Genomic DNA, 233,704 nt, shown 5'->3' on the forward strand with positions numbered 1-233,704 from the left:
CTAATTAACGAATGCTTAAACATAGCACGCCTTTTTCATGATAGTTACACAAAAACGAAGACCTTAAAAATGGTACATTGCCTGAACATATTTCCATTATTTGAAATCATGCAAGCAGTTTCATTAATTACAAACAGGAAATATGAAAGAGTTTCCATTAATTTGACAATCACGCAAGCACTTTCATTGATTACAGACTACAAATAGTAACGTGTTTCCATTATTTCAAATCGTGCAAGCAGTTTCATTTATTACAATTTACACGAATCCAAGAGGCCAGTAATTCAAAGGACCTAGGTGCAGGCAAAAATGCACTTATGTAGTGCCCACGAATCAAGAATGCACGTTGAGTGAGCGAGAGAATAAAGAGCGGTGCCTTCCAGATTTCCACAGTAAAAGTAGGTAATCCTTATTCTTGCCTGTACCACCACCATTATGATGTGATCTGTCTCATTCACATTGCTTATTTGCGCGATAACTAAGGCTTTCTACCGTTTCCTTCCTTCATAGCAAGCAGGCAGTAATATACGTTTATCTAGAACTTATACTTTTACGAGTTCCACGGTCTCTTTCACATACAGTGTTATGTTACTGAACAAGGGATCACAGTATCCGATCCCAGCCACGACGGCCGCGCTCTTTTTGATGTGTAATGCAATAAACACTAGTCTTGTGGCCTTAGATTTAGATTCACGTTAAACAAGTTCGGGTAGCCAATATTAACACACCAGACCAGCGCACTACAGTGTGCCTCGATTCACCTACCTGCACTAGTTCACTTGGATCTCAGCTTCTAGACAATATTCGATGCCTTAAAGTGAAACTTACGCATAGTGGAAATCATGCATGTCATGAAGAAACCAAGTGCGACATTATTTGCCATAGTAGTACTTTTTGTCGCCTTTTCGAGGCCTCACTAACGTACTAAAGATCGACGAACTGATTCTCGCGCAACTAGGACGATGTGAGCATGCGACGTGTCCCAGAAAACTGCCATAGGTCCTAAAATATGGATCATTATTGTTCTAACAGGACGCCTGTAACGTCTGCCGTGTCGAGCTTGCCATACGGCAGAAAATAAAAGGCGGCGCTGTTTCGCCGCTCGGCAATCCGTCAGGTGTCTGGACAAACAACGCGAGCTTTCGTCCCCGAGCAATCCTGCGAGAAAGTAGGGTGAATCAACAGGGAACCAGCCCCAGCACCCTCGTGATGTTGGCTCAGCCGCTTCCAAGATGAGGCGGAAAGAGCTGTCGAGGAGGCGGAACACAAGCTGACGGGGCAGGCAAAAAAAGAAGCATGGAAGGCCGTGTGGCCTTCCCCAGAAAAATATACTCATCAGGTGTAAAAAGTCTTTTTGCTTTTCAAGTTTGCATTCCGTCCTGCTAAACTCATGTGAAGGGCTGAAATGTGAGCCTCATGCAAGCGTTACCTTTACTTAGTCGATGAAGGTGTTCGAACTAACAAAAAACTCGAACGCGTTCACACCATGGGATTGCAAATATATGTCTGTTCAAACCGCATACGCACTATCTTACTGCCAAAAGAAGACTAATTAGTGACGCTAAGGCTTGCTGTATTCATATAGATTAGCGCATTCAAAACTACTGATGTCAGATAAACACAAGGTATTGAATGTAGCTTTTAGGTAGTACCTTGGACATCTCACATGTTATATCACGTGTTTGTACTGCGTTCTAGGCCACAACCTAGCGCGAATACGTGATTAAGGTGACCGCTCACGTGCTTTCCGCAGTTTAATATTAAATGGCTTTGTAGTTCAAGTCATAAATTTGAAGTATCCTGAAGGCATAAATTGTAATGTCATTCGTTTAAAGCTTAATACAAGTACATATATTGCACCTCTGCCTTCATGACCACTTGTCGATTGTCCTTGCATGCGGCGCAGCCAGAAATTTCTTTCAGGGGTGCTCCGTCGATCACTACCCTTTCTCTCCCTCCTTCACCACATATCTATCTATCTATCTATCTATCTATCTATCTATCTATCTATCTATCTATCTATCTATCTATCTATCTATCTATCTATCTATCTATCTATCTATCTATCTATCTATCTATCTATCTATCTATCTATCTATATTGAAAAGTTGATGTACTTGTTGAAAAGCAACTGCTTATTGTCGACGTTTGGCTCGACAAGCAGAACAATGTATTCTTACCATCATTGAACTGACCCGCCGTGGTTGCTTAGTGGCTATGGTGTTGGGCTGCTAAGCACGAGGTCGCGGGATAGAATCCCGGCCACGGCGGCCGCATTTCCATGGGGGCGAAATGCAAAAACACCCGTGGTACTTATATTCAGGTGCACGTTAAAGAACCCCAGGTGGTCCAAATTTCCCGAGTCTCCCACTACGGGGTGCCTCATAATCAGATCCTGGTTTTGGCACGTAAAACCCCACAATTCTTCTTACCACTGAATAGTTTCTCCTGACTTGAAAAAATCGGTCTCCGGCCGTAACGTCAACAATAAATAGTTATTTGTCAAGAAGTGCATCAACTTTTCAATTATAACCTTGCGGATACCATAGATGTATACCTCTACCTGGAATTTATATAGTATATACGAGGTGTTTCAGCGAACAACTTTCAAAATTTTTTGAAAGGTTGCCTGTGGCAGATAGCTCAACTCTAGTTTATGAGCGGGTCTACTTGAAGCGGCGGACACTACTTGCAGAATGTATTGAAATGCAAAATTACTAATTAACAAGAATTCGCTAATTAACGTTTAGCTAATTATCTTATGACCCATATTGCAATTTACACATTCTAGCAGTGGACTTCGCAAGGCGGATCCCCTTGGAACGAATTCTCAGGATGACACAAGTTTCGAGATATAAATTACCGAACTTTGCGGAGAAATGCGTTGTCGTTCCACTTACTTGTGTGCTTCAGTGCACGAAACAACGTTTTGTTAACAAATTAACTGGAGCGCCAATACATTTCGCCGCAAAGTTCGGAAATGAATATCTCGAAACTGGTAAATTCGTTCCAAGTGGATGTGCCTTGCTAACTACACGGCTATAATTTGTAAATTGCAATATGGGCCATAATGTAATTAGTTAAAATTTAATTACTGAATGTTTATTAATTAGTCGATTTTGCACCCGCCGTGGTTGCTCAGTGGCTATGATGTTAGGCTGCTGAGCACGAGGTCGCGGGATCGAATCCCGGCCACGGCGGCCGCATTTCGATGGGGGCGAAATGCGAAAACACCCGTGTACTTAGATTTAGGTGCACGTTAAAGAACCCCAGGTGGTCGAAATTTCCGAAGTCCTCCACTATGGCGTGCCTCATGATCAGAAAGTGGTTTTGGCACGTAAAACCCCATAATTCAATTTTTTTTGTCGATTTTGCATCTCAATTTTTTTGTGCAAGTACTGTCCGCCGCTTCGAGTAGACCCGCTCATAAACTAGAATTGTGATATCTGCCAGGGAACCTTTAAAGATTTTTGAAAGTGTTCGCTAGAACACCCTGTATATTGGCACACACTAGTTACGCTAGAAGTCGAGGAAGAAGAAGTGTGCGTGGTAGCTGCTGCAAAAACGAACTGCAAACGGCCGTTCGCTTAGAACTGACTGACTGGCTTTTCCTCTCGTGACAAACTGGTGGAGGTGCTGGGTACGCATCCATCGTATGCCTACGGGTCCTTAACCAGAAGCTACCGACGCCAGTACCTCGGGGACGGCAGAAATCTATCGAAGCAGCCGTCGCCTCCAAGGTCTTCCACCGCAATACAGTCCCCTGGCAAGCTCCGTGAGGAAGATGTCAACAACTACCGCAAGCCAAACCGAGGGGATCCGAAATGCTGCCGTACCATGCATTCTCAACGCGCCTCGCACGCCTAACCCGTTCCATGGCGACGCCTTTGAGGACGTTGAAGACTGGTTGGACCATTTCGACCGGGTCGCCGCCTTTACCGACTGGGACGATCGCCGTAAGTTGAAGAACGTCTACTTTTCCCTTTTAGACGCCGCGAGAGTATGGTACGAGAACCACGAAGCCTCATTTATCAGCTGGCAGGAGTTTTACCGACTGCTTTGCGAAGCCTTCTGCACTCCCGAAAGGAAAGAAAGAGCCGAACAGGCACTGTCTTCGAGGTTCCAAATGCCAAAGGAAACTGTCGCCATCGTCGAAGACACGACGCGATTGTTCCGTCGGGCCGATCCACTAATGCCAGAAGACAAGAAGGTGCGTCTGTTAATGCGAGGCGTAAAGGAACAGCTTTTCGCGGGCCTCGTGCGCAATCCTCCTACAACAGTCTCTCAGTTCGTTCGTGAGGCAACAGTCATGGAACATATGCTTCGGCAGCGGCTCTCGCAGTACGAACGCCAGACCACCATGACTGCTGCATGCTCTCTCGTACCTGCAAATGATGACAGGGAGTCCCTTACCGAGCTAATACGACAAATTGTTCGAGAAGAACTGCAGAAGTCCTATGCATCGGCTCCGGCACCTCCCAGTGCCGCGGTTCTTACGGATGTCATTCGGGAAGAAATCGGCAAAGTGGTTCATCCCTCGCCACCAACACGACCCGAATCTCCCACGTTCTCGTACGCGGATGCTCTTCGGGCTTGCGCGCCGTCGACGGGCCGTTTTTTGCAGCCGCCTGCTGGGATTTCTCGACGCTCCCCAAGTCCGATCCACCGCACGAATCCGCAAGCACCCTTTCATCCTGGTCCGCGCAAATCTACAGTATGGCGCGCCCCCGACAACAGTCCGTTGTGCTATCACTGCGGGGAGGCTGGTCACATGTATCGCGACTGCCAGTACCGACGGATTGGTCTGCGGAGATACTATCCGGACGCCCGTTGCCCGCGCTATGGCGAACGCCCGCACGAAATCGAGCAATACTTAGAAAGTAACCGGCTTCCTCCTGCCCAACAACGAAGACAGTCACGGTCGCCTTCACCTCGTCGGTACGCGTCACCAAACCGTGCTCGACCCGCCTTTGATTCCGCTGGAGTCAACGGTGGAAGCCCGCGCCGGGGAAACTGAAAACGGCGACCTCCGGGGGTGAGGCCGCTGTCATGCGAACCGTCAAATATCCTCCGCCGACGCCATCCCCTCGCGAAGTACCGCTGACGCCTTCATTCGAAACTGCAAAAAGAACTTCTGCTGCTATTACTGCTTCAATCGACGGTTATCCGGTAACTGCACTTGCAGATACGGGAGCTGACTACTCGGTTATGAGTGCCTCACTGGCCACTCGGCTACGCAAGGTGCTGACAGCGTGGGACGGCCCCCATCTGATTACGGCCGGAGGACACCTCGTGTCACCCATTGGACGATGCACCGCCAGACTTGCAATTTCTACTTCGACTTTCGTAGCGTCTTTCCTTGTGCTGCCCAAGTGTTCTCGGCTAGTTATACTGGGCATGGATTTTCTCCAGGAATGTGGGGCGATCATTAACCTTCGTGACTTGTTCGTGACTTTTTCTAACTATGTTTCTTCGGATTTGAGTGTGAAGGATGAACATCACCGCGCGGCTTTACGCGTGGTCGATGACTGCGTGACGTTACCGCCTCGAAGTAGCATCTTCGTCCTCGTTGAATGCCCCCAAGACCAACTAGGAATAGGCATCGCCGAAGGTAACCTCACCATATTGCTGGATCGCGAAGTCGGCGTCGCACGAGGTCTCGTAGAGCTCCAACATAGGCAAACCACGATTCTAGTTACCAACTTCAGTGGCAAATACAAGAACTTTGCGAGGCATACCACCATGGCCTACTTTGAAACGGTGGCCGAGTCCAACGCCTGTGCTTCGGTAACGACAATCTCGATTCCGGAACCCAGCTTTGTGGACTTGACCAGTCACATCAACGTCAACCCACAGCTAGACCAAAACGAGAAGGAGAGGCTCCTCACTCTGCTATCGTCATTTAGCGACTGTTTCGCCACCTCGTCGAAGGTCAAACAGACTCCTTTAATCAAACACAGAATCATCACTGAACCGACCGCCCAACCTGTTCGCCAACACGCTTATCGCGTGTCGCAGAAAGAACAGGATGCTATTCGTCATCAAGTAAAACAAATGCTTGACGATGATGTCATTCAACCATCGACAAGTCCTCGGGCTTCACCTGTTGTATTGGTTAAAAAGAAAGACGGTTCACTACGATTCAGTGTCGATTATCGCAAACTGAACAAGGTCACGAAAAAAGACGTTTACCCACTCCTCGAATAGACGACTCCTTGGATCGCCTGCGACATGCCCGTTACTTTTCTTCAATGGATCTGCGTAGTGGGTACTGGCAAATTGAAGTTGACGAACGGGACCGGGAAAAAACGGCGTTTATAACATCCGACGGTCTCTATCAATTTAAGGTCCTCCCTTTTGGATTGTGTTCCGCTCCGGCCACATTTCAACGCATGATGGACACAGTTTTATCTGACCTCAAGTGGAACTCGTGTTTAGTCTACTTAGACGACGCAGTTGTTTTTTCCACCACGTTTGAACAACACATCCAGCGGCTTGAGGCGGTTCTTCAAGCTATCCGCACCGCCGGCCTCTCCCTGAAGCCCGAAAAATGTCACTTTGACTACGAGGAGCTCAAATTTCTAGGTCATATTGTCAGCAGCACCGGTGTGCGCCCTGACCCTGACAAAGCCATGGCAGTTGCTCTGTTTCTGATACCGAAGACAAAACACGATGTCCGCCGATTTTTAGGGCTTTGCGCCTGTTACCGCCGTTTTGTACCCAATTTTTGTGAAATTGCCGAACCATTGCAACGACTCATCAAGAACGACGTCACATTTGTTTGGGGCCCGGCACAATCCGACGCCTTCCACGACCTTCAGCGACGTCTACAGACACCACCGATCCTTGGTCACTTTGACACCGAGGCTGACACAGAAGTGCATACTGATGCTAGTAACGTTGGTCTCGGAGCGACACTCGTACAGTTTCAAGCTGGTGTTGAGCGCGTTATTGCGTATGCCAGCCGAACCTTGTCTGCTGCTGAAAAAAACTACTCAGCAACTGAAAAAGAATGTCTGGCAGTCATATGGTCTATCCAGAAGTTCCGCCCATACCTGTACGGACGCCCCTTCCGTGTCGTCAGCGACCACCACTCTCTCTGCTGGCTGGCGAATCTCAAAGATCCTTCAAGCCGTCTCGCAAGATGGAGCCTTCGGTTGCAGGAATTTGATGTGACCATCGTCTATAAGTCTGGCCAGAAACACACTGACGCCGACTGTCTCTCCCGCGCCCCCGTCGAACTCGCACCACTAGATACTGACGACGATTCTGGTTTTCTTTGTACTCTTCCGTCTTTAAACCTTGCTCAACAGCAACGCCAAGATTCCGAGCTCCAGCCCTTGATTGAATACCTTGAAGGAAGCCGCCCACAACCACCACAGCAGTTCGCACGTCACTTGTCCTCTTTCTGCCTACGTGGCAACGTCCTATACAAGCGGAACTTTCACCCTACGGCAACCGTTTTCCTGCTCGTTGTTCCCGCTGCTCTCCGCCACGACGTTCTACGTGCATGCCACGACGAACGAACGTCCGGGCATCTTGGTTTCACGCGTACTCTCGCGAGGATCAAGCAGAAGTACCATTGGCGAAAACTCACAAAAACCGTGAAGCAGTACGTCAGAAGATGTGAACGAGAAGAAAGGAAACCGAGGGGCCCGATTTTTATTAGTCATACCAAAGAAGAAAACAAGCAAAAACACAAAGGACAGCATTGGGGAAATTACCTGTACTAATTGAATTAAAGAAACGACGAAAGTCAGTGAAGAAACAACTGGCCGGCGGTGGGATATGAACCTACGTCTTCACATTACGCGTGCGATGGTTCTACCAATTGAGCTACGGCGGCGACGTTTTCCAATCCATTTTCTGGGGTATTTATGTTTATCTACTAGAACTAACCCTGGGAGTGATAGCCTGCGCCGCCACTCACGGCCTTGGCGGCGGTTGTGGAACATCCTTTCTGCCGCAGGTGTCACGTGTACGTGAACTTTTTGCGTAAAGACAACTGGTCAATAATACTGCCATGGTTAAGTTCTAGTAGATAAACATAAATACCCCAGACAGTGGATGGTACAACGACACCGCGGTAGCTCAATCGGGAAGAGCATACCACGCGTAGTGCGAAGACTGGGGTTCGTATCCCACCTTCGGCCAGTTGTTTTTTTCATCAACTTTCATTTCAAATAATTTATTATTTCTTTAATTCATTTAGTAAGTCCAAGTAGTTTGCCCTATGCTGTCCTTGGTGTCTCTTGTTTGTTGGCTTCCTTGGTATGACTACACACACACACACACACACACACACACACACACACACACACACATATATATATATATATATATATATATATATATATATATATATATATATATATATATATATATATAAGCAAGAACACACGTTGCCCCGCAACAACACTTTGCTTAACTTCTTACAAAAGTTTTTCATTGCTAAGGCGTGCATACACTTCGCATCACATTATGCTATCATCCTTATGCTATTTAAACAGAATCGTGATATATAAAAACGACTAAACCATTTATTTTACGAATTGATGCACTTATATAACGTATATTGATGACCTAGTTGGTACATGAGTTGGAAAAACGAACAGTGCTAACAACGGGACCAAACAAAAAGAAGACAGCGCCCGGTCTTGTGTTTTCTTGCTTAGCCCCGCTTATAGCGCTGTTTTGTCAAGTATTCATATAAGCAGCCGCGTCTACAAACTCATCTTGAACAACGTAACCCATTTGAAGATATAGTCTACGCATGCGCGAGAGATGTATTTCTCATGCACAATATCCTCGTCCACAGACTAGCAGGAAAATGTATTCTTACCACTTAAAAGCTTCGCCTTTACCACCCCATAACACACTACTCGATCTTGTAGGTTTCGGTGATGGCACACTGAAACCACAACAATACATTTGAGCCACAACAATACATTTCCTCTCGGTGGCTAGGTGTGGGGTCGGTAACCATCAGGGCAACAATGTTTCCCAGAAATTTTTAAGCCTTCGAGCTCGCGCTCCTCCCCTTGAGAGAATGCAGTTAGAGCGAGGAACAGAGCCTCTGGAGAAGAGCTAAAATCCGCGTTAGAATTGATAGATTGCACGAAATAAATAAAATATATAGAACTTCAAACAGTCGAGAAAGACAACAAGCTTGGATTTTTGTAAACAGTTCATAAAATTCCGCCGGCTATCCGTTTCAAATGAACGGAAAAAGGACTGACGTTTCCTTTAATTATTTACTTGACGCAGAAGTAAGGGTGAATAAAGGCACTAGCAAGAAAGGCAAGGAGCAAAAAGAAAATTGTTGCAGCGCTGGTAACGGCGGAGCTAAGCGCTGCTTTTTTTTTTTTAATTAAATGTATGCAAGGAGAAGTTGGTGCCTGTATGTGCGCCGCTACTCCTCTTCTCTTACGTGATTGTTATCGTCGGAATGTTGTCAACAATCACCAAACTGAACAAATAAACATATGAACGAACATTCACGTACAGAGTCTCAGTACTGCAATATATATAAATGTTCGCGCAACGGAACAGTTCACACAGCATAAATACTCACAAAACCGAAATGTTCACACGCAACACATGAGTTCACACAGCATAAATGTTCACAAAACCAAGATTCTCACACTGAAGATGTTGGGCGCTTGAATGCCGCACTCTAAGTGCAACATATATAAATGCTGCATGAATACGAAGACACAATGAACATTTGTATGACTTAGTATTTTTGTGATATTTTTTATTCCTCCAAAAACTGTACCAAGGCACGCGCAGCGATGGTTTGAAGTTTTTTTGTTGACCATGGACCCTAAAATTTTTCCTAAGAATAGTGGCCGTATATCCAAGCCCTGTAGTTTTTTGGAAAGGTTCTTGCAGGGAGCGTCATGAATTTTACAGTGTAGAAGAAGGTGTTCTATGTCTTCTTCAACCTCTTCACATTTAGTTAGTTGTTAGTTAGCACTGTTAGTTTTTCTTATCCTATACAGGAAGCTTTTAGTATATGTAGTGCCTAGTCGAAGCCTATGAACTGTTGTTTCAACAGAGCGACCAACTTTAAGCGGAATATCGAATTCTATTCCAGGATCTATATTGTATAATTGAGAGTTCTACGCATCATTAATGAACTAAGTTTCCTTGGACAATCTACCACATAGTTTGTTCAATAGACATTGCGCGTCACTCGCCACTGGAGGAAGTAGTGATCATAATTCATTCTCTTGATGCGCTGCACGTGTCATGTGACCAGCTGTTACATTTCGTATGATTTCACAGTGACTTGGAATCCACTGGAAAGTTATGTCATGTTGTAGATCTTTCGCTATGGCGTATGTCTTCTGTATTTCGTATGTCAATGTGCTGTTTTCTTTTCTTAAGTTGATTTCATTTAAGCACAGCAATGAGGCTTGTGAGTCACTCAGAATTACCCAGCGAAGTGGTTCTGACTGCTGACATATGTAACGTAAAACAGAAAGTATTACGCAAAGTTCTGCCGTTGTGGACGTTGCAAATTGGCAAAGCTTATAAGCTCTTTTCTGTGGGTATGCAGGTATATAAAACGCAGAAGCACAGCTTTGTTTCCAGCATTATGCATTGATATACACGTGAATGCGATCTACGTACTCAGTGTAAAATATGATAAATTGCTTTATCGTAACTACGGGAATATCACATTTGCGACCTACTCCAGGAATTGAAGTGACTATTTCTGGAATTGCTAGTTCCTATGGCGAATGAGTTGCGCAAGTAATCCAGTATTCGTAAGCAGGCAGCAAGTTCTTGCACCGCTATATTTCTTCATGTATGCGTAAAGCGGTTCTATCCTGAAGTTCTTGGCATAGTGGATGATTAGCGTGTTGTGTAGCCAAACGAAAAAAGTGGCAAGTTTCGGTAAATAGTAGTGCATGAAAAGTTGGTTGGCGGGACTCAGCAATTACCAAAGCACTGGCAGATGTACGCTGAACACCAAGACATATGCTTCTGGCTAGCAATCTTTGCAATAAAACACGTTGTGGGGCTAGTTGGTGCATAGCTTTCAATGGATGAAACGCCAATAGTGACGGCACACTAGGAAGGAACAGAGACAGGCCAAGGCGCTACTTGCAACTGTTTATTGAAATCAAAGGTGGCTGATTATATAGCCATGGGGAGAGGGGGACGAAAAAAGAGGAACGCTGATTATGTGAAAGCACACGCGCGAGAATACTGAAGATATATATAAAGGGAATCGCGATTAATAAAAATCTAAAGCTTATCTAAAACATGCTTTCATTTGTGTAAATATTCAGAGACGGGGTGCTGACAAAGGTGTCCCCTCTTTTCTTAATCTGGTTGGCCTCCAACAATTCAAGCGCCACAGAATCTTTACTTTTAAACATGATTGTTGTATCATGAAGCCTTGCTTCACATACTTGTTTATTTTCGTTCCCGCAGGCCTTGCAATGAAGCAGCAAGTTTAAATATATCCATTTTTCAAAGAAAGCTTATGTTCGCGCAGGCGTTCATTATTACATCGTCCAGTTTGACCGATATCTCTTACCCACACTTCAGCGGTATGCGGTATGCGACCCCTTCTTCACACTTAACAAAATGGTTTATGTGTTTAATAGAACACCCTACTTTCTTAGAGTCATCAAAAGCAATCAGGCGGCACAAAGCAGCAAGTTTGCGGGGCGCGGAAAAAACCACAGGAATTCTGTATTTCCCGGCGACGTGTTTAAGATTATGCGCCACTTTATGAGAATACAGTATCACCACTGGTTTAACTTTCTTTTCGAGTGTTTGACCTTCACTTCTTTTTCTTTCTTATTTCAACTTTTTCAATAAGGACTCCGAAACTGTGTTTAAAACCAAACAAGGAAAGCCAGCCTTGCTCAACTTCAAAATCTGTTCGTCAAAGTTGCTTGTGCCTTATGACAGCACGATTTTTTCAAGAGGATTCGAGGCACATAGTGACAATCGCACATTTAACAGCCTTGGAGTGTGTAGACTCATACGGCAACAATTCCTTGCGGGCACGGGGTCGGTACATCCAGCAGGAACCTTTATCAGTAAGGGTTATGTCAAGATCTAAAACTGCAAGCTGTTATCCTTGGCTAGTTCAAAAGTAACACCTAAGCCTTTGTCTTGCTGTTTAAAATCAGATACTATTAATTCCCTGCACAGTATGCGAGTAAGTCATGGGAGATCGTTCCTTTGACTTTAGTAAAGAGTTGCAAGTAGCGCCTTGTCCTGTTTTTGTTCCTTCCTAGTGTGCCGTCACTATTGGCACTTCATCTATTGAAAGCTAGGAATCTTTGAATTGTTTCCTCTAGATTACAGGATATTCGATGTAGCACAGGAGCAGAGTATTATTCTTTGTCTAATGATTGCCGAGTGAATGCGTAATAAGGAAGAGGTTGAACTAGCACATGTCACTCCAGCAAATCGACGAAGAATATTAATTAGGGAGCTGACTTTCTCATCTAACGCTTTTATTTGGGGAGCCCATGATAGCCGTCTGTCTATGATAATACCAGATCTTCTAGCGAGTGGTTCGGCCACGACTGCGCACGTAAGAGGACGGGCACTATTTTGCAAGTCGCCTATTACTCAATCGCGCTCGGCGTCTACATTCAAAATACAGGAACGAACGTTGGCACTAGAATTTCGACAGTATCATATGATACAAGTTTCACTCACTTTCGGTTACTTGCTGTCCGACTTGAAGAGATGGTTGGAGAGAACTTGCCAACATGGTATTATATAGTCGTCGTCACGCGACGCATATCATTATTTGATCACACTCGGACATCGTTCAGGCAAACAGCGCCAAGCAGGGCTGCTTTCTATGCTAGAAGCATTTGTAAAATTGCGGCATCCTTGGTTCGCAGTGAAATAAGGGCTAGCAGCTCCGAGAGATTTGAAAGTGTTATGTCTCCTCAGATCTGGCTGTTCTGAATACTGCAGAGACGTTTTGTTAGGATGTGCTCTCAGCAGCAAGCAGCACGTGTTACGACGGGGTAGGTGAACATCAGCTAGGTGACTGGCCATGGCTGTGTGGTGTCGAGGGACCGGGTAGTGACGAGACGCTCTCCCTATGTCCATATTTTTTCGCCATCTTCGTTCTTGACGCCTTTGATGCTTGTCGAGTCAAGCTTCCCTCAAGTTTATTTACATAATGAAAAAAGTCAGAGACAAGGGAAAGAAAAAAAGGAGTGGGGGGTGGCTTACTATGCGTTTTCTAGACAACCAAGTCGCAATATTTCGTCGCAATATACAAGCAAATCGAATGCCTTTTTTCCGCGCAGCGGGCCGATGATTCGCTCAAGTGCCAGAAATGAGAAGCTCTTCGACGACACGAAGGCCTGGTGGGGAGCTACAATGCCCAAGAAGTTCTATGCGCGCGCTTGTGCCATATTTATTTGTGTGTGTAATTTTTATTCTCGTTAAAACAATCCGGAATGAGGTTGAGGTGTGCCTTGAGCGGAGTAGTCGCAATTTTGTGCCTGCCACAGGCGCCGGGCAACACCTTTCTCCTACTTTTCTCTGCGAAAGCACCGCATTGCTTGACCAATTTGCGCAAGGAATGTGCTCCTAAGAAACATTGCGGCCCTGAACATTGAATTCAAGGGAGGAGAAGTCCTACAAGTGAAAACGTCTTTTTTTTTCGTCGCCTCTATGTCTACACCTCAATTGTGCTTGCAAGTAGCACATATTTCTGCAAGCATCGAGGTCAGGCTGAGCAATTCCTATCGACGGAGGGCCACATTAGTGTAACACTTTCGTGCGCAACCGGTGACAAGAACTAAGCAAAGGCTGGTCTTTCTCCAGAAAACGACAAAGTCATCATCCTTTCAAAAAAAAAAAAAAAAAATGTGCGGTTGCTTCAACAACTTTTTGCTTGCTTGTCAATTTCCCTGGAATAAAGTTTTTATTTTTCTTCCCTTCTGTAATCGCTATGTGCCTGTCATGTAGGCATACGTGCCTGGGGGCAGCAGCGACGCGCATTAACTTGTGTGATCACTTCGAAAACGCATCGACAACGGTCGTGAACGAAGCTAGGGCCCCGAAAATTTCTGGAATCTTACGAGATACAATTTCGCCTCCCGTGTCCTCTGCACGGGAGGCGAAATGTCTGAGTAAATTGCACTAATATTCATTCTTCTAAATACTGTAATTATTGTAAATAGACCCTCTGTACTTTTTTGCTCTCCCCTCCATGCTTATTGCAATTCTGTCTCCTTTTCTTTGCACCATTCCCCTTTATAGCCTGTGTGTGTCAGCCATTGCCAGTATGGCCAGCAAGATTCTCTTTGTTTCTTCCACAAAATGTAATCGTTTTTCGACAATCGGACGCAAGCTGACGCAGACGCATAGAAAGCCGCAGTTTTCGCCTATTTGTTCTGTGCGTACAGCGAAGACATTTTAACGCGACAGCGTTAAGGAGCCATTGTCACAGATAATATAGCGTCCGGCGTAAGACGTCGCATCGACAAAAAGGTTTTCGGACCACATATACCCAGGCCTTCAATATCATGCAAGAAATTGAGTGAACTAATTGAATTTCTCAAGCTAAAATACGCAGAAAAATCGTAAACTACGACTTGCACACAACCTACCGATATGATAACTCTTGGATTATCATTTGACTATACGAGAAAACAGACTTTTGATACGCGAAAACTCAAAGAAACCCCTTCACACACACACAAACCGGCCGCGGCGTTCATAGTCCGGCCGTGCCGTCAGCCATATTGCGCGCGCCCGCGCGGCGGATGCCTTGGGGGCCACGGAGCGGCGCGCCCGGTTCCTTGTCTTAAATCCAGCTGGCGCTCGCCTCCGCCGCATCGCGGCCCACGAAAGAGGCTGCGGTTCCACTCCACAGCTCACCTTCGTGCATAGCGTTCGCGGCAAGCGTTTGCAAGTAAACATTACAGTTAAAAACGGTGCAGTTGCCGGGAAGCGTGAGAAGCAGTCAGGGATCTTTGAATGCTATCGCGTTCCATTCTTAAAAGCGAAGCTTAAGCGTCCTCCAAATTTTTGTGCGTGTGCACGGGAGAGCGAACAGACCCCGTGACCCCCCGTCCCACTCCCTTCGAACCACCGCTAGCCCTCGACTAGCTTTGATATTCAGCATTTGCCTATCGTCCATGTCGCTCTTTCGGAGTCCTCCATCTGAAAATTTCTGTTCCGTGGGAAAGGGGGGAAGGCGGTAGGATTCATCAGAAAATTTCGAGAGAGTCCCCCCACCCTGGCTACGCCAATGGTCGGACGTCAGGTCAGCACTCCATGTGCTCGAAACCAGTTCCGCAGAGAAGGCGCAAAGCAGGTTTGGTACACATCTTTTATTCAGTTATGTATGCTAAATCTGTGCTCAACACAAACGCGGCGTTAGCACACGCACCGCGAGTTTGGAGTACCGTCTCAGATACTTCTAGCTTTTTCCAACTTGCATACGCTTCCCTCAGTATCCATTCATGACTGCCACTGAAGTGTCATAGTAAGCTTAACAAAGTGATAAGCGCTGGTGCGAACAGCCAGATGTATACCATATTTCCAAATATATGATACTCTCATAAGCGACGTTGACATTCCCCGAAGTAGTGCTGATTTTATGTATAACAGCAGTCAGGCGCAGATGTGATGGCCACACACCTCGCTCGCCATAGCAGCGCGCAGCTGCGTCGATCTCGTGTAACTTCGCCCCGAATGACATAGCCAGTGACGCTGTCATTATGCGTTCTCGTGGACAGCACGATAACCTCGATAGTGTGGCTCGTTTTGGCACCGGTTTTCGCATCACTGTTTCCGACCATTATCTAGTGCAACGAATCAATGGCGAATCAATTTTTTTTTGTAGGAGTTAACTGGATTGCTCACTAATGGAGCAGTTGCCGCCGTGAATTAAACTATTGTTTTCAATGATTTTAGCATTGTGACATTGCTAACATAGACAGGTCCGTTAAATACACACCTAGCAACAATGTCGGTCCACTGCGGCAGTGTCACGAGCTCGTTTACGCGTATGCACCGGACATGGTTACGCAGGTGACTACTCTGTGCACCGTAGTGTAACGGGGCCATGCACGCACAGTCATTGCGTCAAGGTTGCTGGAATAACGCACACGTTATTCGAGCAATATTGAGCCATTCGTAAGATCCAACGGCGACGAAGTTATTGTGCTCGGTTGCTGGTTTTCTTCTGGTGCTGCAGTTTTTCTCTGTTTACATTATTTTCGTGCATCAGTAACAGGCGACGACGCTTGTGCTGAACCCTGAAGTCTTCTACTCTGCTGGGAGATCCTCCCCGCGGAGCCTACCATGGAAGATATGGTCTTGGACGCGTCTGGCGGTCAGCATAGACCGCCCGCGGCTCGGAAGCGGCTCAGTTCGGCAGTAGGATCCGACGCTACTGATTCCGAGCTTTCTGACTCAAGATCGGAAGATTCGGATGCTTTCATACCTGTCAAGCACCGCCGCCCACGACGGACGTCTCCGGCGTCGTCCTCAAGTGAAGGGACTATCATATACAGCACCATCAAGACTACGACAGTAGCTTTCATTCCCATCGACGCGATGGTAAGCCTGAATGCTATCTCTTGACAGAAACTTAATGATTTCTTCTTCAAACTTGCCCCTCGACTAATCCAAGAGGTTCGCGTGAACCCCTGGAAAAATGTCATTGCCGTTGACACGACTGATGATAAGATGGTGCAAACTCTACTTGGTTTGTCTGAAATCTGTGGGGTTCGCACACGTCCCTACATACCACAGGGTACAAATATAGTGGCTGGTGTCGTATCTGATGTGGACTTGGATCTCAAAGACGACGTTTTTAAGAACATGATCGTTTGCACGCCACCATGCAAAATAATTAGCGTTCGAAGGCTGGGCACGTCAAAGTGCATGAAGATACTTTTCGCCTCTGGAAAGCTGCCTAGTCATATAAAGGCTGGACTTGTGCGCTATCCTGTTCGACCTTTCGTACCACGGCCTTTGCAACGCCATAAATGTTTCAAGATTGGTCATGTTCAGGGCTTTTGCACCAGAGATCTAGTCTGTGCCAAATGCGGGGGCAATCACCATGTAGATTCCTGTGAAAGTCAGGCATATCGGTGCCCTAACTGTAATGGTGAACATTTGGCAACGGATAAAGCATGTCCCTCATTGAAGAATGAACTAAAGGCACTAAAAGAAAAAGCCATAAAGAAAGCAGCAGGAGATGAGAGCTCCCGTCGCCGTAGTGCTGCCCCAGCGACTGGAAAAGTAGCGCGTTCAAAGAGTGACAAAGAAACAACACATCAGAAAGTAGGGGGGCGGACCTTCTGCCTCTCAGACACATCGTGGCCAGCGCTTCCATCGAAACCGCCGGAACAAGTATCTACAAAGACTTCGACCACAGTGGAAAACACTGCAAACACAGTACCTAAACCGGTATCAGCCAACGACGATGTGCAACTTGTCAATATTCTAAAGATGCTTGTCAACGTCATCAGATCTCTAATCGCCGGTCGCCAGACACCAGCAGCGTCAGCAGCAGAGCAACTTTTGGAGGCACTCGTTCCTGTCCTCGACGGCCTTCGCTAGACATTTTACCGGAAACAATTCTGACAGTTGTCAGCAGCCTCGCCCCTTTGTGCTGCTATGGAATGTCAGGTCGATGCGACCGCGGCACGCTGATTTAGCCCTTCGACTAGTCGCTATGAAGACTCCACCAGATGTTATAGCGCTTCAGGAAACCAACGTAAGGAAAGACGAATATCGATTGCCAGGCTTCGTGGGTGTCCACAGTAACACTCGATGCGCGGAACCAGCTTGTGGCTCTTTCCAGTGTGTGGAGGCGGCGCATACGCGCAATGCTTCAAAAGCATCAGTGTACGTTCGTGCTGACTTGGACTTCGCGGTTATTGACACAGACGGCATCTGTGACGATGAGTTTGAGTGTGTAGCTGTTACTGTGAGCCTCAGAGATGTGTATACGACGGTGGCAAGCATATACAACAGGCCTGCACGTTCTTCCGATACCTCGCTACTTGAGTGCTTAGCGTCTCGGTGTGGTGCATCGTTTGTGTTATGAGGAGTTTTTAATGCCCACCATCCACGATGGTGTAGCCGTCCCCAAGACAATCGTGGGGCAGAGATTAACGAGTTCATTATCAAGAACGATCTCCAAATACTGAATGACGGTTCACCTACATTTATTGGTAGAGGAAAGGAGCATTCCACTATACACCTTGCGATAACAACGAGAGGTGTGTGCTTAGCCTGGTCATGTGAACCCGACCCGTGGGGCTCAGATCACCTACCCAGTTGGTTAACACCAACACATACTGCGGGTCGCCAGGATGTCGTTTATACAGTTACTAACTGGGACAAGTTCCGACAGCTGATCTCAGAGGCACCATCTCAAGACAGCCTACTTAAACTTATGAGTGAGTGCTTACAGAAAGCTACAGTGCAACGAAGACGGAATATCGCAAACCAAATCCCGATCTAAAGCTTTTGCGGCTCCGCGCATGTCGATGGCGCGCTTATAGACGGGCACAGCGCTCTAAACGACGCACCCACTGGACTATATACAATCGCCTTGATGCAGCCATACGGCGGCATACAAAACAGCTTCGTCGCAAGAGCTGGGAAGCTTTGTGTAGTTCGTTGCATACTGGAAGTGGTTTTGGAAATGTATGGCGCATACTGAAGGCTCTCCGCACTCCTGAAATCTGCAACAATCCTACGGCTACATTGAGCATAGCGACTGGCCAGTCATCAAAAGTAATAGCAGAGGCATTTGCAGATATTTTCGTCTCTTCTGCATCCAGTGACACCACAATTAGCGAGCTTCCTTCTTTGACAAGTCACAGAACCGTAACCACTTCCTACGGTCCAGCTTGCCAGATGGACGAGGCAGATTTCACTCTTGAGGAGCTGCGACACGCGCTGAGCCTCTCCAAACGCCGCACTGCTCCAGGCGCAGATGGTGTGATGTACCAAGCATTGCGGAACGTTGATAAGAGATTCCATGACCGTATGTTGGACGAGTATAATGAAGTATGGAGAACCGGTGTAATCCCTGCTGAGTGGAAATCGTCCGTGGTAATACCAATTTTAAAGCCCGGGCGTCCGGCAAGGTACCTCAAATCCTACCGACCAATATCCCTAACTTCAAACATCATCAAGCTAATGGAGCGAATGGTCTTGTTTCGCTTAGATGTCAGGCTAGAGGAGCTGAATTTTTTCCCTGATGTCATGAGTGGCTTTCGTCGCCGCCGTTCGGCTCTGGACAGCATCTGAGACCTTGTCTCAGCGCTCGAATTTGCTAAATAAAACAAGCATTCCGCCTACATGCTCTTCCTAGACATACAACAAGCTTTCGATTCAGTTCCGCATAAGGCGATTATTTTCGCTCTTGCAACCGCGGGAATTTCGGGTCGTCTGCTCCAGTTCGTGCATAATTTTCTATCGGAGCACCGGATGAAAGTGCGTGTCGGAGGAGTAACTAGTGAATACCGAAATGTGAAGTGCGGTGTTCCACAGGGCAGGGTATTATCGCCGCTTTTGTTTAATGCGGTACTCGCCGCGCTTCCAAGTCGTTTGCCTCGAGACACTGACTTCCCTGTGAGCATAGCTGTCTACGCAGATGACATTGCTCTGTGGATAAGCGGCCCTTCGCACCTTGGTCCGCGGCTTCGTGCAAGCTTGCAAAGAGCTCTCAACGCTACTTCGGAGTACTTGGGTGAAGTTGGCCTGCTCGTATCACCTGCTAAGTCGGCTGCGATAGCATATCACCCTAAACAACGCGCTCGTCGAACAATGAGCGGACTGTATCTTGACGAAACGCCTATAAACTGGGTGCGTCAACACCGTTATTTGGGGTTAATTGTGGATGATCGCATCTCTTGGCGTCCTGCCGTTAAATCTGTACGACGCAAATCACACTCCCTTCTTAAGTATGTGGCCGCCTTGACTGCTCGAGGTGCTGGTTGCGACCAAACAACGGCTCTTCAGGTGTACCAGTCATCTGTACTCTCAGGCATGCTGTACGCATTACCAATTTTGAACATACCACCTAGTTTGATGGCCCAACTGGAGCGAGATCATCGCATTGCCCTTCGACTAATGCTTGGATTACCTCGTGAGGCGCAATCTATTGCATTACTTACTGAAGCGCATCAGTTACCCCTGAGGCTGCAAGCAGATCAGAGAGCTCTATATCATATTGAGCGTCTGCACCGCACATCGAATGGTCAATCGCTCCTTGATCGTCTGATGCACCGCCCATTATCTCGCATGGGAAAAATGGCGGCATTAGTTATGGATATCACTACCATTTACGAACATGCTGCTTCAGATACGTCTCCGCCTCCAAAAGGTATCACGAAACACGTATTCCCCATTTTCCTCACAATCCCTGACATGCACAAAAAGTCTGATATGGCTGTTTCGGCAATATTCCAATTGGCTCAGTCTCACTTGTTCGAAAAGTTTCCAGATTATCTTCAAGTTTTCACAGATGCATCTGTACACAACGACGGTCAAGGCGCCTCTGCAGCTTTTTACTGCCCTTCAACTCAACTACGACGTATCTTTCAAATACCTCATCCAACTTCGTCAACAACTGCGGAACTAGCAGCGATTAATGTTGCACTGAAATACGTGCAAGAGGAGTTAATTACATCGAAGGTTGTCATCTTTACGGACTCCCGTGCTGCCCTTAGCAGGTTACAACGCAGTGAGCTTGATTGTCCACTTGTGCGCAGCATTAATGACTCTGCGAGCAAAATTACATCACGTGGGGTATCTCCCGTTGCTCAATGGATACCTTCACACGTAGGAATCACCGGAAATGAAGAGGCTGATCGGCTCGCTTCAAGTTGCGTTCATAACAACTGTGACTGCCCAGAAATTTTGTGCAAGCTTGATGAAGCTCGTCTGCTGATTCGTCGCCACCTACTCAAGCAGCATCCAGATCAGCGCGTCGCAAATGGAACGTTCCCGCCCCGTGTTCGTGGTCGAGGCTTGCCTCGTCGCGCTAGAGCACAACTGCTCAAGCTGAGGGTTGGTTGCGTGAACGTACAGGAACGTTTATACAGACAAGGGCGTGCGGAAAGTCCATTGTGTACGTCTTGTGGCTGCTACGAGACACTTCAGCACCTTATATTTGAGTGTCCCGCTTTCAGTGCGCAGCGCATGTCGCTAGTGAGAAACTATCATCTCCTTGGCCTGCGGTGTGCGACACTCGAGGAATGTTTATACCCCAGTGGCTGTGCATCTAAACGTGATCAGGCCCATCGCGCCCTACTAACCTTTATAGAACTAACTAACTTAGGTTCACGTTTGTAGCATGAACATTCAACATTCTGTAGTAGCGTGACCTTCAGTGACCGACTCTACTGTGTTCGTTTCACGTTTGTTTCACGTTGTTCACGTTTGTAGCATGAACATTCAACATTCTGTAGTATCGTGACCTTCAGTGACCGACTCTACTGTGTATGATCAGTACTGTACCCTAACGCTTCTTCCTTCGAAGATGGGAGGTGGCGAGTTCAAACACCTTATAGTGTACATTGTGAACCGACTACCGGTGAAACGGTGATTACGTGCAGCTTTACTTGGCGTCTCATCGTGGAGAACACAATTAGCCGCATAACGAACTAGCCATGGATGTGGTTGATAATTGTGGAGGCTGTTCGACGCGGCGTCACTTTAACTCCGGCTGCAGAGTTCTACTTTAGTCTTTGGATTTGACCTGTTGCAGTGTTCTACTTTGGTCTTTAGATTTGTCCTGTTGCTCTCCTTTCCTCTTTCCTTTTTGCTCCCCTCCTTCCTATCTTCCATTTCTGTGTTGCTGTCACCTCCCTTCAGAGGAGTAGGCAGGCGTTGTGCCCCTTCCGGTGGCAGTTGCCAGCCTGCTCCTCGCTTTCCCTTTCCTAATACCTGTGTATATGTGTTCAAAACAAATAATAATAATAATAATTCGTAAGGCTGCATACTGCTTCAAATCGCAATACACTGAAACGGTCGGCCTGATTTTTTTTCTTGTCCTTTTTGTATCATGGCCACGTTATATGGAACATTTCCGTCTGTAGCGCAAACACAGCCATCCGCTTGCACTTGCATGTCCGTGACTCCTTATGGCGTAATTTTCCGGCCTTCAAGTTTTTAAAGCATGTTTGACCAACAAGGCCAACCCTGCACCCTTCTTAAAGCATCCTGTGATCATATACTGACCATCCCTAAGGCATCAATTTAATCAGGCGAACTCTCAATAATATGATATAAGCATAAACGCACTTGTGTACTTAGATTTAGGTGCGCCTTAGAGAAACACAGGAGGCCAAAATTAAGGTGTTGCGGCTAGTCTTAAACATTTTCAACTCACTAACACCCCCCCCCCCCCCCTCGATCATATGCGCTGTTTACGCTTGGTCTTCTTGCGCAGAAAAATGTTTATTTTTAATGAAATTACTCATTCCTCGGGTCAGTCTTCCCTAGCCCGCCCCGTGTTCCCTCTCCTACCAACTACGGATTTGTCACTTCAGTCAGGTTTCGTAAATACAAATTTATTCGACGGTGACATCCGGTCAGCCATCCTCTAATGATGATCAACTCTTGTTATTTCTTGGGGGCAGGAATTTTCGCAAAGCACGTCAGATTGAACTGACGTTCATGGGACTGGGCTTTTGTTTGTCCAATCTCTAAACGTTCATCTAGAGATGTCCGGTCTGGCAACCTTTCCACATTATATTTATTACGCAACAAACAGAATAAATTGATCATTTCATACTGGATTGTCGTCATTTCTCTTTTCTTAGGAATGCGGCTTCATAATTTCCGCTGCGACAGCGTGGCCTGCCCGTGAATGCCGCAGACTTGAACACTGGAAAGAAAAAAGAAAAGGGAAAACTATTATTTTATTTTTCTTTCTACTCGTTTCTATCTATTTGATAATCTTTTGCAAGTTCAACCTAATAATAAATGTTAATATACCTCTCGAGTTGTGGCCAGTTCCCTTTAATAAAGCATGCGCCATATAGTGGGTTTGCCATCATCATCAACAGCATCACAAAAAATATGTTAAGGATTAAGACTGCGCGGTGTAAACAGATGATGCCTGCCCAACTTGTTGCTGCATGGTTTGAGGCAAACGATCTCGCCGCCACGCGTCCAGTGGTTTCGCCGTCCAGAACACTTAGTCATTCGTCGCTCTCCACGACGGTAGGAGACAGGACTTGTTGTGGACTGTTATTTACGGTGCCCCCATACAGAAGCCGGGGCATTGAGAGTAAATTCTAAAGTGTACCTGTAGTGAAAAGCAGAGTGGTTGGTTTGCTACATTGAACCAGTGTGCGAGTCAGTGTGTTTCCGCATACTCTATAGCCTGTCTGGCTGCTCAGTCATATACGTTGTTTTCCATTTCTTGTTTTTCCATTCATTTAGTTGTTTTTCTTTTATTTCGCTCCAATTATGTCATTTTATTTACGGTGCGCGATTCTTAACCAGTCGCCCTTGATAGGCATGCGCCACTGCCTTTCAAGTGATTGTCATCATTCTCGCTAGGGATCCATGAAGTATTATGATAGTGTGGTGTGTTGAGCAAGCAGAGGACTTATGGCATAATACACACGCATTCTTAGAAGAGAAACTACATTTATTATTGTTATAAATTAATACACTCATACATAAAATTCACGAAACTATAGCATGCTTCAATGGAATGTACTATCATCAAGACACTGTACATTTCAAAAATGAATATTAATGGTTCCCTGGAGAGCGAACAACTGAACAAAAAATAGAGATCTGAGGGACGCTTGTCCGAGCTGTTCGGTTTGCTAGAATGCTCTTTTTCTTTTTTTAATACATTCACGAGTACGCCGAGGCGTTTCCTTGGGCTGCGGCCTGCGGAAAGGTCCCTTTCGGTGGCGGCGCTCCGACGGCGGGCAGGAAGCCCGTCGCCGCGTCTCCGTCCTGCTGGTACTCGGCGGGAAAGCCGCCCGCGCCCACGTTGATGTACACCGGCACAGTCACTTGTGCGGGTGGCTGCAGTCCCGCCTGAGAAGGAGCCGGATACGGCATCACGAACCCGCCGCCAGGAATGGGCGCCAGCGCGGCGCCCCTGTAGACGTGGTGGTAGTACGGCCTGTAGTACGGTGGACCATATCTTACGCGAGAGTAAATGGGCAAGGTGACTTGTGCCCCACCAGCTCTCACGGGAGTAGCCGGCAGACTTCCGTTTCTGTCGGCAGAACTTCTTGGCGGATCGAGCGGGAATGCCAGTGGTCTCTGGGGTCTCACAGCAGGCCTCCTGATGACGACGGCGTACGGTGTCTGATAGGGGCGCAGCAGATAGTTCAGGCTCGACTGGCGCATGGTGAGCACATGCGCTGGGCGAATAGCGTAATGTGGTGTCCTCTGCTGCACTGCCGGCTTCGGAACTTCGTCGTGGTCTTCCTCATCCCAGTCCGGAAGTGTAAAATTAAAATCGGAGCAGCACTGCCGCGCACGGTCGCCCACGTTTAGTTTGAGTGGGGCGTTATCTGAAGAAAAAGAAGAAAACAATATTCTGCATGGTGGCCAGTACTGGAGAGCAGCCACAAGGAGTGAGCCATGATTTTAGGCAACAACAGCGACGAACGGTTGCTTGTGCTAACCGTTTGAAATACACGCGATTAGTCGCGGGAATATTTAGCTCACTCACTCAACTTGATTCAGCACTTCACCGATATTCCACCGAAGTACAGCATTCGAAGTACATGCATAATCCATATCAAATCAATATCACGACTGCCCCACTTGGAGGTCATTGGGATCAGGTGCCGCACTTATCAATGCGCATATTAGCTAGACAACGTTTATTGTGCGTAATATATCTCGGCATTATTCTCTTTGCGTTCTTAGTGCCTTTCGGAACGTGCGGATTTTTCTGGCGCCATATAATAGAAGGATTATTTTAGACCGACTCATTTCTTTTCTTGTCACCTATCGCAGCGAGTGTCTGTCTACAGCAATAACGCAGGCGTGGCGCCCTGCCAGCCAATGACAAAGGGTAAAAAGAATCGAAAGGGAAAACAATTGTTACATAATACGGCCACTGAACACAATATCGTGCAGTCCCTACAAAGCACCACGCCACCATTAATAAAAGATAACCTGTAAAAAAATAAACAAGGGTAGGTCACCAAACCAAGCGTGCGCGATGTATTTGGTGAAAGACATCGCTCCCATATATTTTGATGAGTCTAACAATCGTTCTCGTTTACCTCAACCAAAATAAAAACACTTAATAGGAGCGCACAAGCTAGATTTATAGTCAAATAAATCTAGCTATTGATAAGCACCTTCCTGGAAGAGTTATATTTGTTTGTGAACAACGGTACATTCCAACGCTTTTTTTTTTCTACATTGTGCCAAAAGAAAAAAATTCCGTCCCACCAACTCCGTGCAAACCGGAGGCTAGAGCTTGTGTGATCCAGCCAGTAACAAGAGCGGGCTGCGTGTTCCAGGGAAGGGAAGGAAGACTGGACCTACGTGCGCTACTAATTCTACTGTGACGCTTCGATCCAGTCGGCATCGCGCAGAGGGAAATCTGTGGGGGAACAGTGCAGAAACCTTTCTTCCGGTTCTCTTTTCTGATTGGCTGACGCGACGCATAGCTTTCGCTTGATTGAACGGTGTTGGTCACGTGGTGCATAAAAGGGCTACATTTACTATTTGCCACTTTCACTAAAGCAAAGGCAGTTGCATGAATCCGACCACCTATCGTCATCTGGACTCAATTGAAATAGCAGCGATCGATCTTTAAAAGCTTTCAGTTCGTAACAACTATTTGGAAAAGGCATGGCACTCTCGCTATAAATATCTCCAACATCATGATTGGCCTGCCCCTGCTCTTACGAACAGTTATGGCCTAACAACTCTTTTATTTTGTGAATGCGGGCCCATTTCTTCCGCTACGGTTGTTGGTAAAAACAAGTAGAGGTCAGTCGTCAGACTGAACGCAGTATGAACGACAAACCGTTTCTATAGGATCGAAAAACTTTATAACCTCCTCAACTAGGTCCTAATTTATATCAAGACAACCCTATGAAAAAGGCGTTCGTGAGAGCTCGTGTGGGACAATCGTTACAAACAAAAAAGGGTAACTGCAAAGGTGCAGACCGTTGATCGAGAGACCCCACGGGTGAAAACCTTTGCAAGTCCATATCATGAAACAAGGAGGAAATCCTCAGGATCCGTATTCACAAAGCAATTTGCACGCTTGCGCACAGATGTGTCAGTCATTAATGTTAGAGACATGATATTAGCGAAGGCAATTGGATAGCGACAATCAGGGAGCTTTGTGCATTAGGCCTCAGGTTTACAAATCTTTTTTACGCAACAGGGGTTCTGTTGCGTACACTGTTGCGTACAAACACTGAGGCCGACCTCTATAAAAACCGCCTCAGACGAAATAAAGAAAATAGCTAAGCTGCTGCTTTATTACAAGCCACACACACGCCTCGTGACGAGGAGGCCGGGTTGGTAAGCTTTTTCTATTTCATTCGATGCGCTTGTTAACGGTCGGGTATCTTTAGCGGGCTCCTCAGTCGATCTCACAATGTCTCGGCGTGCGTTTTCACGCATCATTCGTGAGTACCATGGGCTTCGTGAATCCGACTGTTGAGCTTGGTCCCTCTCTCCATGTTAAAACCAAATGCTCATGCATCTTAAAAAAGAAAGTTGAGCGGCGTATTTTCATACACGCTATGTTAATCGTATACTCAGTATTCAGGCACATAAACGAAATGTGACTTACCGGCCATTATTACGATGGCGGCCGAGGTGAGTAAAAGGCAGTAAGACGATGACAGAAGCATGCTTTCACTAGGGTGCGAGCTCTTGCAGCGTCAAAAGCCGGGACCGAAATGGTCCGTGTGAGCCATACACAGGGTGTTCAGGATGCGCGCTTTTAGACGGATCGCACTGAAGCCAAACGGGGTCAGCCCAACCGGAGCTACGGGATTGTTTGTGGACCTGCCGTCACAGCCGGGCCAATAACCCCGAACGGGCGTCAAATGTGCAGTCATGTAAAAAGGACCGCGAACCCGCTATGATCCTGTGCCGCTCTTTTTCGGCAACTCGACAACTTTACTTTACTTTACTTTATTTCTATTTTTACCATTCTCCCGTTAGGAGGCACCTGACCAAAAACCGTGCTGGTGCTTTCAGGACATTGCAAAAAATAATATACGGGTATATCAGCCTTCATGTCGTGCTTTCAGCGTTCTTAGAAACGTTACCGATGCTCAAAATGAATTTTATTTCTCCAAAAATGCGACTATTTTCAAAGAACACAGTATTATGACCAGGACGTATCCTCGCGACCACAATAATGACCAATATAATATCTCTGGGTTAAGCGTACGTGACAACCCATATATTGAAAGGCAGAAAATGGACACTATTCAAATTTTGTCTAATATTAGACACAAGAGCAGCTATGGACTATTCTGACAAGAACAAAAAGAGTGATGCTTAGGTGCACTAAAGAATTTCACGCAGAAATCACATGCAGCAACAGGCAGATATAAACGGACGTTCAAATCTTAAGCGTTCTTCCGAAACACTATTTGCATAGCCTTGGCGAGAAAATGTCAATTAGTAGAGAAAATTAAGCCCTTATTTCCCTTTAATTTTAACATTCGAGCCACAGCGTCGCCTTGATGCCATCAATTTTGATCGAGTTTTACGTATGCCGGCAGTTTATCTATGCAGCGAAGTTAACGGAGTTGTAAGTTTCAAACTTCGCTTGCACTTGAACGCAGAAAGCCCAATCTTTCTTTATCGATAAACAATTATCCAGTCCGGAACTCGAAATACGGTCTTCCACTTTTACATTATTTTTGGCTTACCGTGTTTCAGAACACAGTGGATGTGATAAATTGGATATTCCACAAGTGAATCTTACCGGCGTAATTGAACGTTATTATTTAGCGTCCCTTTAAGCCGATCAAGCTTTGAAACCCTTTTAATTTTTCCCGCGCGCCAAAAAAAAAACTATTCTAGTATTAAGTCCTCGAGCGTGGTTGTCACCCTTGTCAACAAGACTAACGTGTACTTTTTACAGCGAATATCTCTTCATATAGCGTCTATGAACACGTCTTACGTGTTTGTGTTAGGTCCGACGGCCACTATATATACATGGGAAATAAATCCGGCTTTCTGGTATCAAGCAAATCTCTGAAGGGACGTGCTTGGCCAACGATGGCCATAATAAGTTCTCTGAAGATACATAGCGAATAAGAGGATATTCTACACACTGCCAACTACCACACATACAATCTGAAAAACAAATAGCTCGTGAGGAACGTGTGAATTATATAGTGGGACGAGCTATGGAAACAGGCTGCAGGGCTTATGAAGCAACCCGATGTTCGTATACTAATTGTAAGACTTGTCTTAAAACAGGATACGTGCAGCAAAAAGAGATTGAAATAGACAGGAAAGGCCTGGAGGTGAGAGTGCAGCAAAAGGCTTCAGTTACCTAGGCGTGCAGCTTAGAGTAGTGACCACATGCCGTATTTTAGACATCGCCATAAACGCACCTAAATTTGCACAAAATGTAACCCATTGACTTCTCCAGAGCTTCTTGGGTGTCGACTGTTAATCGTCAGCCTTCACTGCTTCACTGCTTCACCGACACCTACAAGCTTGCGAAATCCCCAACGACGCCTTCATTCCTACCACCTGCTGTGTAATCTATCTGAAAGTTCTCTTGATACTTACGGAACGTCACACAGACACAGACTCCTGGCGTCGCCATTGCGCTTAGAGACCCTGATGGCCATCACCAATCAGATAATTTCTAACCTGCCCGAGGAGTGAGCGAGAAAACTTTATCTCGAATCAGAACGTGTCCGGCGAGTTTGTGGGCGGGGGCACCCGCCGAGGTTACGGCCAAGAGTTCTTGTCTTCCGGCGGCTTCCTTGGCCCACTGGACAGCCCAGACTTGGTCTTCTAGGTTCGAGCTGAGCAGTGCGGCTCTTCTGGTGCCACACACTTTGCATCTATCTAGGAGGTCAGAAAAGAAATATTATGCCTGTATTGACTTCACAAATATACCATCAGGCGATATAGTGGGAGCTCAGAAAGTAGGCAATCCACTTTTATGTGAAGTGTTTAAATGGTATATATATATATATATATATATATATATGAATGAATTTATGAGTGTTGGTATTCATGTAGCCATACGTTTTCTTTTTTCTTCATTCTTACATAGAAAAGACCTCAGCTCTGGGTGCTTGCATTCGCACTCTTGATGAAGGTTGGACCCCGGCCGAAACATAGAAATTAAATATATTTTTTTCTTTTTGCATTTCTACGTCCGCAGGCATGCACTTCTTTGAATTTGCGCACTTCAACCAGAGTAGTACAAACTCTCAATCACGGAACTAACTCTTTATTGGGCGAACCTTTGCCCAGAAAAAAAGTTACAGTCAAAGCACAACGATGTCGGCGAGCACAAAAGTATGACCCGTGAGCCAAGCGCGTCGGCTTTTATACAGGACGACTCAGAAAGTCGTTTCCCCTATTTTTTTAGCCAAATTATGTTAAGAGCATCGCACACGCAATGCGAAGACGTGGGTTTGTATCCCACCTGCTCCCAATTCTTTTTTCATGCACTTTCATTTCCATTTATTTATAATTGCTTTAATTCACTGAAGGACTACAAGTATTTTCCCCTAAGCTGTCCTCGGTGTCATTGTCAGATGGCTTTTTATGATATGACTATGTATATACCACATAACCCGTACGAAATATACGCGAATTCGTGGCATGAGTCGAGAACTTCGGAAAGAAGGGCAACTTCAGGGCCCGACTGCCACTTAGGGCAGACTCCATTTCTTCTTGAAACACGTGTCTTGCGGGCGTAATGACAGAGAAACTTTTCAAGAGCTTGCACCACTTAAACAGGGTGTTGCGCATCAGGGTAAAATTTATCAAGTAGAACCAAAATAAATTTGCTAGGCATCAGCTGTTACAAAAAAGATGAAAGTGTGTATCTCGTCCAGTCCAAAATGTTGGAATGCATCCGTTGTCCTTAAGGTGTCGTGTTGTCCTCGTGCTGTTTCTTCGCCATGATAATTCGCCAAATAACTCCCATGCGCACATTGCTCTAAAATTTCGTGCACTCAGAGGGTTGTGAAAGAAAAAGAGGTGAGGTCTAAAGGCGACGCCAGTGCCTCCGTGAGCATTGTGCACCAAGGTTATGCCGACGCGAGTGACGTTTAGGAAGAAAGCATTTTACTGCTCACAGCTAGGATAAAGAAACCTGCATTGTGCAAAAGCAGACGCTACTGAAAGTCTCGTTTGACGAACACTGTATTGAAGTGGAAGCTGCTGTCATGAACGATGTATGTTTTTATCTTACTCTGATGTCCGGACATGAAACATATTAAAAAGAACATCTCCTGGCAGAACGAAGGGACCACAGACTCGAGATTTTCGTGCACCCCTGGTATTAAACCTTTTCAGAATGCAGCTGACGTAAGACTTCGAGGGTGGAAGATGTAAGAGTGAAGTTCCCAGAACTAACTTGTAGAAAATGTAACCTTAGCTGAGGCTGTTTTCGAAGCGTCTTTCGAGCTTCCTGATATAGGAGTTCTCCAAGAAAGCCGTGCAACATTTCGCCGAGAGAAATCTTTCGTTGAAACTACAGAAAAATACAATTAAAAATAAGAACAGCATACAAATTTAGTTTTTCTGAGATTGGGTTGATTTCTTGTGAGACAGTATTCGAAAGTGAAACAAAAACTGCTAAAGAAAAGCTGCTACGGGCAACAGGAAGCTCTTGACACCTTACAATCCTCATATGACCACACTATTCCTCGGGATCGCTCATAAGTTTCCTTATTTTTCGAAGACTATGTTGCGAACACCCAGTCTCTCACCATGCTCACTTTGAAGGACGTACCTTTCGACAGAAACAATGGATGTGAAAAAGCCTACCAGCACCCATTCCAGGCAATGTCGTCGGACTCAGTTGTCGTTCTGTCCGATTTTACCAAACCATTTGGATCTCATACAAACGCTTTGCCTAACGTCACCGGCCATGGTAGCTTAGCGGCTATACTGTTGCGCTTCTGAGCACGAAGTAGCGGTATAACATCTCGGGCGCAGCGGCCGCATTGCTATGGGGGCGAAGTGCAAAAACGCCCGCGTGCCGTGCATTGAAGGCACGTTAAAGATCCCCAGGTGGTCAAAATTAATCGGCAGTCTCCCACTATTGCGTGCGTCATAATCAAATCGTGGTTTTGGCGCCTAAAACCCCATAATTCAATTCAATTCGACTAACGTCAGAGGGACCAACGGTACTTTTTTGAGCAGCAAGAGCAGCACAAACAGTGATTAGTTAATACCCGCACTTTTTCTCGTAGGCGCATATACAACACTGCAGGACGATCGGGAAGGATGCACTGGCACTGGTTATGGGGCTGCAATATTTTAGAAGCGCAAGATCGCCACTTCGGGTTGTGGCGATCTTGAGGGGAAACAAAATGTTCAATTTATGGTCGGCATGACTCACAGACATGACGGCAGACCTAGGGTCAAATACGCAAAACTTTTCATTCGTAAGATCTATTTCGCATAATGCGGGCCCAGGAAACAAACTTTCAATGCGATCGCACTCTCAAGGCTCGAATTCAGCGAAACCAATCAATCGGACCATGACCAGATGAAGAGCCTTTAGGAAAGTACTGGAGGTATAAAATTTAAGACCGAGAAGCTTTCCGTTCTTGGAAGCAAAAAGCGCTGAAATTGTGCCGCGACAGTCCTGGCTCGGGAAATCATGAGGACTTCTCGAAGACTTGCTGGAAGATAGAGAACTGTCTTCATTAAAAACCCTGCTATAGGAAACCATGTTCGAAACCGTCATCAGTGTCAAATCACCAAGACTAAGTATCATCCAAGAGGATACTGACTGGTTATTTCTACTTAGTTCAAAGTATCTTTGGGAATTATCCACATTCTGTTTGCGGAGCATTAAAAGTAGAAATGGGAGTCCATACTTAGTGACTATAGACGAGTGTAGAGACACAGCATCAGCAAAAGCAGGAAGAGATGGAAACGTTTATCGTAATTTAGAGCGCACTATTGACCCTTTTCTCGGCGATCCCGTAGGCGCTGCAATGTTTGATCACGTGGGGATGCGTCCATTGCTTGCCTCAACTGCCTCCGTTGCATCCGTGTTTATAATGGTTGTGCATGACACCGGAGCGGCTTAACAAACGACTGTTTCGGGAGATATCGTAGATGGTGACTGGGTGGACGAAACGAAGCACAGCTTCAGAGAGCATGAAAAAGCGCTTTCGGAGCTGCTTAAGCTATGTCCGAATGGCGCGAGCAGCGTGTATGGTGCTTGTTCCGAAAGTGGGGCTAAATATGTATTCCAAGCTATCCAAACTTTCCGCTCCAGAATTGAATCAGGATTAGTTTGTTTTGCTCTTCGTTCTTTATCTGGCAAATATTTCGAAGCAGCGGCTTTTCACATTTCTGACACAGTAAATTTCCTCGGTGCGGCCACTATCTGATTATTTCTGGCTAATTATTCGGGAGTGGGCTTAGTTCCGATAGATCCGTTCTTGCTGCGCGCAAGACATGACACATTGCTGTTTTGTAAGTTGTAATACCTTGTAGCAAGGATGTATTATCGCTAGTAACTCGCTTACTCTTGTGGAGCGTCATGAAACATACATTCAGCTTCGAGCATTCGTGCGCTATTGGTGTAGTCCGTCATTTATTGTGCGTATATGGTGCGCATATATTCAAGTGTGCACCAATTCACTTATTGACACATCGGCGATAGAGTGGGCGGAAGTTTCCGTGCCAGTTTGAGTTGATGTGAGTAGATACTGTGCGTGAAACTTACTGTGACAGGAAGCGGCGCTACTCGCTTTGTCATTGTTTAACGAGCGGTACTCGCTCTTGCCGACGTTCCGGGGCTGAATCACTTATTCTTTGAAGGTTAGTGATGCAGCGTTGGCGGATGAGCAAATTTCTTCATCCTCGAAGAAAGCCGTACATCTCGAGTGGCCGGTAACACGTACGGAGAGTTATACCCCTGTCAAGCGGGCAAGTTAAGTGCACTTACGGGGAGTGCACTTCGGTACCTTGAGTCACACTTTAGGCAACGCGCTTCTTAACGGGAAAACAGAGTGCACTCGCAGTAAAAACAAAATGGTGACAGACTAAGAGCGCGTTTTTAAAGTTGTAAATTAATAAGAGAAAGCTGCTAAAAAGCGATTGTTTTAAGAAGAATTATATATAAAAACAAACTTCATCTATTTGTCTCAACAAAAAACGAAGAAGTTTTTATTATAAGTGTGTTGCAAGTCAATGCTGGCCAAGACGAATGCCTAGCCAATCCAAAACAATAAGGCGGTGTGCGGCAGTTGATCCTGCTCATAATCCTGCTAGAACAGAATATGAGCGAGTATATATGAGCAAAGACGGCAAGTTCGATATTTAGCTACACTGCAAAATGCCACGCACACGGTTCAAAGCACGACCGGCGTGGTCAGCACGCTTTCGCACCAAAATAAACACGAACTGAATGAGCATGGCGGCACCGCAATGCCGCATCATTCTGGCGCCGTTAGTTGCGTACATGATAAATTCGTTTCTTTATTGTGCTGTTTCGCTTCTCGCTAAACACAAATTATATTGTTAAAAGCTGCTCAATAACTGATATGAACATTTGTGTCCTTTTTCTATGCATTATATTTTGCGTCGTTGAAAGCGTTGGTGGCGAGGCTAGGCACTCCTTCAAACCGTTGGCGGCGAGGCTACGCACTCGGCCAGCAAAGTGCGTTCCGTGAACGTACTCCGACTTGAGTGCACTCATATGAGAGTACACTCCGCTGCGACGTTAAGATTTGGGAAAGTGCACTTAAAAACCGAGTGCACTCGCCGTAAGTGCACTTAACTTGCCCGCTTGACAGGGGTATTACAGCAGCAGTACGCGAACTTGGCCACACAGATTCATTCCATTCTTTAATATGCCAATTAATATTTTTTGCAGCCAACTACTGCACACGTGTTCAATCTACATGATTCAATCCAGCGTGATTGGAGCACAGTGCGTTATAGCGAAAACTCGGGCGGATTTACTACAGCTGATCACACAGAAGCAAGGTGGTAGCGGTAGTTGTTTCGTATTCGTGCGCTGTCGCTGAGGCTACGTGCGGCACGCCGCCGAAAACGCCATCTCGTTTCTCTAGAATAAGCTGCTCCACGAAAAGGGTCAATATTAAAGCTAGGAAACTAAAGCAATCGTGTGTGACAACAATCACTGTTTTGCAGCAAGAAACTCGAGTGATGGGCCCGTGAGGAATAAATCTCAAATTCTCTGCTCTTTCATCCCTGATTGGATGAAATTATTAGTTATGTATTACCTGCGGAAGGTGATAGGGCCACTGATAAAACCGGCTATAACAAAATTTTAGTGAAGAAATCGCTACAACATCGCGACCCTTGTTTGTGTCGTAACAGGGGCGCTATAACGTAAAACTATTCCAAACTTTTCTATTCCAATCTGCAATCAGCCCACCGCGATTGGTCAAAAACTTTTTTGGACCACCCCCACTTCACCTGTCTGTCACGCGACGTCACGAAAACCGCGATAGCTCCCCATCTGATATGACGTGTACACACTGATTATGCATAATTGAACTGAACAAAATAAAAATAGTTATTTCTGATTCGACACCTTTTTGCCATTAGCTCTCGGCTATTGGTCAAACGTTTTTGGGCTGCACCCACTTCACCTGCCTGTCACGCGACGTCACAAAACCGCGAAAACTCACTGCGTCAAAGTGACGTGTACGCGTTAACGATGCATTAATATGCCGAAGAAAACTGAATTTTTTTCTGAATAGCCGCAGGGTGCCCCGTTCGGAAAGGAATAAAAGATGGCTGCCGCCGATCGCTCCGGTACTGGCTACTCGGCCCTGCTGGAGAGCATGGGTTTATTTGCGTGTAATAAAACTTATTGCGTGGTCGTGTAACGTTTTCGAGAACTTTCGGCACGTTTACGACCTCGTTCTGCCAACTCTGCTTTGCTGAGGATCCATTTTAGCGGCATTCTTAAGCTTCGTTGCATGCCGCCGCGATTGTCCACGGGCCACAGCAAACTAAGTAAGAGAAAGCGGACCAATCGCAGACGCCGGCACCACCCTCTTCATCCGGTTATCGATATTCAGTGCAGTGGCTCGGCCCCATCGAATCCCTCTCCACTTGAGCATGCTCCTCCCCTCTTGTGAGCCAATTAGATAAGACAAGCCGCTCAGTGCAGGCAAGGTTATTCGTTTTTCAAGCAAACAAAAGTGACCTCCTATGAACGAGGGGAGCATATGATTGGTTTGTTCAGACAACCCTGCGGGTGACCGCCCCATGCTTGCGTCGGCGGTTACGCAAATTTGACGTCAGGAGATTGCAATAAAAACATATTGGAATAGTTTTACGTTATACGGCTCCTGGCTCCGCTTCTGCACTGCGATGTTGTGACGGCAGAGAAGGTGGGGCTAAAATTTTATAGCGATGCCTTCTCCTCAATTTTATAATTCCCCTCTTATCACCCACCATTCACGGCCGGCTGATCACGTTGGTAACGCGGGCGGAGCATCGCTCTGACCACTGACAACGTGGGAAAAGCCTGAAAGGAAAATATCGGAAAAAGGCATCTTTAAAAAATTGCAGCCCCACACAGCAGAATTCTTGTACGCCAAGGCCTCAGAATAGCATTATCGTTGCTTTCCAGATATGACATACCTGGAAGTGGAGCGCAAGGTTGTAGAGAAGTTTGTACTGGCTCTTCGGACAGCACCGGTCACCTTTTCATTAATTCTGCTCTTTGATTGTGCTTTTGTGCGCGCTTTCTGTGATGATGTGCTTCGGTTACTGTCTCCCTTCCAACAAAGCAATTTTCAATTTCGGAGGGTCCTTCGACGCTGCCTGGTGGGTTTCGCCGTAGTTAGTGAATACCAAAAATGCTTGTAGAACCTTCATCTTCGTGGTCACCACCACAGCAAACTCGTGCTGTCTTAGAGCAATGCACGGGTCCGGGAAGCCCGGGCCGGACTCGGGCCCTCTCATTAAAGGGCCTAAGGCGTACCTCCGAACGCACATGAACATTATGCATTTCATGGTCCAAGCCATTCTGTGGCAAGCTGAAGTGACACGTGATACCTTAGGAAAGAAAATAGAAAAATGAAATTCAAATTTTTATTTTTTTTCCACAAAAGGAAGATTGTTTTCGTCTAAGGAAAAATAAAATATACAAGAAAACCGCTCCCCAAATCATTTCCGCGTTACCGCTTTTGCGATTGCACTGCTACAACGCTCGATACTATTATATTATTTAAGCGCTAACGCAAGGGTCGTCTTTTTATACTTGTGCGTTTATATTATGCTTTATGCTCGTGCATTCGCCTGTTTCTCTATATCTACATATATATTTACATGCTAAATGACCTCGTAGGACCAAACCGTAGGACCAAATCAAGATAAATTCGTGCGCACTAGCGGAAAAATACTAGCACAGGCAATGGGCCAGATCACTGATGTTCCCATGGGAAAAACAAAGATTGCAGTCTTTTATTGTTTACACACTGCAGCTGATTAGACCCCAAGAAGGTGACGCTGACACATACATTATGATCTGTAAGTAAAATAAGATATTTTTTTTACCAACAGGCCGGACCTCATCATGCACACACGGGCCCTGGCTAAGCTTAGTGATGAACACCCGGGCCCGGCCCGCGCCCTGGCTTAGCAACACGGGCCTGGAGCGGGCCCGGGCTTAGTATCACGGGACCGATCTGGGCTCGGGCTTTATAAAGCGGACCCGGGTCATGCCCGTGCAGTGCTCTAAGCTGCCTTGCTTGTACAAGTGCCGTTCACATGTCCTATAACTTCGGACATTTGCGAGATTGCAAGGGCCTAGGAATGTACGCAGGAACAAGGCGTCTTATGTCTGTCCCAATTTAAACATAAGCTTTATGCGGTTGGACCGACTGAATCGATGAATATCCGCAGTGGGCAAAGGTGATGACAGTAGCGTTGGCAGCTTGTTGTCATTTATACTTGCGTCCACATGAGGCGTAACATCAGCGATTCTGCTGCTGCCATGCGGGATAAATGAGCGCCCTGGTGTTCACGTATTTCCTAGTGGTGACGTACTCTTTAGAGTATCTGGCACGTTTCGAGCGACACATTACCGGTTAGTATGTGCCTTCTGTGGTTCAGTCGGGTCTCTCTGAGTAATGCGGACTTATTCTGTGAAGAGAGACATTTAGGGTTAGCCTGCTGATAGGATTAAATACATCCGTAGCCATAACGCGTAAGCAGGCTGTGGTATACGTACCGTTCCGTACGTTTTCTTATAGAAGTCGGGCACACCGGTACATGAAGTATTGCGGTACTTCCTCTTCAACCTGCGATTAGTAGCTGCAGCATATTGGTCCTCAGATTCCACGTCGTCTGCTTCAGAAGCCCTTCATGGGGCCGGCAGCTCCATGTCTATATACTCAGATGCAGCTGAAGACCTGGAGCTTGATAACTATAATAAATGCTGGATAGCTGACGTGCACTATCTTCCATCATTGTTTCTAAAATATGTCATGGTACATGAGGATGAGTAGACGTAAAACCTTCGAAGCCAGAGGTTAGCAGTTGCTCCGACTAACTGAAATTGCCGCCTTCTGGCGAGAAAAGCAGTGAGGTAACCAGGGTGTGAGATGTTTCCGTATCTGAGATTACCTTATGAGGTTTATAGCATGCCCTATGTTAGACACAAACTAACGTGTACTCTCATAACAAGGCATACTAAATAGTGCGCAATGCACTGTGTCTGTTGTAAAAAAAAATGAACAGCGCTTGCTTTCTTTCTGCACCACACAGCACTGGCGGACATGCCAGCGAAGAGAGCACACTCTACATGTGCGCCTTGCTTTTTTTTTTTTAAAGTTAGTTCCGATTTGTCCATTCAGATGAGCAAGAATATAGCGAGCTACTATGCCTAGTAAAATATTGTTTATCACAATCAGGTACAAATTCTCGGCACAATTCTTAGGACCTATAATTGGCCAACGGAGCAACACATCTCAACACTTCCGTTGAACATGGTTTCTTCGTTGAAAGGTCACTTGCTTCCCTCGCTTCATAAATCAACATTGAAAATATGCCTAAGAAAATTGAGTTCATAGTCGTCTTTCTAGATCGTTGTCAAGAACTAATATGAGCCGACTTAAACAGTTGCGTGAGCCGTAAATCCCTAACCACGCTGAATCTTTGCTGTCGGAAGGTAACAACAGTGACTGTTAGCTGCCGGCAGCAAAGTTCGAATGTTCTAAGACAGCCTCATAATATTGCAGCGAATAATCTCCGGCGCCGAGCTCCAACATATATGAACAGCAAATGTTAGTCTTAACGCGCTATACTCAGTCATCCATAATAGTTCAGTAAGCTCTTTTGCACAGGCTGTATTTGTTACAATTTCCCCGGCCATGCATGTATGTTCCTATGTTTCGAAGCTTGCACAAAAGACGTCCGGTGCTGAAGTCTTTACTTCCATGCTTCGATTAAGTGCGAATGTAGCGACAACGAGATAGTGTTTTCCAACCTGTATTTAAGGCGATTCTTCCAGTTCTCTCGACTATACATGTACGATATCGATAGAGCCGAATTTCTAGAGACAATTGAACAATGTCTTGGCATTTCCTAGCTGCAGCCCTCTCCCAAGAACTGTGGCAGCAGGGCCCCGCCGCTACGATCCGCAAGAGAACAGCATGATGCTTAGGTGTAACTCTAAGAACAAGGGATTATTTCTTTATTCTTGTGGTGATTAATGAAAAAGAGGAGGCGTGGGTAAATGCTTTGGGCGGTAAGTAAATTTCTGACTATTCAGTCTCCTTCTGAGCGGGCGCCCGTCCCTCAGATAAGAGCACCTTTACGAAAAACGCTTTAAAATATCAATGGAATATCTGGCGCAGATCTCTCGAAGCTACGACGTGCGCGCACGTCATGGAACCCTTGTCTATTTGGCGGGGACCACGGCAAGTCCTCGCAACACGAGAATTATTATCGGTGGAGTCGGAGGGGGAGGTGGTGGCCTTGTCGGAGGAGGCGGTGGCGGAGGTGGAGGAGGTGGAGGCGATGGAGGTGGTGGTGGTGGAGGAGGTCGAGTAGGCACACACAAATACCTCACTAAAACGGGTCTCAGCGTGCCGAACACGCTTAGCTGGTAGGCGACGCTCGTTCCACACGTGACCAACCCAGGAGCCACCGCCACTGCCGGCGTCAGGTACGGGAAGAGGAGACGCGCCGTAGAGTCGGCAGGACTGCGCGCCAGACGCGCGCTCTTGTGTGCGGCGTTGTTTTCATACCAGGGATCAGGCGGTGACAGGGCGGGCAGGCCACTATGCGGCTGCCTGGAGCGCAGCGTCCGGCTATGCTCACTGTTCTGGCTTGGGTAGCTTTGCAAGCCCGGCGCCTCGGCCACTCCAGAGAAGTCACTGCGGGAGGCGAACTGCATATCTGTGCCGTTCAGTGATAGAGCTCGTATCAATGGCAGTTGAACGCTACAACAGGTGTCAGCCTGATCAAAGGGCTGGGCAGTGTCGTTTAATGGCAAGGAAACGGCGAATTTTTCCGAATTTCTGCATGTGAACCGTAGCTATATCTAAATATTTCATGTTGCATACACAGGGTGTCCCACCTAACCTGAGCCAAACATTAAATATATGCAAATGCCACGTAGCTGGATAGAACCAAAGTAATGTTGTTTTCCATCGCTTGGAGATACCTAAATATTTTTCTAATTCTGCCTAATTAGATAATTAGTATTAATTATTAACCAACTTCTCAAATATTATAATTACATGAGAAATGTCAACGAGGAAAATGTAGAGCAATGGGAAAAACTCCCGATACAGCTTTCTGTTGCTCGATACGCGCTACATAAATGTGTTTTTCCGAGCGCAAAGAAAGCCCGCGAATACACGCAAAGTGCCTCGAGCGGCCAGTCACGCGGCAATTTTGCGTGTATCTGCGAGTGTTCTACGCTCGGAAAAAAAACCTTTATGTAGCACGTATTGAGCAACAGAAAGCTGTATCGGGAGTATTTCCCATTGCTCTACATTTTCCTCGTTGACACGTTTCATGTAATTATAATATTTGAGAAGTTGATTAATTAATTAAGAATAATTATATTTTTTATTATATGATATTTAGGAGATGTTGTCGCTTTTAATTGGCGACGGCTACTCCTTTTCACATAAGGATATAAAAAAACGAATAAATCGTAACAAATATAGTGAAATATAACAACACTAATTCCGGTAACATAAGCACACTAATGTCGCACTATAACTGATTAATTACATAATTACAATGAGTTAGAATTAGAGAAAGTACAATGAATATCTCTAAGCGACAGTGGCAAACAACATTACCTTGGTACTGTCCAGCTACATGTCATTTGGATATTTTTCATGTTTTGCTCAAGTTACGTGGGACATTCTGTAGAAGAGAACGTCTGGTTGCGGTAGCTGGATTTCGTTCGTGATCAGCATAAAGTGCTCGGAGAAAGACGGCGATACGATAGAATCAGACACGCTCATCCAGTCGTCAATGTGGCTTCCATCTTTCCTGCCGTGTTTAAGCGAAGCTTTCCTTGCGAGCCCACCCGTACTTGCATGACCGTGGCTGCTGACTGGGTGTTGTTGCTGTCCTGCCAAGCCGCTCGCACACAGGACAGCACTGTCATCTTTACTACCCTCATACGCGTCCAGGCTGCTCAGCTTCTTCTCCACAAAATTGCTCAGTAATAAAACCGATAATACCTAAATATCCTAATTGCAACGAATATACGTCATCAAGGGCACGATTCTTTGAACAAAGGAAACCTTTCTACCCTTTCTGTGCATACTTTTCTAACCATTAGACCCCAATGAGCACGCGTACTTCCATCATGCCAATTCAGACTACATATTTGAGTTGATCACCGCTTGTTGCTGATGATGATGAGTTCCATACTGTGACACACATCCACAGCGGGAGATTGACCAGCAAGCGGACGGTACATTTAAAATTAATAAGAAGAAATTGAGAAATACGGGGCAGTATAAGAGTTGTCACATTGAGTAGCACGGCTGCGCTAGACCACATGCGCCCGCATATTTGCTTTACGCCAAAGACGCAGAAATGAGATGGGCAAATTTATAGCGTTTTATTACCCGCTTCACGAAAGCTTCGCTTCACGAAAGCTTCGCTTCACGAAAGCTTCGCTTCACGAAAGCTTCGCTTCAATTTCAAAATGTGAGTTGTATCTGCACATTTGTTTTTATCCATCATGATATAGCACAAAAATACGCGAGTCATAAATTTATACAAGTTTCTTTGTTAGAACCCCTCTTCCCTTTCCCACAGTAAGCATACTGAGAGTTTAACCACAGTTGTACATGTGTCATAGTCACTATTTCTGAGCTAACAAAACAGCAAAATAGGGATTCCTATTCCCTTACATTTGCGTCTCTTATATTTCACCGTTACTGTTGAAGATAAACGATTTACCATATTTGTGAGGATTAAAGCGGGAGGCGATATCACCCAGGTGAGACTTTGGGGACATTTAAGATACTAGGTAAAATTTTGAGATGCACGAAAATGATAAGAATATTTGTACAAATACAGTAAACATAGATGTAGGGCTTCGCGCTTGGCTCCTACTGTGCAACTCACCAATACAGAAAAGCATGTATCGGCGTTTGATTATACATTATATATATATACTATATACACAGTATATGGTATATATATACAGTGTATATATATATGTACACAGTACAGCCCTGTGTGAAGCCCTAATTGAAAACATAGCAGCGATAGATTGTTATAGCCTTGTTTATATAATATAGACGCGATAATGGGCTAATAAGTTTAAGTCATGGACAGCAGAAGTGGGTATGGTGCACTTACCCGTAGAAAAACATGGAGAGTGAATGAGTGCTAGAAGCCATAGTGTCCACAGTGCTGTCATTTCGCACCAAAATGGAATTTTTGTGCATTCAAAATTGCAGGTGTGTCAGGAGCATCTTCGAAAGATGACTGTGGTCGAAGCAAGCCGTTTTCAAGATCAAGGCCCGTCTGAGAAGCATTTGCATGAACTGAGCTATACGTTCCTTCCTAAACCTAGAGGGACGAAACGTGTGACATTGAAAACGCCTACACACTTTCTAGGCACACATGCAAGGAATAAATAAAAGAAAATGAAACACAGGAAGACAAAATAAAAACTTGCGTTGTTCAGTGAACGCGCAAGAATGCAGCAGCTTCTTTTCATGTCATGCTACAGAAGCAGTCTTAGTTGGCGTTCCGGCAGGTGCAGTGTGAGCTAGAACCGCATTTACTTGACTGCGAACAAAGCACCACCGGACACTGAAGAACGCTAAACAATTCTGTGTTTGAAAGCGTCAGTGCACGTGAAAGAGCGGCTTTTGAAGTCACGTACGTGCCATTGCGACGCGATGAAAGCTGAACAAATCTGAAACAAAGCAATGATGGTACAACTGCTGCTAACATGCGTGAAAAAAAGAAAGAAAACGAATGCGTGGGGTCAGGGGGAGTTCTGACAAAAAAAAAAGGACTACGACACAAGAGTTGGACGAATGACAGCAAAAAGAACTTTCTCTCACTGCTAAGATACGGCTGCAGCCTCGAATAAATGCATTCAGGTGAAACTGTCCCCTGGCAAAATCCCTTTCGTGGGACACTTCACGGTAAGTTGGCGATAAATAAAATAAGGCATGTTGAGCAGAACGGAACCAAGAATTTCGAAAAAAGAATTGCTTGTAACACCTGAGACAATATATCATTATATGCAAAAAACATTATGCGCGCATATATCTAATACGATAAGCATGAAAGAGAGACAGAAAAATATGTAAGGGCAGGGTGGTTAACTAGACGGGGAAGACCGGTTTGCTACCGTACACTGGGGAACAAGGGCGGCGCAGGTGGAAAGATAAGAACAAAGTAGAGAAAGAGAGAAACAGGGAGCAGAGGCACACAATCACAGACAGTCACCATCACCGCAGACTATCACATGCGGCTGTAGTCTACATTTTTGTTAGTAGTACTGACTATGAATGATATTGGAACAACATGAGGGTAGTGGGATCGTCACAGCTAAGTGTTTCGAATTAATACAAAGTGTTACGGAAAAACTGTTATTTATTTATGAGCTCTAAAGTCCTAAAGCTGAATTGGGGCCCTCACAGAAATATTGTCAAGGGCTCAAGATAAAACGCGATAACAGGTTACCTTAACCTGCACGAGAATATTAGCACACAAGCATTTATCCACGGTACCCTATCGGAGCGTGGCTTTGGCGGGCAGGAATCGAGCCCGCGACACCGTGCATTCATATTAGAAGAAAAAAATCGCAGGTGTACTCACCTTCGCAGCGACTGTAACATGCTGGGCCGATGTGTAATAGGAAGCCGCACCAAAGAAATTAACTTAGAATGGTTGTCAAAAACTAACATGCAACAAAACGCAACAACTAATGTCAAAGAATGAGTTGCTTGATATTGTACTTTGTGCACTAACATTCTACGTCATGTAGATAATCTATCAAAGTTCCCCACGGCGGCTAGTTTTTACAACACTTGTAGATTTAGTATAGTTAATGTTATGGCTTCGAAATGTTGGTAACAAATACAGTGTGTCGCCTGCTTTCACCACGTTAAATTTCTTATTGAATCATTATGACAGATGAAGTGAAACAGTTCAAATATTTAGAAGTTCGACACCCATCGCGGGGCACTTACTTACCATTAGGAAAAGGCACGACAAAAATAAAATAAATCACATTTCTCATACCCTGACGCAATGCTGTTGTGTTCACAAGCATTTAACAAACTGGAACCCAACGAATGTCGTCAAGTGCTTGCGGTGGCAGGAAGTTACGAGTGGAAGAAAGAAGAGAAGTATGCGAACAAACTATTTATTGTGAAACTTGTAAGTATAGTGGCCCGATGGTAGCGGAACGGGACAGACCACACAAGGATGATACATCAGTATATTGCTTAGCAGTATTTTTGCTACAGCTGTGGGCGTGTTCAGTCGCTAGTACATGTCACAAACCCTCAGGATTATTGCGGCTACGATGCGACGAGGGGTGAGTAGAGATTGGTGACTTAGATAAACAATCCTGCTAAAGGAAAGAGAGATAACATCAAATCATCTAGCGTAGTTATGCCCACTCTCATTCATTAAACGAATCACAATCGTATTGCACGGAAAAAATTGCTGTAACAGCTGTATGTGTCACAGCGAAGTTGCTTCCGTGTCCAGCGCAACACCTCTATCTTCATCAACCTCCGTATGCTTAATTAAGTGTCTAGTTGAATGCTGATTGGTTTCATGAAAAAGGCATATATTAACTTTTAAATAAAATGTTCTGCCAGAAAACGCACATGCGATCACAGCTTTTAGTTATTTCTCAGCTTCGGCAGTTAGCAGCCTTGGCTGTGCCACAGCCGTAGGTAGGCACAAAGCCAGCGTCAATGCCATCGTCATTGGTCGGATTGTTTGAACCTGCTACTCCTGAGCCGTCACCAAGTGCAAAGCCCACGCCACCACCCGTGTTCGAGATAAATGTAGTCACTTGAACTGGTACAACGTGGGGGTGAACGTGCACAACGACAGGTACATTGACCACAGGGGTCGCCGGGGTCGCCGGAGGTCTCCATGAGGGATAGACAGCGTAATATGCCCACGGGTACGGGATCGTATAAACCCTGTGAAAGCCCACGGCTAGAGGGTAGTAGGGCACTCCAGCAACTGCGACAAGACTCTGGGATTTTTGCGAGTGGCGATTTGCTCCTCTTAAGCCGTCCTGTGCGCGACGTGCCCCCGATAAATTCAAATTAGGCGATGATAACGGTGTCTGCACAATTGTTTCCAGTTTCGTCTGCTCGGAGGCCGCAACATGCGGGTTGCTTGAGAACTTGGGGACCATTTTCTGGCTCTTCCAGGTTGTTCCTCTACTTGACCCTGAACTACGGTCGTAAAAAACTCCATTGCCGTTACCAGTAGCACGGCCACCTGAGCCTTGGCGGGCCGGAAGATACACCGTACTGGTATCTGAAAAAAGAAAATAGAGGATATATAAATGTGCGAACGGAAAAAGCCGGCCACTACGTTTGTTTGCTCTTTCAATAGCCAGTGGTGAAACACTGAAATTTATGTTACTTGAGCGTTCTGGGAAAATAACAAAGTGGAGAACATGCGACAACTTAACATAGTAATCCGTCTAACTGCATGTTAATTTTGCGTTCCGCTTGTGGTATGTACGATCGACACTGCAACAAAAGCTATTTAAAGACCATCGTTGTCATCACGAGCAGCAGCAGCAGCCTATACGTAAGTCCACGGCAGGGCGAAGCCTTTCTAATATACCTGGAAGTTCCTCTGTCCGGGCTTAAGCGAAATCCCTACCGCACTCACCCTTATGAGAACTTATGACGAAAGTTTGGTTGCCGAAGACTTATCTGCGTTTTCCCTCCAGATCAACAAATGTAGTGGTCCGTGCTTCACATTGCTTCTATTGAACATGGTCATTTACCCGCAGAAAGCGTCAGGGAATTCACGAAGACAACGACGAGATGGTTGATGATCAGCGCCAGATATATGCGACTGTGTGCATGACTCATGGTGCCAATTTACCATAAAAATATCAGAAAGAAAGCGAAATAAGAAAGTTCAGCGCAGTGAGCAACGCAAGACACCATGGAGAAATGAAACGTAGGGTCGCAAGGAAGGAAAATAATCGAGTGGCAACTGTAGTAGCACGTGATCAGGAAGAATGATTTGGATGAATCAGGCTTCAAACACTCTGAACAAACACTACGGATGACTGATGCGCCCTCCGAAGCGCGCAGAGTAAGACCGGAAAATGGGGCACAACTGAGCATAGACAGAGTTTCGTGTCAAAAAAATAAAAAAAAAACCCCTTCTGACCGATTGTGCCGAAATCGTCCTGGAAAGTTTCTGAGCATCTAGATCCTCGTGTTTCTGAGTTCCGGTATTCACTGTATGCAAGTAAGCCTGTGTCTGATGGCCAACGTGATTGTTTCCCAGGGGGAAAATAAATTAGCCAATAAAATGCACAAAAATGATACAGCTGCCTGGAATAGTTTTATCAGCCCATTTACACAGACCTGTGTTACAGTTAAAGAGAAAGTTAGCATTCACTAGCAAGTAGCACGAAGTTACAAAATAGTACCGTACGGCTTCCTCAGACAGAAAGCCTCGCAGCTGGAAAATAAAAAAGCCAGCATATGCATTATGGGAATCGATGTTATGCGAAACGGTGTGCGGGGCACCTACCAATTTAACGAAACGACCATTAGAGCACCAAGACGTAGGCGGCTGTTTCATGACCTACATGACACGCATGTCATGACATTCATGTCATGACCTGTCGTTTATGTTCTTCATACATTATTGTCATACTATGCCAATTTTTGTACACACCAAGTTAACCAAACGATAATAAGAGCACCAATAAGTAGGCGGCTGTTTCATGACCTACATAATACGCATGTCATGACATTCATGTCATGACCTCTCATTTATGTTCTTCATACACTCTTGTCATACTATGCCAATTTTGGTTCATACCAATTTAACGAAGCGACCATGAGAGCACCCAGACGTAACCGGCTAGATACTGTCAAAGGGGCAAATGTTCGCCAAGAAATGCTTCGCATTTCAAAAAGAATAATTTCTGCTCGAGGTATTGCCTCTGTCACCACCGCAAAAGCATTAGCATTCAAAGGCCACCCGAATGGGTTGCCTATGGAAGTTTGTGCTACTTTCAGACAAACACCAACGTTCCTTTCCTAAACACTTAATTCATACACTTTGCGAATTTCCGCTGAACTGATTTATCTATCTGAGCACGAGGTCGCGGGATCGAATCCCGGCCACGGCGGCCGCATTTCGATGGGGGCGAAATGTGAAAACACCCGTGTGCTTAGATTTAGACGCACGTTAAAGAACCCCAGGTGGTCAAAATTTCCGGAGTCCTCCACTACGGCATGCCTCATAATCAGAAAGTGGTTTTGGCACGTAAAACCACATAATTTTTTTATTTATCTATAATAATAACAATTATCTTATTTTCCATCAGCATATATTGGAGGAGTCGAGAACAAAAACGGTCCATTCGTTTGAGTAGGTTCGTGCCACCTATACAAAAAGCAGTGGCAACAGAGGCCAGACAAGCAACAGTAATAAGTGTGCTGTTTTAATGAGGCCACATCTCTCACAAGGCATCAAGAACACAAATGCAGCATAAGTGTAAAAAAAACGCATCGACAGGGGACCCTGTAAAGTTAGATCACGTGGTGTTATCCACAATTATTAAATGAACTCTTGGCGACTAGGTTGAGGTACCAACGTTGGGAGGGCAAAGCGTCAATCAATATTCTGTAAAGTTATGGAATTTTCAGAGGTCTGACAAAGTAATCTGAAGAAAGTGCAAGTCGCAAGCGATTCTTTGTTTTTATTATAGATGGTAATAGATTACCAACAATTTAAGGGCCATAAGTAGTCCTCGTAAATTATAGTAGCCAGTGTGGTTTATGGTGATGAGACAGGGTGATTCATGCAGACCAATAGAGGCTAATACGTATAATGTCTGCAAATGTCGATTTTGCTCCCGTTTGGCACACTTAAATAACCTGTAAGTACTAACTAAAGACATTTATGCTTGCAAAGTTAGTACATAGGTGGTGAGTCGTGTTTCTGTTCGGCAGATCGAGCACTGGGCGCGGAGCCTTTCCCTCTACAGAACTGACAGAATTGAAATTAAACAACCATCGGTATAAACTTCTACACAAAAGGGCACGAAATATTACTCATTGTGCTGTATCCTGCCTTTCTTTTGGTATTAAATCGTTAGTACGCGTTAACACTACTTGCAAGACCAATATTGTCATCTTAGGATAGGTTCATTGCATGCACGTTTGGATGGTTGCCTAGTATACAGTGGATATTTTTTACATCCCCGTCATACCAGAAACACTCAATTTTTGCACATCGCGGAGAAACTCCAATGCTTTGGGAACTCGTGTTTCATAAGCTCGCATTAAAAAAATTTATATCCAGTATTTTGTGAATATTTCTTCCCGAACAAGAAGCACACCACGCGTTGCATTCCAACCTGGACTTGTCGGTAGTTTAGACAATTAGGTAACGAGTGACTTAATTTTCTAATAATTGCATAGCAGGACATTGATGTCAATCACGTTAAGTGCTTGCCATATTTTGCCCTCTATTCTATTGCGCTGCTTATATAACACTTGCGGGACAATTCTCTTTTTTTTTTCTTTTTATTAATAACTTTCACGTGCTTGCCTTTGACCTTTTCATGGAATATTTTTTTACTTATTGTTATTGTATTTTTTTACATAAGTGTACCTATGGGAGGGGGGGGGGCAGATGGGGCACTTGCCCCCCCTCTCGGAACTGGGGGTGAAGTAAGTCATTTGCCCGCCCACACACACTTTTGGAACCCGGGTATACGGCACCTGGAGTCCCAACGAAGATCACTCGAGTAGGTCACTCGAAGGCCTGATAATGGGGGTCTGGTATCTCCACCAGCTGCACGCGGAGTCTCGGCCACATTGGTTCTGCAGGGCACTCATCAATGGTATTTATATAGCACACAGGGTCTACTCTTAACAGCTGTTAAATTTCCCCACATGTGCAAGTCTGCAGCAGCCTTTCTATTATTGATCTAGGCATTGATTCGGGCTACTTGGTCTGTCAATAGTGCAATTGAGCCTCAATAGGGCACGTGAGGTTCCCAACACTTTTAAGACTGATTTCATTTATTTGGTCGTGAAAGGTGTTTTCGCGGTGAAACTGAGGCAGCACGAAGCGTCCGCTTCTCGCTGCCGGCACTCTTCATCACGCCAGCGTTGTGACAGCGAGTGCTCGTGGTCATCGAGTGAGATGTATTTATATTTACCTGTACGTGCGTTACAACATGCTTGTCATAGCTTTATCTACCAGTTCAGGTGGAGGCATGTCCCTCCCGCCCAGTCAGAAGTGAAAGGGAAAAGCGGTAAAATTAGGCCATTGCCGCCCCCCTCCCTACACACACACACACACAGTTCGGAAAGCAGGTACTGCCAGCTTCACACTGACGAATCCCACAAAACAACAGCTGATGCCAAGTTTTCACACAGAATTGCGCCCACATAGGTACGATTTCTTCATTGCATATCCCCTGCTTGGGCATCTAGAATTGTCTTTCAGGCGTCGCCGCCACGTGTTGTAGCAGATGACGTTCGGCCGGCCACGCTAAGCAGTGAAGGGTTGCCGTACTTTGCGAAGCGAGGCGCCTGCGGGACGTGCCTTGCAAGCCTGCTAAGAAAGCTGTCGCTGGGCAGTACAAAAGAAGTTCAATCTACCATCCCTTTCATCATCCCGTATGTGTTGGGGCCATATAATCTAACCATCTTTGAAAACACAACATCAGATTTGCTTTTTATAATTTACCGGTAATTAATCAGTGTTGCAATTTGAGTGCTTTTCTCGCTAGCTTCAGTGAAATTTTTGTCTGTTTACTGTAAAGCTTTCTATTTCGGAATCAGTGACTTTTTAGTGACTTGAACGAGCATTTAGGATAACTACGAGTCGGCCTAGTTGGAACAGATTCATTTTTGAGAAAACTTTTTCTGCCCAAACAAACAGGGACAAAGAAGAGGAGCAACACAAGGACGAGCGCTTTTAGCATTTAGCGATGTTTTACCCACTTATAAGTTAGAAACGTTGCTTGAAAAATAGCATTCTAGAACACAGTTTAATATTGAAAAGGTACATCTAAGCCACCGAACCTCGCTGTACGACGCATAGACGCCGTGAGCATGACGAACCAACGGTTGCCTTCACATTGATAGCCATCCACATTGTGATTGTGCTTCAAAATACAGTGGTCATCATAGCCATCATAGTGCTCACAAAACTGAATTTTTTTTACTATCTGCAAAACCTACTTGAATGTCTTTAAACGCTGCAGCTTCAGTGATGACACCAAATCTATTCGAATGGTAGACGTGCGCTAGCATGTCAGAGAGCTAATTTACCAAAACCAAATGGAATAAATTTTGTGTTCATATTTAGAACACAGCAGGTGAATAAGACATATCGACACTGGAAAAAAGGCGTAAATATCGGAACGGCTGAGCTCGTTCAAGCGTGTCTGAACAAATTGCTTCCGTACTGTCACGTATTTCGGACGAATCAGTATACGTTCACGGTGGCTTTGAAGTAGATGAAGGGCGAAAATGGGGTATTTAACCTGTACAAAGCTCGGGTAGTTGTCATCGCCATGTTAACAGCACGCGCTCAAGCGCGTTCCTCAGAACCTAGTTCTGCTAACATGAACGTCGAGAAGCACAATATATTTAGGGATAATGTGCAAACTAAGCGTATTTTCATGCTAGGAAAGCAACGTTGTTTGTATTAATGCAGTAGCGTTAAGGGCCCCATGTCGCAGAGAATCCATTGTCGGCGTCGTAGCCAGCGTTCGCGTCCCGTAGGCGAAAATTGCCGTATATATTATATACGGCACTAAAGTTCTTCTATCTCTGAAGTTGCTCATACCCTGTCTTGCATCCTTTACAAAGTCACTCCTCGGAATTTTGAGATTGACAGCCCACAAGCAAATGTCATGAAAGAAAACCCTGACAGCGCATGTCTTCTAGTGTTAAATCTTCTGTGACTCAAATATTAAAAGTCCCAAACAATAGCAGAAGATCGGCCCAGGCAAAGGGCCTCGTTTGTATTACCTCTCCACGAAAGGCGCCGTTGCGCCACCTTCCAAGTTGAGACGCATCTGAATCCCTTAATTCCTTTTTCCAAGAAAAAAAGCTTGTGATGCCAGTATAATTAGGTCATGAAGGCTTTCTTAAAGCCCAGCAACCATCAGACGACACGTGAGTAAGGCGCAGAAGCGCCCATTCTTTATTTATCTACTTCCGGCCCTCTTCAAGATCGGCCAGCCGTCCTCATAACGTGCGTACAAACGCACTAGTCCGTACAACAAAGGCTTTTTCGCCCTCAGTTTCTGGTATGCGCGATAGGTGGCGGGACAGGCTCCAGCTGACTAGACCTCCCCATCGACTTGCGCGCGAATTTCGAGACTACGACGCAACGCATTCTGTTCTAAGTTCACACTTCGAATTGTTTCTTAATATTCTAGGCGCTTGCAAATATCAAAAATTTTCGAATTTAGAAAGAAGTATCGGTGACCCGCTGCGCTGGCTCAGCGGTTTTGGTGTTGCGCTGCTAAGCACAAAGTCGCGGGGTCAAATTACGGCCACGGTCGCGGCATTTCGATGGGGGCAGAATGCAAGAGCACCCATGTCCCGCGCATTGGGGGCACGTTAAAGATCCCCTGGTGGTAAAAATTGATCCAGAGTCCCCCACTAGCACGTGGCTCATAATCAAATCGTGCTTTTGGCACGTAGCCCCAGAATTCATTCAGAAGTATCAATCCATCCCATTCGAGAATTTCATATTTGAAATTTTCGCATATTCTGTACCAAATTTAAGGTGCATACAAATATACTGCAACTATTGTGGAGCAGAGACTCATGCAAAGGTGAGCATTTAACCCCTTACTGCCCGGTGTCACGAGTTCGCGACATTGCAAAATATCGTCGACTCCACGTTAACGCACAGAAATTACGAGCTGGTTTTCGTCTTTGTGTTTTCTCCATAGAAAATTATTCAGTAAAACTTTTCGATCGTCACTTCTGGGAAATAACCTGAATGAGAAGCTAGCGCATAGAGACAACTATGCTGTATTCGAGCACATTCAATTTCACGTTTTTCTCGTTGTTCTCTGCTGATATAGGAAATGAGATTGGTTGCAAAATAAAGCGGATTGTTGTTCTCGTGCGGGTGAACATTCATTCTCACCACTATAAACTCTCCAGAATGTAGCTTTAGCCATGGAATGCGCGGATTTCCTCTAAGTCGCGAATTCGCGACATTCGCCATTCGCGCCTTCGATTATACTCGCATGGCTAGGTGACAATGGACCGCCTTATAAACGGACGAATACAATAAAAACTCCACAGTGCAACGCTGGTGAAAGCAGGTGAGCAAGTGCACCATATACACCTGTTCTTGTGACGGCGGCGTTGCTTTGAATCTTAAATTTCATGTATTCCTCAACATCGAAGCACTCAGTGTGGCTGTGGGTCCCGCTCCCATCCTCCGTTTGTTTTTGAGCGTGGATGCATGGCTTGGAGAAAGACTTGAAGGTGACGTGATCATTTCATAAAATGGATGCACATAATTACACATTTTTTAATAGATCTAGCCTGCCGAAGACACGTCTTCCACCGGAATGTGACAGTGATGACAGGCATCTCAGCAATGGCGATGACGAGAACTGTGCGTACAGACTTCAAAACACGAGGTTTCCAATAATCCACGCCAGCCGTGAGGATGAGGAAGGCAACAAGTGTGGTGGCTCCGAACGCGTGCCTCTTGGCGCTAGAAAAGGTAAAGTTGATGCAGACATTCTGCATTGAGAAATTTGAGGTTCTGCAGTGCCAAGCGTATGCCTGAGAGTGAGTGGGTGAATACTCCGATTGAGGAATTGCAGAATTATTTTATGAAATAGCATGCTGAATGAGAGGAAAAAGACACTGCTGCTGCTCCAAAGCAGAGCGGCAGGCTGTCATCGTTCATGAAAACATTCCTGGCGGTGAAGAGGAGGGGCCTCGTGAAACCAGTTCCGATAGCGGGCGTCAGGATGGCAGTGAGGGCGCACTGGCCACTGGCAAAAGACATGCGGCAGAGATGCAAACAACCTAACTTAAAAGAACAGACTGTTCATGTGTACCAAGGAAAAAAAAACAACACAAGAAGCCCTTCCTCCATTTCCATCAGCACTTGAACTAGGAAGACCGAAATTCGAAGTTTTCTCAAGATAAAAAGCGTTTCAGAAGACAAAAACTAGACAGTCTTTATGCACATGCACGTGCCCGCATTTATAAATTCTCAGCATTCACCAAAGATGGACGAATTTTAAATTATAGGGCTTTACGTGCCAAAACCACTTTCTAATTATGAGGCACGCCGTAGTGGGGGACTCCGGAAATTGAGACCACCTGGGGTTCTTTAACGTGCACCTAAATCTAAGTACACGGGTGTTTATGGACGAAATGCCCACTGCCGTGAATCAGCGGCATATAAACCAAGTAAACCACAAAGATTAAAACTTTTTGTTCGCGTTTACATAAATCGGGCATCAAGGGGGATAACCACTTCTAGCAGGTCATTGATGGAAACTCAAGCCAGAAATACTTGAATTAGTGTGTACTAGAAAGTATTATCTAGTACACTCCACGTAAGTATTCATGAAGCCTGAGCTCTGAGTGAAAGAGTATTTTCTGTTCCGAGGAGGGTGAGGGCGTCGTTAGAGCGCAAAGGAGGCACATTCATTTATTATTATTGTTATGTGTGCGGTGTTGCAGTAAATGACGTCTTTGTTTTCGGCTGTCTACTGGTGTATCGCACCCCGACCAGTCGAGGCCAGCTTAATTCTTTTGTTATTATCACTGTCATATGATCACACAGAATGGAACGCCTTTAATTTGTTTCTCCTTTAAATGCTGTCTACACACTTCCATTTCCCTCCTCTTGTTAACGGTATTATGTATAAACAAAATCTTACGCCACAAACATCTTCTCTCTCTCTCTTTCACTCTCTCTGTCTTTTCATTTTAGAATTTGATCAATATATATATATATATATATATATATATATATATATATATATATATATATATATATATATACATCAGGTGCGTGTTTTTCCACAAACCAGCATTGTACAGACAAATACAGCAGATCACTACCTTGTCACATCTCTTTGTCGCTGTTCGACACTTTGGACAACAGCCTAACCTTAGTAATCTTGGACACCCGATTGCAAGCTCCGAAGATTCACAGTTCTATCGCCGGCACCTCAAAAGACTACAAGCAACAACAAAAAAAGCCATTATTTTAAAACCGAATTAGAGCACCACCGTTTGGACGCAGCACACCCTATGAATTGAAACAGGGCGTGCCGGAAGAAAGTATTCTAAATTCGATACTTTTGACGTCATTCTGCACGAACTACGCAATCTGTTGCCATTTTTCAAAAGCTGATACTTCTGCAAGCGGCAACAGAGAAAATGAGCGACATGCAACAAGACCGAGAGGATCACAAGGCGCATTGCCATCCTCTCGGTTTCCTTGCTTGTACATCGTGTTCTCTGATGCCGTTTGCTGCCATAATGAAGCGACTATCCGAACAACACGTTATTATTTCTATTTATGCGGATGACATTTCTCTGGGGGTTTCGGGCATGAACTGTACTGAAGTATAAGGAATGGCTCAGGAAGATATTGATGGTATGGTATGGTACGATTAATGTCCTGAAGATCAACCCTTAGGTTGAAGCAGGCGGATATGATATTATGACACGTTTATTAATGGAGAGTGGCGTTGATATTTCGGCTAAGTCCGCTGTTTTGCCCTTCTGCAGAAGTCGTATTAACGATGTTCAACTCACTAATGACCAGATTACTGTTCCTGTTATCAAGAGCCGTCGTTTTCTATAAATAATAATTTGCAGACCATTTTCATGGAATGTTCACATATGGTCAGTTGAGGAACGTATTAATCGCACCTTGCATGTGTTCAGATGCGCAACAGGCATGAAATGGGGATGCATGACTCCTCTGATGAGAGTAAACATGGCTTATTTCATCAAGCTATTACCTACTCCTTGCCTGTTATGCCTATCCTATCTGAGACGTAACTGAGACGTGTCCATCCACTCGTTCAATGTCTATAGAGCCGTCACGCTCACGACATCCTCGTACTGTCGGCGGCGTAGAGCGCGGATCCACGGCCGATTGCTGTCTTCCAGCGAATGTGTCAAGAGAAATGTGAGTTCGTAGAACTGTGCCTGCGTAGTAATTTACGAAAAAAAAAGAAAGCCTGCTACAGCAGCTCGCTGTGGGCCCCGTGAAGTTACCGCTACCACCCGAAATTGAGGCCGACCTTACCTGCGGTGCGGGCGACGCGTGCGTTGTTCGAGTGAAGTGTGGGGTGGTGGACGCCGCGCATCCTCGCCCTTTAATTCAGTCTGTGGCAAAGGAAAAAGGTCACCAAAGACTTCCTCGCTGTGCGCTTCGTTCAGTATGCACCCGGGGCACGACAAAAGCCACAAGATGACGCCATTAGTATCCACAGGGGACCAAGCAAAGCCGCAGAACCGGTGGTCACCGATATTCGTAATAGGCATCTTCAATGTGCATCTTGTCAGATGTCGTGCTAGTGAGTCAACACTGCCCACGCCGAGAACCGGCGAAGCGATTCACCATGGGTTCGCCAGACGGATCGAGACGTTGAACACTTCTCGTCACGCCTCGTATTTCTTGAAGCACGCACCGCTTATCCCTATTGTGCCAAGTAAATCACAACAAGGCCAATAACAAGGAGAGCAGAGTCGAAAAAATGCGAGGCACGACTTCGTTCGGTGCGTCACCTGCACTCTTGACGTGACGCTTGTGCCACCGCATGAAATGGTGCTTTAGTTTCAAGCTGACATTTTTGACGATGCGTAACGTAAAGAAACTTATCTTGTGAGTGCTAGATATGTACAGCACAAAAGTGTAACAGACACGTGTGTTGTAACTCCTCTTAAACCATTTAATCTGCATTTGTGCCGCATCGTAATGAGCGACATTCTAATGGACATTAAGAGAAAAAATGGCGCTGGGCAGGTCATGTAATGCGTAGATTAGATAACCGTTGGACCGTTAGGGTGACATAATGGGTATGAAGAGAAGGAAAGCGCAGTCGAGGAAGGCAGAAGACTAGGTGGTGCGACGAAATTAGGAAATTTGCGGGTGCTAGTTGGAATCGGTTGGCGCAGGACAGCGGTAATTGAAGATCGCAGGGAGAGGCCTTCGTCCTGCAGTGGACGAAGGATGATGATGATGATGATGATGATGATGATGATGATGATGATGATGATGATGATGTAATGAGCGCTGCCCCTACAGTAAAACATTTGCGTCGTTGCATTACCTTTGCATAAACATTGCACTGTATTTGCCTGATTAACCTTCGATTTGAATAGCATTTCCTTTAATATTGGCGCAAACATAAAAGAAAGCTTCGCTTAACACCAGTAGTAGTAGTAGTAGATATTAATGAAGAGAAAGGAGGGGAGGTTAGCCTGGAGAGCGTGTCTCTAGGCTGCTACTCCTCACTGGGGAAAGGGGAAGTGGGAAATACAGTGAAAGGTAGGTGGCGGGTGATTATGTTATGGTACAATGAGATACTATATACACGTTGTCCAATATGCGGATGCGCATTGTAGACGCAATACACGTAAGAGTAATCTTGTCCATACAAAAAGTAATCTTGTCACAAAAAGTTATTGCGCAAACACATTTCGCACTGACTGCACGTCTCACAGCTTCTAGAGGCGATCGTCTAAACCAGTCTCATTAAAAAAGTTCAAAAGTGATTTTATGGCACGTTGGGCACAGTCAACACTCCTCCATGCGCCCAAAAGCTTTCCTTCTGAAAAGGAGCGGGAGTCCAAGCTGTCAACAGTAGATTTGAGTGTTCTTCGTTCGGCCGCATATTGAGGGCACACGCAAAGTACGTGAACCATTGTCTCGAGAGTGTGACAGACACTACATTCAGGGTCCCGTGCTTGTCCAATGTTGTGAAGGTATCGGTGTGTGTATGCCACACCCAGCCGGCTTAACACCAATTACCGCATACACGTGGGATCCGCATAGTCCGTTTTTTTAAGTAGGCTTCGCGAACTGAGGAGTATATTTATGCCATCTTTTCGATGTCCTCAAGTGAAAAGGACCAGTTTTGACCACTCTAAGATGACAATTCTTGATATTTTCTTTCGCTTCAATAAACACTAAGGCCTAGAGCAATTTGTTTCCAATGAACACAAAGCTGGTTTCCCGTTGTTTGTAACGAGCCAGGGTCTGTATTCACAAAAAACTCTTACGCTAGAATTGATCGTAGGAACAAGTTTGAGCCAATTCTGATGCTTAGCATATTGTTAGGGAATGGATTGGAATGGAAAACTTTATTGGTTCTTTAAGATATTAGCGAGTTGAGGACGAAGTCTTCATTCTTGAAAACTTTGGGTCCTCTTCAGCCTTGGGTGGGCCCCTAGTCCAGGGCACCACTGAGTCGGGCCACCTCGCTTGCGTGTGCTATGAGGGCCCTTTGGACCCCTAGCTCGCAGCTGGTGAGCCGGCTCTCCCATTGCTCCGCGCTTGGTGTTGTATGTTTGTGGAATGTCTTGTTTCTCTCGCATTCCCATGTGATGTGATATAGTGTTGGCCTTGCTCCGCACCACGGGCATACGCCGCAATATTGTGTGGGGAACATCCTGCTTAGTACGTAAAGATTTGGAAAGGAACCCGTCTGCAGTCTACGCCATCCTGCGGCTTCCTCCTTCGTCAACGCTTTGTGTGGTGGGGGGTATTGGAATCTTCGCCCCCTATATAGGTTTAGCAGCTCTGAATAACTGTCCCCGCAAGTAATCTGAGGCTCTCCCGGGGGGACTGAGGTGCCCGCTCGGATGGTGAAGCCTCGAGCTAAGCTGTCCGCCCCTTCATTGCCCTGAATCCCTGCGTGGCTTGGTATCCAGATTATGTTGTGTGTAGGTTGTCCTTCATAGAGCGGTGCTCTACTAAGGATCTTGAGTGCCGTGCTGCTTATTCTACCCCTGATATAGTTTCGGCACGCCTCTTGTGAGTCTGTTAGGATGTTGAGGGATTTTCCTATCCTGTATCCTTCCTCTGCTGCCAGTGCAACAGCTATTTCCTCTGCTTCGGTTATGTCTGATACCGCTGCCGTGAGACTCGTGATTAGTTTGCTTTTATTATTAGCTACTACCGCTACTGCGTGTTTCCTGTGTTCTTTTGGATAGAGGGAAGCATCTGTGTAGAATGTGTTGTCTCTCTGCCCCATCGTTCTTTCGTAGAATTCTGCCCTAGCCTGTCGCCTGCTGGTATGGAGATTGGGGTCCATATTGCGGGGGACAGGTTGTTGACAGGTTGCGGTTTCTCTATTTCCCAACCCAACTTTGTCAGGAGCGCCCTTCCTGTTGTTGTGTTATTGAGCCTTCGCGCTTGTGCCTTGAGCTGGCATTCTTTTAGTTCTTCAAACGTATTGCTGATTCCCAGTTGCATCAGCTTGTCATTGGATGTGTTTCTTGGGAGATGAAGGGCTGTTTTGTATGCCTTCCAAAGGATTGCTTCGGCTTGTTCTCTTTCGGCTTTGATGGTTACATGGTACGGCAGGGAGTATGTGACCCGGCTGACCACCAGGCTGTTGACCAGCCTGAGGGTATCTTCCTCTCTCATGCCGTATCTCTTGTGCGCAACTCTGCTGATCATGCGGCCCACTTGTCCAGCTGCTCTACTCAGCAAGCAGAGGGCGTGGCTGCACCTCCGGCTGCCCTGCAGCCACATGCCGAGGATCCTGATCATTTTCTGTTCCGGAATGTTCTGGCCTTCGATTTTTACTTCGAGTGCGGCATCTGTTGGGTGCCTTCCCACTCTGAGGAGCTCAGACTTCTCCGTGGAGCATCTGAGGCCTCTTTGCTGCGTATATTCCTCGATGCAAGCGGCGGCTTTCTGCAGCGCTTCTTGCTTGTTCCCTAGTGATCCTTCGGTGGTCCAGATGGTTATGTCGTCTGCATATATGGCATGACTGATGCCCTGGACTTCGTTGAGCTTCTTCGCAAGGTTGACCATGGCGATGTTAAAAAGTATCGGCGAAATTACCGAGCCCTGCGGAGTGCCCTTGCATGGCGTTTGAAAGGTGCCGCTCCGCAGGTCTCCGAGGCCTACAGTCGCTGTTCTATCTGTGAGGAAGCTTCTGACTTAGGCGTGTACTTTCTTCCCGCAGTTGGTAGTGCTGAGTCCTTCCATAATGGCGGCGTGGGATACGTTATCAAAGGCCCCTTTGATATCAATGGCCATGACGACGTTCTCCCCGTTTTTCGGCATTGGTTCGAGTACCTCTTCTTTTAGTTGTAGCAGGATGTCTTGGGTGGATAGGTTTGCCCGGAAGCCGAACATGGTGTTGGGGTACCACCCTCCGTCTTCTAGGTGCGTTTGGATTCGTCGGGTCACAATTTTCTCAAACAGCTTGCCGAGGCACGATGTGAGCGAGATTGGTCTGAGGTTTTCAATTTGTAGTTTCTTGCCGGGCTTGGGAATCATGACCACCACGGCGTGTTTCCACTCCGCTGGGACTGTTCCGTCTTCCCATAATTTGTTGAGGTAGATGGTGAGTTGGTCTACCGCTTCTTCACTTAGGTTTCGTATTAGCGAGTTGCGAATCTTGTCCGCCCCTGCCGCCGTGTTCTTCGTGGTTGCTCGTATGGCTTCGACAACTTCTTCCCTTGTGATGGGCCGGTCTGTTGTGGGGTTCTTCTCTCCTTGGTAGTCGCCTTGATAGCATTCCACCGAGTCTTTCCCATAGCATTTTTCTCGTACTGCTTGGAGTAGCTGGTCTTCGGTCCCTTCATATTGGTGAATTAGTCTCTGAATAGATTTGTTAGGGAAAGATGCTGGATAATGGCCAAGAGCACTTACGAACGAACAGCTTTCTCATTCGGTCCATCGGAGCCCTGATTAATAAAAGCGAGGCAAAATCCCGGATTCTAGGGACCGACCACTTCACGCCGTCGCGCCGTGAAAAAAGTGGATTGGCGCAACGGCGCATGCGCCCTGCCCTAGCGGATTAGTCGTGAAACGTTTTGGAAGGGACGCGCGCGCGGCCGTGCGGCCAGATACCGAAGGAAAGTACCCCGAAAAAAAAAAGCGCGCACGCACGCTCACTGCAGCGAACACTTGTGCTGTGTACCGCGTTGAAACTCTACTGGTAGCTCGACGTCGGTGCGGTGCCGAAAACTTGCGTAGCGTAAGACTGCAACTCCACTTTAAAACAGAAAAGGGTCAGGGCTTCGTCCGGACTGCACCGTGAACCACGTAGTTGCCGACCTGCATTGACGGCTGTCAAATTGATCGATAAATCCCTGCGTTACACTTGGGCGACACTTCAAAAACATGTTGCTGGCGCACCCGCCGCGGTTGCTCAGTGGCTATGGTGTTAGGCTGCTGAGCACGAGGTCGCGGGGTCGAATCCCGGCCACGGCGGCCGCATTTCGATGGGGGCTAAATGCGAAAACACCCGTGTACTTAGATTTAGACGCACTGCGTTGTGAGTTGTCGCCGCGGCAAGCGGCGACAACGCACAACCGACGTACACTCGACATGGGCGCAGGTACACAAATCAACCGGCGAAATCCCCGGCACCCTTCCAAAACGTTTCCAGCGGCGTGCGTCGGAGGCCAGAGCAGGAACATGAAAGAGGCGGATTCGAAGATCAAAATCACTGATGGTTAGTCAGGTGTCACTTCACCTTCTTGTGGTCTATCAGCGACTTTCGCAATATATATCCACTTCGACGCTCATAGTAAGACCTCTAGAACCTTCGATCTCGCTAACGATGGCGACGAGACAACCATTACAGTGTTCGATCGGAAGCCGCGCCGCCCTAGCAGATAAAACACACAGATTGGTCAATGGTACAAAGGACGATGCTCGACGGCTCCAAAACTCGGCAACAACTTAGTGAATGGTTTCAAATTTCTTCATGCGACAGTGCTGATTGAAAAAGTAGGTGAAGTTTCGTGGTGCTGGATGCGAAAACAAATCGCGGCAAACTACTAAAATTCTTCATGTGTTTAGTTTTCATGTACCGCAGACAAAAGAGCATTTCGTCATTGGCCCGCTTCCTTTGCTAATAATATGTTAGTGATCGCGCGATTGACCGGCGTCTGTTCTCGCGAACCATTCTAGCGTACACACATGGGCCCAGAATTTATTTGTCTGTTTGTTTTGCCATAGCGGGAGTGGCGATGCTGTGAGGACGCAAACCCTTTCATCATCTGATCGAAGCGCTAGAAACGCTCCTCCCATTGCAAACAAAAACTATGTCATGAATAAGTAATAATTCAATGTTGTTCCTGCCAAAAAAGTGCAGCAGTGATTGTAACAAGCTTTTGACCCTCAGATAAATTGGTTCGAGCTGAAGTAGTTGTGTAAAAGTTAACTACCATGCATTCTGTAAATTATGACTAGTAAAAGAGTGATGCTCGAAAACTTTTACCCTTGTAAGCTGTCAGCCACATCGGCGCGGCACTTCATTGGTTCTTGAGTGAAACTTCTAAATTGTGGATAAAGTTTGACCTCATTGTTCTCACTTCTGGGTTGTTGTTCTTTTTTCTGTCTCCAGTGTCGCCCTTTCCCTCAGCTACAGCTCACTAAATGCAAAGGTATCAAACTGTTCATATAATACAAATAAAATTGCAGCTTCTGCATAGGCAGCTACAAGCGCTCAGAATTCACCGCGAACTATCTGAGAGAGTCACCATGAAGAGAAAAGAAGAAAGGTAAACTGAGCAAGCTGAGCAGCTGGATAATTACAGAGATGGAAGGGTTGTTTTACAAAACATTCAAAATATTTGGAAGATCTGCAACTCAGCCATTCAGTGGCGGCGGTGCTTCCGTAGCGCAACATTGTTAAAACTGGTTATAGCAACGCAGGCGACTGGAAAACCTTGCGGTGCAGCAGCCGGCGTCGTGAAGAAAGTATGCTTAAGCGGTAAGACCTTCCGGGAGCCTCAAGAAGCGAGAATATTGCGAACGGCGCGCTCCTCGCTCCCTAAGAGTCGCCTATTGCAGCACGGCCCTTTCTACGTGAATTACGGCCGATGCGGAAAGAGCACCGGCAGTTTGCTAGCCTCCTTTCACGATTTTCTTTGTTTATTTTTTTTATATTAACATGTAGCTCCGACGCGGAGGGCTGTCTGGATCCTCTCCCCTGTGTTCATTTTTCTTCGTGTAAGACGAGAAAGCAGAGGGTTTCTGGAAACACTGCAACTTGTATGTTTCTTCTCCTATATATGCGTTTTTTTTTACCTTCGCGCTCTCGAACAAGCAAGTCTGAGGACAAAGAGAAACATACAACAGCAAGAGAAATATAGAAAAAAAATGCGAGGGACAAAAAATTGCGGCGGAAAGCGGCTCTGTCCAGAATGGAAGGAGCAATCAGCAGGTAAGTTGGTTCTCTTACTCTTTTCGTTTCCCCCCTTAAGCGGGTAGGTCCATGCGCAGTGCTTGATTTCGAGCGCTCGTGTTTTAGAGCTCGGGCAAAGAAGAAAAAAAAAAAGAGCGAGTACGAGAGAGACAGCTCGAAGTGACCCGCCCGAGAAGCAGCGAAGCGGAGCGCGTGCTGGTAATTGTGTTTCCTGGGACAATCGCCCATTTCCGTGTTTTTTCTTCGCACACGAAGCAGGACGGCAGAGGGCGACAGAGGAGGGATAACGAAACGGCCCGGTCGCGCACACCACCTCACAAAATTACAAGAAGAAATAACAAACTACGAAAACCTAGAAATTAGGAAAGGAAAACACATCGAGCATAAAAACAGGCGCGAAACGCCGACCGTATAAGCCACGAACGTCGAAGACAGTAGAGCATGCGGTGTCGCCTCGACGGCCAGCCTTGGTCCATAAATATACAAATTCCAAGTAGCTTTCGTGAAGATTTGGCAAGCGCAAGGCTGACACGAGCGACACGCATCAGGTCATTGTGAGAATCACACGCAAGGTTCTTGTTCTCCTGTGCTAAGCAGGGCGTAGCAACCGCGATGTCATTCATGTTATCCGCTTGCAGACGAACACAGCACGTAGCGAGTCAAATTTTGCGCATTTTCCAGCGTGTGAGCGGGCTTTATAAGAAAGAAAGAAAGAAAGAGAGAAAGAAAGAAAGAAAGAAAGAAAGAAAGAAAGAAAGAAAGAAAGAAAGAAAGAAAGAAAGAAATCGACTCGTGTTCTGCCTAGTCTTAGCACGACACCGTTTTTGAGCATTACGATTTTGCACTCTTCGACGCTTATCGTATTCACACTGCTCTTCGGGAGTCGTTGCGCGGCCTACCAACAGCGGTCTTAAAAAAATATTATGGGGTTTTACGTGCCAAAACCACTTTCTGATTATGAGGCACGCCGTAGTGGAGGACTCCGGAAATTTCGACCACCTGGGGATCTTTAACGTGCACCTAAATCTAAGTACACGGGTGTCTTCGCATTTCGCCCCCATCGAAATGCGCCGCCGTGGCCGGGATTCGATCCCGCGACCTCGTGCTCAGCAGCCCAACAGGTTTAGTCAATCGAAGGCCAACCTCAAATTAAAGAGGTTTGTGGCTAATGCCATGTTGACCAATGGAGCAGAAATTTCATTTGACAGGGTTCTTTATCACCAGATGAACACTGAAGTGCGGTGTTCTCAGCGAGAAAACCGAAGTTTATTCAAATCTGCTTGAACCCGCTGTGGTTGCTTAGTGGCTATACGGCGGCGGCATTTCGATGGGGGCGAAATGCGAAAACACCCGTGTACTTAGATTTAGGTACACGTTAATGAACCCCAGTTGGTCTAAATTTCCGGAGTCCCCTACTACAGCGTGCCTCATAATCAGAAAGTGGTTTTGGCACGTAAATCCCTATAACTTCATTTTTAAATCTGCTTAAAACCGCATGTGTGAAGTCCGTGCATGCTTAAGAACAGCGCAATATTGGAAGCTAAAAGCAATAACCCTATCGCCTTGATAATTGGCATAGATGTTGCTACATTCGCCCGCACAACACCGGAGGGCCCGTTGTGTCCCAGGAATGCACGTTTGCCCGTTATCGGAGCTTGCGACATGCACGGAAAACACTGGCACTGTTGGCATCCGTCCGTCCGTCCGTTGGCGGTCTTGCAATGAACTCGATGAGTTGCTAGGCATGTGTCCCTTTTATATATGAAGTTTAGTTACGTCACTCACTGATTCGTATGCTGCTATTGCCCCTTTCCCACCGAAGCAGCTTATAGAACCGTAATCTTTAGCTGGAGACACACGTGGAGAGAAGGAACGTGCCTGGCATTGTTCGCAGGCGCCTTATCAGCCTTCATGCGGTTTTGACGCTTGTTTTGTGCGTTTCTTTATTGAAATGAATATTGATATGCTTGTTGCATGCCCCATTCCAAAGGGGATATGCACTTTTTTTCTGACGGACACGGAAAAATCCCGGCCAACTAGAGGCTAACAGCTTCGCTGTAAAAGCTCGAGAAGGCGCACAATGCGAACGCCAGTGCGCACGTAACGTGGGTTAGAACGGTGTTGGTTAAGAAGAAAGGCGCTGTGAACTTTGTCGATTCTGTGGCCGCATTGTTGAGCTACTTTAAATATTTAAGTGTAACCACTCTGAAGATACCCTCAGTGGATGATAACGCTTTCTATCCAAAACAACCATTTCCTAGTTCGCTTGGGCGTCCTAGACGAATCAACTTATTTCAGCAAAGGTGCACGAAAGCGATCTTGCGCACGTGTTCACATAATTGCCGCTCATGTGCACCTCTGCCGCTCATTTCATGGCGTCAACAGCCACTTCACCGTGTCGGACGTCAAAAATAACAAGACCGACCACGAGCCGCTTAGCCCCGAAAAGGAATGCGTATTCGGGGTTCATTTTTTTTTTCTTTCTTCGTGCATCGCAAACCAGAAGCGGAAGCAACGCGTGATCTGAGACAGATCCAGAGTTTCGCTGCTTGGCTTTGATGTCGGCCGAGTGAAGCCGCACAATGAAACGGTGCGCACCGCCGCCAGCCGCCGTGCGTCCTTCATTCTGCCCTCCATTGTGCCCTGAAATTGCTGCTTTCATTGCAGTTCAACGATTCGAGTCCGTGTACGTCAGACAGTTCGCTCCGCATTAAACAGCAAAGTAAAAAAAGAAGAAGAAAAAGAACGTTTCTTAGTGCTGATTTTAAGAGTGGCGATATGTTACGCCGCTCTAAACGCAAATTAAACTTATATCACAATGAAATAACACCACTGGCTGCGCTGACCACCTGCGTCTGGCTTCATTTCAGCGTGACGTTGCTAAATACCGTGTGTCCCAGCTCACGTTAGCCAAGATATTCAAGGAAAGACACTATAAACAGGTCATGGTGCAAAATACGATTATGAGATCTATGGTCAAATGATATTGCGCAACAAAAAACGACACGGACGTAAGAGAAGACGACACACCAAGCGCAATATCGCGATTGCGCTTGGTGTGTCGTCTTCTCTTACGTCCGTGTCGTTTTTTGTTGCGCAATAGCCTTTGAGTAATGAATTACCAACTTGCTCGGAATGTTGCTCGCATTAAGATCTATGGTGTTCGGTCATCAGATACTTTTATTTTTCTTCGTCTACCTTGGCTAACGTTAGCTGGGACACCCTATGTAGTATAAATGCAGTAAAAATAGATATGCAAGTTTTATCCGAAAGTCGATGCCGTTTTCAAGTCAACTATTACTCTAATGACGCTGACAATTGCTATGTAGGCCCTTCCTTAAATGAACGAAACACAACAACTTGACATGGAAAATTATCGCGAATTCGTGTGGTATACGGAAAGGATGCGGTGGGTTGTGCAGTGGGGAGTATATATGGCCTACTGGGTATTTTAAAAAGCGACGTTAAACACGCTCCTGATAACTGGTTCACCAAAAGTCGATCTTAATTGGTCAGCCATGCAATCACAGCGATTATCATCGGGAGCGGATGTTCAAAATTGCATCACTTTCCGCGGCCTTTCCCGATTTTTCATTTACTCCTGTGCGGAAAAAAATATTTTGATGAACCGACGGTTCCACGAAGAAGGCAGTAAATACGGCACGCGAATTCGGCACTCGCAAGAAGAGACTTTGTCTGATAACACAAGGCCACACCATTATCATGCTTCTACCTATATTACACTTTCTTTAAAACTAGCAAAAACTGGTCACTGTTCTCTTTGTTTCTGTTTTTATTTTTAATAGACGTGCTAAACTTAACATTTCTTCAATCTGGGAAGCCTGTAGCAGGCAATTCACGCGTTTTTACCTCTAAATTATATTCGACTGTATGGCTAGTTCCGTTCGCGAACTGAAGCTATAGCTGAGCAGATAATATTCCATAGAATTTATATATCTCGATGGATCAATGCGCCAATTGAGAGTAAAATGATGCGCGACACGTCACCCCTTTTCTAATACTGACGTCTTACGGCCATTGCTTTCACGGCACCGTGGTGAATAACTTGTCCACTTCGACAGTACCACGCGTTCTGAAATAGCCACAGAACCTTCATAAGTAGTTACGTCACCATAACCGAGTGCAACGACAGCCCGAAACACTGACGTCGGAATAGGCATTCACATAATCTGGCGACATATGATGTAATGAGCTGAAAGCATGCCGAAAGCCTCATGTAGTTAGCACATACGATCTTCACATTTCGTTAAATTTCTGGTCAAATCCAATCCTCGGCAGAGCTGGTAAATATAATCCGCCGTTCAGAGACCTGTTTTGTCCACGGATCATATTAAAATCGGCTCCTGGATCCGAATTCACAAAGTTTTTCGTTCTAAAGTACTCTTTGCCAGTGGCCTGACGCCTCAGCTAATAATTTGTACATATCAAGATTGGCTGGAATTACCTATTAAGAACAATTCAAACGCAAATGCTTTTTGTGACGACAGGCTCATGTGTATATGAGTTGGCTTTCGGATCCAAAGAAAGCAACTGGTAATGGCACGCTTTCTGCCTCTTCGTCCGTTGTCATTTGGCAACGTCAGTTCGCTTGTTATAAATAAAAAAAAAACATATTTTCGAACGGAGTGTAAATGCACTTAAATCGAAGAAAGAAAGCATGAGGTAGGGGAGGCCTTTCTGTTTTACATGCGAATGAACGCGTATAATTCAAAAGTATGGATAGAATTCACGAAGCATTTCGTTCGTAAGTGGTCTCTGCTATTATATGGATGCTAATAATGTCGCATGTATTGGATTGGAGACACATGCAGCAGTGATGAGACACTCGCACACATTATCTGTGTCAGCCCGCGATATAGTGCCCAGAAACAAGTGATGTGCAGAGTGCTGGACAAGTTGGACAATCGTCCATTAACAGAACTAAAAGCTTTTTAGGTCAGTGCTCCCAAAGAACATCCGTGCAGAAGGCCTTACTCGCGTTACTAAGATTCCTGCGGTCTACGGGTCTTCACGATAGACATTAAGAATGCCGCCCAATACCGCTCTATCGTGTACGCGGTTTGTTCATGCTCGTCTGTCCGTCTCTATCTCTATCTCCCCCTTCCACTCTCTTTCTCTTCTTATCCGCCTACTGGCATGTCACACTATTCGCACGGCAAAGCGCATCCATCGTGCACAGAACTTGCGCATTCGAAGAATTTATCACAAGGAAACCGTGTACATCAACCAGCATGTCAAAAATGTCCACGCTAGTGAGAGAAATTTTAACGATAACCGGAGAAGTTAACGGTGCGAAAGGCCGGGCATGCTACTGCAGGTTTTAATATATCACAAGAAAGGAGCACAGGAGCACAGCGCCATATTTCACTGCCATGCAAATAACGACACGCATCGACGCAATTCACGATGCAAGGTGTTGAAGTGAGAGAGCAAGCTTGCTGTTATTCTCTTCCGCTGCATTTCCAATCACCGAAAGCAGAGCGTGGTGTAGTCATCTGGCGGCCCCGGAGCTCAACTGCTGCCCTCAGCTGCAGTTTTCAAAGATGCCGCTCCGAGGTCCATTGGCCAATCACGGAGTCAGTGCAACATCAGGACGAACCGCGATGATTTTTATTGCTTAGATACAATGGCCTGGTCATGTAGGAGTAATATGATGCTGTTGGGGAGCATAATTGTTTTCGCGATACTTTATAATGCTCTTTAACTCTTTACGGTTTCCTTCCAATTGTATTTTGCACTACTGCAGCCTCTCTTTCGTGGGGCGTTTCCCATGTGTGTATGTGTGCGAGAGAGAGAGAGAGAGAGAAAAGCCATACTTGCCGCAACCAACTTTTTAGTGATGCCACGCAAGCATCGACAGGTCCCTGCCGTTGCTGATTCGGTCACTGGAGTATGAATGGGAGTTGTGGCGAAAGAGGCTAAAGTACGCGCATTATTATTAAACTCATTAAAGGGGGACTGCAGATTAATTTTGACCACCTGGGGTTCTTCAACGTGCACCGAATGCACGGTACACAGGGGTCTTGTATTTCGAGTCCCCATCGAAATGCGGCCACCACGGTCGGGATTTAATCCCGCGACCTCCTGCTTAGCAGCGCAACGCCAAAACCACTGAGCAACCCCGGCCGGTTAGCAGACTGCGTACGGTGTTTCAGCTAAGCCGGGCCAAACATTAAAAAAATCCACGTGTCAGTTACGTGAATGCAACCTACTTAGTATTGTTCGCTGTCCTCTTGACCAATAAAAGTACTTTTTTGCTATGAGCTCAAGTAATTAATTCATCATAATCATCATAATCATCATCATCATAAGCCTATTTCATGTCCACTGCAGGACGAAGGCCTCTCCCTGCGATCTCCAATTACCCCTGTCATGCGCCAACCAATTCCAACTAGCGCCCGCGAATTTCCTAATTGCATCGCCCCATCTAGTCTTCTGCCGGCCTCGACTGCGCTTCCGCTCCCTTGGCACCGATTCTGTTAATCTAATAGTCCACCGGTTATCAAACCTGCGCATTACATAACCTGCCCAGTTCCATTTTTGTCTCTTCATGTGAATTAGAATATCGGCTGTACCTGTTTGCTCTCTGATCCACACCGCTCTCTTCCTGTCTCTTAACGTTACGCTTAACATTTTTCGTTTTATCATTCTTTGCGCAGTCCTTAACTTGTCCTCGAGCTTCTTTGTCAGCATATGTTAGCACCGGTAGAATGCAGTGATTGTGCACCTTTCTTTACAATGATTGTGGTAAGCGTCCAGTTAGGATCTGACAATGTCTGCCGTATGCGCTCCAACCCATTTTTATTCTGTAAGCTTACTTCTCATAATCAGGTTCCCCTGTGAGTAACTGACCTAGATAAACATACTCCTTTAGAAACTTTAGAGGCTGGCTGGTGATCCTGAACTCTTGTTCCCTTACCAGGCTATTCAATATTGTCTTTGTCTTCTCCATATTAATCTTCAATCCCACTCTTACACTTTCGCTGTTAAGGTCCTCAATCATTTCTTAACAGTAATCAAATAGCCAACTTTCAAAGCCTTGATTCAAACGGCGAATATTTAATGTACAGGTTACAGAGTCTATCAAGAAATATATCAATAATTTCTTTCCGTCCTGATAGTTGCCGTGGTTTTGATTTTTCCGGGCTACAAAGAAAGCGCGCGATATTTGAAAAATTACCACTTGACTAGCGCTTGCGTGCAACGACGTTAGCGCCCTCAAACATTCTACCAACGAAGGATCGACGCTACACGCAGACGGAAGGCATGAAGAAGCTGCAGGAAAAAATGATAGGAGATGGCCACACCCATCATCTACGATACATCGCCATTCAGCGCCAAAACCTCCTCGCCCATTGCTACGTCAACAGCAAAAACACTGGCAGAGCTTCAAGAATGGCCATGCGTTATTTATCGTGTATCCCGTCGCTTCAACCAACCAGCTATCTCGGCAAGAATGGAAGCTAAGACCACTGTATCCGATGTTTCACAGTTTCTCAAAGCCTGTCCGTGCCTTTGGTCTGCATGCAGCAGCGATGATTCTTTCGTCGAATGTTTGAGGGCACTAATATCTGACGTGGTACATATTCAAATGTTGCGCGCTTTGCTTACAGTGAGGAAAAATGAGAACCACAGCAGCTATTTCCACGGAAAAATTTTTTTCTAACATTTCTCAATAGGCTCTAAAACTTCTACATTGAAGATTCTGTGATTAAATTATTATTTTATAGGTTGCCTAATTAATTATGCTAATGATTTACGTACGCTCATAGTAAAAAATACTTTCAGTTGCTCAAGATAGTAGGTAACACGACTAAATTCGTTGCATTATGGTAACTCATACGTAGATATTTCTTAAAGTTTGGCCCGACGTAGCTGAAACACCCAGTAAGCTCCCACAGCCATGCTCTTTTCGCGAACGCGGGGTACATTGGCACGTTTCGTTGCTTCCGTGCTTCGTAGGCCGACGTTCGGGCTATGTTGTACACGTGGCTGGGTGTCGCTATAGACAGGCACGTGTGGCACAGTTGCGCTTCTCGAGACTACGTATGGTAGCAAAAACGAAAACGCAAAAATGTTAAAAGGGCACCTAGCTGCCTTGTCCATTGGCTTTTTTTTTTCTTTTTTGCGCCGCTTGCCCTGTGACATAGATGTTGATGAAAGCACATCGTTCCGCCTCATGTAGAAATTGCAGTATTAGCTCAGTGAACTCATAGTTCGTAATCCAAGGCCTATATAACTGTCTGTCTGATCCTTTCGTAGCTTGGCGGCTCTTAGCCTTCTTGCTGAAGCCAGCCTTGAATCTGGGCAGAGCCGCAGCAGGGGGTGAATCTCCGTAATAGAAGCTGGAACAGGACACTTTGTACAGTTCATTGGATTTTCAGACGCAGCACTGCAGCCCACGCAAACGGAGGGTGTAAGGTCCGCCCTAGATCGCGTACCCCGAAGAGGGATTTCCCCCACACGAGAAATGTTACGGGGAAGGAAGTATTCAGATAGAGAGATCAAGGCACGTGAATACCGACGTAAAAGATACTTTTGGGCTAAAAAAAATAGGGCATTAGGTGTGATTTATGGTGCGGAATTTAAGTGCGCATTTCCGTCCCGTATATCGCAGTACTGGGTCTGGCCTGCTCCCTGCGCCCAGTCTACTACGCAAACGACGAATTAGATGACCTGTGAAGATTGTGTATATCTTCATAATTTCGTGGCGTCTTAGAAACTTTCTCGAGGTGCTGTAGAGCGCTCAGGGAGCCAGTGTAGGTGTCCACAACACTAGGGTTATTCAACGTAGTGGTGTCTTCGAATACGTCATGTATGTAGCATCCAGTAGCTTGAGTATCGGGGTACGTTGGACTGACGAAAGCGACTCAGCTTTCTCAGTGAGCAGCTGGATCTGTGTAAGTCACGCAGCGACCACGTGGAACAGTCGTCTCGTATGCTCGGGAAGGTGCATCACGTTGCCGAAGCTTTGTTGCTTTATTAGTGGTGGGAGTAGTGCAACACCACGGTCAATTATCGTCCAACATGGTAGCCAGGAGAGGGTCTCCGTATAGTGCGGAATAAGAAACCACACCTGACGGAATATGCCATCTTGTCAGTTTCTTTCAAATGAGAAGACCTAAGACACTATTTTTTTCTATTTTAACATTGTTTAGCAGCTTGACCTGCAGTGACCGGCCCTACTGTGTGGCCTGTACTGTGTGTCTTCTACTTTATGATGATGATGATGCTGAACCTGTGTCATGGCTCGCACCCACTAAGGGGGATAAGCCAAGCTTCATTCTGAGATTTGTCATCTTTCTCTTCCTTTCCTCTTTTTTCCCCTTCCTACAACTTCCATTTATTATAGTAATAATAATAATAATAATAATAATTTTTCACGCTCATTGACAGGCTTCCTTCGATATGGTTGCAATCTTGTAGTGTAGAAATTGGGGTGAATCATAGCAGAGCCGTGAGCGCCATCTTTGAGTTCTTGTTTACTACTTCGAGTCTCATCCACTGATGTGTTGTCAATCGGTGGAACTGCTCTTGGTATATTATGCGCGGTTGGAGGACTATAGGCGCTCTAGTTCGTAAGCCAGATCAGTACAAGACACCCGCTCATGATGCAATTCTCCATACCAAGTGCAAAGTTTCAGTCTACGTATTGGGGTCATTTTCGAGCCATGTGACGCTTGAGCCGGAAGAATGGATATCTTAGCCCCAGTAGTTTCGTGCTGATATATTGGGCCCAGAGTTTTGTGCTGACGCACGAAGGATATCACGAGCGTCTCTCGGTGCTGACTACAATGTTATCTCGTCAGATGAAATCAGAAATCGGATGTTGGGAATGGTTATTATGCTAAGTTTATTATGTGATTGACATGCAGGCATTAGTAAGTAGCAGGTGCGCAAGCACGGAGTTCTGCGGGACTCGGTGGTTTGAAGTGTGCAACCCAACTTGATGCCCCTCCACGCAAACTGACAATGTTCTGAAGATCACCATTAAACACATCAACTTTGTCACTCGAAGTGGTAGTCTGAGATACTTTATTATTTAAAACGTTACTTTGTGCTGGACATCACACGACCTTCGCTATATTCGTAGCCATTACTGTAGCTGTGAGGCGAGACGTGTAATACTTCATGCACTGGAATTGGTATCCGCGTCTTCCCTACCCAAATACTGTCTGAATCTTAGTTGAGCTGAATGATAATTGCAATCATCGGACCACCATGAAAGTTTGGTGGAAAACATTCACTTGAAATAGTTGCAAATTGTCGAAATCATAGAAATTGGGCGGACCGTCTAAAACCAGGTTGGTGGTTTGCCTGGCTTCGGGATGGGTACTATTGCCGAATGTTTCCATTACGGCGGAATTACTTTCATAATCCAGATTGCATTCATAAGATGAAGTAGAGCATCAATGGCATCCCCTTCTAAATTCCTAAACAACTTGGGGAGCTTGTTGTCCTGTCCAGGCGATGAGTGTGCCTTTGCATCATCAATGGCAGCAATGAACTCAGTATTCGTTAATGTTTCGGTGATGATTCCGGCATCACCATCTGATATCCTCCTCGCTGTGTCATTCAAAGGTAGGGTAGCCGGCAGCTGGCGCTTAGGTTGCAGCAGGTTGGACTGCAAGTTCTTCCGGCGCAAGAGTAAGAGCCGGGCAAATGCTTCTTGAAGGATCATAATGATAACCATCACCCTCCATAGCTGAACATGGCGCCTCGTTTCCTGACCCAGCATTACGCTTCTCGCATGCACACCGGCGGCTCAACAGCTTTTTCTCACAACGGCGAGCCCGCACGGTGTTCCGTCGAACCCGGTGCCATCGATATGGTCATTGATGTACATAGTTATTGATATAGTCCAATCTGTGAAAATGAACTGCAATGTTTATTGACCCACATATTTTTTCTTGTGTCAAATGGGAACTATATCAGCTGGCCTGGTTGTCCGAAATCGGCTGCATTTTTTGCACGTTTCCATTCTTCGGTTGTGGCGCACTTTTCAAATATACAGGATTTTCAAGTCACTAAAATAAAGAAAAAATAAAGCCAAATGAGTACTTCATGGGCTGCCGACATGATGGCCGGAAATGTTGGCAGGAATCACCTCCAGTGCCAGGACTAAGGCGTAATTTCAACAAGGGTCGAGTTTTTAGAGCAGAATCTTTGTTCTGAATTCGCGGTAAGAATGGTTCGCAGAATGTTGGTCTTTGTGAGAGCAATTTCAGCCATAATTTTAGGAAATTAGTCTGGCACACGTGAGTTCGCGCGCAGAAGCCATCAGGGCCAGGAGACCTCCCACTATGATCTGTGTGCACGATCTCGCTCAACAATGAATGAAAGTAAAATTGTTAGGATGTCTTAACGTTTCCAGAGCGTTGCGGAAAAAAACAAGTGTCACAGTTGAACAAATTTAGCTTTTTAGAATATTTTCAGAACTGCAGTGCGGGCTATGTCGCATTCGCAAATTTCACAAACGCGTTAATGAAAGGGGTGAAAGGGGCTGCACCCGGGGATGCACCCGGGTCTGCAGTAAGTACAGTGTGGCATTAGTGTACTCATCTGACTGGAATTTGTGCTATTATGATCTCATTATTTTTATTATGTTTTATTCTTTTTTTTAAATCCCTATGTGAAAAGGAGTAACCGCGGCCAATTAAAGGCGACAACATCTCCTATATACCACGTAATAAAAAGAAAAGTTCAGCGCAGCCGGGGAACGAAGACAGAGTAAGAACACACGTACTTGTTTTGCTCTGTGTGTTCGTTCTCTGGCTGCGAGGAATTACAGTATGAACTGCTGAACGAGACAAAACATCCAGCTTGTTCAGATTGGAAGACAGTGACAGTGAGCCATTGCTGCAATTCTTAGATCCTTCTATTAATTGGTTCCTACTTCTTACGGTGGAACAGACACGAAAATATGTTAAGAAACGTCCAAACAGCAAAGAGAGAGATATATGTATACAAGCTTTAATGGGCAGGAAAGGGCTTCACTCGCAACTAACATTATTCGGGGAAGACAGGCACACTCTTTAAGGAAGGTACCAGTAAGCGCAGACACATTTGCGTACGAAAACAGGACAAATATTCATGAAACGTGAATCTTGAATTGCTAAAATGTATGATTATCCTAATATGCGGTTATACACGCGAGAGGTTCATGTTCATTGCTGCCCACAGACGCATCGCTGAAATATCTCGTTTCTTTCTGATGTAATATGCCTCCATTAACTCACTTAACAAGGGATCCTTGGTTTTGCCCAATACACGAAAATTGGAAAGACGTGGGGCTCAAACGCGCAGGAACCACAGTGCATAGGCAAATGTGCAGATATATTATTTTTTGATTGGAAGCTGTTGGTCTTTTGCTATGTCATTTACGCAGCAGTCTCTGTATGGTCAGTATAAACCCTACCACAACTGAGAGAGATTTCGTACACTACCCGCCAACCACGCAGGCAAGCTATGGCCTAGCCTGATTTTTCCCACACAGAGACTGCTTCTGCGACATTAAAATGCCTAAGCACAAGCCAGCGAGCTTCTGTGGTGCCGAGAAAAGCACATGCAATTTGTACCTATTGTTGTGAATCCATGGAGGCATATTACAACAGAAAGAAGCGATATGTTTGTATCAGCGATACGTCTGTGGCCGTGAGCAACAATGAAATGAATTCTTAGCGTTTATGTTAAGATAATCGTGCATTTTGGAAATTGAAGTTGCACTGCTATCTGGTCTGTTTTCGGTGATGAAAAAAATTTTGTGTACGCTAGCAACTTCCTTAAAGAGTGCATCTGTCTCTCTTGAATACGGTTATTTGCGAGTGATGCTCCTTGCCCGGTCGTTCGTTCAGATTTTTTTCGCGTCTTTTCCACCACAAGAAATTTCTGCGTGTGCAGCGCGCGCTGATCTTGTGTGTCTCACCCTGATCATGTTCCTTTATGAAAGGTCAAGTTGGTTTTGATCGACTCTAAAGTTAACCTCACTGTAAAACGCTGCTGCGTTTTTTTCCCGACTCTTTTTCTGTGTGGACCTGTCGCATTGAGTCAAAAGACGAAACCACCTGAACATCGTTTTTTAGCACTAACCTAGGCAGATGTCAGTAAGACTATGAAGAGTGCGACAGGAAACCACTCAGTGCGTGGGCTGTATACTTTACGCAGCCAACCGCGCCGGCGTGTGGAAGTGGTCCGGGCTCCGCACCTGACCTCGAAAGTGGCGCAACGCAGCGTCCTTGCCCCGCTGGACACGGGCCCGTGGAGCTCCGGAATCCCATCGTTGGCTGCCGGAACGGACTCCGCCGCGCACGCAGGCCACTGACGTAACGTGGATCGGGCCAAGGCACGCGTTCCTCCCATTTCGTCCGCGCCCGGGCGCAGTGGCCGACGGCGCTGTCTGGCACGGCGGCCATTGTGTACCGCCGGTGGCTTGCGTGACTCTCGAAGCGGTACTGAGCATACGCCGAGATGCACTGCGCATTTTCTCTCAGCGCGGATTCAACAAACTTACATTGCTCTTTAACCGCACTGGGTAGTCATCTCGTATAGTTTCCAGCCTCAACAAGCACAGAGCTAAGTGCAGGTGGTAATTTCATGCTATGGAGTGGCAGTGTTGGAAATAGAAAAAGAAAAACACTCTGGAAAGAGCTGCGCCGAGTATCACGAATCAACGTTGACTCCTGTGTGTGAATGTTGGAATAAGTGCATATATGAGTAACCCCCCTTGTTCAAAGTTGTGAACCTGTGCCTGATATGAAAGCAACCTAAACGTGGCCCTCGCTCCTTTCTGCCGGAGCACGGGGGTGTATAGGCTGAAACAGGAGACGAAACAAGATATACTGAAATGGTGTTCTTTCACAGAACCATTCATAACGTATAAAAAAGTTTCGAGGCTGCCATTGTAGGCAACGTGTGGAAAGAGGCGGTAATCAAGGGGCCGAACAAAACTAAATCGTTCTACGCTGTGTGCGTGGAAGGAGGACCACCTCACGACTGCCAATTCGAGGCCGCGCTGTTCCTTGAGCCTCGCTACAATCCGGGATCGCGAGCCCATGACGTCTAATATCGTCAATCTGGGGCTGTATACTACCTCAACTATACTAAACCCGACGCGCTGCAGACAGTTAAATCTCTTTTAGAGTTACCGTATCATGTTGACTTAACCACGCAATATGGCTGCGACGTTTTGCAGGCCAAATTACGAAGATATGGGAGTAGGTTAAATTGTAAAGCACGTAGCAAATAAATAAATAAGAATGTTTCAAGAAAAAAAATAATAACATAGTACTAGAAGACGCATATCCGCGGTTTTCCCACAAGACCCCAGTTTGTTTACCTCCCCAAGAATAAAGCCCACTTATGCACGGACGCCTGCCCGTTATTTCTATTCGTAAGAGTCTCTAGGAAGATTCATCCAGCTCAGAACAAGGATTCTTTTCAGTTCATTGCCTATTTATTTCCTACCATACACCGGTCACGACCGACGAATCCAAATGAGAACGTAGGCTCGGACTATTGACAAAATCCAGAAAGGAGTGGAACTAGAATGGAATCACTGTTTTAATGCAGTCGCAAATTAACACCTTTTTATCCTCCCCTTTTCTCCCTCACCCAGAGCAAAGTGGCATACAGGATATTTCCATTTGGTGAACCTCCCTGCCATTCCCTATATTCCTCTCTCTATTAGTAAAGAGCAGAGTTCTATACAAATTCTCGGCATCAAAACAGCGATTGCACCATTTTATTTATCATTTACCTTGCACAGACGTCCGAATCTCAATACGTAGATGTAACGCAAACTTGTACGCAACGAATTACATTTAATTAATTGCCTACAGTTAGGTATTACGGTATAGTATACAAGGTGTACCACGTCACTTGAGCGAAACATTAAAAATATGCAAATACCACGCAGATGGACACAACCAAGCTAATGTTGTTTGTCGTCGCTTGAAGATACTCATATTATTATCTTTACATCACGCCTAATTAGATAATTAGTCTTCATTAATTAATCAACTTCACAAATATTATAGTTAGATTAAAGATGTCGATGAGGAAATTTTAGAGCAACATGAAAACCTACCGATACAGCTTTCTGTTGCTCAATACATGCTACATGAAAATGTTTTTCCGAGCATGAAAGAAGCCCACGAAAACACGCAAAGTGCCTCGAGCGGCCAGTCGCGCGGCAGTTTTGCTTGTATTTGCGGGCTTCTTTCACGCTCGGAAAAACACCTTAACCAAGACTGAAACTTCGTTGAGGAGGAGGACGAATAAACTTTATTTTGTAGTACAGTAGGTTTATGAGACCTAGGCATATCTACCTAAATGACGGCCTCGAGCCTTTGGGCCCTGGCGGCATCTTCAGCCTACTAGATTGCCTTAAGTAGGTCTTCCGCTGCAGAGCTGAGCAACGCGGTCTCCCACTGCTCTCTGGTCTTATGTGTTTTATTCTGTGTGGGTGTCCGAGGGCAAGCCCAAGCCGTATGTTGTAGGTACGCCTTTTCTTGACAGACTCTACATCTATCAATATAAGGTCCGGATAGTAGCGGTGGTAGGTCACCGGGTTCCGATATGTATCTGTTTGTAAGAGGCCCCATACCGTCGCTTGCCGTCTACTTAGCGAGAGAGAGAGAGATAGCAAAGAGAGGAAAGGCAGGGAGGTCAACCAGACGAGCGTCCGGTTTGCTACCCTACACTGGGGGAAGGGAAAGGGGGAACAGAAAGAAAGAAAGTGGGATAGAGGGAACACTGTCTGTGCACGCAGCAAAGTGCTTGGAAATCAGTCAAGTCAAAGCAAGTGCTCCGTCGATACGTTAGGCTGCCGTCAATCTTGGTGGTTCATAGCTGGTGATGCACGTTGAAGTTACCAGTGAAGACCAAGGATCCCGTGGGCGTCAGCAGTACGTTGCAGTACGTGGCAGTATATTTTTAAGCTAAACCCCAGCCGTTCTGACTTCAGTGTGAGTATAATGATGCGGGTGAGCCATGATGCTTACTCAAGAGTTGCAAGTACTGAATTGAGAGCATCCAGCACTTGCATTGCACTTCGCGCTGACGGAGTGTGCAGGTTATTTAGGAGTATTCGAAGGGTATTCATCAGAGACCGGAGCATCATAACGACTTGCCGGTCTTCTTCGGGCAATTTGTCAGGAACCCGCGCTGTTCGCTCTACAGCCGTGTGCAGCTGTATCACTTGACGTGGCTCCGGCTCGGGTTGTGGCATCAGCTGCGGCATCGCCTCCGGTTGTGGCATCGGCTGCGGTATCGCCTCCGGCTGTGGCATCTCTTCCAGCTGTGGCATCGGCCGTACCACCGACTGTGGCATCGGCTGCGGCATCAGCTGTGGCTTCGGTTGTGAGTTCCGCTGTTTTTCTGGCTTTGGCTGTTGCTTTAGTAGTGAGGACCAAGTTGTATTGTTCTCCGCCATGGCCTTGTCCGATTTAGATTGAATTGCCCCAGGCCTAGGGGGCAGAGGAGGGGGTGTTGTCGGATGGGACGTACTCTTCATAGAGGTATCAGCGTCCTTTGAAGTCCGGCGGCGTCGGGAGCGTCGCTTTCTAACGGCCGCAACAGCTTCCCGACGAGACGAATGGTCTCTCGCCATCTGCTTCAAGATCGCCTTTTCATTCTTCATTTTGGGGCAGTCCTTCGAGGAAGCATCATGGGACCCAAGGCAATTGGTGCATTTGAGAACCGTGGCTGCACAAGAGTCTGCAGCGTGGGGCTCGCTGCAGCGTGAGCAAACTCTCGTGTTCTCGCACACGGCACTCACGTGTCCCAGCCTCATACAATTGCGGCATTGCAGTGGCCTTGGGATGAAGGGTCGCACAGGGTGTCTAAAGTGGCCCACCTTGACGTGCGAAGGGAGAGTCTCGCCCTTGAATATAATTTTCACACAGCGGGATGTGCCGAGGCGATACACATGTGTTATGGCGACGCCATCAACGGCAGGCTTCACTAGGATCGGCAAGTCGGCGCTGGAGATGGAGACGTCCACGTCGTAGATGACACCAGTAGTTGAACCACTGTTCTGGGGGATGTACGAGCGGAGCTTAACGCCACCTAGTTCTGTAACTGTAGTCAATTTTCTCAGCGCAGTCTCTTGTGTGACGTCGATAGCTAACACATTTTTTCGTGTGTTGACTCTAACGTCTGCTATCTGATTTGGCGCCACCGCTTCAAGTTGCACCGATACGGACTGTCTGTTGAGTCGCCTCAGGTTGTCGGTAGCGAGTTCTGGTACAAAGAGAATCGTACTGACTGCGGTATTCTGAGTTGGTCCTACCATTGGCGTGGTCGAAGACATGGATGTCCTGGTGGTGTGTCTTCGTTTCGCCTTGCGGCTCCGCACAAGCTCGAAGGCGTCATCAGAGAAGTCCTCACTGCTGAGCGAGTAGACGCTGGTGTCACCGCCGTCGGTGTCGCTCTGGAGGCCGGTCCGCTTTCTAGACGCAGCCGCCGCTGAAGTCGCCATTCCCGGCAGAGGCACGGGGACGTCAACTTGCATCCGTACCACGAACCATGCCGGCTCTCCAAAGATGCACGCAGAAATAAGGAAAAGACAGCTGAGCTAGAGAAATAGCGTTCTGGCTCGCAGACACTTCGTCGAGGAGTGTGCCAGGAGGAGCGAGGAGTGTGCCAGGAGGAAACGGGCCCTTCCCAATTTATAGCATTTGGTGATCTCGTTAAAGCTGGTCATCCGGTCTCTCTCCTTTCCCAGTATTTGCGTATCACCTGTTGGGTCTGTCAGTCCTCGAGCCAGGTTGTGCGCTATTTCGTTCCCGGAAGGGAGGAGTGCCCATATAATGCAAACATATCAATCATTACAAAAGTTGGTTAAAATTCTTAGCGCTTCCGACGAGATTCTTCCTTTGGCATAGTTCTTGAAGGCGGTCTTGGAGTCGCTGACTATGATATAGCCTCCGCGGAGGCTATTGCCAGTGCTAAGGCAGCGTCTTCCGCCACCTCCGCCTTTCCTGTTTTTGCAGTGCCACTAACTGTTGAGTCACCTCCTAGACTCGTAGCAACTATCGACATACTCTATTTATGCACTCCGCCGCGTCCACCCTGATTTTCTCGAACTGTTAACTTGTCTCCACTGGCTTGATCCTACACTGAAGCTGCAGATTCCATCGCACTTCTCCCACCGTGATGCAACATTACTCTGCCGCCTTTCGTTAGCGGTGGCTTTTATGAAAGTCTACCAATTCCTTATTGGAATGTCCGACACACCTATCTGTGACTCGTGCAACTGTGAAGAAGTGATCGAGCACACGTTGTACCCGCCGCGGTGGCTTAGCGACTATGGTGTTGCGCTGCTAAGCACGAGATCAAGGGATAAAATCGCGGCAGCGGCGGCCGCATTTCGTTGGGGGCGAAGTGCAAAAACGAATGTGTCCCGTGCATCTGGGCCATGGAAATATCCCCTGGTGGCCAAAATTAATCTGGAGTACCCCGCTACTGCATGCCTCATAATAAAATCGTGGTTTTGGCACGTAAAACCCCAGAATTCATTCATTCATTCATTCATTCATTCATTCATTCATTCATTCATTCATTCATTCATTCATTCAGCACGTGTTGTGTTTTTGTGAGCTTTTATGACACTGAACGCGACGTTCTTTGCAGTGTGTTCAACCGATTAGACAGTAGACCATTTTTAGAGACAATTATTCTTAGACTATGGCCCCATGCGTCGCAAGCTCACAAAGCGACGTTGGCACTTTCGTGGGGCAGTAATTGGTCACTGTAATCGATTACCTTTTTGAATAAATTAATTGTTCTTGGTTACTCTTTTTTTGTAATGAGTACAAGCCTAAATGTAAGTGGCTGGTGTGCAGTGACTTTCGCAATTAATTATATATTAACCACCGATCTCATTTTTCACCTGCTCCTGTAGGACGCCTGACTGGAACACCCTAAGAGAATCCACACGTGCTTATGCTTAAAATGGTCTGCCTGCCCTGTGGTGCGTGTCTGTGTTAAAGTGTGCAGGAAACTGCTTCCAATCTATCGAAAATGATGTGGAGAGCTCATGAGAAGCTGTGTTGCGCGACAGCATTTGTAACGAGGATGCAATCGCCATGCGCTGCACGCTACTCCAAACTCGTTCCGTGCGAAGTGCTTCTCAAAGAACTTGTCGGCACCCGAAGTCAAAGAACTTTGTTCAACCAGCATTTTGTTAACGTACCTTATTTGGTCTAACCGTAACAAACAAATGCTACACGTGCATGCTTTATCTCATGGTTACCACATATATATTACATGCAACATTTTGCCGCGACAACACTTGAGTCGTCATACCATTGCCGTCATGGTGTTAGCATCATGCAGCCGTCATCGTGCCGTATTCTTATCATTTTCGTCACCATGTCATCGTCATCGTCGTGATTTCGTCGTCTTCGCCACGCCATCTCAGTAATCATGGCGTCAATGTCGCCATGCCATAGTTGTAGCCGTCATCGACATGCTAATCGTCACTACATCATCATCATGCCATCGTATTCGTCATCTCGCCGTCGTTGTAATCACGCTTCAGCGTTGTCGTTATCGTTGTTCTTGTCGCGTCATCGTGCCGTCGCCATGCCGCTGTCAACGTCGTTGTCGTCGTCACCTGCATTTGTTCGAAATCGAGATGCCGTGGTCGTCTTCACGTCACCGTCGTCGTCATTCCGTCGTGATAGTCCTCTCATCATCCCTAAGACGTTGTGGTTTTCGTGTCACCGCCCATGGTGGTTTAATGGCCATGGCGATGCGCTGTTAAACACGGAGTCGCGGGAACGAATCCCGGCCACGGCGGCTGCATTTCGACGAGCCTAAAAGAAAAAGCCCATGTACCGTGCATTTGGTGAACGTTAAAGAACCCGAAGTGGCCAAAATTAATCCCGAGTCTCTTATTACGGCATGCCTCATAATCAGATAGTGGTTTTGGCACGTAAGACCCCATAATTTAAATTTTGTTCTTTAGTCATCATGCCACCATCGTCGTGCTCATGTCGATCTACATGCCACCATGGGTTGACACGTAGATCTGTCACACGCAATGTGCACGCATCAGATATCATTATAGCGCCGTCTATGGCGCCCTATAACGCGTCGCATAGAGTCGTGAAACGCTGGTTCAGCAATGGGGCTAGATTTAGATAACAAAATGCGCTCGCATATAAATTATAACTGCTCCATCCACGTCCCTGCAAAGCCGGTTTGTGGAGTAATATTGAAGTTTAGTCTTTCTTGTTGGTCTTTTTTTTTGTCCTTTAGTTTCTTTTTTGGGGGGTTTGACGCAATCTCAGAAGGTCCGTAAACGATTTCCTGTCGCTGCGTTCCATTGTTTGCGTTCAATAGTGTCGTATTCTCACATCTATATGTCGTGCAGTTTGTGGTGTTCAAAAATAACGGCGATACAAGCAACTACCGCAGTAAGGACGAGGGACAAGTCGAGACAGTACAAGCGCTAACTTTCAACAAGGATTTTATTGTGGATCCTGAGAATATATATATACACGAATCCACAAAGAGGAGGAAGGTACACTGCCACTGCCGCGGTTTTCGTTACATGATGTGACAGACAGGTGAAGTGGGGGTGGCCCGAAAGTTTTTTTGACCAATCGTGAAGCTGATTGCAGAATTCGAATAGAAAAGTTTGGCATAGCTTTACGTTATAGGGCCTAACCCTTTCAAAAATCGCCGCCCCTTCTAGGCCGTGATGATGGTCGAAAAGCAAAGCTGTGTTAGTTACACCGAGTGTTACACCATGCAAGTCCAACTTCGCAAGCAGTCTATATTGTAAATCTTTTGTTTCGCCATTCTTTCACCTTACTTTCGGTTTTGCTTGCTTCGTGTGGTGAGCAGGCTTTAGGAGTGCTTTCTTTTTTACGGTTTTCCCCGGCGCTTTTTTTTTCCTTATTGTGCGCGCGCGTGAGGTAGATCCCTTCTCCTCCAGCAGGTCTATCTGGGTTGCACGTTAGCATTAGTGCAGGATATCCAATAATTTGCGATATGTTGGCATTCCACGCTTCCGTGAAGCAGATTACATCGACTTTCTGAAGAACCTCATCGTGAATCATGTCGAGAGCGTGCATGTTTAGATAACGGACGTATAGCAATGCCAATGTAACTTCGCCAGGATCCCCCCGCCGTGGTTGCTCAGTGGCTATGGTGTTGGGCTTCTGAGCACGAGGTCGCGGGATCGAATCCCGGCCACGGCGGCCGCACTTCGATGGGGGCGAAAACACCCGTGCACTTACCCCCGTATGCAGAAATGCAACTTAAGTTGAAGCCCATGCTTGACTTGATCCGAGTGACGCCTATCGGGAACGCGCCGAAGGAAACGCAGTGAGCGTCTTTGGGGACGTTAACGCCAGGCGTCATCTAAATCAAGTGAAGCATGTGCTTCGACTTAAGTTGCATTTCTGCATACAGGGTTAGATTTAGGTGCACGTTAAAGAACCCCAGGTGGTCGAAATTTCCGGAGTCCCCCACTACGGCGTGCCTCATAATCAGAAAGTGGTTTTCGCACGTAAAACCCCATAATTTTTTTTTCACCAGGATCCACTGTACGACTTTCTGGGCGAGCCTTTGTTAAAGTCTTCAGAGGGTGTTTGTGAAGTCCAGTGACTTCACCTGGCATCTGCCGGTCCACATTTTCCTGTCTGTGGTAGAATCGGTAATCCCCTTTGACGTTGGTCAAGCACAACCGGTTGATGTCGGTGCATCGGCTGAGCGCCACGTAGACTAACTTCTGCGGGTAAGACAATGAAGGGTTTATACCCCCTTAAGCAATGGCTCATACCCCCGTAAACGCGGCCTCCCCATTACGACGACAGAAGAGAAGTGAAATTCAACGCTGGCATGACGAGCGGCAACGGAGCCAACTGTGGAAGAAGACGACGACGCTCGAGCCATTGCTGATGATAGTTTTAGCGAAGTCCGACAGTGCCGGCACAGGGTCCGCATAAACAGCTTCGCTGTAAGAAGCTTCATCGATTTCCAATGAAGATGGCCGTGTCACTTTGGAGCCGCTGCGTCATAGCTTGTGTGCCTTAGTAAATGAGGGAGGAAGTGTTCAAACGCGTATATCGTCTTCGGAACGTAATTCAAGTATTTCTATTCGCTCTAGCTTACATTCAAAGAACTGTACTTGACTTATTATGCTGTACATTCGTTCTGCATTTCTCTTTACTGTCATGCCTGTGCTCGGCCGTAAGGCTTCTCCAATAGCTTGGCGCCCTCTTGTACTGCCCGAGATACCAGCACGTTCCCGAAGTCCATTAAACGGTGGCGAACGTTTTGTTTGTTGCTGCTGCACTGCCTCGCAACAGCTTGTACCTACCGGTTCTGGGGGTTTTTGTTACGCTGGCACCATTCCTGGCGGCATCTTGAAAGCCCGACTATATTTATATACGTTTTTAGACTGATGTTCGCTGGGCGTGCTTTGCCGCTTGTAGTAGACCCTGTATTCTGTCTTCCTTGTTTTTTTAATTTAACGTTATGTTTACATATATTATGCCTGATTTATTAAGCCTATTCTCAATAGATTGCCACAACCACTTCATCCCTCTGAACATAAGTAATCTATAAACAAATTTCAGTTGGCTGAGGTCGGTAAAGCGGAAGGTTCTGGCGCGATATCTTGGCGTCTCGAAAAATGCAGGTACTATACTTTGAGCGTGCGTCTGCGTTCGTTCGCCGTTGAGGGCGTGCCTATATGCGCATGCATGTATATCGACATTTCCCCTCCCCTTCAGTTGCAAACTCCTACCTCCACTGTGCGCTCGTACACACTATCTCAACTGAACTCATGAAACTAAGAGAGCACGAAATAAATTAACAACAAAAGCGCGAATTTGTTGTGCCTTACAAGTTGACCATCGACTGCAGAAAAAATAATAAAGTCCGAGAGTCAGACTACTCCTACAAGCAAGGACATTGTCATTCAGCGGCTGTATCAAAGACTAAGTTATATTTTTCCCCTCTCACAGACCACAAAATTAGGACACATCGTAATTGTTATATCTAGAAAATTTGGTCCCTTGTGCGGCAGGGGGAGAGAGAATGAAGTCAGAAGAAACGTTGGACGGCTTGTCCTACGCATCCATGCGTGCACACGCACAGCTTTGCCCAGAGGAAACTCGCTCTATTAACCGTGTTTCATTGCCAGACACGCAAAATCACTGATCAGCTTGCTGTTCATAACGAGGTCAGCAGCATACTAGGTTTTTAAAACGCATTACCGTGAGTCTAGCGCACAGAATGCCGGAGGGCGGAAGAAATATCAACAGTGCAATATATGAACAACAACTAGACGGTGGAAACGTTATTCATAGCGGAACGCGCAAGAAATGTTCCTTTTCCCCAATGTTGTTGGACTTGAGTGCACAAACGTGCGAAAGAGACAGCGAGTCCAAGCCGGGGTGGGGCGCTGCGTGCGAATGTGTCGCCGTGTGTGTTGTTTTTAAAAAAAAGTTAATGCAGGGCGTCTTACGTGCCATAACAGCGATCTGATTTGTTTATTCGTCTATTTTATTTCCAAATACTGTCGGTCCGAATCAGGACCCAAGGCCGGAGTGGGAAAACAATGATCAATCAACATGCTGTACGCACTACAACAGAACAAGAAAATAGAGCAATCTAATTACGCATCCTACTGTTGCCAATATTCAGAAAGAGCGAAAAGCTGTTCGCGCTTACACAAGGCGTGTGCTGGAAGACAACTGCAATCACGCGCTGTTGAGAGAGAAAAAGAGTATTTGGAGCACTCTTTGCAAAAGACGGCATTCCTTAACGCACTTATTGTGTTTATTGCGTATATTCGAGATTTTGTCTAATTTATATGCAGAAGATTATTGACCAGGGCTAGCTCTTTGATGATCGAAGAGAAAAGATCAAGCCGGTTTTGCTTAATCCAAACACTAAGTATACGGGAAAGTTCGATTCCGCATAAAGTGATGTTACTGCATCTTGCCACCGATACTGCGAGAAAATGAACCTTAGTGCATGACTTTGCAGTTTCGCTAACATTGACACAGAGTATTTTTCATACGGGTCCCACACTTCGTACGCATACTCCAATAGCGAGCACACAAGCATCTTATAAGCTGTCAGTTTTGAAGCCGTGGAGTCAAATGTAAGGACATGCCGAAAATATTTCAATCTCTGATTGCTTTTCCCTACTACTTTGTTGATGTGTAGCGTTCAACTTTGGCCTGACCTAATCGTAACTCCAGTGTACTTGTACTGAGTTCTTCGACTCAGTGGTTCACCTAGCAATGCATATGTGAATAGATGCGGTTGGCACTTATGTGGGTGTAATGGTCATGCATATGGCCTTTTGAAGATTTAGCGACATCTGCCACAAGTCACACTCGTTTACTTTTCTAGAAGGCTGCTTAAAAGTGTTTGGTAAATCAGTCATCTGCGAATAACCTTGCTGTAACAGGCGATTCTTCGATGAAGTTATTGATGAATATCAAAAACAGCAAAAGCCCAAGGACTGATTCCTGCGGCACCCCCGACTTGACATCGCAAACTTCTGACCTTTTCTCATAAATACCAGCAAACTGCCGGCGATGAGTGGGGATTATGACGGACGTCGTAGTGGGGGACTCCGGACTACTACGTTTCGACCACCTGGAGTTCTTTACATGTACATGACTCCAAGTACATGCCGTCGAGTGCATTCATTCATTCATCCATTAAGGCCAATAGTTTTTTTCTTGTAAACTGGGATACATAGCGCAAGAACGACACAAGGACGAAGCAGGAACACGGGACGAGCGCTTAGTGGTTTTTCTTTTTTGGCTCTTTCGCCCGTTCCCGAAGGCGGCCGGTGGTTGGTGGTGGCCGGACCGCCACAGACGCACAGGCCGCGCATGTTCTCCCGGATAAGCCAGTGGCGGAGCACTTTCGTCGTCGAACGCCAACTACTGTAACTTTTCGAGACACACGTGCTGTTCACTTACCGCTACAGATGTGTTCACGTTACCTAAATATCATCAGTTCAATGAATACACGCCTTCGAGCCCATCCATCCTGTAATAAAACGAATAGCTTCCAAGAAAAATAGGGCTATTCGTTTACATTGGCCCTTATTGTCGATGGTTCCTGCACAATTTTGATGGCCATATCATTATAGGTGGATATTACACACTTTGTAGGTATCCGTCTGACGAAAAATGTGGGCCGACTCCAAAGGCAAGGAAGTGCCAGGAATTTAAAAGGTCAACGTTGGTACGACAGAAGCTTGTATGCGATCCTGGGCTTGATGGTTAGAGCAGTGGTCTGCTATGTTGAAACACACAAGTCTGACCCCACAATCGGTCACGCATTTCTTTATAGCATTATAGGCAGACTTCACCCACTTGAAGGTATCTTACAAAAAATTTGAGGTGTGTGGAGTGCAGACTTTCGCGTCACAGTGTGCATGAAATTGCAAAAGAGATACCAGGTATAGAAACGTCACTTTCATAAGTGAGGATGTGCAAAGTCGGCAGTAATGCGCGCTTGCAGCTGTCGAGACATCACAAATTAAGTGTGGCATACTTAGAGAGCGGTGCTAAGTACTGGCCTGGATTTCTATTTATTTATTTATTTATTTATTTATTTATTTATTTATTTATTTCCTCCTTAATGCCAGAACGGGACCTGGCAACCTTCAACGCACGATCCCTCTCGAGTGAAGCCCGCTTAGCAGGACTTCTTGAAGAATTATCAGGCATTGCGTGGGATATTATTGAGCTGAGTGAGGTTAGAAGAACTGCTGAGGCTTATACAGCACTGTCTAACGGCCACGCCCTCTACTACAGAGAACTTCCAGATAAGAGACAATGCGGGGTAGGATTTGTAATCCATAAGGACAAAGCGGGCAACATTTATAAATTCTACAGCGTAATGAGAGGGTAGCAGTACTCGCAATAAAGCTGAATAGGAGGTATAGAATAAAAGTAGTGCAAGATAACGCTCCAACCTATAGTCACGATGGTGATCAAATAGAACAATTTTAGGAAGTTGTTGAATTAGCGATGAGAAAAGTGCAATCTCAGTACACTGTAGTCGTGAGCGACTTCATTGCAAAAGTGTGGAAAAAGCAGACTGATGAACAAGCAATTGACAACTACGGCATCGATTCTAGGAACACTATAGAGAAGAGACGTTGGCAGAATTCGCGGAAAGGAATAAAGTCCGGCTAATGAATACCTTCTTCAGGAAAAGCGTGGCAGTTTGGGCGAGTTGGTATGTCATTACTTCTTTAGGCTTGTAGCGCAGCTAAGAAAGAGCAAAAAGGAAGGTGGTAGGGGTAACGAAAGGGAACGGAAAACAGAGTGAGCGCTAACTTCCAACTGATGGTTTATTTCGTGACACAGAAGCGCAGCAACAGGCAGTAGACCTGGAAAAGCCCTAATCGAGAAACAAGAAACGAAATAGATTTCTTACTCTCTGCCCACCCCAGCATAGTGCAGGATGTAGAAGTGATAGGTAGAGCAAAGTGCAGTGATCATAGGTTAGTGAGGTCTAGGATTTCCCTCAATATGAAGAAAGAAAGAGTAAAATTAGTCAAGAAGAAACAGGCCAACCTAGACGCAGTAAACGTAAAAGCAGAACAAGTAAGACCAATTAAGGCAAACAAATATGCAGTTTTTGAACAGAAAGATGAAGGTGACATAGAGGTAGTGAATGAAATCTTATCTAGGCTGGCTTTTGAAGCAGCAATTGAAGGGTGGGGGGTGGGGGGGGGGGGGGGGGGGGGTACGGCACCAAAGCAACCAGTAGGTAAGCTCTTCGAAATAACGAAGGACCTAATAAAGTAGCGACAAAGCAGAAAAATGTCCAACTCAAGAGATCAGAAGGAATTCACGGAGCTGTCAGTCAAAACTGATCAATAAGGAGAAAGTAAGGCATGTTCACAACTATAACATGAGGAAGACTGAGGAAGCACTAAAACATGGACGCAGCATGAAATCAGTGAGAAGAAAACTTGGCATAAGACAAGCTAAAAAGTACCTACTGCAAGATAAGCAGGGTAATATCATCATCAAGCAGCCACGGATCACGGAATATCATCATCAAGCAGCCAATGCAACCACGCTACCTCCATGCGAAGTAGTAATGAACAGGATATAGAGGTCACTTCTATAAATAGCGATGAAGTTAGAAGGGCCTTGCAATACATGAACCAGGGAAAAGCGACAGAAGATGGAATAACAGTCGATTTAATCAAATATGGACGAGATGTCATGCTCGAAAAGCTTGCGGCCCTTTATACGAACTGCCTCAAGGCTTCAAGGGTCCCAGAGAACTGGAAGAATGCCAACATTATACTAATACACAAAAATGGAGACGTTAAAGAGTTCAAAATTATAGGCTCATTAGCTTGTTCCCAGTATTATATAAAATGTTCACCAAGATAATTTGCAATAGAATAAGGGCAACACTTCAGTCAACAAAGAGAACATGGCTGGCTTCAGGAAGGGATAATCTATAATGGATCACATCCATGTCATCAAACGGGTAGTCAAGAAATCTGCACACTACTGTCAGCCTCTCTATATGGCTATGATAGATTACGAAGAGGCACTTGATTCAGTAGAGATACTAGCAGTCAGAGGCATTACGTAATCAAGGAGTACAGGAGGCATACATGAATATCTCGGGAAATATCTACAAAGATTCCACACCTACCTTGCTTCTCCACAAGAAAAGTAGAAAGTTACCTATCAGGAAAGGGGTCAGGCTAGGAGGCACAATCTCTCCAATGCTATTCACTGCATGCTTGAAATAAGTATTCAAGGTATTAAACTGGGAAGGCTTAGGAGTAAGGATCAACGGCAAATATCATAGGAACTTTCGGTTTGCAGGTGACATTGTCTTGTTCAGCAACACTGGGGACAAATTATAACAAATGATTGAGGACCTTGACAAAGAAAGTGTAAGAGCGGGATTGAAGATTAATGTGCAGAAGCCGAAGATAATTTTCAATAGCCTGGTAAGGGAACAAGAGTTCAGGATCACCAGTCAGCCTCTAAAGTCTGTAAAGGAGTACTTTTATCTAGGTAACTTACTCACAGAGGACCCTGAATATGAGAAGTAAATTAACAGAAGAATAAAACTGGGCTCGAGTGCATACAGTAGACATCGTCAGATCCTGACTGGGAGCTTACCACAATCATTGTAATGAAAGGTGTACTAACACTGCATTCTACCAGTGCTAACATATGGCGCAGAAACTTGGAGGTTGACAAAGAAGCTCGAGGACAAGTTATCATCATCATCAGCCTATTTTATGTCCACTGCAGGACGAAGGCCTCTCCCTGCGATCTCCAATTACCCCTGTCCTCCGCGAACCGATTCCAACTACCACCCGCGAATTTTCTAATTTCAGGCACCACCTAGTCTTCTGGCGTCCTCTACTGCGCTTCCCTTCTATTGGTACCCATTCTTGAACCCTAATGGTCCAACCGTTATATAACCTGCGCATTACATGACCTGGCATTCCTCTTAATGTCAATTAGAATATCGGCTATACCCGCTTACTCTCTGATGCAAACCACTCTCTTTTTGTCTCTTAACGTTATGCCTAGCATTCTTCGTTCCATCACTTCTTGCTCGGTACTTGTTCTCAAGCTTCTTTGTCAGTCTCCAATTATCTGCCCCATGTGTCAGCACCGGTAAAATGCACTGATTGTACACCTTCCTTTTCAATGATAATGGTAAGCTTCCAGTCAGGAGCTGACAATGTTAAGAACCGCGCAAAGAATGATGAAACGAAAAACGTTAGGTGTAACGTTAAGAGACAGGAAGAGAGCGGTGTGGTTCAGAGAGCAAACGGGGATAGCCGATATTCTAATTGACATTCAGAGAGAAAAAATGGAGCTGGGTATTGGCCTCGAGATCGAACAGACAAAGATAGCAGAATTGAACTGCACATGCCCTGCAGGGTAAAGTATTGCCGCAAGTTGTTCGGATGTAGTTGGTCGCGGCGCGTATCGCGATTTGTTTACATTACATCATACTAAGCTGACTCGCGGATTTGCGATGTGTTTACGTTATGCGATAAATTTAGAGAACTTATGTTACTTTATCAATTTTTGTTTTTAGCCAGACCTACGAAATCGCGAGTTAGTTTCAGAGTGTTACTACCATTATAAAATGCTTTCGAGTCGCTTTATAACCAGTTGCAACCGTTACACGAAGCTCAAATAAAGCATGTAACGTATAATTTATGTTGTATCACAATCATTTGATCCCTTTAATTACTTTCGCATGCAGGCACTTGAATTTGCAGTGGTGTTTGAATGCAGTGCATCGGGCTTCAATTTTTTCCGCCCCCCTATAATACAGAAAAAATATATCAATATGAGCAGTAGCAATAAATTCGCTCGCGCATGTTCGTTCATCGCTTAATGGACCATCCGCTGGTGGCTCGCGAAACGACACTGTTTAATCTGTACGAAATCATGCGTACACACTTGTCGTATTTCGGTGCTCGTATTTACACTTCGGAACACTGAGAACAGTTCCCGTGGCTGAGGAAAGACAACGGAAAACGTGACTAGTCACGCTCGGTGACGGTCGTTTAAACGGACTCGCAGCTGAGCGCGAACTTTGCATTCACTGCGCAGGCGGCGCGTGAAGGATATAAAATAAATTGCATGCGTGGAGACACGGTTAATTTACTTACGGAAGTATATAAAAGCACAGGCAACTCATTACTGGCATCCCAGACCACGCCGACACGAACCTTCGCGGACTGCAACGATCTTCACACGCACAGCAACTACACAGCAACTACGCATGCAGCAAACATTAATGCCCAGATTGCCGATTAGGATTCCCAAACGTGATATCAGATTTGACTGGTCACCATCCTTTTTCGTCAGCGAACGCTTGAACGCACCATCGTCGAAATGCTTACTGCACACCATCGCATACTTGGACGGCGCCTTGCCGTTCCGAAGCCTGACGAGCCATTCTCGGCGACGTGCCGCGTCAACGGGATAGTAGTGAAAGCTTATCCCTGGCTCTGTGCAATATGTACTGCATTGCGGAACCGAACAAAATCTCACGATGGTAAATGAAGCGTTTTCTGCGGGCACGAAGCACAGAATCGCGAAATGAAAACAGTAGCTCCCTACACTTCCACACACCGCACGGGCGACGCATCCACACTAACGGGGCGACGGTGCTGCCACCTATAGGTCGATCTCGCGGCCAATAGGCCATGTAATGCGTAGGATGGATAACCGGTGGGCCATTAGAGCTACAGAGTGGGTGCCAAGAGAAGGGAAGCGCAGTCGAGGGAGGCACAAAACTAGGTGGGATGTGGAAATTAGGAAATTTGCAGCGGCAAGTTGCAATCAGTTGGCGCAGGACAGGGGTAGTTAGAGATTGCAGGGAGAGGCCTTCATTTTGCAGTGGACATAAAAATTGGCTGATGATGATTATTATTATTAATGCCGAAAGGGGGGTCACTGAGAAGAATACAAACGTATAATGAAATGCAGCAAGTCAACACATGAATGACCCTATATACAGCATATGTAACATAAGCAGGATTATTAACCAATATCCAGTAACCCGAGACATTGCTTCATTCATCATATAACCACAGCTGCTGGCCCCACTTCCATATTCGAACAGATTCCTCACTGCGGCATAAACGGCAATAAAAAACGCATCTAGCTGCCCCCAAATGTCTGCAGTTAGGAAATTTCAGACAAATCATTTTTCGACTAAGAGTGCACGTTCTTAATTAATATATAATTATATTCTACTATCTGTGTAAATAACTTTCGTGTATGATGCTTTTAAGCATCTGTTATCAGTTGACCTGCCACATGTTGCCATGTATGTATGGTCTCCTGAACCCCGTCAAGCTGTTTTCTGGCAGCTTTTAGCCCAGGAGTCCAGCCAGGATATTTTCTGGTAAATAAATAGAATTGAATTGAATATACTGTTCAATGGAAGGCTCATTAGCGATGGCAAAGAAATACGCCCGCGTGAAAAGGTATCATCTGTGGAGTCTGTCGGTTCATGAACATAACTTTCTTCACTAAGTTCACCTTGTCTTAAAAACGAGACTTCCACATCAGCTTCCCCGCCACCTTGAGGCATTATATCATCGGCGTCGTCTGAACGCCGCATTTACAACCTGTGCCGTTTTGGACTGACCACCTACCCGTAATGTGATAACTGTGGTGCGTTACAAACTATGGAACACGTTTTGTAATCGTTAGATTAAAGAGACGGAAGGACATGTTGGCTTAGTAGAATTCGGTGTGCTTCTTAAAATTTGCTAGATCCCATGCGTTCTCCTTCGAAGCAACGTCAAGCTTAATTTTATTTTTTTCAATCCTTCAAGACATTGGCTTAATCGACAACTTCTGACTTATTTTCATCAATGACATCACAATGATCTCCTCTGTACATCGCATGATAATGTATTTTCTTGCTTTTTTTTTTCGTTAGGGCCTTTCTACTTCGGCTCGCGTTTTCTATGCAGAATAATATGTAGGCACGTGCGAACACGCCGCCAGAATTATCTGCAGTCCATTATATATATATATATATATATATCCGGCGTCTACCAGTTGCTAACCCTCTAGTGCAGGTGGGCTAACATTTTCGCCATTTACATTATGAAATAGTTGTGGAACAGTTAATTTTTCAGGCAAATATAGAGCCTTTCATTCAAGCTAATGACACAAACCTATGAAAGAACTGCTCAAGTATTACCTCTGGCAAAATTGTCACTTGCGATTGTTGAGTTTTATCTTTTTCGTCTTTTGTGTTTCCTTTTTCCACATTGCGTTGAGCAAACTGCTAGGTGTTGTTGAACCGTTATAATAGAGCGATTCCTTTCGTTTGATAACATTGTACATGTATCTCTTGTTATGCCTAGTAGCATATCCTAGAATAAACTACAGAGCGCGAGACCGAGGCCAATTTTGAAGACCAATACTTGAGTTCTTAGTGAAGAGAACTGCAGCCGATTTCTCAAAGCTTTCCGTTCGCGAGTACTGATTGTCATTGGCCGGCCGCCTTCACCAATAACACAAATCCAACACCATGATTCACAGGCAGCTGCTCTTACAAACACTTCTAGTGTATAAACTTCTTTTTGTGAGTGTGGGCCCTGGAATGGAGTCGCTGCCCCATTACTAGTGCAGGTTGGAAAAGAGCGCTTTTTTATTTTGATGCCGCATCTTGATTAGACACTATCGCATCCTTATCTTTCCTCTGTTGCGCGTAACGTTTTCTACCAGTATACGTCACGTGACCTCACACTGCTTCCTCCAATTTCTAAGCTATTTCTAAGAGCTCAAAATTAGTTGCGTCCGCGATTGCGTCAACATTGAGAAGTGGAACCTAAACCAAAAAAAAAAACAATGCTTTCTAATCACGTGAGAGCGACAGATAGTCGGTTATTCCTTCGTCTTTACTTGGTTTTAATTTTCTTTACGCGTCTTCGCATTGTGCCCTTTACCTCATCTGTCTTTACTTGGCCATCGTCCTAAGCCTTATTCCAGAATATGCTTTATAAGCGCGTGTCATCCCGGTGCCCATCTGCTGGCACCGGTAGCACGCAGGTTCAGCGTCTCGCTCGCGAGCAGACGCGCACGGAGCCTGAGCGTAGGCAAAGTCCGTTTGACATTGGACGGAGCTCGCTCTTCGATTTCGTGCGGTGTATGATGGCTCTCGCAGCTCTCGCTGCATTCGAACAGGCAATCACTTTCGCTCCCTTGGAATTTGTTTGTGTCTGCCGCCTCTTTTAGTATTGTTGCTACCTCAGACAATGGCGCGACGCCCGAAGCTACGCGTTCTCCAGATATATGAATCCAGCTATAAGTTTAGAGGCGCGCCGGGTCTCAATGAAAACCACACGGCTGCACGTGACAGGGCCACCGTTATTCTTCTGATGTTTTTTTTTTTTTATCATAAGAAAAACTAAAGCCACCGCTCAACCTAAGAAAAGAAAAGCCGTGGAGAGGGCTCCGATTTCAGAGCATGAGGCTGCGATTCAAGTCTGCTGCAGCCTGCGTGGCCGAAGTCAGCCAAGGCCGTCAGTCAAGTGGCACCTTTTTCTTGTGTGTACCTGACTTGGGCTTCGATTGGGAGTGACGCAGAAAACGCTGTACGAAGGGCGGCATTCCTCGCGAATGGCACCCGGGCCGACTGGAAACTGGCCCTTTTGGAAACAAGACAACAGGGCGTTTCTGTAGAGCACGCTTCTCGCTTGACTCGGCGCTATAAAAGCATGCTCCTCGCTGACAAGCATCAGTCCTGACCTGCACGCGCCATTGCAAACATGATCGCTCAGGTAAGCTGGGCACTGCACGGCACCGGCGGCCACCTCGAGTCGGGTCGAGCCGCAAACCGGGCGCGCTCGCTTTCCGCCTCCGCCGCTGCCGCTTGGAACGGTGGCAGATTGCGGACTTTGGGATTGCACCTCGCCGACACGTCTCGTAGTGACTAACCACCGGGTGCCTCACCGGCAGGCAGTCCCACGAGACCCGGCTAAGCGACGTTCAAACACCAGTGCATTGTTATCATGCATGCATAGTAGCGTTACACCACATATGTGGCTTCCTACGTGCATCTGATTTCTTTAGTAGTCATTCGAAGACCCCATGTTCACACCTACAGCGCGTTCAAGAACGCAGCTTGATGCGACAACATACCTCGAGATTTCATATGAGATCAGCATTACCTGTTCCTGTGATCTACTCTATTTGTGTTTCTTCTTTTCTTCTTCTTCTTCTTCTTCACTTCCTTTCTTTTTTTTACAGTTGACGGTGGTGCTGGCCCTAACGGCCGTAGTTTTCGCCGGGGGCTACGGTGGCTACGGACACCATGGTGGTTCCAGTAAGACCTACAGGAAGCAAAACGTTTGTTCATTCTTCCTTATATACACATATGCTAGACAAGACGAAGCAGTTCATCTACGTTATACCTGACTTCCTCCCGAGCACGCGCAATGTAAAATCAAGTACCATTGTGTTTCGAACAGCGCGACGATTGCGCCGTCATTACTGTGTTGTATATATGCCCACGGTTGGACGGAGTTCATATCATTCTCTCCCCTTTTTTTAGTTCCCAGTGCGAAAATTAACGTTGGATAATATCATCGCCACTAATCCTCCCATTCAGTAAGCAGTAATCACTATACTACATACGTACGGCGGAGTATCTCAGCCACTCACAAGCACTGCTAGCATAACAGCATAGTGACGGAGGACGCTGTGTGCCGTGCTTGTTCTCAGGACCACGGCCACTACAGCTTCGGCTACGACATTGTCAACGGGTACGGCGCGGTGAACGGCCGCCACGAGACCGGCTCTGCATATGGCCCCGTGCACGGTTCCTACTACCTGGGAGACGTCGACGGCCGCCACCGGCAGGTGCACTACGTGGCCGACAAGCTCGGCTTCCGCGCCGTCGTCAAGACCAACGAGCCTGGCACCAAGAGCAGCTTGCCGGCGGCCGCTCCTTACCACTCGGCGCACGGCAAGGCGGTGCCTGCCTACGGACACGGCGGTTACGGAGGATACGGTGGATATGGCCGCGGATACGGTGGATACGGCGGACACGGCGGATATGGCGGATATGGCGGATACGGTGGTTACGGTGGTTACGGTGGTTACGGTGGCTATGGCGGCCACGGCTTCTACGGATAGATCATCATCGCTCCTTCAATATTTCAATGTTTTCTCAAGTTGCTGTGAGCTGTCCCGTCCGCGTTCCCTGTAAGTATGCTTGTGGGTGCTACGAAGTTGATTTCAGATTACTTTCTAGATACTTTTACATTTACCTTGGCACACTGATTAGATGCAGAAAGAAAACAAAGCAAGAAATAAAGAAGAAGAGTGTGATTAACAATAACTGCAGAAGGTTTCGGTTAACTACCCTGCGCTTGAGAAAGGAATGAATAAATGGAAGGCAATAGAAAGGAAAAAAAATGCATAGACGTTAAAAACCATGTAACTGCAGGTACTTGTTGTGCAGTCTCTTATTCTGTTTTATGAAAATTACAGCAGCCAATATGCCCAAGAAAATGAAGTTTTATTTTGACTGTTTGCTTCCAAGATGAAATCAATGTTTTTTTTTCACTGTTAATGTCTTCTTTATTATTTTTCCACTGCTTCTATAATCAGCATAGCTCACGCATTCATGCTCACTTTCCAGTCCGCGAGAGGTTATAGAGACAAGCAGAACTTATTTAATACTGAATGATGACCTTTTTCGACTGCATTTTCTTCCTCTTCATCACTTGCTCTAAGGGTGCCAAGCCTACGTTATGGCCGCTCGGGAAAGGGTAGCAAACAGCTTTTTCGTCACTATTGCGCATTCTTGAGTCAGCATGTTATAACCTAAATGTAAGAAAAATTTAGGTCTTGTAGTTTTTAAAAGAAAATGCGACAGAAAAATGAAAAAAGTGAGCTTAGATTTAGCAGCATGTTCCAAATGTAATTTTGAAAAGCCCGCTTCATGGTCTCTTGCAGCAAAGAATAGGAAATTTAGTAACCTCCGATATAATCCACACTTTCAATCTTGAGAAAGTTATAGACTAAAGGCTGTGCCTCCTTTGTTTACACCCGCCGTGGTTGCTCAGTGGCTATGGTGTTAGGCTGCTGAGCACGAGGTCACGGGATCGAATCCCGGCGACGTCGGCCGCATTTCGATGGGGGGCGAAATGCGAAAACACCCGTGTACTTAGATTTAGGTGCACGTTAAAGAACCCCAGGTGGTCGAAATTTCCGGAGTCCCCCACTACGGCGTGCCTCATAATCAGAAAGTGGTTTTGGCACTTAAAACCCCATAATTTAATTTTTTTCCTTTGTTCAAATATATTTTCTCCTTTTTAGAGGCAGTTCAGTTCATGCGTCCAAACATTAGCTAGCTACCGGGACTAGTATATTGTACATTCCGCAAAGGTAATATTTAAGAGTTGTAGAAGTAGAGACAGTGACTTCTGAATGCTCGTCTTCCGCGCACAATGCAGTGCGAAGTTTATCAGCTTGTTTGTTTGTATTTATTAAAAGCAGAGCCTTTCCGAAGCTCTCGTGTTCACAGAAGAATAAATTTGGAATACTAATGCAACAAAGCACTGTAGTAGCCAGATTTGAGTTAGCTGAAGTATTAAAAAATACTTACATTCTAATATTTTCATCTCAAACATTCCTCTACGTGACCAGGGGAACAACAATTCTATTTTGCAATATGTGCAGCTGCCTAAAAATTATAATAACGTTGGCCAGCCGGCAGGCTCGTCTTTGCATTTCTGCCAGTGGTTGTACATCTGAGTGCGAAATACTTGTCTCTCACAAACGTGTTTTCAACTCTTGACTACGAAACTGATGTGCTACGTCATTGCACAAAGCAGCTCCGTCTTGTGAAGTCTGACGTTGCTCACAGAAGAAGGTTAGCTTCAGAAATTTTTTTTACAGCGAAATTTCTTCTGTCAGCTGCGTCTTGCTTTTACGTAAGGTCGTTATGCAAGAATATGTATGTAGTTGCTATTACCACATTGCAAATCAGCCAATTCAGTGCGATATCATTGAATTCCTGTTTTTCAGACCTGCTTCTGAGTTCCATCCTTCTTCTTTCTTCCTTCGAGCTGCTCTTTGACGAAGCAACGACAAGTAATCTTCAAGGCGGAGAAAGGAAGACATCCAATGTGCTCGCCCATGTCATAACGACAATGGACCTTAGGAACACCTCCTTTTGTTTGCTGCTGTTACCTACTTTGTGTTTTCTGTGATATCGTGGAATTGAAATGTTCCTGCCTGCGCTTGATGTGTGAAACGTGTAAATACATTTACAATTTGCTCACACCAGTACGTCTACGTCACCTTCTTTAATGTGGCTCAGCATGTGCTTAACGTATATGATTTGCACAAGACACGTCAGATCACACCGTGCCAAACTGCAAGAAATGGTGAACCCTGGAGTAAATGAGCTGACTGATCAATTAATAGACTAGTACTCAGGTATGGTGGTCTTCTAGAAACGTAATGGCTGAGTGTAAGTTTGTCTTGACCTGACGGAACCAAGCAAGTTTGCAGAAGGACAGGTTCATCGCCTTAACATCAGTGAGCATGCCCTCGCAAAACTTGTTGGGGCTCAATATCTCTCGAAACTTACAGCTAAATCTTGTATATGGTAGTCTTAACTCACAGGAGTCGCGAACCTTCATAGCATAGTTGGCAGATTGTTCATTGGGCAAACACCGTATAACGTTTTAAGAAAACGTCACAGATTGACTGATCCGGTAGGCATCGTATGTAACGTGCATGACCTTACGCTTTATGGAAAGACACAAGCCGAGCATGATTCTAGGTTTAGAACTGTTTTTGAACAGTTCATGGTGAAAATTCTAGGGCACTTTCCCCATGAGGCAAGAGCGCCAACGTGAAGCACCTACCACGCGTAGGTGCGAGAGCTCCAGAACTCTCAGTGTTGTAATCGAAACTTCACCGCAATCAAAATGACAGCAATGGGCCAGCATACTTCTGTGCTTTGTAAGCATTGCCACAAGGGCAGTTTATGCTGTGGTTCGTGAATACTGGTAGGCACGGGCGCGTGTGCTGGGGCTTCCTTCCGACACCTATGAAACGACATAAGCAAAATACGATCAACTATAGCATGCGCGTCAAAATGGGTGCGGACTGTGAACACAGCGGCGTTCGGGCAAGCTGCTACCGCAGGTGAATCTGAGGCGATCGGCAACGGAAGGCGCCGCTCACTTCCTGGTTAAGGAAAGAAGAAAAAGGGGGGGGGGGGGGGGGGGAGCAGAGTAGAAATAAATGCAGTGCGGCCGTGTTTGTATAACAACTCTCTGACGCGAGGACCGGCCGCCGGACTGGGCGGTCGTCTGAAGCGGCGCTCCGTCAACCGTTGCCAGCTGAACAAAAGCGGTCCGGGCGCCGGCGTTCGTGACTTTTATCGCCGAATTTGTGCGGTCTCGTAGAAGGCGTCCGAGGGGAGACCACAACTCTTGCTTTTCAGAGCGAGTCCTCGGATTTCCGGGACACTCGGCGCGTTTTGCACATGTGCTTTAAACGACGGCTCCCCCTGGTATAGAAATGGGCGCGAACGAGACCCATAATTCAGAAGGCACTTGCTCTTTGTTTCGCCGTTCATGCTTCTGAGCCCACGCATAAGTGCCATGGCTCGTCGTGCGGAAAGCGACAAGCCGGCCACTTAGGGCCTTAGGGGAGAAAGCCACGCGCTCGAAAGAAAGTGCTTTTGCACTGTGCTTGAAAAGCGCCAAGGCGAGGCCAGCAAGCCTAAGGAGTGTGTTATTTTTTTTTTCACCCATGACCGCATCTAGAATTTAATACCGTTGTCCATGGCTCAGTATATTTTTTGACCAAGGGACATCAGTGCCTAGCGTGGGAGGCAAGGAAGTCCTTAGAGGTGAATAACGGCGCAGTCAGAAACCGACATTCCTGTGAGGTTACATCCAAGCGTGAGCATATATATGATTACCGAAATGAACATAAACCCTGATTGTCTTTGTAATTCTCTGCCATTCCATTCACACACACACACGCACACGCACACGCACACGCACACGCACGCACGCACACACGCACGCACACGCACACGCACACGCACACGCACACGCACACGCACACGCACACGCACACACACGCACCCACAAAAAGATAGAAGACAACACAAGGATGCTCTCACCGACTTTCCGAACTGGGCTATTGGAATGGCGAATGGTCCAATGGTAATATAAGCTTACCCAGGGGACGGCCCTGGGAGCGCATAACGTATTATTTGGCCCAGTAACATTTGTGAAATCGCTGAATTCAAACTTGGTCTCTTGAAAGCACGTGGGCGTGAAAGCCACCGCGTTTGCCAAGCTTTCAGTGAGCATTGCGACGAATTTTCTTGCACTCACTGCAGTACAATGTTTATAGAAAGAGAACTGCTCTCGCTCCAGTTGGAATCCTGTACTTATGTCTCTACTACCGTTAATTATAAAACGCAGCAACCACTAACTAACCACTTAATATAAATCATAAATTGATATGTATAACTGAATTGAGCATGACAGAAAAAGAAACCAAACGTATAAATTCTTTGCGGTATTTTATCCCCTCGTTATCGTCATGAAAATATTTTAGGTTTCATTGATGCACATGCGCATCCAGCGCAACCTTGCTTGCATTGACACGATTGACGAAATCGCCAGGCTGCAGTGAATTATTGGTTCCAATTACAGCACAGCACTTATAATTCCCTGTTTGACTTACATGTTTAGACAACGCCAAGTGATTTTGTCAAAAATCAACCTGCTAGTACTCTTGGAAATGATTGCGCAAACTCCTCTGCCACGGGTCAACGCTTGTAAACTCTTCGCCAAGGCTGACCCGTAATCCGAAGTGTCGTGCTTGCATGCAGCAGCAGGCGCGTGTGGGCCGCAGTGCCACCTGTTTCCAATCACGGCCGCTTAGCGAGCTTTCTCGAAGTAGAGTCGTTAATGAGTTCGCCATTTTATCCTTAGATAGATAGATAGATAGATAGATAGATAGATAGATAGATAGATAGATAGATAGATAGATAGATAGATAGATAGATAGATAGATAGATAGATAGATAGATAGATAGATAGATAGATAGATAGATAGATAGATAGATAGATAGATAGATAGATAGATAGATAGATAGATAGATAGATAGATAGATAGATAGATAGATAGATAGATAGATAGATAGATAGATAGATAGATAGATAGATAGATAGATAGATAGATAGATAGATAGATAGATAGATAGATAGATAGATAGATAGATAGATAGATAGATAGATAGATAGATAGATAGATAGATAGATAGATAGATAGATAGATAGATAGATAGATAGATAGATAGATAGATAGATAGATAGATAGATAGATAGATAGATAGATAGATAGATAGATAGATAGATAGATAGATAGATAGATAGATAGATAGATAGATAGATAGATAGATAGATAGATAGATAGATAGATAGATAGATAGATAGATAGATAGATAGAGATACACACGCGAGACAGATGGCTCGTGCTCCTCGTCGTCATCGCAGTCCGTGGCTTCACTCGCGACCGAGTTCTCAGCGATCTCGGCGATGCTCTGACACTCTGACGTCACCACGGCAGCCTCCACGGTGACGTAGTCGTAGTATGTGACTCCCATGGCACCCAGTGCATTCATTGCCTCAGCTAGCTCTTCTTCACAAGGGGCACTTTGCAACTCTTCAGCTTCCATGGCAGCTTCCTTCTCGCCGTCCACGCGAAAGCCACACCGTATGTTGTCTGCTAGGCACCACAATACCATTTATGCAATGTGTAGAAGTTGCTTTTTCTTCACCCTCCACCTTGTGGGACTACGGCTGAAGTAGGCAAAGAATGCTAATCGTGTTAAAAGAAAACAAATACGGCGAACTTGAGACGTATGATCCGATGTAACGCTACATTAAACAGAAACAGATTAAACAGGCTTGCGCAAGTTGCCGCGGAGGGAGCCCCCTTCGCCCCGCCTAGGGCAGGCGGCGGGTGAGGCTAGGGTTACGCAACGTGCATCAAGTAACCAAGAGGCGATGGACGCCGAAATGAGCCCCGCGAGCGGAGAGGAAGCGGCGACCGCAGAGACCGCGACCTCGGCAACGACACATATCTCGCGAGAAGGAAAGCTGACGGCCATTTTGGCCGCAATTTCCCAAATTAATGAAGGGCTAGGCAAAATGGACGCCCGACTCGAGGCTGTCGAGAGTCAGCCTCAGATGCGATCAGTGAAGCACAAGCGCCTAGCGCCAAACGTAGCCTCAACATCGGTGAGGAACCGCTTCGCGTCCCTGAAAAAGGAGCGGTCCGAAAAAAATCAAAGGCGCGATCGCGAAAAGGCGCAATCGACTCGAGACGTCCGGAAAGGATGATGCAGAAGCCATGTAAGAAGCACAAGAAGAAATTCGGGGGGGATACCACCGTAATTTACCAATGGAACTACCCCGGGATTCGCAACAAAGAAGCGGAACTATTATTACACATTGACGGGCAAGAAAACAAGCCCGATGTAATTGCTTTACAAGAAACAAACGGGAAACCAAGACTCCCGGGGTACGTCACTTACACGGACCCCACGGAGTACGGGACGGCGGTGCTCGTCCGCAGCAACGTGGCGCCAACTCAACATTTCACGGCGCAGGGTGGGTGCGAGCACACGCTGGTCGAAATTCATGCGAGAGAAATTGGCAGCTCGGGTAATTTATTTGTAATGAGCGCGTACTGCCGGCCGTCACAACGGCAGTACGAATTTGACCGCATCGTGAGCCAGACGAAAGGGTTGGCGGGGACCAGACCGCGCCTGATCATCGGCGACTTTAACGCCCCTCACACAACGTGGGGCTATAAGTTTCAGTCCAAGAGAGGAAAAGCATTGGCCAAAGCAATGGAGGATCACGAGATGGCCCTCCTGAACGAGCCGGACGTAACCACCAGAAAAGGCAACAGTGCTGCGAGGGACACCACGCCAGACCTGCCGTGGTTATCAGGCACGCTAGACGTCTCCTGGAGAAGCGAAGAAGTGGACCTGTGGGCTGACCACAGCGTGATCGGCATCACGATCCGAGGCTCCCGATATCGGGCTGTGCTGGGCACGGCGCGGATCACAGATTGGGACAAGATGAAAAAGTTTACCCAAGAAGAAGAAGAGGCGTCTGAGGAAGAATCGGGACAAGCTGAAACACAAAGGACCTACACCGAATGGGCGAGGGGCCAGAAGAAGGCCCTCGATAAATTTACCCAAGAAATCGCAACGACGTCGCAGACACCGTACGTGGACGCCAGACTGACCCACATGTGGGCGGCCCGACACTCGTTAACGCGGTGGTGGAAACGTCAGGGACACAACAGAAAGCTGGCCAAGCGCATAGCCGTCTTCAACAGAGATCACCGAGCACGCGACCAAACTATGTAAGGAAAATTGGCTGAGGACCTGCGACGGCCTACAGGGCAAGCTCTCGACGTGGAAGACGTGGTGTCTCTTGAGGCATCTGATCGACCCGCTGAGTAGCAAAACTGCGACCAATCGCAACCTCGCCAAAGTATTGAACACGTACAAAGGAGACGGCCGCAGGCTCCTGGAAGACCTGAAGGCCAAGTACTTAAAGACAGAGAAGGGCCAGTACCCGGTACCCGAGAGGTACGATGGACCCGACAACGAAGAACAGGACCGGCCGTTTACCATGACGGAACTGTGGACAGCGATAGATGACAGTAACAAGAGAAGTGCACCCGGCAGGGACGCCATAACTTACAAATTACTCGGTAACATGAGCGGTACAGCGGCCAGCGGCCTCCTAGAGCACATTAACGAAGCCTGGGAGAGCTCGCAGTTGCCGAAGGAATGTAAGGATGCCGATGTCCGCTTCATTCCAAAGCCCGGCAAGGCCCTCACGATAGACAACATGTGGCCCATCTCCCTCACATCCTGCGTGGGGAAGGTGATGGAGCGCATGGTCCTTCGCCGGCTGCAGAAGCACCTCGAAGAAACGGATCATATGCCAGAGACGATGTACGGCTTCAGGCAACATCTCAGCACCCAAGACATGATGATCCAACTCCACGAACTGGTCGTCAAGCCGGCAACGAGGCACGCGCGGCGCGGGATACTCGCTCTCGACCTGAAGGGAGCGTTTGACAACGTGTCCCACGCGAGCGTGTTGCAGAATCTAAACAAAACCCGGTGTGGCCGAAAGACATTTGGCTACACAAAAGATTTTCTGTCAAACCGAACGGCGACCATCAGGACAGGGGAGGAGAAGTCGGACCCTGTCGTGCTCGGCGATAGGGGCACCCCACAGGGATCGGTCTTGTCGCCCCTGCTCTTCAATCTGCCCCTGCCCCTGGTCCACGCCTTCAAGCAAATTGAAGGCGTGGACCACGCGTTTTACGCCGACGATATTACGGTGTGGACGGCCCGAGCCGGATCCGATGCCTGGATGGAGGAAGTTTTGCAGCAGGCGGCAACGACCGTGCACGAGTACGCAAAGTCGTGCGGACTGAGCTGCGCTCCCCAGAAATCAGAGCTCCTCATGATCCAACCGGGAAAATCCAAGAAGGAGCTGCCGCCGAACGTGATTATCACCATCGCCAGAACGACCATCAAGCCAACACAGAAGATTAGGATTCTCGGCCTGCTACTTCAGAGCGACGGGAAGGCACAGGCCGCCATCACAAAGATCAAGACTACAACCGAACAGATACTTAGTATGATTCGGAGGGTATCGGAAGAGGACGATGCCATGCGCCTGTTACGCGCATTCGTCGTGTCGCGGGTTACCTACTCCGCCGCGTATCTCCAGCTAACGAAGGCGATAGGGACACCCTAAACACGATGATTCGTAAGGCAACGAAACAAGCACTGGGCATGCCCATTTACTCGTCCACTCAAAAACTGCTAGACATGGGCACCCACAACACGGTGGAGGAGCTCATCGAAGGCCACCTCTCTAATCAGAGAATCTGGCTCAGTCACACGGAACACGGACGAGCCGTCCTACGCAACATAGAATGGCAGATCGAGCCAGTACCCATAAAGACGGCTCTTCCGGAAGCCCCGTATCTCCAGCTAACGAAGGCGAATAGGGACACCCTAAACACGATGCTTCGTAAGGCAACGAAACAAGCACTGGGCATGCCCATTTACTCGTTCACTCAAAAACTGCTAGACATGGGCGCCCACAACACGGTGGAGGAGCTCATCGAAGGCCACCTCTCTAATCAGAGAATCCGGCTCAGTCACACGGAACACGGACGAGCCGTCCTACGCAAAATAGGATGGCAGATCGAGCCAGTACCCATAAAGACGGCTCTTCCGGAAGACTGGAAAACGATCATTCAGACAAAACCCCTTCCCCGGAACATGACGCCGGGCAAGGACGACGAGAGGCGCACCGCGCGAACCAAAGCCATAGCCCGGAAGCTGGAAGAGAACCCCAGGGTCCTCTACGCGAACGCCTCGCTCCGAAAACACAGTGACCGTGCAGCGGTGGTGGCTACATCAAAAGACAGGCTGATCGTCAGCGCGTCCCTGAAGACAACAGACCCCGCTGTTGCCGAAGAAGCGGCCGTGGCCCTCGCACTCGCACAGCCGAGCGTGGACACCGTAGTCACCGACTCAAAGACAGCCTACAGAAGCTTCCGCAGGGGGGTAATCTCCTCCGCGTCCCGAGCTATTCTAGCTAAGCACAAGCCTCCGGGAAGAGCCATAGAGCTCGTGTGGGTCCCGGCTCACTCGCACGTAGCAGGCAACATCATCGCCGACTACCATGCCCGAGAAATGTCAATCCGGGCCGAGGACGAGCCGGAAGAGCTACCGCACCCGATTACCAGCTTTCGGGACATTACCCGGATGTACCGAGAGGAAAGGTGCAGACTGCCAGAACCGCACCCCAAACTCACCAGGAAACAACAGACGATCCTGCGTCGAGCGCAGGCGGGATCGCTTGCGCATCCCGTACTCATGAACCGCATGTATCCTCCGGAATACGATATGCTCTGTCCTTTTTGCAGAAGAGAAAAGGGCACCCTGCCGCACGTCTTGGCACAGTGCACAGAACTCAAGACCCCCCCTCCTCCCCTTCCCACCAACACCCTAAATCCCCAACCCCTTGAGCGATGGGAGACTTTGTTATCCAGCCCAGCCCTACCGATTCAGCTCGCACTGACGGACAGGGGCCAGAAGCTGCTGGGAACATATGGGTCCCGTAACTAGGGAACCACCCCGTCTGGTGCCTGCGTGCACCACCGATTTATTTCGGGCCCAGTAAATGTTGCTTCATCATCATTCCCTCCGCAGCAAAATCACATCTGTTTTGCAGTAATGCACAAGAAAAAAGATGTAAACAAACTGTCAACTTGGAATTCTACCTTGATTGACGCACTCTAAAACAAATCGTCGGCAACGACACATAACCGGGTCATTGTACACGCGCAAACAATAGAAACGTTGCCTGTAATTTCGTTTCTTGGCCGTGGTAGCTAACCTGCCTGGGGAAGATCATTCAAACTCATTGCGTTTTCAAACTCTGCATTAAATTCCGCCAGGTAGACTATGCACATTCATGTGCAGTTGATTTTAATGCGAAGAATTCTTTGGCGCATACCAAGTACTTTCTGTCTATAGCATCGTTTATAGCCTCTTCGAAAAAAATTGTGCAGGTCCCACGCCCTGTGGGAATCCACGTTTTGCGAATCATTTTGCAGCTGCCTGGCTCCCCATAATTAATTTGGGTTCTGAAAACCATTGCCAGGTGAACCAATGTGTTGGTGTAAATTGAATATTTGTGTTTGTGGACTCGGAGCGTTGGTGTGTGTGACGACCACACCACGACGACGACCACGTCGAAAACGATCGCATGGGACCAAACGCATGATTTATATACGAGCCGCTAAACGGAAGCTTACGACATGACGATTGTTGGGTTCTATATGGGTAGTGGACGGGCGTAAATGAGAGAAACGCGGATTGTGACGCCATCAACTACGTGTTGTACAATGGTACGTACCTATGACTATGCCATCTGATTTATAATAAAACGGCGATTGAATTTGTATTCCAGGGAACAAATGTTAAAAAGTAGTTAACTTACTTGGGCAATTGTGAAGTTGGTACCGCGTCGTACAGTTTCTGTAGCGTAAACGACTACGAGGAAAGTACGAGGGAAAGTGGGCCGGTCCAGGATATAGTGCAGTCTAACACAGCGCCTCAAAGCGCGAGCTGTCACAAGGAAAGAAGACGAGAAAGTGGCACGTGGTGCACGCGCTGAGTGTTTCAAAGAGCCGGCAACCTTTGGAACGCGAGAAGCATGCGTGCGATCGTGGCCTAGTCCACATTTGTTAACGCTATCGGCCGGTAGCCTTGTACTGACCGAAGCTGAGCCTCGTCAGTAGACTTCGGAATCAGCATCGTGTGTGCTCGTACGAACGAGGATGGTAATTCGACCACTTTTGAAAGCTTCAGTGAATACACGCTGCAGGGTCAGTGCGCATTGCGACTTAATTGTCCTGTAGAAGGCAACCGCTAAACCGTCTCGACCAGGCAATTTTCCGTTATTGAGGTCTTCTATAACCCTCTCCACTTCTTTGACGTTGAGTTCTCTTTCTAATGAAATGGTTTGTTCGCTGTCTAAATGTGGTACTTCAGGTAAGGAATCTCTGTGAAAGTTTGGATCGTTAGACTTTTTATATGTAAATAGATTTTTGTAGTAATCTACAAAGGCTAGCTTAATTGCATATTGTTCTCGAGCCACAGTGCCTTCATATTCTATCTCGGCTATTTCGTTGCCTAGTCCATATGTTTTCTCTTCTGAGAGGTCACGTTTTGGCGTCTCACCTACAAGAAGTTTCTCAGATCTAGCACGAACCATTCCACCTTTGTATTTGTCTACCTTTATAGCTTCGAATTTTGCATTTATTTATTTTACTTCGTTTATGCATGACCCAATATTACTTGTTTCTTCTTGAACTAAAGTTTCTAGGTGGGACCGCGAGCACCTTTCTTCCATGCGCATTAAAAACTTCAACTGGCAACCTCTTTCTATTACTTTCACCTTAATGTTCGGTTTAAAGTTCTCCCACTCATCAAATTCTTCTTGCTTCCACTGACGAACCAAACGTTTGATTTCACACTTCGTGTTGTCGAGAAACCTCTCATTCTTTCGCAGGCTTGCATTAAACTTCCAAAGGTCCCATTCAATTTTCTTCTTCTTTTTGAGCCCTATCCCAAAAAGGACCAAACTGTGGTCACTAAATGATACGTGTTTAACAACATAGTTTTCACAATGTGAAGCCAGTTTTGAAGCAACGAAAATTCGGTGAAGCAGTGCGTGGCTGCTACCCTGCAAATGGATAAAGTGTCGGCGTTGAAAGTTCTGGCTGCCAGGTTGCAACGTGTCGTGTGTATAGTAGGCCCGCATCAGACTTGCGAGATGAAAGGTAGAAGCATCTTTTACAAATATTCACGTGGCAAGGATCATTCTGGAATACTGTGACGCACAGTTAGAAAGAGCAGCTATGATACAAGAGGATCTTCACAAGCCTTTGACAGGGTGTGTCATGACATTCTTTTTGGAATATTGAAGAATGTTAGCTTGTGTTATATATTATGTGAAGGAGTTCGAATGGCGTATCGAAACTGTACTACAAGTCTGGTTGTGAATGGAGAGCTTTCACAGCGCATTGATGTTCATTCTTCTGCAAGGCAGTGGTGCTCTAAGTGACCGTTGTTGTTTGGTTTGTTTTTAGAACCCCTATGTAGAATAATAATTGACAGTGATATAATAAAAAGCTTTAGGCTGCAGTCCTGTGACATACGAGTCTTGGCCTATGCGGATGATGCTGAAATTATATGCACTGACAGGAAAAGCGTGATAGCGGCACTGTGGATCACGCACAGTTTCTGTGACCAAACAGGTAGCCGGTTGAACAGGGACAAGACTTTGGGATTATGGCATGGTGCATGACATAACTCACCAACAGTCTTTGAGAACATGCACGGAAGCACAGTACCCAACACATACCTGGGTGTCCCACTATATAGGTAAAGAGAAAATACGCAGTTCTGGACGCAGAGAACAGAGGAAATGCGAACAATAGCTTTATACTGGGCGGGGCGGTATTTATCAATATTCGTGCTACGCAAAATATGTAATATTTTCTTAATAGATAAAATATGGTATGTCCTCCAAGAAGCTGCATTACACAAGAACCAATAACCGGCGATTTCATAGAGTTTTTGCAACATTTGTCTGGAATTCCAAGTACGAACGAACATTGCGGACTAATCCTTCTCGTAAATTCAGGGCAGGGAATTTAGGATTAAGTCACTTGTTCTTAAAACAGGTGACCAGCAGGTTTTGTTCTTAAGAGATCAGCGAGTCTGTTTGATCCGTACGTGGGTACAAGTAATGCTGACAGGATTCACGCCAGAATCTGTAGTCTCCACCATATAAAACGGTCTGTATAGGGTATCCCGTTACCTATGCGAGGTTGTATCTTCCTATCAGTTCCTCATCAGCAGGTTTTCTATTGAGTACTTAAGCAATGTGCCCAGGAAGCGCACCCTAAGGGATCTGGCAGGCACAGTCTTTCCGGTGCCTAGATATAGATGGATTTATCAGGCATAATTAGGAAACAATGTTCTGAAACGTGTCAAAAACATGTTAGTGCCTGCAAGGGTCAAAACGCTTTTCTTTAAACTTCACACGGATACACTGACAGTAAAAACTTGGCTCGAATGACAAGGTACGTTTGTGCCGTGAGGAGTTAATTGTCTTTTGAGTAAGAAACCAGAGACTGTAAAGCATGTTTTCTTTGACTGTCTAGACGCTGTCTTCTACTGGGATGTATTTCAAATGACACTGCAGAAGGACCTTCCCATAGAAGGGCACGGCATAAGATTTCGCCCTGTTTAAGGAAATAGCGTCCCCTATGATGTATTTATGCTTCTCGGTCTATGTAGCATATGGAGGTGACATGTGGATTTCCAAAACGATGATCCTCAAGCATGATCGGTTAACGCTCATTTTGTTGAGAATTTCCCGAAGCTCAGAGATGCGCTAAAACACGAGACGCTGAAGAGTAAGTCCTTCAAATATGGGATGCCCTTACACAGTTGAAAGTTCATAAATTCAACTAGCTTTACACAGGCTGGCGGATGTTTTGTTAAATCTGGCAATAAAGACATAGAAAAGTCCGGTCGTGGCTGTAGTGGTTGGAGCACCGGGCTGCTGTGCTAGACGGAGGAGGTTCAATTCCACCATCGGTCAGGCATGTTTTTTTTTTTTTTTTTTAGTGAGAGCGAGGCGAGACAGGAACTTACCTACCGCTAAGTGCTAACAATGAGGCAAGGAATGCTTCGCATCAACAAAAATTAAGTTCCCGAGGTTGGGATCCAGCTTCGGCCTCCCAAGTACAACAAGCCGATGTTGTATCTATTGTGCCACAAGTGCATGCACAATTCTTGCGTTGCTTGCTTTATTATCGACTCGGGAATATAACACTTAGGTATAATGATACTCTAGCCGACATAGTGAAATTTTCTGCCTTAATATACCATACCAATTAATTAATCACCATTTTTGCTTTAGCTTTCCGTGTAAAGTTATCGACATTATATGTTCTAATTCCACCACCCTGTTATTCTTTGTCTGGTGCGGATAGCTGTAACTTATGAAAGCCAATTGCTCATCACAGCCGCAGTAAGCGATCAATTACGGATCTAGGCAACTGCTAGTGGCTTATGACAGCAGCTGTAAATGACATGCAATCAAGGCACACGGCAAACACGAGGGGTATTCTAGTGAACTCGCACGTTATGCTCCTGTGCGTGCTATACAGAGACTCTAAACGCGTGCGCTGAAGAGGCAATGTTCAATTGTCATTAAAATACACCCTCCCCTCTTTCGTTCCCCTTGCCCCTTTCCCAGACGCCGAATATAGCAGGTTAGAGCGCACAAGGAGTTCGGGCTCACCTCTTTGCCTTTCGATAAACAAATTTCTTTTTCGCTTCTTCTTGTCTTCGGCTTATACTAGCTGAGAGCTCTAATGCACAAAGTTTTTCCCGAAGATGCTTTCGAAATTTCTTAAATATAGAAAAGACGTGATAGATAAGAACCTCGGGATAGCTTTTACTACCTGCCAAATTCGTACATTATGCATTACCGAGGTAGTAATTAGACAAGCAATTATAAAGATCAGGATATTTTACTTATTGATCGAAAGAGAGACACGTTTGATACTAATGGTAGCCTTGAAGCCCATTATGCGAATACTTTGTAACTACTTCAAGAATTGGTACTTCTTGAGCTTGTTCAATTCTACGGTGTATAATCTTTTCCACAAATTTCATCCAGAAAAAAAAGTGATATGACAATGCCGAAGAAAGCAACTGCCACGTAATCAGCCTACGCCTATGAGTGACGTGATTGTTGCCGTCTCATTGTTGCGTGAGCCGAAGCGAGGTAGATCACGTTCTCTTCCTTTTTTCTCCTTTTTATCAACTGCAGTTAAGGATGTGTTAGTATTCTATAGGTGCCACCAACTATTCATCCTCTCTGGCATGATAATTTTGCTTAAAATGTTGATCATACCACAAGCAATGATTAGAAAAAAAAATACTGTGACATCATTTCTAAAGCGATAAAGTACAAAACAAATGCTCCTGGGAGTTCGCAAATTGGAAATGTCCTTGGGTATGTGCAAAGCAGTTCTCTTTTCAATGCCACCATTCCAAGCACTACCCAGGCGAACACGAACGCAAGAGCCACGAAACAAGACACAAGGAAGAAATGCTACAGGAGGGGGAGGAGTAAGTGGCTATATAGAAAGAAAAAACCGGGGTAACGTGTCTCACGCACTGGTGGACACTTCGACCGTGGTGTTGGGGGAAGGAGATAGGAAAAGAGAAAGAGTAGAAAGAGAAGAGGAGAGGTAAGTGCGGCTCGTCGGCAGGAAACATCACGGACAGGAAGAGGTAATGCTCGTCCAGCACCATGATTTATAATGGGTCGACGGGCCATGTGAATCTAGACGCGGGCGGAAAGTTCGATGTCCTCCGCGAAATCGAAGACTTTCAGAAGACTCCAGCTACGTTAGGCGTTGTGATCTGAGCATTCTGGAAAAATGTGGGTCAGGGTGTCATCTGCTTCACAGAGAATCCATTCGGGAGAGGTATGCCCGATCTTGCCGGAAGAGTCTTTTGAGTCTGTGCGCATACATCCTGTGCTCAGCTTGAGTAGGAGCGAGCGGTCCTCGCGCGAGAAGGCTTTGTCCGGCGCAGGTTGCAGGGAAAGATGGCACGCGATCCGGGAGTCCGGATGCTGTGTAACCAGCCGGGCTTCGTCGAATGGCGACGAGCTCGACGACGCTACACTGTGGTATGCACCATTGGCTAGTTCATCAGCAGCCTAGGCTCATTGCTAGGGACCCTTATTGAAGCAAGATGTTTTCACCATTAAATAATTTTCCAGTGGATCCCACGTCACTGAAAAATTACAAAGAATTTCACTACTGATATGGTGCGCGTAGTTCATCGAAGAGATTGGGGTTTGGTGAAGACGCTTGCTTTATGTTCGCCCAATGATAACACAATTTTTAAAACACATTTCATGACTTTATTTTACTGGCCCATCACTGATGGGATAAATTTAGGGTACGGCTGTGCTACGATTGGGCGGTACATACATGAGGGTTGGCTCGTGCAAATGATCGCCATGGCTTTACATCTCAAAGCACCACGTAGACTATAAGGGTGTGTCTTTATGACGGGTTGGGGCCTCCAAGATCATTTTGACCACTTAGGGTTCCTCATCCAACACCTTAATACACACTGGTGTTTTTGGAGCCAGCCCATTGGAATGACCCCTTGGAATGCAGTCGCCGTCACCTAGAATAAAACATTCAACATTGTTCTCAGCCGTAAAACACTACAATCACTGAGCCACTACGGCACCACGGCTGGGTGCGTTATTATTATTGTTATTATTATTATTATTATTATTATTATTATTATTATTATTATTATTCATAGAATAATGAGTCTTTATGAAGCGTATTTTCATGATCTGGATAATTTTCATAACTGGCTGTCATTGTTCTTTTCCGAGCTTTGGGTTGTTTTTCAGTTTTACACATTCATCAACTGCTTTTCTACTTTTTTTTTCTTTTGTGTTTACCTTTCACTTTTTTCGTGTACTCTTCTTTTCCTAATTGTTATTTTTCTTCAGTGGGTGCGTGTGTGTGTGTTTACTTATATTACCCTGCAGTTTTTTTTATATACTCGTGCTGGTGCACTCCGACCTTAGGGTTGTTCTTTGGAACGATAAATAATTAATGCATTAACTAAGTGATTGATTGATTGATTGATTGATTGATTGATTGATTGATTGATTGATTGATTGATTGATTGATTGATTGATTGATTGATTGATCAGCATAACTTGATCGCCAATTCCTGTGGTAACGTCTTAGACCTTTGCCTATAGAAAGCTCAACTTATAGATGTCTCTCGTTCTGACATTTCCCTTGTGCGTCCCAATAAGTTTCATCCATCACTTAAGATAACAGCCTCTGTGTCAGCCAGCGCTGAGGCAGAGCTACTGCAGTGCCATAAGTTAATCATCTTGCTTTGCTTTCAAGCGTGGTGATTATGTTGGTTTATATGATTTCTTTTGCACCAACGATTGGCCACTGGTCCCAGACAAAACCAATGTTGATGACCAAGTAGACCAGTTTACGGAGCTTCTTTTGAGCAGTATGCGCAAATACATGACTCAGTACAGACCTCAACGCTTTAAGTATCCCCACTGGTTCATGCAATGGATGCATAAATAAATAATTACTCCATTAATTCCTCCAAATAATTACAGCGGTGCAGAACGCCATCAATCAGCCCTGGACTGAAAGCCTTTACTGCCTTATACTTCCCAGAACCAACATTAAATTTTTTCTCTCTCTCAAAAGCGGTCAACATTTTTCTTATCACTCGCGTGGCAACATTTTCCTGCCAAGCGCCGCCAACTCTGCGGGCAAATTATGTGCCGTATGATTGAAGCGGCCAATGGATTGCTGCCAAATTGGGAAAGAACCTGAAAACCACAGGGGCCCGCTCAAGAAGCAAATCCAAAGGAAGATGTATAGGAAGCGCAAAGATCCCGACCTCTGTGAAAGTCCTTTGAGAAGTGTACAGACACTGACGTCACACTAGAGCGGCGGCGGAGGTGGCCCGGGCGAGGTTGGCAGGAGCGACTCGGCCACTCTTCCGAAATCAGCACCTGACAAACGAGAATTCGTAACGATTCAATGGCTTTTGGAAAGGGAAAGCAACAGCTGGGGCAGCTATAAAAGCCGAGCACCGCGCCGTGCCAATTCATCCGCACCAGCCACTGTGGACATTGCAAGCATGGTCAGTCAGGTGAGAGAACGGGCACCGCCGCGCAGGCAGGCACGCTTGTGGCCCCCCTCCGCAGCGGCGCGGCCACTTCCGCCGCCCGCCCAGAGCGCGTAAGGGCCGATTTACGCTCGAGCCGCCCATCGCCGCAAGCCGCACCGCACGCTTGCGGTCGCGCGAAAAATTGCACGTATCCAGCACTTGCGCACAAATTACCCTTTACACTGTGTGCGCAGTGTATACCTTACACATTGCAAACCGAAATTTGTGCACACGTGTTTGATACGTGCAATCTTTCGCGCGACCGCACGCGTGCGGTGCGGCTTGCGGCGATGGGCGGCTCGAGCGTAAATCGGCCCTAAGGCACCGCCGAGATACGTGGCTCGCACCGCATTGCCGGCAGGAATTTTCCTCGGTGCCGCACGGTTGCCAAACAACGCACTCCTTCTCGGCGACTCGAGTCCAGAGCGCAAAGGGTGACGTCCTGAAATGGGCTTCTGCTTTTGTTAGTAGGTCATTGCAGGACGTGTGACCAGCTTCCTTTACTCCGATCAAGTGCAAAGCTTGTCAAGAGTGGGCCTACGTTGACGAGCTCTGCATTTCCGTGCCGCCAGTTGGAATGAGGTTGCCGTACATCCCCGCTGGAATACCTGCAGACTACAAAGCGCACCTGACCGTGAAATCGCGCTGTCACACATTTATGTTTAGTTTCCTTCCTACGCTAACGTTTTCAGTTCGCCATGGATAAATTGCAACACTTTTGTGCCTTACCAAAGTCCTTCCCAAGCTGATTGATCGGTCAGAGTGACACTAAAGCCGATAAAGTCTGTTCAGATGCAAATCCCCAAGCCCGTCAGTTGTGACGTCGCCTTCAAGCGCAACAGCACGGGCGGCGACGCGTATATAACGCCTGCACAGAAGCCCTCGACGGAGAAACCTTATGTACACGTTAATTTGACCAAGCTTGTACTCTCGGGCAGAGAGCGGCAACATTATTCAATGAAATTGTAGGGTTCCAACCACCAAGACAGCGGCGCGGATGAGGGAGCAAACGGCGGTAGGTGATACCTAGTTGACATTAAGGAGAAGACGTGGAGCTGGGCAGGCCGTGTAATGCGTAAAGCATATAGCCTGTGGTCTATTACATAGTCACAGGAAGGGTGCCAAAAAAAGGCAAGCGCAGTCGAGGACGGCAGAGAATTAGGTTGCGCGATGACATTAGGAAACTTTCAGGCGTAAGATGGGGTCAGCTGGCGTAAGACAGGAGTAATGGCCGATCGCAGGGAGAGGCCTTCACCCTGGGCAGTGGACATAAATGAGCTGTTAATGATGGCACACCGCTTCAGATCACGACGCAGAAAGGCTACATCCCTTTTTCAGTTGAGCTGAATGCACTTGGCACACGCAATGAGTCAGCTTTCGGTGGCCGATCTATACATGAGCTTACTGAACCATTAGTTTCCGGAAAGTACCTTGAGTCCTGTCACGTATCCCCGGACACATCCATTAATTAGGATGACGAGCAAAGTACTGCGTGTTGCGCTGCTAAGCGCGAGGTCGCGGTATCAAATAGCGGCCGTGGTGGCCATTCTTCGATGAAGGCGAAATGCAAAACCGCCCTTCTCCCGTGCATTGGGGGCACGTTAAAGATCCCTTGGTGGTCAAAATTAATCCGGAATCTCCCACTGCGGCGTGCCTCATAATCAAATCGCGGTTTTGGTACGTATTATCCCAGAATTCATTCAAAGTACAGCGTTTTTTTTTAAAGAGTGAGAGGTCTCGGCACAGATATCTGAAAGACCTAGACGTCTGAAACCATCTAAACAAAAAATCACTGCATGAACACTTGCATGTTCTTTATTGAATTCTATTTGGCGCACTCAAGAATCTTGGATCGAAAGGTAGTTTATCAGCAACAAACGTTTCAGTGTTTTCCCAAAGCGCACTGGCTGAATAATTTAAGGATAATGCTACCGAATAAAGGAGGCGGAAATGGGTACGCCATCCATTCCACTTCAATAAGCATGTTCAAGGGACATTACGCCAGCGCTCCAGCAAAAAATAGACGCGCTGACGCCATAAGGAAGATGCGTCGGAAATTAATTTCATGAGGCTGCTACTTAAGCAAATTTCTGGGCATGTGAACGATTTTCTTTTCTGGCTGCTTCCTGCCTTTTCAGTGGCTACACTACCGGCTAATATTTTCAGTCTTGTTCGCTGTTCTTGATTTGAACACTGTGCTGTGTCCGGGTTTCCTTCCAACAATACTGTAGCTCAAGTATGTTGCAGTGGAGTACAATACAAGCGGAGAGCCCAAAGATGCTTCACTACACTGTAAACACGGTAACGTTTATCTAGTTGCACATTTTCTCATTTTTAAAGCAAGCGGCGCTCTTTGCATAAATAATGGGAAGATTGATCCACGTGGATATTGGATATTTTGTTATGCTTCGTTACATCTGAAAGTAGCGTGGATGTTACAATATTTGGAGGTGCAATGGGCATTTAATTTCAGTGCATGTCAGTTATGTTATACCTGCGGTGAAATTGCACCTAGCGCCGCCGATACATATTGTTGGCTCCTGCAAATTTCATTCCGATTGATATAAGCATTAGGTCGCACGTTACATTAGACCTGATAAAACCATAATTTAGAGCAAGATACCTTCATTTAGGAACAAAAAAAATGTTTCAAGAAAAATTGGAAAATGTGCACCTTTGTAAAGGTTACCGTGTTCACAGCGTAGAGCATAATTGCCTATTTGCGCATGCTGAGGATAGGCAGTCACATAAGATTATCGTGACAACGTTCTTATGAGATGTGTACCATTTCAATTACAGGCATCCGTTTTAGATTAGTTTGTTGTGCTTCTCCTTACACATTCGTCGTTCAGTTTGTTGACTTTTGGAGATTTTTTGCTCTCAGCAGTGCAAACAAAGCCCATTCCTGCATAAAAAAATAAAGATCACCTTTTACAGATTTCCTATGCAGATTCTCCGTTACCTATTCTTAATGAATTCCTCTACCATTCATGGCGTATGGTGTGACCACTCGAGCCGATATTTTTCACTAATGGTTCGGCCGTTCCTGCCCAGATGTTTGAATGGTCGTATTAAAATTAGGCCCTTGAGGCCTCCTATATTAAAATAATGAACAAAGACTGCAATGAAACGTGACTCACTCGTAGTTCACTTAGCCTCGTGCAATCAAAGCGTTTCATTCTGTATGACACCAAAACAGCAGGTGCTTTTGGCCCTGGACGTACTTTACGACAGTTAACTTTGACCTAATCTTGGGTGTACAATTCAATGCTGTCCCACTGTGATTTCAGCTTAACACGACGATTCTTTTTGCCTTGGTGGCTGTTGCTCTTGGAGGCTACCACGGAGGCCACGGAGGTCACGGAGGCCACAGCAAACAGTACAGGAAACAGGATGTAAGTAAGCGTTCGTTATGTCCCTCCTTTTCGTAACATTTCAAGTCTTCAATTACATAGGGAAAAATTCGCAAGAGGTGTCTGCTTAGTAAATCCAGTTTCGCCCTGAATGAAAGCAGATTTTACAGAGACCAGATCTGTGTGCGTATTCAGGCATGCACGCATTTTTAGTAACTTTCTCATACGCCCGTTTAGCCCTTTCTCTGGGCTCTGCCTATTAAAATGCTTTCTCGCGCTGCGTAAGAACACCTTATCCTCCGCAAAAACGGAGCTATTATCATTCTCATGACCAGCAGAATGGTTTGGGGCCACAGACACAAATAATTTTCGCGCGACACGCAGTAAGTTACACGCACTTTCTACTTCTTTTCTTCTTACTCTACAATGAAATCCTGTCTTCAGAGATACTTATATTAAGAGACTGTACAGGACTACGGACACTACCGGTTCGGCTACGACATCGTCAATGGCCACGGTGCCATTAACGGCCGCCACGAGACCGGCTCCGCGTACGGCCCCGTGCACGGTTCCTACTACCTGGGAGACATCGACGGCCGCCACCGGCAGGTGCACTACGTGGCCGACAAGTGGGGCTTCCGCGCAATGGTCAAGACCAACGAGCCCGGCACCAAGACGAGCCTACCGGCCGCCGCACCCTACCACTCGGCCAACGGAAAGCACGTGCCCGCGTACGGTATCGGCGGTGGACACGGACACCACGGCTAGAACTTTTCTCACCTGACAACTACTCCGAATACTACCGTACGTGGAAGTTTGTGCTGACGTCCGCGTCCTTTCTATTTGCCAGCTATGCACTCGCATTTTTACGGGTTAAATTGACAAAGAGAACGCACGATTATTATTATTATTATTATTATTATTATTATTAGCATCCATATTGAAGCAGGGTGGGGACAAATACTCCCCTATCCTGCTTGATTTAATCAGGTTTTACATCAATCGCTATCTAGCCTTTTGCCTATCTGATCTCGATCTTTCGTATTTTAAACCGCTATCATTATATCATTATACTGTATATTTACTTACGCCTGCAATCATTCTGATTCTATCAATCTCGTCCGTGCTTTTCTTACACCAATACACTAATCGCCTGTTGCTTATCTCGACATTAACACACACTCACACAAGCACACACGCACGTAAAACCCAAATTATGGGGTTTTACGTGCCAAAACCACTTTCTGATTATGAGGCACGCCGTAGTGGAGGACTCCGGAAATTTCGACCACCTGTGGTTCTATAACGTGCACCTAAATTTAAGTACACGGGTGTTTTCGCATTTCGCCCTCATCGAAATGCCGCCGCCATGGCCGGGATTCGATCCCGCGACCTCGTGCTCAGCAGCCCAACACCATAGCCACTGAGCAACCACGGCGGGTGGGTTTTGCCTTGGGAACGCTATTTCACCGATTTAGCGGGAGCCCAAATAGCGGCCCTAAAAGCTTTGCGTCAGCGAACATGGCGACGCCCATCGAAGCGACGGCGCTAACCTAGCACCAAACTGGGTTCGATTCGTGGTAACGCGTGAAGTTCGGAAGCTAGGAAAAGTGACTGAGGTTTTCGCTTTCTCTCAACTAGCGTGTGTTATGAAGAATGATGCATTAGACGCTGCTGATTCCGAATTCGATTGTGGATATTATGGCTCGTAGGCCTAACACCGCTAAGCTTGGCTGGTGAAGGCACGTAAAGTTGGTTTGCTCAAAACTAAGTGCAACTAATTGTTTGCTGCTTACAGAATAACCTCTAAATTGTAGTTAAACGCCAATGCACGCAAGTCAAAATTACTATTCCTATCATAAAATGCTACATTTTATTTAATTATTCCTAATAGCATTTCTTTGACGCCGTAGTGGCGTTGTCAGCACAAGACGCTATCCGCAAACGCAAAGCCTTATTCTAAAACTCTTCACTCCTGCGTGCCGCAACGCTAACACCCGCAAAGCTCTTTGGGGCCCCTAACTATTGGGACGCCTATTCTAAAACTCTCTATTATCAGAAACAGATGCACATTTTCTCACATTACCGCGTTAGGGCGCCCAATGCGATCTAAATAAACCGGAGTCATTCCTTATGCTGTTCCTCATAGCCCAGGAACCAACTTCACGTAGACAAAAATCAATTAGGCGATATTTTCTAACCCACGTTTGGCTTAGCACCGTTACGTTAACATTTATTTCCTAAAACAAAAGCGACAGGCACATACACCGGCACTAGGCATGAAATACTTGAAAGGGATGCCAATTTGTATGTTTTGAGTTATAATCTCACCATCAATCATTTTCACACTTCAGTGTCATTCTTAAATAGGATCTACAGTGAACACGCGATCATGTTAAGCGTGCTGCGAGTTATACCATTGTTCAAGATATTATCTTCAGGCACCGAGACCATGCCTTTGACGCCGAGCCGATTAATTCCAACTCTGGGCGTACTTCGATGAGTGACCAATGGTCGGTCTAAGACACGCCCTTTTGACGTAAGTGGTTTCCTTGTGGGCAATACGTCCGTCTCGCGTGCTCCAGTGCACTTTCCGGGGGCTGCTGAGGATAACTGCGGCAACCAACCACTTTCGCTATACTCACCATTAGTTCCTTTGCAGCGTCCGTGCCGCAGTATGATAACGAATCGCATGCAAACACTGTGTGATAAATAGCCCGCGAACGGGTTAAGAGCAGAGCACTGGACTATTCTAGTACGCGACGACAGTTCTAAAACAGGAAGGCACACTATCAGGAAACGTCGCTCGCGTCGTTATCGGGTAGGCCAAATAAATCACAAAACAAACAAAGGTGTGCCCATTTGCTTGCTGTAGAGGTTAGTTCTGACGGCATTACCAGAAGTCGAAGTTTAGCCAATAAATAACGCTTACCAAGAGCCACAAGCACTCTCCTTATTTGTCAAAGATTCCGATATTTGCACCAGCAACTCAGTAGCAAATGGGCGAGCTTCAAGTACCTGAACTGAGAGGCCTTAGTTGCAACAGGGCTGCTTTACGTTTTATTTTATTACACTTTGTTTTTAGCCGATAGGCCGTTTTATTTTAGTTTATACTTGAAGCGATACGCTAGAAATAAAAACTGTCGTATAATATCCGCGCTTCTTTTATGATACGGTGTCATGGAAAATTAATTCGTGGAGCATTGGTTTTACGTAAGACCACATGCCATTATTGGGAACCTTAAATATTATATTTAAGGTCAGTAGAACGTGGTGCATCCTAAACAGCCAGGGTGAAGAACTTCGGGGGCGGAGATATCTACGCCATAGGGGGCCGCTCATTTTTTGAGACAGTTCCGATTTCGCGAATCACTGATGCTGAAATAATTCGTCGTCTAACTTATAGAATATTTCATCGTTCGGCTAGATAATATTGAGGAGATATTTAAGATAGTTGAGATTTATGATCACTGAAAATCATTATGTCAATGGTATATTTATGTAAATCTGGTAAATGCGCAGAAAAACGTGCAAATTGCTTCCAGTTTAGAGGTTGAGTTAGGCTAGAAATCTCGACACTCGTATCGTAATTGATGCCACTGATGTACAAACACGCATTCGTTTCCTTGAGTCAGGACCTATTGTACACATACTTTGTTCACTGCGCCTTTCTTTTCTTTTGTTTTTAACGATTAGGGTTAGGAACGTGACGGCTGCTGATGGTAAGTTATTTCGCGGCATCATAACGAGGGACATATTCGTTAGTAGCGTTGTTGCGCATTGCGCGATTGCAAGTTCATTTCAGCAGTAAGGGAACATCTAATTGGAATACGTTATATAAGCACTCGCCGAGGTGACCGAGGTGACTACATGGCGTTCTGCTGCTGAGGCAGCGACGTGTTCTATTCTAGTACACGACTGTGATTAGTGACGGAACTAACTACTCGCTGTGCATTAACATTGCTTGCGCTAATGTTTAAACAGTATACGCCCTGTGTGCTGCAGGCTTTCTTTATATGACTGTAGTGGTCGGAAAGGGAGTAGCGGAGACGAAGCTTCCTTCATGCGGTTTACCGTCTTGAAGCTACCCGTGATTGCAGGGAAGCATTGAGTTTTGCAAGACAGCGCGGAATATTTCATTAGTTCTAATTTTTCGCTTGCCATTTTCCTAGGAATCTACCTGTTTTCCACAAACATGCTTACACAAAGATTCAACGTAATAAAGATGCTACTATAATAAAATCGCGAACATTTCACCTCTGTGAGACAATTCGAAAAACTAAGGTAGCCACAATCGTGCCACAGAGGATGTTTGATCGAGCAGTGCTGTGTTCTACTAGTAAAGTTTTTGGATCGTAAGAAGGCCTACGGCACTCATTGACACCCACAACATTTTTATGAAGCGCTGCAACATAGCTTTCGCTATAACAATTGTCCGGCGCAAATTCTTACGAACCGTTGTTGCTTACGGCGAATTTTATCAATCGAACTTCTATACATCTGCTTAAATGGGTACTGCTCGTTCCAGTCGGTGTTCTCTGTGATTGTCTGGAGTCGTCTCTCACAGGCCAGCTACTGCAGGTCGCAAAGGGACAACGACCGACCAGCGACTCCACTTCTTCCTGTGAACCTCGTACGTGCTGCGTGTTCCTCGTGGCTCCCAGAGAGCATGAAGTCTAAGTCCTCTGTCCACCCATGCTCAGTCCGTGCTTCTTGTGAGTGCTCGCCATATACATGTACATAAATAAATTATTTCCTGCTACCGCACTGAAATTGTCGCCTGCTGTTGTATCTCAATTGTTTCGCGCTTCCACTACTGGCTCATGCATTCTCCAGGCCATTCTGTGCAGCTTGCGCAAGCGCGCACGAGCGTTATAAAAGTGGGTAAATGAGCAGGTTGGTTTAATTCAGCACTAAAAACAAACACGAATAAGCTCGATACAACTATATAAGAAAGAGAAGACAGTGCCGGACTGGCAAATAAACTTTGCGTTTAACAGAAAAGTATAAATTATTTTCTTTTGAAGCGGTATACGGTTTACTATAGCAGTCAATGATATATTGACAAACTATGCCGATCAAAGCGGAAGAAGCGCGCGCGCGCGTGTGTGTGCGCGTGTGCGGGTGTGCGTATGTGTGTATATGTGCGTGCACAGACACACGCGCTCGTGCATGCTCCAGAGAGGAGGGGGGAGACACACCCCATCTGTGTACCGTTTCCAGTGCAGTATTACCACACGTAGGGCTAAAGTGCAGCTTTCCTATATTCTACTTTGCCACTTGTCCCGCAAACCATTTATTAATATACTAGCACGTAGAGTAAAAAAAAAAAAAACTCCTACTGATGGTGATCCTCAAAGCTGGCACGTACTCATCCATAATGGGCCATGGGCAAATGGGTCATCATAAGGGCGACTGAAGGAAACACAATAAAAGAGTCGCAGTTTCTCCAGAAAGGCGAAGCATCGATTGCGATGGCAAATTAGCAGACAGCCATACGAAGTATAGCACTTTTGTCGGCCGTATCAACTTGTAGTAAAGATTCGCTTGCTAACTAAATTAACTACCACGGTGTATGCGCCCACAGCAAACATGAACACATCACACTCGATGACCGCGGACACTGACTGTCGAAGCGCTGACGTGAGCATGCTCGGCAGAAGCAGCGTGCGAAGGGAGCTTCGTGCTGTCTATCGCTTCAGCGCAAGCTGAGCGCCGAGAAAACACAGCGCACACAAAGCTACGGGTGGTCGGCGCACCTAGACTCTGCCCCCAACGTAGATCGCTCGCAAGATACGGCCGCGCCCGACCGCGTGTAGCCGCCACGTACGCAGTTGCATCCGGAGTAGAACGCCGCTCCCCTCCCTCCTCCAGTCGCCTCAAAGCGTTGGGTGCCTTGCGCTCGACGGAAGACGGCGCGCTTCCTCCAGCACCTCTCCTTTTTGCGCGGGCGATATTGAGCCGCGATCGTCTGCTCCCCTCGCACGCTTTCACTCCCTTTGACTTTATACAGAACATCACGGCGACAGCGACGGCAGAAATGCATCTGGAGTGTCCATATAGTTGCTATCGCAATAAAAATTGGCAGCTCCACCCGATGGGGAAAGCATTGACAGCTATAGCCAGGTTTACGTTGCAGTTGAACTCCTCGGACGCTGTCCGGACTACTCAAGGGTGCGACATGTTGGCGTGATGCAGGAGTCAAGGCGACTGCTGCTGGGCAGAAGGGAGAGTGGCACTGCTACAACGCACTAGAGAGAAAGCAGCTAGCACAGATGAAGGGAGCTCGCCGAGGCCAGGAGACCTCGAGTGTTATAAGTAACATATAAGAAAACGTTAGCTTGACGTTTACTGCTCAGACCGGATCATACAAGTAGCAGCTCAGCAGGAATGCGATAGTGTACTTACAGCGCGTGTGTGTGCATCGTTCATGCCAGCAGCAGAAGGCAGCCACTGCCCTGACTCCACCACCGAGGCGACTGTGCATAGCGCTGACGTTGCGTCCCCCTCGTTTCGTTCTTCTTTAGCCAAGCGTACTCTGCCCCTCTGGAGGCTATCTAACCAACCGCGCGCAAGCCGCGCATGCGCTGTAAGCGGGACAGCACGAGAATGACGGTGGTGGTGCCCACGGCGTGAATTGGAGTCGCTGTATATTAGGGCTACTGTGTTTAGAGTTACTGTACAGTAACTCTAGCACGCCTCGAGCGCCCTCCTCACCCCTTACGATCCTCTCTTCTTATCCTGCTCTTCTTCTCCCCCCCTAATTACTCTTCTTCTCGTCGTTCGTGTCTCCAATTTTATCAAGCGGATTAATTACACACGTTGCGTGAGACAACCATCCAACCATGCAAGGTGGTCGAAGTGGCTGAAGATAGCTATCACTATAATATAAATGCAACAATGAAACAAAAAGAAAGGAAAATAAGAAAGAAAGCTGCAAACAACAATAATGTTCAACTACAAATGAATTAAACCCACGAAAAACAGGAACATTTCAGAGCTCTAGGTGATAAAATAAGGATAGACTATCGCTAATATTTAAACAAACCAACATAATCATGAATGAATAATAATTGGTTATCGGTCCTCACAGCCCTACCCTGTCACAGAATGGAAAGACATGGGAACCACACAGTCTGCGGAAGGACGCAGAAAAGAATAATTCCAAAGAAAATTAAGCTTACCTCATGCTCACCAACACTTTTTTAGATTAAACTTTATTTCATAATCAAGCATTCACCTAGTCTACTTAAATCGTGCCTTCTTTGTCTACTGGTCTTACTCGTAGAATCATCAACCAACTAACCAAGCTTCGAGCCCTATGAGTAATATTTCGGGGAGGCTTGTAAAGGTAGTAAAGGGAAGACAAACAGAACGCGCATAAACATTGACTGTAAGTAAACGAATTCGGAATTCAATAAAAGAACATGCAAAGAATTTGCAGTTTCTCCCCAAGTTGTGCAGCAGTCACAGTCATAGCCACCGCATTATTAAACGCATTAAGGTTTGCAATGTTTCGCCCAGCATCAGCGCCCGTATTGGCAAAAAGTTCTTAAGCTATCATTGTTCGTAAAACCAAATGCCAGCTAATCATGATGCTGGACATATTATTAGCGAAGGTAATCGGATTGTCTCGAAGATCCCTTACTAACGAGGAGCTTTGTGAATCTTCCCCCAGCTTCCGCAGTCATTGACAGCGGCACGAACAGTCTGTGCATCATTCTCCTTAGAAAATTGGGCTTCCTGTGTAGACGACGGTGCTTTAGTCCGACCTACTCCAAGCCATAGAGAGTCAACGGCGAGTCGGATGGCACATGTCCGTACCGAAAACAAATCCAGCCGGGATCGTACGTGTCATAACGATCTGCTCCTTCTGTGCGCGGCTGGAAAGCAGGTGCATCCTCTGCACGTACGCAGAATTATCGCGGCAAACTGTTTCCGCGACTTCCCTGCATCCCATTTTGCGCAGCCGCCGTTTTGCTCAAGTTGGTCCCTAATTTTTTGTCGGAGCTAGTATTGATGCGAAAGCGTCAAATGGATCATTAAGCTAAAAAAGCCGCGTCTGTAGCAGCGAATCACCAAAATTCTAATTGGCTGCGACGGCACGTCATGAGCGCGCCGCCATGGGGCAGAGTGGGTGAAAGGGAACACCTACTGCTCCAGTAGCGCGCCAGGTCTAGCGTGAGGGGAGAGGGCATCGGCACGACGCCAAATCATCCTCTTTTTCGCTCTCGGAAGCCTGTGTTATCCGCACGTTCCTTGTCCTCCCAAGCTCTCACGTGCGCTGTAACTACGCCTCGGTAAGGCCAAATCAAAGTGCGCCAAGCCTCTCAACGTGCTCGCTTGCCCGCAAGAGTTCATAACTCGAAGGACGGCTCAGCGGCATTCAATTGGACATAGGTCCTTTCAAATCCTCAACTCATAATAAGTGCTTAGGTATCCTGTGGATTTTTTCTTCCTCAAATATGAGAACGGCGGAGCGCTTGACAGCACTGACAAATTATTCTTTCTGCAGCGCATACATTTTAACTCGCTTATGCTACTATTCTGTGAAACTATTTTTGTATTCAAAACCGAGATTGACCTCAGAGGTACCAGAGCATTACTACGGTTGACATCTGTGTCTATGACGACGACGACGACGATGACGCGAATAGAGCCGGAAGGAGCGCTTAATAGGTTTAGCTAACAAATAAGATAATGACGGTCGGGAATATCAGCAAGGCAACCGGTCAATTCTTGAGTGGGAGCTTGGTTGCATTCCATATAGGTGAACGGATTCACCTTATTCCTGCCCCATCTGGGTCACGACAGCATCGGTTTCACGCAGCACATTCATGCTGCGGCTGCAACTAGCCGGACTATAAGAATGACGACAGTCGCGAGAAGCGGCGGCATGCGATTTGTAATGAAATCATTCGGCGATTGGTCTAGGAAGGGCCCAAGGGTCGATATTGGCCTGTTAAAAGACACGCCAGGAGTGAACATTTAGTTACATTCGCTAGAAAGAACGACATATCATCAATGCAAAAGGAAGTAATACGAAAGCAGTTATTCATTGCCAGGGACCCTCAAATCATCTACAACTAGACACGAACTGGGAAGAATGGCTCAGCATCAGCTTACAAGAGATGCAATAAACTTTGTTCGCATGCACCATTGAACAGCTGTGAGCAAATCAGGATAACATGGACAGAAAACCAAGGCCTTGAATACAACGCACCATGTGCTTTCCCTACTTGGCAGTCCGCTCACTCTTTCACCAGAGCTTGAACCATAGCAACAGATGCTAATGTTGTTGCCGTCGTAGTGCTGAATATATAGCGCAGGAATTTGTGACTGGCATCCTTATGAAAATGCGGACTGCATAAGGCGGGGCGGTCTGTTCCATCATGGGTTCCTCAAGTTGGATATGCTCGAACGTTAGGTATGAAAAAGTTTTGTCAGAAGAGGGTCACCCTACGTTAGACTGATTTGTTTTAAATTCTGTCTGGTTCCGAATTTTGCCGATGTTTTCAGGTATACACTTTCGTGCAAAATTCAAAAAAGAAAGATACGCGGGGGAGGGGGGCAGGGGCGGTGGTGCTGCCGCCCTGCAGTTTCAGCAATAAGTATGTTTCCAATAAGTTCTGTAGCATGTCAGTTCAAATCCCACTGGTACCTGGAATTTTTTTGCTCAGTTTCTGCGAATAGGACGACTACGGAACTGGGGCTGATATCAAAAAGCTTTTTGTCGTAATTGTTTATTGCCATTGTCTGGCCGCCTACGCTCATGTGTCTAGCATCACGGTTGCCTGACATTTTCTCTTACGAAGAATTCTCGCGTAAGAGCTTTTTTGTGAATACGTAATCTAGCATTGTAATATGAGAATTCCCTTTCTTCAATTAAACATAGCGCACCTTTCCAGTTTACATAGTATAAATTGTGTTCAGAACAAATTTTGTCGCTACAGTTTAATGAAGAAAGAGCTTAATAGAAAAACTAAAGCATTTTCGTGCAGTTTCTGAAAATAATAAGGAGAATTGAAAGCCTTTTCAAGCGTAGCAAGCTATCAAGATTGCCAATATTCTCCGAAACCAGGAAAAGCGTGGATGACTTGAAGCGTAATCATGAAGTGGAAACAAACTTATAGATAGGATTACGCGTACAAAGGCAGCCCTTGGACTATGCAAATAATCGCAGCAAAGAGGGGGGCGGATTAATTTTTGGCCACTAGCGCTTTTCCACTACGCCTCCACAGGAAGGCAATCCTAGCTGGAAATCAAACCCGCCACCTCGTGCTCAGAAACGGGACACTATAGTCACTGAGCTACCGCGACGAGTTAAGCGTAAGCTTTGTTTGTTTGTTTTTGTTGAAACTTGACAGTAAATAAAGGCAAGTACAGAAGAAATAACAGCTTGCTACCGATCAGATTTGAACACTCGACATCCCTAACTGCCAATAGCACCAACATACTAAATCGTCAAACTTCATCACAACGTCAAACAGAAAGGCCACGAAATTATTTTTCAGTGGCTACCTGGCCATTGCAGGATCAGTGGAAATGATCAAGCAGACAAAGCTGCCCGAGAGTCACATCAAAAACAACAGCGCATTCCCACTCCTCTTTCCAGGACAGACGCTGGAAGGCAGCTTCATCACCTGGCACGCAAGCTCTCTTTAACGGAGTGGAACACCCCAAATATAAAGCGCACCAGGTTGCACTAACTGAACACTTCGCTCCAACTCCGACCTCCACCCAGGCTTCACCGACGTGAGGCAACGCTTCTATACCGGCTGTGATTGGGAGTGACTTTCATGAAGGCGTACACTACTTTGATTGGAATGACCGACAGTGCTGCATGCAACGTCTGTGGCGTGGAAGAGAACATCGAACATTTATTGTGCCATTGTCATCGATTTCAGTGGGAAAGACAAACATTATCAATCGCATTGCGATGACTGGACGAACGGCCGTTGTCTGTGCAGGTGCTACTTGAAGACCGTCCCCATCGCTCATCGGCCCACAAAGCTGTGAAGGCCCTTTTGTCTTTCTTGGGGGCGACTGGCCTATGTGAACGCCTTTGACTCGCTCAGGCCCTCCACACGCGTGCGTGAGCTGACCGCGGCTCCCCTCCGTCTCTCTATCTTATCTTTCCATTCCCTCTTTCTCGTCCCCTAGAGTAAAGGATAGCCAACCAGGCGCATTTCTGGTTAACATCCCTGCCTTCACTCTTTATTTCCTCCTCCTCCTTCGGTCTCGTAGTACTTACTTACTTGCCGATTAATTTGCTCTCCGCAGATCGCTGGGAGCTCGGTCGGGCTGATGTAATGACCTTATCGGGTGCGAAATGCATAAACGCCTGTGTCTCATCACACTTTGGGGGCACATGAAAGATCCCCTGGTGGTCAAAATTAATCCGGAGTCCCTAACTATGGCATGTCTCATAATCAGGTCGTGGTTTTGGCATGTAAAACCCCAGGATTCGTTCCATGATTCTCTCTAAATCTCTGTCCTTTTCGCGATTCGTCAGTGGTCCGTGAGGCGCTCCGGCTACGTTTCTATCAGAATCAGCCAATCGTGATCTGCGGATGATAAGAGAGATAAAATCGCGGTGAGAAGCAAGTGACGTTTGGGCATTTACGTCATGCGGCTTCTGTGTCGCATCATAAAATGCAAATAGTCACTCGCCAGCGGCAGCCAGAAAACGCCCCTCGAATGCCATGCACAACAGAACCCAGCACGAAGAGAAAACACGAACCATGGCGTGTCGCACGCCTTCATAAATTCGCGTGATCTATTATGCACATGAGCAAGGCTTCTTCGACGTGACTATGTCGGAAAAATTTCCTTTCATCCGTGAACTATGGGAAAAACACGTTCGCAACAACCTTTTTCCTTACGATGACAAAAGCCCTTGCAGAACTACGATGCCTTTAGTGGTCGTGCGAAAAGGCTTACACGCTCACACGCCGCTCTTAACGCAGCCTTCGTCAACACCGGCTCCACGTAGTTGCTGGTGAGCCACTTTGATCATCGACAATTGAAAAAGAAAGAATACAGAACTTGCTACGGCTGTTCGCACGGCAGTTTCTTTGTCATATTGCCTCGCAGAATGCGCTCTAAACGTAACAGCTCTGTGAAACCGCATGCGCGTGGAACTTAGTTGTCTGTTCATAATGTTACTGCGCCTTTCTGTTGCAATAGTGACCTGTCTGTATACCGTAATCATGTTATCAATTAAGCTTTTTTTTGACGCCAGAATGTCTCAATGAATGGATGAATGAATAAATAAAAGCCTTATTTTTCATGTTTAATGCCGGTGTGGGTCCGCCAGTTCAGGGGACCGCTAGAATGCCGGAAAATCTATAATCTGAGTGCATATAGCTACTGACATAATTTATTACTTAGGCACCCATGGCATAGACAATACCGAAGGTAACGTAACTGACAACAAGGTTAGTTAGTAATGTTTCATTATCAGTACGGCAACGCAAAACAAGAGAATGACAGCCTGTTTTCTTCATTGTCCCCGTCTTCTCTTGCGCTACTGTGCTCATATGAATTACAAGGTAGTGGCTTCTAAAATACACAAGTACAAAATAAAAGTAATTATGCATGTTTGTTTGTTTGTTTGTTTGTTTGTTTGTTTGTTAAGTTGATCCTGAGGTGTGAAACGATTGTATGCAATTGTTCAACTTAATGAAGGAAAGATGTCAACCAGAGCAAGTGCACTCCAGTCAGCAATAAAGGGCTAAAATTTTCGAGGACAGCCGCTTGCGTGCGCAGCTTTACTTGCACACGTTTTCTTCCCAAGGGAGAGAAATGACGCTCGACATTCACTATGGGCGTTGGTACCGGCGCCGAGCCACTAACCTGCAGAAAGTGACCGGAGTTTCCAGCGCTGGAAACTATCGTTTACTTAATCTGCAGGCATGAGCTAACTAAGCCCGCAGAATTAAGAAAATAGCGCGTAACCCAAAGATGTCGACCAGCTTCCGCACAACTGGAGAAGACTAAAGAGACAACATCGACTGCGGAACGTCGCTGATGCAGGAAAATGCGTGCCACACTAAAGTCACCAGGCCCCGAGTTGGCGTGCCGTGCTGCGCGCCAGCAGGACACAGCGCCGTTGGTGTTACTGTTGTCAGCCTCAATGCCTCGGCATACCGGTGCGCGCGGTCGCAGGCACTAATTTTTTTACTACGTCTCCTTCTTCGGCAACTATTGCGCAGTCTAGAGCAATCCTAGAATGAACAAAGACGAGTGTAGCAATAAAAAATCTAAATAAAGTAACACAATTCTTTTTACGCAGTGCTTAGGCGAATGTTCTCGCTTGATTTTTTTACGCGCGAACGCGGGCAGTTGCACTGCCTTATTTTTGGAGTACAGAGAGTCACCGTCAGCTCAAACAGCAGCGCATACGCAATCGCTCACTTTGCGCACACGGCTGCCACGTGTTGGGTGGGTAAACGCATAAAAAAAGCCGATACGGTTGCAGGAAGTGAAGGGTTGGGGCTGGAAATGAACGAGACAAGAAAGCAGAATACGCTGACACGCCCTGCACCCTGCACGCAAAGAGTAACGCGAAGGAATAAGGCCAACGTGAGCGGGCTAAGTGGAGCTTCCGTCCGTCAAGGCGCGGCTAACTAGTAGCCGTATCGTTTTTCAGCAGCCGGCTCCCACCGTGCAACAGCCTGCTACAAAGTAGCATTTTCACATCATGGAAGAACGCAGCAAATTTAGTGGAATATACTGCAACAAATACATCGTGTGTGTGCATGTGTATGTATGTATGTATGTATGTATGCATGTATGTATGTATGCATGCATGTATGTATGTATGCATGTATGTATGTATGCATGTATGTATGTATGCATGTATGTATGTATGTATGCATGTATGTATGTATGTATGCATGTATGTATGCATGTATGCATGTATGTATGTATGTATGTATGTATGTATGCATGTATGTATGTATGTATGCATGTATGCATGTATGTATGTATGTATCATTTTATTTTGTGTCTCTTCAGTGCTTTATAGAACATAATCAGTGTAAGATTAGTCTAATTGTTGCGATTACGATAGCTAATGCGAAAAAGTGATTTTATTTTCTTTGTTCAGGAAGAAGGAAGCGAGTTTCTTTTAAATTTCTAAAATATCAACCTGGCAGACTAATTATACTCACTCATTCGTCGTGCAAAAAAACCTGTGCCACGATAAAAGACAGAACAGCTCAGAAAATTACAAAACTAACAACAAGGGGTTTTACTGCATGCAGTAACAGTCACGGCCAAAAATGGCATGTTTCAGTGTTTGCAGCGTTACTCTTCCTCCTCCTCCTCCTCCTGCTGCTGCCGCTGGTGCACGTGAGACATGCAAGGCACGTATTTCCTAATAGTGCGCGGCGTATAACCTGCTTCTAAACGATATCACTGTTCTGTATCTGCTCCACTTTGCCAATCTTTTATTGTTCTTGCCTCCGGGAGGTACACACGTAACCACGTTTGTTGACGTGAGCGAAAAGCAATTATTCGTGCGCGCTCGATGGAAAGTAATGGTCGCAGTGCTTGCGTGCATGTTCTTCCTTGCTACAGCATATTTTTTACATTAACATATAATAAAAAATATCATCTCTAAAATTAAATAAACGGAGCGGTGTGCCACGCTTGTGTTCGGCATCGTTCATCCATTCTCCAAAACAATTAGATTTCAGGGCTAATCTGAATTGGTGCAGAATGTTTCGGACAGAAAAGCTGGTATGTGTGTCATTTTATAATTTACCATAGCCCAGAGGTATTCATAGGCAATTAGTACATCTCGCGGCCATGAAATAAATTCAGCCGAGGTATTTCCTCAAATACACGCAAAAACAGCGCGGAGGAAATATGCGTGCGTCGTATCATTTTTGCTTTTACCACAATATACAGCTTCGATCGTTTTCACCTACACACAGGTAAAAACAACCACTGCTTTGCGCTACATCAAGCCATCAGACGGTTGTGGAAATAAATCGAACTCAAAGGAGGCATTTCACCCCGGGGTCATGCCAGAAGTGCGTGTAAAGGTACAGGCGAACAAACCAGCTCCTGCAAGTTGCGCTCCGCGATCACGTCGCTTTGTCTTCCTCCAGCCAACTAGTCCATGTGGCTGCACGGCTTCGTCATCTCTCACAAGTGCGTGTCACCCGCTTTACTCGGATTACCCTCTCTCTTGGAGTCCGAGCTGGTGGGAGAACGAAATATCAAAACCCGTCAGCAGCGAGAAACGCGAGTAACGTTGAACTTTGTATGTCTGGGGCCAGCGCAAAAAAAGACGACTAACTTATGTGACTTAACTTTCCAGGGCAATAGATGGGCTACAGAGAAGGACTTCCGATTAACTTCGACGATCGCAAGTTCTTCTTACAACTTCCACATAAATCGAAGTACATGAACCTCTTGTTGCGTACCTCCCTCATCGGAATGCGGCTGCCGCAGCCGAGAACCCGACCAGCGACCTCCTACTCACCTGTGGAACGCCATAGACCTCTTGCATAATGCCGGCAACCCTGTGCTCATATTAAGTTCCTGCACCATCATGAAGGGTAGACGTACAGGCGAACGCAGGACGCGCATAGGAAGTTTCTGGGCCGCTCAGGCTCTGCTACAGTACTCATCGCGTTTTTCGCCGTGTTCTGACTTAGCATAGTCTGTTCGCCTCATACTACATGGCCCTGCGAACGCAAGCTTGGTTCCCTGCAACGAGATATAGGCGGAATATCTTGGCATACGCTACCGCGCTTTTTTTTTCATTCATTCATTTTTTATTTTGGTGTTGTGGTACATGTATAGCATGCACAAAAATGCTGGGGGCACTGACTAAAAGCCACAGAAGGCTTGACGGAGTCTGTACCCGGTAATCGTTATAAGCTTGTACCTCGAAGGCGTCGTTGACTACTACAAAACGAAAGACACGACAAGAAGAGGCCTTCACTGCAGCAGCTAAAACTTTACCCTGCTTACGTCATTGCTGATTCCATCAGAGCAAGTTACACGCAAAAGATAAAAGCAAAGTGTAGCATGCTGTGATATCCTATGTGCCGGTGTGCCAGCATATCATCCTTGGTTCAAGAAACATGGCTGCTGTCGTATACACATATTTAGGCGAGTAACGGGCCACTCACCACGGCGCCATAACTCATGAGATTAAAATAACGGATGAGTCATGTTTTCGCCGTAGACATTCTTTTTAGCTGCCCTTAACTGTCACAATTATTGCGAAACACTTATCAAATGTCGGTACGGCCACGAAGCGGCCTATTTTACAGGTGAACGTGAATATCATGCCACATTGAATTTTCCGCGCTTATGTACAGTTGCGTGCAATATGAGCTGCAACACGGTGCCCACGTTCAAAAGGGCCCCGAGATGGCACGGTGGCGTCGATCACACGAACAACGGGAGAACTAAACGCTGTTACAATTACTGGTATTTATTACACCAATTTTTCGTATGTGGGAGCCGCCGCGCAGTCCTGGGGCCCTTTTGAACAGGCTCACCGTGTTACAGCTCATATGGCACGTAACAGTATACGTATGCCCTACAGCCGAAACCGTACGCCTGGGCCCACTGCTCGCTTAACAGCACGCAGCTGTTGGTCGGTAAATAGGATTTCTGTGAAATAACGCCGCAGAAAGCAGAAAACATACAAGCACGTGCTGGAGCAGGTGACGCACCGGCTACTAGAGCTTGCCCGTGTGTATACTTCACAATGATGGCAGAAAACCAGCGTCTCCTGACTACAGCACAGGGCTTTCGTCTTTATGCAAGTTCCCTTGACGTGGCACTTACCGTACTTACCGCACAAAGACTTCCATTATTGGTTCCATTATTGGTTATGTGCGGAACGTCACTGAATGAAACATCGCCGAATGTCCCACATAATTGTGCCAAAATTGCGCTCAACGTTAACATGTCATACGCGCCTGGCAGGCACCAGGGTTAGTATTCGCAAATATTTCCTGTGCTAGTATTGCTAGTGAGAGCGAATTTCAGTCAGTTCTGGTGATTTAACATATAATTAGCGAAGGCGGCCGGCCAATTCCAAAAATCACTGATGAACGCAAACCTTTGCGAATTAAGTCCCACATCTTGCATTCACAAAAACGACCTTACGCAAGAAATTTTCGTAAGACCCGGCCCTAATCAATCATGATTTTAGACATATTACTAACGAAGGCGCCCTACCGATAATGAACAGCTCTTACGAACAAGAGGGTTTTTTGTGATATCGGACACAGGGTCCGTATTCCCAAAAAGCTCTTACGCGGGGATTGTTTGTAAGAGCGGATTTCAGCCAATCTTGATGCTAGACATATGAGCGAAGGTGGCCCTTCAATGTCAAAGGGCAGTTACGAACAAAAAGATTTGCGAATTTTGGACTAGGTCCCCTCCCTTGAATAAATTAGACGAACATTGCTTTGAGTTCGAGGTCAACCGCACCTGAGGTTTCACAATAGCCGACCGGGCTCGGAGGCGTGCCTGACGAAGCAGCTCAACTGAGTTCGTGTCTTCGGGGTGTTACGCATGCAGCAACGTCAAATCCGAAAAGGAGGGCCTGGCGTTCTCCCGTGCTTGGAAATTTTGAGCAAAATAATAGTAGGGGTGTGCCAAAATTCAACACTTTGGAACATTGTCCTATTCAGTTCGGTCCTCGAAAGGAATATTCACTATTTGATTCGGTCGTCGAATGGAATAGTCACGAACTATTTTAAAGTTCTAATATTTTTCCAATAGTTCTTGAATAATTCGCGTCCTTGGTTGTACACGATTAGACAAGAAAGTGAAGCAAAAATAATTTTAATCTCATCCGCAGTGGACATAACGTACTAAAGCATGCTGCGTCGCCTCCGTGAGCCTCCGACGGTCACAGGTTAAGCACGATCACTAGCAATAAAATGTTGGTTTTGACATGACATTCGGCAGTACGTATTGTTGGATACTATATATTGATAGCTGCGACGCCTGTCTCCTTTCGTCGGATAAAATACGAGTACGTTTCACTGCAATGTCATCATCATCATCAGCCTATTTTTCTATCCACTACAGAACGAAGCACTCTCCCGACAATCTCCAATTACCCCTCTCTTACGCTAGCTGATTGCAAGTTGTGCCTGCAAATTTCCCAATTTCATCACGCCCCCGAATTCTTTGTCGTCCTCGACTGCGCTTCCTTTCCCTGGCACCCATTCTGTAACTCTAATATAACGCTGGTTACCTGTCCTACGCATTACACGACCTGCCCAGCTCAACTGCTTCCTCGTAAGGTAAACTAGATATCGGCTACCCCCACTTGCCTTCTATTCCACACTGTTGTCTTCTTGTCTCTTAGTGTCATGCCTAACATTTTCCATTCCGTGGCTTGTTGTGCGGTTCTTAACTTCTTCAAGAAGTACTTTTTTGCAGCTTAATTGGTTCACACAGATTTCTGTAGTGTATTGGGTGAAATGTACACCGCAAGGTGCAGGAAAAACAGGGAGACATAAGAGGTAAAGGGCGCAGTTTTTTTTTCTTCTGAACTTCTTCTCCACCTTCTCTGTTAGACTTTAAGTTTCTGCCCCTCATATGTTAGTACCAATAAATTGTGTAGTTTTCCTTTCGAGGGTAGCGGTAAGCTACCGATAATGATTTTGTAATGCCTGCCGTATACGCTCCAACCAGATCTGCGCCTAACAAATTACATGTAATTACTTGTATTCTATTAAATTCATTAGTAATTTTGTAATTTAACATTGAATTTGTTTACGCGGTAACGTACACTGTAATATGATTACTTTTTTTCGGTAACCAATTACTTGTAACCACATACTTTATTGACGACACAAGCTGTAACAGGCGACGCAGCTTTGAGAACCGGAATCCGGCGGGAACTGCCGTACAACGCCCAAAATCGCGCCGCACAGCAGCTTCACGGATGCTCAGACAGGCAAACCTGGAAGCTCAGTATTTATTTTCTCATTTTAACACTCCGCCAGATGTTGGCCGACGAATTGAACCGGTGCTGGTATATCTTAATTAGCGACGACCACTTACGACATGAATGCCAGGAAATGAAATACGGCCCTATTTTCTTTTATTTTTACTTTTCATTGGACCAACTGGAAGCGTCTCTTTCAAATATCAGCAGCAATGAAGCGCAGCGTTTCATATAGGGCCCAGATGATCAGTAACCATATACGTTAGCAAGATCACTATATATATAGAGAAATACAAACGGGATGGGAAACTTAGGGCGGTTAACCGGAAGATATTCTTATTTGCTACCTTCCATAAGGGGAACTGAAAGGCGGAAAGAATAGGGGAGAGTAAAAGCAAATGCACGGAAAAAATAGAGTAGGTTGAGAACGTCCGTGAGATCTATAGTCTCTCTGATGGGTCACTCGAACGCAAAAATGTCCGTAGTACCTTAACCGACTTGTGGTGACACGACTGTATAGGCCAGAGTTCCAGGTCTGTCTGCTGCGAAAGTGGCCGGTCATTAAGACGGGCCAGAGCGGTCGCGAGTGACTGCCTGTGTGCATTGTCACGGGGGCAACGGCAAAGAACTTGTTCAATAGTTTTCTCGCTGCTGCAGTAGTCACATGCAGCACTGTCTTCCCTTTTGATGTGGAAAGCAAATTATTTTGTAAATGCGACGCCAAGCCACAGTGGGTAAAGTACCGTTGTTTCGGGTCGGGATACTCCAGGTGGAGGACGAAGTCGAAGACGGGGGTCCAGTCGATGCAGACGCGCGCGCTCGATACTAAGGGTGTACTACAACGATTGTGTGGCATCATTTTCAAGCACTTTCAGCTTCGCTGCTGCATGTGTTGACAACGGGATTGGTTGCTGCACGTTGTTTTCATGAGCAGATCGAGCCGCTTCATCGGCATATTCGTTACCCATTGCGCCATAGTGACTAGGCAGTCAATCAAATGTGACGTCGTGTCCTTGCTAGACGAGGCAATGTAGGAGTTCTCGGATTTCTAGAACTAGTTGTTCGTAGGGTCCACGGCGTAAGGCGGAAAGCAAGCAATTTATAGCTGCCTTGGAGTGACTGAAAACATTCCATTTTTGAGGTGGTTCGATCCTCATGAATTATGCGAAGTACGCTACGAGGAACAGCCAGCTTCGCGGTTGTCGATGCCGGCTGGCGTGATGTCTCGGACTTCAAGATGGTGACTTTCGCAGGAAAAATTACTCATCCTACAGAACCATCCACGGTGGTTGAACCATCTGTATACTGTATGGGCGTTGTATTTTTCGTACAGTAAGAGCAGCGAAAGTTGCTTGACAGCTGGTGATGAGAGTTGTGCCTTCGTTAGAATTCCTGGTACTGTACGTCAACCTTGTGACTGAGACAAGCACCAAGGGGGAAACAAAAATCTCGCTGCAGCTATGCAATCTGATGGAAGGTATACACAATAGGACAGCATCGTCTGACAAAAAGAGGGGCGATGTCGGTGTTCTGGCAGTAAGGCTAGATAGTAGAAATTGGTGCGCGAGCAAGGTGCCTGAGGTGTGCCTTGAGCTCTTCCATAATAATGTGAATCTTGGCTTGGTAGTCAAGCGCAATTCAAATGGTTTGTCTTGTTCATGTACATCGTGGTAACCTTAGATAAACCCTAAGCGCCTAGGCCTGGGCCCTTTGGATTGTACAGATGTTAGTTCTGCAAGTATTGGTCAGCACTGCCAAGTTGTACTTCATACACCCGAGAAACAGCTTCCAATACAGTTGCATCATCACATGTACTTAAGTACCCCATGTGTTTCCTCCAAGAAACATGAAAAGATGAGGGATGGCTGTCAGGCGCTTTTCAGGTAGGTCACATGGGGGCTCCGACGGAAGTCACTGTCGCTGATTACCCCCTAAAAATCTGTGCGCGCTGACATAAGACCTATTTTGTCTATCTATGGAGATGGCGTACGCAGTCATTGGTTTCCGGCTAAACGCGACAAATGCACATATTTCTGGGGAAATCCTTAGGGTACGTCATTATCAACGTCGCAGATTTTTTTAGCCTTCCACGCAGCTGAGGACGCGTCACACCAGATGTCCGGATGCAGAAGTCATCGGCATAGATTGACAACTTCACCGTATTTGGTAGGCGTATAAGCACAAGGCTGCAGAGTGTGGGGCTCAAAACCACCCTGCGGAAATCCACGGTGTGTGTAGTGTTGAGAAGTTGGGCCGTCTTCGGTATTCAAAAAGAGATATCACATAAGCAAATCATTGCGTCTGCAACGACAGAGTCGACTGCAGAGCCTAGCCATTTCCAGAGCTTCAATTATAGCCTCATGAACAACATTGTCATATGCTCCTTTGTTAACGAGGAACATAATGACAGATAATCGCTTATACTTCTTTTGATGTTCAACGTATGTAGCTAAATCGATGACGCTGTTAATGGAGCATCGGGGACGTTGAAAGCCAGCCATGGCGTCTAGGTAAACTTCGAAGCGTTCCAGATACCATTCAAGTCTAGCAAGGATCGTTCGTTCCATCACCTTCCCAATGCAACTAGCCATCGCGATTGAGCGGTACGAAGTAATCTCTAGAGGAGACTTGCCAGGCTTGAAGAGTGGTACCAGGTGACTGGTCTTCTATTCTCGAGGAACATTTCCATCCAGCCAGGACTCATTGAAGATGTGCAACAGTTCACATTGCACCTGTTCATGCAGGTGGCACAATATACGGTAAACTGTAACATCTGGGCCATGTGATGACGACTAGTTACATAAAGCGAGTGCCGCGTCGAGGGTCTGAGCGATGAACGGCATATCCAAGCGTGACTCTCGTGTCTCTCGAACGTAGTTAAATAAGGAGACTTGTGCCCGTTGGCTGGCCTGCAATCATCGCACAGAAATCTTCTACTACATCGAGGTCTTGTCGACGTTGGAAGAGAGCTAGGGCCTTGAATGGGATGAGTTTTTCGGGAACAGAACGTAGGCCTCTCACAGTTCTCCATATTTGAGATAGTGGTTTAAGGGGGTCAACGGACTTACAATATTTTGTACATCGCTCGGATCCCAGTTTATCTATGCGACTTTGTATCTTCTTATGAGTGCGCCGGTTTGTCCTTAGATCGTGAATAGACTTCGTGCATCGGTATCTTCGTTCAGCGCGACAACGAATCGCACAAAATCGCTGCAACTCCAGGTCGAACAGTGACTACTTCGGTGAGCACATGAGCCTGCGCACAGAGGTCTGCGCCGTTTCTTTAATAGCTTCTTGCAGTCCAGATGAGAGACCTTTCTGACAAGCGTCCTCCACTAGGTATTTAAATACAGCCCAATCAATTCTTCGTAGTGTGTAAAGCGGATGGGTGTTAGACATCCCGTCGATATTAAGTTAAGTGGGGATGCGATCGCTCCCATGTGTCTCAATGTCCTAAAACCAGTTAACACGTGTGGTAAAACGGCGTCCAGGCAGCCGCGGTACACTGCGCCTCGGAGAAATGTAGGACTAGCGTCATTCAACAGCAAGAGGCGATGATTGGACCAAATGAAGCCGATCTTCATCTCGCTCCGTTGACTTTTGAGGTTCTTCAAATGGTGTGACGGGTGTTAAAGTCCCCGGTCATAATCCAATGACCAGGATATGCTTTTTATGTCTTCTAGTATTTTGATGTCAAACGGGTTTGGTGGAGATAGGTACGCACCTATGAGTCTAAAGGTGAGCTCACTGCTTTTAGCGGTGAGGCACACATACTGACTGTTGTCATGAGGTTCCACAGGCTGGATGACGTAAGCTCACAGCGAATAAAGACGACGACCTTCCTACTTTCACTGTTGCTTGAGGACGTAATTGACTCGCAGCCAGATAGTCTGATTGGCTATGATAATTTTGGTTCGCAGATAACGATGATTGGAAATTGGTCACCATGTACAAACTGGCGAAAACGAGCAATGCGAGATCTTAGACCTCTGGCGTTCCACTGAATAATCGATGCTTCTCTGACCTCCTTACGAAATGACTGGTGATTGTCAGCCATGATTCACTCGAGAGTTACTAGGACTGGGCTCAGCGAGTCCAGCACTTGTAGTCCCCTTCGAGCGGATGGAGTTTCGATGCTGATTAACATTACCCTGATGACATCCATTATGGACTGCAGCATCGGAATGATTCGGCGTTAGCGTTGGCACATCATCAACAGAAGTTTGCTTCGATGGAGGCATCAAGCGTGTAGGCTCCTGGGAAGACTGGGGGCTCGGGAGCGGCGGCCAGTCTGCTACAGGGGAAGGCTTTTTCATTTGAGGCCTCCTTGTGATCTCGGGTCTGCTTGTACTTGAAGCCGATCTCGCTTGCACAATCCGTACATGAACTGCACCTTGCGTTGTACGCTTCCGTCGATGACACCGTCAAAGCCGGAATTAACAGAAGCTTCGCTATGAGATGAGCTGTCTCTAACCGTTTGTTTCAGAATAGCAAATTGTTTTTTTTTTGTTTTTGTTTTTGGGCAGTCTTTAGATGTGGCCTCATGGGAGCCATTAGAGTTGCCGCACCTAATATTTGTTGGGCGGCAGACGTCTGCAGTGTGCGACTCCGCGCACCGGGGGCACACTGTAGATCTAATTTGCACAGGCGGCCTTGACATGTCCGATACTGAAACACTTGTGGCATTGAAGCGGCTTAGGGACAAACAGTCGAACGACATGTCGGAAGTGAACGACTTTGACATGCGAAGAGATGGAGTAGCCCTTGAACATTATATTTACGCAGCAGCTATTTCCGAGGCGGCATACGTGCATTATGACCACTCTTTCATACGCCGGTTTAATCAGAATGGGCAGGTCTGAGCTCGTAACTGCCACATCAATGGTGTAGATTACGCCAGCAGTGAAGGTTCCTTCCATTGGTATAACCAGTCGCACTTCGATATTTACCAATTCTCTCATCGTAGCTTGCCTAGCGCATTTCCATGGGTCGTGTTGAAAGCAAGACATACTTTCGCGTGTTTAGTCAGGCCTCCTAATTTCATTTGACGCTATTCCCTCAAGGAAAACAGAGAGAGCTTGCCTGTTTAATCATCGAAGGCTGATGGGATAATCCATACATATGAAGAGGGTGGTGTGCCACCAGCGCTCACGCTTTGTTTGACGTGTTGATGTACTTCCAGCTGATTACATCTTGACGAGTCGCCTTTTGGCCTTTCGGTTCCTCACCGACACAAAGCTGTCATCCGATGAGTCATCGCATGTGACTGAGTAAACCTTAATGTCTCCGTTGGTGCTGGAACAAATGCCTCGCTTCCTTGAGGAGCTTGTCAAAGTGAACCTCTGGCCTGGCGGGATGGCAGGCTCCGCGTCCATGGTCGCGGGAGCATGAGCCGAGGAGTCTTCACTGCTGGTGGATTAGGTGCTCTGAGTCATTGGAGAGCTCGCCGTAGCAGGCTTCTGGCCTTGTGGGCCTACTGGAATATCCGCGTCCACAGCCGGAAATCGTGGAAAGTAGGACGAATTACAGCAAGAGTTCAGTATACGTTACAACAAGCGGGCACATTGAAGGAGCTTTGACTGTCGTCGCTAATGCCTTCAGAATAATAACTAGTGAGTATGATTGACTAAATTTTTTAAAGGCAATTGTTAGTAAATATAAGCAATGTCCTCTGCAGCAACAGCTGCACAGGACGCAATGAAAGTGCCAAGACAGCTGGTTGTATTTACTGTATCTATGCGGTGTTAATAAAGGTGTGGAGGAAAGTAACGTCAAAATAATCGATTATATTTAGTAATTCCTTAGTTTCGTGGGGCAGTAATTGGTGACTCTTATCAATTACATTTTTGAATGAAGTAATTGTAATTGCAGTGGGTTAGGTTTTTTGCACAACGGGCACAAGTCTGGCTCCGACTTATTTTTATTCTTCTTTAAGCATCCTTTTCATGGTCACAGTCTCCTGTGAGTAATTGACTTAAATAAATGTACTCATGCAAGGATTCTAGAGGCTGACTGCCGATCGCGAATTTTTGTCCTCTTCTCAGACTATTGAACATTACCTTTGTATTCTGCACAGTAATCTTCAACCCCACTCTTATGCTATCTCTGTTAAGGTCCTCAATCATTTGTTGTAACTCATCCCCATGTAGCGCTGCTGACAGGACAATGTAATCTGGGAACCGCAGGCTGCTGAGATATTCGTCATTGATTCTTACTCATAATCCTTCCCAGCCTAAATGCTTGAATACTTCTAAGCTTGCAGTGGGGATTGCATTGGAGACATTATGTCTCCTTAGATGATACCTTCCTCGATAGGTATTTTTCCGCTTTACTTGTGGAGAATTAAGATAGCTGTGGAGCCTCTATAGATATTTGCTAAGATAATCACATATGCTTTCTGCACTCCTTTATTACGCAATGACTTCATGATTGCTGGTATCTCTACTGAACCAAATGCCTTTTCACAATCTATAAAAGCTATGTACAGAGGTTGGTTGTGCTCCACAGATTTTCCAATTACCTTATTGTGGACATAGATGTGATCCATTGTAGAATACCCTTTCCTAAAGCCGGACTGTTCACTTGGTTGATTGAAGTCAGGTGTTGCCCTGATTCTATTAGAACTTACCTTAGTAAATATTTTATACAATACTGAAAGAAAGCTAATGGGTCTATTATTCTTCAGTTCTTTAACGTCTCCCTTCTTATGGATTAGTATAGTGTTGGCATTCTTCCAAATATCTGGTGCACTTGAAATCGTGAGGCATTGCGTTTAAAGGATTGCGAGTTTTTCAGGTATAATCTCCTTTCCATCTTTGATCAAATTGACTTTTATTCCATCTTCTCCTGCCATTTTTCCGCTGCGCGTGTTTTCCAAAGCGCTTCTTACCTTATCGCTAGTTACACATAGAGCTTCTGCATCTTCTTCGTCACTGCTGATGCCACTACTTACAATCAAGGTTGCGTGGCGGTTCCAGGTACTGCACAGATCAGTACAGAAGTCCTCTGCTGTCTTTACTATATCATCGAATTGCAGATGACATTGCCTTGCTTATCTTTCACTGCATACATCTCGCGCTTTCCTATTCCAAGTTTCATTTTCATTGATTTCACATACTACCCACAAGTTTTACTGCTTCTTCAATCTTTTCGACGCTATAATTTGGAATATCACTTATTGTGTATCAGCTTTGATAGTTCGCCGAATTTTGACTGATCTTTTGAGATAGACACTTTCATACTTTGTCGTTTATTTAGTAGGTCATTTGTTACTTGGGAGAGTTTATCTACGTGCTGCCTTGTTGCGTTAACTCCTACTTCAATTTGTGGTTCTGAAATCACTGCAACGCACCTGATACAATATTGGCACTATCTGCTGCGCCCATTCGAACAACAGAAAAAGTGCCCGCATTACCGATTTGGTCGCGAAAGTATATAGAGATATTAATTAGCTAACAAGGATGCCTTTTTAAAGTATATGCGGAATGCAAGACCACGTATGCTCCTAAGAGACCTGACTTCGCGAACAAACTGCTTATTTGTTCTTTACACTACTTTTATGATCTTAATAAAGTATGCATTATAATGTGCAGTGTAATGATAGAAACATTCTGTTGTGAATACCAGTGTGCAAACATTCTTTGATATTATTGGTGAGAATGCTATGCATTATTCGCAATCTATTCCAAAAAAATGACATTTGACTTTATTTGCTTCTGGCATTATTCTATTCGTATTTGATTTGACGCGCTTCTGGCACTATTCGTTTCCTATTCGATTCGGTCAAAAAACTACTATTCGCACACCCCTAAAACAAGTGACCCCATTATTGGTCAATCCCCCGGAAATGTACCACTCTATCAAAAGAGGTATAGAAGTGCTAAATTTGTTTAGCTGTGTGTCTCAAAACTGGTATTAGTACCAGAATTTATGATAAATGGACCCGCATTCATCACCGCTGTCCGTCAATTCCGTAAAGATGCCCTTAATAATGAACTGTATGCCTGTCCTGTCCCTGTCTTTCTTTGGTGGTCCTGCGAATAGCGCTTTCTGTCTTCATAAAGCAATCAATTGAAAAAAATAGACTTCGACTTTTCCTATAGAAGTTCGATTTATTGTGCGAGTAATGGCCTCTAGATATTCCACCTGGTGAGACGGAGTAGTGTTTTCTGTTCGAAGAAAAAGAGAAAGGAAAATTTTGGCAGAATTCATCTGCGATGACTACCCATGTATGAGAATAGCCGAAACACGTCATCTAATAGCCGTGTAGTGCCACCTGGCTGCTCTCTCCCGCTGCCCCCTGGACACGCTGCGCCACCTAGCGGCGCTCCCGCCATGTCCGGGCGTGGCCTCCGAGACGCATGGTGCACCTGTGCGGGCCGAATTAATACCTCCCTCCTACGGACGTTCGTGGCGCCGCGCGCTCCTGCGTGTGGCAGCTGTGCTTCAGGAACCGGTGTGGCGCGCGTTCAATTCCGGCCAACACCGGAGAAATTTTATTCTTATCTTTTCACTGAGAAGCGCTGTGAACGAGATTAGGCCCATGTTATTGTACGGCACTACCTTCGCGATCAGTCCATACATTTAGATTGCACCACTTTCGCGATCGGCCCACATTTTAAGACTGCATCAGCTTCGGGATCGGCCCATATTTCTGTTTGAATAGTTAGGTAGCCAGAAAGAAAACTGGCGGTACAATGATAAGAACGGTATTCACATTTCAAAAAAAGGGAGGTGCCCTACAACGCAACTTTTGGTGATATATTGGGAGGGGGGTCGTACTACCAGGTCAGGTTAAGGAAAGCTCGTTGCAAATTATTCAATCTAGCTCAGAACATATCGCGATAAATTTAGCTGAGAAAGATTTAGTACCGAACTCTCGTAAAGTAGTTGATGTCTGATGTAGGCACCACAGAGGGCTCAAAGTAGGCGTGACGGGTGCTACTGTGTCCCAGCTTGAGGTTTCCTTATTGAATTCCCCCCGGCATACCCAAAAGTGAAACCTTCTGCGATGGTGAGGTAACTTGTCCATTACTTTTGCGTAGTCCATCATAACTTTGAAGTCACTTAGGTTGTTATTTGCAAAGCCTTTAGCGCGCAAGAAAGATTCGCTAAAACAATAGCCGGTCGCTCATAATAGCGAATGACGACGACTTAAGTCCAGCCAATCACAAACAGCACTTACAAAAGAAGCGGTCGGCGAATCCTGCCGCTGGAATCCTACGTTAGTGATCTTATTTTCACAAAATCGACAAGTCAGAACATAAACACAGCGCTTCAGGCTTTAGTAGGCTGGTGGATTTGTGTGTGGCCGCCAATGATTGCTTTCTAACCACACAAATATCGCCCTACTACGTACACGTTGTAACGTATGCTTCCAGTTCGAACTGTATGTGAGGTTGGAAAACATTTCTGCCTGTGATTATAGCCAACGTCATAGCGGCGCCCAAAAGGTTCGAGTAAAAGTGCAATCAAATTGAAGACACGGATTACTACCTTGAAAAGATCAAGCTCAAATGCGGAATGTAGAGAATTAGGGCATGACACAGAGATCTCAAAGCGTCTTCATAGTTACCTAAAACCTTGCCCAAAAGGTCACCAGTAAGAGCTTTTTCTTTCTCTTCTCGCACGGTTCCAGCGCAAGTCATGCACGAGACCAGAACCCAATCAAAGCAGCAACGCCGACCGAACAACCGAGTGAAACCGGCTTCGGAGAGCAGGTAACTGAATGGCGCGGGTACGGCATGGACACTTGTAACGTGTGTGTGTGAGCCCTAAGACACGAAATGCAGCATTCCAGGGAAATAGCCGCCAGCCTAGGGAGACTCTATTGGGAGGCCGAACAACGACTGCCAATATGGGAGAGTTTGGCCGAGACTTATAAAACCAGGCGGTCCGTAGCCGCTCGAAGTCAGTTGCAAGAGCTCCTAGACGTTGGAAACATGCTCAGTCAGGTAACCACGCTTCTGAAGCGCTGTAGTTCGATTTACTCGGAGATTTGGATTACTGTACAAATGGTCGTGACCGCAACGTCTAGCTCTTTTTGTGATATTTTTGGGGTATTTAATCGTCTTCCTATATCCTTATTCGCTAAAGAAGATCTTAAGTCTTTTGCCAAAAGTAACGCCTTCTTTTGTCTGCTCAGACGTTTTGTCGTTTTCATCAGAGGGACAAGGCACGGACAGAGCGGTGGTTATAGAATCCAAGCAGCACATTGTGGTTGCCGTGCTTCTTTCAGTTGTGCTACTTTGTTTTTACAGAGAACAACATGTTTTGCTAATGAGTGTTGTTTTTGTGTGATGCTCGTGAACGTGTGAATAGTCTATGCGGTTATTCCATAATTATCAGTAGTTAATCGGCGACAGAGCCAAAGTGGTGCGCTGTTAATTAATTTTGATCTGGGGTCAGCGTAACTTTTTATCGTTTACTCTTTTATTGTAAACCATCCCATCTGCTATATGCGTCAAGCTCAATTTCCAGTCCATTTTTGTAAACACCCAGAACATGTACCCGCCAGGTGAGTTTAATGTAACAGCTAGCTTAATGTCCATACGGTCGCCAGTTGCAGTCATAAGTCAGGAGTCAAACGCTGTTTAAAGGGTAAAAGCTTATTACACTTGACGTGAAGTTCTCGTCAGCAAAGCTGCACGTGCGCTACCCTGGTTTAATGTTAAGTAGGCGCGGACACTTGCAATATGACAAACCCCCTTCAAAAATTTGAAATACGGCATGATGCGACGAATGCAGATGACAACGCAAAAGAAAAAAAAAATGCTGAGCAAGCTTTTGTCGCCTGACAAATGCAACATTTTTGGGCTGTTGATGGCTGTTAAGATGAAGTTGGCTAGAAAGGAACTGTGCATATCTTTTCTTTACGCTGCTCGTTGAACGACTTATGTGATTTCGGTTTCCATACAAGCTGCCATGACCTGCGCGCATAATTCGTTCGCTTACGCAATGACGTTGCGTCGCAGAGTCGCATATACGCATACAGGGTGTTCCACGTATCTTGAGCCATAGATTAAAAATATGCAAATGCCACGAAGCTAGATCAAACCAAGGTAATGTTGTTTGCCGTCGCTTGGAGATACTCAGATTATTTTTTGCATTCCGCAGAATTACACAATTAGTCCTAATCAATTCATCAACCTCTCAATTATTATAGCTAGATGAAAAGTGTCAATGAGAAAATTGTAGAGCAACATGAACAATTCCCAATGCAGCTCTCTGTTCTTCAATACGTGCTACATAATAGTGTTTTGCCGAGCGTGAAACAAGCCGCAAATACACGCAAAATTGCCGCGCGACTGGCCGCTTGAGGCATTTTGCGCGTATTTGCAGGCTTCTTTCACGCTCGGCAAAACACTTTTATGTAGTACGTATTGAGCAACAGAAAGCTGTTTCGGGAGTTTTTCATGTTGGTCTACAATCTTCTGATTTACGCGTTTTTTTTTAAGTATAATAATTGAGAAGTTGATTAATTAATTGTGACTCATTCTGAGTATCTCCAAGCGACGGCAAACAACACTACCTTGGCTCTGTCCAGCTACGTAGAATCTGCATATTTGTAAAATTTCGCTCAAGTTAAGCGAAACACTCTGTATAGACTTGTGCTCTCCGAATCACTGCGAGTGATCGAATTCAATATTTGGCCGACTTCGCGTTTATTTGTGAAAACGGAAGCACTCATCGGCACGGAGGCGCAGTTTCCGCCTCATAATTATGGGTCTTCCGTGCTGTAGACCGTGGCGCTCCTCGTTTCGCGAACACTTTTACCAGTCTACACGCGTGTCTGCCTGAGCGCTCCAGCGGAAAGTGATTGTGCTTGTATAGTGACAAACATTGGTCGTGGTGCTTATTTTGGGGGCTTCCAGGTAGTCGTCTTCTTAGGCGTCACAGCCGTCGCTTTTGGGGGCTACGCTGGAGGACACCATGGCGGATCGAGCAGAACATACAGAAAACAAGATGTAAGTGCTGCGACCGTGAAAGCGCTTCATGTTACGGTAGATGAGTCTAAAGTTTTACTCACATAAACGTCTTATTGGCGCTTATCTCGTTTCTGATATTTGCGTGATATTTGATACTGCGTGATAGTTGTCGACCTGAAGGCACATTTCCTGTGCGGCACATCTGTACACATTTAAGCTTCACTTCCAAATTAGTAAACATTCCTGTTTCTGGCATACGCAAACCACGGGCCCTATAACGTAAAACTATTCCAATATGTGTTCAGTCCAATATCCTGACGTCAAATTTGCGTAACCGCCGACGCAAGCATCGGGCGGTCACCCGCAGAGTTGTCTGAACAAACCAATTAAATGCTCTCCTCATTCATAGGAGGTCACTTTTGTTTGCTTGAAAAACGAATAAAATTGCCTACAATGAGCGGCTTGTCTTATCTAATTGGCTGACAAGAGGTGAGGAGCACGCTCAAGTGCAGAGGGATTCGATGGGGCCGAGCCACTGCACTGAAAATTGATAACCGGATGAAAAGGGTGGTGCCGGCGTCTTCGATTGGTCCGCTTTCCCTTACTTAGATTGCAGTGGCTGGTGGAAAATTACGGCGGCATGCAACGGAAGCTTAAGAATGACGCTAAAGCAATGCTCAGCAAAGAAGAGATTGCAGAACGAGGTTGTAAACGTGCCGAAAGTGCTCTAAAATGTTACACGGCCACGCAAACTGTTTTATTATACACAAATAAATCCATGCTATTCGGCAGGTACGAGTAATGAGTGCTTGAGCGATTAGCAGCAGCCATCTTCTATTCCTTTCGCATCGGGGCAGCCTGCGGCTATTCAAAAGAAAGTTCAGTTTTGTTCGGCATATTAATGCATCTTTAACGCGTACACGTCACTTTGATGCGGTGAGCTTTTGCGGTTTTGTGACGTCGCGTGACAGGCAGGTGAAGCGGGTGCAGCCCGAAAACGTTTGACCAATAGTGGAGGGCTAATGGCGATGTTAGGCAATGTAGGCAATGTTATTCGTTTTTCAAGCAAACAAAAGTGACCTCCTATGAACGAGGAGAGCGTTTGATTGGTCTGTTGAGACAACCCTGCGGGTGACCGCCCGATGCTTGCGTCGGCGGTTACGCAAATTTGACGTCAGGAGATTGGAATAAAAACATAGTGGAATAGTTTTACGTTATAGGGCCCCTGCTTATTTAGAAAAGTTAAACAAAAAGAAAACAATCTTACAGACTGGTGCGCTTGAAGGCCTGTGCATAAGGCTTTTTGGCAAGCAACGGCAGTAAGGCTAGCTGTTCGGGCACTGGTTAATTTAGTTTCAGAGGCTGTTTTATAGGCTGGAATCCCTTAAGCTTCGTGTATTCGGCATTTATTTCATTGACGTTAGCGCCTGGCTTCGCAGTGAGCTGTCGTGAACAGTCGTCAGCTTTTTTCAGCTTCTCGTCCACTCTCTCGAAAATATTAAGTTCTGACACAAAACAGACGCCGGGTGGAACAGGAGCGCTTGGCACTTTCTTTGTTTCGTCCTTGTTCTATGCGTTTATCTTGCGCAAGTATTATTTTTAAGAATCATGTCCAATGAGAATACTTTCATCTTTGTATCCTTGGCGCACATTTGCCTTTAAAATCTTTCCCACCAGGACTACGGACACTACCGGTTCGGCTACGACATCGTCAACGGCTACGGCGCCGTCAACGGCCGCCACGAAGCAGGACACGCGTACGGCCCCGTGCACGGTTCCTACTACCTCGGCGACATCGACGGCCGCCACCGGCAGGTGCACTACGTGGCCGACAAGCTCGGGTTCCGCGCTGTCGTCAAGACCAACGAGCCTGGAACTAAGACCAGCCTCCCCGCCGCTGCGCCCTACTTGAGTGCCCACGGCAAAAGTGTTCCGGCCTACGGGCATGGTGGATACGGTGGATATGGATACGGCGGTCACGGCTACGGCGGTTACGGATACGGTGGCTATGGATACGGCGGACACGGTTACTACGGATAAGCCCGTTACCTGGAAAACATCGTAATCGCAAGCGAAGAACTTGCACCTTTTCAACAATTCCCTGCATGCTACTGTCCCTACTTTGGAAAGTTTCTGTGCCACGCAAAGTAAAATAAATTGTTTGAATATCGAGTCTGTGTTGAAATTGCAAGAAAACAAACTCCTATGCGTGTGGCGAGATAGAGGCCAGTGTTGTGCTGTGTAAACAGTTTGCGGTGAGCATAGCGTACGTTTTTATTGTTATTATTAATCACGTAAATAATGCAAGCATCAGAAACAGAAAAAGTGGGCTACCAGTTGCCTCCTAAAAGGGTCATCACGCCCACCAGCTTGCAGCGGAAGAAAAAGAGATACAGAAAAGAAGAGGATAAAAGAAGAAATAAACAGCGAGGAATTAACAAGCACACCCCACAGTCACACGCAGAGAATCAGCGTTACAGACGAGAGCCTAGATTCGTGGTTGACAATAATTCCAGTACTAATTGTCCGAGCGTTATACATAGTTGAGGACCGACCTTTCGGAAACAAGATATCATTAAGCACAGTTCGTGCAAGATGTAGCTGTTGAAAGGGGCACTAAAGAGAAAAATGGTTTCTTCTGTATTAGTAAACCACCCTTCCACAAGGCCAGATACACCACTTTTGGCACGAGAAAACGCTTGGTAGGCCAGAAAAGAGGTAAAAATGAAAGGCGGGTGGCAACGCCGCCTTAAAGTTCACGCCCCACCCCACCATGGCGTCATGGATTTCAACGGTATCTGTTAGGGTCTAGGTAATTATTCAGCGGTAAAGATCGACTACATTGTGTTCTAAAGGAGCCAAAAAGGCTGGATGTGGCAAGTTTCGGGATTTCTTACTGAGCCAACGCTGCCAAAATGAGATAAATTACTTTGACATCCGTGACGTCATACTGAAGTGCGGGCGTGCGGGTTTTGGAGCGTAAATATTTAAAAAAATATGAAACTTTGACCTTCATTTTCTCTTCTAATAACCAACCTGTCATTGCGAAATTACCAACAAGAGAGTTTTCAAACACTTTTTAATCAGCCTAGGCTGATTTATTGTTTCGCTTTAGTTCCCCTTAAAACTTGCTCGGCAGCACATCACGGCATCTGCGGAAAGTTGAACACTTTAACACGAAGTGCTCAAGCATTTCTTTGGAGTGTCCGAAAGCAAGCGAGCCGCCAAATTGCCTCGCACCGAATTGCATGGGCATTTTACGCCGCTTGAAATACTTGCATAAAAAATGAGACGCCTAAATAGAACTAACAAAAGTAAGCACGTGTGATTCAATACGACCTTGAGTGTCGAAGGCCGTTGACTCGAGGTGGTTTGGGATTTATCTTTGCGCCACAACTTCGGCGTCATTAGGTTGTTTTTCAGAATTCGCAATCTGTCTGGCCAAAGAACAAGAACGAGGGCCCCACATCAACGTGTTGTTTGGCCGCTATCTTTCCCATTATGCCACGGTACTAGTGGATTTTAAAAAAAAAGGTTCTAAGGTTACGTTTCTATAAGTTTTGACCTCGTTCGTCAAAACTTGCACTAGTTAGGACAGCTGCGCGTTGAAATTTACAACTCGATGTAGTATAACGGAATACGTTTTCATTTACGCAAATAAAGGCGTTTTTACTATTATAACAAAATAAAAAAGATGCCGTTGCTTTCATTCAGTAAATTCAGTTTACTTCTGCGACCTAAACATTACATCAACTGTATCGCATCCACCAGTCTTGCAGTACATCCAGTATCTTGGGGCTAAATAAAAATAAACTGATGCCAATACCTCGGCCCGCACCATACAAACAGCATGCGGTTTAAGTAAGCAACACGAATCAGTGATTTAGCAATGTCACAATGTGTAATTGGAGGCCTAAAAAAATGCACATATGAAAACTAGAACAGCCGCTCAAGTTGTTTTCACTTCACTGCGCCCAGACAAGCGTCGCACACCCCGCTGCTGAGAACGCCACGGTCCACTGCACCACTCGCCGACTGCTCGTAACGCTGGAGCGCGCGGCGCTCGCACTCCCCCCCCCCCCCCCCCCCTCCACGGTCGTTCTTGTCACCGTTTGGGCCGCGAAAGAATCGACGCGCACCCTGCGTAAACCTTGCATCATTATGTGGAAGCAGCAGATACTGCTCTTAATCGAGGCTGTACTAAAGCGCACCGTTCTGCTCATGTAACAAGGATATGGCGTCAACAGCTATTTCGTGGTATGTCCTATACGAAATAATAAACAGCCGCTCGCACAATAGACGCTAGTTTTCAGAAACTCTGGAGGCCCATGCCTCCTACCAAGAGGCTCGGACAGAGGCCTTAGTTCCTTTGGGACGAATAACTGTTATTTCTCTCTGGGTTCGTGACTGACAAAAAGTCGCGTTTTCATAGTTAGTCCAGCGTGAATTGCAATAACTTCCAGCTGCGAATAGCACTCGCTATGCTCGGAAAGGCAGCATTAGCGCTACACGTTTGCCACATTTGACTAACGACCATTTATCTCGCTGGCCATGCCATGCCTTGTGGCATGCTATGTTATCCTAACCACTTTTGTGACAGGAAATTCTGATGAAACGTGGTGGCTGGTCGCAGCAACATACGACACATGGTGCGCTTGAAGATGGCTCTTGTTTTGGCCCTAACGTTATCTAACATGTAATTCAGCAAAGTGCGATGTTGAGCAAATTCGTTCATGCTTGCAAAGGAATACTAGCGCAAGGATAACTAAGCGGAAAGAGAGAACAGCTTATCGATGAAAAACGGAACAGGTTCGCACTTGCCCTTTCATTGTGATTCGTGCGGCTGGGTGCCGCACTTTGGCGACAGGAGCCTACTATATATAAGAGCCGTGATTCATCATCAGCCTATTTTTATGTACACTACCGGACGCAGGCCTCTCGTTGCCATCTCCAATTACCTCTGTCCTGCGCCAGCTGATTCCAACTTGCGGCTGCGAATTTCCTAATTTCATCACCCCACCTAGTTTACTACCGCCCTCGACTGCGCTTCCCTTCTCTTGGCACACATTCTGTAACTATAATGGTCCACCAGTTATCCATCCTCCGCATTACATGACCTACCCAGCTCCGTCTTTTTCTCTTGATGCCAATTAGAATATCGGCTATCCCCGTTTGCTGCCTGCTCCATGTCACTCTCATCCTTTCTCTTAACGTTACGCCTAACATTCTTCGCTCCATCGCTCTTTGCGCGGTCCTTAACTTGTCCTCGAGCTTCTGTGTCAACCTCCAAGTTTCTGGCCCATGTGTTCGCCCCGGTTGAATGCAATGATTGTGCACCTTTCTTTTAAATGATACTGGTAAGCTTCTAGTCAGGATCTGACAATGTCTGCCGTATGCGCTCCAACCAATTTTTATTCTTCTGTAAATTTTCTTCTTATGATCACGGTCCCCTATAAGTATTTGACCTATATAAACGTAATCCTTCACAGACTCTAGAGGCTGACTGGCGATCCTGAGCTCTTGTTCCCTTGCCAGACTATTGATCATTATCTTTGTCTTCTGAGTATTAATCTTCTACCCCACTTTTACATTTTCTCTGTCAAGGTCCTCAAGCCTTTGTTGTAGTTCATCCCCAGTACTGTTGAACAGAACAATGTCATCTGCAAACCGAAGGTTGCCGAGATAGTTGCCGTTGATCCTTACTCCGAAGCCGTCCTAGTTTAACAGCCTGAATACTTCTTCCAAGCACGCAGTGAATAGCATTTGAGAGATTGTGTCTCCTTGCCCTGACCCCTCTTTTTATAGGTATCTTTCTAATTTACTTGTGGAGGACCAATGTAGCTGTGGAATCTTTGTAGATATTTCCCAAGATATTCACGTATTCCTCCTGTACTGCTTGATTACGTATTGCCTCTGACTGCTGGTATCCCGACTGAATCAAATGCTTTTTCATAATCTATAAATGCCATATACAGAAGTTGATTGTACTCTGCTGATTTCTCGATTATCTTATTAATGACATCCGTTATAGAGTACCCCTTCCTGAAGCCAGTCTGTTCTCTTGGTTAATTGAAGTCAATGGTTGCCCTTATTCTATTGCAAATTATCTTGGTGAATATAATACCGAAAGTAAGCTAATGACCCTATATTTTTTTCACTTCTTTAATGTCTCCCTTTTTGTGTATTAGTATAATGCTGGCATTCTTCCAGTTCTCTGGAACACTTCAAGTCGTGAGGCATTGCGCATAAAGGGCCGCAAGTCTTTCAAGCATATCTCCTCCATCTTTGATTAACTCGACTGTTATTCCATCTTCTCCTGTCGCTCTTCCTCGATTCATGTCTTGCAAGGCCCTTCTGACCCCATTGCTAGTTCTAGGAGGAGTTTCTGTTTCTAATGGAGGTATCTGACTCCTCTGGGTATTGTACAGGTGAGTATAAAATTCTTCGGCTCCTTTAACTATATCTTCTAAATTGATGATGATATTACCCTGCTTATCTTGCAGTAAATACATTTTGGCTTGTCCTATGCCAAGTTTGCTTCTCACTGATTTCATGCTGCATACGTATTTTACAGCTTCCTCAGCCTTTCTTACGTTGTAATTTTGAATATCCCTTACTTTATTCTTATTGATCAGTTTCGACAGCTCCGCGAATTCCATCTGATCTCTTGAGTTGGACACTTTCATGCTTTGTCGCTACTTTATTGGGTCCTTTGTTACTTGGGAGAGCTTCCCTACTGGTTGCCTTGGTGACTTACCTCCCCCTTCAATTGCTGCTTCCGAAGCCAGCCTAGATACGGTCCCATTCATTAATTCTATGTCACCTCCATTTTCTGTTCTAAAGCTGCATATTTGTTTGCCTTAATTGGTCTTAATTGATCTGCTTTAATTGGCGTGCTTTCACCTTAACTGCGTCTAGGTCGGCCTGTTTCTTCTTGACTAATTTTACACTTTCTTTCTTCATATTGTGGGAAACTATAGTCCTCACTAACCTATGAGCACTGCACTTTAACCCCCCCCCCCTAACACTTCTACATCCTGCACTATGCTGAGATCGGCAGAGAGTATAAAATCTATTTCATTTCTTGTCTCTGCATTAGGGCTTTTCCAGGTCCACTTTCTATTGCTAGACTTCCTGAAAAAGGTATTCATTATTAAGAGTATATTCCTTGCCGCGAGTTCTACTAGCATCTCCTCTAGTGCTGCTAGAATCGATACCGAGTTGCGAATTGCTTACTTACCTGCCTGCTTTTCCCCCACTTTTGCATTGAAGTGGACCATGACTGCAGTATACTGAGTTTGCAGTTTTTTCATCGCTAATTGAACATCTTCATAAAACTGTTCTATTTCTTCATCATTGTCACTGGAGGTCGGAACGTAGGCTTGTGCTACCTTTATCCTATACCTCCTATTCAGTTTTATTACGAATACTGCTACCCTCTCATTGATGCTGTAGAATTCGTCGATGTTGCCCGCTGTGCCTTATGGATTAACAATCCTACCACGTGTTGTCTCTTATCTGGAAGTCCTCTGTAGCAGAGGACGTGGCCGTTAGTCAGCACTGTATAAGCCTCCTCAGTTCTAACCTCGCTAAGGCCAATAATATCCCAGGCAGTACCTGATAATTCCTCAAAGAGTCCCACTAAGCTAACTTCACTAGAGAGGGTTCGTGTGTTGAACGTTGCCAGGTTCAGGTTCCAGCCGCCTGTCCGGGTCCAGAGATTCTTAGAACCCTCTGCCGGGTAGCAGGTCTGACCTGGGACGCGGCGCTTCCGTACCTGTGTTCCATTTGTGGCTATGCGACAGGCGGTGGCGTGGAGCAGAAGTTGAACATCGGGCTTCTAATCTGAAGGTCGTAAGTTCTCCTCCAGACACTACATCTCCAAGCTTGGAGTGGCCCCTGACACTGGCACAATAACGAATACCAATGTTTAGATTCTCTATGCTGCTTTTTGTTCCTGGAGATATGTCTTACCGGTCCGCACGGAGATAGCATTGTTTTTGACATGTTTAGTGCACTTGATGAGTTTGCGCATCTCAATCCTGTTTGCATAACATATGGGTGCTTCAATGTAACAAATTCAGTTGCCAATTGGTGCTTTTTCTCTCCTTTCTTCTTTCCGCTTAGTTTTCCTTGCGCCAGAACCCCATTTCAAGTTATGTAACATCTATAAGAGATGCATTGTCGAGTAGAATTGCGCTGCTGACACCTGCGTACGACAGGTTGTGCAAGTTCCCAGGCAGTCGTCCCACTCTTGATAGATTCATCGTAATTACGGCAGCATGCTGGCAGGCTGAATATTGCTCTCATTTTCTGGGGAACGAGCTGCATGTGCTGGAAGGCTACATGAGATTTCGCAATTCCAATACACAGTTTAAGTATATGCACACACATGTCACAAACACACAGACATAATAAGCCTAAAAAATAATTGGAAACTATAAATAACAATTAACACAAGGAAAAGCGACCCGTATACATAACCATATGTACCCGCGTTAAGTAAGAGTTCATGCACACTGTGCAATAAAATCACCACTAGACGTATAATACACGAATGTCATTTTTCAAGTTGTCCTGGCATCAAAGACGTGATTCAATATAGTTCATAAAAGTCTACAGTTCAAATCATATTAATCAGATTGCTGTCTACAAGAAAATCCCTTAGGGCTGTCAAGGCACATTTCTGTTCAGTAGGGCACCACCATGGACCAAGTATTTTCGTAATAAAAAAAAGAGAGAGAGATAAGTCATAAGGGAAAGGCAGGGAGGTTAACCAGGCTGAGCCTGGTAGCCTACCCTGCACTGGAAAAGCGGGAAAGGGGATTGAAAGAGGAGAAGGCGGTCATACAGGCGGATGTATTTCAAGAAACGCATCAGCGCCTTTGTCGCCTTGCACATAGCAGACGCACGAGGCCACGGGCCCAAGATCTCCTCCTCTGTGAAAGGACGGTCGTCTAAGTGCCCCAAAGTTGTTCGAAGGGCACTCCTCTCGTCTTCGTATGTAGGGTAGTCACACAGGAGATGTTTGGTCGTTTCTTCGACACCACATCGGCTGCAATTGGGACTGTCCGCCATTCCAATTAGGAATGAGTAGGCGTTTTTGAAAGAAACTCCTGCTGGCAAGCGGATCAGTAGCGTTTCTTCCCGTCGGTTATAACTAAGTAAAAGTTGCAACGTCATATGCCGGTCAATGACATATAGGCGCTGGTTGGTGAACACCTGTGTGTTCCATTTCCTTACAGTAATAACATGGGCAAGACCTCTGAGGTGCCACGCTGCATCCGTTCTCGACAACAGTATCGGGGTGCTTTCACACACATCATGGGCCTCACGGGCAGCTTTGTCGGAACTTTCATTGCCAGTAATTTTGCAGTGCCCGGATAGCCACTAAAATACAATGTCGTGGCCTCCGTCCACCGCATGATGGTAGAGTAATCGCACCTCGGCTACCAATTGTTCATGCGGGCTGCAGCGCTGAGCTGATTTGGCGGTTGTTACTGCACATATAGCACTGCTCTACGGAGAGCGGAAAGTTCGGATCCTGTCGATGTTGTGACATGGCTGATCTTGAACTTCTTGCAGAATGACATCGACGGAAAGACTACAGCACCAGTAGAGCTGGTGGTGTCTCCGGCAGCCACAAGTGCGGCTTTCCATTCCAGGAGTTAGAAAGAAGTCCGACTTGCCAACTTGCGCCCTGAATCACGCCGCTCTACATCTACTGCATGATTCACACACCAATCGTGTTCCCGTTTATACAGATGGCTCTTTGTAATTAAAAATTCACGTCTGTCCAATTAGCTCAACAGCACAAAAATAGACTCCCTGTTGATCATATTGTAGGCAGTATATGAGCAAGTGCTCCACTGAAGTGTCTGGGCTGTCACAGTAGGTGCAGTTGGAGGTTGTCTTCTTTTTTATTCGATGCAAAAAGCGAGGCTTATAGGTCACGTGCGGTCATAAACGGTGCAGAAGGGTATCTAATGTACGGTCAATATTTATGCTCCCAAAAAACCGTTGGGTAGCGTCGACTCAATACCGCATTGACGTTTCAACTATGCGTACTCTGCCGTATGACAACAAGTCAAGTGGCTAACCTAACCTGGCAACAAGAGGTCTGCGAGATGCCCGCACAGACATTTAGACCAAACACTCGCGGTGTTCCAGTATGTGACCCCAGAACCAAATGTGGGAATATTCACTGTAACCAGACGCTCTGTTAGACGCTCACAGAAAAAAAAATGTCCTCAGACTTCCACGACTCATTCGCCTTCAAACTCATTTACTGCGATGGCAATATTCTCCCTCATCGCGGATGACCTTTTAGTGCGCAGCTCTTAGGTGCCGGTTCATGCGTTTATTGTCGGCGTCCCTCGGCATCATCCCTCGGCGTAACCGAGCAAACGAGAACGGCGAAGGATGAAGAGCGAACGCAGAGCGCAGCGGCGTATGAAAGACGGCGATACCGAAGGGAGCGCGCAAGGAGGGAAGCGGAGGAAGAGGGTATTAAAAATTAAACAACGGGGTTTTAGGTGCCAAAACCACTATCTGATTAAGAGGCACGCCGCAGTGGGGGACTCCAGAAATTTGGACCACCTGGGGTTCACCTAAATCTGCACGGGTGTTTTCGCATTTCGCTCCCATCGAAATGCGGCTGCCGTGGCTGTGTTTCGATCCCGCGACTTCGTGCTTAACAGCCGAACACCATAGCGACTAAGCAACCATAGGAGGATATGGCGAAAGCCTGACAAGAAAATCGTAGTGCCGTGCAAGACGGGCTCTGCAGCGACTACCGCTGCGAAATGGCGCCAGAACAGCGCGCCGTCGTCTGTTCACCGATGGCATGCAGCGAGCGCGTTCACTGATACCACATATGGAAACAAAGCGCTGCATGAGCGGCGGCTGCTGTTAATCGGCTGCTGTTAATGCGCCGACTGCTGTGAATCGTGCCCACGCGTCACCCGCGTGCTGCCTCTCGCGATCCCTCGATTAGCGAGGCAGTCGGGACGCACTGCGCTCCGTTTGCAACATGCCGCACGAGACATTGTCCGCGCCAGCCAATATATCGCGAAAGGAAAATACGTATAGAGCTACGCTCAAATTTTGCATTAGGAAGTATCATTATCAGTATCAGCCTGTTTGCATGATAAAGTTGCGTTTTTACTTCGACGTAACTCGCACTTTACGGGACTGACTATTTCGACTTGCCCGTAATGAGTACCCGCGCGACCCTTGAAGGATTACCCTTCCACAATGCTGGGATGCTCGCTGATGAATATTGATACCGCCAAAGTCTGTCGTACAACGTCGAACCACGCTTTTTACGTATTCACCGATGTGCCGCGCAAACATCGCGATCAGCAGAGACCACTTACGCGGCGCTTGAACCGACTGGCCACACTGCTCTAGTCAGCCGGGAACCAAACATCGCCTACTGCGCCGAAACGACGGAATTTACAGGAGCCCTGAATCTAGATTATGATGGGCCATAGGGCCATTCATGTCTACGCAGAGTGCCTTTACTCACCGCGTTGACGAAGTAGTGTAGGTTACAGAGCTGTTTACATCCGCCTTTACTGAGGAGAATTCGCACAAGGTTTGTTTATTTATTTATTTATTTATTTATTTATTTATTTATTTATACATACTGCAGCCTCAATGAGGCTATCGTAGGAGTGGGATGAACAATAAACATTGTCCATCGTTCAGCTTGGTTATGTAGAATGAGCTTACCGACTCTGCTGAGGCTAATCTTGTCGTCCATGGTATCTTGCTCCCTCTGAAATCTCCCATTATTTCATTCGTTCGCGTTTCCTTAGGATTATGAAACAGCAGTGGTACGACGAACACTCTAGTACTGACCTATATAAATCAATTCCATAATTCATACTACTGCAAACAAATTTCCTCCAGCCGCGCTGGGATGAGGAGACGCTGTAGAGTCAAGGTTTCATAGAAAAGCACAATAAAATTTGTCCTCGCTTTCCGGCATCATCTCTCAGTTTTCTTGTAAGTACTTACAGGAGAAGAATACGCATGGATCGATATACCGAAGAAAATCCGCCGAGTCTTTTACCTGGAGGTTTCTGTCCGGTCTATGTAGAACATACATTAGCCCCGTGCGACAAGAGCGATCGTAAGGTTCACTGGCACCAGGCCCCGCACACTCTCAAGTTCAACAAATGGCCACAGAGGGCGAAAAAATCGACCGCGCGCTGCTGCTAACAAAGCCAGCATAGTAATATCACTTCGGGATGCTTACGTTAGTTTGAACATTTTCCGCTGGAGGCGCCGTAATAAGCGCAATTTTTTTTTGCAAGCTTTCTCCTACAATTACCGAAGTACGTTTATTACATGAAAAAGAGGGCGAAATTATCATTGCTAATTTGATATTGCATTCTTTGTAAGTAAGTTTATTGTTTCTTTGTCATTATAAACGCAAATAGCGTTCAGCATCATCGATCTTTCACGTGACCTCTGGCCTGGATTTAAAACTTTTACCGGTATTTTCGAGTGCATGGCGGCACGGATTCATTCGTTCGTGCGCTCAGGCTGGTTGCTTCTTTTTCGCTAAAACTAGTTTATTGCGCTTCGATGTCACGCGTTATTTAACCTGGGGTGAAGTGACGTGTTTGCAAGCGGACATGTAAGCCTGAAAGTTGGGTATCAGTCGTGAGCCATTCGGAACACGTCTGCATCGAAACGGGAGCTGGATTCTGGTGCGGCTGACAACGGCAATAACGGTGAGTCGTTTAACACCGCTGCTTGAATCGTTATATAATATTCGTCTCATTAACTTACAGGCGGAGACAAGTTAACGAACTAGATCCTGCACAGCATATGGCAGTCGGGATCCTCCGTTGCTGTTTCCTAAATAAACCGTTACTTGCGAGGCTGTCGTTATACACACACAATCGGGAAAGAAAGAGCGATATCGGAACGCGCGCCTCATTTTTCATCTTATTGTAGCCGTGGCCATAGGTGACTGGGTCGCCTTAACAATATACATATAAAACTTATTTTCGAGTCCGCCGGCAACTTTTTTCGTCCACAAAATCGAATAATCCTTTGGTAAAATGATGTGAAAGTACAGAATTTAATGTATTAAACAGTTGCAAGCGTGATAATTCACTCATATTTCGTACTTGTTGGTTCCAAATGTTCTTGCTGTTCAGTTTGGTTTACCGTAGGGCATTTATTTTTGCAGTAGTGCAGCAGTGCATCACGTTCGTGCAGAAAAAATAATGCATCAGTTCTAATAGCTTCATGACTTTCATGTATTTGCTTGTGGAACCAGCAGTGTGATCTCTTCCAGTGTATAAATGAACGCACAAATGTTCTCATTTGTGATCTTAATAATACTTAAACTGTTTACATGCATTGTATAGTTAGGCAGGCATAAATTTATGGACAATAGCAATATTTATTTAACGTGGTGCTTAAGCGCCCTAGAACAGACAGGGTATATTTGCATGTGTTCTGTAGTCGCAAACCATTACAATATATATGTCACACCTTTTTGCATTTCATATTGCAAAATTGTGCTTTTTTCAATTTCTGATTCAGTCAAAATTTCTGTTCCAGACATGCAGTAATGAGGATGGCACCAGTATAAAGCAACAGACTCCACACACTAAACAGAAGCTGCTGCCTGCTACAACAAGGCCATTGTGTGGACATTGGCTGCTACTACAAGGTAAACAACATGTGGTTCAGAAATAAGTATGCCTGATATATGCTGTATTGTCTTGCTAGTCTTGAGATACATGTCATTTGTTTGCAGCAGAAATGAATGTTTGCTCATGTTTATGGTTCAGTATAATTGGTTCGAACATAAAAGCAAACACACATGAGTTTGGCTAATCTGTGCTGTATCTCATGTGTCACCATTCTGCCCCAACAGAGTCCATGCCAAGCATACCTTGGTCATCACAGGAGCTCCTATCCACACCAACAGAAAGGGGCTGGAGCTGAATTTGCAAGGCTTTTACACCACGAACAAAGAAGTGCATGCAGAAGAATTTACATGAGATATCAAGTCTGCAGAGCACTGTGTCAAGACTGAAAAGAGCTTCAGCCACCATTCCACCAGCGCGGACAATTTGGCTGAGTCATCCAGGTAACTCAAAAAGGACTTTCAAGAAATTCTTCGTCTTCAGATGCGCCTGCAACTTCTGATCAAGCGCGGACGACGCTGGCCAAAAGAGTTCCATCACTTTGCCCTTAATCAGCTTCCTGGCCATGTCAATTCCATTTGTGCCAAGTGTAATTTTTCTTCTATAAATGCAAGGTTTTTCATTGCCCATTCTCGTTAGAGATCATTCATCCTCATCCAAACATAAAGGTCAACCGATTCTTCGCTGATACTTAACACCAGTCACTGTCTAGTAGCATAACATATCTGTAGCAGTACCTTTTAGTGCATGTTGTCATGCACAATTCCTCTCCTGAAATAGCTGATGCAACATCGACATGTTTCTTGCATTAACTTACGCACTGTTTGCTATGCACCATTTTACTTTTCTTGATGTTTTTGGCCTTCAATGCTTGCAGAGCAGGGTGGCTTCTCTCTTGAATGCAAGCTTTCTCATTTTCCATATTCCTAGTCTCGTTGATGGTTGCTCTTCTTCCTCGATAGCCTGGGTCTTTGCGCAAGCTACACTGAATGATAGATTGCAGAATCTGGTTTTGCTGCCCCACTTGGTTGTGGTCGCCGTGTTACATTTCTCGGATGTGGGGGCCTGCTCAGTTACATTGGTAAGCAGTCCCTCGAGGTAAGCATTTGCTCCTGCAGTCCGCACAGCGACATGGACTCCCAGTGTACACACACCATAACTGGTGCTCCCCGTTCATTTTTTCCTGCTGCAGCCATGGGCAAATTGTGCTTGTGGCCTACCTCGGCCATGATTTGCTCAAAACTGAGACCAGAATATGTGCTTACATGGTTCGAAGTGTATGAATTTGATAGCCGTACGGGGGGAAATGCCTGCAAAAATGGCTGCCAAAGGTGATGCCCACGAAAGCGACTTGTCCATATTGAGACAAAGTGGGACACCAAATGTGAGCCACACATTAGTGGCCCTCGACAGAAAATAAACATGCAGGTTGGAAAGGAGTTAATGCTAAAATGTCGGATAGTCCATTTCGCTGTGTTGGTTGCGGCAGCAGATGCCTGCGTCACCTGATTGCTTCGCAATGGAAGTTGCTCATTTTCAACGGCTACTGTCGTTTCAAACAGGTGCGACGCTCTGTCCAATCTGTTTGTACTGCTGTTTGTCGCTCGTTACCAGACCACCACATGTGACGAAGGCAAGCATTATGCCTGTAAGTAGGCGGCTGAATGTATCCTAAGAGACCCGTGTATGTGAATGCTCACTGTTGCCATATGGTTTGTAGCCAATGTATAATGTATTCTCTGAACACTATGTTGTGAATGATTGCCGTTTATTTTTGCTGTTATCTCACTTGGTTACGGTCGCCGTATTATGCTTATCGGATGTGGGGGCCTGGTCAGCTGCATTGGAAAACAGTCTCTCGAGGTAAGCATTTGCTCCTGCAGTCCGCACAGCGACATAGACTCCCAATTTACACACCATGATTCGTGCTCCCCGTTCAGCCTTTCCTGCTGCAGCCATGTGCAAATTGTGCCTGCGGCCTTTCTCAGTCGCAATTAAGCACGAACGGAGACAAGCATACGTGCTTACATGGTCCAACGTGTTTGAAGTTCATAGCCACATGGGTGGAAAGGCCCGCATAAATGGCTGCCGAAGGTGATGCCCACGAAAGCGACTTGTCCATATTGAGACAAAGTGGGGCGCCAAATGTGAGCCACACATTAGTGGCCCTCGACAGAAAAGAAACATGCAGGTTGGAAAGGAGTTAACGTTAAAATGCCGGATAGTCCATTTCGCTGTGTTGGTTGTGGCAGCAGATGCCTGCATCACCTGATTTCTTCGCAATGGAAGTTGCTCATCTTCAACGGCAACTGTCGGTTCAAACAGGTGCGACGCTCTGTCCAATCTGTCTGCACTGCTGTTTGTCGCTCGTTACCAGACCACCACATGCGACGAAGGCAAGCATTATGCCTGTAAGTAGGCGGCTGAATGTATCCTAAGAGACCCGTGTATCTGAATGCTCATTGTTGCCATATGGTTTGTAGCCAATGTATAACGTATTCTCTGAACACTATGTGGTGAATGATTGCCGTTTATTTTTGCTGTTATCTCACTTGGTTACGGTCGCCGTGTTATGCTTATCGGATGTGGCGGCCTGGTCAGTTGCACTGGAAAGCAGTTTCTCGAAGTAAGCATTTGCTCCTGCAATCTGCACAGCGACATAGACTCCCAATTTACACACCGTGATTCGTGCTCTCCGTTCACGTTCAGCCTTTCCTGCTGCAGCCATGGGCAAATTGTGCCTGTTGCCTTTCTCGGCCGCGATTAAGCACGAACGGAGACCGGCATACGTGCTTACATGGTCCGACGTGTGTGAAGTTGGGTGCAAAGGCCCGCAAAAATGGCTGATGAAGGTGATGCCCACGAAAGCGACTTGTCCATATTGAGACAATGTGGGACACCAAGTGCGAGCCACACATTAGCAGCCTCCAAAAGAAAAGGAACATGCAGGCTGGAAAGGAGTTAAGGCTAAAATGCCGGCTAGTCCATGTCGCTGTGCTGGCTGCGGCAGCAGATGCTTGGTTCACCCGATTGTTTCGCAGTGCAAGTTGCTCATCTTTAACGGCGACTGCCGCTGCAAACAGGCGGGACACTGACCAATCTGCATGAGCCGCTGGTTGTCGCTCGTTACTAGACCGCCATGTGTGACGACGATGGTGAGCCGTTTACGAGCTCGCGTCAAAGATTCCAGTGTATCTCGATATACAAATTTTATTTCTGCTATTGCACGAGAATGTACATACACTGCTTGTCTTCTGCCAATAAAGTCGCACGTTCTGTTCACTCACTTGTGGCTTGTTTGTATGGGCGTCAGTAGAGGCTCTTTGGTCTCCTGGCAATTAGAACGCACCGGCTGCGCGGCAGCCGAGGCGAGTACGGCGCGTACGAGCGGATACAAGCGTACACCACCGGCAAAAAGCGGCCATATTGAATAATGCTCTAAAAAAAAGAAAATGCGCATTTCCGCTTCCTGTTTTAGCAGCGTCATCTGGCGTCCACCTAGGTAAGTTCCATGCGCTGCCGCTGCTTATTTTCGAACCACTGCGGAAGGTACAGTTTCCCTTCTCTAAAGTTGTTCTTTATTCTATGCTGGCACCCTCAGGGAAGGCCGGACTAAAGCTGGCCCTCAACCTTGCAAGTAAAAGGTGGAACGAAGGTCGAATTTACTGCTCACGGTTGCACAAATGGAGTGGTGCTTTGTAACGATTTTGCCCGCGTGTTTCTTTTGCGTTAAATATTTTCGGAGAAAGAATGCTGAAAAAAAAGACAGGGCAAAAAGACGGCACGACGCCAGCATGTGACCGAGGTGCGCAGTCAGCACGTGGCGCAAAGTCCACCAAAGCGCGAACGAAACTCTGGTGGGTAATAAGGCCGCACCCCGGTCGCAAATTGCCAGCAAAACACGCTGGAAAGGCGAAGCGAGCCTATTCCGCTCCATACTTCGTTGTTCAGCGACATAACCTGTCTCCCGGTTATGGTCGCTCAAATTTGACCCAACGATGCCGCGCGTCATGCAAAGGTGGCGCGGAGCTGGCGATTCTGGGGCGAAAAAGCTAGCGGCCGCCCCCGCCCCTGCTTATGTCTAAGGTCATTGTAAACAAAGAAAAAAGGATGTCCGCAGAGTTACCGGCCGTGTTGCCCAAGTATATAAGGCCAGCGCGAGCAAACAGCGTGTCACTTGGGAATAACAGCACCTACGAAGAGACATGATCGCAAAGGTAAGCCCGTTGTCCTTCTGTGAGTTGCAGAGACAATGCGCTTTTGCGCTTTGTGAAGGAAAGACAAGCGCGTTGTCTAGATTCAGGTTTATGGTGCTTTGAACGTTTACAGGATTAACGAATTTCATTTGCTCGTTATCACGATGGAAGCCTTTAGCCGCTGTATCGAAACAGGAAACGCATGCGCGACGTAAAGACAGTGTAGATAGCTTGGCTGTTGGTGCCAATATAGAGCAGAAGATCCGAGGGTAGCAACATCACAGTGCTGACTTCTCGCCTGTGTGTTGAAGCATTCAAAAAGCTTTAAGCACTACAATGGCACTGAAAGATAGAACTAAATTCTGGCGCTACTTCAAAATTGAATCGAGCGAGATCGTGTTGGTTCTTCCCCATAGTAGCGTCTTGGTAATTTTTCAAGTTTTCAAAAAAAATGTGGCACCTTTGCTGAAGGCTTTGCTGTTGTTCCCCTCTATGACCTCAATGACTCAATGGAACTGAAGCGAAGCCTAAGCGGGTGAACCTCGCTTTCTTAGAGTTATAAGTGAATCTAATGATTGTGGTATCACACAGTGCTTTGTGGTTTATTTCACATGCGTCGTGCTCAGTATGAAGAATGAACGTGTTGAGCGTTTAAAACGTTTTTTTAACCATCCGTGACGAGCACTAATGTTTGTTGACCACGAACAGAACGTAAAAATCTTAAACATAATTTGAGGGGTTATTTTTTTCTTTACCAATTTAATGGGAAATGAAACGCAAAAGTGTGCGCATATTCTACAAGATATGCGCACAAATCACGATCGTGTTAGTACTCACAAACGCATAAGAGAAATCGTGAGTTAATTCCAGTGCACTGACTCTTGTATTCTCGGTCATACTGAGGCTAATATATGATATCCAGGCACTAGACTGACGAAATATTCAAGCTGTGGTGTATCTTCAAGCCGTGGTGTGCCGTGCATAACCTCTGCAGCAGTTGAGCGAAGATATCAGAAAGTAGCGATAAAATCGCAAACAACATGATGGCTAAAACAGAAAATTAAAGAACAAAATTGGTGGAATTTAGCCGTCATAATGTCCTGGTTACTTGTCTGCGCGAGTCAAACGGAAAGAAGGTTTGCGAGTTTCTTTGTGTAGTACATTGAACAAATAACCACTTGAAGCCAACAGACAATGAACAAAAGAATGTCTGTTGGCTTCATGCGATCGTCGCTTCGAAGATATATTTCATCGAGCCTCTCGGTTTCCCTCATTCGTTCAGAACGTAAGGCATACCAGGACATCCTACGAGCGCGGCTGAACTTGCCCTACTGAATTAAACAATGGACCTAAGATGTAGAATCTGGTAGTTGATTCCTGAAAAATCAATCTATTTTGGACGACCGTCCAGTTATGTAGCTAAACTTTCCGCATGTACGATTTTTTTTTTCGTAGTCGACAATGCCAACTACTCTCTACCGCGTAAGAATAACCTGCATGCCTGTTCTCAGTGCGACGCTTTCAGAGACGGGGCCGTCAGTCTCGGACCTATGGATGCAGAAGCATCGATAAGACATGGTGTAGGGAAAATTTATTACCGCGACGGCTACTCAGCTCGAAGAACAATGACTAGACATACTGTCATCACATGCTTTCGTAATATCAGATATCATAAAGCCAGCTTATGTAGCCCCTGTTCTGTTGGCATACATTTAACGAACCTGACGTTGTTAAGGACGAAATATAGACTGCGAGGTCAAAAACACTTCAGTGCTTGTTGTAATTCATTCATTCCTTGATTGATTTAAAACTTCCCAAAGAAACACAAAGGCTATCCAGGGTTCCGGCCTAATTACGATCACGAAGTTTTTTTTTCTTTAATGTGCGTCGAAAGCTTCATACCAGCCCTATCGTATGGCCGCGACGTGGCGCTCAGCAGCGGCCCTCCACAGCCACTGAACCACAGAGACGACGATAGCGTTCGTTTTCTGCTCTGTATCATCAAACGTTTTCCCGAATTCAGTGTTCTAGTATTAAAGAATTCGGGTTGTCCAAAAACAGCAGTCTAAACAGTGAATATACTGGCCAGAAATTTTAAGTATTAGCGCACGCGGTTAACGTGCGAGCAAGGCGGCCACGGCTATTTCACAGAATGAATATTAGTTACATTTCATTGTAGTACGAAAGCGAGGCTTCGTTCGAGCTAAGCGCTAATAGGGTAGAAATAATCAATTTTGAATGGAACATGAATGAAATCCAGAACCATGGCGTAGTGGCTCTGGCGTTGTGTTGCCAAGCCCGAGGGCATGGGATCAAATCCTGGCCGCGGCGGCCACATTTCGGTGGGGGCGAAATGCAAACGCGCCTGTGTACCATGCATTGGGTTATACGTTAAAAAACCCCAGTTAGACAAAATTATTTGAGTCCCCCACTACGGTGTGCCTTAGAATCATATCATAGATTTGGTATGTAAAACCCCAGAACCTACTTTAATTAATAAAGTCGCTCCATGCCAGGGCTGCATTGTAAACAATATAACGAGTGTTGCCTGCTTGTGTGTGTGCGTGCGAGCCGAAACGAGGGCCCTGAAACGCATGACGTCAGACTTGCATCTTTTTGTCGCTCATATCCTGCCTCAAAAGAGAGTACTCGCTGCTGTATCACAGCGGCGCGTACTGCGCACAAGCAAAGTCAGTCAATCATGTGTGAAAGATGTGCAAACAATGTTTATCTCCCGTATTCGCGATGGGGCGTCGATGGCGTCTCAATGATGCTTGCACCTTCAATGGATGAGCAATGTGCCGAGACCTGGCAATGCCGAAATCGCTATCCATCGGTCAGCGCTAGTTGACTTAAGAAACAAAAATAATTTTCGAAGAACGAACCACACATATAGACGTATTACTGGCATCTTGTCCTCTCTGAAGTGCTACGTCGTTTACAGATGGACCACTGATAATTGGAGACGTTGATGGTTTAACAAATTTACGTTCTTTTGTTAGCCGACAAACAGTTACATAGCTACATCCCAAGTTTATTTACTGTCTGGCCGGTTACTGTTGGCTGAGCTATGATCGTAATAAAGCGCGTAATGTGAGGATTGGCTAAATGGGTTGATATTTTGCACCAAAACTTCCTGCAGGTGGCAACCATCCTGAGCCTAGCAGCAATGGCTGCAGCCGGAGCCATAGCCCCACACGGAGGTTTTAGTACAACACATCGGAAGCAAGATGTAAGCTCACGTCCACGGCGTCTTTATAAACAATCTCTAGCGACAATATCTAATGGTTAAATAAGTGTCATGAGCGCAACCCAAGGTACATGTAGTGGTATATGAAAGGTAGGAGTTGTGCATGAAATATCTGGGGACGAAGGCGGGAAAGCTTCAGACCGGGTTTGTATACCGCATTTGCTATGTTCTCTCGCATTTTCTGTACAATTTAAAGAGGTTACTTGAGAAAAAAATTGGTGCTCATAGCCTATGTAGAGTGGCAGCTCGCAACTGTGCAATACGCACAGAACTATTGTGCCTGCTCTTACCTTTACTGCTATAGTCAACTTTCCCTAATGCGAAATGGGACATGGTGTAAAAAGAGGTATATATCCAAATAAGAAGGAAAGGCAGGGAGGTTAGCCAAGGTCACGGCCGGTTGTCTGTTCTACACGTGAGGAAAGGGGAAAGAAAAGATAAGAAAGGAGAAGGAGAGTTACTTTGCGCACACCTGCTGATGAGTGTTCACTCACGTATACAGTCACAAGGGCTCGTCTAGTCTTGTTGCCCCAAGAAGCGCCTTAGCGCATTGGTGGCCTTGTGCAGAGGGTCTGCAGCCGAGGTCCCAATATCTTTGTTTCCGAGAACGGTCTGTCGTCTAAGCGGCTAAGGGTCATGCGCAGAACATGTCGTTCGAAGTCGTAAGTTTGTCAGTGGCACAGAATGCGCTGCGGGGTCTCATGCCATCCCCAAGAGTGGCATGCGGCGCTGTTGGCTATTTCAATTACGAATGAATAATTGTTCGGGAATGCGACGCCCAACCACAAGTGAACTATAAAGTTGTTTCACAACTTTAGAGCCATTTCATGTGCCAGGCCAAGACGAATCAAGGTCGAGTAAATACAATCGCGAGTCAACAAAATCTTGCGAATTCCAGTGCAGAAGTGTAACGTTATATGAGCAAGTGAATCAAGCTTCAGCGCTGCATCGGTTCTCGACAACAGCATTGGTACGCACTAATCTCGCTGGCGATCCAAGCGCGTAGCTTCACCTGACCTGTCGTTGCCGGTAATTCCTCAGTGGCCCGGTAGTCACTGAAATGAAATGGCATGAGCTTTCTCGAAAGCTCGGTGATGAGGATGTCTAATTTCATACCTGTTTTACACTGCCGACCTCTCTCAGTGCACCAAACATCTTACTCTTAAAAAAATATATCTATGTTTTATTCTCGGAATTCTTCCTTTCACTTTAGTGGCCCGCAAAAGATTCTCTTCCGCAAGTAACACGCTATTAGAGTAACAATAGCAAGTAATATGCTAGTATTGTGGTTTACCCTAAGCTTTCTTTTTTTTCGCCTCTTCTTCGCTAGGTTCGTTCACAGATCGACATCTGCGATGTCAAACTCAAGGTGTAGCTGTGTCAGTAGGCCTCTTAATATGAGAAGTATCTTGGTTGTCCTGAGTGCCGTACGTGCATAGATTATGAAAACTAGAGTTACATACAAAATTCACAGCAATCCCAGCCACTCCTGGGGCCGTATAACGTAAAACTATTCCAATATGTTTTTATTCCAATCTCCTGACGTCAAATTTGCGTAACCGCTGACGCAAGCATCGGGCGGTCACCCGCAGGGTTGTCTGAACAAACCAATCAAATGCTCCCCTCGTTCATGGGAGGTCACTTTTGTTTACTTGAAAAACGAATAACATTGCCTGTACTGAGCGGCTTGTCTTACCTAATTGGCTCACAAGAGGCGAGGAGCATGCTCAAGTGGAGGGGTTCGATGGGGCCGAGCCACTGCACTGAATATCGATAACCGGATGAAGAGAGTGATGCCAGCGACTGCGATTGGTCCGCTTTCTCTTACTTAGATTGCGGTGGCTCATCGACAATCGCGGCGGAATGCAACGGAAGCTTAAGAATGACGCTAAAACGGATCATCAGCAAAGAAGAGTTGGCAGAACGAGGTCGTAAACGTGCCGAAAGTTCTCGAAAACGTTACACGGCCACGCAAAAAGTTTTATGACACGCATATAAACCCATGCAGTCCGGCAAGGGCGAGTAGCCAGGGCCGGAGCATTCGGCGGCAGCCATCTTCTATTCCTTTCGGAACGAGGCAGCCTGCGGCTATTCAGAAGAAAATTCAGTTTTGTTCGGCATATTAATGCATCTTTAACGCGTACGCGTCACTTTGACGCGGAAAGTTTTTGCGGTTTTGTGACGTCGCGTGAAAGGCAGGTGAAGTGGGTGCAGCCCGAAAACTTTTGACCAATAGCCCAGGGTTAATGTCAAAAAGGCGTCGAATCAGAAATAACTATTTTATTTTGTTCGGTCAAATTATGCATAATCAGTCTTTATACGTCATATCAGATGGGGCCCTATCGCGGTTTTCGTGACGTCGCGTGACGGACACTTCAAGTGGGGGTGGTCCAAAAAAGTTTTTGACCAATCGCGGTGGGCTGATTGCAGGATTGGAATAGAAAAGTTTGGAATAGTTTTACGCTATAGCGCCCCTGCACACGGATTGCTTCTTTAGTGACAATACTGCGATTCTAGTTGAGCGCATGAATGCTTATCACTAAATTCATGAATCTGTAGGTAGAGGTGCCCACGATTTCAACTTTTGTGCTTCGTTTTGAATGCTACTGCAATATAAAAGTGTGTTAAGTCGAATAATTACCGTTTTGATTTCTTCTAATTTCACTCATATATTGCTCAATTGTTTTTATTAGAGGAAAGTAATCCTGTCATAGAGTTTAGAGCTAATGGGGTATTTTATACAACCGAATGAAGTTTACGGCCCGTTTGCGAGTGGAGAACTTATTACGAGAATAATTTCGCAATCTGCATCGTAAACACACGTCTAAAATGAGTGAAAATGTCCTTGCAGCACACATATAATACACGCCAAACGTTATACTTTAAGGCAAGTCTTCATCGCAATAAATAATATTAAATGGGCCGCACCTTCGCAAACTGCATGACGCCTCATGTTCCGCTGTGAAGGTCATGCAAAGCATTGTTGGCGTTGCGAAGACGCGAGCGACTACTACTGCAGAGAGGCTAACGTGTGAGCGCGCGCATGTGGTCGCAGGACTTCGGGCGCTACAGCTTCGGCTACAACGTGGTGAACGGCCTGGGCGCCAGGAACAGCCGCTACGAGACCGGCGCGGCATATGGACCCGTAGTGGGCAGTTACAGCCTCGCCGACATCGATGGCCGCGCCCGTCGCGTCGATTACGTGGCCGACAAACTCGGCTTCCGCGCCGTGGTGCGCACCAATGAGCCCGGCACCAAGACGAGCCTGGCCGCCGCCGCGCCATACGTGTCCGCCAAGGGACCAGTAGTGCCTTCGGCTGGATTCGGAGGAGGATACTTCCCGTTCGCTGGTGGCTACGGAGGCTACGGAGGCTATGGCGGCTTCTACGGCTGAGTCGCTCGAGTGAATCGCCTACGCACATTTCATCTACGCTTGCGCTAGTGCGTATCCATGTACGTAACTGAAATGTGCAGCACGCGTGTGGCGCTGAAAGTTAAGAAAACTAACAAAAGACACCACGCCAATGAACACTATTGTAGCAGTACGGTGGGTTTCCTTTTAGGGTAAGGTTGGGGGTTGGGGGCGGGGAGTGCTGGAAGGTTGTTCTGGGAGGCTTTTATAAATCGCTGCTCTAATGTGTCTTGCTCGGATACTCTCGAGGGAACACAAATTATGCACGTCTCGCGGCATACCAGCACACGGTAAAGAAATAACTTATAGGTGGCGTGTGTGCATAAACATTTTGTCTGACGGGAAGCTCACTGCAGCGATAAGGCGTGCCAAATAGTTTGTGCCATCCAGAAAACTCATTCCTTGACTAGTAATCAAACTGTGCCGTCTAGCACGGATTCTTTCTCTTCTTTTTTTTTTAGGACTTTCTACTACAACTGACAGGCTCGAGTTGGATGAGCAAATCACAAGAGGTATACAAGCACATTTATTGCCTCTGACTAAGACCGTTGCTAAAAGCAAGAAACATTTCGGCGAACGCTCTTGGCTGTCGGTGGTCTGCATATATAGACACGCCGAAAGTGTATTTTCTAGTAAGCTAGACGTGACGCAAAGTAAAGAATTTTTTCCCAGCTGAGTGAAATAAAATTACAACGAACGATTAATGGAGCATTTTGCTGCTTTGAAGCGTGGGTAAGACAGCACGATGTTTCATGATCCACTTCTAACGGAGCCGCCCTTTTTTTTCCTCTGCTTTTCTCTACTGATGCAGAGTTCTGCCGAGTCTGCTCTTTCAAGCTGACTTCTCTCCGTACCTGCCGTGCATCGTGATTGTACGTCATCTTCCGTGACTCCCGTTGCTGATCGCTGCTGAGGCTCTTCTTCGTCCCCGTGTTGTCTCTAGTCTTGTTGCTGCTTGCATTGATACTTAGTTTCAACGTCTCGTTTTCCTTAATGGTGCCAGTCTCGGCCATTCTATTATGGCAATATGTATTCTTTTCTAAATATTAACTGCGCATAACATCTCTTGGCACGACGAAACTTTTATTGACAATACCCCGAAAGCTTGTGTTCCTTTGTTCCTGTGATTAACGCTATATGTAAATAAATATTCCTTGTATATGCGAACTCTCTTTCATTATTTTTCTTCAAGGAATTTGAAATTACAATGCTACGGCTGATAATTTGTGTTTAAAAACGGTCCTAGCAACCTAAGGTATTTCTCTTTTTTTATCTAAGCAAAAGAGAGTGAGAGAGAAAGTAAGAATACGAAGTGCAGGGACGTTAAACCAGACGAGCGTCCGGTTTGCTACCCTACATTGGAGGCAAGGGAACGGGTGAATATAAAGAGGAAAAGAGGAGGACAGGAAGCACTGAGTGCACGTGGGATGATGCACAGGGACACTATAAGTGGTCTCTCAAACCGGTGTACTTCAAGTACTCTACTAGTGCACGAATCGCTTTTTGTGCCAGTGACGGATGGGGTCACAGTCCGAGTATCTTTGAGTCAGAGAATGGTCTCGAGTCCAGTCGGTTTAAAGTTGACCGTATAGAGAGGCGTAGGGCGCCGTAGCGAGGACAGATACACAATAGGTGCTCGATGGTTTCCTGGCACGCACAGGAGTCGCACGTCGGGCTATCGGACATATTCATACGATAGGAATAAACGTTCGAACACGCCACTCCCAGTCACAAGCGGCACAGCAAGGTTGCTTCGCCGTGGGAAAGGCTAGAAGGCAGTTGTAGCCGTAGCAAGGGGTCCAGCTTATTTAATCGGCAATCCGAGGCACTCGAGCTCCAGAAAGCTTGTGTCATTTTGCGTGCAAGCAGACGAAGTTCCCAGGCAGCGCCCGTCCTCTACAAAGGTAAGGAAGGGCTCCGACCCCCTCGGCAGGTCAATTGTAGCACTACGACACCCATTCGACAAGCCCTGGATGTGATTTTACTGCCAATAGTGCCTTGTGCGGGGTAATTCTAAGCGGCAATTTTTCAATTAATGATTTAAACACGATTGATCGGTTGATGTGGCATGAAAAGAAACAGGAAAGCAGGTAGTGCTGCATGCATTTCTCCGAGGGACTGGACATGACGGTTACCAGTCTTGTTCGACTAAGATTCTTGGGACAGCATACTGTTTCACGAGCCATCTGAGCGTGAAGCTCGTGAATTAGTGAAGGGTCACCTTGGTTTCTTTTGGTTACCAGTCAATTTTCATTCGTTTAGTGGCGCATTATGAATGATGTGTTATACCTAATACACATGCAGTTTGTCTGCTTTTGTAGATAAGTAGGTGTGAAACCATAAAACATATTGCTGTAGTGCCTGAAGTTGTCTTGAAGCAAGGCAGCCAATATTCTGTGTTGCATCTAGACTTATTTGCTTTGAGCTCACATATCTTTAACCCCTCACCTCCCGAGTTATTATTGAAGAAACGTCTCTAAAATGTCAATTCTTTCTAAGTGCTTGATTGAATCGCAACATTAAATAAATTTCCGAAATACATTGAGAAAAATATATTTTTTGCAGAAAACCCATAATTTTTTTAATTATAGAGAAAGTTGGCTTCACTGCCAAATGAAGTTAACATGAATGTGTGTGTGCGTGCGTTTGTACGTGCGTGTGTGCGTGTGTGTGGTCCACCCTAAGAGCCCCCCCCCCCCCCCCCCTCCACAACGAAGGGAGACTTTAAGCCCTGGAACTTTTCCCGCAGAGAAATTTGAAAATCTGCGCAATGGTAGATAACTCCTTCAGATAGACGCAGTGGGCGCTCCGCGAGAAGATGCAGTAAATGATAACCAGAAACCGATGCATCTCAACGTAGGATACAGGTTGACCGTTGATTGAAATGTGTGATGATAAATCGAGCAGACACCACAGATTTCGGAATGCGTTGAGTGTTGAGTTGAGTTGAGTGGTTGTAGGCTACTGGTGGGATTAGCCTTGCAGTAGCTGCCGGCAATTGCTCCACCGTAGCGACACTTAAAATACATAAATCATATAAATCAGACACAGACCTCACAACTACACTACACATAGTCACACCTAAGGTCACCATGTGGAGGCCAAATCCGTGTCCTGCAGGTAATTTAAAAGAAGGCGAGAAACCTCCTTCCTATCTAACCGGTTCCCGCGCGGGAAAACAATGTCCTGTATAGAACTGTGGGGAATTCCTGTCCTCTTGAGGGACCCGAATAACACGCTCCTTTCCGCGTCATACAGAGTACAGCACATAAGGTAATGTTCTATGTCACCGCACACACCACACGTTGAACATAATGGTGACAACGCCAGGCCAGTCTTACACATCCACGCAGGGGTACGAGCAGAGCCCGTGCGAATGCGGAGCAGTAAAGTGGCTTGGTTTCTTTTGAGACCCTTAGTCACACATGGCTTGTGAGGTGAGCTCCACAAAGAGTGGAAGTGGCACGACACCGCTTCTCTGAAGAGTCTCTTGTCCTCTTGAGGCACTTTTCTCAAAGGATTCCCAGACAGCGCTCTATGGGCAAGGCTGTCCGCCATCTCGTTGCCTATGATACCTATGTGCGAGGGCACCCATTGGAATCGTATGGAGAAGCCTTTGATAAGGAGAGTGTGCACCGAGCGTAGGGAGCTTAGACATAAAGCATCAGTAGGGAACCCATACTCTAACCTTTGAAGGGCGGATTTCGAATCTGTAAGAATGACTACGGGTTGAGGCGTACAAAGCCGTAGCTTTTTTAGGGCTGCCTCAATGGCAACGCTTTCGGCCGTTGTGGAGGACACGACTGTAGTGAAGCGAACCGACCAATCATACTTTAAAGCGGGAATATGAAAAGCAGCTGCACTAGATCCTCTGACCTTGTCCACAGAGCCATCAGTAAAAATTTGAAGATGACGTGCATATTCAGTTTCAAGATGTTCCAGTACGAGCGAACGTGTTGCCGCCAAAGGAGAACTCCGCTTAGCACGAACGTGAGGAATTGTCAACGAACAATCGAGGCTCGCGAAAGACCAAGGTGGATTCAACCTCTTAGTTCGACCTCTAGCGTCAAGACCCAGGTAACCAATAGTATTAAGGGCCAAGTACGCTCGGGACTCGGATCTCTTTCGAAGGCTCTGTAGAAGGGCTCGACCGGCTATCGTCTGTTTGAGGCGGCCAATTTGCATCAATAGCCTTTGTGAAGCGACTAGGTTAAGAGGTCTCGATAGAGACTCATAAAGTACTGCATTATTAGGAGCAGACTGCGGAACGCCAAGAGCCCTCCTTAGGCCCTTTCTGTGCAAAACCTCAAGTCGTTCCAGCTGTGATAGTGAGGGGGAAATTAAAGGGAGCTGGTACATTATTCGACTCGTCACTAGTGCATCGTGCAGCCTGATCATTGAAGAAGGGTGATTTCCCCATTGCTCACTTGCAACTCTACGGATCACATTGAGACGCGGAGATAGTGATGTCACAATAGAGTCCACAGCTCGTCGCCACTGTAGACGGTAGTCAATAATTACGCCCAAAAAGCGTTTGTACTTCAATTGACGAAGGCAAGATTGATCAATGTCTATCTTCAGCCGCGCATACCGTCTTCCTCTACCTGGAAACATGATGAAGCCAGATTTTTCCACCGAGAGAGTCAACCGATCAAGAGGCTTGATTTCCGTTGTTTAGGAACGATGTCATTGTGCCACGACTCATTGTAGTACTTGAGCAGCTCACCACGTGCGTCCTGTCCAAGGTGGCATAGGGCAGCGTACGCGATGGCATCTGGCACCGTTGATGAAGAACGCCTGCAGGTCGCCAGCCAACGCAGCATCGAGCTCTTCTGAGTGAAAATCACACGTTCATTTCTGGTACACGTGGCTCAGAGACGTCACTCAGTGATGCGTGTATAGTGATGACCATCGACCCAGCAACCCACGCACATAACTCTTCAGCCACTTCAAGCTGCGAGCAGCGTCTATAGCAGAGAAGGGCTCCCATTGATGTGGACATAAAGGAAGACCCCTCATTGTTCTCCATATATGCGAGAGCGATCTTTGGGAATCAAGCGACTGATAGAAAGATTTCCATCGCTTCTCTTCCAATTTATCCATACAAAGTTGGACTTTCTATTGTATGACCTCAGATCTAGAACGGACTTCGTGCGCCGATACCTTCTTTCTGTCGGCCGATGTGCCGCACGCAGCCTCTCCAGTTCCATATCGGAATATGTTTGCCTTGCTCACGTTGTAAGCGAGCAGTTAGATGCTTTCATTACTTCCCCGATTGAGAGAGAGAGATAATGATAAATGAAAGGCAGTGCGCTTAACCAAGACTGAGCTCGGTTGGCTACCCTACACTGGGGAAAGGGTAGGGGGTCTTCTTCCTCCACGATGGTGGTGTTGGGCTGCTAAGCACGAAGTCGCAGGATCGAATCCTGGCCACGGCGGCCGCATTTCGATGGCGGCGAAATTCAAAAACGCCAGCGCCCCGTGCATTGGGGCACGTCAAAGATCCCGTGGTGGTCAAAATTAATCCGGAGTCCCCACTACGGCGTGCCTCATAATCATCTCGTGGTTTTGGCACGTAAAACCCCAGAATTCCATTCAATTCATGCGTCATCCATGTGCTCCTTAAACCTTGACCAATAAACTGTACGCAAGATAGTTGAGGAGAATTGCTCAACTCCACACATCTTAATATATGTCGGAATATGGTCGCTTCCGTGCGTGTGCGTGTCTATGTCCTAAACCAATGGGCGCTTGTGGCGAAGCGCCGTGGCACCAAAGTCAAGTCCAAGCAGCTAGTATAGTGAGAGCAGCATTCCGGGCAAGTTGGTAATCCATTACTTAAATGATATTGCGCGACAAAAAACGACACGGACGTGAGAGACGACACACCAAGCGCAAACTTTGAAGTTGAAAGTTTGAAGTTGAAGTTTGAAGTTTGAAGTTGAATTTAAAGTTTGCGCTTGGTGTGTCGTCTCTCACGTCCGTGTCGTTTTTTGTCGCGCAATATCATTTAAGCAGCTAGTATAGGTCGTACCCCGCAGATATGTAGGGCTGCCATCGTTCACAGAACGCATAGCATGATCGGCAGCAAAGGGGTCGTGCCTCTGGAGTCAATCTGAGTGCTTCCCCATAGTTGGTGATGTGCGTTGATGTCACCTGTGATAAACCAAGGGCCATTCGTCATTAGCAGTATATTTCTTTAAGCAGTTCGATGTTCAAGTGGCCCACTGGAAATACGTAGGCTCCAATAAGTCTGAAGGACACAATCTTCTTTCTGACACGTACGTAGGCAGACAGATTGATTGTCATCGTGAGGCTCTACCGCGTGGGCGACATATGTGAAATCTGTGCGGATGTAGATGATTACCTTACTGCGCACACCACATGTGGGCAAGACGACAGATTCGTAACCAGACAGTCTGAGTGAAGTCGATGCATTTGGTTCGAAAATGACCAGTATAAGGAAGAAATTTGTAAAAAAGAATTGGCGAAAGTCTGATACACGGGTGCTGAGACCTCTGGCATTCCATTGGAAGGTCGACGCACATTTAACTTCAGTGCGAAAGGAGACTATTGGGCGAGCCATGGTGCTAGCAAGCACTGGATATAGTACATCCAGTTTTTGCTGAGCACTTCGAGCTGCTGGTATTTGCAGCGTGTTCATTATCATGGAGATCCTATTAATTAGCGATTGTAGCATTACATTCCCTTGCCTGTCCTGCTCGGGCAAACCACCGAGAGTAGACGCCAGGGGCTGTCCATCAAAGGTTTATTTTGCTGTGATTCTTTTGGTGATTGCTGTCGTTTTGGTAGGGCCGGCCAAGTCTATGCAAATGAGGAGGAAATAAAGAGAGAACGCAAGGATGTTCACCAGAAATGAGCCTGGTTGGCTACCCTACTCTGGGGGAGGGGAAAGGGGGAATAGAAAGATAAGATAGAGAGAGGGAGGGTGGGAGGGGAGGAAAGCCGCGGTGAGCTCGCGCACGCACGCGAAGGGCCTGAGCGAGTCAAAGACGTTCACAAAAGGTGCCACTACGCCAAGTGACACAATGGTGCCACCATACCATTCTGAACTTCTTCGTTTTCTGTCTTCTTTGTTTGTATGTGAAGGAAGGAAGGAAATCAACTTTATTCAGGTCCTGCAGGCCACGAGGGCTTTGGGCTCTCATAGAGTGGGCGTCTCCCACGACGGAACCGGGAGGTTGAGTTTCCTGGCGGCGTCGTGGACCTGCTGGACGGCCCAGAGTTGGGGAGCGAGTTCTTCGCTCCGGATTGCTTCCTCAAACTTGCGCTTGTCCTGTTCGTAGTTTACATGAGCTTGCGAGCACGGCCAGAGTAAATGATAAACGTTAAGGGATGTATTGCAATTGGTGCAATAGGACTTGTCGTAGAGCTCAGGCATGTAATGGTGTAATCTGTTTTGAGTGGGGTATGTGTCTGTTTGTAGCATTCTGAGTGTAACCGCTTGAGCTCGAGTGAGCGTGCGGTGTGGCGTGCTATATTGTCTGCGTTGTAGGTAGTAGTGTTTAGTGATTTCATTGTATGTAGTGGGCGCGTCCTTATTCTCCGAGTGGTCGGGTGAAGCCGCGCGGTCTGTAAGCGCGCGCGCAGCCTCGTGTGCCGCCTCGTTAAGGTTGGGGACGTCGCCGAGCTTTGGTCCTAAGTGTGCCGGGAACCAGTATATGAAGTGTTTCTTAATCTCTTTCTTTGAAACAATTTTGAGAGCCTGTGCGCAGACCGTGCCCTTTTGGAAAGCTCTGATAGCGGCTATGGAGTCGCTGTAGATATGGGAAAGATTGTCGTCGGTGAGCGCAACAGCGATCGCAACCTGTTCGGCCTGTTCAGGCTTCCTTGCAATTACCGTGGCTGCATATCTTGTGGATCCGCGGCCGTCCACAACCGCCACTGCGAAAGCTTTGTTCCCCGTGTATGCCGCCGCGTCCACAAAAGCTGAGCGTTCACGGTTCGCCAAGGCTTGGTTAAGAAGGAATTGTCCTCTCGCTTGTCGTCTGCCCCTGTTGTTTTCGGGGTGTACGTTTCTGGGTATAGGGCGGACCGTGATCCTGGCGCGTATGTCCCGTGGGAGGTCCGCATAGTCTTTTTCTATGTGTCCTTGTGCAAAGCCTAGCTTCTCTAGGATCGTGCGCCCCGGAGGCGTCGTCGAAAGCCTAGCAAGCTGGGCGCGCTGCTGGGCTTCGGCAATTTCTTCCAGGGTGTTGTGCATGCCCAGGTGCCCCAGCTTCTCGTTGCTGGTGCTGGATGGAATGCCGAGGGCTTGCTTGGTGACCTTTCTGATTTGGGCATTCAGTCTGTCTCTTTCGGATCGTGTCCAATTGAGCATTGCCGCAACGTATGCGAAGTGACAGGTGACGAACGCGTGTATGAGTTTGATGAGATTATGTTCCTTGAGGCCCCTGTGTCTATTGGCAATTCTTCTGATGAGCCCAATAGCGTTGTTGGTTTTGGTGATGAGCTTCTGAACCGTAGAGGCGTTGATGTCTTTAGTCTCTACGATCATACCCAGGACTCTGATTTTGTCGACGCACGGTATGGCGTGTCCCGAAGTGGTTCGTACGATAATTTCTTGATTATAGTCGAAGTCTGACGAGTATGGCCTGCGGCCTTTCTGCGTGGGTCTGCGTACGAGCAGCTCCGACTTGGTAGGCGAGCATCTGAGTCCTGTGGGAATTAGAAATTCTTCTATGGCGTTCACTGCTTCTTGCAAGATGTCCTGCACCATGCCCGGGGTTCCTTTGGACACCCACATGGTGATGTCATCTGCGTATATGGTATGCTCGAGCCCGTGGATCTGCCCTAGTTTCTCAGCAAGTCCCGCCATGGCAAGGTTGAAAAGCATAGGGGAGATGACCGAGCCTTGGGGGGTGCCCCTGCTCCCCAGCGAGAGTGTCTCCGTGGAGAGGTCGGCAAATCGAAGCGTAGCCGTCCTGTTATCCAAGAATGACTTGACGTACGAGTGGAACCTAGCTCCGAGGTTGAGTTCGGAAATGGTGTCCACAATGTATTGGTGAGAGAGGTTATCGAACGCTTTCTCTAGATCCAACCCAAGAATGGCCTTGGCGTTTCTAATGGGGTCATCAATGATTTGGTGCTTGATTAAAATCATGGTGTCTTGAGTTGATAGACCGGGTCTAAATCCGATGAGGGTGTGTGGTAACAGTCCCTTGGTTTCGAGGAATCTGGAGATTCTGTTTTGAATGGCGTGTTCCGCCGCCTTACCCACGCACGACGTCAGTGATATGGGTCTGAGGTTCTCGACGCCCGAGGGCTTGTTGGGCTTTGGAATGAGAACCGTGGTGGCGTTCTTCCATTCCGGTGGGACCCTGCCGGAAGCCCAGACCTGATTGATTTGATCCGCTAGGAACTGGACGGAGTCTTCGTCCAAGTTACGAAGGGCCTTGTTACTAATACCGTCCGGACCTGGGGCCGATGTGCTATTCAAGTTTTGAAGGACGGTCCTGATTTCTTCCAGGGTGAAGGGTTCATCGAGGTCGGGATTGTCTGCTCCCGTGTACGGGGAACCGGATGCCTCGGCCTCGTTTTCCTGGCTGCTCGAGAGTGGCATGTATCTTTCGGCAAGTCTTGCCATAAATTCCTGCTCGTTGGAGTTTTTGAGTTCACGTTTCGCTATCTTGTCAGCCGCCTTGGTCTGGGAGCTCCTGGTTTGACCTTTATTAAGAAGGTGTTTGAGTAGGTTCCAAGTTTTTCCATATGTCATGCTGCCATCGGCCCTTGCACATACTTCGTCCCATTGTTGGTTGGAGAGTACCACACAGTGGTGCTCAATGTCCTTGTTCAGTAGTGCAATCTTTTTCCTAAGTCTTCTATTGAGTCTCTGGGTACGCCATCTCTGCAGTATGGATCTTTTCGCTTCCAGCATGTGAGCGAGCTTAGCGTCCATCCCGATTGTCTGGACATCTGTTTCTATTTCCTTGGTCGCGTTGCGGGCGTCCTCCTTTAGTTCTTGCGTCCACTGTTCTAGTGTAGCGGGCTTGTCAGTACGTTCCTTTCTTATCTGTCTAAACGCATCCCAATCCGTGTATCTCCACTTTCGTAGTGGTTTCAAGGCGATTGCTATTGACGTTTCCACAATGTAATGGTCGCTGCCGAGGTCTTCGCCGGTATTATGCCAGGTGGCCCCCTCGGTGTTGAGAACGAACGTGAGGTCTGGGGTGGTGTCCCTCGAGACCGAGTTGCCCATCCTGGTAGGGTAGAGCGCGGACGTGATAAGGTTGAGGCCCATCTCTTCCGCATCGGTGGCAAGATTTCTGCCTTTGGCGCTGGTGATGCCGTAGCCCCATTCTACGTTTGGGGCGTTGAAATCTCCGGCAATAATCAGTGGGTTGTCCCCGGCTTTGTCCCTGGCCTTCTTCAACAGTCTTCTGAAACTTTGCGTTCTGTGGTTCGGGCTGCTGTACATGTTCAGTGCTAGTATGCTCTTAGCCTTCTTGCCTTTGGGAAAGACTTCGATGAACAAGTGCTCGCATTTGCTGTCCGGATTACTTCTGTCAATTTCGGCCCACGCGAGCCTGTTACTGACAAACGTCGCTACGCCGCTGCAGGCTTTTATTGGTGGAACGGCAATTGTTTCATATCCCGGAAGTGTGGGTGTGTCGGTGTTGGTCTCTTGAATGAGTATGATGTCCGGCTTGTCTGTAGTGTGTCTGATGTGCTGTTGCAAGACCGATTTCTTGTTGCGGAACCCGCGACAATTCCATTGCCAGATTATAAGCTTGCCTTGATTGTTCGTTTGCGCTTGGTGCCTTTCGGCTGGTTCTCGCTTATTTGCCTTCTCCATTTTTGCTTTCTACTATGGTTGCGGACTTTACCGCCATTTTGGTTGTGACGATATCGCTTGTTGCAGTGTTCCTTCTAACCATGGGGGAGGCAGGGGAGTTGACCGGTGCCGTGGAGTGAGTGAAGACGGTCCTCTCGAGGCCCTCGATCCTGGCACCGAAGCCCTTCTCCATCACTTCTACCCTGCTCGTTAGGCCATCGACCGCCTCTACTAGTCTGTCGTGCCCCTTCTTTAGTGACTCGACATCGAATTGTAATTGACCTAGGGTACTAAGGATCTTGTCCAATTTACCGTCTATGTCCTTGGCAGGCGTGTCGCATTCCGTGGTCTTGGCCTTGCGTTTCTTGGTGACTGGTATGCCGGCGGGTGGGCTTTGACTAGTCGTTTCTGATTCCGCTACGCTGGAGGGATTCGGACTGGGTGAAGTGTCCATGTGCATGTCCTGTGTATGTGCAGTTGGTGAGCTAATTTGCGTTTTAAGCAATCTATTCTCGTTAGCCAGATCTGTCATTGTGCGTCTGAGTTGAGCGTTTTCGTGCTCGAGTGCTTTGATTCTCTCTAAGATGTCTTTGTGTACAGTATTCTCTGGCCGCGCTTGCAAGCTCACCTGAGATTGGTCCCTCAGTGGCCCGGAGTTAGTGGGCAGCGTCCCTGCCGTTGCCGAGGCCTGGCATCCCGTTGTCGCCTTGACTCGCTGGGCCCAGCTGTTAGCTCCGGCCGCGGGTGCGAAGCGCACGCCCGAGGTGGAGCGGCCCCGGCTCCCGGGTGTGCGGGAGCGGCTCCTGCAACCTCTGCTGGCCGATCGGGATCCCGAGCTCCCTCTGGATCTGGAGCGTCCTCTAGGCTCGCGCTGTCCGTCTGGATGCTGCGCCGCACCTGCGCCGTTCTGCCTTAAGAGACTCGTCACTTTTTCTCGAAGTTTCTTGGACGCAACGGCTGCCTGCTTGTTCTCGATTCTTCGTTTGCGTACTACGTACGGGACCTGGTATCTGCTCTTGCATTCCTTGCTGGCCGTGGGGTGTTTCTCGAAGCACAGCGCGCAAGAGACTTCTTCACAAGCGTGATCTTCTCCGGGGTCTGGAATGCCGCAATCCCTGCAAGTCTGCTTCTCCGGTGTGGGGCATACGTCTGCTCGGTGCCCTAGTTTCCCGCAAGCCTGACATATGGCGATCTGCTTCCTGTAGAGCGAGCACTCCACCCATGCACATCCGTACATCACGTGGTTGGGAACTTTGTGTCCTTCGAAGACTACGATCACCGTCCCGGTTTCCTTAATGCGCTTCGCCGCCAGTGCGAGTGGGTTTCTCGGGTTGACGATGGACCTGGTTATCGTTTCTTGCGTGTGGTGGAGCGGAATGTTGCGAATGACTCCCTTGCACGTGTCGTCCGGTGCAGTCTGGTAGGAGAAGGCCTCGTACGTCTGCCCGGCGATGGTGACGCTCTGAATTTTCAAATATCCGTTGACGTTTTCGGGTAGCGGGGAACTCACGACCATGATGTTCTGTTTGAGGTTGGGGCAAATCGTGTCCCCGTCGCACTGCATCGGTTCGAGTCCGGCTGCTTCTTGAATGGCCTGCACAATTCCCACGTGTTCGGTTTTGGCGATGTTCAGTCCGCCGCGGATGCGAATTACTACTTTGGTCTCGTTTTGCGGGAGTAAGGGCATTCTACTTGCCTTGATGATTTCTTTACGGGCCGACATGGGCTTGGGTGCTTTGGCTCTGGCGCCGGAGGCTGCCACGTTGGCAGCCATGTTGAGGTTAGACTTAGGCTTGGTCGCTCTTCGTGGGGCGATGTCGCACCACCCGTTCCTGACGGAAACCTCCGAGGGGTCGATTTCTCGGCCGATCACTTTGTAATTCATTGTAGTGCCGTTGGCAAGACTTGGGTAGATGTCTTTGTGCCGGTGGGAGCCCCGGCGTCCGTCCAAGCGACGCAATCGTCGGCGGGTACGGCGTTAGGGTTAGCGGACGTAGCGCCCGCTTCGGGCATAAAAGTCCTCGCGGTAGTGCACAAAATAAACTCACAGAGTCGAAAATGGTCTTGAAGTGAAGCATATATCTTCATAAACGTGATGCCGCGGTGCAATGGCACTGGTTTCGCAAAAATCACACCTAATTTGAGCAAATTGCGGGGCTTCGACGCGACGCGTCCTGGCTCGCAGTCACTTCGTCTTCTTCCCTTGTATGTGAAACACAGGCACTTGTGCCATCGTAGTACATGTCACACAACGGCGAGTCAGTGCGGAATACAAACTTCCCTGTACATTGATGTGCATCCAACTTTGCATTTACAATATAGCTGAAAATGACACGATCACATATTTATTGTTCATGGCCATGACGACTGTTATGCCGAGTGTTTTAGTGAAGACTCTTTAAGAAAATATAAAACGCTGAGTAATTGGGGTTCAAAGACAATTTCTCTTGAATCACGTCATTCGCGACAGCGGTTGTTATGGAGCATGTGTCAATTACAAATTTATAGATAATGGACTAAAGTTCACCAAATAATAATTTTAATTACCACATTTGGAGGACACGTTGTAACAGCAAATTTGAAGTTAGCTAGACCACAATTGAGCTTACCCATTTGCTAGAAGTTATTTGCCTAGCGCCAGTATCGAGAAATACGCCTCCAAATTTGCGTCAAAATGCATGCCTGTTCCCTTTACCACTTACCACATCTGCAGGAAGAAAAGTGCGCCCGTGTAGGGGGGCAGAGTAAGTGAGGGGCGTGTGAAGACCGCAATTAATTGCCACCAATAATGTGCTATATGCCCTAGTAGGTCAGTGAGCGTTGTTATTAACCCACATCTTGATATATTGGTTGTCCCAGCTAACGTTAGCCAAGCTGTTGTAATACCAAAAAAATTAAGAAAAATACACGATACAAGACGCGATCATAAAATGTACGATGTTCGTTGAGATGACTGAACACCGTAACTCTTTAGCCGTATCTTGTACCGTGTTGCTTTCTTCCTTTTTTTCTCACAACAGCTTGGCTAACGTTAGCTGGGATACCATTTATTCATGCTGACAGAAAACTGTGGTGCATCAGTCTGAACAACTTTTTGGACCCTGTCCATTGACGATAAAAGCTTGCACGTTTACGCAACCCTTACCTTTCGTCCTGATTCCTACATGATGCTCTCCTATAGCGCCTTATATAACGCGATCTCCAAGGCCATACAAAAAAAAGCAGCCTCACGCTAATGGTAAATTGGCTGGCGAGTACGGTGCTCAGCACGCACTTGAAAAGTTGCTCTACTGAAGTAGCAGGGGCATTAAATAAGAGCGCTTGCCGACAATAGACTTCCACCAGGAAACAACGCTCAGCGGATAACTTTCGGCACTCACAATTAACTGCTGAGGAATGGTGCAATCATACGCGCTCAAGCCGGAGTACTGAATTAGAAACACATCCCACGGTGAAAACTTTTGATTCCCACTGTTATTACAGCGCGCGCTGGCTCACTAACAACTCCGTAGAACTCTGCCATTCAGCTTAGCAAAAACAACAATAGAAACAGGAAAATTGGCCGTGCCGGAAGGCTGCTATACACGTGCACCTATATATGTATGTATATATATATATATATATATATATATATATATATATATATATAGGTGTGTGTGTGTGTGTGTGTGTGTACAGAACGGAGGGAATGTTGCGTTGTCTCGGAGGAGGAAGAAAAGACACTACGGTTGGCGTTATTACAGAACACCAAGAATATGTTACATGAACCGTGCAAACACATATATAAGATGCACGATGAAGGCAAAGCATTATAATAAAAAAACATACGACATCGTTGCCCGAGCCATGCACGCTGCTTGTCACTTAAATCAAGAACCGCGCTATGCCTCTATGTGCATTACAGGCAAGAAGAAAGCTATGATCTCTTTTACAGCGCCGTAGGTAGAGTTCACGTTAGCTTTGATACACAGCATTACGTTAGCTTTGATACACAGCAATAAAGTAAATTTTTTAAACGATGCTCGAGTGATTAACCAAAGCAGCAAGAAACGCAGAAGCAAATTCACGGTGCAAAAGTAGGGTCTCAAGCGCCATCCCATCGTTTTTGCGGTGTATGATCGCTTCGAAATATGTAACTGAGTCCAAATTTTGACCAAGAAGTTTATAATAACGCGTGCCAGTGGGCGCGCGTTGCCTTGAATAGGTGTTGTCAAAACAAACATAACAATGTTGACGGACAAACAATATGGAGAAGCTACACTCACAGCACCGATATAATTTCTTATTGTTTGTCGTGTTCAACGAGCGGCTTTACTTTTTTTTTGTCTCTGCATGAGTAATTAACTTGCCCAACTTCAAGTGTCGACGCGTAATTCGAACGTGTTATATACGAAGATGTAGCAAAAATCGCCCGTCCAAATCAGTGGTATATTTCAAAGCGGTGTATTTTACACGCATTTTTTCAACTTTAGAGAATATCTGAATAGCTACAATTTACAAAATTGTGATGTCATTTTTTTTTATTTTTATGGTCTACAGTTGTAAACCTTGTTTATTCGTCTTTTCTTTAATTTGGCGTTTATCACAAACTAGAAAAAAACATCAATAGCCTAAATCAGGAATGGGCTCCCTGCCACCTGTATATCATAGCCCCCCTTTTTTTTTTTTAATGAACGATCACAATCAAATTCGGTGCAATAGATGCTGAGTAAAAAGGCTTCTCAGTTCCCGGGGTGAGCATCGACACTGTCGAAGAAGGCTCATGTTAGTGCACTGAGTTTAGAAGCTCCTTCCGTGAGAGCTGTGGGAGCGTGCCGTCGGAACGAGGGCGCTGTGTTGCTCTCTCTTTCGTCTGCTTGACCTCCGGCGGTAACAAGCCGGCTGGACACCGCCCGCCATGGACGGCTTCACTTCACGCAATATGCCTTCGACGAATCAGAACGCTCGGTCGCATTGAGCGCAGCAAAAACACACGGCTATCCATGCTGTTTCAGGGTTCTTTATTGGGGAGCAGCTGAGATAATGATAACCTCGGCCACTCCAAGCTATGGTCACTATACTGAAGACCTTCAGGAAAGGCACTCGGCCCGAATTCACAAAGTTTCTAAGCACGTATTCACGAAAATCTGTTACGCTAAAATTGTTCGTAAGAGCGAATTCCAGCCAATCCCAATGTTCGACATATACCTAGTTAAGACGGCCGGCCAATGGCAAGAGCACTTACGAATGAAAAGCTTTATGAATTGTATTGTATTGTATTGGGTTTTATGGCGCATAAGCAACTCAGGCTATCATGCGCCAAACACATGGTATAATTTATTTCGAAATTGGGTATCCTCAGCGAAGGTCCTTGTCCGGACAAGGACTCTGAGGAGCCCAACAAACCAAATGAAGACCTCAGCCTTCTTCTCAGGACTGAGAAAATGGGTGAGGTGCATCATAAGATGCTTGAAAAAACTGGGTAATAATTTTAAGAATTAGTAGTTCTGTGATATATTATATTTCGTTTAGGATCGCTGCGTCTTTCAAAAAACTAAAAACGGATGAAGTTTCTACTAGTGGGTTATCTCCTGTGGGGATGCGCGACTCTCGCGCGTCCCCTGATGTTTTCCCGCATAGCGCATCCCCTGATATGCTGTTTTCCCGCACGGCTCGCGTGGCCTGGCGCCTGCGGCGTGGTACAAGCGCGGTGCGAGAGATGTCGCGACCGTCGCGCCGCGGCGGGGTTACTCGGGCGCCGAAAGGGAAGGCGCTTGGCCTCTTGGGTTGGAGACAGGGAGCAGGCCGCACGGACCTGCCGCGCGTGCAGCGCCCCTCTTTCCCGGCGGGTCGGCGCGCGGCGGAGGACGTCTCCCGCGAGCGCGCGGCGACCGATGCATCTGCGAGACCGCCTCGCGTGGCCGCCTTCGAACGCGCCACGATTCGCGTGACTATACACGCGAACGACCAGGCGTTGGGATCCAGCATGGAGCGAACATATTCGCTCGCGAGGACGCGGTGAGTCGGACTTCTAGATTTGTCGCGCGCCCATCGGCATGTTTTGTGGATAGCCACTCGGCTAGCAGGCATGGATCTATGAAAGGTGCAATAAATGCCCTTGTGACTGTTTGCACTACTGTGTTGTCGTTCCTTTGTCCCAAGAGTACGGAGGAGAGAACCCCGTATCTCCCACACTCCTAAAAGCAGACTGGGATGAAAGGGAATGCGTTCATTGTAAAATACAGTAAAATATTTTTTCCTTAGCCGTTCTAGTTGTGTGCACGTGAATAAAATGTGATTTACAGTGAGTGCATCTCCACATTTCTCACATAAGGGTTTGTTTTGTTTTGTCAGCAGAAAGTTATGTGTTAGGTGTGTGTGTCCGATGCGCAGGCGGCATAAAATTACTTCTATGAAACGTTCCTGATGCCTGCATGATCTCCATTCTCCTAGAATAGGTTTTACTAAATGTAGTTTGTTATTTTCTTCGCTATTCCATGTACGCTGCCATTTTTCTTTAAGCTTGTTTTTTACTAACTTTATGCAATCTGCATAGGGTATATTTAGAGTACTGACATCCTTATGGCAGGCTTGAGCGGCGCACGCGTCAGCTCTCTCGTTGCCTCTAATTCCTTGATGGCTTGGTATCCAACAAAGCTTAATTTCGTGTCCTTTTGTTTGAGCAGTTATTATGCTATGGATTATATTTCCTATTAAAGGTTCCCTTACGTTTCTGGCTTTCAGTGCTGTGATTGCACTTAGCGAGTCCGTGTAGATAATGCTGTTTTGAATGTTCATCTCGACTATTTTTGATACAGCCACCGAAATGGCATGACATTCGGCTGAGAAAATTGACGCGCACTGAGGCAACCTGACTACATTTTCCCATTTATCTTGCACTACAGCACTTCCGACGTAAAGTGATGTTTTAGAACCGTCAGTATAAAATGCTGTGTGTTCTTTGTACTTTTTGTCTAGCGCCAAAAATTCTTGTATTATATGTTCACGTGGAGTTTGCTTTTTATGAAATTGTGTCAGTGTGTAGTCACCTACACTGGGAAAGGTGTGCCAAGGTGGTAGTGGTTCGGGTCTCTGGGCAACATCAGGCAGTGTGTCTAGAATACCTAATTCCTGGCAAATTTCTTCATATCTGAGAATAAGGGGTCTCGTCACATTCGGTTTGTTGTTAAAAAGCTGCTTAGACGGGCACTTCGTAACTATGGAGTAGCAGAGATGTTTTGGTAGTGAACGGGTTTTTAGGACATATGCACATGTGAGCATGGCTCTTCTATCTGCGAGGGCTGGTTCGTTACATTCGACATATAGGCTGTTTATGGGTGATGTTCTGTATGCCCCACTTGCAAGGCGCAGACCTGAGTTATGAACTCGATCTAATTGCTTCAGGTAGGACGGGCGAGCTGAGTTGTATACTATGCACCCGTAATCGAGGCAAGAGCGAACTATACTGCGGTAGATGTGTAAAAGGCAGGTCCTATCAGCCCCCCAGCGTTTATGTGAAAGCACCTGTAATATGTTTAATGATTGGGAGGTTTTCTTCTCAGGTTCTTTATGTGTGGCAAGAAGGTCAGTTTTCTGTCAAAAATTATGCCCAGAAATTTGTGTTCACTTTTTACGGGCAATTCCGCTTCGTTCAGGTATAGTCTAGGATCTGTCTGTAGGCCACGTTTGAGTGAAAAAAGGATGGCCACCGTTTTCTGTGGGGAGAACCGGAAACCATTTCGGTCAGCCCACGTTGAAAGTTTATTTATTGTTAACTGCACTTGTCGTTCGCATGTTGCTATGTTTGAGGATGTGCAAGCTATCTGAAGATCGTCGACATAGATTGAATACATAATTGACCTTGGAATTATTTTACTGATTGAATTCATTTTAACAACAAAGAGGGTCGTGCTTAAAACACTCCCTTGGGGCACTCCATTTTCTTGAATGAAAATTCTCGACAGGGTTGAACCGAGGCGTACATGGAATGAACGGTTTGACAGGAAGTCTTTTAGACAGTTCAGCATCCTGCCACGAATGCCAAGTTCAGCCAAATCGTGAAGAATTCCGTACCTCCAGGTTGTGTCATAAGCTTTCTCTAAATCGAAAAAAACAGCAAGACATTGTTGTTTGTGTATAAAGGCTTCACGGACAGTATTTTCAAGACGAACCAGGTGGTCTGTTGTGGAGCATGCCTTTTTGAAACCGCACTGATGGACATTGAGAAGCTCACGGGCTTCTAGCACGAAGGTCAATCTAATATTCACGATACTTTCAAAGGATTTTGCGAGGCAGCTGGTGAGCGCTATGGGCCTGTAACTACTCGGAGAGGTTGGTGGTTTTTCGGGCTTTAAAAATGGAACGATGATGGCCTTCTTCCAGGCTTCGGGTAGTTTACCCGATACCCAAACCTTATTAAAAAAACTTAAGAGTGCCTCTACGGCAGGTTCAGAGAGGTGGGACAGCATTTGAAAGTGTATTCCGTCAGGGCCGGGTGCAGTCTGTTTACCAGCGGACAAGACTGTGTTGATTTCTTGAACTGTGAATAATTTATTATATGGTTCATTTGTATATCCGCTTGTAGGGAGTCTTTGTTTCTCGGCTGTGTTTTTGTACGTAAGAAATGATTCTGTGTAGTTTGATGGATTGGTCGTCTAAGTTACGTAACATCCATTACATTGCTCACGAAAGACATCAACCACGTGTGGGAAACGGGAGAGGTACCAACGCAATGGCGCACTGCCACGGTGGTCCTCATTCCCAAACCCGGCAAACCCCTTAACCTGGACAACTTACGACCCATCTCTCTTACTTCATGCGTGGGTAAAGTAGCGGAGCACGTCATTCACAACCGAGTGTCACGCTACATTGAGGAACACGAACTCCTCCCATACAACATGGTAGGGTTTCGACCCCACCTATCCACTCAGGATGTTATGTTACTACTAAAGAGACAGATCTTCGACGTTAAAACAAGAGACGTTCGAGGCATCCTCGCCCTCGATCTCACAAAAGCATTCGATACCGTCTCGCACCGCTTCGTACTGGAGTCTGTTGCAGGCCTCGGCCTCGGCCAGAGATTTCAGGAGTACGTACGCTCCTTCCTGAAAGACAGAGAAGCCCAACTGCGGGTCTTAGAACTTAAGTCGGACCCTTACACGCTGGGCTCCGTCGGAACACCTCAAGGCTCAGTCATCTCGCCATTACTATTTAATATAGTGATGAAGGGACTCGCAGACAGACTACGAGACATCCCGAACGTAAACTGCGCTTTATACGCAGATGACATCACCATTTGGAGCCCGGGAGGCTCCTTGGCAGACATGGAGCAGGCATTACAGTCTGCCCTAGATGCCACGGAAGACTACCTACTAGACACAGGCATGAAACTATCCTCCAAGAAATCGGAGCTCTTACTATTTCGCAAGTCTTGCCAAGGAGTCCGCTACCTAACACCTCTAGACGAACTTCCGATCGCACTCCACACAAGAGACGGACAACAGATTCCGCGAGTCGACCACATACGCATTCTTGGGCTCCTAATCGAAGCCACCGGATGCCACGGACACACTATCAAACATTTAACCGCCAAAACTGAAAACATGATCAGACTCATCCACAGAGTCTCGGGGCGCAGAAAGGGTCTCTGCGAAGACAACCTTTTGCGTGTATACCACGCATTCCTTATGAGCCACATTAATTACGTCGCCTCTGCCCACAACTGGACGAAAACAGAAAAGACGAAACTAAACACACTCATTCGCAAGAGCATCAAACAGGTCTTGGGCATTCCACAAAGAGCAAGTACATCAAAGGTTGACCAGCTAGGCATGCACAACAACATCGACGAAGTGATCGAGGCTCAGACTATGGCGCAAATACTACGCCTATCCTCGTCCAAAGCCGGTAGACTAATCCTAAACGAAGCTAATATCTCCCCATCTCCCTATTTCGAGCATGCGATTACCCTACCGAGCGAAATTAGAGGCAACTACAAGGTCTCACCATTTCCTAGAAACGTCCACCCACAACACAACGTGGGCAGGCGCCGGGCCCGCGCACGCGCGATTCTCGATCGCACCGACGCGGATCGCGAAGCCACCGCATTTGTGGACGCTGCCCAGTACGGCAACACATCCACTTTCGCGATAGCAGTCGTGGACGGTAACGGAACCTTACGATCATCCGCATCGGTCAAAACGACCACCAGCGCTAAAGCAGAACAGATAGCCGTAGCCATCGCCATGGCAGACCCCACATTTACTCATGTCCTCACGGACTCGCGTGCCGCAATTCGGGCCTACGAAAGCGGCAACGTATGTAAAGAAGTGGCGCACATACTACTAGCGAGCTCAAAGGAGAGCAAACGACGCCTCTCCTGGTTCCCCGCTCACATGGGGAAAGACATTCACCCGCGGAAACCAAACCTCAATGAGACGGCCCACGACCGTGCGCGAGAACTTGCCCGCCGCGACGGTCCCACGGCCTCCGAGGGGCTGGACATTCAGTTTAATGACCCGCTACTCACTTATCACGAAATCACCTCATACTATCGAAAAGGCAGAATGAAATATCCGCTCCCGCACTCCAAACTCGAACGCGCGCAGGCGGCCGCGTTTCGAATGCTACAAACAGACTCGTATCCGTCACGAGGCCTACTAAGCCACTACAACTCAGAAATCCCGGCAAATTGCCCAGACTGCCCAGAACTCTATTGCTCACTTTCGCACATGCTTTGGCAATGTACCGCGTTACCAGAGGGCCCTCTCTCCAGTGAGCCCGAATGGGAAGAAGCCCTCAAAAGCCCGGACCTCACACTCCAGCTCAAGGCCGTCCAGAGGGCCCAAGAACTGGCGGAGCGTCACCACGTTCCCGTCCCGACTTGGGCGTCGCCTACGGTTTCGGCCCGAGGAGCTCCCCGTATGGGATCTCTAACGGCTTGAAACTCCTCAGGACCTCACTGAAGTTCTTGACTGACTGACTGACTGTAGTTTGATGAGCTGGTAACTGCTGAAAAATATTCACCTAAAATGTCTGCCTGTCCTTCGATGTTTGTCTGTGTACCAGGGGCTGTTAGAAGGGGAAGTGTGAAAGGGGAGTATTTACCATCTAGCTTTCGTACCTTCTCCCACATTTCTTTTGATGTGGTTGAGCTATTTATGGAAATCACGTAATTTTGCCACGAAATCTTTTCGGTTCTACGGCGGATATATCGGGCTTGTGCTCTTGCCTTTTTAAAGTCTATGAGGTTTTTCTGCGTGGGGTACCTTCGAAAGTTTCCCCATGCTTTGTTCTGTTTCTTTTTTGCTAATCTACATTCTTTTGTATACCAGGTTTTGTGGTTTTGTTTCACCACTCCAGAAGATTGAGGTATGGCCAGGAGCGCGGCAGAAATAATGTAGTTTGTGACAATTTCATTAAGTTCATCTATACCTAAATTATGTGGATCTATTTTTTCTAAGCTGGCATTTTCTTGAAACAGCGCCCAGTCGGCCAAATGGAGCCTCCAACGTCGTGGTTTTGTAGGAATGATTTGCGGAGATGATGTTAGGTTGATAAGAACAGGTAAATGATCGCTACCATACGGGTTGTCCAAGACATCCCATTTAAAAGCATTAAAAACAGAAGGCGATGTAAGAGACAAATCTATGCAGCTCCATTTTCCGGAGCTTGGAGAGCAGTATGTGTGTTTGCCCCTGTTGAGCAGGCATATATTATTGCAGAGAATAAAGTCTTCTAAAATACGGCCTCTAGTGTCCGTTTGTTCGCTTCCCCACAAATTGGAGTGAGCATTAAAATCACCGACTAACAAATATGGCTCCGGTAATTGTTTTAAAAGGTCTTCTAAGCCATGGAGCGTTACTATCAGGTGTGGTTGGATATATACGGAGCATACTGTAATTGTTTTAAAGTGTACTACAGATACTGCAACGGCTTCAAGTGCAGTCTGAAGCTTGACTTCACGAGTAGCCACACTACTTTGAACAACTATGGCAGTACCTCCAGAGAGCCTATTTGCTTGCTCTCGGTCGTGACGATAGACTTTATATTTACTTAAAATATTTTTATGTTTTGATCCCAAGTTTGTCTCCTGGAGACACAAAACAACCGGGGAATGTACAGCAAGAATATCTTTTATGTCACCGTAGTTTTTTAATATTCCTCGACAGTTCCAGTGAATTAGGAACGCCATATCTAATAACTTTGACTGATTTATTTCAAAAGCTATGCTCCCGGTTTTGTAGGGCCCGTTATTGGAGTTTTTCCTCCCTTTTTATACTCAAGGGAGTTGCGCCGCCGCTGCTGCGGAGGCGGGCTACTGCTTATATCCATCGCCTCCAGCGAGGTGATGGGTTTCCGCGGGAAACCCGCGGGGGTACGGATTTGTGGCTTCTCCCGATGGGGGGAAGCCCTGCGGCCTACCGGCTCAGGGGCCAGCGAGCCTTTCTTGTGTGGTAGTATGGCAGCCTTGGCTGCACCTGTCATAGTTGTGGATGGCCCTGCCTGGGCAGTGGCCTGAAGTTGGAGTGGTGCGTCGCCACTCCCACTAACTTTGGTTGCGCCAGAGGCCGCCGTCAGGTGCACCTCCGGGATGTGAATGGTGCCGACACCGGAGTGCCGTTCGGGTGGGGGACGGGGCAGGCACACATCAACAATGGTGTACTGTGTGCCCACTGTCACCAGACGCCGCTCGGGCCCCCGGCGCACGGCGTCAACATATGACCTGGATGTCTCTTGAGTGAACTTTTTCCTTGCCTCAGGGTAAGATGTTTTCTCGTACTTTTAGATTGATTATTTGTTTTTCTTTTTTGAATACTTCACAGGTTCGTGAGTACGCTGCATGTGGACCGTTGCAATTTGCACACTTTGTTTCACTTGCTTTGCAGTTGTCAGTATTGTGTTCGGTTTCGGCGCATTTGGCACAGGTCTCCTTGCCTCTACATGTGTTGCTGCCATGTCCATACCTTTGGCATTTGAAACATCTCCTAGGGTTAGGGATGTATGGGCGCACTGGGCATCTGATGAACGCAACCCGGACAGACTCGGGCAAGCGAGTGCTGCCGAATGTTAGTACGATGTGAGGTGTTGTTTTTTCTTCGCCGTTGCGCCTTATATTTATGCGGCGAAGGGACGTTACTCCTTGGTCTCTCAAATTCTCGAGGAGCTCATTTTCGTTCTCGGTCATTAGCAGCCGCTCAGAAATTACTCCCTGAACGCTGTTCAGGCTTCTGTGAGGTGTTACAGTAACGGTAAGGTCAGCAAGCTTCTTTTGTGCGAGCAGCGCATCACTCTGCTTTTTGGATTTCACTTCTACAAGCAGATCTCCTGAGGACAGTTTTTTTGCTTCATATTCTTCGCCTATGTTAGCTACTAGCCATTTCTGTATTACAAACACTGATAGAGTGGCCTCTGGAGCGTTTTGCTCAACAGCGTGAACTACCAGGAACTGTGGAAAATTTTCAGCACATTTCTGAGTTGTAACTTTGGTTCCTTCGGTGCGGTACCGTTTCCGGTTCCGATCGTTTTTTTTTAGAGGGGGAAATTGAGAATCCATGCGGCATGTATGGATTAAGGGTTCCTATTGTGTCACCTGTGTTTCACCCTTATAGACACAAGAAGGTCCCGGAGTCCCCCACCTGGTAAACAGACGGGGAGCCCGTCGGCCGGGGCTTGACCATGGCTCCGACCGCCACCGTTCATGGTTTCTACCCTTCACCTTACAACCTGTCGCCACGGTGTGGATTACAGCTTCGGTATGGGGGCTAAGGGTCCGTGGTGGCGCCAAGCACCATCACCTTGAGTCTCAAGGTGCCCTTGCGGGGGAAAAGCTTTATGAATTCGTGTCCTTGTTCGTAAGTGCTCGTTGGAATCGGCGTCTTCGGTAATAATATGTCTGACACCTGGGTTCACTGAAATTCGGACTTGCGAAAAAATTGCGGCAGAACCCCTCTTACGATGGACGTCGACGTGAATTCGATTAGCAATTGAAGCAATATAGCGACACACCTTACTGACAACGCCGAAATACGTCGTGTATGAGGTGTGTATGCTCCCGGGCTCCTCTATCGCACTTCCCACTGGATACGCTGTGCCATCTAGCGGCGCCGTCGAGAAGTCCGCGCAGGGTGCGTTTGTGAATGTACATTCAGACAAGATTGCCTAAAAGAGGTGAGGCGTGCAGACAGGACACAAGAGTAGAGAAGTGGACAACACGAACGCCGGTGTTCGTGTTGTCCACTTCTCTACTCTTGTGTCCTGTCTGCACGCCTCACCTCTTTTTTGCATTATGAATCCTTACCAACTAGCTCAGCTTTCTGTCGTTCTAAGATTGCCTAAGTATATATGAAGCGGGTTCGATTCCGCCCAGCACTGGAGACATCGTAAAGGTTATTTTCTGTAATTGAAGAGCTTCATATACGCAGTGACACATGGCCAGTGACTCAAGCTGGCGTGAAAGGGCTTCATTGAAGAGCGGCACATAGCTAGTGGGCTAAGTTTGTCCGGCGGTTGGTTTCGAACTCAATTCCCTCAGCGCAGCAGCCCGATGTTCTACCTTATAGACCATGGGCTATCCAGTGACCCAAGCTGGTTGGGAAATAGTTGGAGACACAGGTAAGTAGTTGGTAGGTATATAGGTACGTACGTATGTACGTACGTAGGCAGGTAGCCGGCGCAAAGTGCGCGAAGTATCCGTATTACGATAATCGTATTAAAATTCTAGTGCAAGGGCTTCTTGCGAATACAGGCCCACGTTACTTCGATGAATATACTACTAACATATACAAAAATACCGCGAAAGTAAAATGAAGGATAACCATCCCCGCTACGACCGCTACTGGGAGAGCGCTCGCCCACTGCGGAGGCTAGAGGTTTCAATCCGACCGATGGCTTGTTGTCTTTGCGGTTCCTTTCCCTTTAACTGCAACTGTAACAAAACCTGCGAACTGGCGTCCGCCTACAACTAAAGCAAACTTCAAGTTGACTGTACTCCCTTTGATTTCACTGAAAACCAGCTGCTTTGGTGGCTGCCATCGGCCACTATTGTTTTCAGCTGACATTTGCTCTCGGCTCATTCTGCGGACATTTTCGGCAATCCGAATGCGTCACCGCTGGGCGCTGCCAACCTCTGCTGTAAGCTGAGTTGTGACCACTTCATAAGGGCTCTATAGGAATAGCATGTATACGCAACTGAAGAGACTGGCGCTTGTAGGCGAGGTGGCGTCGGTATGTCACAACACTATGACGCTCTGAGGTTACTATATTAAGCTGGAGAGAATGGAGCGAAACATGTTTTTGTATGTTCGCGAGCTATCTGTCCTTTATATAGCGGCCGGGACGAATTTGGCGAGCACTTTACGACCGCCCACTTGAGTCATTCTTAGGTAGTCGTTTCCGCATTCGACCCTCGCTTCAACGTAGTGAGCTAAACTGAGCGGTAAGTGAAGCGTGGAACGTAACACTGTCCTTCCAGCGAAGCGTTTCTTCTCGGGGGACGTTTATTTAAGACCGGGGCCTTTAATCTTCAGCTCACGAGTCCTCAGGAAGTCAGCAAACGAGCACCTCGGTTCCTGTGGTGTAACAGCTAGTGGTGCTTTTTATTTGTGCTTTTTGTTGCTGTTACCGTTGTCCTTACCACTGTTATCACCTTCCACTTCTCTCAGGCAAAGCGTTGTTTGCCGGTGAGTATAGGAAATTCTGACAATAAAAAACAAAGAAAAAAAAGCAGAGGGGGGGAGGGGGGGGAGTGGAGTAGGAGGACGGCCTGCACCGCCGAGCAAGAGTAGAAGTACTAACTATGGATTCAACCATAGGAAGATCCAAGGCACAAGATCCAGGACGCCTTGACGCCTCTCTGCCAGGCGGGTCTGCGGAGGTTCCCGCTTTCCCGTGTTGATGCCGCGCAAAGAGATGGAGTTGCTCCCGTTAGTGCATTTAATCACGCCCGGATTGGACGCCGGTGATGGCACTTTCCCTGGAAATTCCCTACAATAAGACCTGCCGTTGGCTCTCATTGCGCAAGCTCGCTGAACGGGACGAATTTCAGCTACGTCTAATTGCATCCGCTGTGGTTTTTGTCTTTTATTATAGTTTTAGCACAATCAGTGTCATAGGAAATATCGGGAAATACTGTGCATCTTCTGAATAGCTGAAAAGCATAAGCGGTTAATAGCAAGGGCATAATTGGGCAAATAATTTTTTTTCTATAGGAATGCTGGAAATACTGGTTTCCTTGCACATTTAAAGCAAAGAGAGAGAGAGAGAGAGAGAGAAACAGAATAGAGGAAAGGCAGGGAGGCTAACCCGACGCACGTCCGGTTTGCGACGCCGCACTGAGGGAAGGGGATATAGGAATGAAAAGATAGAGAAAGGAGAGAGGTAGAGCACAGTTTCGTGCACATTTGAATGCAATAAAGACATATAACGCACCTCCTGGCATGCACATTACAATTTAGGATACTTGCTGGCTAGCTTATGTACATCAGACAATCTTTTTGTTTGTTTCTTTGTTGGTTGGTTTGTTGGTTTTCATTCTTGTTGGTGACGACTCTTGAATAATTCATCAGGCCTATAGCTTGAAAAACCTGGAAAAAACACATTTGCTGACTGCCTATGTGAGAACTGATCGGGCTCTCTGGGCAACTGAGGATTAACGCTTCTGCAAGGTATGGCGTTACATGCAGCTTTAACACTTTATGCGCGTTTGTCCGTGGAGCCCACTGAAAGGAGCATTTGGGCTACATAGCGTGGTCCGCGGCATTGGCCGTTCCAAACTACAACAACACATGCTCTTTAACAATTCACAATCTGCTGAGTCCCCACGACAACACTTCTACGCACTAAAATCATTCAATACAAACATTGTGCTGCTTTCCCCGTATTATGTCGTTACCTTAGTTGAAGAGCCATCATCGCTGTGATTACCGTCATTCTAGTGCCTCTGAATTTAATAGGAAATTCATTGCCTCCTGAGACTTGATCCTCGTCCTCCTTGTGGTCTGTATATTCTTCCAGAGCGTTAATAACACGTTCTGTATGAAAACAATCTCTGCGCTAAACATACAGGTTGTATTGTGCCCTTTGTGACCTTGAGCTAAGCAACTTTCCTGTCTTTTGATTCTCGTCATCACCAAGTGAGTATGCCTACACCGAACTCGTTTGCTACACCTTATGTATAAAACAGTGAGGGTGGAAAATTGCAAAAGCTTTGTGTGTGGGGAAGCACGTATACGTAAAAAGGAAGAACGCGTACGCTGTAGCCATCTGCGGAAAATATGCACTGCTAAATATTTTAAGGTGAAGGCGTTGACACCATCAACGGTCATATTGAATATTAAGTGCTGTGATAGGTGGGGATCACTTTGTCACTGATTACGGCGGAACTGAGAAGTACAACCGCGAGAGGTCATCCCGGAAAATGGAAAGCACACCCGATTGGCGCAATAAGTGAAGACGGAAGCAGCCACCTTGTATTGCGTCGTAGCGAGAAAGACGACGCTGATGATATCTACCGTGTACTAGTATACTACAGTCCCGGAAAACTATAGGGACCTCGGGCAACGACGACGTTACGCCTCAGCCCGCAACCCTTTTATCCGCGCTGTGGCAGGAGCGTGTGCAGGACCATAGAAAACTTCCTGTCCTGCATTTTTGACAGTCAAGTTAGCCAAGAAAAAAGAAGTATTTTGTCGCATAGTGTACAGTAGACACACATTCTTGATGTGTTCAGACATAAAGAACGTGCGCCATGTGTCGAGCTCATGTATGGGCGTTTTTGTTGTACTTAATAAAATTCACTTGTCGAGCACTCCAACTCTACAGCAGAACTGGTGACAGCTGGAAGGTTCTATAAATTTATGCTTAGGCTATTGTAACTTGCGTTGTTCAAGAGGGCTTAACCGAAAGCATTCCGGGAACTCTGTAAGCATAAAAATGGAGGCGAGGCGGTCCCTTTCGAACGTCAGCAGCTGTTGCGAGCAGCTTTTACAGCAGTTTACATGCACGTAGGAACTTCGCCGCCCGCGCAATCAATGTGAGCCTCGAAAAACGTACCGCTACGCCGTAGATTGTTTTCATCGAAACTACAAGGCCGCACCAGCATGTATTGCCCACAGTGCGTGGGCGTAATTCAGAAGATGTTGAGACTAAGAGGCACGTTGAATGACCGCGATGCGTAAATAAGCATTTTATAATAGGCCTCCACTACCGGACACGGAATAGACGCAATCACATTCAGTAAATAACGTATTGAGAACATGCACCTGCGTACTGCTCACCTTGCATTATTGATAAAGTTGATCCTGCTTTATTTGATAAAGCACCTTCAGCCCATATTTCTTTCTGCGTACCTCAAGAAGATCCAAGTTGCAACGCTGTAACGTAAGCGTGACCGATTCCTTCCTTCGGTACGTCGAACAAATAAAAAGCGCCGCCAGTCTCTGTATTCTTTCAAACTTCCTCTTAAGCGTCACTTGATGGAGACTCCAAACAACGGCTGAATATTCTAGTATCGTCCTAATGAAGGTGGTGTATGCAATAAGTTTTACATTACGTGATGCATGTTCCAGTTTTTTCTCAAAAAGTATAACTTTTTATAGGTAGTCATGCAGACGTTATCTATATGTTGGTTCCATGTCAAATTTCGTGTTATTGTTACCCCTAGATATCTGAACTGGTGCGCATCCTCCAATAAATGCCCTCCAATGCTGTAAAAAAAGGAATAGATAGTTTTCTTTTTGCTGATGTGTGTATATGTAGATTTGGGATAATTTATTTCCATTTTCCATTTCCTACACTAATCATCTAAATTTTGCAAACATTTCTGAATTTTAAGCTGGTCATCTAGGTTAGTAATTGTGGTGTAAATTAAGCAGTCGTCTGCGAAGAGCTTAACCTGAAAAGCCTCTTCTGCCACGCTACTGATGTCATTGATATAGAAGAGAAACAATAGTGGTCCCATACTGAGCCTTCGGGCTCTCCTGAGTGTACAGCTAATTAATCTGATACATAACCATCCCCTTTAATTACCTGCGTACGGTTTGTTAAATATGCTTCAATCCATTTTATTATAAATTCATTTATTCCTGTATTACGTAATTTGAAGATTAATTGGACATGAGGCACTTTATCAAAAGCTTTCGCGAAATCCACGCAAACCACATCAACCTGGTGTCTTATATCTACTGCACCTGCAAAGTCATGAATTGTTTCTATTAACTGTGTAACCGTAGATAACGCGGTCCTAAAGCCATGTTGATAAGGATATAGTAAACTGTCCTGATCTAGAAACCTGAGTATGTGTTTTGCTATTATATGTTCGAGTACGTTGCAAGTAACTGAAGTAAGTGACACTAGACGGTAATTTGTTGCCTGTCTTCGATTACCTCTTTTAAATACAGGTATCACAAATGCGGTGCGCCAGTCTTGCGGCAGTGAGCGAGTTGTATAAGATTTTCGAAAGATGATAGTAAGATAATGTGACATCTATTCTGCGTATCGTTTGAGGGATACTGCAGGTATATTATCGGGTCCGCTCGATTTTTTCGTATGTAGTACGTTGCTGAAATATTCCTTGCTGTGTGATTTCAAGTGTTTCCATTGGAACAGTAGGGTGAATATGTAAGGCTTCTTCTAAACTCACAGTAGTTTCTCGGACTTTAAATACAGATTGGAAGCTATAACAGTATGAGATCGAAAGCTACAATTGTATAACATGGAAAGCTATAGAACTGTATATTCCTATACATTTTCTGTATAGACATTATGCAGACATTTGTCTACAGACATGAATTTTCATTAATCTATAGACAGTTTATAGAGTGTCTATAGACTCACACATTTTTAGACTAGTCTACAAAAAGTGTAAGGTCATAAGTCCATAGATTGTCTGCAGACAATTCCTGCAGATCAGTCTATAGCTAATTCATAGACTTTAGCCTGGCATAAATTCAGTGCAGCTGTTCAACGAAGAATAATGTAAAAAGAGACGGTGCAGCAAGATCCGAATTTAAGACTTATGATGTTCAGCCGTTAGAGATCTGGCCTGTAGGTCTTTTTATGATAGTATATCTTGCACCGTGTTCTATTTAAATCTTGTATTTTTATTGCGCAGATTGGCTAAAAAATCCGGGATCAACACCCTATATACTAGCTGTATAAATAATACATATTGCCAAATACGTTTCGATTATATATAAGCGCTCGCTGCTGGGGTTTTGATGGGCAGTCTATTGGAAATTTCCATAAATATGTACTGCATCCAGCAGGCATATGGGAACATACCCAGGGAACTGTACATAGAAAATCATACATGCGGATGGAAGCAGTTGAAAAATCTCAAATGCATGTAGCCGTGAACCTTTATGCAAGACTGCATGAGTATTTGTGCACGAGCACATTTAATAAATATTACATTTGCATGCAATGCATCCGGTTGAACGAAATCTGCTAGCTATCTGCTATCTACAAGTTAGTTTACATTTCTGTTTACATATGGGGGCAAAAAATTTTTTAATGTATGTTATGTATGTTCACGTGTTGCTTCTCATCTGCACTTATGTATTAATGTCGATAGCTTAATAATGCTCCCGAACCAGCTGCACTCTCATATTTTGCATAAACAGAAAAAAAATTTAAGCAATTCCACTAGTGCTGAATCATGCCGTGCAAAAAAGAAAAAAGTGCACCGGCATTGAATTAACTCTTTTTATTGGGCGATATATTAATTTTCTTAAAATGCAGGTCTTACGCTATGCTCGAAAAAGACCATTTACAGATTTACAGACTACATCCCCTTGGCAAGCAAGGCCGCCAGGCTGGCCTTGACCTTCGTGTCATATGTTCCAAAGATGCTGCAAGTGTATGCTGCAAATAAGTAGATGCAACAATGTGAGGCAAAAATAACAATCGTGTATTCTTTGTATGTTCATTAATCATTTGCTCAAACCATTTAAGTCAATACTCAATGCGGTTTAAGTATGAGTAATGGCTGCTTGTGATTACAAATCAGTACTATTATGCAATATTTCATTTTATATCATGATGAACAATTAAACAGACCCAACTGCTTCTGGTGCTACAGCAACAGTATGTTGCTTTTAGACAAGTTCACATAGCATACATCATTGTAATTATCCCAAATGATCTCTATATCAATTGCTGAAAGAAGGTTACCGAGATGGACTGTCGTGCATTTTTTGGCTGCTAATTAAATATGACCCCACAGAGCGATATGCTCTGAAGAGTCACTAGAGTATTCACAGTATCATGCCAAAGATTGTAATTTATTTTCCTTAATATGCATTTAAATGTATTTCTCATACTCTTAAATGAATCGGTCATTGGCCATACCTTCAACAGAAGGCAGGTGGATTGATTGTATTGATACGGTCACTTAGTTTCTTACAGGTAATGAGGCCTCTTGGGCATGCTGATACGCTTACAAGTTAAGCATACCACATGAGCACCCGAAATACCACGCGAGCACTTTGTGTCATGACACGACAGATATGCACCTCCTAGGAAACAAAACTGAAACTATAATTCGAAAGCATGCTATCACAGTAAATTATGTAAGGTGCTCTCAAAGATGAAAAATTTTTCTAGGGTTTCAAGGTTCAGGACTTTTAGGTAACGCAAAAAGAAATTGAGTAAGAAATGCCATGTCAGTATGCTTGACGTTTTTTTTTTTTTTTCAATAAATAGGACCAATTTGCCTCGACTTTTTATGAGGTGAAACGTTTTAAAAAAAAAAGTTACACGCGCCTCGTTCAACACGACCGCTTTCGTCACTCCAGATGGCCTCTAACAATTCAAGGTTATGCCGTTCGGTTTATGCAATGCCCCCACCCCGTTCGAACGGATGATTAACATACTGCTTCAAGGTTTCAAATGGTTTCAAAACTTGCCTTTGTTACCTCGGCGACGTCCTCGTGTTCTCTCCTACATTTGAGACGCGCCTTGAGCGCGTCGCAGCTATCCTTGGCGTCTTCTGCAAGGCTGGGCTCCAATTAAACTCATCGAAGTGCCACTTCGGGCGCCGACAGACTACAGTGCTAGGTCATCTCATTGATGCTTCCCGAGTGCAACCCGACCCGTAGAAGGTTCGAGCAGTAGCGGTTTTTCCTGTACCTCAGTCTGCCAAAGACGTCCGGAGTTTGGTGGGGCTCAGTTCTTATTTCCAACCGTTCGTGAAAGATGTCGCAGCAATCGCTCGACCACTGACTGAACTTCTGAAGAAAAACGTGCGTTTTACGTGGGGTTCTCCTCAGGCTGCCGCATTTTCACGGCTTATCACGATTCTCAGCAATCCACCGGTCTTGGCCCACTTTGGCCCGTCGGCACCTACACAGGTCCGAACCCATGCCACTGTTTATGGGATCGGCGCCGTCTTATCGCAACGCCAACACGGACACTACCGCGTTATAGCCTACGCTAGCCGGCTCCTGACAACTGCAGAGCGCAACTACTCGATTACCGAGCGCGAATGTCTCGCTCTCGTCTGGGCTGTTTCAGAGTTCCGCCCATATTTATATGGCAAGCCCTTCTCAGTAATCACAGGCCATCATGCGCTCTGTTGGCTTTTGTCGCTCAATTATCCTACTGGCCGGCTCGGTCGTTGGGCCCTCCGACTACAAGAATATCCCTACACAGTGACTTACAAGTCGGGACGCCAACACCAGGACGCAGATTGCCTCTCTCGCTACCCAGTCGAAGCCGCGACCTCTACGTCTGATACTGACACCGACGCCTGTGTTCTCTCTGTTTGTCCACTGCTCAATTGTCGCCGACGAGCAGCGCCGTGAGCCGTCCTTGCGTATCATCATTGACCGCCTGGAATCGTCACTTGCCGACAGTTCCCTTCGTTTATTCACACTTCAAGATGGCGTACTCTACCGCCACAACGTTCACCCCGACGGCCCTGCATTACTCCTTGTGATCCCTAAGCACCTTCGCTCGGCTGTTCTCCCCGAACTTCACGCCCTCCCCACTGCCAGTCACCTGGATATGTCACGTACCTACGACCGGATCCACCAACGCTCCTTTTGGCCAGGGCTTGCTCGCTCCATTCGAGGATACGTAGCTGCGTATGAAAAATGCCAGCGACGCAAGACACCATCGGCGCTCCCTGCTGGGTACCTTACCACTCGACATTCCCGCGGAACCATTCTTTTGGGTTGTTTTGGAACATACTTGGCCCTTTTCCTCTTTCTACCTCTGGGAACAGGTGGATCGCTGTGGCCACGGATTACGCCATGCGCTACGCCATCACCCGAGCGCTTCCTACAAGCTGCGCCACAGATGTCGCCGATTTTCTTCTACGCGACGTGATTTTATTACACAGAGCTCCGCGGCAACTTCTCGCAGACCGTGGCCGGACATGCCTATCAAAAGTTATAGCGGACATCCTGCAGTCCTGTGCCACGAGGCACAAGCTATCCACGTCATACCATCCGCAAACAAGTGGCCTCACGGAGCGTCTCAATCGCACTCTCACAGACATGCTCGCGAAATATATCTCTTCAGACCACACTGACTGGGACTTCGCTCTAGACGCGCCTTACTGACTCGTCCTTCGCGTAACAATATATTTAGCAGAGAGATTCTCTGGAAACTTTGTATGATATATAACAAGACAGCATACCTATGTGGTCATATTAAAATTCCTCGATCTTTTTCCAAGCCTTCCCTGGCTGTTTTCATGAAAATTTCCTGGCAATCTATGACACCCGCCGCTTAAGTGCAACAAACTAAATATTGTGGCTTAATGCTTGACAAGTACTGCCAGTGCATAATATTTAGATAAAACGAATAACACGTCAGTCACTTGACATGCAGTATTAGATTCAACTGAATTGAATTACTTGTTTAATAAAGCTGACAAGGGCTTGGGCAAGTTCGTAATTGATGGGCACACGAGCACAGCACGAAAGACAAGGACACAGAGACACACACGTAAAGCAAATGCCACAATGTGAGGGAAAACTATTCAATAAGTTCCTTTTACGGGGGGTTCAATAGTAGTTTTATATATAATTTGCTCTCATCACTTATGTCTCTAGTTAACTTGGTTTACCTCTGACTAAAGACTACATGGCAATATCAATCAGTACCATTATGATGTTTCGTTATGTTACAGTATGATGAGCAGTTAGACAACCGTAATGGTCGCCGGTGGCAGCAACGGTACGTTTCATTTCAAGACAGGTTCATGTGACCCACAGTGTACTTATAAAAATAAAAAAATTCGAGAATCCCAAACGATTCCTATAATAATAATTGCTGGAACAAAGGTACCCGGTTGGACTGTGCACATTTTTCGGTTATTAATGCACTATGCATGTGCCGAACGAACATGCTCAGCATAGTGACTGCAGTTTTGAACAATCACGTTAAGAATTGCAATTTATTTCCACGTAGAACAGTCTGCAATGTCTCTTTTCTCATACTTCGACATGAATACCTTTGCCACACTTTCAGTAGAATGCACATGAACGGGGGCGTATTGATAAGGTTACTTATCAGCTAAAACATGTTACGATCTCTTAGGTGTGTTGATAAGAGTAGAAAAAGTGCAATGTCCACTAAATTATTTGAATAATCTGTGCGTTATCTACTAAGAAAAGACCACCAAATGGATAATCTGGCTCTTTTTTTCTTTTGTACAGCGCATAAAGTATGGTCTGTCCAAGATGACGGCACTAAATGCAACAGTCATGAAAACCGGAACACTTATTACGCACGACAAGGGCTTCATACCATGCACGGTTGGCACAATGCGAATCTGCGCCAGCAGCTGCCTAGTGATTAACAGCACGTAAACTGCATAACGCCGAAGCATCTAAGGGCGCGTAACGCTTTTGCTGCTAAACTGTTCATAAAAGAGACAATAAAAAAATTAAAAATCTTCGAACTATCGTCAAACGCAATGCCTTCAGTTTTAAACGTGTAAAGGTGCTTCCCCGAATGACTAAATTATTGTTCTCTAATTTTTTCGGCTAAGTTACGAAGCTGCGAGTGACTGAGCTTATGGCAGGTTTCATGCTCCAAAAGCTTTTGTGGTTGCATATATTTAGATTGAGTGAATCTAGATATTTCTTCAAGTCTCGTGTTTTGCTTGCGATTATTTAGATTGGTTGCCAGGAACCTTAAAAATTCTGCTACCTTAAATCTATACGGAAACGGCAGCGCACACACTGCTGATGCACGCCCCACAAACACGGCCTTTCTTCCGAGTACGCTAGCAGTTATTCAATTATACGTCTCTGTTTGAAAATTCTTCATGCTAACACAATTTTTAGATATATACGTAAAGCGTGTCACGAGAATTTCACTACATATGCTGCGCAGCATTCATCGCAGCCGGATCGAGAAATGAGATCTACCACACTGGCTGCCCAACACACACAATCCGCTTAGTGGCAGCTCAGTATCAAGGTAAGACACGGTGTACTTTCTTTTTTACGCACATCAACTATGACGCTAAAAACAACAAGCGTGAACGATCGCTTGCCGTAAAACATTCCGTATAGTAGAAGCGAGAACAAGAGCGCGTTATCAAATCACGAAAACGACCAAACGATCCTATACCCGAGTCGCCTGCGCTACATGCAGCCGGTTCGCGCAAAGAAATGCCCTCATCTAATCATGAGCTATTGACGGAAAACATCTTTGCTAAAACTTACCGTTCAGTCTAGTTGACGTGTGATGCCACAAAGAAGATACGCATACACAGGCACCAAGGTTCAGGCAGACACTGCACACTGCTACAAGCGTTTACATGCCTGGCGCACTCGTTGAGAATTGAAATTGACGCGGACAGATGGCGCACCACCATTGCGCATGCGCAGGAGCTCCGCGCCGAGGGCGTGCGCGCTCCGAGAAGCGTGAGAGCCTTTTCCATTTTTTTTTCTCTTTCTCTCTCTCTGCGCGCCATGCGTGCGGAACGGTTTGCTTTCTTTTTCCATTTTTCTTTTTTTTTCATGGATGAAGCAAATGCGTTGGCAAGTTGAATTACAAACGCTGTGGGCTATCGTATGAAACTGGAACGCACACATGGGTGAATGCGCTGTTTGTAAAAGCCGTTACAGGACCCTTCAGGGGCTTGCATTATCGCCAGCGACGATGAGTAATACAGTGCATTTGTAGCATATCTTCCAGCGTATCGCCAAATGTGATACCCGCACGTATGTTAGTGCAAATTTTCCGTTCCGATGATAGGTCAAAGCAATCAGTACAGCAATGACGCACTCATATACGTGGCCGCGCAGGTATACCGTCTGCAAAATACTGGGTGGGGTAAGAGAATTTGGCACATATATTAAGTAAATGAGAACCTTGGATGAGCTTATAGTGCAGGATATCAGTGAACGAAAACCGTCCCCATGTTAGTGATGCAGCCTAGATATTAGGACAATGTGAGAGGTATCTGAGAATCGGACGACACACAACGCGCACACCACATGCGCAACATCGGTTCAGCGCACACTTACAAAATCTGCGTTGTCAGCTACAAATATTGCGAATCTCTGTGCTGTTAGCTTGATGCCTGTTTGGAATCCACTTGTAGCTAAAGTTGGTGTTCATAACATCTATTATCACGATTGGATCGGTGTTTTGCTTTCTTTATTCTACTGCCGCAAAAGTCATGCTACGGCAACTGTGAAGACTGTCTTGGAATTGCCGAGAGCGACTACGTAGATCATACCATGTGGTCAACAAATGCGGAGGTATACACACTATGTGTATACTAAAGTCTGCCAATAAGCTCTACAGCAATCTCAGCAGCATACAACTTCAGTGGCTTATATCAAACGAAGCTCCGTATTATCTACCGGTACCTGTGCTTGGTTAAGCGTACACAGGTTAACAACTTTTGTCTATTGTCAATCTATAGACGGCATGTAAATCTGAAGCAATAAGAATTTTATAGTATCGGCTGTTTTCTAGTTCATCTCACGCCTTACCGCAATCGGTATACGGGCTGTTCGCACAAGTTAACATGACCTTTGGTGACGTTCCACCCTATGGCCTTCACCGGCGGTGATATAGAAAACCATGAAAAATAATTCGAATTGCAAAGAAGTATACGGGGTGTTTCACTTAATTTGAGCCAGACTTAAAAATATGCAAATGCTACGTAGCTGGAGAGAACCAAGGTAATGTTGTTTGCCATCGCTTGGAGATACTCAGATTATTTTTTTGCATTCCCCCTGAATAGATCATTAGTGTTAATTAATTTCTCAATTATTATAATTAGGTGAAAATTCTGAATGATAAAATTGTAGAGCAACATTAGAAACTCCCGATGCAGCTGTCTGTTGCTCAACACGTGCTCCAGAGAAGTGTTCTTGAGAGCGTGAAGAAGCCCGCGATTACACGCAATGGGCCTCGAGCGGCCGGTCACGCACCTATATATATATATATATATATATATATATATATATATATATATATATATATATATATATATATATATATATATATATATATATATATATAAATGTGTGTGTTGTGTGTGTGTGTGTGTTGAATGTGTGCAGTGCGCGTTTCTGAAGAACTACGTAGACTGGGAATAGACAAGAAATATGCACCTTATCGATTCTCGTCTATAGACAGTCTTAAGACAAAGAATGAACAACAATAAATAGAGGCTGTATCGGCTTTTGTCTATAGGTAGGCTATAGAGCGGAAGTAAAAAATAAATTATGGGGTTTTACGTGCCAAAACCACTTTGTGATTATGAGGCACACCGTAGTGGGGGACTCCGGAAATTTCGACCACCTGGGGTTCTTTAACGTGCACCTAAATCTAAGTACACGGGTGTTTTCGCATTTCGCCCCCATCGAAATGCGGCCGCCGTGGCCGGGATTCGATCCCGCGACCTCGTGCTCAGCAGCCTAACACCATATAGCCACTGAGCAACCACGGCGGGTAAGTAAAAAATAAACAAACACCTTATCGACTTTTTTCTATAGACCATTTATAGACTACGAATAACAAGAAGAAATATACACCTTATTGACTCTGTCTATAGGCAGTCTAAAGACCAAGAATGAACAACAATAAATAGAGACTGTATCGACTTTTGTCTATAGGTAGTCTATAGAGGGGAAGTAGACAAAAAAGAAACAAACACCTTATCGACTTTTTTTCTTTAGACCGTCTATAGACTGCGAATAGACAAAAAGAATTAGCAATCTTACTGACTTTTGTCTATAGAAAGTCTATAGACAAATATTAGACAAAAATAAATAGAGATTATATCGAATTTCGTCTACAGGTAGTCTATAGAGGGGAAGCAGACAAAAAGAAAAAAAACACCTTATCGACTTTTTTCTATAGACCGTCGATGGACTGCGAATAGACAAAAAGAAATAGAAACTTTATCGACTTTCGTCTATAGACAGTCTATAGACTGTATGAACAAAAGTCCAAATCTATAGAAAGGCAAAGTCGTGTATAAAAAGTCTGTATACTTTCTATAGACAGTCTGAAGTCATTTTTGTAAGGGCATGGAGCCATGTAACCTCCTCGCACTCCACGCTCGTAGGGCGGAGTCGTGACGTCACAGGCGAGTAAAAGCTCGGGCCGGCGCGGCGGCACACCTCTCGCCTCCTCTACTCTGTGCGTACGTGCTGCTGCCATGGGAAGACCAAAAAAAGTCCGGACGCCCGAAGAAGAAGCAGCTTACCAGGAAGAGCCCCGTACTGCCAAGCGAGAAGCGATGTGTCGCCGCCTAGCTGATCCGGAACACCGCGCCGAAGCTGCGGCTGAGAAGAGGCGACGCCGAGTCGAGGATACCGAGTTTCAGTCCAAGGAACGCGAGAGTCGACGCCTGAACGCTCGACGTCGCCGAGAAAGCGATCCCGGCCTACGAATGCTCGAAAACTTCCAGCGTCAAGCCCGTCGATACACGGGGAGTGCGAACGGCCGATTCCAGCGCGAATTTCTGGGCGTAGAGTGACCTACAAGGAAGCTCGGCGCGCTGCTTAGCGGGACTACGATTGACGAAGGAGAGCCGATCCTGCCCATCACGCCGAGGCCGCCGCCAATAAACGCCGTCGCCGAGCCGAGGATCACGAGTTTCGGGCCAGAGACAACGAACGCTGCCGACCGTACCATCAGCGCCGCCAGGAATCGGTTCCGGGCCTGCGCGTCACCGAGAACTTCCAACGCCGAACCCGCAAATCCATGGGAGGTGCGAACGGCCACTTCCAGCGCGAATTCATCGGCATAGAGTTCGGGCACAGCTGCCGCGTCTGTAACCGGCTCTGGTTCGACGTGAATCTCTCCACGGTGAGCTCGGTGCGGAACTTTGAACAGAAAACATCTGCCTTGCAAGTGCTTCGCGAAACCTTCCCCAACGCCACCGACCACGACGACCACCACGACGAGGGTCGGACGTCGAGGACAAGGACTGCATCGACGCTGATGACGACTGCTACTGAAGCACTGTACATAATAAATTGTGATGCACGTACTGTGGCTTCTATGCGTGTGACTTGCTGGGGCTTGTGTGGGTTACCAGCCAGGCCGTGTATGACCTCGCAAAAACTTGACGAAACTTAGCAAACCTAGGCGACACTTAGTATGAGCAGAGTTTAGCCAGGCATAACCTTTCAAAGCTTAGCAAAACCTAGCAAAACTTAGTGTAAACCTACCCGAGCCATGTATAACCTCGCAAAACTTAGCAATACTTAGCAATACTTAGCAAAAGCCGGAACTAGCTCCGATGGGACCAGCCTTGCACCAGTAATACAAGCTGGCCACATGTTTCTTTTTTTTTTTATTGCCGCGTGCGCCGTTCTTCATTCTTCTCGAGTTTCTTCATTATTCGACACGTTTCGACGAAATAAGTTATTGCTGCAGAAAAAAATTAGATGCATTTTTTTTAGGCATAGCGGTAAGCTGACGTTCCTGTCTCAACTTATTATCAGGGGAGAGGAGGGAGAAACGGGATTGAGAAACGGATGTTCGGGAAGCTTTCACGAATAACTTTTTCAAACAGCGGTATAAAGTTTGTAAACAGGGATAAGGTGGTTCAGAAAGGCTGGCCAACGTTTCGATAGGAAGACCTATCTTTGTCAAAGGCGGCCTCGTCATCCTCGGCATGTTAGTTTTATACGGTTAGTGCATTGACGTCATGTGCGGGTGTTGTCGCTCGCGGCTGGTTTTAAAGGGAGAGACTTCAGAGGAAACGAGCGCTGTCGTCCTACGTCTGAGAGCTTCGTTCCCAACACGTGGGCACAAGAGCGGAAGAGTAGGAGCGTGGGGAGAAAAGAAAAGAAACGGAAGAAGAGAGAAAAGAAAGAAAAAGAAAGGGGGAGGGGGAGCCAGGGCGACACCAAGACAGAAAAAAAGAGAGAAAGAGAAAGAACAACAAAAACGAAAAAAAAATTAAGAAAGACGGGGGCCTGGGGGCGCGTTGGGGATGCGGAAGGTTAGGAAGCATTTAGGGTTATCGTTGGCGGCATGTTCATGTGGCATTAGAAGAGACGGTCAGGCGGTCAGTGCGCGAGTCAGTGCGCATTTCGCTTCAAACAGCGAAATGCGTCCCACTGCACCGTTTCCATTGGGAGGAGTGGGACATACTGTTGGAGCTGTAGTACACGTTAATTATATGGCCCCAGGAATCTCTCTACCTGATAGTATGGGAGGTCAGATCAACATTTAACACGAACAAGAACCTCAAACTTCTGGATCTCTCTGCTGCTTTTATGTCTTGCAGGTTTTATATACCGGGTGTCCCATCTATCATGCAGTAAGATTCAAAAATTTGCAAATGCTACGTAGCTGGACAGAATCAAGGTAATGCTGTTTGCCGTCGCTTCGAGATACTAAGACCTTTAGCGTTCCGCCTAATTACGCAGTTAGTCTTAATTAATTAATCAACTGCTACATTAATATACTTAGATGAAAAGTGCCAATGAGAAAAATCTAGAGCAACATGAAAAATTCCCCATACAGCTTTATGTTGCTCAATACGTGCTACATAAAAATGTTTTTTTCCGAGATCGAAAAAAGACCGCAAATACACGCAAAGTGCCTCGAGGGGCCAGTCGCGCGGCAATTTTGCGTGTATCCGCGGGCTGCTTTCGCGCTCGGAAAAGCACTTTTATGTAGCACGTATTCAGCAACAGAAAGCTTCACCGGCAGCTTTTCAAGTTGCTGTGCAATTTTCTCATTGACACTTTTAATCGAATTATGAGATTCGAGAAGTTGATCAATTAGTTAAGACTAATCATGTGATTAAGCGGAATGCGAAAAATAATCTGAGTATCTCCAAGCGACGGCAAAGAACATTTCCTTGGTTTTGTTCAGCTACGTGCCATTTGCATGTCTTTAAATCTTAGTGCATGATAGTGGGGATAGACCTTGCCATACTGCGCATACGTCCGGGCGGGCAGGAAAGAAGAATTTCCAAGTTTCTCGTCTTCATTTCATCACCTTCACAGCTATATGCATGCCATGAGTGCTTTTATCCTTACACGTATTTAAATAATATATATATATATCTATATATATATATATATCTTCCTGCAAAAAGGTACAAGTACAATCGCACAGAAAGTATCCTCGTTTTATTCTTCACATAGGGCCCCTCGAAGTTCCTTGCCTGCATGCTCTACAGCTTCCCAATTGTCAGGGAGGATTAAGTCACTCTCTATCTCAGTTTCGGGAGTTGTTACTCGATGCTTATCGTACTAAAGTCTCGTAATGTGCTTATATTTATAAAAGTTATAAATATGCAAGAAGGGATATCCAATTATATAGTGCATACTATGCATTTAAACTAGCACGAAAGCATGCAGTGCAGTTAGAAAGGAGTGGAACAGTGTCCCACTTTTTCCTCCATCGTGCTGTTATATTCCTCCCAAGTATACACCGGACCGAGCAAAATCCTTTTTCTCGTGGACTGGTCAATCGCTAAGTTTAAGAGCACGGGCATAAAACTTACTCCATAAATGCGCGTTTTGAAGATTTTATTTTTTTCAAGAACATCTGTATTTCTGTTTTGGCTTCAGAATGGCAACAACAAAATATTTATAGGTGGTTGGTTTGTGAAGTCGAAGAAAACGATTCTTCTTGCAACCGCACTTCTCCACGACGAAGTGAGACCACAGATTGCGACGGAAACAATATGAAGCATGCGACCGATGTATGTATACAATTTATTCAATGTGTTATACGCTCCCTCGTTGTAATGCCACTTATGGCCTTCTCTGGATAATGACAAATTTACCTTAAGTATGCTTTGTTCTGCTCCGTTTTTAGACATTAATTTCCAAAAGGGGGCTTTAGACGGTCTGGTGAACTGCGTCAGAGCGTACTTGGCGACAGGAATGACGTGTAGGCCCGCGTCACTTCACCGCCGTAGTTGATTACGCAGGCAACACGCAGTTTGAATGATTAGCGCTTTCATTTGATTCCAAGAGGAGCAAAACAGCGAGATGAGCAAGAACAACCCCAGAGCTCGCGTTCAACAAATGATATACGGTTGGGCAGCCTCAGGGCAAACGTTTCAAAAGCACTAAATAAGATAATTGAATACCACGCATGCACACGGCGCACTGTTTAACCTTGTTATAAAAAATCATAAAGAAGTCTGCCTGTAACGAGTATTTTTTTTTTTTCGCGCTCAAGACCCTCAGCAGGCATCTGAGCAAGCTCACAAACTCCATGCGGAAATGTTAAGCAGGCGCAGGTGGCCGCCGGGAGTAAGAAGACAAAAATGCCAAAGATATGACGGAATGCTGCAGCACGGCTTTTGGGAAGCTACAACGATATGCGTTTCGTGTCGTGTGCAGCTCAGGAACATTAAAGCAACTACAAGTGACGTCAAACACGACCTTCCCTTACAGAAATTTGTCTTTGTTCGCCGGAGCGCATATCACGGCTGCTTTTCGCCCGGTGGCATCAATCTCGCGGGCCAAGATCGAGGAAGACGGCGAAAACAACAGACGGCGACGGAGCGAGCGCACCTTTCATCGCAAGTTGAGCAACTGCCGCCGCGACCCCGCCCAGAGGATAAGTGGGGCTCGCGATGGGGACCAACTGGCCGCCGGGCGGAACAAACACAGCAACATGAGGGATATGGTGCCTTCTAACTCCTCGGAGTGGAAAAAATAAAAGGCACCAAACGTACGGCAGCACACAAATACGCACAAAAGGCCGCGAAATGCCCGCGCTCCACAAAGCGTAACGGGCTCGGACGCTCGGCGCGGCAGCCGCTACCGCCGTCCGGACAGACGGGCACGTGAGTGCGAGAAATAGGGGAGGGGGCGCACCGAGAAAGTTGCGCGCACGAAATGATAGCGCCCGGAATAACGCCGCCGGCCAACGGGATACAATGCTTGGAGGCCGCCGACACGAACGAACGCTCGCGCGCGCGCGCATGGCAGATGAAGAGAAAAACGCGGGCGAGAAAATACGCGGCAGTCGCGTTAAGCGCAAACAGCGAAGGGCTCCATCCAATTGCGCCGATCGAACGGCGCGCGGATATGCTATCACAGGCAACACGCTCGGCTCCTCCGCGGCGGCACCGACCATTCTGGAAGGCGGCCCACTCTGGCGCCTGCTCGAGCGGAAAAGAAACAAAAGAGAGCCACCGCGTCCGCCCGCGGACACAGCAGTCAGTCAAGCGAGCGCGGTCCTCTCGTTGGAAAGCTCCCCGCCACCTCCGCAGCGCAAAATGCCGGCATGCCAACACAATGTGCGTTATTTTTTTTTTCTCCTGGCGGAACTTCGTTTCGTATTCAAGACACGCAGCGCCCGACTTATGCGCCATAATCTCTTCGGTCGTATAGCGCGCCATTGAAATTCTGTTTGATATGCCATTTATGAGTGACGTGTACGCTCGCGCTGGCCAGTGGCGGAGATTGTTCACCGCTGAGAGTGACAGCAAGCGTGCTGTCAAAAGCAAGAGCCGACATTACTCGTCAGCAGCGCACCCCCTTCCTCCCCCCCCCCCCCCCCCTTCGTGCAGTCATCATGCATTTTTCTCCCTTTGTATAACAACTGCCCTTTCCCACTTTCTCTATTTTGTTTTCATGTTTTTGCTTCCGCGTATCTTTGCACAATGAGAAATACTTGCACACTATTTTCCCGATTATCATTCAAGACTGCAGTATTCAAACGACAGTGCGCGACCAACAAAACGCGTCAGCGCATCACACGGGCGCTGACTCATCTCACTGGGCGCGCGCGTGACATGCCTGCAGGAGCAGCCTTACTTCCCGTTTTCTTTTCTTTCTCTTCGGTGTGTCCATTCCTTGAAATAGAAAGAGAACCGATTACCTTCTCCTGCACGCAGAAAAATTGTGTGCAACTCTGGCAACGTGTAAGTGCATCGATGGATCATACCACGCGCGAGCCACGCGCGAGCGAGTGTGAGTATTCAGTTTCGGAGCATAATCAGCCCCTTTTATGAGAGCTCGGCGCCCCCGCCGTTGCGGCGTAAGACAATGCCGCATGAATTCATCAGAACGGTACTCCACAGATATCGTTCTTTAGCGCTCATGGCATCCACTAACGCTCGAGCATCATTACCAGGTCAGGCAGCAAAGGTTGGCGCAGACGAAAGCCAGAAAATAAAGGGACAATGAGCAACGGCAATTCAATCATTCGCGTTTTTGTTTTCCAGAATTTCGAGCACAGGTATCACTTCCTGTCAGGTTCGTTCTGCACGTGAGGCCAGCACGTGCCTCGCACAAGGAGCTTCGTGCAAGAGCTCTTTGCATCCTTGCGCGAAAAAAAGGCCACTTGGTTCTCCCTTGTGCTCTCATTTCGTAGCGGTGGTGTTGCAGCAGGCGGGTTCACTTTGCCATGCTTGGCCGCCAACTGTTCTGCCTGAGCATCTCTTTCGCTATTAGTACGGGCGTTTCGCCAAACGTTCATCAATTCGGTTTCTCAAAGGAAGGCAATGGACAGGCGTACAACTGCTCTAGGCTTTCTCATTTCTCTTTTACATTTGTAGCCACGCAGGGTTTAATTGGGTATCCACGGGTGAAGCTCTCGTACTTACCTTCGGACTATTGTAATACTTAAGGTTTTATAGTGTCTTACTTTGTCATTTTACTCGTTTTTGCAGTACTGTGGGCAGAAATGAGCACTGTGCAAGCGGCTTATTACCGACCATTCCGTCCGCACTCTCAATAATCAATGATTCGCCAACGACAACAACAACCGATGTGTGATCGTGCATTGGGTTACATGTCTTGCCTGCTAATTTGTTCACGAACTGCAAAGCCCTGTAAATTTTAAATTTAAGAAGGGCCATTTGCAGAAACCTAATTTTCTTTCGCATAGTTAACTCGGGAGCACAGGTAGCAGTGAGGCCCAAGAAGCGTTTTTTTCTTATTTTCAGTTCCTCATACTTGTACAAGAACAAGTGAGAAAGACATTGAAAAGGACGGTAGGGGCCGGAAGGTCGATAAGACCTAGTACGTACGGTTCTTCACCATACACTTGGACATGGTGGTGGAATGATGCAAAAGGAGGAGAGATATGAGACTAGTAATTAGCAGTGCAACGCCCTTGCCTATAAATGGACTGAAAAAGATATTGCCATGTGGCAGCACACTAGCAAGGTAAGTTACTAATGCAGTTCAACTTATTTTTGTCATTAATGTTTTTTTAAATATTTATTTCCCTTCCCGATGCCGTCCAGTGGCCTATAGGGGGCGTAACCACGTTAAGAGGAAGCTTTAGCTCGAGTGCTCCTATCTAAATACATGTCAAGTCAAGTCAAGTCAAGTTTATTTCCAACATGTACAAAATACAGTGTTGAAGGCCACCCTGACAAGAAAGCTGTAAACATACAGCTTGACGAGGCCAGGGGGCCACCACCAGGCAACATCAGCATCGCACACATCCGCAGTACAAACAGTAAGCTTTCGTAAGTAGCCTCTTTAATACAACACGTGGTATATATCCACTTCCCTGGGCATGAATAGATAGATCTACATACATGTATAATCATTATGAGCGCATTGAAATTCGGGTGAATACCATTAGCGCCAGAGGAATATATGCTGTTACACTTTAAAAATGAACATTATTAAAAGCAATAATTAAAAGGAAATTAAGCAACAGTAAAGAATGTGTACGTGCAACTTACAAGAAATGAAATGAATATACATGTGATATGTACATTCTGAATAGGTGTAAAAACCAACTAATGTACAAATTTCAAACAGTCAGGTGAAATTTATCGAAGACAAAGATATCGCGCAATAGCATACGTGATAGAACCGTATCTCCATTTACGCACTTCTGCAGTTGATTTAATTGCGCGGGTACGTTGTATGTCAGGGTTTGCATAAAGCAATTTGTTCGATGGTGCCTTATCATCCATTTTTCCGATCCTCGTGTTACACGGGTGCTGGGTCGTTCTACGAGGGCTGACACATTTTTTTAGGAATTGTATGGTTTTTTTTATCTGCAAATTATAATTGGTGTAGAAGACGGTATGCGTAAAGATCTTTGACGTTAATTATTCCGATTTCTTGAAATAACGGTTTTGTAGGATGTAAATAGTGAACATTGTGAATACAACGAATAGCTTTCTTTTCGAGCAGCAACAGCCTGTTAATGTTACGTGGTGTAGTCGTAGCCCATACTAAGGTTTATATGTGACCGAGAAAGGGAATGATAAAGCTGGAACATTACACGAGGTAGGAACCTATGACGGCATCTGAATAACACAGATAAAGCAGCAGACAATTTCTTTGCAACAAGGTTGATGTGTGAGTTCCACATCATGTGACTAGAAAATACAACACCCAAATTTTTGTGTTCCTGTACTACATCAAGCGAGCGGGAACCTATGTTTAAATCGACGCATGACACAGATCTGTTCTTTGCAGCAAAAACAACGGCCTTTGATTTTTTTTTTATATTGATTTGTAGGCTGTTACATAAGGACCACTCGAACACTTTGGACAGAACATTATTGGCGTGTAAAAACAAGTCTGACTCGTTATCAGAAGAAACGAAGAGGCTAGTGTCGTCTGCGTATAAAACGAAATCTGTACACTTATCAATAGAAGGTAAGTCATTCACATATACATTAAATAAAAAGGGGCCCAAAATGCTTCCCTGGGGTACGCCACTCAGTAATGGGTGAAATGATGACGTAGAACCATCTATAACTACGCACTGCTGTCGATCGGAGAGGTACGACTGCAAAAGTGAGTGAACGACACCTCGTATGCCATATTCTTCTAGTTTTCTTAAAAGTGTGTCATGATAGAGTGAATCAAATGCTTTGCTGTTCTCAATGAAGATTCCAAGAGTTAACTTTCCCGCTTCAATGTTTTTGAGAATTATTTCTTTTTGTACCAGGAGTGCAGACTCAGTCGACTTACCCTTTATGAAACCGTGCTGGCATTCAGGCATAATTTCGTGCTTCAACAAAAAAAACTATGTAGTCGACATAAAATTATCTTTTCAAGGCCCTTGGAAAATATAGGCAAAACAGATATTAGTCGGTAGTTTCCGATGTTGGTTCTTTCCCCCCCCTTTGAATGTAACAGACACTTGGCTCGTTTCATTTTACCAGGAAACGTCCCTGAACCAATCGCTACGTTGAAGATATGGACCAAGAACGGGCAGATAATGTCGATCACATACTTTACGGGTGTTATCTGGATATTATCGATATCAGTGGCTTTACTGTTTTTTAATGCAGTGAAGGTGTTATATACTTCGGAAGAATCTGTGGGTGGAAAAAATGCCGTTTCCCGAACATTGCGTTCCAGTCTGTACGAAATGTTTGTGGGAGGAGCATGGCTGATTGTTGCTGATGCATAATATTCACTAAAATCTTCTGACAGAGCCGTCCCTGACAGTGATTTGTTATTAATGACAATTTCATGTACTTTATTGGTCACTGAACTTGTGCCCAGTACGGAATTAATTATTTTCCACATACGATCAGGTGGGTAATTCGATCCTGTCTGGAAAAGGTTCTCATAATATTCCTTTTGAGCTTTCTTTAGTAAAGTATTTAAACGGTTCCGTAGCTTTTTAAAGGTCGCCAAAGTACTGACGTCACGCGTTCTCAAAAAGGAATCATGAAGTTTATGCTTTTCTGTGATCATGCGCTTCAGTTCCGGATTAATCCAAGGCTTTCATGTGCGTTTTCTCGTCTTAAATGGTTTCATCGGAAAACAGCTGCTGTAGTGGACATTGAAGAGCTTTATGAACGTGTCGTACGCGGCTTCTACAGTCGTTTCGCTTAAAACAGACTCCCAGTCCGTACCTTCAATTTTGGATCGAAATATATCCAGTGATGACTGCGTTATAGCCTGGTAGACAAGCTTTGGGCTGCAAGCAGTTTTCTTTCCTGTTGCAGAACTTACGAAGGCCATGGATATCGGGCAGTGATCACTTATATCGCTGCTAATTGTACCTGCAGCGATGACGTGCGTATCTATGTCAGTGATTAAAAAGTCCAAAATAGTTGAACTTGTTGGCGATGCTCGAGTGGGCGTAGTAATGATATTAATGAAACCGCACGAAGCTATGTTGTTTAAAAGATCTTCCGAGGATTTGTTTTCTGGGCAAATGTTAATATTGAAATCGCATCCAATAACGAGGCGGCACCTGTTAAACGACGCATATACCAAAAGTGCATCAATAAAACCTAAAAACTTTGCGATGTTTCCCGATGGAGGGCGATAAATTACAGAAAGAAATAGCACCATCGCCTTGCAAGCTATGAGCCTCATAATCCGATGCGAGTTCGGTGAATTCATTTAACGTCGTACAGCTCTCTGTGTTGCGAACATATATGGCCACTCCGCCGCGTGGATCTGTTCTGTTAAGTGAATGTTGTCTGTAGTCATAGTAAAAGGAGAATTCGTTTTTCTCGACAACCACTGCACCGAATTTGACCTGGTTTGTTGCATTTAAAAGAAAACTGAAAATCTAATGACTGTTGGATTCCAATTTTTTATTTAGATCGTCTATCTTATATTAAATATTGGCAAAGATCGAAAATTTTCAGAAAACGAAACTATCAAGTTTACAACTCTGTAACTCAGCAACGAAAAACGATATCACAATTCCGTGAATTGAATCTGATAGTACATCTCAAGCGGACAAAATTCATATGTTACACATAAATCTAAAAAAACGCAGTAATATTTAAATACAGCTTTTGCAGAACCTTTGTACACAACGTAACAAATTCACGTAAGATATAATTTGACATAGAGAATTTGTCCGCTTTGAATGATCTAATGGATGCCGTTTACAGAACCGCGATATCTGTTTTTGATACAAAGCTAATAATTTATAAACTTCGTGCGTCTACTTTTTTCAAATTTTCGAATTCTTGAAAATTATTTTCATGAAATTCAGGCCCTAAATCGAAATTCCGCTCTCAATGGTCACTAGAATTTAACTTTCTCTCTCAAATGCAACAAATTGCATTAAAATCGGTCCAGGGGTTATCTCAGAAAAGCGTTGTTGCGTTTTAGATGTATTTGAATAGGACGCGTCGGAGTTGGGCCCGAGCTAAAGCCTCCTCTTAAGCTAAAAGCTTCAGATTAATATTGACACCTGTGGTGCTTCAATGTGTACCAAAAGCACGATACACAAACTTTTTTTTTGTGTGTGTGTGTTCAGTCTTCATGGGGACGTGGCAGAATCCGCAAGAAGAATTTTCAGAATCTCACCGTGTTCACTCGCCAAACAATATGCTCGAGAGTCAGTTGGGCAAAAAGACGCGGAATCAGCATGACAGGACCCACTAGGCCGTTAAATAACAGTCGCAGTACAGAGCGCACATACTCAATACAAGCCGTGACAGGTGGCAAGATAAAATCGAGCTAATTATCATACATCAAACGAAACATTATGATACATTCAAGACATCCTGCAATTCCACTAAAATATGACAGTAAAAATGAAGCTCGCAGGTTTGCATATAATAACTTGATTCGAATGGTACACTCAATCTGATTCTGCGATATATCGGATGTATCACGAAATGCGCTTGAAGTTACTTTTAAAAAATGTAAGATGTTTAAATGATTCCCTCTGGATTGCTTCTACCACAGAGGCATACATGTGAGAAATGACTCGCTGCAGTAATTAGACTAACAATTATGCAAAATTGTCTAATTAACATCTTAACCAAAATAGCCATGCGACTGGTCCCAATGCATGAAAGACTTGAAGCGCGCCATCCGAAAAGCTCACGACTGCTTTCAGGAATGCAAAAACTTGACGCTGTTAATTTTTACAGCGTAATGAATTCCGGTCAATTTCACACAGAAAAGCGAAACTGTCACGTCCTTAGTAGATGTCCATGACTGACGTCACTGCATACACCTCAACGGTGGGCGAACGTGAAGCAAGCGTCCTTAAGACGCGATCTCGCTCGCTTCACGCTTGCCTGATGGTGAGACGCAAACAGTCACACGTCACTCATCGCCATCTACTTAGGGCGTGACAGTTCTGCTTTTCGGATCTTCAGTTTCGCTTTTCTGTGTGAAATTGGCCACATGAAGGCGCACTTCAAGTCTTCCATTAGGACCAGTCGCATGGCTCTTTTTGTTAAAAGTTCATTAGTCCAATTTGCATAATTTGTATAATTACTTGTCTAATTACTACAGCGAGTCATTTTCTCATTTACGCCTCTGTGATAGAAGGGGATCTATTTGAACATAGGGGATGATTTGAACATCTTTCCCGTTTTTTAAGGAATTTCAAGCGCATTTCGTGATACACTCGGTATAGAACAATTGCCTAAAGCACGAAAGATAAAAAGATATCGGCCGTAGTGGCTTTTCATCGCTGACTGCTTTGTTTGCGTATGTGCTCACTGTGACAGGAACGTTGCACGCCAAGCCGTGACGCTTACAATACATTCGCAATAACGGTACAAACTAGACATTGGTGGTTTTATGTGCTGCAACATTAGGACGTTCTAAACACAAGACTGCAATATAATACAAGACTTCATTAGTGGAAAAATACAGTGTTTATACTAAGCAAAACGGATAAATAAGATCAACGTGGATAATATTGAACTCTTCAAGTGCCTTCGTAGTCGTATATACCTAGTGGTTTAGTGTTTCCAATATGCCGAAATTATTTTCTTTTGTACAACAAGGATTTCTCCATTGTTTGTTCTCGTTGGCAGTGCCTCGCGTCAGCTTATTCGCGTTCCCGTGCATTGTGATTCTCTGATGAAACAATTCATGACGGGACAGTGTGTGACCTCACACCCAACATGTCATCCGCGGGCATGGTGCCCAATTTAGCTTCCCAGCTAAACAATCATGACTTAAAATTGAGTTTTCTTGAAGTAAGTTGACAAAATTTGCTATCAGTGCGCCCACGACAAAATCTCCTCTTACGATAGGTCATAATGCAAAACCGCACGTTACAGAACCTTAGATGGTCCAAAATTATTTGTAACCCCTCCCTATATGCACGGTGTCTCTCACAGCACCTGCGTTGCTTTGGGATGTTAAACCCCATGAATCAATTTTCGTCTAGAATTAAAAGCTTTATGACTTGCTAGTAGGGTAGGGCGGACTAAAATTAGTCACGGGGCAAAACGCGCCATTTTCAGTTTGCCACGCAAAATATTCAAGTTGGAAAAGCAGAGTGGTTTCATATTTTGCCGGAGGATTTCACTATAAGATCACCTTCTTTGCACAAGTACCTGTACCTGAAAAGCGTGCACACAGATAGAAGAGGTCTAGAAATTTAGCAACCAAGTATAGGGTAATTGAAAGTGTAAATAGACACCCAGGAGTGGTAAAAAAAAAGTGAGAGAAACAGAGACAGTGAATTGGTTGCAAAGAATGGAAACAATAAAGACCATGGAGATTTACAAGAATGGGAAGAAAGAAATTAGACGAGAAAATGTGTATGATAACATAAAGGGCAGTGCATTGCAATTTGAGGCTCGAGCTGTTTCTCTGAGGACAAAAAAAAAACACATATCGGAGCAAATATTCACAAGATGGGGCATGTGTCTGCTGCAGCAAAAATCTGGAGACCACTGATCCCTTCCTAAACGAATGCGAAGGTATTCACCCAGTGAGACCCATAGGTAACGTACACCTTCCAGAAGTGCTTGGATTTCAAGTGTGCGGAAGCATCAACCGGTCAACAGTCGAGATAAACAGGAAAGCTTTAGGGTATGGGTGGAAAAAAAAAGCAGGGAAGCGATTGATACTACCGAATTCGTTGCAGCCATAGGTAGCGGGTGCAAGGTAGACAGAGAAGTTTTGACGAAGGGAAAAATGATGGAGATTTATACAAAAATGCTAGAAGTAGAACCATGTATATCATACCTGATTAACTCAAGCAGGCTGAAAGGCTACTCAGCTCAGTTGTCTTTTTTTTTCTTTTTTTTTAAGCGTGCACACTGCAGTCTTGGTACTCTGAAGTGGCATCGTAAGTTATCGTTTTATTTTCACACTTTGCTAACTAGGCTTAGGTAAAATATGAGCGCGGTGTGTTTAATTTCAACAAGGACAAAATTATCTGAGTAGAATTTTAAGAGGGGGGCAAAACGCATCAAGAGGTTCCCATAGAGACCTAAAATAATTTTTGTGGAGCTCATTCTAACTTGCCACGCTATAAAGTTACTATCCTCTCGTCTAGGATGGTCCGCACGTACAAGTGGAAGACATCCAGGCCTTCGTTGTTCGAAAATGACACCAAAAAAGCGCTCCAATTCGTTCGAGAGCGGAGCCCCTGCATTCGTGTGGCGTCCAAAGTTTTTGGTATGCCGAGAGGTCCTCTGAGGAGGCGTGCGCGAAGACTATACGAGTGCAGATTCTAAACACTTTATAATAAAACGCTTGGATCTAAACGACGCGTGCTTTCAGGCATACAGGAAAGAGAGCTCGTAGACCACATTTTGAACATGCAGAGGTCCCTTGTTCGGCCTTAAGCACAAGGCAAAGTTGGTTTTGTCAAAGTCAGGCTGATCAGCCCAGAAGCCACCCAGTTCTGCCCTCCCCTCCCCAGCCATTTTTTTCTTTAGGAAAGCAGAAATTGAAGAGAAAGGCTCCAGAAAGCGAAGGGAAAAGCGTACATTCAGTGCCTGAACCCGTACAAAAAAAAAAATTCTACCAGGCACGACACTCGCGCCAATAGATACTGTCGATGATTAGTTTGCAAGAAGTTATGGAGCAAGGCAATACCGAGCTCTGTGTGGATTCAGTGCACCAATCATGTGCAAGAGTTCACGGAGTGTACTACAAGTATTTTGCGTGCAAGTAGGGACCTATGTTATTTTCGCAGAGGCTGTCTTATCTGACTAATTTTGCCCTAGGGGTTGGCATAAAACGAGTCATTTTCGTATTTTTCAAAAGTAAATTTTATTCTATAGTTCTGCTCACTACGATGTCCTGATTTCTTCTGGCTAAAAAGGCAGGGGCTCAAAGAAGGATCTTATTGCCTTTCTTTTACCATTTTCAACAAAAACAAAAGTCAACACCAACTTGATATTTTTGCCAATTTCACGCCTCCCTTACCCTACAATCCCTTGTCGTAAATTTAACCATGAAAGCCACTGCCGCCACTGACTCAAGACGCCATCATGGCACTGTATGCGTGACAAGGAAATGGACGTACCGCTAGGAATAAATAAATAAAAAAAATTAGAACTGACCGCCTCGTCAGGAACCTGCAATTTTAGCAAGGTCATAGTGCCCCACAGTGAACATAGGAATTATGACGGTTGTGCAAACGACGGACATGCAAAGTTACTCAAAAGAAGCGCAGATTTCTCTCCTATATATAGAACAATGATATTGTTGCGTATTCAGGTGCTCGTGTCCGTAGACGCCAACACCACTAAACGTGCGTTTCTTACGAGCCGTTAGCGTGAGACGAGGCAGAAAAACGCCCATTGCTTCGGTCGTTGAATTTTGGTTTAAATGACACTGTTATTACGGCGCGTCTAACTAGCCGTTTCTCGGCGTTACATGCAGTAGGGGTTAGTTCGAGCGCCCGTGTAATGGGCCGAATTTACGTATTGTAAATTTTTATACAATAGCACACTGCTCAACGTGCGGACAACGGGGCATTTCCTTGCAGACACGGTGACTGCGCAGCACACAATAGCTCTTCACGGACTGAACGCGGCCTAAGAGGCACGCCCATAACGTTGGCCTCCCTGTAATTACTAAAGCGTTTTCCTTCGTTTTCCCGCCCCACACAATAACGGCTTTTTTTTTTCAGGAAAATGAATGAATATGCTTGTACTCCAATGTTCTGTACGTGTTCGTGTGCATAATCCCTAAGTCCTTAAATACAGAGAGCTCGTTTAGCTGGCATCGACTTAGGCTCAGGCTGTTCGTACGTATACCGTTGATCTCGCTGTTCATTCATATGCATTATTGTCTACAGCCAATGTTTACGGGCGAGCAGATGATGTGCGGCTGCTCAACATAAAATCCTTACCATAGGCTACGTAGAGGCGAATGTTAACCTTGATTATTCGGTGATGTAAAAAGGTTCACAGCCAATGTTTACGGGCGAGCAGGTTATGTGCGGCTGCTCAATGTAAAATCCTTACCATAGGCTACGTAGAGGCGAATGTTACCCTTAATTATTCGGAGATGTAAAAAAGTTCCAGCCCTGAAGGGAAGTTCTTCGCAACTCGTTCAAGGAGTGGGGTGAGGATGTTTGTTGTCGTGATGCTGGAGATGAGTTCTTTGGCACACAATAATGAAGAAGAGCAAGGAGCACGTACTCAAATGATATTGCGCAACAAAAAACGACACGGACGCAAGAGAAGACGACACACCAAGCGCAAAGTTTCAGCTAAGTTTATTGTACCACTGAATCGATTTTATACATGTGAAGCAGCGTAGACTGCGCATACGCTTACATGAAAATGAACTGCGCATTCATGTAACATAGTTACGAGTCATGTGATGCCGCCTCCAATAAACTTACTTCTTTTTCTGTGAGAGCCAGAAAAGGGAAGCTAATTAGCACACTTATCACCCAATTTCGCGATCATCTGCGCTTCAGATATTTCACGGATAAGCTGCGTGCTACCACGGGAAACAATCGTGCCTTGGCCCTCAAGACGTTTGCATCGCCAAGAAACCACCGGAGCCATTTTTACATTGTTGTGTTCGTGGAGCCGATCATTGAGGCAACGCCCAGTTTGTCCGATATATCGGTTCCCACATGAAAGCGGGAGGTTGTAAACCACCCGGTGGACACACTCGACAAACTTTTTGCGGTGATGCTTTCTGCACCTATCGGAACGGACGGCATTTGGATCCGTCAACCTGCAAAGCTTAATTGCCGAGCTTTCCAACTTCGATGGTTGCGGAGCAAGTTAAACAGCGATTCGGTTCACCGGGCGTGTCGTTTCTTTTTCTTTTTTGTTATTGTTTTTTTTTTTTTTACTGTTCATCCTTGACGAGTGTTGACGTTTCGGCCTTGTTGGCAGGACACACTTAGGATTGTTTGAGCGCGCTGATAGCGGAGAAGAGCAAGTGGACAGACACAAGCGCTGACTTCAACAAAGGTATTATTAGAAACAGGTGCACATATACGCGTGCACATCAGACTCATGCGGAAGCAAAAATGTCATGCGCACCGTCAGCCTAGTGTCGTGTCGAGACGCCGAGACGCAGAGATGAACTCACTAGGCTGATTATTGAAGTAGCAAGAACTTCCAGCTTAATGACCAGTATGCGCCAATCTCTTCACTTGCTTTGTCAAGAAGATAACTATCTCTTTTAAATGCGATACAGTGCGGGCATGGCATCGTTGATTCTACACTAATGTGATGTACGTGTATGTAAATATGTACACCTGTTTTTTTTAATAAAGCATTTATCGAAGTTAGCGCTTGTGTGCATCCACTTGCCTGTCCCCGTTGTTAACGCGCTTAAACAGCCCCAGAGATGTTTCTCCTAGTTCCAATTTGTAGTTGTGAAGGAAGCGTCGAACGGCTATCTTTTCCGTGACACTCCTTACTTTGACCAGCAGATGATGCTCCTCGTTACATTGCTCGGCCTTTAAGACGAAAAGCTATCGTAAAAGAAAATCAAATCAATTATTTACATCTCTCACATGTCATGACCAACAAACTCAAGAAAAGCACTGCTGTGTTTATTCAAAGCTGATCTCCTGGGCAGCTGGCGGTGAATACCGGCGAGTGCTTCGTGGGCGCGCTGCGACCCATTCCCGTTCTTTAAATTTTCATTCATTTCTTTCGCTCTATGCCCGGTAGCCGGTAGCGTCTTTATAACTTGCACTGCCTTTGGTGCACCCTACTGTCGCTCATTGTTTATACTTTGATTTGTTATTTTTACGTACGTGTCATGTGGTGTTACATATTCTTGGCCTGTGCATTCCAATCATCATCATCATCAGCCTATTTTATGTCCACTGCAGGACGAAGGCCTCTTTTTGCGATCTCCTATTACCCCTGTCCTGCGCCAACCTATTCCAACTATGTCTGATAGGTAAGCATCATGCCCGACTTCGTTACCGCATGATAAAGTTACGTATGCTGTGGTTAGATCAATGAGCAAGCTGCACCACTGCAGTGTTGTATACGGACAAAAGCATCAAAATTTCACCCACCTATGCTCACCTCACGTCAAGAGGCGCAGTTTCATTCCTCATCATCAGCCTATTTATGTTGCCCCTCAGCCATATCCATCCTATGTGTGCAAATTTCCTAATCTCACCAGACCAACAATTCAATTGTATTTAACTTTCGACTGCGTTTCCCAACCCTTAGCTCTCGGTGCACGTCAAAGAACCCAAGTTGATAAAATAATCCGATGCTCCCACTATGTCTTCTCTCATAGCCCATGGCTCTGGAACGTCAAAGCCCGTCGTTCAATCAATCAATCCCTCGGCATCAAAAAGGTGATTCCTATAGACCCCCATTATTTGCAATGCGATCTACATGACCAGTGTAACACTATTTCTTTCTCTGATAATAAACAATCTAATCTTATATTCTCAAATCGTGTAATTTCCTTGCACCTGCTCTCTCATCCCAATGCCTTTTTTTTTATCTTTTAAAGGACGTTGCGGCTATCATTTTCATTTTTATCTCTCTTTGGACGACGCTGCTTCGCATGTTTATTTGTTATTTATCCCGTATCGTATCACTCGCTTAATACACTGCTTATATTTTTTTCCATCCCAAGAAAGTAACTTCGAGTCTATGTATTAAGGATCATACACACCCTTGACATGTTCGAGTTCTTGTTTTTTTTTTTCAGAAGATTGAACATGACCTTGTTCCCTTGCATATTAATCCTCAAATTTACCCTTAGAATTTGGCGGTTCAGGTCCTCAAGCATTTCTTGTAAGTCATCTCCAGCGTTTATAAGCTGTACAATGTAATGTGCATGTTGGGGAGACATTTCCCGTTAATCTTTAGGCGTGATGCTCCCCAATGTAGGAGCTTGAATACTCCCTGCAAGCAAGCTGTGAAGATTGAGATCGTGTGTCTTCTGGTCTGACAAACTGCCTAATCAATATTTTTTTCACTTTTCTTTGGAAGAAGTACCGAGGCTCTAAGATTATCTAAAATATTGTAAGATTTTCACGCAACATTCCTCTTCTCGTTGGCTACACAACGTCTTCATAATTTATTCTATCTCTGTTAAATCGAACAAATTTTCGTAACCTGGGAAGATTATATAGAGTGGTCGGTTATATTTTCCAGATTTATCAGTTACGTCATTAATCACATCGATCACAGATGTTCTAGAATATCTGTTTCTAAAGGCTGCCTTGTCTCCTCACTTGTTGAAGTTGGCCTGATTCTGTTGGAAATCACCTTAGTGAATATTCTGCCCAATACTAAAAGCAAGTTAATGAGTCTATAACTATTGCATTTTTAACGCCTCCTTTCTTAAATTATAACATTATGTTGCCATGCTTCCTAATCCCCGGTGCACTTGACGCGCTACGTGTGCGTACAACAGGGCGCAAGCTGTCTGGTAGCACTACTTTGAGTTGGATAATATCTTTGGCAGTTTCACCTGAGCAGCGACGCATTGACATCGATATCAATTTTTGGTGTTGCGCTTCAACTTCTCGGACGGTGTTCTAACAATATACGTGGGTGCGACTAGGCAACGCCTACTGGGCAGAAGGGAGGGTGCCGCGGTAGCTGCCAGGCGTCGCAGCCAGCGACGCTGCAGGCATCGAACTTCGAGGGCGCACGAGATGAGACCGACGAGAAACCGTCGGCATCAGTCAGCGCCGAGTTAAATATTAGATAACGTTGGCTTGACGTTTACTGCTCAGACCAGAACATACACATAGAAGGAAGGAAAGAGAAAAGCAGAAGGCAGGGAGGTTAACCAGAATAACGTCCTGTTGGCTACCCTACACCGTGACAATGGGAAAGGGCAAACAAAATACGACAGGGAGAGAGAGGAGGGAAGAAAAGAAGGGAATTAGCGGGGAGTTCGCTGACGCGTGTGGGCTAATAGTAATTGCACTAATAGTCACAGACGTTCGCACAAGCCCGTCGTCCTCAAGAAGCACAAAAGTGCCTTCACCGCTTTATGGGCCGGCGAAGCTCAGCAGGAATACTAGCGCGATAACAGTGCGCGTGCTCACAACGCTCAAGCCAGCAGAAGCAGGCATGCAGAACGTTTCCATTGCTCCGGAAACAAGGTGATTGAGTGTAGCGTTGACGGTGCGTTCACTTCATTTCGTCTTTTTCGCAGCCTCTGGAGGCTCTCTAATCCTTCGCCCGCCCGACGCGCATTCGCCGTCATCGGGACAGCTCGATAACGACGGTGGCGGCGCCGACGGCGTCAATGCGCCACCAGCGTTCGTTCGGATAATTGCTATCGCAATAAATAAATGGCATGTCAACCGCCT

The 233,704-nt window shown here is 46.1% G+C and overlaps 5 protein-coding genes and 1 long non-coding RNA gene across 8 annotated transcripts; 4 read left to right on the forward strand and 2 right to left on the reverse strand.

Annotated features, from left to right (window-relative positions):
• Nucleotides 1-23,623: 23,623 nt before the first annotated feature.
• LOC129380735 (uncharacterized) lies at nucleotides 23,624-26,886 on the reverse strand. The gene is made up of 2 exons (XM_055062593.2): nucleotides 26,792-26,886; nucleotides 23,624-24,533 (listed from the first exon to the last, which is right to left on the reverse strand). Exons 1-2 carry the CDS (start codon nucleotides 26,850-26,852, stop codon nucleotides 23,860-23,862), a joined length of 735 nt encoding a protein of 244 aa, XP_054918568.1. The 5' UTR covers nucleotides 26,853-26,886; the 3' UTR covers nucleotides 23,624-23,859.
• A 17,142-nt stretch (nucleotides 26,887-44,028) lies between these two features.
• On the reverse strand, nucleotides 44,029-211,286 carry LOC140215262 (uncharacterized). The gene is made up of 2 exons (XR_011892220.1): nucleotides 210,520-211,286; nucleotides 44,029-45,186 (listed from the first exon to the last, which is right to left on the reverse strand). It is a non-coding gene; the product is annotated as an uncharacterized lncRNA (long non-coding RNA).
• LOC126547147 (uncharacterized) lies at nucleotides 95,941-99,133 on the forward strand. The gene is made up of 3 exons (XM_055063019.2): nucleotides 95,941-96,198; nucleotides 96,574-97,056; nucleotides 98,887-99,133. The coding sequence occupies exons 1-2, from the start codon at nucleotides 95,941-95,943 to the stop codon at nucleotides 96,985-96,987; spliced, it is 672 nt and encodes a 223-aa protein (XP_054918994.2). The 3' UTR covers nucleotides 96,988-97,056; nucleotides 98,887-99,133.
• Nucleotides 115,254-123,426, forward strand: LOC126547134 (adult-specific rigid cuticular protein 15.7-like). Of its 2 annotated transcripts, none has more exons than XM_050195014.2 (4): nucleotides 115,254-115,282; nucleotides 118,591-118,695; nucleotides 119,125-119,457; nucleotides 123,221-123,426. In XM_050195014.2, exons 1-3 carry the CDS (start codon nucleotides 115,271-115,273, stop codon nucleotides 119,419-119,421), a joined length of 414 nt encoding a protein of 137 aa, XP_050050971.1. In that variant the 5' UTR covers nucleotides 115,254-115,270; the 3' UTR covers nucleotides 119,422-119,457; nucleotides 123,221-123,426. The 2 variants fall into 2 exon arrangements, with proteins under 2 accessions (XP_050050971.1, XP_050050970.1); XM_050195013.2 differs by having other exon boundaries at nucleotides 123,235-123,426.
• On the forward strand, nucleotides 147,541-151,656 carry LOC129380068 (adult-specific rigid cuticular protein 15.7-like). Its single transcript, XM_050195012.2, has 3 exons — nucleotides 147,541-147,552; nucleotides 149,473-149,565; nucleotides 151,204-151,656. Exons 1-3 carry the CDS (start codon nucleotides 147,541-147,543, stop codon nucleotides 151,564-151,566), a joined length of 468 nt encoding a protein of 155 aa, XP_050050969.1. The 3' UTR covers nucleotides 151,567-151,656.
• On the forward strand, nucleotides 167,379-175,230 carry LOC126547148 (adult-specific rigid cuticular protein 15.7-like). Of its 2 annotated transcripts, none has more exons than XR_008608960.2 (4): nucleotides 167,379-167,422; nucleotides 170,544-170,633; nucleotides 173,707-174,104; nucleotides 174,875-175,230. XR_008608960.2 is itself a non-coding variant. In XM_050195026.3 (4 exons), exons 1-3 carry the CDS (start codon nucleotides 167,411-167,413, stop codon nucleotides 174,043-174,045), a joined length of 441 nt encoding a protein of 146 aa, XP_050050983.1. In that variant the 5' UTR covers nucleotides 167,379-167,410; the 3' UTR covers nucleotides 174,046-174,092; nucleotides 174,875-175,230. The 2 variants fall into 2 exon arrangements, 1 of the variants encoding a protein (XP_050050983.1); XM_050195026.3 differs by having other exon boundaries at nucleotides 173,707-174,092.
• Nucleotides 211,287-233,704: the final 22,418 nt, after the last annotated feature.

Source organism: Dermacentor andersoni, chromosome 1, assembly GCF_023375885.2.
Source record: "Dermacentor andersoni chromosome 1, qqDerAnde1_hic_scaffold, whole genome shotgun sequence".
NCBI lineage: Eukaryota > Metazoa > Arthropoda > Arachnida > Ixodida > Ixodidae > Dermacentor > Dermacentor andersoni.

Excerpts from the sequence above, each read along its gene's own strand:
- LOC129380735 (XM_055062593.2), bottom strand. The coding sequence starts at position 26,852 with ATGCTTCTGTCATCGTCTTACTGCCTTTTACTCACCTCGGCCGCCATC. Across the intron at positions 24,534-26,791 it reads CGCCATCGTAATAATGGCCG|ATAACGCCCCACTCAAACTA; the intron begins GTAAGTCACATT and ends CTTTTTCTTCAG.
- LOC126547134 (XM_050195014.2), top strand. Across the intron at positions 118,696-119,124 it reads AACAGTACAGGAAACAGGAT|GACTACGGACACTACCGGTT; the intron begins GTAAGTAAGCGT and ends GAGACTGTACAG.
- LOC126547147 (XM_055063019.2), top strand. The coding sequence starts at position 95,941 with ATGTTCACACCTACAGCGCGTTCAAGAACGCAGCTTGATGCGACAACA. Across the intron at positions 96,199-96,573 it reads AGACCTACAGGAAGCAAAAC|GACCACGGCCACTACAGCTT; the intron begins GTTTGTTCATTC and ends GCTTGTTCTCAG.
- LOC129380068 (XM_050195012.2), top strand. Across the intron at positions 149,566-151,203 it reads GAACATACAGAAAACAAGAT|GACTACGGACACTACCGGTT; the intron begins GTAAGTGCTGCG and ends CTTTCCCACCAG.
- LOC126547148 (XM_050195026.3), top strand. Across the intron at positions 170,634-173,706 it reads CAACACATCGGAAGCAAGAT|GACTTCGGGCGCTACAGCTT; the intron begins GTAAGCTCACGT and ends ATGTGGTCGCAG.